General features: G+C 38.9%; 2 protein-coding genes, 2 non-coding genes and 2 pseudogenes across 7 annotated transcripts; 3 read left to right on the forward strand and 3 right to left on the reverse strand.

Annotated features, from left to right (window-relative positions):
• The first annotated feature begins 32,028 nt into the window (after positions 1 to 32,028).
• Positions 32,029 to 227,064, forward strand: Atrx (ATRX chromatin remodeler). 4 transcript variants are annotated; one of them, XM_074062634.1, is made up of 35 exons: positions 32,029 to 32,283; positions 83,190 to 83,302; positions 101,735 to 101,790; positions 103,028 to 103,080; positions 103,930 to 104,054; positions 106,737 to 106,850; positions 111,095 to 111,204; positions 115,052 to 115,119; positions 115,411 to 118,490; positions 123,873 to 123,945; positions 134,503 to 134,636; positions 135,066 to 135,242; positions 142,333 to 142,426; positions 144,743 to 144,845; positions 146,433 to 146,654; positions 151,012 to 151,153; positions 152,052 to 152,161; positions 153,095 to 153,241; positions 153,384 to 153,561; positions 162,903 to 163,040; positions 164,291 to 164,466; positions 166,259 to 166,376; positions 185,321 to 185,451; positions 186,060 to 186,148; positions 186,378 to 186,550; positions 189,657 to 189,810; positions 191,908 to 192,014; positions 194,561 to 194,669; positions 200,708 to 200,885; positions 202,418 to 202,612; positions 219,696 to 219,845; positions 221,086 to 221,211; positions 222,348 to 222,443; positions 223,061 to 223,189; positions 224,148 to 227,064. In XM_074062634.1, exons 1-35 carry the CDS (start codon positions 32,264 to 32,266, stop codon positions 224,424 to 224,426), a joined length of 7,467 nt encoding a protein of 2,488 aa, XP_073918735.1. In that variant the 5' UTR covers positions 32,029 to 32,263; the 3' UTR covers positions 224,427 to 227,064. The 4 variants fall into 4 exon arrangements, with proteins under 4 accessions (XP_073918735.1, XP_073918736.1, XP_073918737.1 ...); XM_074062635.1 differs by having other exon boundaries at positions 111,098 to 111,204; XM_074062636.1 differs by lacking the exon at positions 106,737 to 106,850.
• On the reverse strand, positions 62,501 to 62,603 carry LOC141420074 (U6 spliceosomal RNA). Its single transcript, XR_012444777.1, has one exon. It is a non-coding gene; the product is annotated as a U6 spliceosomal RNA (small nuclear RNA).
• On the forward strand, positions 130,478 to 130,583 carry LOC141420070 (U6 spliceosomal RNA). Its single transcript, XR_012444776.1, has one exon. It is a non-coding gene; the product is annotated as a U6 spliceosomal RNA (small nuclear RNA).
• Positions 153,574 to 162,894, forward strand: LOC141419590 (putative RNA-binding protein Luc7-like 2 pseudogene; annotated as a pseudogene).
• Positions 227,065 to 250,642: 23,578 nt separating the features above from the next.
• Fgf16 (fibroblast growth factor 16) lies at positions 250,643 to 260,125 on the reverse strand. Its single transcript, XM_020152402.2, has 3 exons — positions 259,852 to 260,125; positions 253,053 to 253,156; positions 250,643 to 251,581 (listed from the first exon to the last, which is right to left on the reverse strand). Exons 1-3 carry the CDS (start codon positions 260,123 to 260,125, stop codon positions 251,336 to 251,338), a joined length of 624 nt encoding a protein of 207 aa, XP_020007991.1. The 3' UTR covers positions 250,643 to 251,335.
• Positions 260,126 to 267,215: 7,090 nt separating this feature from the next.
• Positions 267,216 to 267,866, reverse strand: LOC109675783 (large ribosomal subunit protein eL14 pseudogene; annotated as a pseudogene).
• Between the last annotated feature and the right edge of the window lie 20,492 nt (positions 267,867 to 288,358).

A 288,358-nucleotide genomic window follows, 5' to 3' on the forward strand; every position in this document is an offset into this window, starting at 1 on the left:
GATATTGCCTCACTAATTGCAATCTAATGGCATTCATCTGGTTGTGAATGGACCTGGTGAGGAGGTTTATTACACAAGGCCCTAAGAGTAATAGCATAAGGAGCACAGTAAGTGGGCCCGCCAGGGGGGCTACCCATGGGGTGCAGCTCTTCCATCCTGTATTCGAAAATGTTTCCTTGTTTCTTTCCCTTGCCTTGATTCTCTCTAGTAATTGGTGTGCATTTTCTCTCACTATTCCTGACAGGTTTGCATAGAAGCAACATTCTTCCCCTAAAAACACACAAATTCCTCCTTTTTCTGCAGTAATGAGGTCTAAGCCTCTGCGGTTCTGTAAGACTACAGCCCCCAGTGAGTCCAACTGATTCTGTTGGGTGACGATGCTCTGTTGTACTAATCCTAAATCCTCACGGATTTGTTTAGACAGCTGGCTGTGTTGGTTGGACTTGTTGCAGGCCAATAGCGGTAGCTCCTGCAGCTGTTGCCCCTGCCAGGGCGACTCCCACAAGTACCGGGAGGATGGGGTCTCATCAGAAATGGGTCTGGCTGTCAGCTTGTTGGTTTAAGTATCGAGCAACTTCAGTCCCAGGAAGTATGTCCAGGTCCAGGACTAAGAAAACCAGGCACAAGTGCCCCCCACCCCCGCCGGGTAACAGGTGTGAATCCCGCCCTGACAAGCAAAGTAAGTCCCATTAGGTGCTTTGGCTCCTTTTACCAGGTTGGTACAATTCTTTTTGTTACCAAAGCATTTAGTCTCTCCAATTATTTGGATTGCTGGGCCTGTGAGACAGGTATTGTCGTTTTGGGTTGAGTTGTCCAGGCCCAGCTCATGTATCTCAGATATGTTAGTCAGGCCCACCCTGGCATATGACACTTGGGCGGCCCTTAGGCAAATCCAATAGTCTCTGCCTACTTCAGGGTGTGCTCGTTGTACTAGCTGGTGGCTGCTGTTCGCCAAACCTATCATTTTAATGAGAGGGCTGTCGGGGTGTAATGGGAGCCAATGTGAGGAGGGAGGGAGGATTTGCCCCTGTACCCAGGGATCCAAGGAGTTAACTTTACTAACCAGGAGAGAGACGTTTGCTGCTTTAATCCCAAGCCTAAGGATCTCTAAGACTGCAGGATCTCCCCAGTGATTTTCGATGAATCCTCCCAGCCCAAAGACCCTAGTTCCCCATCATTGTGGTTCATCTATTGTTAATTGGAAGAGGTCTCCCTTTCCTGCTCCCTGCCTTAGACTGCTCATTCATGTTGAAGAGGCTTGAAGATAGCCTCTGAATACTGACACCCTGGCCTTTGGGGCGGGGACCCTTTCCAAGCCCCCAGAGAGGCAAAATCAACACATGACCAGTGTAATAGAAAGTACCATGAAGGCCCCTCACAGTCATCCCAGTTCCACGGAACTCAGCCATACACATTGGATAAGCGATCTCTGGATGGGCCAGAGCGAGGGTAGAGGGCCCCAGTTGGGCCCATCTGCTGGCCTCTGGGCCTGGGCAATACCTAAAGGAGACAAGACAAGGGCCTGACAAAGCACAGATGGTGCAGTTAATTAATATAGTTCCCTCTTGTCCTTCCGTGGGTTTGACCTCCCATATCAGTTTATGAGAGACCCCAGCTGGGTGTGGAGAGTTTGTGAGTCATTTATTATTACAGCTGTTAGTAGAATCAGTAGGTCTGTCTGGGGCCTCATTGGCACTCCCTCGGGTCAAGGTCATTTTCAATGGCTGGTCCCGGTTGGCTCGGGATTTCCACTCCTGGCCTGGATCCTCCACTGGCTTGGTGTGCGTGTGGTGAATCCACAGTTTCAGTCCTGCAACCTTAAGGGCTGAAGGAATGGTTAGAATAACTTGGTAAGGTCCCTCCCATAGGGGGTCAAGACTCCCTCTAATTGGGGTTTTGACCCAAACTCAGTCCCCTGGGCTCCATGGGTGCAAATGCCCAAGGGTCACAGGGGCCGGCTCCGGGTGCCCTAGGTGCCGGAAGCCCTTGGTGCTGGAAGCATGCACCAAGCCTTTTAGGAACTTGTGGAGGCCAATCTGTCTGTACCCCGAAGGTCTCCAGCCTGTCCAGGTATTAGTGGTGGCGGCCGTCCATACAGGACTTCAAAGTGAGAGAGACCGCATTTTCTAGGTGTACACCTAATTTTGAACAGTGCCAAGGGTAATACATCTGGCCAGGGTACCTGTCTCTTGACACTGTTTTGCTAGTGCTGTCTTGATAGTCCTGTTCAACCTTTCCACTCAGCCTGATGATTGTGGATGATACTGAGTGTGCAAATCCCAGGTCAGCCCATCTGCACGAGATATGCCTTTGACCACCTGGCTGACGAAGGCAGGCCCGTTGTCTGACCCAATGCTGCTAGGTACCCCAAACCAAGGAATAATTTCCTTGGCTAGCACTCTTGACACTTCTGTGGCCTTTTCCGTGCGGGTGGGATACGCCTCTACCCAGCCTGTGAAAGTGCAGACCACCACCAGGAGGTACCAATAAGTTTTACTCGGTTGGATCTCAGTGAAGCCCATCTCTAAGTGTTGGAATGGGTAGACTCCCTTCTTCTGAGAGAGCAGCGGGGGCTTGGGTCCCTGCCCTGGGTTATGTTGGGCGCAGGGCAGGCAAGCCTTGCTGGCTGACTGAGTTAAAGTTACCAATCGGGGAATGACCAGGTATTGGTGTAATAATCTTTGTAGGGAGGTTTTGCCCAAATGGGTGAAGTTGTGTGCCAGCCTTACCAGGCCCAGAGCTGTCTTTTCTGATACTAGGATCCTTCCCTCCGGAGTTATGAACCAGCCTTCTGAGTTCTCTTTAGCCCCTGTTTCATGGGCCTGTTCTCTTTCTTGTGGGCTGTACTCTGGTCGGTCTGGGAGGACAGGGAGGGCGAAGCATACTTTGGCTGGAGTAGCATCTTCCTTTTCTACTTTTCTGAGTGGGCTGCTTCTTTTGCTGTCCTGTCCGCAAATCTGTTTCCTTGGCTGATCTTGTTTGGTTGGTTGGTATGGGCCAGATAGTGGATGACGGCATTGGCTTGGGGCTTCCAGACTGCCTCTAACAATTGTAAGATTTGTTGAGTGTTTTTGATCTCTTTACCTTGGGATGTCAATAGGCCTCCCTCTTTGTAAATGGCGCCATGGATATGTAAGGTGGCAAAGGCATAATGCGAGTCAGTGTAAATGTTGGCTCTCTTTCCATCTGCAAGGGTGAGGGTCCTGGTGAGGGCGTATAGCTCTGCCCATTGGGCTGACCAATGGTCTGGCAGCCGTCCATGTTCCACTACTTGTGTGACGGCAGTCACTGTATACCCAGTCCAGTATCCTCCCTCCTGTAGGCTCTGGCTTCCATCAGTGAAGTGCTCCATGTCGGCGTTGGGAATGACAGTGTCTATAAGGTCAGGCCAGGAAGAAAAGACTTCATCTAGAATCTCCTTGCAGGAGTGGAGAGGTTCTCCCCCCTCTTCTGGCAACTATGTGGCTGGATTGAGAGTCCTCACTGCTTCAACTCATACCCAGGGGTTCTCACCCAATAAAACCTGATTGATATCTGGCCATTCGTTCCCTGGTCATCCATTGACTGGCAGTGCCATTGAGCAGAGAAGTTACCCGGGCGTGATGCGTTGTCCCAGAGTCAGTTTATCTGCTTCTTGTATTAAGAGGACTGTTGCTGCCAATGCCTGGAGGCATCAGGGCGAACCTGAGGCCACAGGGTCTAATTTCTTGGACAGGTAGGCTACTGGCCAGTTCCATGGCCCCAGTGGCTGGGTCAGGATGCCTAATCCTGTACCACCCTTCTCATGAACATCGAGGTGGAAAGGGAGAGTGACATCCAGAAGAACCAGGGCTGGTGCCTCATCCAGGTGTCAGTTAAGTTTTTGGAATGTGTCTTCTTGGTCAGGGCCCCAGGGCAATGGTCCTATGGGGTTCCCCTTTAGTGTTGCATAGAGTGGCCCAGCAGTGACCAAGAATCCAGGGATCCATAGGTGGCAGAAGCCCACAGTGTCCAGAAACTCCCGGAGCTCTCTCCAGGACTCTGGGCGCAAGTACTGGAGGATAACTTCTTTTCTCCCAGTTCCCAGCCTTCTTTTCCCATGGCTCAGGTGATATCCCAAGTATATGACCTCCTCTAGAAGGATTTATGCTTTCTTTTGTGAGACTTTGTATACTGCTTCCTGTAAGAATTGGAGTAGTACCCTCTTACACTGCTGGTGGGAATGTAAACTAGTACAACCACTCTGGAAAAAAAATTTGCAGGCTTCTTAAAAATCTAAACATTGATATGATCCAGCAATACCACTCTTGGGGATATACCCAAAAGACTGTGACACAGGTTACTCCAGAGGCACCTGCACACCCACGTTTATTGCAGCTCTATTCACAATACCCAAGTTATGGAAACAGCCAAGATGCCCCACTACTGACAAATGGATTAAGAAAATGTGGTATTTATGCACAATGGAATTTTATGCAGCCTTGAAGAAGAATGAAATGTTATCATTCGCTGATAAATGGATGGAATTGGAGAACATCATTCTGAGTGAGGTTAGCCTGGCCCAAAAGACCAAAAATCACATGTTATCCCTCATATGCAGACATTAGATTAAGGGAAAACACAACAAGGGGATTGGAGTTTGATCACATGATAAAGCAAGAGCACACAAGGGAGGTATTAGGATACGTAAGACACCTAAAAAACTAGCTAGCATTTGTTGCCCTCAACGCAGAGAAACTAAAGCAGATACTTTAAAGCAACAGAGGCCGATAGGAGAAGGGGACCAGGAACTAGAGAAAAGGTTAGTTCGAGAAGAATTAACCTAGAAGGTAACACACATGTACAGGAAATCAATGCGAGTCAACTCCTGTACAGCTATCCTTATCGCAACTAGCAAAAACCCTTGTTCCTTCCTATTATTGCTTCTACTCTCTCTTCAACAAAATTAGAGATAAGGGCAAAATAGTTTCTGCTGGGTAGCGAGGGGGTGAGGGGGAGAGGGAGGGGGTAGAGTGGTTAAGGGAGGGGGTGGGGGGAAAGGGGGAGAAATGACCCAAACATTGTATGCACATATGAATAAAATAAAATTAAAAAAAGAAAGAATTGGAGTAGTTCTTCTGTTCCATTTTTGCAGGTCTCCAGGGTGGGGGCCGCTAAGAGTATGTCATCTACATACTGGAGGATAGTACAGTCTTTCAGTCAGCAGTTTTCAAGGTCTCTGGCCAAGGCCTCCCCAAAGATAATGGTGGAATTTTTGAAGCCCTGTGGAAGCAAAGTCAGGTAAATTGTCCTTTTACTCCAGTGTCAGGGTCCTCCCATTCAAATGCAAACGGGCTGGGCAGCTTCCACCAGTCACAGGCAGAAGGCATCCTTAAGGTTCAGACATGTGAATGCCCTAGTGGTGAGAGGAATCAAACTCAGCAGAGTGTATGGGTTGGGGACAACAGGATGAGTAGTCTCTGTTGCCTCATTCACCCAGCACAGGTCTTGAACTGGTCGATAATCACTGGACCCTGGCTTTTTGACAGGGAGTAAAGGGGTGTTCCAAGCCCTCAGGATTCCCTGGTCCTGTAGGTGTTGAATGTGTGGCACGATTCCCTTCCAGGCCTCTAGAGGTATTGGATATTGTCTTTGATGCACCGGGTTAGCTCCTGATTTGACGGTGACCAATATTGGGGGATGTCCTGTTGCCAGCCAAATTCACCCATCCTGGTCCCAAACACCCAGGAACCACTTCATGAGGTGATCTAGGAGTGGTTGAGGACTGACAGGTTTATTGTCCCTGGGGGTATATATGGTCACTCTTCTTCAAGACTGACCTCCATGGTTAGCACCGGTAAGGTGCTCACACGAGGCGATCTCAGATCCATAGATACTGTGGTGCCTAGTTTAGAAAGTAAGTCCCTTCCCAGAAGGTGGCCTGGAGCTTCTGCCACATACAGAAACTGGTGCCTGACCTGGTGTCCACCAACCATGCATTCTTGGGGTTCATAGAACCAGTAGTTAGTGTTTCCAGTGGCCCCTATAATGGTGATTGTGTCCTTGGTGAGCCAACTGGTTGTTGTGGTCATGGTCAAAATGGCTGCCCCAGTATCCATAATGAAGTCTATTTGGCAGCCCTCAATGTCAATTTTGACCATGGGCTCCTGAGGGCCGATCAAAAGAGAGCCCAGTCGCCCTCAGTCAGACTCATCTCCTCAGGCTGTGTTTGTCTCTTGGTTGCAGGCTTCCTTGGATATGGCAGCAGTCACTGTCACTTTGTTTTTCCTTTTTTCTTGTTAGGGCACTCATTTTTCCAAGGTTCCTCCTCCTTACAGTAGGCACACTGGTTTTTTCCAGAGACTTTCTCCATTCTCTCCTGTTGGGGCCTCCCTTTCGGCCTCCGGTCTTCCTGTCTCCCTCCTTGAGGGCCATAGCCAGGATCTTTGCCTTCTTTTCCAGATATTTTTCCTTCTCTCTTTTGGCCATTTCCTCTCGGTTTGCTATTACCTTGGCCTCTATACTAATGAGTTGGTCAATATTGGCACCTGTGAAGTCCTCCATCTTTTGTAGCTTTTGGTGAACATCAGAGGCAGACTGTTGAACAAAGGTGGTGTTGATCAAATGCAGTATACCAATGATAAGCATCACATAACCAGTCATAGAATTGGCTAGGCAGCTCATCAGGCTTCTGTGTGACTTCACTGACCCTGGTGAGGTTGGTTGTTCCTCATGCCCCCTGGCGGGCTCCCTCCAGGATGGCTTGTCTCATACACTGGATGGATTGGAGCCCAGTGGGAGTGTTTGGATCCCAGTCCAGTCTGGTGTCCAGGATCCTCTCATCTGCCCATTGCTCCTGATTTGCAGTCTGTGGTGGATCTTGGGTAACTAGCCACTCTCTGGCTGCTTGGTATACTCGCTGGTGCTCATCAGAAGTGAAGAGGGTAGACATGAGCTGATGGCAATCATCCCAGTTGGGTTGGTGGCTGTGCATGATGTTGGTCAAGAGCTCTATTACAGCCTGTGGTTTCTCTTGAGTGTGCTGGGGTGTGCTGCTGCCAGGTCAGGAGGTCTGTGGTAGTGAAGGGCTGGTACATGTATTGCACTGGATCCAGCCGCATATGACCCATCTACCTGGGGTAATGGTGGCCCCAGAGCCTGGCACAGGGGGCATAGCCCCACAGCTGGGATTCCTGCCTCCTCGCTTGTTAGCCTCCCAGAGTTCGGCGACCTTCCCCAATGGCTCATATCTTTCTCTGAGGCCATCGAAGGCAAAGGGGGGGTATAACGAGGGAGCTGTTGGATGACATGGGTGGGGGCTCAGCTGTGATGCCTCCTCCTTTCTGTTGGGGTCCTCTGAGTCTGACTCAGGTCTTGGGGAAGCTGGCATGGCAGGGCGCACCAGAGGAACATATGGTGGCAGGTCTGGCGGCTCAGGTTCCAAGGTGTGGTGGACCCCAAATTTCTTTTCTTTTACTTTTCTGTTAACCAGAACGGCTGTGTGTCTCTGGGGTGCATGAAAACATAGCCAGTCAGGTGGGCAGGTGGCCAGAATGTACCAGGAGTCAATGTAAAGAAACTGGTCTGGATGACCTGGATCCCCAATGACTATGTGTCTCACATGGGCGATAGTGGCTAGGTCCAGTGTGCCCTCTGTGGGCCATCCTACGTTGAAGATAGCCCATTCAACCTACAAAAGGTTCAGAGCTTTGCTGGGGGGGGTGCACACATCGGTTCCAGGGACCCCCGCAGGCTGCAGAGACAGGGAGTGGGGACCTGTAACCCAACAGGGATCAGTGGTCTGATCTCGCTGGGGCCTCCAGAAATGTTGCGAGAAGAATGTCAGACCAGTGAGAACAAGACTCAAACCGAGGTGGTTGGAGGAAAGGAAGATTTATTACACTAGTGGGCCAGCACCCTGGATCTCTCCAAAAATGGCACCGGCCCCGTAGCTCAGGGCTGCGGGGTTTTTATGCCTCAGAATGCGGAAGCAAGCAAGTGGGAAGGACAAAAGCAGACGTGGCAGTTAGCCACATATCATACTAGCACAAGGTTACAACTTATCTCACTAGCACATCTGTGAAACTGGGGCCCGGCTGGGGGAGGGAGCTTCTATTTGCCTTCAGATCTTTCCCCTGAATTTCTTTATCAATTTCTTTGTTTGTTTTGGTTTTGGATTTAATTTTTAAAGATAGGGTCTCACTCTTCAGTCCAGGCTGACCTTGAACTCACAATCTTCCTGCTTCAGCCTCCTGAGTACTGGAATTAACAGCTATGCTCCACCACATCCAGCTTGAATTTTGAGTTTTTGATTACCTGTCTAAAGAGGGGTCAATTTAAAATACTAAAGGAGAATTAAAAAAATGAGAATATTCCATTTTGAAATTATAATTAACTTAAATTTCTTATTGTCCTAAGGACAGTGCATTTGATAAGACATTTTCCTTAGGTATTTCTAGATTAAGCCACATTCTTCTAGGACCCAAGCATGGTGTTCTATACCTGTAATCCCAGCACTTAGAGGCTGAGGCAGTAGGATCATGAGTTCAAGACCAGCCTGGACTAGGTAATGAGCCCCTGTCTCTAAAAACAAGATACATTCTTCTGGGAATTCATACACGGGCCTTCATAATGTTGTCACTCATTAGATTAGTCAAACAGCCAAGGTGAGTTGATGGCTGTTTTCAATGATCAGCTACCTTTTGTTCCAGTCATTGAATTCTCCTCAATTAGGTAATTCTCTTTTGGTAGTAAAAAGCTGACACGAAACCATTATGTTGGCAGATTGTCAATTTATACAGGATTGGACAATAGTGCATTTGCAAAGGTAGAGTAGAGACACTGCAGAGGAAGTAAACGGATCTGGCTTTTAGTCCTTGCCTTGTTTCTGTCTTGCTTTGTGTCCACATGCAGTGTCCAAGAGATGCTGACCCTCTCTGAACCTGCCTCTTTATCCTAAGAAGAACGTGCTCTCTCCTACACCATTCCTCTGGTATGCAAACAATTAAGATGTACTTAAATTTTGAATAGATATCATTTGTGATATCCAGGTTCAGTGTTGAGGTAAATCAATTAAAATGGAGGATGTTCTTTAGTCAGATTTCTGAAGAAGCTGTGAAATGCTGGTGGAGGCCATGATAGCTACTAATGGTTTAGTAATATACATTGAAATAGTTTTTAGAAAGGATATACTTTGAACCATTGCATCTCATACTAGATCTTGATTTAAATGAATTCTGTCTATTTCTGAGCAAGGGTGAGATGAACACTGAAGTAGTATGCTGATATTATTGAAATCAAAACCCAAAGGACCTTAGTTACCATTTAACTTCATGCCTTCATTTTGGCTGCTGAAGAAGCCCTACCCTAAATAAGTGAAGTAATTTACCAAATGTTATTCCAAGGACATGCCTGTAGATTTCCCTGCTGTAAACTCCCTATGGGTTACTTTTCACTTGTAGTTGCAAATTACTCCCTGTAGAGTTGGAAACCATAGTATACCTGATTGCTTCCTGACATCTAGATTGCTGGGAGAAGTCCTAATGAAAGAGGCATTCCCTAGAGAGGTGGAATGATGCAGACTTCCTAAGGAGGAAGATTTTTTTTGGTGGGGGTGGGGTTCTCAGAAATAACCATTTCTTATTATTGAGGAGATAGAGTCTCTAGAAGGCCCAGGCTGGCCTTGAACCACAAGTTTCCTGATCTCAGCCTCCCAAGTAGCTAGTATTATAGGTGTGAGCCACCAGCATGTAGCTGGGAACATTTTTTTTGAGACATTGACCCATCTGGCCTGGAACTTGCTATGTAACTCAGGCCAGCCTTGAACTTATGATCCTCCAGCCTTAGGGCTGGGATTACAGATATATGCCACCAAGCCTTGTAGAAGGGAATTCTGACGGACTCTTTTGAAGCTATGAAAGTAGAATTTAGGTGAGGAAACAGATAAACTTCAGAAGGGAAGCCAGAACAATAGCCTAGAGATTATGCTTCAGAGCTTTATGTCTGTGTTTCCCTTAAACTTTGTGTTCTCAAATCTTTCTGTAGGGAATTAGGGAGTTGAAAAAAATACCAAAATAAATCAAAACCACAATGAAGTCAGGTATGGTGGGGCACACCTATAATCCCAGTACTTGGGAGGCTAAGGGAGAAGGATCACAAGTTCCTGGCCAGACTGGACTAAACAGGTAGACCCTGATCCCCCCAAAAACCCCAAAATTAACAATAAAATTACTAAGTAACCCAGCAATTCCACAGGTAACTTAGATATCTACATCTGTGTTCATAGTGGCACTATTCACAGTAGCCAAAGCTAGAAGCTACCTAAGTTTCCATCAACAAATGAATGGATTAACAACACACACACACACACACACACACACACACAGTGCAGCACTACAGCCTTAAAAAGGAAGGAAAGGATATTACAAGCTGGTTGCAGTGGTGGATTTATAGTCCCAGGTTCTTGGGAGGCTGAGGCAGGAGATAACTTGAGACCAGCCTGGGCAATATATATAAGCAGACTCCAACTCTTAAAACAAGGTGGGGCAGGCATGGTTGTACACAGGTATAATCCCAGCTCAGGAGACTGGAGTAAGAGGATATCCAGTTTGGGACCAGCCTGGTCTACATAGTGAGACCCTGTTTTTTAAAAAAAAAAGAAAAGAAAAAAGGAGGAAGGAAGTTCTAATATATGCAACATGATTGAATCTTGAGGACATGATACCAAATGAAATAAGCCAATCACAAAAGGACAAAACACTGTGATTCCATTTATTTGTGGCCACCAACTCCCAGCTTTTACCACAATTTTTTAAAATTAAATAACCAATGCCTGAGCCACAAACCTAGATTGGTACCTCACCAATGACACCATTTTGTGTTTCATCTTTTACGTGAATTCCCGAAATTAAGAATACAGACCCCTGCCAGGCACCGGTGGCTTACCCCTATAATCCTAGCTATTCAGAAGGCAGAGATCAGGAGGACTGAGGTTTGAAGCCAGCCCAGGCAAACAGTTCAAGAGACCCCATCTCAAAAACACCCAACACAAAACAGGGCTAATGAGATGGCTCAAGTGATAGAGCACCTGCATAGCAAGCGTGAGACTTGGAGTTCAAACCCCAGTACCATCACACACAAAAAAAAAGAGTATAGATCCCTGGATAGAGTATGACTCATGGTAGAACTATTGAGAGACGGTGATAGTTTCAGGACATTCAGCTAAGTCCTGCCCAAAGAATGAGTGATGGTTAGAATATTCCTATGAGTGCTCTTGAAAATAATTGGCTTCCGGTTGGGGAAAAACCTCATTAAGATAACTACGTATTGGCTCCACCCAATATCCAGGCTCAGAAAGCATCCACTTGGTTTGAACCTTCCAGCTTATAGTGCCTGCTCATAGCTCTATGGTCAGAAAATACAGCTATGGAACTCAGGGTCTGAAGTTGTTTTTATAAGTTCTTAAAATAAAATTAATGAAATGCTTTCTCCTCCTATCCCCCAAACACAGCTCAAACATAATTTCTGGGAAGCTTCCCTGACTTCCCTGTTTGGGTTTTATATGCTTCCTCTTTTCTTCAGTACGTGCTAAACTCTGTTACTCTTGTAATTGCCCTACCCCCCCATGGAACTCCTAGCTCTTTGAAAAAACAGGCATTGTCTTGCTCTTTGTATTCTCATTTTCTGACATGAATACATGGTACATGCTTAGTAAATTTTCACCAATTGAGTAAAGAAGAAGAAAGAGGGCTTTACTCTTCATTTGCTTGCTGTCTTGTGGTAAAGGCAGACATGTAATCAAATGCAGTCCTGGACTGGGGGTGTAGCTCAGTGGTTGAGTGCTTGCCTAGCATATACGGTGCCCTGGGTTCCATTTCAGCACAACCAAAAATAAAAAATAAAACTAAAAACAAATGCAATATTGTGCACCAGTGGAAAGTATATGTTATATTGTGTGTGGGTTCAGAGGAGGGTGTGATTACTTTCATTTTCTTAGGGTAGGAGGGCAAAGGAGAAGGCTTACTGTGACAATGTGAGATGTGCTGAAATGTCAAAATAAATGTTTTGTTGGTATAATAAAATTTCAATACTTAAAAATCTGAAGTCTGAATCATCTACATCTTGAGTCATACCCAAATAGTTACATGGTACTTGAAAATTTCTAAATTAACAAAGATGCATTACTTTAAAAGCATTTTTACCACTCATCCTTCTTGTTTCAAAATTCTTCCAAGGTATCTTTTTATTTGTTTTTGGTGGTGCTGGGTATTGAACCCAGGCCCTCACACCAGCTAAGTACATGCTCAACAACTAAGCTCTGCCCCCATTCCCTAAAGTATCTTGTTTAATTATCAATTCCCAAGTTATCTATGACTCTGAACATCTTTTCTTCTTCTTCTTTTTTTTTTGGTGGCATCGGGACTTGAACTCGAGGCCTCATGCTTGCTAGCCTGGCACTCTACCACTTGAGCCACTCCACCAGCCCTACATCTTTTCTTCTATGTATTAGTCATTGTATTTCCTTTAGAATGAATTTGAGTCCACATTGAGTTCCAAAGGTGTCCTGTGAGTCTTGTTAGAATCATGGTGCCAAAGCCTTAGGGAAATAGAAAGAGGGGACAATGGGATTTGGAGAGAAGAAGAAAGAGGCTATTGGATTTCTTAGACCAATTCTAGGACCCCTGAAAACTTTACCCACCCCCAAAAAAACCTCTATTTTTCTTCTCCCAGGGTTAGATTTCTTCCTCTTCCCTTCCTTTTTGTACCTCTAAGACCAAACTTATTCTTAGAAATCCTGACCACACCTCACCTCACCTTTTTTTGGGGGGGGAAGGGGAACTGAGATTTGAAATCAGGGCTTCATGTTTGCAAAGCAGGCGCTCTACCACTTGAGCCACACTTCCAGTCCATTTTGCTCTAGTTATTTTGAAGATGGGGTTTTGTGAATTATGTGTCTAGATTGGCCTCGAACCACGATCCTTCTGATCTCAGCCTCCCAGTTGCTAGGATTACAAGCATAAGGCACTGGCTCCCAGCACACCTCACCTCTTTTAATCAGGATTTCCTTTATCATTCTACTTGGAAAGACTAAAGCTTTTAAGCATAAATAATCCTTTTTTTTATATCCCTAGGAGTGGATTTTGAACAAATAATCCTTAATCCTGGTTCCTGGCCATTGTTCAAGTGTAACAAACAGCATCTGAAGACAAGTGAATGACTATGAAAACTGGATCTCAGACTTTTACAAAATACCAGCTGTATGCAAAGCAACTACTAGCCAGGCATAGGTGGCTCATGCCTGTAATCCAGCTACTCAGGAGGCAGAGATCAGGAGGAATGCAATTTGAAGCCAGCCCAGGCAATAGTTTGGAAGACCCTATCTCAAAAATACCCAACACAAAATAGGGCTGGTGGAGTGGCTCAAGTGGTAGAGTGCCTACCTACAAGTGTGAGGCCCCAGTACCACCAAAAAAAAAAAAACAGAAAACAAATATTTAAATACCAGTATTACCATTTTGTTTTTGTATCATACATACTAAAGATCAAACAAGGACTGGTAGAGTGACTCAGGTGATAGAGTGCCTGCTTAACAAGTATGAGGCTCTGAGTTCAAACCCCATAATGCCAAAAAATAAAGACCAAACAACTTAGCAAGGAAAGGAAAATAGAATTCCCTGAGAATGACTAGGTAGCTAGATCTGTCAAATGTTCATTAAGATTAAGTTATTATTATTATTATTATTATTATTATTATTATTGGAAGTACTAGGGTTTGAACTCAGGGCTTCACTCTTGCTAGGCAGGCTCTCTACCTTTTGAGCCACTCCCCCAGCCCAGATTAAGATATTTTTAGGACTGAATGTATTAAAAGTTGTGCAAGAGACATATTGAAAAGTATAGAACATTGTTGCGATAAAGAACATATAAATTGAGGGATATACCTTTTCTATAGATTTTAATTCCAATATTGTAAGGCTGTCAATTCTCATAACAATTCCAGTCAAAATCCCAGGAAATTTTTACATATGTGTGAACATTAAAGTGCTGATTTTCAAATTTATATGGAAATGTAAAGATCTAAAAATAGCTGAGGAAAAATGTCAAGAGTAAGAAACACCCAGGGGCTGCCCCTGGATTGAAACACTGAAAAAAAATGAGCACACTGTCAGAATAAAACTCTGGAGAGCAGTCAAAGATGCAAGCAAATGAATGCTGAGTCTAAAAAAAAGGTGACAAGGCTGGAGGTGGAGCTGTGCTGAAGCACCTGCCTAGCAAGCTCAAGGCCCTGAGTGAAATCCCCAGTACCACCAGAAGGAAGGAAGAAAGGAAAGGAAAAGAAAGGGAAAAGGTGACTGAAGTACAGCTGGAGGTGTGGCTCAAGTAATAGTAGAGTGGAGTGATAGAGTGCCTGCCCAGCAAGCACAAGGCTCTGAGTTCAAACTCTAGTACCTCCAAAAAATGCTCATAGGCACAGTAAGAGAGTTTGGTGGTGTTTTAACAACTTGCTTTGTGTGCAATGATCTTGAAGACTGTCTGTGATCCCTGGTCCTGAAAACAGCAGAGCAGACTTTGTTTTCAACAAATTGTGTTTATCTATTTAGACTTACCTGGGGATTCTCTGAATGAATGACACAAGGAAATTGCATTCGTTTTTTGAGAACTCAGAACTCTGAAGGCAGAAAAGGGTATGCCTTAAAAACATTGGAAGGGCCGGGCGCCAGTGGCTCACACCTGTAATCCTAGCTACTCAGGAGACAGACATCAGGAGGATGGCGGTTCTAAGCCAGCTCCGGCAAAAAGTTTGTGAGACCCTATCTCAAAAAACTCCATCACCAAAAAGGGTTGGTGGACTGGCTCAAGGTCTAGGCCCTCAGTTCAAGTTCCAATTACCATCCTCCCCCCCGCCAAAAAAAAGGAGAGAAAGGCTTACTATGGGAAATAAGGGCTTAATACACCCAGGAAAGGATGCAGGCTCCAAAAAAGACTAGTGAGGTCCCTGAGCTTTCACTTCCGGCCTAGTTTTTTGCTCAGTGCCTGCAGGAACCAAAGGCCAAGAAAGAAGTTGTAAACGGACTGACTGGCTAAGTATTCCAGCACAGCCAAGTGCAACCCAGTTCAGCATCTGCCTTGGTGGACAAGGGACTGTCTCCATCACCCATTCCTCAACCTTGGGCAGCACCGCTATCACCAAACTAGTGCTTGCAAATGGGGCTGTAGAACTGCCCTGGCACCAGGAAGAAATCTGTGCCCAAGCAAGATGAACTTGTGTTTTGGTCTGCATCACTGCCAGCTACATCTGGGTCCCAAAGCACCCCTTCAGGTTTTTGGGGGGGTCCAGGTGATTAGGGAAATAGCTGTGAAATCACTAGCTGACAACTAAACTAGTAGAGCAGAGATTCCAGTATACACAGGACAAAGAATACAGCCATTTCAAATAGAGAAAAGTCAAGAAGCAAAAACTAGAACCCTAAGGAAGCAGCATAGACCTTGGGGAGTAATTGAGGAAAATCTGATTTCCAAAGTAACCACATTATGATGTTCAAATTTTCCAGTTCTCAACAAAACTTATGAGGCATGTAAAGAAACAAGAATGTATGGTCTACTCACAGGAAATGAAATAAATGAGGTGGAGCAAGATGGCAGCAAGAGTAAGAACCTTCCCATAGACTCACCAACTGAACAGCGATTCACACCCCAAACCACCTCCTCAAAAGTCAAGGAAATCAGGTGACAGAGCACAGTTTCTGCTTCGAAAATAAAAAGACACTTAGAAGAAAACAGAAGGAAGCTGGACACCAGTGGCTCACACCTGTAATCCTAGCTATTCAGGAGGCAGAGATCAGGAGGATCATAGTTCAAAGCCAGCACGGGCAAATAATTTGCGAGAGTCTATCTTGAAAATACCCAACACAAAAATGGGCTGGTGAAGTGGCTCAAGTGGTAGAGTGCCTGCCTAGCAAGTGTGAGGCCCTGAGTTCAAGCCCCAATACCACCAAAAAAAAAAAAAAAAGAAGAAAGAAAGAAAAAAAGGCAGAAGGATAGAGCTGCATGTGTCACCTCTTCATCAACTCCATCAACTCCAAGGAGCCATCCATGGATGGGGATGCCTGCTACTTGGGGGAAGGAAAGAGAATCAAGCCAAGGCCTTAGACTTGAAACCCGGAATCAGGTGTACTGCGGTAAAACCCAGTGCTGGGCACAGCCCCATCACCACTACTGCAAGGCCAGTATCTATAGTCTGAGCTGCTGGAATGGTTGGTCCAGATGGCTGAATGCAACCAACATCCCTCCTCCATCCTCAACTGATAGAGCACAAGGGTTTGTCTTTGGGCTCAGTGCTAGGCCTGCCATGGTGGGACCCATTACCCAGAAGAAACAGAAGGCCCACTACACAGGCCAGAGATCACAGATGGTGCCTCCAGACTGTGTGCCAATGGGACAGACTTAAATTTTGGGCTGCACCATTTCCAGCCTTGGAGTGGGGCACACCCCATCCACACATATACACACACCTCCCTAAGGCTGTGTAGGTACCTGTGGCTGTGAAACTCAAGTGCAACCTAGTTCAGCATCAGCCTTGGTGGTCAAGGGACTGTCTCCACCACCCATTCCCCCAACCGTGGGCAGTGCAGCTATTACCAGGTTAGTGCTTGAAAGTAGGTCTCTAGAACTGCCCTGGCACTAGGCAGAAACCTGTGTCCACACAAGATGAACCCGTGTTTTGGCCTGCATTGCTGCCAGCTATAGTGTGGGTCCCAATCTATCCTTCAGACTGTGTAGGTCCTTGAGGCGCTGAGATTCAGGTGTCAGTGTAGGTGGCTAAGGGACTGCCTTCACAAACACTACCCTATCAGGCAGCATAGAATGGTTCAAGGCTCCATTTTCTAGGTGTAGTTACAGGATAATAAGCACAAGACTTTGCCCTAGAACTTAGTGCTGGGCTAGTGAAACCTAAGATCCTAATGGCCCCCATCTCCATCTGCCTGTGGATAGAGCCTCTAGAATATCTCCAATGCCAGGGAAAGACACGTGGCTCCAGTCTATAACTTCTGTTCCAGCTAGCATCTCCTGTGGCTGTTGTGGTAGTCTTGGGCCAAGAATCCACCTCAGCAATAGGCAGCCCATACAAGCATAGGCCTTAGTCTTGTCCAAGTGTTGTGCTGGTCTTGGTGGGGTGTGAGGTCAGGATGTGAAACAGCTTGATGGCATTGTGGGCTACACATGTGACACCTCAGGTGACTTCTTAGAAGCCTCAGATGACTACCCAGATCTGGGCAGAATCCTGCAGTGCGTGACCACAGTTGGTGTCTATGGACAAAGTGTCTGGATATACTCTGACCCCAAGGGGAGGCTTGTGGGGACACACTACTCTTTGTAGGTAGGCTCCTATTTCTTTCTGTTTTTTTGGGTTTTTTTTCGGTACTGGGGCTTAAACTCAGGGCCTTCACCTCGAGCCACTCCACAAGCTCTATTTTTGTGAAGGGTTTTTCAAGATAGGGTCTCGTGGAAATGTTTGCCTAGGCTGGCTTCGAACTGTGAGCCTCCTGATCTCTGCCTCCTGAGTAGCTAGGATTATAGACGTGAACCACTGGCGCCTGGTTCTTGTTTCTTTCTGAACAATGAATCAAGAGTGTGTTTGGGACTGGGCTGGTGGAGTGGCTCAAATGGTAAGAGCACCACCCTGGTAAGCATGAGGTCCTAAGTTCAAACCACAGTGCTGCAAAAAAAAAAAAAAAAGAGTGTATTTGGTACAAACCTGGACTTTGGTTGCCTGAAGGACCGAAAACATACCAACAGCAGACTCCTGTCAAATTTGGAACTGAGTGCCATCCAGTGCTGAAATAGTGGAACTGGATACAGCTCAGAGAAAATAAAAGCCTGCTCAGAATTTCTGTAAAGGCAGGCACAAGCAAAGCCAAATGAGAAAGACTGGAATAAATACCTAATTGTTCAATTCCCACCAATGTCACACACCAACAAGCATCAAAAGATGTCAGGAAACCATTACCTCACCTCACCTAATACTCAAAGTAAGGGGCAAGAAACTGATGAGGTAGTAATCAGTAGGGGAGAACTCACAGAATTTGCAAGAGCTGACTTAAGGAAATCCCATGAGCTTGAATAAAACACAGAGAAAGTTTCAATACTCTTAACAGATAAGCTTATCGAGCACATGAAAGCAACTTTAAAAAGTCAAACAAATTTTTGAGCTGAGCACTGGGTGTGGTGATGCACACCTATAATCCCAGGACTCAAGAGGCTGAGGCAGGAGAATTGAGAGTTCAAGGCCAGCCTGTGTTAATAGTAAAACCCTGTCAAAAAGAAAAACAAACAAAAAAACAAAAAGAAGTAAAAAAAAATTCTTGAGGTAAAAAATACAGTTGGTGAAGTTGAAACCATAATAGAAAGCATCAATAGCAAGATAGATCAAACAGAAGAAAGAATTAGTGAGCTCACAGACAGGCTATTTAGAGATACCCATTTGGAGGAGAGAAAAGGAAAAAAAAGAATGAAGAAAGCTTAGATGAACTTTGGTGCAGTATTTTTTTGTGGGGACAGTATTAAAAGAATGATCATTCAGGTTATTGAGCTTCAAGGACTTGAGAATCCCAAAAAGGTAGAAAGGTTATTTGCAGAAATAATAGAAAATTTCCCAAACTCAGAGAAGGATGTAAATATGGAGGTATGGGAAGGTTAAAGGTCACCAAGTTTACCCCCAAGACATCTTAGAGTGAAGCTCTGAAACATGAAAGATAGAGAAGATTCTCAAGGCTGCAAGAAAAAAATTAGTGTATATAGGGGTATCCCACTTCACCCGACAGCAGACTTAATAGCAGGAACCTTACAGACCAGGGGAGTGTGGCAAGAGATCTTCACAGCACTAAAGAGAAAAAATTCAACTGAGAATACTGTACCTAGTATCTAGGACAAATCCCTGGACACATGTATCTAACCAAGACTGAATCATGAAGAAATAGAAAACCGAAATAGGCCACTAAACAAGTAACAAGATAGAATCGGTAATGAAATGCCTTGCATCAAAATAAAGCTTAAACAGTAGAGTACCTGCATAGCAAGCATGAAACCCTGAGTTCAAACCCCAATACTGCCAGTAAATAAATAAATAAATAAATAAAGCCCAGGACCATATGGCTTCACTGGTGAATCCTACCAAACATTTAAAGAAGAAATAATACCAATTCTCCTTAAGCTATTCCAAAAATTAAAGGAGGAAGGAACCCCACCCCCCATTTTTTTTCTTTTTTGACACAGGCTTGCTATGTATCCTATGCCCAGCATAAAGGAAGAAATTCTTCCAAACACAATCTTGGAGACCATATTTATCCTGACACTAAATAAAGTCAGACAAGGAAAACAGGGATGGTGGTACATAGCTATAATCCCAGCACTCCAGAGGCTGAGGCAGGAAGATCACTAGTTTGAGGCCAGTCTGAGTTATATAGCAAAATGCTGTCTCAAAAGAAGCAAAGAAGCCGGCGCTGTTGTCTCTCGCCTGTAATCTTAGCTACTCAGGGGGCAGAGATCAGGAGGATCACAGTTTGAAGCCAGCCTGGGCAAATAGTTTGTGAGAGCCTATCTCGAAAAAAACCCATTGGAAAAAAAAAGGGCTGGTGGAGTGGCTCAAGGTGTGGGCCCTGAGTTCAAGCCCCAGTACTGCAAAAAAAAAAGCAAACAGACAAAAATTCAAATAAGAACATACACACACACACAAAGAAAACAGGACCATAACCTTGATACCTAGAGATGCAAAACTCCTCAACAAAATCCTACCAAACCGAATCCAAAAGCACATTAAAGAGATTATTCATGATCAAGTGGAATTCATCCCAGGAATACAAGGATGCAAATCAATAAATGTAAAGAATGAAGGAAAAAAACCAGACAGTCAGCTAAGTAGATGCAGAGAGGAATTTCATAAAATTCAACATTCCTTCCTGATAAAAATGTTGGACAAATAAACCTCAAGATAATATGGGCCATTCATAATAAGCCCACAGTTAATATTATATTGAATAGGGAGAAGTTATAAGTATTCTAAGATCTGGACTAAGATAATGACACTCATTTCCACCCCTTTTTTTTTTTTTGTAGTACTGGGGTTTGAACTCAGAGTCTTGCGCTTGTCAAACAAGTGCTTTATCTCTTGAGCCACACCCACAGCCCTTTTGGCTTTAGGTATTCATCAAATAGGGTCTCACTTTCATGCTCAGGCTGGCCTGAATCATGATCCTCCTATTTACCCTTCCTGTGTAGCTGGGATGACAGGCACACACCACCATGCCCAGCTCTTTTTACTGGTTGAGATTGGGTCTTGCTAACTGTTTGCCCTGGCTGGCCTAAAACTGTGATTGTCCTGATCTCTGCCTTCCCAAGTAGGTAAAATTACAGGTGTGAACCACTGGGCTGAACCTTATGTCCACCACTTTTATTCAATATATGGCCAGAAGGCCTAACCAGAGCAATCAGATAAGAGAAAGCAATAAAGGGCATTGGTGGCTTGGAATGTAGCTCAGTGGTAGAGTGCCTAGCATGTGCAAAGCCCTGTTTCAATCCCCAGCCTCCCCACCCCAAAAAAGGAGGCATCCAAATTGGAAAAGAAGTCGAACTGTCACTGTTCATAGACAACATAATCTTATATATAGAAAACTCCAGGGCTGAAAGAATGGTTCAAGTGGTAGACCATCTGCTTAGCAAGCGTGAGGCCCAGAGTTCAAACCTCAGTTCAAACCACCAAAAAATAAATAAATAAATAAGTAAATAAAAAGGAAAAGTACACTCCAAAATGCCACCAAAAACAATTAGAACTTATATGTGAAGTAAGCAGTTTCAGGATACTAAATCAACATGCACAGATAAGTAGTGTTGCTGTGTGCCAATAGCAAATTAGCTGAAATAGAAATAAAGCAATCCCAGCCAGGACCCAGTGGCTCAAGGTGAAGGCCCTGAGTTCAAGTCCCAGTACTGCAAAAAGAAAAGAAAGCAATTCCATTTATAATAGCTACATAATACCTAGGAATAAATTCAACCAAAGACATGACAGATCTCTACAATGAAACTTATAAAACATTGATGAAAGAGCACCTGCTTTGCAAATGTGAAACCCTGAATTCAAACCCTAGACAACCCCAAAAAATTGATGAAAGAAATTAAAGAGAAACACAAAAATGTGGAAAGACATCCCGTGTTCATGGTTTGGAAGAATAAGTACTGTTAAAATGCCCATACTACCCGAAGTGATTCACAGATTCAATGCAATCCTTCAACATACCAATGACTTCCTTCACAGAACCAGAAAAAAATAATCCTAAAATGTATATGGAATCAGAAATAAAATCTAAATAGCAATGGAAATTTTGAGAAAAAGATTCAAACATGAGGCATTATATTAACCTGACTTTAAAATATACCACAAATTTGTAGTAATCAAAACAGCATGATATTGCCATGAAAACAGACATACAGACTAATGGAACAGAATAGAGAACCTTGAAGTGAACCCATGCACCTAAGGTCAACTGACTTGTTTTTTTGGCAGTACTGGGGTTTGAACTCCTGGCCTCACACTTGCTAGGCACTTTACCAGCTTTTTGTTGTGTGTGTGTTGGGTATTTTAGAGATAGGGTCTCATGAACTATTTGCATCCTGATCTCTGCCTCCTGAGTAGCTAGGATTACAGTCATGAGCCACTGGCACCCAGCTACCAACTGATTTTTTTGTTTTTGTTTTTGTTTTTTGTGGTACTGGGGTTTGAACTCAAGGCCTACACCTTGAGCCACTCTACCAGCCCTTTTTTGTGATGGGTTGTTTTGAGACAGGGTCTCACAACTATGTGCCCGTGCTGGCTTTGAACCGCGATCCTCCTGATCTCTGTCTCCTGAGTAGCTAGGATCACAGGCGTGAGCCACCAGTGCCTGGCCAACTGATTTTTTTTTAAGGCAGGATCTCACGATGTAGCCCAGGCTGGCTGTGAACTCATGTTCCTCCTGCCTTTGCCTCCTAAGGGCAGCCAAGTGATTTTTTTTTAAAGATGCTAAGAATACACGTTAGAGAATGATAGTCATTTCAATAAATGGTGCTTTGGAATTTTTATGTCAATATACAGAAGAATGAAACTAGACTCTTATCTCTCACCATTTGTAAAAACCAACTCAAACTAGATTAAAGAAAGAAAGGGCAGAGATTGCCTAACATGTGCAAGACCCTTAAATGGTAATACCTGAAAAAATGAAGCTAGTCAAAGGAAAAATAGTGGAATATTGGTATGAGTAAGAATGTTTTGGAAAAGACCCCAAAAGCACAGAAAACCAAGCAAATATAGATAAATGGGATTACATTAATCTAAAAATCTTTGGGGGCTGGTGGAATGGCTCAAGTGGTAGAGTACCTGCCTGGCAAGTGTGAGGCCCTGAGTTCAAACCCCAATACCACCAAAATAAATAAATAGTTTCTTCACAGCAAGAGAGACATTAAACAGGGAGAAGAGACCAACCTACAGATCGAGAGAAAATATTTGCATTGCATACATCTGACAAGGAGTTGGTATCCAGAATATATTCAGAACTCCAAAATCTCAGTAAGAAAAGATAACCTCATTAAGAAATGGATAGTAAGCTTGGTGTGGTGGTACGTGCCTGTCATCTCAGCACTTGGGAGGCAGAGGCAGGAGGATTGTGAGTTTGAGGCCAGCCTGGGGTGCATAGTAAGATTATGTCTCAAGGATAAAAAGAAAGAGGCAATAAATCTAAATCCACACTTTTCAAAAAAAGACACATAAATGAACAACAAATGCTTGAAAAATGCTCAACATCACCAATAATCAAAGAACTGCAAATCAAAAGCACATTGAGGTGTCACCTCACCTCAGTAAAAGGGGTTGTTATTAAAAAGACTACAGATAACAAGTGTTGGTGAAAATATGGAAAAAAAGGGAAGCTTTGCACACTTTAGTGGGAGTGTAAATTAGTCTAGCCATTCGGAAAATAGTATGGAGTTTCCTCAGAAATAAAAAATAGAAAGCCGGGAAAAAAAAGCTACTCAGTAGGCCGAGATCAGGAGGATCATGGTTCAAAGCCAGTCAAGGCAAACAGTTCATGAGACCCTATCTCCAAAAAAATCACTACTAAAAAGGGCTGGTGGAGTGGCTGAAGGTGTAGGCCCTGAGTTCAAACCCCAATACCATAAAAAAAAAGAAAGAAATAAAAAGTAGAATTACAGTATGATCCAACAATCCCATTGCAAGGTATGTATCCAAAGGAAGTGAAATCGATATGTCGAAGAGAGATCTTTACCCTCATGCTCATTGCAGCACTGTTCACAATAGGCAAGAAAGAGAAACAGCCAAAGTGTTCATCATCTGATGAGCAGATGAAGAATATGTGGTATGTTCACACAACTGTATATTATTCAACCACAGAATGAATGAAATCCTGTCATTTCCAACACTCTGGGTAGAACTGGACAGCATTATGTTAAGTGAAATAAACAAGTGAAAGACAAGTACTACATGATCTCACTCAAGTGGAATCTAAAAAGGTTGATCTCACAGAAGCTGAGAGTAGGGCTGGAGGAGTGGCTCAAATGGCAGAGCACCTGCCTAGCACGCATGAGGCCCTGAGTTCAAACCCCAGTACGCCCCCCCAAAAAAAAGAGTGTGTGCCTAGAAGTTGAAAGTAGAATGGTGGTTATCAGTGCTGGGAGGGATAGGGAAGTGTTGATCAGCGGACACTAAGTTATAGGTAGATAGGAGGAGCAAGCAGTTCTGTTTTGCTATTGAACAGTAGGGTGACTATAAATCACAAATGTTCTATACATTTAAAAAAAGCTACAAGAGGGGGGAGGGGAGAGGTGGTACAAACAATGTATACACATGTAAGTAAATGTAAAAAACTATAAATTAAAAAAAGGAAGTTAAAAAAACTTTTAAAAAAAGCTGCAAGAAGGAATTTTGAGGATTTTCACCATAAAGAAGTAATACATTTGACTAGATTTGGCCATTGTGCAATGTGTACACATATCAAAACATAGTGTGGTACCCATTAATATGCACAATCTTTGTGTTTTTGAATATCAGTTAAAAACAAAGCAAGAAGATATGTGGTGGCACATATCTGTAATCCCAGACTCCGAAGGCTGAGGCAGGAGGACCACAAGTTTGAGGCCAGTCTGGGTTACATAGTGAGGCCCTGCCTAAAACAAACAAGCACACAAGCAAACAAATAAAACATAAAACATAAAAAAATACATAAAAAAGGAAACTAACAGAGTTGGAGTGTGGTTCAAGTGGTAGAGTGCCTGCCAAGAAAGCATGAGGCCTTGAGTTCAAGGCCAGTACCAACAAAAGAAAAAAAAGGAAATGAACAGAAAGTATTCCTCAGGAAGCCCAGAGATTATGTTTACTAGAAAAAGACTTTAAATTAAGCATTTAAAATATCTTCAGATAGCTAAAGTATACCATGTTCAAAAAATTAAACAGAACAGGTGAATGGCTGGGTATAGTGGTACATGCCTGTAATCCCAGTAGGGAGGATGAGGTGTGAGAATCCTGAGTTTGAGGCCAGCCTGGACTATAGAGTAAGACCCTGTCTGAAAAAACCAAAACCAAAACCAAAACCAAACAAGTGAACAAAGTTGCATTAAATAGGTTATATCAGCAGAAAGAAATCATAAAAAAGAAAAACTTAAAAATTCTGGAGCTTGAAAATACAATAATGATAATTTTGAGGACAGCTTGAGTTACATAGTGAGACCATATCTCAAAAGACAAACAAAAAGCATACCTGGAAAGAAGAATGAAATGGCAAAAGTGAATATAAGTCCACTGAAATTATCCAGTCCAGACCACGGATGTAGCTCAGTGATATGTCCTAGAATGTACCACTGTTGCCTAGAATGTGTGAGGCCCTGCATTTGAACCCTAGTACCACAAAAAAAAATTATCCAGTCTAAGAAGCAGAAAAAACAGGAATGAAGCAAACAAAACAGAGCCTAAGAGATCCAACAAACATACACGGTACACATAATGAGAATGTCAGAAGGAGCGAAAAGAGGCAGAGTGAATATATGAAGAAATGGTAACCAAGATCTTCCCAAACGTGATGAGATTTGAATTTACACAGGACGCTCTATGAACTCAAGTAAAATCAGCACAAAGACATCCACACCAAACCATAGTATAATGAAACTGTCAGAAGCCAGAGGGAGGGACGGAAGGAGGAAGACAGAGAGAGAGAGAGAGAGAGAGTGAGAGAGAGAGAGAGAGAGAGAGAGAGAGAATCTTGAGAATACTAGAGTGATTTTGCAAAGGTCACTCGATAAGATGATAAGATTAGTCTGCAATACTTGCTCCCTTCTCTCCTTGGAGAGGTCTGTGTAATGTGACTCATGACAAGTTTTTTTTTAAAAGGATAAAGGGAGTTCAAACCCCAGTACCACCTAAAAAAATAATAAATAAAGATAATAAAAAGGAAAAAGGGGCCTCTCAGCTTCAGAGTATTACTCAATGGTAGAGCACTTGCCTAAAATTCACAAGGCCCTAGCACTGCAAATAAATAAATAAAAGACATACTTTCTGGGTTGAAATGATATAATCATATGACCTCAACCCCCCCCCAAAAAGATTAACAGCCAATTTCTCACTAGTAACTATGGCAGTGAGAAAGCTGTGAGGTGACATCTTTTTTTGGGGAGGGGGGATATGGCAGCCTTGAACTTCTGACCTTCCTTATCTCAGTCTTTTGAGTGCTGGGATTATAGGCTTGTATTACGAGGTCTGGTGCTGGGATGAAAAAGGTGTGGGGTTGCAGTTCAGTGGCAGACTGCTTGCCCAGCACACACAAGGCCCTTAGCTTGAATTGTCAGTACCACAGAAAAGACAAAACATTTAAATAAAGTACTGAAAGAAAAATAAATGTCATCTAAGAATTCTATGTCTGGCATAATAGTTATTCCAAAATGAGGGGAAATTTAAGGTATTCTCAGACAAACAACAGTTGAGTTTGTTTCTAATAGCTTTGCTATGTGGCCTTCAGGCTGAAATGAAAGTACTTTCCACAGCAACTCAAAAGTGTATAAAGATGCATGAGGTCATAGTTCAGTCACGAGCACCACAAAAAATGTATGAAGAAGTAAGTGACATTAGTAAATGGAACTATGTAGGTAAAATAAAACCCACTATTATGGCATTTTCCCTTCGTAACTCCTCTTTATTTTACTATATGGTGAGTTTCAGGCCAGCCTGGGCTACACAGACATAGCAAGTTCCAGACAATTAAAAAAAAGATCTTTACAACAGAAGGAACTAGAAAATAAGAGTAAACTATATTCAAAGCTAGTGGAAGGAAGGGTATACTAAAAATTAGTGTATAAGCAACAACAAAATAGGATTAGAGTAGACAGAAAAAAATAGAAAAACAATAGAGAAAATCAATAAAACCAAAAGTTAGTTCTTTTCTAAAGGTGAATAAAGTTGAAAAGCATTTAGCTGGACTAAGAGAAAAATGACTCATTATTAAAATCAGAAATGAAAGTTGAGACATTACTACTAACCTCACAGAAATTTAAAAAATATTATAATGGAATGCTATGAATAATTGTACACCAAATCATTTAGTAACCTAAATGAAATGAAAAATTCCTAAAAATACACACCACCAAAGCTGGCTCAAAAAAATTTAAAAACTGGACAGACTTATAAAAAGCAGAAATATTGAGTCACTAATCAAAAATCTTCCAACTAAGAAAATCTCCAGACCAGATGGCTTTAAGGGTGAATTCTACCAAACAGTTAATAAAGAATTATCTCTAAACTGCCAGGTGGTGGTGGCTCATGCATGTAATCCTAGCTACTTGGGAGGCTGAAATGGGGAGGATGGAGGTTTGAGGCCAGCCTGAGGCAAACAGTTCACAAGACTCTATCTCCAAAATAACAGGAGCAAAATGGACTGGAGGTGTGTGGCTTAAGTGGTAGAGTGCCTGCTTTACAAGTGTGAAACCCCAGTCACACCAAATGGAAAAAAATACCACCAGTCATTTTCAAAGTCTTTCAAAAAATAACATGGGAACATTTTGAATCTCATTCAGTACAGCCAGCATTACTCTGATACCACAATCAGACCATGGCATCCCAAGTAAAGAAAATTACACACCAACATCCCTGATGAATATTGATAGAAAAATCCTAAATAAAATACTAACATACAAAATTCAACACCGTTAAAAGGATAGTACACTGTGAGGAAGTGGGATTTATCCCAGGAATGCAAGGACGTTATGAAAGGAAATCAGTGTAATACACCAAACTAATAGACTCAAGAGAGGGAATCCCATGATTATCTCAACTGATACAGAAAAAAATATTGACAAAATCTAACATCCTTCCATGGTAAAAAATACTGAGTCAGGGCTGGTAGAGTGGCTTAAGTGGTAGAGCGCCTGCCTAGCAAGCATGAGGCCCTGAGTTCAAACCCCAGTGCTGCCAAAAAAAAAAAAAAAGAATAGAAAGGAACTTCCTTCAACTTGAAAAATTCCACAATTACAGTTTTAAGGAAGACAGCTAAATAGCTTAGTTATTATATTAGAATTTTGTATGCCAGGCACTGGTGGCTCAGGCTTATAGTCCTGGCTACTCAGGAGGCAGAGATCAGGAGGATTATGGTTTGAAGCCAGCCTGAGCAAGCAGTTCAAGAGACCCTATCTCAAAAAAACCCACCATAAAACAGGGCTACACACACACACAAAAAGGGCTGGGAGTGGCTCAAGGTGTAGGCCCTGCATTCAAGCCCCAGTATTGCAAAAAAAAAAAAAAAGAAAGAAAGAAAAGTACAAAGAATTAAAGAATTTTGTGGCTAGAGGCATAGCTCAAGTGGCAGAGTTCAAACCCTAGTACCACCTAAAAAATAATTAAAATAATATTGAGCTGAGCTGAGGTTTACTTTGGCATAATGGCTGTTGGGTTCATATTTGTTGGCAGAAAATGGATAAAAAAATCACTGAGACATATCATCTAAAGATATCTAATCTTTCCTTCTTTGCTTTTTTTTGTTTTGGTTGGTATTGGGATTTGCACTTAGGGTCTCACACTTGCTAGGCAGGTGCTTTACCACATGAGCCACTCAGTCAGTACATCTTTTGTGGATATATATACATATATATATATATATATATATGTACATATATATCCACATACATACATACAGTACACAGGGGTACTAAGGCTTGAAGTCAGGGTCTATAACATGAACCACTCCACCAGCCCTTTTTTTATGTGTGATGGGTTTTTTGAGATAGGGTCTCTTGAGTAGCTAGGATGACAGGTGTGAGCCACCAGCCCAGATCTTTTGTATATATTTTTATTTTTACTTTGTGGTGCTTGGGTTGAAATCCAGGGCCTCCAGCATACTAAGCAGGAGGTATACTCACAGTCCTAATTTTTCAGTCTTTCCATTTTTCATATGTGCCTTTCAACCCCTTTTCTCTTAAATCTTTCATATGTAATTTTTTGGGGGAGGTACTGGGGTTTGAACTCAGGGTCTACACCTTGAGTCACTCCAGTAGTCCTTTTTTTGTGATGGGTTTTTTCCAGGTAGGGTCTTGTGAACTATTTTCCCAGGTTGGCTTCAAACCATGATGTTCCTGATGGATTACAAACATGTACCACTATGCTTGGCTTGATTTTGTTAATCTCAAAAATAAAGCAGCACTATAATAGCTTAATATATGTTAATAACATTTATCATTTTAAACACAGTTTTCTTGATTTTCCCCAATCCCAACCAGGGTTATTTTGTCATAGTTGTCTTCTTGAATTTCACTTTTACTTTTTTTTTTCTTCAGAAAGTCCCTTGAGATTTTTATTTTACTCTATTTATAATTAGGATTTCTTTTTGGTTCATTTTCAAATATGTCTGATTTTTAAAGTTTCCTTTTAGTAATGCTTTTTGAATGATTAGAAAATTTAGAAAGCAAAGTTAAACACTTTAATTCTAAAATTGCCTTAAGTTTAGAATATGTAAAAAATCACATTATTAATTGAACTCCCACTAGTTTATGAACAGAAAACATCTGATTTGAAACTAGCAGATTAAGTTTGTTTGATTTATTATTAAAGATTCTGTTTTCCTCCATCACTTTCATTGCATGAATGGAAGGTGGCTTTTATTTTTTCAAGCTTAAAAAAATTGGGAGCTAGGGAGCACTTCATAGAATGTGTAAAGCCCTGAGTTCGACCCCAAGTTCTCAAAACAACACACAAATAAGATGAAACAAAATGGACATACCTAAAAGAATGAATTAGTATTTTATGTTGTTGTTCTTGCTGCTTTTGAGATTGTGAGGATTAACTCAGGATTTGGAGGGTACAAAGAAGTTAAATTGCTGGGTTAAAAAGAATACACGCGCTGATGGCTCAGGAGGCAGAGATCACGAGGATCATGGTTTGAAGCCTGCACAGGCAAATAGTTCGAGAGACCCTATCTCCAAAAAACTCTTCACAAAAAAGGGCTGGTGGAGTGGCTCGAGGTGTAGACCCTGAGTTCAAGCCCTAGTACAGCAAAAAAAAAAAAAAAAGGATATATGCATTTCAATCTCTAGTAGATACTGTCAAAGCTTTATTTATAATTTTGACACAAAATAGGGGTTTATGAGGGTGTTTATTAAAAAGTCTGAGAGTATCTATTTGCTCATCTGGTTTGCTTTCTTATGGGTAATTTACCTTGTCTTTTTCCCAAAACAAGCAAATTTACAAGTTCCAAATCAAGAGTTCAAGAAAGGGTTCTGTGCTGACTTCCTTCCTTCCTTCCTTTTTTTTGGTGTTACTGGGGTTTGAACTCAGAACCTCATATTTGCTAGGCAGGCACCCTACCACTTGAGCCATGCCCCCAGTCCTATACTGATTTTCTGTGGCAATTTGAAGAAAAATGTCAAGGAGTTGTATAGTAGTAAATTTTTTCTAAAATTCCGTGGATAGGAATCCACAAAGAATCGACACTGAATGTGATACACTTATAGGTTTATCAGTAAAATATTGTTATGCTAAGTATACTTTAATAGCAAAGAAATTCTTATGATTCATATCATAATCTATTTTACATTTTATAAATTCCGATTGCAATATTGTTAAGATTTTTTTTTTTTTGCGGTACTGGGGTTTGAACTCAGGGCCTACACCTTGAGCCACTCAACCGGAACTTTTTTATGACCGTTTGTTTCCAGACAGTGTCTTGTGAACTATTTGCCCAGGGTGGCTTCAAACCACGATCCTCCAGATCTCTGCCTCCTGAGTAGAAGGAGTGAGACATCAGCGGCGGCCAAGATGTTTTACTGAGTATGGATTTTGTCGTTCAGAGCTGTTTAGGGTCAAGAAGTCTTGTACAAAGGGCTAGTTTAAAAATAACTGAGCTGGGCTGGAGGCCTCGCTCAAGCGGTAGAGAGTCAGCCTGAAAGTCCAAAGCTCTGAGGTCAACCCCCACTACTGCCAACAAACAAACAAACAAACAAAAAACAAAAACAAAAAAGAAACAAAGAAAACAAACAATGAGAGGCAGGGGTGTAGCTCAGCGGGTATGCTGAAAATGTGGGAATCCCTGAGTTCAATCCCCAGCACTGCAAAAAAAAAAGTTGATGCATAGAAAGTAGGAGGAGGTCCACACAGACTATCTGTACTACAATACGAGTTTCAATTCATGTGAACTTTTGACTGTTCTTTTCTATAGTGACGTCTGTGTGACAACGAGCATATTTGTGTCGAAGCAGATCTTCCAAAATCACAGCATGTACCAGGGAGGACAACTATGAGTCCTGTAAATTGTGTGCATAAGTGATACTTATTGGTGGACGAAGACAGAAGATGAGTGTAAGAGTTACAGAAGGTTGGTTGGTTTCTATAGCTGGCAATGGAATGCGAACAATTGAAAAATGATTTGAAATGTGACCAAGCACCTGTTGACTAAAAAGTTGCCCGAGTCTATAGAGTATCAGAACGCTCGATTTGCCATTCCCCAGTAGGAACCAGCAGCCTTGTTACCTAGCCATGATGGCAGCAGTTGCACATTCCAGGAAGAAAAAATTACAACGAATATGCATGCATTGCAGAATAAATTTGGAAGTAAAATTGGGAAGGATTCAATTTTGGAGAACAGATTTGTGATTTGCAGATTACCAATGAAGAATCAAATTATAAGAACGCGAAACCTGGAAAGGATTTTAGACATGTGCCAGCCAAATGTCCTCTGTAATAAGGAGGAAACATCTAGATTGGCTGGTTGGGGGCTAGGCATATGTCGGACTGGGGAAATGGCCGATGTGGCATTTCCCACAACCAGCAATTCAGAATTTATTCAATAGTGAAAGAATCTCAAGTTGGTTTCGTGTCACATTCATAAAATATATGTAAATATATACATGTATGTAAGCATTTTAGCATGCTGAATATTACATATAAGGTATTTAGGAGAGAAATAGATGAAATCTTTGGAGTAATGGAAACAAAATATTTACGCTGGATAGCAATACTGGATCTTAATTGCTGCATAGCAATTAAGAGTGTGGGGCTGCTGGTGTAGTCCAGTGGTAGAACGCTTGCATAGCGCGTGCAAGGTCCTGGGTTCAATCTGCAAATAAAAAGAAAACAAAAGAGTGCGGTATATCTGGACTGAATTTCGACTCCCCTGGTTTCCTCACCTGGAAAATGTAGGTCTGCGTACTTGAGAGGGTGGAAGGATTACATGAGATAATCCAGATGGAGGATCAGTGTAGTGCCAGGCATATAGTAAATTCTCAATAAACGTACAGGGCTGTTATTGACGCATCAATTATGTCAAAGAAGAGACATGATGGAGCACAAGAGCCTTCTGAGAATAAAATGAAGATACGTCACTAGCACTTTCAGGTCAACTAGGACTGAATTGGACCCTCTATGAAAAGGTGGAGGGGATCAAGTGACGTCGACCGCCTTAGCAACAGGCCCCCAAAGAAGGTGAATATCTGTAGCCAATAAGACTGTGCGCCGCGGCAGAGGTAGCCAATGGATGGCGGAAAGAGGAAGAGGGAGGACGCGCCAATTCTCCTGCCCGAGCCTCGGCCCAACAAAATGGCGGCGGCGGCGGCGTCGCTTTGTTTCCGCGGCTCCTGCGGCGGTGGCAGTGGTAGCGGCCTCTGAGCTGCGAGGAAGATCCGGCACCAGCGACGGTGACGACCAGGACTTCAGTGCATTTCTATCATAATCGGGCGCCGGGGAGCGCAGAGCGGCACCCAAGGGTCGCAGAAGCCGACCAGGCGTTCAAGCAAAAACATGACCGCTGAGCCCACGAGGTAAAACGCAACCCCTTTTATGGGCCCCAGCGATCTGCTGCTGGGCACCTTCCCAGTGGGGTGCTCGGAAGCCTTTGGTCTGGTGGGTGAGGCCTGCGTGTGGCTTAGCGGACAGCTGCATCATTTTCTCTTTCGAGGAGAACGCTGTGGGGATTTCGTCGGAAGGCTCCCGCCGGGGTAGGGGTGTATGTGTGGGGGGGCGCGGCCTTGGCGTTGGGCGCTTCTTCAGCCTCCCCTAACCGGTGAAGCTTGGTTGGCTTCCTCTGTTTATTCGTGGGGGCCTGTGGGATTGAGACCCCGAAGTCGGAGGCGGTCTTTGGCATCTTTGTCATTCTTAATCTTTGGGCCTAGAAACTGCGTGTGTGTGTGTGTGTGTGTGTGTGTGTCGGGGGGGGGGGAGGGTGGGAAGAGGGGGAGGGGCGGGCGGGAGGATGTGAGATCCTGGGAAGACTTAGTGGCGTTTAGACTGCTGGAGAGGCGAAGTACCCGGGTTCTGCGGGATTTTTTCCCCCCTGCAGCCCCTGGAAACGAGATTTTGGGGGGAGGGCGGGGGTGGCTTGCCAGGTATTTGGATTCCCTTCTCTATCCCAAATCCTGAAGGGTATCCTCGGATTTATCCTGGGGAGGCGGGGGGTGGGAGGAGAGATACTGATACAGGGCTTTGCTTCCTGAGAACCTCAGTATACTTTTTTTTTGTAAAGTCCGGCTTTTAATGGGACATCAGATATTGCCCCGCTTTCTGGGCAAATTTCGAGTACAAGTAATTAGATGCTGTTATTATTTGTTCCATACGCGATGGGGAGCGGGTCAACGTGGGTTCACGAGATTTATGGCAAGGCTATCTGTGCCTGGCAAGCAGCCTCTTATCAATCGAGTACATTTATTAGGTCGAGGCAGTTTTTCACTGGTGTTTCTGATTTGCTACTTGACAGTTTGGGTAGTGAATATGAAATGTATACCGCTTTCGTGCAGGTGGCTGGTTTGCTTTATAGGCAGTTTGCTAGTTGACGTTTCATCCCACAAAGTGAATTAATTTTTCTACTCTTAGATGCATCCTTGGTGCCTAGTGGCAAAATAAAATTACAGGGAGCATGGATCATAATTGCATTCGTGGTTGGTTGGCAAAAGGTGCGTTTGAGTTATTACTATTAGGATTGCATATGCTTCCAGTGTGCTTCAGCTAGAATGGAGAATTTGAGCAGGAGCCCGTGATACTTACTGTACCTGTTTTTGTGCATTAACAAGCAGTAGATAGATGATGGCTTCCTTACCTAGAGGAAAGTATACTTTAGTTCTTAGAATTTAGATCCTTAGTTGTGTAAAAGATTGTTCCCTCGGTTTGTGAATTTGTGTTCTTTGGCTCAAGTGTATTGGTTATTGGGTACTAAGACACATCCTGTACAACTCCTTGGCTGGTTCTTATCAGGCATTCATGTTCATAAGTATGAATGGTGTCCCTTACAGTAATTATGGCTTCTGGATTTTACCATGTCTCACAAAGTCCTCATTTAAGACCATAGATTGGCTGTGCATGGTGGTACACACCTGTAACCCCAGAACTCAGGAGACTGAGGAGCATGATTTCCAGACCAAACAAATAGTGTAAGTGAGACTTTGTCTCAGAAACAAAGAAAAAAAAAACTATGGTCTGTGAGCCGTGCAAGGTGGTGTACCTGTAGCCTCTGATGCTGGGGAGGCTGAGGCAGGAGGATCACTTGAGCTCAAAACTTCAAGACCAGCCTGGGGGCAACAAAATGAGACTCCCTCTCCCCCTGTCTCAATTAAAAAAAACCCCAAAACTTGTAATAGTTGGATATTCTTTTTTTTTTCTTTTCTTTCTTTCTTTTTTTTTTTTTTTTTCAGTACTGGGGTTTGAATTCAGGAATTCAGGACCTACATCACCACCCTTTCTTGTGAAGGGTTTTTTTGAGATAGAGTCTCATGAACTATTTGCCTGGGCTGACTTGGAACCATGATCCTCCTGATCTCTGCCTCCTGAGTAGCTAGGATTACAGGCATGAGCCACCTGTGCCTGGGTCTTTCTTTCATTTTTCTTTTCCTTCTTTTTTGAGAAATGCTAGCTTGAACACCTGGGGTTCCATAGATCTCCTGCTTCAGCCTCTGGAGAATAGCTGGGACTACAGGTGTGTGTCATCACCACCACACCCACCTCCTCTCCCTTTCTTTTGGGGGGGACCTGACATTGTATGCCAAGTCAATTTTCCTTAGTGGTCCTTTTTTTTTAGATGGTGGTGATAAGACTAATAATCATAACGAAATTCAAGTGCATACCATTGTCTTTTACCTATTTTGATTAATCCTCATAGGTACTACTTGGTTTTCTTCATTTTATAGGTAAAAAGGAAATGAGACACAGAGAGAACATAACTGAAATTATACAGTTTGTAATTGATGAAGCTGGAATTGAACCTGCTTTTGATTCCAGAGTTTGTTCTTAACCACAAAGCATTAATGCCTCTTGAGCTGCCAGGTCTTAACTGGATTATGACCATTTTGATTTAGTCCAAGTATTATGATGGGAGAAGTTCATGTTAGGTTGGTTTCAGTCATTTGTTATAAGTCTATGATTTTCTAGCTGTATATAATGTTATATTTTTATGTTCATATGTACTATTTATGAGAATGAAATATTTCATTCCAGAAGTGTCTTAATCCATGTGAAAAGCCCCTTGTAAAGAACCACAAGTATAAATGTGGGGAATTAATTAAAAAGTGTGACATTCCCTGGTTGTTTACTATGAAAGCGGTCCAAGAGTGCGTTCAGAACTGTCTCAGACTGAAGTATCAGTCATCTCCCAAGCCATACTTGTCTTGGTTAAAGGAGAATCTGACAGGTAATGCTTGAGACTTGAACCTATAAAACCAGACCACTTCAAAAAAAGACATTTTATTAGCATATACTAGTTGTATGGGAGGGGTTTCATTGGGACAATTCCATGCATGCTTACAATGTGTGTTCCTTAGACTCACCTCCCCCTCCAAAACAGTTTCAGCAGGTTTCATAGTTCTAATTTCATGCAACTGTACAGTGTGTGGAGTACACAGTGTATTGCCTACATTTGCCCTCTGGGATAATCATGCCTCCTCCCGCTGGTACTCACCCCCAAGCAGGATTTGTTTTCCATTCCTGTCCTCCATTTTTTAAAGTGTATTCTTTTTTGTTTGGCAGTACTGGGATTTGAACTCAAGGCCTCATGCTTGCTAGGCAGGTGCTCTACCGCTTGAGGTACTCCACCAGCCATTGAATGTATATTAATTGTTCAAAAGGGTTTTGCTGTGGTATTTCACACTTGTGTATATTGTACTCTAAGCAGATTAACCTTCCTATTACTCTTTCCCAATCCCCCTACCCCCCCACGCCTCAACAGGTTTCAGTGATGTTTCCTTTCATCATGCCCTCTTCATACAGGTACATCACATTTGGTTATTATGCACTACCAGATCACTCTTCCTCCCCGCCCCTCCCCTCTCCTCTCCTTGGATTCTTGTCTCCGTTTTTTTTTTGTTTGTTTGTTTCTTTGTTTTTGGCTTTACTGGGATTTGAACTCAGGGTCTACACCTTGAGCCACTTCACCGGCCCTTTTTGTGATGGATTTTTTTTGAGATAGGGTCTCTAGAACTATTTGCCCAGGCTGGCTTCAAACCACCATCCTCCTAATCTCTGTCTCCTGAATAGCTAGGATTATAGGAATGAGCCACTGGCACCCTGCTTTCCCCGTTTTTGAGACAGGGTCTTACTAAGTAACTCAGGCTGGTCTGGAATAGTTAAGGCTGCCCTTGAACTCGCAGTTCTCCTGCCTCCATGTCCTGCGTGCTGCATTATAAGTGTGCACCACCATGCTTGATTCTCTTTCATTGTGAGGCAGAAATAATGTGAGCAATTCCATACCTTATCATTAATTTAATTTTATACAGTAGTTCCATATTTTTTACATCACATCTTCTGTTGAGCACCTAAAACTAGAAATAAAGATTGGTTGTAATTTTTACTTGTGTTTATGAAAAAATGAATTGCTCTAGGGAGAGAAATGCCCCAAAGGCAAGAGGAAGGAAAATAATAAACCAATGGCCTGGCCTGGCTAAATCATACATTGAATAATCAGCCTTTAAAAGCCTTTTTTTTTTTTTGAGATGGGGAGGGTCTCAGTATGTTGCTTAGACTGGACTTGAACTCTCCATCTCCTTCCTCAGTCTCCCAGGGATTACAGACATCACCCTGGCTTTCAGTCTTTTTTTCTTTCTCTTTTTTTTGTGGGGGGGAGTGGGGTTACTGGGGTTTGAACTCAGGACCTTAAACTTGCTAGGCAGACTATCCCACTTGAGCCACATTTCCAGCCTTTTTTTGCTTTAATTATTTTTCAGGTAGTCTTGAGTTTTTCCTTGGGTATAATCTGTATGATCCTTGTACCTACAGACTATCTACAGCCGAGTAGCTGGTATGACAGGGGTGCACTACTTGCTTATTGATTGGAATGAACTGTCAATAACTTCTTCCTGTGCTGACTTCAAACTGTGATCCTTCTGATCTCTACCTCCCAAGTAGCTGGGATTATAGGTGTAAGCCACCACACCCAGCCTGGCTTTAAGTCTTTAATAGGTTTTTGTTTTGTTTTTTTTTTGCTGTTGTTGCTTGTTTTGTTTTAAATAACATTGGCTGTTTTATCAAGTTTTTGGCATTATGAAGGTTAGCATTTGATCAATGAACTAAACTTTACTTGCATATAAGGTCATGGGAGATTTGATGGAACTTGTCATTTTATTCCTTATGACAGTTAACTTCTTGAAAAACTGACAGCTGTATAACTTTTATTTTTAGTGCTGAGCATGAAGCCCAGGGCCTTGTGCTGTGCCACTGAGCTACATCCTCAACCTTTGTCATTGGTCTTAAGGCAGAAGTTGTCTAAATTGAGATGGTAAATGTCTTAGAAAGTGTCTGGTAAGTTAACAAGCAATTGTAGTCACCTAACTTTTGAAAAATGTTACCTATGAAATATTTTATTTCTACTATGTAGAAAGTGTTAAGCCCAGTCATGTGGAAGGGGGAGGAAATGCAAACTGTATAAAGGGTTTTGCAAGCACTTAAATACCAATTACTTGGTTATGTTGTGGGTTGGGGTGAAAACAAAGACATTTGTGACCTTAATTTTGATCGGGCTAATTTCTTACTATGGGCAACCTTTGATGTTGGCCATGAGCTGTTATATATTATTGTTCTTTAGATAAGATAAAAATAATATTTCTAGCTGGATGTGGTGGTATACTCCTGTAATCCCAGCTACTTGGGAGGCTGAGGCAGGATTGTGAGTTTGAGGCCAGCCTGAATAACAGTAAGACTGTATCTCAAAAAACAAAACCAAAAGAATATTTCTATACAGATAAAAGCATGTGATTTTTTTTCAGGGAGGGGGTGCTATTAGGGTTTGAACTCAGGGCCTCATGCTTGCTGGGCAGCTGCTCTACAACTTGAGTCATGCCCCTAGCCTTTTTTTCTTTTTTGTTGTTTTTCTTTTGAATAGGGTTCTGCTTTTATGCCTAGTGGGCATGGACCTCCATCCTCCTATTTACACACCATGTAGCTGGGATGACAGACATATGCTACCACACCCAGGTTTTAATTGGTTGATCTGGGTTTTTGAGAATTCCCTCCCCTTCCAGGCTGACTCCACATAGCTGGGATTACAGGCACACCCATCTGGGGTCTGACCTCAGTCCTTCTACCTACTGTCTCCTGAAGTAGCTGGACCACAGGCATGTGTGGCCACACCCTTCTTCTCCCTTCCCTCCCTACCTTTTTTTGAGACAAAGTTTAGCCCTGTAGCCCAAGCTGGCCTTGAACTCACAATCCTCGTGTCTCAGCTTCCTTAGTGGTGGGACTATGGGTGTGAAATAATTTTTTATAAGAAATTGTGTGTATTTACGTGCTTATTTACCTTTTGGAGTCTGAATGCATTTATGGATTAGGTCAGGACACAGGCTGCTCTGGAATTTGCCTGTCATTCTTTCCCCAGACCATGCATGTTCTCTTGAACGTTGGCAAATAAGATTCAGTGGTTTAAGCCAGTGAGAAATAATGCATTAGCCACGCCCTGGCTCTCACCTGTAATACTAGCTATTCAGGAGGCAGAGATCAGGAGGATCACCCTTCGAAGCTAGCCCAGGCAAATAGTTTCAGAAACCCTATCTTGAAAAGACTCTTCACAAAAAAGGGCTGGTGGAGTGGCTCAAGATGAAGGCCCTGAGTTCAAACCCCAGTACCGCCAAAAAAAAAAAAAATGCATAGCTCTTCCTCTAGTAAAAGGAGTATCTAAGTAGTATTTCTGTAATTTCTCTATTCATATATCTTGATGTTTGTCTTGTGGTCTGCTTGATACTGACATGCAGTATGTCTTTTTTTTTTGTTTGCTCTTCTTATATTACCCAGCCTTATGATGCAAATGCATTTTAATTATAATTTAATTAAAATGCATTTTAATTAGCATATAATAATTGTTGGGGGGGAGAGCATTGTGACATTTACATATATGCTTACAATAGATCTTGGATTCACCCCTACCATCATTCTCTCTTATTCCCCTTTCCTCACCTTCTTAGAACAATTTCAGCAGGTTTCATTGTTCTAATATGCACTGTGTTTCTCCATGTGCAAAAGTAAGTTGTAACAGATGTTGATACAGCTTGCAGGAGTTTTGAAGGAGGCAATATGGTTATAATAGCTATTTATTTATTTATTTATTGAGACAGGGTCTTGCTATGTAATCTAGGCTGTTTTCAAACGAGATCTTCCTGCCTCAGCCCATTCCTTGAGCCACTCCACCAGCCCTTTTTTGTGATGGGTTTTTTCAAGATAGGATCTCACAAACTGTTTTCCCAGGGCTGGCTTTGGACTGTGATTCTCCTGATCAGCTAGGATTACAGGTGTGAGTCACTGTTCTTAAAAGACAGTAAAATAAGGCCTTTGGGTGTCCTTGTTATTTTTTAAGAGTGTAAAAGCGATCCTGAGACTAGTTAGTCTGAGAACTGCTAGTATAGAGGAATGTACACCAAACTGTGAGACAGACCTGGGTTTTCTAGTTATAGCTGTGGCATAACTGACTGTATGGTCTTGACAAATCATTTGTTCTATTCAGTCCCCTGTTTTGTCATTTGCAGAATGAATTTGTACTAGATATTCCATAAAATTCCTTTTTAAAAGTAACACTGCTTATATGTGAGTATTGGTCAGTTTTTATTTTATCTGCCTTTGGGGGTAGTGATGAGGGAAGGTTTCATTATTCAATGTGTACACATCTTTGTTTTGCCTTAAAACTTGCATGGTTAGGATTACAGGTGTTTTGTTGCTAATATGTGTATGGTATCACATGTTCACACTTATGCAAACATTCATTGGAAAGGAAGAACATTTTGTTGGAAAGTTTGTTAATTACACCTCAAGAATATGTTCTGTTTGAATTTAGAGTATTCATTTTTATTTTTTTGGCGGCACTGGGGTTTGAACTCAGGGCCTATACTTAGTAGGCAGGCGCTCTAAATAGGGTCTTGCTAACTATTTCCCCAGAGCTGTCTTTGAACTGTGATCTTCCTGATCTCTGCCTTCTGAATAGCTAGGATACAGGCATGAGCCTCTGGCACAGCCTGGCTCTGTCCTTTTATGACTGAAGACACTTCTGAAAAGATCTATGTTAGTTTTAGCCAATTGTTCTTTTTGCCCTGGGAAAAGGTTCTGTGCATTTTTCCCTGTAGCCACTATTTTCAGATCCTGTCACTGAGAGTTTGTCTCTCAGTTTTGGCTTTAAATAGCCATTCCTGGTATCTGCAGTTTGGCCCACCTGTTAGGTCTTCCATATAATATTTGTTAATGGAATTTGTGGTATAGCAGTAGTGTTGCTGGCCAATATCCTTCACTACATACTTTGGGAGAATGCTTTGGTAGTTGATTCAGTGCTGTGTGTCAGTGAGGGGCCTCGCAGGCACTGCACAAAGGGTAATTAAAATTCCTACCCTCCTAAGGTATTCGTATAGGTAAGTAAATAAGCAGTAACAGAGCAGTGCTAAAATAGTCAAAGTACATTGCTTGTGCTAGGGATCAGAAGTGACGGAAATCCTGACTTTGGGGATGTCTAGGAAAGTTGTGAGAGGAAAAGCGATCTGTATTGAGATTTGAATGAATTAGCACGTAAAGGTTGGCTGGGAGGGGCAGTCTAGGTAGAAGATTAGTTTGGCTAAAAATTAGTAAATTTACTTTATACATAGCATAGGAAATAAGACATGTACACAAGTAGTTTGGAGCAAGCTATAAAGTGATAAGTGGTGCATGAAGTAAAAATCTAAGATGATGTGGGAGTTTAGGAGGAAGACATTTCTTTTTGCGGGGCAGGGCGTGGTGTGGTGGTGCTGTAGAGAGAATACAGGGCCTCCAGCAGTCTATACATCCACTTTACCACTGAGCAACTTCCATCCTGGGAAGACACTTCTTTTCTTTCTTTCTCTCTCTTTTTTTTTGAGACAGGGTCTCATTATGTAGTCCAGGCTGGCCTCCAACTCTCTATTCTCCTGCCCCAGCCTCCTAAGTGCTAGGATTACAGGTGTGTATCACCACCTCTGGCTTCAGGGAAGATATTTCTGATGGGGACCAAGAAATCTAGAGATACAGTATTTGAATTGGCCTTAGAAAGATGCATTCAATTTTGACAAAGAAGATTGTGGGAAAATTCCAGATGTGAGGAATAGCAGTTTGAACAAAAGACCTTTTCTTTTTGGAAAAAGGTCAACTTAGAATTTTTAACTGAACTCATGGACAAATATTGTATAACTATTGTGCAGTTTGTTAGACTTTGTGGCTTGATGATCTTGTAAAAGCACCTGTGCCCTTGTGATGAACTAGATAAATTTCAGTTCATAGCTGTTAAAAACTATTGCCTAGTTTTCTTAAATATTGTGTCACGGGTTTTGAATGATTGTGATCAAAATCTATCCTTAGTTGTCCTTATTTTGGGCATCTGAAGTGGTCCATTGACTTTTGGGTTAACATTTTGCCATATAAAATCCAAAATCGTATTGTGATTACTTAGCATGCGTGAGGCTCTGGGTTCAATCCCCAGCACTGGAAAAAATCCAAAATAAATAACTTGTTTTCAAGGAATACTGGATTTGTTCTTTTGCTTATTTAATTTATATTAGTCATTCCTTGGTTTATTTGAGAGTATTCCAAATTTAGTTCTGTTATAATGCTTGTTTTGAAAATGTGGATTTGTTCCAACAAGATTGATGTATCAGGGAACAATTTGAGCATAAGGCAAAATTTACATTTGCTGATGTGGATTTCCTCTGCAGGGTCAGAGGTCAAGCTGTGACCTACCAACTAGTGAGTGGCCTGTTATTTGTAAATCAAGTATTGGGATATACCAGAGCCTGCTTGTTTACATCCTTGCCTGCTTCTGTACCACAATTGGAAAGCTAAATAGTTTCTTTGGAGAACTTAAGGCACAGGAAGTTAAAGTATTTGCTAACTGGCCCCTTCTGTTGATTCCTGTGGTAGGTAAATGCTGGAAACCACACCCAGGGGAACAGAGCTGCGTAAAATACACACATAAACATGCATACTCTTCAGACATCAACCACTTACCTCAGTTCACCACTTATGTTATGAGCCACACCATCCACATCTGTCCTTACAATTTTCCATGATTTCACATAACCTCCCTTTTCACTGCATGGTAATTCACCAGCTGCAACCCGCAAAGTGCCCACTTCTGCAAGCAAACTTGGGGCCTTTTTTTTTTTCCAAGGTAAAGTGCCATATTTACTGTATTTATGCAGGGTCGAATCACTTAACATTATAGACTGTGTAGAACCATAGCTACCATTTATACTGGTTTTTTCTTGAGTTTCTATCTTGGTTTTTAAAAATGTGTCACTGATGATGTTTTTTGAGTGTTATGCTTCTCACCACGTTTGTCCATAACATGAGTTTTGTAGTGTTGAATGCATACTTTTGCATAGTCTAGTGAATTTTTTTTAAGGAACCCATATATGACATTGTTGAGGAACTGGATGTAATTGTCAGCTTCCAAAAAGTACTAATTCATTCACCAGATATTTTTGGGGTGTTGTGAATATTGAGTTAACAGGCATAAAGTAAATTAGTGTCTGGGATGTAATAATGACTCAAATATTAATTATTACTGATTATTACCATGAGTCAGAAAGTGTTCTAAATACTACATCGATGAACAAAATGATAAGGGCACAGACCCCATGGAGCTTACATTGTACTTAAAAAAATCTGTATTCAAGCCAGAAGCTGGTGGCTTATACTTGTAATCCTAGCTACTCAGGAGGCAGAGATGAGGAGAATGGCAGTATAGTTCCAGAGACTCTATCTCAAAAACCTATTTATAAAAAAGGGGGTGACCGAGTGACTCAAGTGGTAGAATGCCTGCCTGGCAAGCCTGAGGCCCTGAGTTCAAACCTTAGTACTACCACCAAAAAAAAAAAAGTCTATATTCGTATACATTTTGGCTAGTAATTCAACCCTCTCCCTGGAAAATTATTTTGATGTCATCATAAAGGATATTTTAATACCCCTCTAGATCAAAGATCTTTACTTAAAACAACTTTCTAGTCAGTGTCTCTGACTTCATGCAATATTTTTTTTTTCGTTTTTCTTTTATTATTCATATGTGCATACAAGGCTTGGTTCATTTCTCCCCCCTGCCCCCACCCCCTCCCTTACCACCCACTCCGCCCCCTCCCGCTCTCCCCCTCAATACCCAGCAGAAACTATTTTGCCCTTATCTCTAATTTTGTTGTAGAGAGAGTATAAGCAATAATAGGAAGGAACAAGGGGTTTTGCTGGTTGAGATAAGGATAGCTATACAGGGCATTGACTCACATTGATTTCCTGTGTGTGGGTGTTACCTTCTAGGTTAATTCTTTTTGATCTAACCTTTTCTCTAGTTCCTGGTCCCCTTTTCCTATTGGCCTCAGTTGCTTTAAGGTATCTGCTTTAGTTTCTCTGTGTTAAGGGCAACAAATGCTAGCTAGTTTTTTAGGTGTCTTACCTATCCTCACCCCTCCCTTGTGTGCTCTCGCTTTTATCATGTGCTCATAGTCCAATCCCCTTGTTGTGTTTGCCCTTGATCTAATGTCCACATATGAGGGAGAACATACGATTTTTGGTCTTTTGAGCCAGGCTAACCTCACTCAGAATGATGTTCTCCAATTCCATCCATTTACCAGCGAATGGTAACATTTCGTTCTTCTTCATGGCTGCATAAAATTCCATTGTGTATAGATACCACATTTTCTTAATCCATTCGTCAGTGCTGGGGCATCTTGGCTGTTTCCATAACTTGGCTATTGTGAATAGTGCCGCAATAAACATCGATGTGCAGGTACCTCTGGAGTAACAGTCTTTTGGGTATATCCCCAAGAGTGGTATTGCTGGATCAAATGGTAGATCGATGTCCAGCTTTTTAAGTAGCCTCCAAATTTTTTTCCAGAGTGGTTGTACTAGTCTACATTCCCAGCAACAGTGTAAGAGGGTTCCTTTTTCCCCGCATCCTCGCCAACACCTGTTGTTGGTGGTGTTGCTGATGATGGATATTCTAACAGGGGTGAGGTGGAATCTTAGTGTGGTTTTAATTTGCATTTCCTTTATTGCTAGAGATGGTGAGCATTTTTTCATGTGTTTTCTGGCCATTTGAATTTCTTCTTTTGAGAAAGTTCTGTTTAGTTCACGTGCCCATTTCTTTATTGGTTCATTAGTTTTGGGAGAATTTAGTTTTTTAAGTTCCTTGTATATTCTGGTTATCAGTCCTTTGTCTGATGTATAGTTGGCAAATATTTTCTCCCACTCTGTGGGTGTTCTCTTCAGTTTAGAGACCATTTCTTTTGATGAACAGAAGCTTTTTAGTTTTATGAGGTTCCATTTATCTATGCTATTTCTTAGTTGCTGTGCTGCTGGGGTTTCATTGAGAAAGTTCTTACCTACACCTACTAACTCCAGAGTATTTCCTACTCTTTCTTGTATCAACTTAAGAGTTTGGGGTCTGATATTAAGATCCTTGATCCATTTTGAGTTAATCTTGGTATAGGGTGATATACATGGATCTAGTTTCAGTTTTTTGCAGACTGCTAACCAGTTTTCCCAGCAGTTTTTGTTGAAGAGGCTGCTGTTTCTCCATTGTATATTTTTAGCTCCTTTGTCAAAGATAAGTTGCTTATAGTTGTGTGGCTTCATATCTGGATCCTCTATTCTGTTCCACTGGTCTTCATGTCTGTTTTTGTGCCAGTACCATGCTGTTTTTATTGTTATTGCTTTGTAATATAGTTTGAAGTCAGGTATTGTGATACCTCCTGCATTGTTCTTTTGAGTGAGTATTGCCTTGGCTATTCGTGGCCTCTTGTGTTTCCATATAAATTTAACAGTAGATTTTTCAATCTCTTTAATGAATGTCATTGGAATTTTGATGGGAATTGCATTAAACATGTAGATTACTTTGGGGAGTATCGACATTTTTACTATGTTGATTCTACCAATCCATGAGCATGGGAGATCTCTCCACTTTCTATAGTCTTCCTCAATTTGTTTCTTCAGAAGTGTATAGTTTTCCTTGTAGAGGTCTTTCACATCTTTTGTTAGGTTTACACCTAGGTATTTGATTTTTTTTGAGGCTATTGTAAATAAAATTGTTTTCATACATTCTTTTTCCGTTTGCTCATTGTTAGTGTATAGAAATGCTAACGATTTTTCTATGTTGATTTTATATCCTGCTACCTTGCTATAGCCATTGATGATGTCTAGAAGCTTCTGAGTAGAGTTTTTTGGGTCTTTAAGGTATAGGATCATGTCATCTGCAAATAGGGATATTTTGACAGTTTCTTTACCTATTTGTATTCCTTTTATTCCTTCTTCTTGCCTAATTGCTCTGGCTAGGAATTCCAGTACTATGTTGAATAGGAGTGGAGATAGTGGGCATCCTTGTCTGGTTCCTGATTTTAGAGGGAATGGTTTTAATTTTTCTCCGTTAAGTATAATGCTGGCTGTAGGTTTGTCATATATAGCTTTTATAATGTTGAGGAACTTTCCTTCTATTCCTAGTTTTCTTAGAGCTTTTATCATGAAATGATGTTGGATCTTATCAAAGGCTTTTTCTGCATCTATTGAGATGATCAAGTGGTTTTTGTCTTTGCTTCTGTTAATGTGGTTTATTACGTTTATTGATTTTCGTATGTTGAACCACCCCTGCATCCCTGGGATGAAGCCTACTTGGTCATGGTGAATAATCTTTTTGATGTGTTGCTGAATTCGGTTTGCCATTATTTTGTTGAGGATTTTTGCATCAATGTTCATTAAGGAGATTGGCCTATAGTTCTCCTTTTTGGAGGTGTCTTTGTCTGGTTTTGGGATAAGTGTAATACTGGCTTCATAAAATGTGTTTGGCAGTTTTCCTTCCCTTTCTATTTTGTGGAACAGTTTAAGGAGGGTTGGTATCAGTTCTTCTTTAAAGGTCTGATAGAATTCAGCAGAGAATCCATCAGGTCCTGGACTTTTCTATTTGGGGAAACTCTTGATTGCTGCTTCAATTTCATTTTGTGTTATAGGTCTATTCAGGTGATTAATGTCCTCTTGGTTCAGTTTTGGATGATCATATGTATCTAGAAATCTGTCCATTTATTTTAGATTTTCAAATTTATTTGAATATAGGTTCTCAACGTAGTCTCTGATGATTTCCTGGACTTCCATGGTGTTTGTTGTTATCTCCCCTTTTGCATTCCTAATTCTACTAATTTGGGTTTTTTCTCTCCTCATTTTAGTCAGGTTTGCCAGGGGTCTATCGATCTTGTTTATTTTTTCAAAGAAACAACTTTTTGTTTCATTAATTCTTTGTATGTTTTTTTTTGGTTTCTATTTCATTGATTTCAGCTCTTATTTTTATTATTTCTCTCCTTCTATTTGTTTTGGGATTTGCTTGTTCTTGTTTTTCTAGGAGTTTGAGATGTATCATTAGGTCATTGATTTGGGATCTTTCAATCTTTTTAATATATGCACTCATGGCTATAAACTTTCCTCTCACGACTGCCTTAGCTGTGTCCCATAGGTTCCAGTAGGTTGTGTTTTCATTTTCATTGACTTCCAGGAACTTTTTAATTTCCTCTTTTATTGCATCGATGATCCACTCTTCATTAAGTAATGAGTTATTTAGTTTCCAGCTGTTTGCATGTTTTTTGTCTTTACTTTTGTTGTTGAGTTCTACTTTTACTGCATTGTGATCAGATAGTATGCACGGTATTATTTCTATTTTCTTATATTTGCTGAGGCTTGCTTTGTGCCCTAGGATATGATCTATTTTGGAGAAGGTTCCGTGGGCTGCTGAGAAGAATGTATATTGTGTAGAGGTTGGATGAAATGTTCTGTAGACATCAACTAGGTCCACTTGATCTATTGCATATTTTAGATCTTGGATTTTTTATTGAGTTTTTGTTTGGATGACCTATCTATTGATGATAATGGAGTGTTAAAGTCTCCCACAACCACTGTGTTGGCGTTTATATATGCTTTTAGGTCTTTCAGGGTATGTTTGATGAAATTGGGTGCGTTGACATTGGGTGCGTACAGATTGATGATTATTATTTCCTTTTAATAATATGGAATGTCCTTCTTTATCTCATTTGATCTATGTAGGTTTGAAGTCTACTTTGTCAGAGATAAGTATTGCTACTCCTGCTTGTTTTCGGAGGCCATTGGCTTGGTAAATCTTCTTCCAGCCTTTCATCCTAAGCATATGCTTATTTCTGTCGGTGAGATGAGTCTCCTGTAAGCAACAAATTGTTGGATCTTCTTTTTTAATCCATTTTGTCAAACAGTGTCTTTTGATGGGTGAATTAAGTCCATTAACATTAAGCGTTAGTACAGATAGGTATGTGGTGATTCCTGCCATTTAGTTGTCTTAGTTGTTTGAAGGTTTGATTGTGTGTACCTAACTTGATGTTACTCTCTACTGTCTTGCTTTTTCTTATCCTGTGGTTTGGTGCTGCCTGCCTTTTCATGGTTAAGTTGGGTGTCACTTTCTGTGTGCAGGATCCCTTGCAGAATCTTTGGTAATGGTGGCTTTGTGGTCACATATTGTTTTAGTTTCTGCTTATCATGGAAGACTTTTATTGCTCCATCTATTTTGAATGATAGCTTTGCTGGGTAGAGTATCCTGGGGTTGAAGTTTTTTTCATTCAGTGCCCGGAAGATCTCACCCAACGCTCTTCTTGCTTTTAATGTTTCTGTTGAGAAGTCTGCTGTGATTTTGATGGGTTTACCTTTGCATGTTACTTGTTTTTTCTCTCTTACAGCCTTCAATATTCTTTCCTTAGTTTCTGAACTTGTTGTTTTAATGATGATATGTCGTGGAGTAGTTCTATTTTGATCTGGTCTGTTTGGTGTCCTGGAGGCCTCTTGCATCTGTATGGGAATATCTTTCTCTAGATTTGGGAAATTTTCCGTTATTATTTTGTTGAATAGATTACGCATTCCCTTCGCTTGCACCTCTTCTCCTTCTTCGATGCCCATGATTCTCAAGTTTGGTCTTTTGATGGAGTCAGTGAGTTCTTGCATTTTCTTTTCACAGGTCTTGAGTTGTTTAATTAATAGTTTTTCGGTTTTTCCTTTAATTACCATTTCATCTTCAAGTTCTGAGATTCTGTCTTCTGTTTGTTCTATTCTGCTGGATTGGCCTTCCGTTTTGTTTTGCAGTTCTGTTTCGTTCTTTTTTCTGAGGTTTTCCATATCCTGGCGGTTTTCTTCTTTATTGTTGTCTATTTTTGTCCTGAGTTCATTTATCCATTTTTTCATTGTGTTCTCTCTTTCACTTTGGTGTTTATACAGTGCTTCTGTGGTTTCCTTTATTTCTTCTTTTGCTTTTTCAAATTCTCTATTTTTATTGTCTTGGAATTTCTTGAGTGTCTCCTGTACATTTTGGTTGACCCTATCCAGTATCATCTCTATAAAATTCTCATTGAGTACCTGTAGTATGTCTTCTTTTAAATTATTCTTATGGGCTTCATTGGGTCCTTTGGCATAGTTTATCTTCATTTTGTTGGAGTCTGGATCTGAGTTTCTGTTCTCTTCATTCCCCTCTGGTTCCTGTACTAATTTTTTGCTGTGGGGAAACTGGTTTCCCTGTTTTTTCTGTCTTCCCATCATTGTCCTTGGTGTTGTTACTTTCCCTGTACTGTGTGTAATTAAGTATTTTCTAGCTTGTAATAATAATAATGGTAATATTTAGAATGGAAGAGTGAGCTGAGATGGAAAGAAAGAAGTTAAAGAAAAGGGGAAAACAAATATACAGACAAGAGGGAGAAAGCGGAACAAGGTATCAGACAAGAGAGTTTCAAAGGTATAAACAGGGAGTGTTAGTGTACCAATCGACAGTAAGCTGAACAGACATTAGGGAGACAGAGAGAGGATTGAAAATCAAAGATAAAAAAATAAAAAATAAGTAAATGAAAGTAATATCTATATATAAAAATGAATTAAAATAAAATGGAAAATAGAAAATTAAAAAAAAAAAAACAAACTTACAAGTTTATATGCAATGCAGTTTCAGTCTTAATAATTTGGGTGTCCGTCTCAATCTCCAGTCCTGGAGTTGGTGCCTCAGATGTTGTTCTGTTGTTGTCTCATCAAAGGGTATGCATAAAGTAGAACAAAACTACACACTCACACACACACACACACACACAAACACACACACACACAAAAGCCCCACCAAGTGTCCCCAGTTCAAATGCAGTACAGTTTCAGTAAGTTTTTCGGCTTGCAGGTGTAATTCGGTTGTTCTCTCATCAAAGGTAGGGAGAAAAAGAAAAAAAAGCGTCTGGATGCAGTTCTGAGAGTGGTATCTGCAACTGTGGCTTGCCTGCCTGCTGTTCTCAGCCTGTAGCTGGCGGCGTTATTTATGCAGATCTCTGGGGTGAGCTAGCACTCACCTGGTCCCACAGGCTTTGTTTGCTCAGAGTTCTCCTGTGCGGGCGGAGCTTCTGCTACAGGCTTTCCCCTTTCCAAGCAATGGGAAAGGTGACACTGCCCCTGAGTTGTCAGGCCTGCGTGTTTATTTACAGTTCACGTGGGAAGTGGGTCTTCCCTCCTCTCACAAGCGTCCCTGCTCCTGGTTGCTGGGCGCGCCCCGCTCCCGCCAGAGGCTCTCCGGCCCGCCCGGCTCGTTTATTTACACTCCCGGGAAGGATTCCCTTCCCCTGATCTTCAGTGCTCAGGGTGCCCCACCCTCTTTCCAGCGTGTCTTAACTGTTCTTATTGCTTAGTACTCAGTTTCTCTTTTTTTTTTCCCGGGTGGAGGTCAGTCTGTCCAGGGGGCTATGCTGCTCTGGCCCAGGCCTGTCTGTGGGGCTACCGTGGTACCGCGAAGCTCACCTGGTCCTCGTCTTCCCAAGCCGTATGGGCGCCGGCCACTGGCGGCCCCGGGGGCCTCCTCGTTTCTCCGTTTAACGTGAAGTGGAGATTCTCTGCCATGCAATATTTTGTTAAATGATTTTTTGTTTTGGTGCTAGGGATTAAACTCAGGCTTCATCTGTGCTTGGATTCTGCCACTGAACTACACCCTCAGTCCCAAATTACTTTTCTATAACTGTGATTTTAGGCAGAAAGTCTGATCTGTCTTCAAGTAGATTTTAAAAAAAAATCTTAAAGCTGGGCATTATGGTGCATGCATGTTACCCCAGCATTTGGGAGACTGAGGTAGGGGAATGGAGAGTTGCAGGCCAGCCCGGGCTACGTAGCAAGAGACTTTCTCAAACAACAACAACAAAAATCATCAAGGCAATCATTAGCATATGAAAAGTTGAAAAATATAATTTCAAGGCTGGGGATGTGGCTCAAGTGGTAGAATTCCTGTCTAAGCAAGCACAAGACCCTGAATTCAAATCCCAGTTCTGCTAAAATACAGTTTCAGACTTAAAGATAATTTTCAAAAATAGTACAGAGATTCTTATATGCCCTTTATTCACTATCTGTAAATGGTAATATTTTCCCACATTTACTTTATCATTTTCTTTATTAGTGTTATCTTTCTGAATCATTTCAGACTAAAATGTAGACATGATGCCCCTTTATCCCTACATACTACTACATTGATGCTACTTCAGTATTTTATTTCCTCAAAGTAGGAATACTCTCTTATATAACCCTGTTGTAGTTAACAAATTAGCTAACTACATTAAACTAAATTAGTTTAAAAATTAGCATTGATATAATATTTTTTTCCTAAGAGAGGTCCTTGAATATAGCCCAAGTTGGCATCAAGTTGGTGATCCTCTTGCCTCAGACTCCTGAGTGCTGGGATTGTAGGTGTGTACCACCATACCTGGGTCCTATCCTTATTTATTTATTTATTTATTTATTTTCGTGCTGGGGATGAAACCCAGAGCCTGACTGTACTGAGCTGTGCCCTCAGCCCCTCCTGTCCTTATCTTAATAGACAAGTCAAGTTTGCCATGTGGGAAAAAAAGATGAATCTAGACCAGTTTTCTCCTTCAAGATACTTATATTCCACTAGACAGTACTTTGAGTTTAAAATAAATAATGGTAACAATATGTTGCTTATAAGAGAAGTAAAAGAAAATTCATGGGAGAAGGGAGGAGAATCTTGTTTGCGCTAAGAGGTACAGTGAGTTGAGTGTGGAAGATGCAAGTTGGCCTGCAGAGTTTCCAGTGCTATGCTCAGGAGGTTGGACTTTGTCCTTAATTTCCAAACACGGGATGCCTTTGAATGTTTGGAGCATGAGTGTGGCATGTGAGTCATGTGTGGGGGCACTATGCTAGTTGGAGATACTGAAAAGATAGAATAGTCCTCTGTTTTTGTGATGCTGGGTATCAAACCCAGGACCTCACACATGCTAGGCAAGCACTGTATGCCTGCAGCCCAGAACAGTCCTTTAGATAAGGAATATACTCAGGAGAATATGGGCATATACCTCTTAATTCCCCATCCCTTCTCCATAGTAGCATATGCTAAATACCAACTGAGTGAAAGCTATGCTACAAGAATTTATACTAGTTGAGTACTTGAATCAGGAGTGAAGTGGTATTTCAAGGCCTGTAAGGTAGCTTTGGTGCGTATTTCTTCCTCTTACCTTCTCCATTGCAAACATGGCAATAAAGATTAAATAACTTGTATTCCTAAATGTGGCTAGCCATTTATTATTTTCCTTGATTTACATCTAGCATTTGAACTCTAACAGTTTCTTGATTTTTTTTTTCTAAATGGGAGATAGTATTACCTGTTTGAATTGTAGAAGTAAATGCTACCCCTCCCACCCCCATCTGTTTTCACTCTTAACCCATTAAAATTACAGTTTTTTTTTTTCTGGCAGAGAAAGAGAACCCTAATTCTCCACTGAAGACTCCCCCTTTTTGCAGTGCTGGGGATTGAAACCAGGGCTTCACACATACTAGGCAAAAACTAACTCTGACCTGCACCCCCAACCCAAGACCCTTTTCTCATCACCCCTTACAGCAGGAATAAAACTTTCTCTACTTTCACTAACTTCCATTTAAGACTCTCCTTTTGGGTGAGAATAGGGAGTGATGGAGTGATACACACACACACACACACACACACACACACTCTCTCTCTCTCTCTCTCTCTCTCTCTCTCTCTCTCTCTCTCTCTCTCTTTCTCTCTCTCTTATATACACACACATGAAATGAACTGTGTTTTATAAAGCCAAAATATGTGTGTTAAATGAAATGAAATATTTCTTAAAGTTCCAGGTAATTTGGCCCACATGAATGAACCTTCATGAAAGCCAAGCCACACTTCTTTTGTGGTTCTTTAGGTCAGCTGGGCCTCTCACATGAGAGCTGGCTCACTGGTTCACACTATCACTCAGTGGAGGTGGTAATGCTAGCCCTCCAACCCTGACATTAGTTACCAGGAGCCCCAGGGAACTCCGCCAGTGCAGCAGCAGGTTGGTGACCCTTACTTTTATGAGATAAAACAGTTTTTGGAGTATGCTTAGAACCTGGGTGAGTTAAAGCTCTGCTAGAGGTTTCAACCATGTGCTGAGAAAGTGTAGAATTAGAAATGGATGAGTCTAATCTGGAAGTTCAAGTTGAAGAAATGGAAAATCTGCCCCTGATGACCAAGTTAATTTAATGTAACCATGATGTAATGGATAGTGAAAGTAGAAAGTGTAAAGCTGTAAGTCAGATTTGTTGTCATTAATAGCTTCATTGCTTCAGAGTGGCCATGGACAAATATGTTTTAATTGTATACTAGTTCACTGAGATGGTGTAGAGTTTGGGGCTGCCCAATGTTTGTGTGGTCTCCTTAAACCAGTTGTTGTGATACTATTATTTGTGAGTGAATTAGATTAAAGTGATTTTCTTCTGAAAACTATTTTTGGGATATTATGTAGAGACAACTAAGAAGTAATAAGATTAAATACAGATCTGATTTATTGCTGCTTTATTACTCAAATTTGTAATTTCTTACCTCCCTTATAGCATTTGTAACTTCATGTTTAAAATGGATTGGATCTGTGGACATACCACTGTGAACATACATGGTTTCCTCTAAAATGGACTGGCGTTTATTCAGTCCTTCATTGTTTCTTTCCCTTCAGTGATTTTTGAAACAGGGTCTTGCTACATAGCCCATGTTAGCCTTGAACTTGTGATCCATCTGCCTCAGCCTCGGGAAATGTTACTCATACTGGAAAGAAGTTAAGGAATGGAGGAAGATTATTAGCATTACTAACCTGGTTATTTTTACATCTTTTTATTCTTTTTGAAATTTTGGTATAATATACATAAATAAAATTTAGCATTTTGACTATTTTAAAGTGTACAATTTAGTGGCATTAAGTACATTTACAGTGCTGTGCAACCATCATCACAATTAGGTTCCAGAATGTTTCCTTTACCCTGAAAAGAAATCCCATATCCCTCATCCTTTGGAAAACACCATCTGCTTTCTAACTCAGTAGATATGTGTATCTTGGAAATTTCAATCATGCAGTACCCTGTTATAAAATGTGATCTCTCTTCTTCTCACTCCTCTCCTTTCCTCCCCTCTTGTTCCCTCCCCTCCTTATTTTACTCCATTTTTTCAGTAAGGACTTTTTAACAGTTTTGATAGGGATTGCATTGGATCTGTAAATTACTTTGGGGAGTATTGGTTTTAATATTAAATATTTCAGTCTATGAACAGGGCATGTCTTTCTGCTTATTTAGATCTAATTTCAGCAGTGTTTTATAGTTTTTGTTGTGCAAAGTCTGAACCTCTTTGATTAGTTTTATTTCTGTGTATTTCTTTTTTGTTTTTAGAAATGGGATAGTGACTGGCGGGGGGATTGGAATGGGTTGAAGAGCAACTGGGAAGTGAGGAAATAGACACAATGTGTGTAGAGTTAACTTGTCTGGCCTGGTGTGTTGGTACACAGCTATAATCCCAGCTGCTCTGGAGACTGAGACAGGAGGATTGTGAGTACCAGCCTGGGCTACATATCTAGACTCTATTTCAAAACAAAGTCTACTTCAAGGGTAGCTATGAAGGTAAGTAGAGAGAAATGGAGAATACAGGGTGCTGGGAATGTGGGGTCAAGGACACACCCCTGCCCTTATTCTTAAGATAGTAAATATTGGAGCACATTTGCCAATGCCAATGTCAGGAGTTTGGATTTAATTCTATGTGCAGGTAGAGAGGACAACTGAAAGCCCCTTTGAATGTGAAAGAAGGATATGACCAAAAGCCCACCAGAAGGAGGAGTTCCTTTTAATAAGAAGGGGGATAGACACTGAGGCAAGGCCATCACCAACTAAGAGTGAGTGGAGGGACTGGAGCTGTAGGAAGGTGAAAAACAGTCACCAGAGAATAGGAAAACAAGGTTACCAGATGGGGGCAGTAGGACTGGCAGGCACTTTTGAGTACCCATTTGAGGTGAAACTTTTCTTTTAAACAGTAGTGGTGGAAGGATGCTTGTACACTGAGAGGCTCCAGCACATTGTACTTAATAGTCCCACTAGCACTGAGAGCCAGACAAAGATGGCCAGAACACTGCTTTCAAAATACTAGTCTCATGGCCTTACTATACAATAAGAAATAAAGAAATAAAACGTGCAAAAATGCTAAAGGAAGATATAGTCATTATTTGTACACATCATAATAGTCTGCTTAAAAATTGCAGTGGAAGCAGCAGATTATTGTTGAGTTCAGCAAGTTGGTTGGATGCAAAAGTTAACTACTTATGTTTTAGTAAAGAAAAAAATCCCACTCTCAAGAGCAGTGTCTAAAAATAACCCATAATGCACTTTTCCACCCTGCTGTTAGCTGTGTGGTAAAACAGAAGAGACGGAAAAGGCATTTGCCACTTCCAATTCTTGAGGCTCCCATCCACTACCCTGTAATCCAGAATTTGAGGACCATAGTCTTCCCAGGGACACAGCCTTCGGAAGGGAACAGGGTGAGTTCAGGGAGGGCTTTGGTTCGGGCCAAACAGCCACTTGCTGAAGGAAACAAACCTGGAAGGACACCTCCTAAAAATAGGACTGTTACTTGAAATTGTCACAGAAACTAAATCAGTACTTTGACAATTTTAAAAAGGCACAGGAGCCGGGGAAGTGGCTCAGTTGTAGAGCACTTGTGTGTGAGGTCCTAGGTTCAATATCTAGCACTACAAATAGAATATAATATTAAAAAGGCACACGTTTAGATGCTTTAAAATCCTGTCTGTCAGTCAGTTGTGTGACTGTGCACAAGTTACCCAGCTGTCTGCACCTCAGTTCTCTTACTAGCTGTAAAATGAGCACAATACAAAGTTGAAGTAATATGTAAAAAGTAGTTTAACACAATGCCTAGTGGTAAGAGCATGGGAAGTGCTCACAGTGATGAGGAAGAATGCGTGTTGGGACACCTGGTGTTGTCTGGCCAGCCCTTTCCTCCTTCTGCAGTCCCTCACCTGCAGACTGGGCACTGGGTCATGCTGCAAGTGGAGTCGACTGCAGAACTACTGTGGCCCTGGCAGTGGAAGGGCATGGGACCTGGAGTCAGAGGTTGGGCTTGACAATGAGCTTTGGCCTTCTCTGTGAAGTGGGGCCAGCTGCAGAGGAAGGGTCACAGCAGGTTACTTCAGGAGGACTGCCCCTCCATGCTGGGGGTTTGGGCTCATGATGCACCCCTCTCAGGGCCTCCACCTATGGCACTAGCCCATGCTCTATAACACTACTCCTGCTCTGCCCTCTGCATCCTGAGCTAGAACGCCAGAAGGCCAATGCCTGGAGGCCCAGAAAGCATGTGGGCCACATGAGTGCTTGCTATTTCTTTCTTTCTTAATTTTTTTTTGATGCAGGGTCTCATTATGTAGCCCAGGCTGGCCTTGAAGCCTCTACCGTCCAGCCTCAGCTTCCTGGATTACAGGCATGGATCACCACATCATGCATTAATTCTTTTTGATGCTATTGCAAAAGGAAGTGTTTTCCCAATTTTCTTCTTGGATTGTTGATTGCTAGTATATAGGACTAGAACTGAATTTTTTATGTGATCATTTTTTTAGTGTCAGGTAGTTTTATTGTACTGGCATACACAGGTGAGGGTATACCCCCACCTTCGAGGGTGGAATTAAGTATGTAATCTGATGGTCACTTGTACAATTACAGGTTCTGACTGAGTTGGATGAAGGGGCATGTAGGGCCAAGTTGACTGATAGTGGTGAAGCCTGACTTTGTTGCCAATTGTATCTGCACTGGGAGATTTCACCAGAAATTCCTAATTTCCTAACTCCATTTCATACCTCATGCCATTCTCCCCCACCCCCTGCACAGGGGTTTGAACTCAGGGCCTCATGCTTGCTAGGCAGGACTTGAGCTATTCTGCCAGCCCTTTTTTGTGATTTTTTTTTTTAAGATAGGGTCTTACGAACTAGTTGCCAGTGCTGGCTTCAAACTGCAATCCTCCTAATCTCTGCCTCCTGAGTAGCTAGGATTACAGGCGTGAGACACTGTACCTGGCATGGTTCTTTTCATAATTACTGTCTTTTCCTTGGTATTCTTACCTTGGTGAGGCATATATATTTCTGTATAGCCCAGGCTGGCCTGGAGCCTCAGGTCCTCCCAAGTTATGTGGTTACAGGCGTACTATACCACTCCTGGCCTCATTGACGAGACCTCTTGATTTCTTTCAGCTCTTTGCTCTTTTTTTTCCTCAAGCTGGCCTTGAACCTTGATCCTCCTATGACCACCTCCAAAGTAGCTGGGATTATAGGTGTGAGCCACTGTGCCCAACCCCTTAGTCTTCACTTTTTGATTGTATAAAAGCTAAAGGTCAGTCAGAAGACAAAGGTTATGGCCTTAGTATGTCTTTTCTGAACATGTGATCAGCCTTGGACGTATGGGTAGTCCTCCAGTTAGCAGCTAGACAGGTCAGAACCCACAATCAAAACACGGTGGTGCATGCCTTCAGTCTCAGCATTTGAGAGGCTGAGTCAGGAAGATCATGAGTTTGAGGCAGCCTGGGAAGCAGAAAGTTCCAGGCCAGCCTGTGGTACATAGTAAGACCTTGTCTCAAAAAACAAACAACCTGCCAGGCACTGGGGTAGCTCATGTCTATAATCCTAGCTACTTGGGAGACTGAGATTGGGAGGGTTGCAGTTCAAGGCCAGCCTGGGCAAATAGTTGGTGCGACCCCATCTTCAAAATAACCAGAGCAAAATGGATTGGAGGTGTGGCTCAGGTGGTAGAGAGCCTGTTTTACACATAAGAAGCCCTGAGTTCAAACCCCAGTCCCACTAAAAAAGAAAAAGAAAAAAAAAACCAAACAACCCACAATCACAATTCTTTGAGAATAAATCGGATTATTCCCTTTAGCATCCATCAGTTGGGCCACTATCTGCACACTACCGAGCTGGGGACAGAGGCAGGGTTGATGTGTAATGAACATGCCACAGTGGTTTCATTGGAATTTAGTTGCTGTTTTTATCAAATACTCTCCTGGCTATTGACTCAGTTTTTGATTAGATTCTAAAATGATAAAAAATTGATTCTGACAGTTTTATCAGCATAATTGTTGCCTTAGAGAAGGCAAGGAGTTTTGGAGTTCCCTGCTCCACTATTTTGGATGACATCATTCCAGGTATGATTTTTTTTTTGTACCCATGGCTTTGGGCATGCTAATAAGTACATGCTTTACCACCAATGTACATTCTAGCTCCTGGTGTGTCTGTTTTGATTCCTATGCCAGTGCCATGGTTTCCCCTACACCCCCCCCCAGCCAGTGCTGGAGATAAAGCCCAGGGCCGCATGAATCAATCTACTACTGAGCTATACCCCTAGTCCAACATATTTTTTTGGTGGGCAGGCAGTACTAGGGCTTGAACTCAGGGCCTTGTGCTTGTTAAGCAGGTGCTCTGCTACTTGAGTCATGCCCTCAGTCCTTTAGGCTTTCATTATTTTTTGAGTAGGGCCTGGTGTTTATCTTCTCTCCTACCTGGATTGTAATCCTCCTATTTATACTTCCTGCATAGCTGGAAGTATAACCCTGTCCAGCTAGTGGTTGAGATGGGGTCTTTTTTCCCTGGGGTGGCGGCAAACTGCTGTCTCCCTGATCTCTGTTTCCCAAGTAGCTAGGATTACAGATGTGAACAACTGAGCCTGGTAGAGTCACATATTCTTAGTAAGTACAACTTTCTAGCATGGGAGAAGACCTGGGTGTGGATTCCCAGCACTGCTATATATCATTCTGATAACCTGCTTGAAAAAAGCATGCAACTAATAACCATGAAGGCTACATTGTTGTTTCTTGGACTGTCTTGGCTATTATTAACCCTATACTGTTTCATATTATATATCTGTTTTTATGTTTCTGTGTTCTTTTTTTTTTTTTTTTGATGGTACTGGGGTTTGAACATAAGGTCTTGAACTGGCTAGGCAAGCATTCTATCACAGGAACTGTGCCCCCAGCCCTCTTAAGTTGTTTGAATAAATATTTTAAATCTAATATTTTGATAAACACTTGAAAGGCCTTATTTTAGATGAGATTTTCTCAGCCTTGCCACTATACACATTTTGGTTCAGAAAACCGTCGTGGGAGGCTGCCCTGCAAATGCATTCTATCTCTGGCTTTTCCCACTACCTCCCAGCAGCACCCTTCCCCTTCCCCTTCCCCTAAGTGTCTCAACCAAAAATGTTTCCGTAAATTGCCAGATGGTCCCTGTAGGCGGTGTGGGTTTGGGAAACATTCTAAATAAAAGGGGTTCAAAGATAATGAATTCTAAGGTAAGTAAAGAAGTAAATGGTTGCAATACGTTATTATGTGGTAAAGCATAGTTATAGAGAGATGAACCAAGAGATGTAAAAGAACAGAAACGTATTACCTAGGAGAGCAGGGCATAATAATGCAAGCCTGAAATCCCAGCATTTGGGAGGCTGAGGCATGAGGATTGTGGGTTCGATGCCAGCCTGGGCTACTTAGAGGAGTTCCAGATCAGTCTGGCTACGTAGTGAGACACTGTTTCAAAAAAACAAATAAGAAAATACTTTGAAGAGCTGGTACCAAATTTTTTTTTTTTTTTTTGGTATTGGAGCTTGAACTAAGGGCCTTCACCTTAAGCCACTCCAACAGCCCTGCTTTTTTGTGAAGGTTTTTTTTTTTTTTTTTTGAGGTAGGGTTTTGCCAACTATTTACTGGGACTGGCTTTGAACCACGAGCCTCCTGATCTCTGCCTCCTGAGTAGCTAGGATTATAGGCATGAGCCATCAGCGCCTGGCTGTGATATCAAATATTTAATCTAAGGGAGATGGCAATTTTGAGTTGGGTGTAGTAGTCAGGTAGTGGAGGTAATTAGGAGGGAGAGAGTTGTTCTAGGCGACGGAAAAAGTATGTCCAGGTACAAGATAGAAGAGCCTTTGGGTGCCTTGAGAAAATTCACATTGAAGTGTGATTGGAAAGGATGTGGGAGTAGTTAGAAGGGAAAAAACAGAAAGTAGTTAGAGTCAAATTTGAGAAAGGTTTTTATACTGTGCTAAAATGTTTCATTTTTTCTTTATCATTATAGAAAACCTCAAAAAAGTAAGGTATGTAGGATAATATGATTAGCTTTTTAAAAATGAACAATTGATATGGTGCAATGATAAAAAGTATATGGTGAACTTGGGCCTGGTGGTGTATACCTGTAATCTCAGCTGCTTGGGGGTCTTAGCAAGAGGATTTCAAATTCAAGGCCAGTTTGGGCAACTTAGTAAGACTGTCTCAAAATAAACATCAACAACAAAAGACTGGGGATATAACTCAGTGGTAGAATGTTTGTTGACTAATTTCAATCTCCTACATTACCAAGGTGTATGGTAAATATTAAACTCAAAAGGATTAGTTTATAAAATAGGAATGTAGTAAGGGATGGAGATTTATATAGCAGTAAAACTAGATGTCAAATTTTGCTCAAATTGTAACTCTGTGTGGAGTTTTTCATTTTGTCAAAATCTTAGGTATTACCAATGCTGATGAAGAGTCTTTGTGTTCAAAGCAGGAGTGAGGTGAGCAAATGTACAAAATTATGTGTATTTTTCAAGCATATTATTGCAAGTATATATATGTGTATAAATATGTATTTTTACATATATATATATATATATATATATTTTATTTATTTATTTGCAGTGTTGGAAATCAAACCCAGGGCCTTGAACATGCTAAGCAATCTACCACTGAGCTACATCTCAGCCCTCAGAATGATGCATTTTAAACTGTTATCTGCTTTCCTGAATTGGACACAGAATCAGATGAACTGAAACTGCGATGCTAATATAGTTAGTGAGAAAAGGAAGGTACTTGAAAAAGAGTTAAAATGCCATTTAATATTTTTTCTGTGTCACTGTGGATCAAACCCACGGCCATGGGCAAATGGGGCAAGTGCTCTACCATGCAATGGTATCTGTAGCCCAGAACAGTTCAAATGCTACAAAATTTTTGTAACTTCCTTTTCCTTATAATTTTGTTTACAGAAACATTGCTAGACCAGTACAAGAAAGTCCTATATACTTTTTATATAGAGTCACATTTATTTTTATTTATTTATTTATTATTATTTTTAAAAATTTTTATTTTTTTATTATTCATATGTGCATACAATGCTTGGGTCATTTCTCCCCCCTGTCCCCACCCCTTCCCTTACCACCCACTCCGTCCCCTCCCTCTCCCCCCCACCCCCTTGATACCCAGCAGAAACTATTTTGCCTTTGTCTCTAATTTTGTTGAAGAGAGAGTATAAGCAATAATAGGAAGGACCAAGGGTTTTTGCTAGTTGAGATAAGGATAGCTATACAGGGCATTGACTCACATTAATTTCCTGTGTATGTGTGTTACCTTCTAGGTTAATTCTTTTTGATCTAACCTTTTCTCTAGTTCCTGGTCCCCTTCTCCTATTGGCCTCCGTTGCTTTTAAGGTATCTACTTTAGTTTTAGAGTCACATTTATAATAGAGTCACATTTTGTCCCAGCTGTTCTTATCATTTGTGCACTCATGCATTTTTTCACATCCGTGTGAGAGTGTCTCTGTAGACACTCCATCCTCCTTTCCCTAAATACTTCAGTACTTCCTATGTTAGTATTCTCTTACATAATTACACTGTAACTATCAAACGTAAAGAAAGTTAACTAGTGGACTCTTTTTTCATTATTTTTATTAGTGTATATTAATTTTACAAAATAATGGGATTCCATTGTAATGCATGCACATAATATACTTTGATCTTTTCTTATTCCCCCGATCCCTTCCGTTATAAACTTTCTTGTAAAAAAAGATGTTTTTTTTACTTGAGCCACTCCACCAAGCCCTTTTTGCTTTAGTTTATTTTTCAGATAGAGTCTTGCTTTTTCTGGGGGCTGGCCTTGGACAGTGAGCCTCCTACCTTGGCCTCCCATGTACTTGGGATTGTAGGTGTGCACCATCATGCCTGGCTTTTTGTTGTTCATTTGGCCTCACCCATGGCTTGTTTTTTGAGATAGGGTCTTGCTAACTTCTTCTTCTCAGGCTGACTTTAAACCATAATCCTCTCATTTATGCCTCCCACATAGCTGGGCTTATAGACATGTACCACTATGTTCAACTGTTGAACTGATTTTTTTTCAGGGTGAGAGATAGGGATCTAGTTTCAGTCTTCCATATGTGGATTTCAGCATTTGTTGGGAAATCTTTTCTCTCAGATGTTTTTGGCACCTTTGTTGAGTCAGATAACTGTAGCTTAATGGGCTTATTTCTGGGTCCTCTATTCTATTCCATTGATCTACATGTCCATATGCCCGTACCATGCCGTTTTTGTTACTATGGCTCTGTAGTATAATTTGAAGTCAGGTATTGTGATACCTCCAGCATTGGGTTTTTGTTTTTTTTTTCAGTCAGGATTGCTTTGGTTGTTCTGAATCTTTTGGGCTTCCACATATAGTTTTGGATTTTTTTCTATCCCTGTGGAAAATATTATTAGGATTTTGATGTGAATTGCACTGACTCTTAGACTGCTTCCAGCAGTATAGCCATTTTCACAATATTCTGGCAATCCATAAATTTGGGCAGTGGGGATCTTTTCTAATACAAAAATCTATAGTGAGATTGTCCAGCTGTCCTAATTTAGAGAAGTTCCTTTGCCTCTCATTGTCTTTCCTGATCTTGACATTTTTGAACAGCATAGGCCAATTCACAAAAATTTTTGGGTGTACTTGGGATTGAATGCAAGGTCTTGTGAATGCTATGTATGTTCCACACCATTTAATTTTTAGAATATTTCTTGAGCCACATACTGAGACCCTGTGTCCAAAGCTAAAACAGCAAGAAACAAACTTAGTATTTCTCCATTTGGGTTTGTATGTTGCTTCCTTATGATTAGATGAAGGGTATATGTTTTTGGTAAAAGTACTACTGGAACGACTTTTTTTTTTTAACTGTAGACAGGTGGTGTATGATGTCTATTGATCCCATTACAGGTGATAAAGTTTGGTTAAGGTGGGTTAACTATATGAAGTTATTTTTTCCCCAGTTTTAACCAATAAATACTTTAGGGGAAATATTTTGAGGCTGTGAAAATAACCTATTCCTCAATAAACAAACTGGTGTTAGCATTCAGTTGTTACTGTGCTTTTTTATTTACATAGTGATTATCAGTTCTTCAGTATGTGTTACTGGAATTTTTTTTTCTTTTTAAAATAATATGAACTACTTCACGAATTTGTGAGTCATCCTTGCTCAGAGGCCTTGCTGATCCCTGTATCATTGCACTTTTAGTATGTGTGCTGCCAAGTGAGCACTGAGGAAAATGTTTATTTCTTCATTGCTGTGCTGGGTGGGGGTACATTAGAGCATTTACAAAGGGTCTTACAGTGTATCAAATATATCATACTTGAATTCACCCCCTCTAGTGCTCTCTTTCGTCCCCCACCCCGAAAAATGTTTTCCTAAGTTAAATTATGGAGAAATGATGGTATCAAACAGTAATGGGTCTCCAATTTGAAAACATATTCAGACAAATGAGTGATGACAGATAACATGATAGAAAACAAAACATCAACATATGGACAGGTCCGTGGAAATTGTATTAGAGCCTATCATTCCCAGTTTATTTCTGCTTGTTGTAACCCATTTAAGAATAGTTTTTGCAAAAATAATCCTCATGTGACATTTTGCTGCTTTTCCCATTTTTGCCCCTCTGTCCCTCACTTCTTTCTTTCTTGGGAGTAAAAATTGTGAATTGTGGAGGAATTTTACAAGGGAAAGAAAAAGTTGGTACACTCCAAACTTTGAGCTTTTAATGTTTTTGTTTACCATGCAGACATTAAAAACAGCATTAGACACTGAGTATGCTTTTTCATGCCTGTAATCTCCACACTTTGGAGGCTGAGGCAGGAGTTCCAGGCTAACCTGGGTTACACAGTGAATCTGTTTAGCATTCCCTTATCCCCAAATAGAGTAAAAAGTAATTCTCAAAATCTTTTTTTGGGGGGGTGGTGGGACTGGGATGTGAAGTCAGGGCTTTAAATTTGCAAAGCAGGTGCTCTACCGCTTAAGCCACATTTTTTGCTCTAGTTATTTTAGAGAAGAGGTCTTCAAAACTATTTACCCGAACTGGTCTTGAATCTCAATTTCAATTCTCCTGATCTCAGCCTCCCAAGTACCTAGGATTACAGGCCTGAGCCACAGGCATGCATCTTCTCCAAATCTTTTTAATTTAAGGCAGAACTTCTTACAGAGGCATTGTGGGTGTGATTCATGGGCATTGTAGGGTGTTTGGTGGTACCCTTTGCATTTACCCACTAGATGCCATCGACAACTGCAACCACACCGTGACAACACAAGTCAGTCTCCACATTTTCATGTGTATTTTGGGGTCAGACTTGCTCCCATTGAGAACTGGGGCCTCCAAGCAGTGCTTTTATCTCCCCTAGGCCAGTGATCCTTTTAATTCCTTGGACATATGCATATTCACATCATTTTCATTAAAATTGAGGATCAGTTTTTCATTCGGAAATGTTTACTATGAATGTTTCATATCTTTTCCACCAATATACAAAAGATAACTTTTTACAATTATATCCATCGTAAGTGGCATTTAATAGATTTATTCAGTGGCATTAAATATATTCCCAGTATTTAATCATTACCAGTATCTATTTGCAGAACTTCTTCAATATTTCAAACAGAAACTGTACTCATTAAACTGTAATTCCCTATTTCACCCTCCCTCAAGACCCTAGAAGCCTCTCTTCTCCTTTCTGTTTCTTTCAGGGATTTTGGGGGGTTATTCATATTTTCCTAGTGTTCCACAGGATGGCTGGGCACATCACCATGTTTCCATCATCTCTAAGTGACGCTATGTAGTGTAGGGTGTGGCCTGGTTATTTGTGATGCCTTACTTGGTATAGGGGCTCAGTGGGGCAGGATCACAGTGGGGTCCCAGTAGTGAAGGACAGGACTTTCAGTGGCTCCTTGGTCCAGGCATTCTTGAGGTAGGTGGCCAGTTTCACTGCCATCTTTTTTTTTTTTAACCTGCATAGATGGATGCCATCTTCTTTTGTAGTTGTTTTTAATACATTTTATTCTCTCAGTTGTTCTCTTATTGACTATAGTTTTGTTTTTAAAAAATTCATTCTGAATTTATTAAAATTTAACAAGCTTAATGAAAAATAAAAGTAACTGTTTACTGTTATGACTTAGAATGCAGTTTTAATGATGATTCTGTTTATTTTTTTTATTTTCTAGACTTGACTACAGTTCTAATTTAGTTTTCTAATAGTACAATTCCAATTTTATGCTTATAGTGCTTTTAAAAACATTGTTAAGTTACATTCTTTTTGTTTGTTTTGTTTTGTTTGAGACAAGGTCTGACTATGCATCCCAGGCTGGCCTTCAATGAACAGTCCTCCTGTCTTGGCCTCCTGAGTTCTGGGATTAGGTTATGCCTGGCTATGATGACAAAACTTTGAAGAATATGTTTAGTACTTCAGTAGAATATAGACATCAATTTTTATCAATATTTTCAGGAGGCATTTTCCTTTTATTTAAGTTGTTATGGTGCTAGAAGTTTTAAATGTAACTTTTGTGTCTTACGTTTTTTAATGTAAAAGGAAAGACTATAGTGGCCAGAGATGGGGATGGCACTCAGTAATTCAAAATCATTAGTAATTTTGATGTGACTGTAAATTTCTTAGTTCATAGTCATGGCTAAGAATAATTTGTTCTGTTAAGCTTTATCTTTTTTAAAATTTTTTTATTTTATTTTATTCATATGTGCATACAATGTTTGGGTCATTTCTCCCCCACTTCCCCCCGGCCCCCTCCCTCTCCACCCCTACCCCCTCGCTATCAGGCAGAAACTATTTTGCCCTTATCTCTAATTTTGTTGAAGAGACAGTATAAGCAGTAATAGGAAGGACCAAGGGTTTTTGCTAGTTGAGATAAGGATAGCTATACAGGGAGTTGACTTGCATTGCTTTCCTGTACATGTGTGTTACCTTCTAAGTTAATTCTTCTTGATCTAACCTTTTCTTTAGTTCCTGGTCCTCTCCTCCTATTGGCCTCAGTCACTTTAAAGTATCTGTATTAGTTTCTTTGCGTCAAGGGCAACAAATGCTATCTTACCTATCCTCATATCTCCCTTGTGTGCTCTCGCTTTATCATGTGATCAAAGTCCAATCCCCTTGTTGTGTTTGCCCTTGATCTAATGTCCACATATGAGGGAGAATGTATGATTTTTGGCCTTTTGGACCAGGTTAACCTCACTCAGAATGATGTTCTCCAATTCTTATCCATTTACCTGCGAATGATAACATTTCATTCTTCTTCATGGCTGCATAAAATTCCATTGTGTATTAATACCACATTTTCTTAATCCGTTCGTTGTTAGTGGGGCATCTTGGCTGTTTCCATAACTTGGCTATTGTGAATAGTGTTGCAATAAACATGGGTGTGCAGGTGCCTCTGGAGTAACCTGAGTCACAGTCTTTTGGGTATATCCCCAAGAGTGGTATTGCTGGATCAAATGGTAGATCAATGTTTAGCTTTTTAAGAAGCCTCCAAATTTTTTTCCAGAGTGGTTGTACTAGTTTACATTCCCACCAGCTGTGTTAGAGGGGGGTGTGTCCCTTCCATCCCCCCTCCCCATCCTCACCAACACCTGTTGTTCGTGGTGTTGCTAATGATGGCTATTCTAACAGGGGTGAGGTGGAATCTTAGTGTGGTTTTAATTTGCATTTCCCTTATTGCTAGGGATGGTGAGCATTTTTTCATGTGTTTTTTGGCCACTTGAATTTCTTCTTTTGAGAAAGTTCTGTTTAGTTCATGTGCCCATTTCTTTATTGGTTCATTAATTTTGGGAGAATTTAGTTTTTTGAGTTCCCTATATATTCTGGTTATCAGTCCTTTTTCTGATGTGTAGCTGGCAAATATTTTCTCCCACTCTGTGGGAGTTCTCTTCAGTTTGGAGACCATTTCTTTTGTTGAGCAGAACCTTTTTAGTTTTATGAAGTCCCATTTATCTATGCTATCTCTTAGTTGCTGAGCTGCTGGGGTTCCATTGAGAGAGTTCTTGCCTATACCTATTAGTTCCACAGTATTTCCTACTCTTTCCTGTACCAACTTTAGAATTTGGGGTCTGATATTAAGATCCTTGATCCATTTTGAGTTAATATTGGTATAGGGTGATAAACATGGATCTAGTTTCAGTATTTTACAGACTGCTAACCAGTTTTCCCAGCAGTTTTTGTTGAAGAGGCTGCTATTTCTCCATCGTATATTTTTAGCTCCTTTGTCAAAGACAAGTTGGTTATAGTTGTGTGGCTTCATATCTGGGTCCTCTATTCTGTTCCACTGGTCTTCATGTCTGTTTTTGTGCCAGTACCATGCTGTTTTTATTGTTACTGCTTTGTAATATAGTTTGAAGTCAGGTAGGGTGATACCTCCAGCATTGTTCTTTTGAGTGTTGCCTTGGTATGCATGGCCTCTTGTGTTTCCATATAAATTTAACAGCAGATTTTTCAATCTCTTTGATGAATGTCATTGGAATTTTGATGGGAATTGCATTAAACATGTAGATTACTTTTGGGAGTATCGACATTTTTACTATGTTGATTCTACCAATCCATGAGCATGGGAGATCTCTCCACTTTCTATAGTCTTCCTCAATTTCTTTCTTCAGAAGTTTATAGTTTTCCTTGTAGAGGTCATTCACATCCTTTGTTAAGTTTACACCTAGGTATTTGATTTTTTTTTTTTGAGGCTATTGTAAATGGACTTGTTTTCATATATTCTTTAAGTTTTATCTTTAATAGTTAGTTTCTTTCTTTTTGAGACAAGGTTTTAATGTAGCCAAGGTTGGTTTCGAACTTGAGATCCTCTTTTCTCAGCATCCCAAGTAGCTGAGATTACAGGCATGCACCATCACATTGAATGGATTCTTTTTTTCTTCTCCTTCTCCTCTTCCTCCTCCTCCCTTCTTCTTCCTCCTCCCTTCCTCCCTCCTCCCCTCTTCCCTCCTCTTCCCTTCCTTCCTCCCTCCTTCCTTCCTTCCTCCTCCCATCCTCTTCCTCTTCCTCCCTTCCTCTTCCTCCCTCCTTCTTTTCCCCTCCCTCCCCCCTCCATTCCTTCTCCTCCCTCTCCTTCCTCTCCTTATCCTCCCTCCCTTTCCTTTCCTCCTCCTTTTTTTTTTTGGTGTTGGGGATGAAAGCCAGGGCCTTGAACATGCTGGGTAAGTGTGCTACCACTGAGCTAAATTCCCAGACCTAATTTGAGTAGCTTTTTCTAACTTGTTTGATTTGATTTAACTATTCTTTCTCTAAAACATATCTGAAAATTTTTATGTAATAATGATTTTGAAAGTGAGATTTGTGTTGTTTTGAGTGTTATTCTGATAATAGTATCAATTGTATTTTGCCTTCTAAGAAGTGACTATGAGCCTGTCTATAGATTTGGTTTAAATCATATCACTTAATTACCGTATCTGTTTTGCAAGAAAAACTCATAAGAACAGAATTTTTCCTAAATGTGTATATACTATTCCTGTTTAATGATATCCTTCTAAGGAAACATGGATGAAGTTGACATTTTCTTAGTGTAACCTAGCTGTGATTTAATTTTTAAAAATAAGTTGAGTGAATTTAAAATGAAAAGACACTTCCTATTTAAAAAAATTCAATTGAGCAATTCAAATCTTTCCTTTCATAAGTTTGTTTTATAAAAGTGATTGTTAAAACCAAATTTTGTGTAATGATAAATCTTTGTTGTGTGCGTTTTTCCAAAAATCAGGATGACATGGAGAGAAAATGTCTTTCCCTGCTTTGGGACCAGATCTCTATAAGAATTGTTTCCTGCGTTCAACAGGATGATAAATTAATAAAGATAAATGATTACCAATGGGCAGTATAGACTTATATGACATCTCCCATTAAGCAATATTAAGTTGATTTTCACTTATACTTAACTATTGTTATGAGGTAATGAAATATCTTTGAAGCTTTGGGTAATAGAAAGTAAGTGAAGATATTTTCAGTACATGGGCATAGTATTATTAATAAAATGGAGTATTGATAAAACAGACTAAGAACCATGCTTTCTTTAACTTATAGTTCTTGGTCTTCTGGCAACGCTGTGGCCCTGAGCTTTAGTTTTTTCCTCTTTACCTGTAGCAGTACCCTGACTTTCATTTCAAAGTATTTTTAGCTTTCAGATTCTATCTTAGTGACCTGTTGGGTTATATAACTGTCCTATGAGACACTGGGATAAAAAGAGTAAGGTGGGAGCATTTCCGAAACACAGTTTGGAGTTGGTAGTCCTTACGGGACCTAGACTTCTCCTTTGGTCCAAGGGCAGGGTGAATTAAAACAGAGGCATAGAACATTGGTGATTGATTATTTCCAGGAGTTGACATTGCAGCTGATTTACTCTGAAATTTAATATGATACTGGATGCTGGTCTCTTTCAGAAGCAAATTTTATAGCTGGAAGGTATCTTAACAGTCACCTAGTAAAGGTCTTATTTTGCAAGTGAGAAAATTAAGTTCTGCTGTTATTTGCTTATGGTCAGAAATCTAATTAATAATTAGAACTAGAATGAAGATTCTGATTCTCAATTTGGGACTTTTGGTGCAGTACTGGGTTTTTAATCAGTCCTTTACATTGGTTTCTATGTATTTTATAATGATTCAGTAAGAAAGTAAGAAATTTTCCCGTAAGGTACATTAGGACTCCTGCTTAAGAAAACAAAGGACCTCACTTACATCTTAAAGTGACTTCTATATTTTTCTATCACAGCCAATTTCAAGTAAGTAATTACATGGTTTAGGACCTTACTGGCTACATTGTTATTTAAATGAAGATGAGGTAATTAGTTACTGAAATCACTGCACTACAGTTCCAGAGGCTGAGAGTTTTCTTAAGAGTATGCAGTTATACCAATGACATAGCTGTTTCTGATTAGAAAAGTTTCTTTTCCTAATCTCAAAGTAATTTGTGTGTGCTCTTAGTTGCAATGTGTGGTTTCTACTTTGGATTCATTTAGTCCATAGTTTAGACCATTTCAAACACAATAACTAGTTTTACAGTGTACTCTAGATCAGAGTAGACTATAGTGGGAGAAAGTCTATAAGGGAGAAAAAAAGTGGCCGAGGTAAACCAGTTTTGGTCTTTTATAAAATTTGAGGAATTTCTACTAATCTTTCTTCTTCTTTTTGTTATAATGAAACTCCTTACTGTGTACAATAAGTATATACCAGTAAACTAAAAAAGAGAAGTTTGGGAATCAAGTGTTATGAAATAACATGTTAATATACCATAGGAAATGTTAAAGAAAATCTTTGTGGTTCATCTTTGAGTTGCATTATTTGGCAGCACAGATCTAGGTTGTCCACATCCACATTTCAGTCCTGTTTAATATTAAGTTGTATGGATGGTCTGTAATTTATCTGCTATTGATGGATATTGGATTTATTTCTGATTTGGTGCTATTAAAAGTCTTGGGCTAGAAGTGTAGCTCAGTGGTGGTCTGTGCTTAGTATACGCTTAGTATACATAGGGACCTGGGTTTGATCCCCAGCACCTCCTCCCACAGTTACCATGAACATTCATTCTTTCTTTGTTGTTTCTACACAGAGTCTCATTTTATAGCCCAGGCTGGCCTCAAACTTGTGATTGTCCTCCTTAGCCTCCTCAGTGTGGCGTCCATGAACATTCTTAAACAGTATTCTTTGCACATTTATTGGAGTTTCTTTAGGATGCATACCTAGAACTGGAAACTGACTTTTCTTTTTTATGTTATAATTACCAAGTTGCTGTCCATAATGGTTTACTTGTATGTATGTATTTAAAGAATTTAAATTGAACCCAGGGCCTACAGCATGCTAGGCAAGTACTCTACCACTTGAGTTCTGCTGCCAACTTCCTTTTTAAAAATTTTGAGATCCCAGGCTGGCCTCAAACTTGTGATCCTCCTGCCTCCTTCTGAGTAGCTGGGATTATTGGCATATGCCACCACACCTTTCACTCCATAATGGTTACTAATGTTTACTTCCACCATCAGTTTGAGAATTTTCTTGTTTTGGCCTATGTTTTTGTCTAGACAACTATACTTGGATACTGAAGTAAACAGCATAAACAAGCACTGGTAGCTCTTTTTCAAAATGTATTTAACAATTTTTTTTGGTGGGACTGAGGTTTGAACTCAGGACTTGGTGCTTGCAAAGTTGGTGTTCTACCACTTGAGGCACACCTCCAGTCCATTTCAAATACTGGCATCTCTTTAAATGAATATAAACGTCAGCTTATTTTTCTTTCTGAATCTTGTAATATATAGAAGTAGCCCATTTTTTTTGCAGTACTTATGGTCTAAATAAGTAAAAATAGACTTAAAAATTTAACAGTGATAGTATGTATCCTATGAGTAGGCAGCTGTAATTATGCAACCAAAGAATATCTATCTTTAAGTCCTGTTAGCTTGAAAAACAAATTATGGCATCTTTACATGATGGACTATGGTGCTGTATATTAGTGGAGGGCAAAGGTTGCAAAGTAGAGATGGACATGGTAGTGCACACCTGTTATCCCAACACTTTAGAGACTGAAGAAAGAAGGTTGTGAGTTCAAAGTCAGCCAGGGACTCACTGTGCATAGTGAGACCCTATCTAAAAATAAGGGGAGGGAGTTACAAAGTAGCAAAGTTTAACTATTCAGTTTTCTTAAAATCAGAAGTGTGTTAGTATTTCCCCCTTTGATTATCTCTATATGGTCAGATTTTAGGTGACACTATAGTTTCTACCTGACACTTTTCTTTATATTTGATTTTCTATAGTGGACTTACCAGGTAAAGGCATGGCAGGGTTAGAGTCCTTAGCAACAATAAGCTAGAACTTCCATGTTGGAGTATTTTGACAATAAAAGACAGGGGCTGCGGAGTGGTAGAACATTTGCCTTACACTTGACCTCGACCTCCACTATTGCAAATGATAAATGAGTAAAAGACAAGTGAATAGTTTTCTTCTATTAAATGTCAGGCTTTTTTCTCTTTTTTTGGGGCAGCACTGGGGTTTGAACACAGCGCCTCATGCTTAATAGGCAGGCGCTCTGCCACTTGAGCCACACACCTACTCCTTTTTGCTTTATAGTATTTTTCTAAAAGGGTCTCACTGTTTTTGCTCAAGCCTCCCTGGACTGCGATCCTTCTAGTTACACTTCCCAGGTAGCTAGGATGAGGTTCATGCTACCATGCCCAACTTTTACTGGTTGACATGGAGTCTCTTTAAATTTTTCTCCTAGGGCTGGCCTCCCCATCTCCCAAATAGCTTGGATTACAGGTGACCACAACCAGCTTTTTTACTTTCTTTAAGGCTTTTCTTAAGATGCAAATGAAACCAGCTGATCTCCAGTGGCTCTCGCCTATAATCCTAGCTACTCAGGAGGCAGAGATCAGGAGGATCAAGGTTCGAAGCTAGTTCAGGCAAATAGTTTGAGAGACCCTATCTCGAAAAAATCCTTCACCAAAAAAGGGGGGGAGAGGCTGGTGGAGTGGCTCAAGGTATAGGCCCTGAGTTCAAATCCCAGTATTGGGAAAAAAGATACAAATGAAACCAAGTATTGTTATTGTTTGTCTAGTTTTTCCAGTATTAGAGGATGTGTTCAAAGAATGTCATAATCATTTAGGGATTGCCATTTAACTTCAGTTAAGAGGTCCATTCACATTTAGTATTTTCCTTTTTTTTTTGGTGGTTTGGGGTTTATACTAATTGGCTCACACCCACTAGGCAGTCGCTCTATGACTTGAGGTATGCCGCCAGCCCCACATTTAATATTTTCTGCTTTTGGATAAAGGAAATAGTGGGAAATAGATTAATCTCCAGTTCTTTGTAATAACATTCAGACAGTTTGAGATCTGGTGACAAGATGATTTAATTTATAATCGCATAATATACTGACAGACTTGTGTTTAAATCTACTTCTCTTTCTTTGTAATCTTGGAAAGTTACCCAACATCTGAGTAGTTTCTTCATCTGTATAAAGGAGACCTCAAAGAAAATACCTAAATGGAAATTTCATAGGTTGTTTAGCATAGTATAAGCTCTTTACAAAACTGAGTTGTCTCCTATTTTTCAGAGTGGTTTCATTTAATAGCTGATGACAAAAATGATTAGATATGAATTTCATTCTGAAGGTAAAATACTCTGTTTTTAAAGATCTTGTCTGTTTATGTATCTTTTACTGTTGGCAGGATGATTTTATTTGTTGCCTGTTGGGGGGTATTAATACTACTCTTATCTCAGCCTTAATTAGCATTTGTCAAAACTTCACCTACCTAGAATTCACATTGTTGATTTTATCTAATTTGGATCTTATTGATTGGGAAAATAAACTGTTTGATCTGGAAAACTTTGCTTTTTTTGGTTTCCTCAAAATTTGAGTATTGGTTTTCAAATGCAGTCTATACACTGTTGTACAGATGAGTGCAGTCAAAACACTGAATATTTAAGTAGGATATTTATGAGAATATGTAATTTCATTTTCTCAGAAAACCTAGATTTTGTTCTTTTCCCCATTCCTCTTTATCATGAGTGAAAAAATACACTGCTATTTATGCCCAGCTTAAGTGTTCTTTTTATTATAATATATAGGAATATAGGGTTCCCCTGAATTAAGTTACCAATGGAGCAAAGTAGAATTAATTGACTTTCTGTTTTATCTGATGGCAGTTTGGTAAGGAATTGGAGAAAGTGTTCTGTAATCCTACGATTGAATTTCAATTTTTAGTGCTCCTGACTATGGGTTTGTAACCTTTGGAAGTATTTTCCTTCCTTTCCCTTCCTTTCCCTTCCATCCACTTAGATCAGACAGGAAGGCTAGAAGGGTGTGGGATTATCTAGTGCCTGTCATCCAGCTAGATAATGCTGTGTTTCAGTGTGGTCACTTCTGCTTTAGGCATGAGGTGATTCCTCAGATCTTTAGGTGAAAGCCTCTTGAAAACCTGCTTGTTTACCCAGGAAGTAAAACCTAAGAGCAAGTAGGGATCCCTTTAACACTGGTTTCCCAGGATTTTTAACTCTTAAATTAATCCATCCTTGGCCCCTAGTGGTTTGTCAGTTTTTTAAATGTTTCTCTTCCAGGTAAGCTGTACTTTTTTTTTTTAATGTATTTTTTAAGCTGTTCTTTATCTCTATTTTTCTTTGGTGGTGATTTGCCCTGGATGCCGGTTCTCTGATGGAGCTGAGATAAGTCACTGATTACCAGTTTGTTCATCCTTTTTCTTGTAAGGAAGAAAGGACTTGGAAGCTCTTTACATGTGATAGTTGACTGATGTTTTTTTGGCTGCTGGGGATTGAACCCAAGACCTCATGTGTGTTAATCATGTCCTATACCACTGGAGCTATACTCCCAACCCCTAGTTTTTTTCCCCCTAAATAAATAGCCTCATTTGAAATGCCATAGTTATCAGTGGCTTTATTTTTGGTGCTTTCTTTTGCTTGAAATACTGTGTCATGCAACCTCTCAATTCTTAGTTTTCTTTCTTTCTTTTTTTTTTTTTTTCGGTGGTACTGGGGTTTGAACTCAAGGTTTACCTGCTTGCTAAGCAGACACTCATTACCACTTGAGCCACATCTCTGTGAGGAGCAAGTTCTAAGTTTTTCTTTCTGTGGTGCTGGTGATTGAACCCAGGGCCTAACCCAGGGATTGAACCCATGCTGTACCACTGAGCTATTGGTTGTAGGACAATTTTTCTTATTGTTACCACTTTCTCTTTTGTTGCTACTGTGCTTTTTTGCATAATGTGGTTAAGCACAGTGCCTTAGGCATGTGAAGTAAGACTAGATACCACATGTAATATCATGTGTTCATAAATGATTTATTAAACAAATTTAGAAGCTAGTGAGGATGTAAATAAGGAAATAATAAAGACAGGAAAGAACAAGAAGTAAAAACCTTGGGAACAGTGTACTGTATGAGCTGTGAGTACTTTTGTGGGTTTCTTAACTTATCCTTAGGCATCTAAAGCATTCTGAGTTTTGAGGATTATCAGGATAATCAGAAAAGTACTCTTTTCCACTCAGTAAATTCTGTTAGCTATTCTTTGAGTTCCTCTAGGGGAGGCGGTACAGGTCAAGCTTTGATGGAGATAGACTTCCTGATTTTCCACTTAGCAGTTCTCTTAATTGCATTCAGCAAGTGTCTTTCTGAATTTCAGTTTCCTGTAATAAGGTTCTCATGGGGTTTAAATCAGGTCAGTATATATAAAATGCAGATTGAAATTTGGCTAGTTGACATAAGGAAAATCAAGATGTGGACCTACCAAGCAAACTTCCAGCATTTACTCCTATTAGCTACTTTTCCAGTGGTTGGGGTTCATTGGTGTAGAGGACACTTGAATGGGAGTAAAATCAAGGCATAATTTTTTCAAATAGCTGGACTTTATTGGTAGATTTAAGTAGTTAATATCTGACAGCTTTGCAAATGATTCTTGTAATTATAATTACACAAGGTGGGAGATTTTTTTTAACACTGCGAAAAATACCTGAGAAAACAATTTAAAGGAAGGAAAGATTTATTTTGCCTCATGGGTTTTGAGGTTTTAGTTCATCCTGCTCTGAGGGTGTGAGAGATGCAGAGCAGCTTAGATTACACAAGCTAGGGTGGGGCTAACCCCCTTAGTTAATCCTCTGGAAATGCCCCCACAGACACACATAGAGGTGTGCATTACTAATATCCTAGGTAGTTGTCAATCCATTCAAATTGTTAATCAAGATTAGCCACCACAACTTCAGGGAGCAGTAAACTTGTAAATGAAGGAGGTGCAGAGTCGGATTTGTGTAAAGTACATTTACTGTTTATAAGTGAGGTTTTGGACACTAACAAATACATGAACGGTGTGTTTTCTAATATATTAGAAACACAATTTTGAAAGTACATGCCCACATGAGTAATTTCTTGAAGAGGGGAGGGTTTGAGATAAGGTATTGCTGTGTAGCCCAGGCTGTCCTTGAACTTGCAGTCCTCCTGCCTTATCCTAAAAAGGTAGAAGAAAAAAATGTCCTCAATCATCTTGTTTTATTTTTTGAACTAGGGGCCTATACCTTCAGCCACTCCAGCAGCCCTTTTTTGTGATGGGTTTTTTTGAGATATGGTCTCTCGAACTATTTGCCCTGGGCTGTCTTCAACTGAGATCCTCCTGATCTCTGCCTCCTGAGTAACTAGGACCACTGGTGCCTGGCTCATCTTCTCTTCTGATAACCTCCACTGTTAACACTTCATATGTATCTTATAACAGTATTTTTATGCATTTTAAAATGTATCATACTTAATAGACTATAGCCTGGTAATTTTGGGTAGCATTGTACAATGAGCCATTTTTTTCAGACAGTCTGAGCATTCCTCATTTGAAAACTGAAGTGTTCTAAAATCTGAAACTTTGAGCACCAACATGACACCCACAAGTGGAAAATTCAACACCTGACCTCATGTGATCAGTTGCAGTTAAAATGGAGGCACACTAAAAATACTGCATAAAATTATCTTAGGCTATGTGTATAAGATGTATATCAAACAAATTAATACCATGTTTAGATTTTTATCCTTGTCCCCAAGATATGTCACTATGTACTTGCAAAGATTCCAAAACCTAAAATGCCAAAATCTGAACCACTTCTTGTCTCAACCATTTCCAATAAGGGATATAGAGTTAGTAATGTATTTGAACTTGTTTGAATTTAATGACTGGCAGGATATTGTATAACTTTTTTGTATATTTGTTTACCTAACCATTGTTAAAAATTTTTATTGTTTACAGAGTTTTAAAAGCTGTTATATATGACGCATAGATCAGTTCCATTTGTGAGTAAAGGTATTTATTTCAAATGTTTTCTTTGTTCCTTGTTTTTTTTTTTTGGTGGTATTGGGGTTTGGACTCAGGGCATCATGCTTGCCAGGCAGACACTCTACCACTTGAGCCACTCCACTAGTCCCTCAAATGTATTCTTTGTGTGGATAAAAAGAGGCAGAATTATTAGATCAGTATTAGATCAGTGGTTTTTGATGTTGCGGAGTTGTTTTGTAGAAGCATATATTACCAGCAGCCATCTATGAGAATGTATTTTGTGGTACCCTGCCTTATAACAAGTAGTCATTTTTTTTTTGCCTAAATGTTTTTCCTTCATTTTGTTCTTATTATAGCATTTTTGCTTAATTTATAGCAAGCAGGAAGTAATCTGGGTCTTGTTTTGATCCAAACTTTGATGTTTTAAAGGTTGTACACAATATTTATTAAAAGCATACAAAAATACCCTTTTAGAAAGACAAAGTTTAATGCTGAAACTGCAAACTATGCATCCAAGAAAATCTATGAAAACATGCATATAAGTGACTATAGCAGAAATGAACATAAACTGCTAACAGTAAAGAAGTGAATGTTAGAAATTCTACCAAATAGGCAAAGGTTCTAGAATCAGTCCTTTAAATACATTCATAAACAGCATTTAAAAATCATCTTTGTTCTTTACAGGCAAGGCCTAGATTTGTAAAACCAAAATGGGAAAGAGTAATTCTTTTAAAAGGAATTGTTTTCCTACAGTATTTCTTACTCATATCTGCAAGCAAGCAATCTGAGACTTTTAAAGACACTAGCTTTTTATTCTAAAATTAGATTGGACATTGAAAGTCTCTTATTACCCACAGAATGATCTTTCAGAGAAATTCTAGAAATTACCAATAGTTAAGGGTATCACATCCTCATTTTTAAGTGAGGCACTACATTGATAATTAAAAATGACATGTGGGTTTGGCTTAATAGTGATGAATCCTTTTTCCAAAATTGTTTTAATTTTATGGTACCACAGAATCATTTAGGATGGGACTGTTGTCTTTCAACTTGGCTCACAGGAAATAAGCTGAGGTGTGAAGAGCAAGTTTTGCTCACAAGGTGATAGTCAACTTTTGATACATATGCAGGATTCAGTTCTTTTTGCCCTAGGCACACACAAGCAAAACCTACTTTAAAACAATTTACTTGCTTCCAATAGCATGAAAAGTAACAATGGTCAATAATGCTTCTTAAGGGGGGAGAAGGGATAAAGGAGAATGATGGAGGGGGTGAATTCAATTCGGATATATTGTAAATGTCACAGTGTACCCCAGTACAACAACAATAATAATAATAATAAATAAAATAAAAATGCTCCTCAAAGTTTAAAATAACTACATAACATTCTTTTCCCTTAAAATCATTTCTGCCATCGTTGACATGGTAATATTTTAAGGAAGTTTTTTGTTTCAAATCTTAGAAACCACAAAAAAAAGGGCAGTGTTTCAGGCCAAAACTTGTTCTCCCTGAATACTGCCTTAATCCAGTTGGCATCATTTCCCCAGATAGTGGGGCTACCAAAAGAACTATCCCATACTACATCATAAACTCATCACAGGTCTAGTCATCTTGGCAAGATGTAAAGGCCCATGCTGAAGTCAATGTGTCTGAGCCATCAGTATTCTCATATGGCTACAACTTCACATTTGTATCACTCTGTCATCTTAGCAAGCTACAGTTCTAAAGTGGACAGTTGTATCAAATATACATAATGAAAATATTTGCCACTGGCAATGCTTTTTCTTCCTTTTTTTTTTTTGTGGTACCGAGGTTTGAACTTAGTGCTTGCTAGGCAGGTGGTCTACCACTTGAGCCATACCCAAGCTGTTTTTGATTTTAGTTATTTTTCAGATAGAGAGTCTCATGGGGTTTTTTTTGATGGTACTGTGCTTTGAACTCAGGGCCTCACACTTACTAGGCAGGTGCACTACCACTTGAGCTACTCTGCCAGCCTAGGTCTCATGTTTATTGTTCGGGGCTGGCCTTGTACTCTGTATCCCTCCCGTGTAGATGAGATTACAGGCATGTACCACCATCTGAGCTTGTTTTTTGAGATAGGGGTCTCATTAAGTTTTTGCCCAGGCTGTCCTCAAAAAGTGATCCTCCCAATCTCTGCTTCCCGAGTAGACAGCCTCCACCATACCCATCCTTATTTTCTTAAACTATACATAAATGTAACTTTTTTTAACAGCCAGTCTATGGGGATACTGGCTTTAAGTTAGCATGAAACAGAACCTAAGGGGAGCTTTATTAATTAAACAAAATGATCACTTAAGGATACATACCTGCATTCTGTCATAGTCACTGAAAATTTATGTTTTAATATGACAGTATTGCAAGTTATGGTCCACCAACATCTTTTCACCAGATAACAGACACATAGAAAATGAGACTATTTTTTCTTGTTTTGTTTTGTGGTACTGGGGTTTGAACACAGGGCCTATACCTTGAGCCACTCCATCAGCCTTTTTTTTTGTGATGGGTTTTGTTGAGATAGGGTCTCGTGAACTGTTTGCCTGGCCTGGTTTCAAACTGCAATCCTCCTGATCTCTGTCTCCTAAGTAGCTAGGATTACAGGCCCAAGCCACCAGCACCTAACTTACACTATGATCTTGAAAAAGATTTGTCTAAATGGCTTCTTCTAGGGCATGGCCTTCTAGTTGATCTAATGTTTTTAGGACTATACAAGCTTCCGTACTTGTAATCCCCAAACCAACTTTTTGATCTCATAATTTAGGATTCTAGAATGTTTGTGTCACCATAGCACAAAGAACTGTACACATTCTTCCTGGCCTTGGCTTTAAATTGGTTTGGTCTCTTCCTATCCCCCTGGTGAAACTATATTTTGATTTGATGTTCACAAATTTACATTTTTTCCTAACTATGTAAGGTATCTTTGGTATTACAGACAATCTTATTTTTTTTTTCATTTTTCTTCTATTATTCATATGTGCATACAAGGCTCTGTTCATTTCTCCCCCCTGCCCCCACCCCCTCCCTTACCACTCACACAATCTTAAACTGAATGTAAGTAAACCCTCTTAGGAGGTCAAGTATAGAAGTCAGGTGGAACATGTACATCAGCTGAAGAATAATGTCCAGAAAAGCAGCATAAGTCTTCATACCTGGTATTGTTCGCTCCTGACAGAGACTTTGGGGGGGGGGGGGCGCCCGCAGGTAGCAGGATGACACCAGTGCGAAGCTTGCCAGGGGCGCCCAGGAAGCCACTGGGTGGCCCGGCTCTGGCTTTGGCTCCAGCTCCGGCTCCGGCTCTGGCTCTGCCCCCAGCACCATCTCCATCATCCCTACTGGTAGTTCTGACTTCTCAGGAGACTGTTCCTGCCTCCATTCTTTCCCAAATGGGATCCCATTTCACACCTCATAGAATTTAAAAGAAAATGTGCATAGCTTTTTTGCAGTTTCTTTTAGGGAATCATAGTGAACCAGTGTATTTGTTTTTTGAAGGTCTCCCTATGTAGCCCAGACTTTCCTGGATCTCTGTCTTCCTCCTGCCTTCCTCCCCACTGTTGGAATTACAGTGGTGTGCTATCATGTCTCAATAAACAATGCATTTTATGGTGATTAATTGATTGATATTGCTAGCATTGATTTATACTGTATATCTTATAAAGTAAGTTACAAAACATTTAAATACTAACCAAAGGGATGATCCTAATTATGCCGACACGTGGGAATAGTCAACATGTAAAATGCTTGTGACAGGTAATTGAATGTATTAACAAAAAAGGCGCTATGGAGATTTGCTCATCAAACTGAACTTGTTTATTATTTTCATAGCTAGTTCCTATGCAAAGTGGCAGTGGAATTTTTTATGCCTTCTTATAGATGGGACAGTTGCCAGAGTTCATAAATCATTTCACCATGTTTTCCATCGTTCACTTTTCTCATTGTATTTTCCTTCCCATCCCTTCCTGGTTTTGCATCAGTTGTGTCAATGGTAGATTTGGGGACAGACCACTATGAGCTAGGTACACTGGCATACACCCTTAGTCCCAACTATTTTGGGAGGCTGAGGTGGGAGGATTATTTGAGCTCTGGATTTGAAGACCAGTGTGTGTAAAATAGGGAGACTCCATCTCAAAAAAAAAATGCCTTGAAGAATGCCAGTGTTGTGCAAGGATCTGTTTGAGTCCTTGCTTTCATTTCTTTTGAGCTTTACCTAGAGTGAATTGCTGAATCATATGGTAATTTTGTTTTTGGTGGTACTGGGGTTTGAACTCTAAGGGAGGCACTCTACCACTTGAGCCACTCTGCCAGCCCCATCATACGGTAATTCTTAATCTTTTTGAAGATACTATTTTTTCCACAGTGGCCGTGCCATTCCTACCAGCAATCCAGCAATGCACCAGGGTTTCAGTTTGTCTACTGTTTAGGTCACTGTCAGTGCTTGTTACTTTACTTTTTTTTTTTTTTTTTGGGATAATAAGCTTCTTAATGGGGATGAAGTGGCACGTCATTATGGTTTTGATTTGCATTTCCTTAGCAACTAGTGATGCAGAGCAGCTTCTCACATACTTATTGGCTGTTTCTGTCTTTTGAGATATGTCTGTTTTTGAAATGGTTGTTAATTTTTTTGTTCTTGAATTGTAGGAGTTCTTTATATGTTCTGGCTCCATTGATGGTATAAGATGACATCATTCATATCTGTCTTTGAATTTTGGTTGCAAGGAATTTTGTGTGCTGTGGACATGTAGCATCTTTTCCTCAGGTCCCATTCATTTTCTAATAATACTCATTAAGAACACCAAATGACCTGGCCATAAATTTTTTTGTGTATCTGACTCTTTTCCAAAGAAGGATTATGGTAAAAAGAAAAATAATACCCACAAGATATATAGGGGAAACAAAGAAATGCGATATAGCAGACATAATCTAACTAGAGATAATGGGTATTTGGTTTCTTTTTTTAAAATAAGGTACATATTTATAAATGGAATCATAAAATATGTGATACATTACATCTGCCTGTCTAGCATATTGTTTTCAAGGGTCTTCCAGTTTTAGTACGCATTAATAGTCCATTGGTTTTTCTTGGTAAGGATAGTGCCACGTTTGTTTACCATTTACTGGTTGATGGGAATTTGGGTGTTTTCTGCTTTTTTGCTATGATGAGTAATGCTTCTGTTAACATTCTCATGGAACTTTTTGTGGAGGGGCATGTTTTTATTTCTCTGGGATAGATCTCTAAAAGTTACTCTTTTAACTTTTTTTTTTTTTTGCAGTGTGGGGAATAAACCTAGGGCCTCACCTGTGCCAGGCAGCACTTTTAACTTTTAAAGTGATTACCACCTTTTTCACAGTGCCTATATATATACCATTTTACATGGCTACCAGAAACATGCATGGGTTCTAATTTCACTATATCCTCCCAGGACTTATGTTTTGTCTTTTTTAAAAGGTTATAGTATAAAATGGTTGTGGTTTTGATTGGTGTTTCCTAAATTACAAATTATCTTGAGCATTTTTTTCATGTGCTTATTGGCCATTTGTGTATTTTCTTTGGAGATCTGTATATATATCTAAGTTCTTTGCCCATTTTAAATTGTCTCTTTTGTTTGTTTAATTGTAAAAATTCTATATATATTCTGGATACTAGACCCATATAAGATACATGATTTAAAAATGGTTTTCTCAGCTAGGCTCTAGTGGCTCATGCCTGTAATCCTAGCTACTTGGGAGGCTGAGATCGGGAGGCTCACAGCTCAAGGCTAGTCTGGGCAAATAGTTCATGAGACCTCCATCTCAACTAATAGTTAGGCTCAGTGTTATGTGTCTGTTGTCCCAATGATGGCTGAAAGCCTAAAATAGGAGGATCGTGGTCCAGGCTGGCCTAACAGAAGCTGTATTCTGTCTCCAAAGTGCCCAAAGCAAAAGGGCTGGGAATGTGGCTCAGGCACTTGCCTTGTATGTGCAGCACCCTGAGTTCAAACCTCAGTGCTGAAATAAAAAGGTGTTCTATTGGTGTGGTTTATTTTCACTTTCTTTTTTTATTGCTTATTCATTTATTCATATGTGTATACATTGTTTCTTTTTACTTTCTTAATGGTATTTTTTGATACACAAAAATTTTGAATTTTAATGAAGTCAGATTTGTCTTTTCCCTTTTGAGTTCATATTTAGAAAATCTTTTATTAAAAATGGGGTAAATGTTTATTTTCTGAACTTAAACTTTGAGCTCCTTATAACCCTGTTATATAACTTAACAGTTTCAGTTTATACTATAAAATTTAGTTACATAAATGTTTCCGTAAAGTTGAAAGTCTGATCTCTTCCAAGTCCTTTCCTATGTTTTAGTGATCTTTGTATAAGCCAGTTATACAATTATTTTGTGCCAAGCAGAAGATAAAATAATTTAAAAAACATTGCTGAGGGCTTCAAAGAGAGTAAGTGCTCAATAAATGTATTCAGTAAATTACTGATTTTTTTATGTAAAGGAAAAAAATCTGGGCTTTCCTTACTTCAGGTGTTGACACATTTATATCTTTCTCAGAAAGGTGTTCTACTTATGTTTTGGTTTCTAAGATTTTCAAAATACAGCCTGTGTACAAATAAGAGAAAATAACTACTAAAGTACTTACTGATAGTATGACAAGCTACGTCCACGAGCCAGCTATTGACTGAAATAAAGATGAATAAAATTCAGATATGAATATCTTTTTGCCTTTACTCCCTTAAATTTCTCTTTTGGGACAGGTGGGTTTATTTTGTTTCTTAAAAACTATACAGTACCTTGAAAGATCTCAATTTCTTGGGAGTATTTTGTGAATAATATCAGTCAGCATTTTCTTTTAAGTGATATTTTAACTCTTGGTTAGTATACAAGTACTTGTATTTTTCTGTCCTGGTGAAATAAATTTCAATGCTCATAACACTTATTTGAATATGCATATTCTCAGAAGTCTTTGTGGAATAGATAGGTTGTCAATTTTTTAGATGTTTATATTTAGTTAATTACATGGCTGACTAAGCAGTTCTTTAAATTTTTGTTTTGATAGTGAAAGCAAGTTGAATACATTGGTGCAGAAGCTTCATGACTTCCTGGCACACTCATCAGAAGAATCTGAAGAAACAAGTTCTCCTCCACGACTTGCAATGAATCAAAGCATAGGTAAATTGTAAAAGTAAAGCTGTATCTTCTAGTCTTTTCTTCATTTGTTTTTTTGGAAGGAAAGGAGCAGCTATTACAGGCTTTCAGTTTATAATGAGATGAGCAAGCTTTATAGAATCCCTATTGTGTGTCTTTGCTAGTATCTGCTATGGGCAATTTTCATTTTGGCAAGTAAAAATGTAAGCTTTGTATGGTTTATAGAAACTTAGAGAAGGAAGCATTTAGTTTGGTTTTATGTACCAATGGAAAAGTCTGATAGGGTGTTGAGTGTTGACCATAATGAAAAATAGTATTAGAAGAGGTGGGAGCAGTATAGAATTTTTTTATGGTACTGAGGATTGATTTCAGAGGCTTGAGCTTCATAGACAAGTGCTCTTCTCCCCCTGCATATGAATATTTCATGTACTGGGAGTTACATTTTTATGTTGTTTAATAATATTTCTGAGTTTATTTGGCGAATATCTTTTTTTGTTTTTGAGACATGGTCTCACTGTGTAGCCAGGCTGGCCTTGAACTCACTATATAGCCCAGGCTAGCTTTGAACACACCATCCTCCTACCTCAGACTCCTGAGTGCTGGGATTACAGATATGTGCCACCACCCCTGGCTCTCTTTTTTTTTTTTTTTTTAAATCCTGTGTCAGGTCAGTAGGTATAGAGAGATGGATGAACACACACACACACACACATATCATAAGAAAAAATACCACGGTGAAGGGCTAGGGGCGTGGCTCAAGTGGTAAAGCACTTGGCTAGCAAGCCAGGTCTTGAGTTCAAACCCCAGTACTGCAAAAAAAAAATTCTATAGTAAGAAGCAGTACCACACATGTAAGGGAGGGAAGGGAGAAGTGTCAGAAGTCAAATTTGAAAAGATACTGGCAAAGCAAAAGTGGTGACTGAAAGACATCAAGCCACAGATTGAAGAAATGCTGTGAATACCAAGCAGGATAACTACAATTAATCAATCATATCACAATCAGACTCCTGAAGAGCCAAAGCCAAGGGAAAATCATCTAAGTAGGCAGAAGAAAAAAGGTATTGTTCAGGGCCTACACTTTGAGCCACTCCACCAGCCTTTTTTTTTCTTGAGATGGTTTTTTTTTCAAGATAGGGTCTCATGAACTATTTGCCCAGGGCTGGCTTTGAACTTTCGAACTCAGTCCTCCTGATCTTTGCCTCCTGAGTAGCTAGGATTACAGGTGTGAGCCACCAGCACTCGGCAAGGTATGACTTTTAAAGGAACAAACAGTAATACTGATGACTTATTTAACACCAGAAATGATAGGAAGCAAATGATAATTAAGCAGTTTCTTTAAGTGTCAAATGATTCTCAATTTAGAACTCCACATTTAGTGGGAACAAAAAAAATCCTTAAAAATGAAGAGTGGAGTAATGATGTCTCCCAATAAATAAAAGGTGAGATCTGGAGGTCACAAGCCTTACGCTAGAGAAAATACCTCTGTACTGGAAGAAATGAAGGGTTTTCTGAAATCAAGAGGACAGTAATTGCAATAACGACCAGCAAATATAGGAAGTAAAGAATAACAAAGGGAAGGAGGGTAAATGATGGTAAAGTAAATCCAGAGTTGCTGTTTTTATCAATTACTTCAGTAATGGTCATAGGTAAGTTTTTTTATTCCCCAAAGTCCAGGATCTAGTTCAAGATTACACATTGCATACAGTTCACATGCATCTTTAGTCTTTTTAAAATCTAAAACCGTTTCTTTATCAGAGCTGTGCCATTTTTGAAAAGGACTAAGTTATTACTTCCTTGAATGGCCCTTAATGTGGATTATTTGTTTAGTTGTGATTAGATTTAGGTTGTATATTTTGGCAGAATATTACATAAAGTGATGTTATATTTTTCTCTGTGCAGCTTATCAACAGGGCATGATTTGTCCCTTCATTGGTGATGTTAACTTAGGTTATTTGGTTATGGTTGTATCCATTAGATTAATCTGTAAAGTTATGATTTTGTTAATAGCTAGTAAGTAATTGGATGGAGAACACTTTGAGATTACTTAGGTATACTTTTTTTTCCTTTTTTAAGCAATATTGGAGTCTCAACTCAGGGCCTCATGCTTGCTAGGCAGGCTCTCTTACTGCTTGTACCACTCCACAGCCCTAGGTATTCTTTTTATTAATAAGAGTTAATGTGTTTTCTATGGCATCTGATCACAAAATGAGCAACTTAAAAGAACCCAAATTTATTATCTCATAGTTCTGTAGGTCAGGAGTCTGGATGGTTTTACTGAGTTCTGCTTAGGGTATCACAAGACCAAAGTCAAGGTGTGGGTAAGACAGTGTTCCTTTATGGCAGCTCTGTGGTAACCCTACTCCAAAACTCAGTCAGGCTGGGCGCCAGTGGCTCATGCCTGTAATCCTAGCTACTCAGGAGGCAGAGATCAGGAGGATAGTGGTTTGAAGCCAGACAGGGCAAATAGGTCCATGAGACTCTATCTCGAAAAACCCTTCACAAAAAAAGAGCTGGTGGAGTGGCTCAAGGTAAAGGCCCTGAGTTAAAGCCCCAGTACTACAAAAACAAAACAAAAAACACCCATCTCAGGTTGTTGGCAGAATGCAATTCCTTGTGATTATATGTGATGCCCAGGTTTCACTTGCTACTGGCTAGGGTCCTGTCTTTCATCTCCTTTTAGCTGTGTTCATTTCTTCACACACGGAGTGTTTGTCGTGCTTTGAATCTCTCCCACTTACCTTTTTGTTTGCAGCTCCTGTTGATTTTTGCTAACAGCTGTTGAAATGTTTCTGCTTTTTATAAATTAATGTATATTAATTGTAAAAAGGAGTTTCATTATAATATTTCCATACATGCATACACTGTACTTTGATCAAATTCAGTCCCTCTGTGATATTTTCTTATCTCCCCCTTTAAAGCAATTTTTAACAAGTTTCATTATTCTATTTTCTTCTTTTGGTGGGACTGGGGTTTGAACTCAGGACTTTGCACTGCAGAGAAGGTGCTCTACCTCTTGAGCCACACCTCCAGTCCATTTTGCTCTGGTTATTTTGGAGATAGGGTCTCGAGAACTATTTGCCTGGGCTGGTCTTGAACCACAGTCCTCCTAAACTCAGCCATCCGGGTAGCTAGGATTATAGGTGTGAGCCCTAAGTGCCTGGGCTTATTATTCTATTTTCATACATGCGTAATGTACACCAATCATAGTCTCCAACCCATCACCTTCTCCTTTTGCCTGTTCTCCAACTTCTGGATCCCCAAAACTGGTCCCTGTTTTATATTCATTTTTTGTAGGTCTAGATTCTGCATATAATGGAGAACATGCAGTGTTTGTCTTTCTTAGTCTGGCTTATTTTGCTTCACATGATGATGTCTGTTCCATCCATTTTTCTACAAATGATGTAATTCCATTCTTCGTGGTTAAATAATACTCCACCTATATGTACATATATACATACAAAATGGAGTATTACCCATTCATTACTGAATGGATATTTAGGCTGATCCCATAACTTGGCTATTTTGAACAGTGGTGATATAAACAAGGTGTGCAGGCATCTCTATTGTATGCTTACGTACATTCCTTTGCATATACACCCAGGAGTAATACAGCAAGATCATATAGTTTCTTCAGGAACTGCCACACTGATTTCCATAGTAGCTGTACTAATTTCCATTCCTGCCAATAGTATATAAGGGTTCCTTTCCCCCTCCATGCCCACCAGCATTTGTTGTTGTTTTCTTTTTCTTTCTTTCTTTCTTTTTTTTGGCACTGGGGCTTGAACTCAGGGTGTTTTGAGATAGAGTCCCAAGAACTATTTGTCTGGGCTGGCTTTTAACCGCCATCCTCCTGATCTCTGCCTCCTGAGTAGCTATGATTGCAGGTGTGAGCCACAGGTGTCTGCTATGTTTTCTTATTTTTGAGCATAGAGGTAGGAAAGTTTATTGAGGAAAAGAATGAAAGCTCCTGTGGGAAGGGAGGGAACCTGACTTCAGAGAAGTGATATGATCTGAGGTTTTTATCCATTTTCTTCAGGGCGGTGCTTAATCTCTATGCTAATTAGGTGTGCAGAAAGCAGCATTCTGGTTGGCTGTTCCCGAAATGTTCTAATTGGTTATGTCCTAGTCTGTGTACTGTACTTATTCTGGTCTGTCCTGCTTTTCATTCTTTCCACCTGTTAAGGTCACAGGGCGGTCATAATGGAGGTTTCCAGGGCCCTTCTGTCTCATTCTTCCTCTGGAAGATATAACCTTGACTGCTTTGAGCTAGAAAGGGCATCAGTAGAGGATAGCAGTGAGGGCCTTCTCACAGAGGCCTATTTAAGGGTCCCTGGTAGATGGAGGCCTTTATTTGAGGCTCCCGTTTTTATCTTAAATTTAAGAGGTGACAAGGGAAATCTAATTGTCAGGAAATTTAGTTGACTGGTTGCCAGGACCAGGAGACATCAAGTTATTTTTTTACTGGCATCCATTTTTAAGTAAACTTAATATTGTCTGCTCTGTAGGTAATGAGGTGGCACTTTTTAAAAATGCTATTTAAATTGTACTTCCAGCCAGGAGAAATGATGTAATTCAGGTTTCAAATGGCAGGGCTGTCCCCATGGCAGCCTCTCCCATCCGAATGGCACTGACCATAAATCCAAAGGTCTTTACATTTTGGATAAAAGAGAGCCTTAGCTGGTCATATTACTTGTATTAAACTTAACACATTTTTAACTCTGTAAACTTCTGTATATGTTTAAATGAAGCTTATACATTCAGCCCACACATCTTTAGTCACAGACATATTACTAACTGTATTAGTATCACTTAATAGTTGTTTAACAACAATTATGAAGTGATCTTTTAGAAGCCTTGACATAAACGGAATCTCAAATAAGCTTTCAATTAGTTATGACTCAGTTACCTTAGTAGTCAAAACCCTGATTAAAAAAAAGGAAACCTATAAGCTATTTTTTAGCAATTACAAAGAGCAGAATATTTTTAAGATGGAGAGCTAGATGCTAGATTTGTATTAGTTTATTCAGTTTTGACTATCATTTGGTTATCATTTAAACAAATTTTGGTTATTTAGATAACCTTTTGAATTATAGTCATATTGATCATATACATGAACTTTTTATGAGTTCCATCTTTTATGTACTTAAGACCTACTCATATATTTGTTACCTTTTGAACATTGAGGTTTTATTTTGGAACAGGCCTTTATTTTATTTTATTTTTTTTTTACTCTCAAACCTTAATATTATATTCATTATGTTTAGCTTTCTCATGGAGAAAAAGAAACCCAGGCAAAACCTTTACATTATCTACCTGCCAGGCCTACAATATAGTTTTAATCTTTTTTTTTAAACTGATATTTGGGCAATTTCTATGAAATGGACAGAAAACTATCAACAAGAGTGACTGTAATATGGCCAGTCTTATAGGTCAAGAGTTATGATCTTTGATCCATTGCTCAATCCATTTCAAGATCTTATCAATGTTATCCTCTAGATCTTCGGGTTTATTGCTGGGCAGCTGATGCACAATTTCTTCTTTGTAGGATGCTGTGGCTTCTTCATAAAGAACTTGAAAAATCTCACACTGAATATTGTCTTGTAGTTTCTTCTCACTGTAACCCCTTGTTTCAAGTCTTTTGTACAATACACTGTTATCTGTTCTCAACACAAAAACTATATGAAACCAGCGTTCAGGGAAGAAATCACAGCCATGGTAATCAACAATAACACCACCTTCTCGTATCTGGGAACAGGCCTTTAGAACAAACTTTATCCTACAAAATCTTTTTTTCATCCAAAAACATTTTCTTTTCCCTTTAACCTGTTTTCTTTCCCCAAAATATATCCAATACCTTTCTGTATCCTTCCTATTTGTTGACTTTTTTGTTTCTTTTTTAACTTGTATTTTAAAATAGCTTTAAAAACCTTTAAATTTAAACAAAACTGTTTTTCCAGTAAAATAAAATACTCTTAGTAGCCTTATGTTTTTATGAAAAAAAACCTTAAAATTATTTCTCTCTAAAAAAGTAATTTACAAATGCACATTAATAGATCCAACTATAAAAGAGTTGAATATAAATTACCCTTAGGACAGAATGAAACACATTAAGGTTACTGTCCACAGAGCCCCTTTTTTAGTCCTAAGGTGGAGGATAATTCTTTTTTTTTTTTTTCATTTTTCTTTTATTATTCATATGTGCATACAAGGCTTGGTTCATTTCTCCCCCCTGCCCCCACCCCCTCCCTTACCACCCACTCCACCCCCTCCCTCTCCCCCCCTCAATACCCAGCAGAAACTATTTTGCCCTTATCTCTAATTTTGTTGTAGAGAGAGTATAAGCAATAATAGGAAGGAACAAGGGGTTTTGCTGGTTGAGATAAGGATAGCTATACAGGGCATTGACTCACATTGATTTCCTGTGCGTGGGTGTTACCTTCTAGGTTAATTCTTTTTGATCTAACCTTTTCTCTAGTTCCTGGTCCCCTTTTCCTATTGGCCTCAGTTGCTTTAAGGTATCTGCTTTAGTTTCTCTGCATTAAGGGCAACAAATGCTAGCTAGTTTTTTAGGTGTCTTACCTATCCTCACCCCTCCCTTGTGTGCTCTCGCTTTTATCATGTGCTCATAGTCCAATCCCCTTGTTGTGTTTGGAGGATAATTCTTGAAAGTCTGTATTTTAGTTAGACCTGGATGAAATTTAAACTCTTCTGATGAAGTCCTGGCCAATGCACCAAGAGGCTCTACTCAACCTTGCTGGCTTAGGTGTTTAGCCAGAAGGAGGGTTGGTATTCTGGGTTCTTGTTTCACGAAGCTGAAGAATGTACCTCTCAACAAGGAAGGGTGAGCCTAGAGGTAGGAAAAGAATTAAGGAAAAGAATGAAAGCTCCTTCAGGAAGGGTGGGGTCCTGAAGTGGGTTGTTCTGTTGTTGTTTTCTTGATGGTTGCATTCTGAGTGTGGTGAGATTGAATCTCACTGTTATTTTAATTTGCATTTTCTTTTCGACTAAGGATATTGAACATTTCTTCCTGTATTTATTGACCATTTGTACTTCTTTTGAGAACTGTCTATTCAGCTCATTTGCCTATTTATTAATTAGAATGTTCTTTTAGTGTTTAATTTTTTGAACTCATTGTATATTCTGGATACTAATCCTTTATCCATTTAATAGCTGGCAAACATTTTTTCTCATTCTGTAGGGTATCTCCTCACTCTGGTGATAGTTTCCTTTGATGTCCAGAAGCTTTTTAATTTGATGCAACCTGAGCTGTCAATTCTTGCTCTTATTTCCTGAGCAATTGAAGTCCTATTCAGAAAGTTGTTTCCTATCCCAGTGTCTTAAAGTGTTTTCCTATAGTACTTTCAAAGTTTCAGGTCTTACATTAACATCCTTGATCCATTTTGAATTGATTTTTGTATAGGATGAGGGATAGGAATCTAGTTTCAGTCTTCTACATATGAACATCCAGTTAGTTCTTAACACCATTTGTTGAAGAGGCTATAATTTTTTTCCAATGTATATTTCTAGCACTTTGGCCAGAATCAGATGGCTATATCTGTGTGGGTTTATTTCTGGATCATTATTCCACAGGTCTACATGTCTGTTTTTGTGCCAGTACCATGCTGTTTTTGTTACTGTGGCTGTGCAGTATAATTCAAAGTTGGTTATTGTGATACCTGCAGCATTGCTCTTTTTGCTCAGCATACCTTCAACTATTCAGGTTCTTTTGTGCTTCCATATGAATTTTTGGATTGATTTTTCTATTTCTGTGAAATAGAAATGGAATTTTGATGGGAATTGCATTGCATTTGTACATTGCTTTCAGCAGTATAGCCATTCTCACAATATTCTGCTAATCCATGAACGTAAGAGCTCTTTCCGTCTTCTAGTGTCTTCTTTAATTTCTTTCTTTGCAGTCTTTTAGTTTTGATTGTACAAGTCTTTGATTTCCTTAGGCTTATTCGTAGGTATTTTGTGAGGCTATGTGAACAGGATTGTATTCCTGATTTCTTTCTTAGCCTGCTTATTACTGGTATATAGAACAGCTACTGATATTTGTATGTTGATTTTATATACTTTTATTTTGCCAAAAGTGTTTATAATATCTGAGCTTTTTGGTGAAGTATTCTATTCAGGGTCTTTTAGGTATAGGATCATATCACCTACAAATTCGGATAATTTGACTTCTTCCTTTCCTATTTGTGTTTTATTTATTTCTCTTGCTTTACTGCTCTGGCTAAGAAATCAAGAGTGGAAAACGTGAACACCCTTGTCTCCTTCCTGACAACAGAAAAAATGGTTTCAGTTTTTCCTGTTTAATATGTTGGCTATAGGCTTATCAAATATAATTTTTATTATGTTGAGGTATGTTCTTTCTGTTCCTAGTTTTTTCAGGGATTTTTATCATGAAGGGATGTTGGATCTTTTTTTGTGTCTATTGAAATAGTCATATGATTTTTGGCCTTTATTCTGTTTATGTGCTCGTACATTTTGATTTGCATATTTTGAAGCATCCTTCCATCTTTACAGTGAAACCAACTTGTTCATGGTATGTGATTTTGTTTTGATGGTACTGGGATTTGATCAGGGCCTCTTGCTTGCTATGCTCTACTACTTGGGCCACGTTCCTGCACATGTATGATCTTTTTAATGTTTTGCTGACTTCTGTCTTAGGAACAGTCATTTATTTATTTGTTTGTTTGTTTGGTGGTACTGGGGTTTGAACTAAGAGCCTCATGCTTGCTAGGCAGGTGCTCTACCATTTGGGCCACTCTGCCAGCCCCATTTAATGTGTTGTTGAATTCAGTTTGCAAGAATTTTATTCAGAATTTTGTGCTCTATGTTCATTAAGGAAATTGTTCTATAATTTCTTTGTTGTGTCCTTGCCTGGATTCGTGTCAGTATAATATGGGTTTCATAGAATGAGTTTGGTAGCATTTCTTCCTTTTCTATTTTACAGAATAGTTTGAGGCATACTGGTGTTGATTTCTTTTTTGGTCTCCTAGAATTTATCAGTGAATCTGTCCCTTCCTGGGGTTTTCTTTGTTCAGAGATTATTACTGCTTCAATTTCATTGCTTGATAATTTCTAGGTTTTCACAGTATTCCCTAATGAGACTTTGAATTTCTTTTGTATTTGTTATGATATCCCGTTTCTCATCTCTGTGGGTGTTTTTTTTTTTTTTTTTCTTCGTGGTACTGGAGTTTGAATTGAGGACTTTGCTCATCTCTAATTTTGTTAATTTGGGCTTTCTCCCTCTTTGTTTTGGTTAGTTTGGCTAAGGGTTTGTCCATCTTGTTTATCTTTTCAACGATCTAGCTCATTGTTTCATTGGTTCTCTGGCTTGTTATGTTAGTCTCCATTTAGTTAACTTCTTCTCTGATCCCATTCTTTTCATCTACTGCTTTTGAGTTTGGTTTGTTCTTTTTAAGACCTTGAGGTACATCATTAGCTCATTTATTTGGGATTTTTTTTTTAAATACTGGGGCTTATACCTTGCTTCACCAGTCCTTTTTTGTGAATGTTTTTTTTTTTGAGATAGGGTCTTAAGAACTATTTGCCCAGGCTCACTGTGAACTGTGATGTTCCTGATTTCTGCCTCCTGAGTAGCTAGGATTACAGGTGTGAGCTGCCAGTGACCAGCATATCTTGATTTTTTAATGTTGGCACTCAGCTATAAACTTTGCTCTTAGCACTTCCTTTGCTGTATCCCACAGGTGCTGATAAGTTGTGTTTTAATTTTCAGTAGTTTAGGGATTTTTTTTCCCCTTATTTCTTCGATGACTCAGTGATCATTCAAGAGTGAGTTGTTGGACTGGAGGAGTGGCCCAAGTGGTAGAGTACCTGCTTTGCAAGTCACACTTGAGCCCTGAGTTCAAATCCCATTCCCACAAAAAAAAACCAGAGTGAATTGTTCAGTCTCCATGTGTTTGACTATTTTCTATAGTTTCTCTTGCTGTTTATTTCCCATTCAAATGTTGTTTACAGAGTACAAGCTTTTCTATGAATTTCAGCAGTGTACAAAATGTACCTTTTACCTCCTTGTCATACACCGGCAATATCTCTAACACATAGAGACTAGATATTGCAAAATTTGGACTTATTTGCTCATTATAAATAGTTACAAGACAAAATGCACAAAATATACTGAAAAATGGTGTCTGAAAATGTCCCAAATATGGAGACACTAGTATAGTACCTTTTGCATCTGCTTTCATCCCACCCTCAAAACCACTGAACAAGTACAGGCAGTACCATACTGCTCACAGAGGTGTTTTCACAATTCTGTTCCTAAGGGACAGTATTTCATATGAAGTTTAGCAAAGAGATATTTACAAAATATTTTACTTCTCCATATTTAACTTAATACACAGGGCACTTGTAAACATCTGGATGGAGTAGATATTTCAAGTAAGGACTCAATTTGTCCAATATATACTCAACAGTCTGCAATAAACTGCACACATGTAACAAGTTATAATTTGAAAGTGTCTTCAAAATACAAGCATCTTGAATATCCTTTTTCCACTGATCCAGTGGATTATGTTGCTCAAATTTTTCGTAAGACAACCTTAGGAATTTTAACACAACATGTACAGTATTAGTTAGTTTATTAACTCTACTTTTGTCAAACATTAGCAGCCTCTTTAATACGTGTAAAGGCTAGATATAAATTAGGACTCCTTTGTTCTTTATGTACACTGTGTGCACAGGAAACTAAAATAAAATGGGACAGTGTTTATTCTTCCTCGCTATAAGCACACTGACTTCACTGTTTGCATTTCCTTTTCCTGGTAACCACAGCACAAAGACAATGTGTTCAACTGCAAGGGTTTTGACACTTCTCCCCAAATAACATTCATATGAATTTTAACAAAACCATATTTACTTTGTGTTACTTGACTACTCCTACCTTAAAAATACATCAGGTGCTTCAGAACATCTGCAAGGGCTAGATATTTCAAAAAAGGAGTCAGCATAGTTAGCTATATATACAGTAATGAAGAATAAAATGCACACACAAAACAATGGTTGTAATTAAAAAAAAGTCATTTCCATTCAACCAGTCTGGTAGTGGATCTTTTCCCTCTCATGGTCTTTTGCTCCATGTCTTCTCACCCACTGAGTAAATATGGACAAATGTCATTCTTGCTGTCACTTCTAGAAGCGGTCTAACAACTCCATTCTAACAACTTCCAGAAAACATTTCCTTGCTTTTTAAAAACACACTTGGGCATTTATGACACTTGTAATTTTCTACTCTACTTTATCATATGTTAGCAATCTCTTGAATGTCAAGGTGAAACAAAAGTTTTATTTTAAAAGGTTGAAGGTGTGGGCACCTGTGGCTCACACCTATAATCCTAGCTACTCAGGAGGCAGAAATCAGGAGGATCATGGTTGAAATTCAGCCCAAGCAAATAGTTCACAAGATTCTATTTAAAAAAATACCCATCACAAAAAAAAAAAGTTTGGTGGAGTGGCTTAAGTGGTAGAGCACCTACCTCGCAAGTGTGAGGCCCTGAGTTCAAACTGTAGTACCGCAAAAAAAAAAAAAAAAAAAAAAAAGGGTTGGGGGAAAGCGGACAGCAGCAGCTTTTTTTTTTGGCGGGACTGGGTTTTGAACTCGCAGCATTGCACTACAGAAGGTAAACATTCTACCACTTGAGCCATTCCTCCAGCCCGAAAAGGGCGGGTTCGTATTATGTATATAAGATTACTACAGAGGCCCAATGTTCAGTGGGCGTTTCCTTGTGGGTGTTTCCTATTGGCTAAGGATGTAAATATTCGTTGGGCTTTTCCTATTGGCCCATGTGTCCTATCAGCATACCCTTACGCTGTGATGGCAAGAAGATGGTCAGTCCTTTGGGGCTCAACTTACGTTAGAGCACCGTTAGCGCACCCTTAACATTCGGTATGGGGAGAATGTTAGGTGTCGCCTGTTAACGTCTTATCTTTGTTGTTGGGAGGATGTTAGGTAGTTAGGTATCACCCCGCTGGAACATAGTGGTCACCTAAGGACCCAGATCTCTGGGACTCCTTAGCCTAAAGTGTTGGTGAGGTTTAGTGTGCAGAGCCTGCCTTCTCTGGCCCTCCAAGCCTGTAAGGACTCTCTAGTGCTAGAGCAGCCGCCATTCTTCTTGCTATTCTCCTCGATGGCCTGATGGGGGCTCCACTTTTAGACCTGATAAGGTTGGGCCGGGAGACCAAGCACCCGCAGGGTTGTGTGGGAATTGAGGGGGTTAGCTGCTTCCTCGAGGCCTGCACTTGGCCTGTGGGTGGCCTTAACAAGGTGTCTGCAGAGCCTGGGTCCCTCAGTGCACCCCCTGGCCTGGAGAAGGGTGGACGTGGAAGGTCCCAGAGGAACATGCTGTATTCTGCTGGAACGCCATATAAGATTTTACACCTTCCTTTCAAATCATGATGCTATTCATTTCTTTTTTCTTGCCTACTTGCTCTGATTAGAAATATCTACTACAAAGTTGAGCAGAAGTTGCAACAGATTTTCTTGTTTTGTTTCTAATCTTAAGGGCAAAGTGTTCATTCTTTCATCACTAAAGGTGATGTTACCTGTGGGCTTTTTGTAGATTTCTTTTTCTTTTTGGCTCATTGGAGTTTGAATTCAGGGCCTAGCGCTTGCTTGGCAGGCCCTCTACCACTCTGCCAGCTTTTTTGTGTAGATTTTTGATGAAGCTCTTTTCCCCTTAATTTGTTAAGTGGGAGACAGTATTTTTAGGGCTACTTTTAGATTTATAGCAAAACTAAATGAAAAGCACACAGTGAGTTTTGATATGGGCCTCCCCCAGTGCGCTTCCCCATTGTCAACAGTCCTTTCCAGAGTGGTACAGTTGTTAAAATTGATGAACTTTCTTAGCCACATATTGTCACTCCAAGTCCGTAATTCATATTAAGAGTCATTCTTGGTATTACATATTCTAGGAATTTTCACAAATATATTATGACCTGTTTTACTCATTGTAGTATCATAGAGACTGGTTTCACTTCTCTAACGATCCTCTGTTTTAGGAGGAGGATATAACTCAGTGGCAGAGCACTTGCTTAGCATAGGTGAAGCCATGCATTTAAACCTCAGGAATCTAAAAACAAAACAAAACAAGAAAACCCCTCTGTCATACATCTATTCCTTCCTTCCTCCTGGCTAGCTTTTGGTAACCATTGACCTTTTTACTGTCTTAGTAGATTTGCCCTTTCCAGAATGTCCTATGTTGGAATGATACACTTGCATCCTTTTCAGATCGGCTTCTTTCACTTAATAATAATATGCATTGCAATTTCTTCCAGGTCTTTCCACAGCACCATTGCTCATTTTCTTTTTAGCTTGAAAAATTCCACAGGTTGATTGTCCATTCGCCCTCCAAAGAATGTCTTAGCTGCTTCCAGATTTGGCAATTATGAATAAAGCTGCTTTAAGTGTGTTTCATATAAATGAAAAGTAAACATGTATATAAACCCTTGAGTGTATTTTTTTTGTGAACATATGTTTTCAACTTCTTTGGGTAAATACCAAGGAGTGTGTTTGCTGGATCATATGGTAAGAATATGTTCAGTTTCTCAGAAACTGCTTAACTGTCTTTCCAACGTAGCTGTACCATTTTATATTTTCACCAGCAATAAACAAGAGTTCCTGTTGCTTTACATCCTCACAGCTTTTGGTATTGTCAGTGTTTTGGATTTTGACCATTCTGATAGGTGTTTAGAGGTATCTCTTTGCTGTTTTAATTAGCAGTTCCCTAATGACATAAATTGAGCCATACCTTTTCACATGATTGTCATCTGTACATCTTCATTCAGATGATATTTTCCTAGTTTTAAATCAGTTTGTAAAAAGTTACTGTTGAGGGGCTGGGGGTAGATCACCTGCCTAGCAAGTGGAAAGCCCCGAGTTCAAACCCCAGTTCCACCCAAAAATTATTACTGTTGAGTAAAATAAAATGGGACAGTGTTTATTCTTCCTCGCTATAAGCACACTGACTTCACTGTTTGCATTTCCTTTTCCTGGTAACCACAGCACAAAGACAATGTGTTCAACTGCAAGGGTTTTGACACTTCTCCCCAAATAACATTCATATGAATTTTAACAAAACCATATTTACTTTGTGTTACTTGACTACTCCTACCTTAAAAATACATCAGGTGCTTCAGAACATCTGCAAGGGCTAGATATTTCAAAAAAGGAGTCAGCATAGTTAGCTATATATACAGTAATGAAGAATAAAATGCACACACAAAACAATGGTTGTAATTAAAAAAAAGTCATTTCCATTCAACCAGTCTGGTAGTGGATCTTTTCCCTCTCATGGTCTTTTGCTCCATGTCTTCTCACCCACTGAGTAAATATGGACAAATGTCATTCTTGCTGTCACTTCTAGAAGCGGTCTAACAACTCCATTCTAACAACTTCCAGAAAACATTTCCTTGCTTTTTAAAAACACACTTGGGCATTTATGACACTTGTAATTTTCTACTCTACTTTATCATATGTTAGCAATCTCTTGAATGTCAAGGTGAAACAAAAGTTTTATTTTAAAAGGTTGAAGGTGTGGGCACCTGTGGCTCACACCTATAATCCTAGCTACTCAGGAGGCAGAAATCAGGAGGATCATGGTTGAAATTCAGCCCAAGCAAATAGTTCACAAGATTCTATTTAAAAAAATACCCATCACAAAAAAAAAAGTTTGGTGGAGTGGCTTAAGTGGTAGAGCACCTACCTCGCAAGTGTGAGGCCCTGAGTTCAAACTGTAGTACCGCAAAAAAAAAAAAAAAAAAAAAAAGGGTTGGGGGAAAGCGGACAGCAGCAGCTTTTTTTTTTGGCGGGACTGGGTTTTGAACTCGCAGCATTGCACTACAGAAGGTAAACATTCTACCACTTGAGCCATTCCTCCAGCCCGAAAAGGGCGGGTTCGTATTATGTATATAAGATTACTACAGAGGCCCAATGTTCAGTGGGCGTTTCCTTGTGGGTGTTTCCTATTGGCTAAGGATGTAAATATTCGTTGGGCTTTTCCTATTGGCCCATGTGTCCTATCAGCATACCCTTATGCTGTGATGGCAAGAAGATGGTCAGTCCTTTGGGGCTCAACTTACGTTAGAGCACCGTTAGCGCACCCTTAACATTCGGTATGGGGAGAATGTTAGGTGTCGCCTGTTAACGTCTTATCTTTGTTGTTGGGAGGATGTTAGGTAGTTAGGTATCACCCCGCTGGAACATAGTGGTCACCTAAGGACCCAGATCTCTGGGTCTTTGTATATCTTGGTTAATTGTCCTTTATCCAAGATGTGACTCACAGATTTTCTCGAGTCTGTGGCTTTTCTTCTCATTTGAAGTTTTGTAGTATTTTCTTGAGGCCTTTGCATCTATATTCATGGGGATTTTTTTTTTTGTGGTGGTAGTGGGGTTTGAACTCGGGCATTCTCACTTACTTGGCAAGTGTTCTACCACTTGAGCCACACCCCAGCCCTCATAGGAAGATATTGATCTCTAATTATCTCTTCTTGTGAATCCTGGCATCAGGGTAATATTGTTAGCATAAAATGAGTCGGTAAATGTTTCCTCTTTTCTGTCTTTTTAGAATTCTGAAGAATCCAAATTTTCTTTTTTATTGGTGTGGATTAAATTGTATATTCCATATGTGCACATAATGTACCTTGATCATATTCACTACCTCTATCACTCTTTCCTTCTCCTACTTCCTCCTACCCACTTTTCCCCATCCACCTACCTTTTCAGGTCAGGTTATCTCAGTATTCAGGAAGGACCAGGTAGTGACTACTGGAGTAGGGATGTAGTTCAGTTGCCAAATTTTAGCCTACGTGTTCAGGGCACTGTTAGGGTGCAGCCAGATCCCTTGCACCAGTCAGAGAGATGAAAAGTAGCTATAGTCTCTTGTAATTCCTGCTGTTCAGGCTGGCTCTGTATGTGGCCTGAGGGCGACTGATCAGGGTCAGTTGTTGGCTTCAGGGCTGCGCTCACTATAGAAGCTTCCCTTCTTTGTATATCTGGATTCTCTGGTCATTGCAACAAACTTGATTCCTTTGTTCCAGGCAGATTCCCTCTTGTTTTACAGCCCCCCCCCCAGTTTGTGCCCCCAGGGGCAGCAATTATTCAAGCCTTGAGGTATCTTCCGAATGAGAGAGAGAGAGAGAGAGAGAGAGAGAGAGAGAGAGAGAGAGAGAGAGAGAAAGTACGCAGATAGAGCATTGAATTCTGTACTGTAGAGGGAGAACCTGACAGACTGGTCTCAGCACTTTTAGACTCCATCTAGCATTTAACCACCCTGTGGGAGGGAGAAGGCTAGAGAAATTGAGTGATCCATGGGATCTGGGCTTAGAGCTCTTAGTCCTACTGGTAGCAAACCACATGCAGTGAGGGGGCAGCTTCATAGGCTGAGCAATCTTCCAGCTATGGGCTTGGAACTCTGTTTTTGTAAGGGATCCTCAAGTGATAGGGTTTGTTGCTTACCACAGAGGCTGGGGCTACCGAAACTACTCAGTGGGTCCACAGCAGGCTCACAACCTCTCTCCACCACCTCCCATGCCTGTCTCCCATCCAGACAAGGTGACAGGGTGTCTTCAGGCTCTCTGAGCCGCATTTGTTTCTTGTTTTCAGCTCATTCTCAAACAATAAGACCCCTCTCAAGATGGCTGAGATATGGAAAGTGACAAAATGGCTTTTTTCCTGCAATTTTAGCCTTCCATGCATAAGCCACTGTCATACTAAATTTCCCCGTTGGATTTAAAGCTTGTAGGCTTATCGTATGACTAGGTCTGCCTGTGTGACTTTCTCCTACTTTATTCTGTTCAGTTTTTTTTTTTTCAGTACAGGGGTTTGAACTCTGGGCCTACATCTTAAGTCACTTTACTAGCCCTTTTTTGTGATTTTTTTTTTTGAGATAGGGTCTTGTGAATTATTTGTCTGGGCTACTTTGAACTACAGTCCTCCTGATCTCTGCCTCCTGAGTAGCTAGGGATTACAGGTGGGAGCCACTGGCACCCGGTCTGTTCAGTTTTTTGTTTTGTTTTGTTATAGCTGTTCAATCACCTCTTCAGTAAGTTGTTCCCAATGCTCTTACTCTCTTTGGAATATAGTCCTTTGCTACCCTGCCTCTGTTCATTCTTGAAGTCACAGGGAAGAAGCTTCTAGTCCATCCTGCCCTGCCCTGTGGATATTTAAAGAGAACTGTGGATAATCAGTTCTCTTTAAATATGTGATATAATTACTTTTCTGTATGGCTAGGTTTTTGATGACTAATTTAATCTTTTAAGTTGTTATGGATCTATTCATGTTATGTATTTTTTTCTTGAGTCAGGTTCATTAATTTATGTGTTCACATTTGTAAGTTATTTTTGGTGTATGGTTCTTTATAGTTTTCCTTTATAATCCTTTTATTTTGGTAAGGGTAGTTGTAATATCCCCTCTTTTATTTCTGATTATAGTAATTTACATCTTTTCCCCCTTTTTTCTTGGTCAGTGTAAGAGCCTAAGGTTTATTCCGTTCTTTCAAACAACTATGTTTTGGTTTCACTGTTTTTTCCCCTTATTTTCTATTCCTTATTTTATTAGTTTCATTAATTTCTACTCTGTTCTTAATTCTTTTGTTTGCTTTAGAGTTAGTTTGCTCTTATATTTACGGTATTATGGTGAGGTAAAATAAATTATTATTAGGCCTTTTCATTTTTACCATAAGATGGAGCTTAAATTTTCTTTTAATGGGAAATAGATTAGAAAATTACAATAGAATATATTTGTTCTCTCACATTAGTGCATATTAATTGTACAAAGGGATTTCATTGACAGAAAATGTTTTGATACCAATTTATTTTATTTTATAGAATAAAATAATTCAGCACTTTATAAGAAGTGATTAGTATGTCAAATGACAGTGATTCTAGCTAGTCAGAATGTTCTAGGACATTGTTTTTGATAGGACTGGGATTTAAACTCAGGCCTTCATACTTGCAAAGCAGGTGCTTTACCACTTGAGTCACACCTCCAGTTCATTTTGCTCTGTTTATTTTGGAGCTGGTGGTTTCGAGAACTATTTTCTTGGATTGGCCTTAAACCTCGATCCTCCCAATCTCAGCTTCTCAAGTAGCTAGGATTACAGGCATGAGCCACTGGCACCTGGCTGCTTCCAGGAATATTTTAATACAAGTAAGTATTACCAATTTGTTCTATACTTCATAGCTTGAAAATGGGTTCATAGAGCTGTATGTATTGGTGTTCTGGTTTTTGCTTTTTTGAGTCAGGGTCTTGCTTTGTATCTCAGACTGGCCAGGAACACTCTGCATAGCCCAGGCTGGCTTCAAACTCATAATCATCCTGCTTCAGCCATCTGAGCTGGGATTATAGATGTGTGCTATGATGCCTGACTTGGTGTTGGATTTTATAATACATTGAAGAGATAAATACTATTCTTTATTGCTTCTTTTTTTTAGATAAAATCAGTGGTTCTGGAAATAATTCTGATCTGATGGAAAATAGCAAGGAAGAGGTAAGTATAATTTGAAGCATTTAAAGGAATTCATTAATTATTCATAACCAACTACAATGTATGTCATCATATTGCTTCTTGTTAATATGTAGTTGTGTTTAAGGCTACTGTTTTACCCAGTTCTTATTGTGAAACTTCATTTTGGTGGTTGTCCAGTTTGAGAAAATATTCATTGTTTTTGTTAAGCTTCATTTCAGCAGCTTACCGTAAGTCAGAAAATTGAAGACTTGGTAACAGATGGGGATTTAACTACCATTATATTTTATCAGTGGTGTTTGACATGGACATTGTAGACATGGCTTCACTGGTCTGAGACTTCTTAAAATTTGGTGTTCAGAGTTTCCTAGCATTGTTACAGCAACCCATGCTGAGGTTTTTCACCTGGTGAGGAGGCCTACAGTATGGTTTCACGATTCTTTCTAACTAGGGTAAAAAATTGATGCCATTATAACATATTGATGATACTGGAAAAATGAGGATAAATTTAGTATCTCAAAGGAAGTTATAGAAGTAATTCTGTGCTATATGTATGATACAGAGAACAGCACATTTTTACATCCTTAAATCTCCCTTCCTCTGTTGGTACCTGATTACTACTTCTGTACCTTTATTTTGTCTTTGTTAAATGGGACAGGAATCATGGTAAGCAGGGAAACTGCCTAGCTCACTAGCATGCATCAGCAACAGTGAAGAAAGAAAGAGGGGGCTGGTGGAGTGGCTCAAGTGGTAGAGTGCCTGCCTAGTAAGCATGAGGCCCTGAGTTAAAACCTGCCAAAAAAAAAAGCTGGGGATTTAGCTCAGTGCTAGAGTGTTGCCTAGCATGTGTGAAGCCCTGGGTTTGATTGTTAGTACCACAAAAACAAAACAAAACAAAAGACAGATATTTGGGGCTGTGGGTGTAGCTCAGTGGTAGAGCCTATGCTAGAGGCCCTGGGTTCAATCTCTACCAACAACAACAAAAATAAATTTAATCTTTAGTCAATAAATGAACATTAGGGTCTTTTTGGGGAGAGGTGTTGGGAATTGAACCCAGGGCTTTGTGCATGTATGTGCTTTACCACTCTGGTATATCCTCTAAGAATTTGTTTTTGAAGTTCCTTTTAGAGAAATATTTTAGGCATATTAATAACATCTCCTTATATTACTATATCAAATATCTTACCATACAGACATGGCTAATTGTAGGATTGTCGCTGAGACAGTTTTATTCACCTTTGTATTTTTTTGTCATGTTTAGGGAACTAGCTCTTCAGAAAAATCCAGATCTGTAGGATCCTCACGATCAAAGAGGTTGGTTGATGTTGAAAGGGAAAAAAGTTACTTTCCTTTTCTGATTTATTTTCTGTTTCTAAAATTGTATTTTCTGAACTTACTTCAAGCACTGTTGTTCTAAATAAACTATTTTATACTCCAAACACAAATATTTTAAAATGAAGAGGCTAATATAATAAATTCCCTTGTATGTGTCACCTTATTTAGCAATGATTAAATCATTCCAACTTTGAATTTTAAAGGAATTTTCAAAGATGGATTTAGTATGTATTATTAGCCCTTGCAATGTGTTTATCATTTCATTAGATAATAAAAAAAGAAAAGGGGAAATGTTGACTATCTTATGAGATAATACAGGTTTTTAAGTGTTAGGTGAAATTATTTAGGATGGGGAGTAGTCATCATCATAGTTGTAAGTTATAAGGGCATCAAAGAGTGATTAAAATTTCTTTTAAATTTTGAAGTAACTCATACATAAGGACTGAAACTATTTCCAGCTAAACTTAATGCCCAATATACTGTGGAGTACAGTTCTTCCTAGACGTTCATAGCTTAGTCTATTGAATTTTTGTTATTTCTAAGCAGTGGGGATGGCTCTTTGTAAACACAGCTTTCTGATTACTAATTTGGTCTCTTAAAGATCCCCTTGCTAGCTATTTTGGAATACACATGGTCTGGTCCTTCCCATCCTTAGTGAATCATAATCTTCAGTGATATGCTAGAGATACACACTTCCTTCAGTGATTCTGATACATACACATCCCTGCTTGAGAGCTACTGCTAAATCTATGCGTTATTTATGTTCTTGGAGTGTTGTTCCAGTTGTCAGAAATGACCGTAATTCTATGGACTTGATTTTTTTCATAGAAAACCTTCAGTTGTAACAAAATATGTAGAATCTGATGATGAAAAACTTTTGGATGAAAATGTGAATGAAGATGCTTCTAATGAAAATTCAGAAAATGATATTACTATGCAAACCTTGCCAAAAGGTAATCTATTAATTTTTCATATAAACTGGAAATGTATTTTTAAATATTGTTATTATAAATTTGGAACTTGGTTACCATTAGCTGTGTGTAAAGCACCAAAGTTGGCATTTTAATGATAATAGTCTAGAAATTCATTAGTATGGTAATGTGTTATTAAGGTTAAAAATCTAGAATATTCAATTAATTTTAAAAATAATAAAATAAAATTTTTTATGTTGGGATTTTCAAAAGGAGCTTAAAGTGTCCAAATTATACATGAATATGGAAGTAGTTTTAAAAGTTTAATATATTAGGGTTTTTTTTCTTTTGGCAATACTGGGGTTTGAACTCAGGGCTTTGCGCTTAGAAAGGCAGGCGCTCCACCTCTTGAGCCATGCTACCAGCCCTATATTAGGTTTTGATTCAGTGAGTGTTAACGTAATGAGTAGTCCTGAAAATTTAAAAACCATTCATAGTCCAGTTTAGACTTGCTGAATTCTTTCTTTTTCCCCCACTGCTGAAGATCAATCCCAGATTCTCCCCACCCCCGTATGCTAGTCAAGTACTTTCCCACTGAGCTATATTCCTATACCTAATTTTACTGAATTCTTAAATTCTCTAAGGCTAAGAGCCAAAGTTACCTATTAAAGGTAGATTTAGGTGCGTTTCTTGAAGTTATATGTTTCAAAACCTTGTCACATACCTCTTATCTGTTACAGTTCTTACTGTGAAGTTCTACAAACTTCGTTCATTAGATTGCTTAAGTCTGAGAGCATTGTGATTGGATGATAAGAGAATGACAAGGGACTTGGTAATTTCATGGTGTTTCAAAGAGTTAAAATTTTGGGCTTGTTTCTTTGTTAAATAATATATTCTAGCTTCCTAGGAGATTTTTAAATTTATTCTCACAGATCTTTTGCAGTATTATTAAACCTTATTCCCTGTCTGTATGTTTTTAGGACACATTTTTTAAATTATAGAAGTTTAGTAAATATTGGTGGGCAGGAGGGATTGGATTTTGCTTAACTAGGACAGTTAGGAGTTAATGAAATATATTGAGGAAAAGAAATATAGAAAAGTAATGATGGGAAGAAGAGAGAGAGAAAGAGAATTGAAGGACCTGCCATTTACTTGGTTTTGCAAATCATCTCTATGTAATCATTTCCATAGTTGAGGGCAGAAACAACTAGCATAGGAGTCTGAGTCACAAAGGTATTGTGACTCACTTTGGATTTTTATGTTCTCAGTGGGTGTCACCAGGAGTGCTTAAGCTGTAAGAGTACTGTGCAACAAAGTCAGTATATGATGTTACTAACCCGAGCTAAGCTTAATTCTTTCGCACTAAAACAAAAATAGACCCGTTTCATAAGGTTAACTCTGGGTGGTTATTTTTATAATTCTATATTGAGAACGTATAGGTATCAGACTGTTAGAGAATTCATTCCTTTAATCCTCTAAACAACATGGCAAGGTAGTTTTTGGTATTGTTAACAGATGAAGGATCACAATCTGAGCTCAAGGAATTTTTTTCTGCTTTAAATTGAGAAGGTAGAATTTCAGGTTAGATTTCCCTTAATCCAGTGCTACTGGTGGACTTTTTCTACTATGCTACTTTGTTTCCATGTAGAAAAGACTCTTCAGGAAGGAAGAGCTCAATTATTTTTTGGTTAATTTTAGATCTTGAGCTCTTTTCTAACAATGGCACTTCTGTTAGTATCTACATGAAATAATATTTATAAATAACGATTTTGGGGGTATAGGGATTATTTAAATTAACTGTATTTTGTAAAAGCTCAATCTTCTTTGCCCTTCCCCCCTTTTCACACTTAGAAACTCATTTAAGAATGAGGTGCTATAACTTGTCAAAATCTGCTTGTCCTGTAACATAGGCCCAGGTTCCAAAGGGAGCCCTGACAACTACCTGTTTTACTGTCTTAATCGTTGTCAGTAATGGCGGATTACTAAGCCCAGCAATGTCAGTAAATGTTGAGACGTTGGATCCTTTTTATTATGCCCATTTTATTTGCCTTCTCCTAAATCCATAGGTTTTGTAGTTAAGAAAAGACATTCTAAAATATTTCAAAAGGCATCAACAAATGCCACAGTTTGTTAGAGTACTTCAGCTTAAGTATCTTAAAGTATCAGTTTAAAACTTTTTAAGAACTCTGAAGGTTAGTGAAGCTTTGACATTCTATTTGGGAAATGCTGGTATAGCAGTAAGAGAATGAACTTCATTGTTTTCCTCCCCTACTACTCTTCCCCAAAGCGATATAAACTCTTAAAAATTGTTTTCCGTTTGGATTTTAAGAATAGGATGTCTTTCTCCCTCTCCTGTCAACCACTTATTTTTATAAACTATGAAGTGTAGTGTGTTCATATTCCTAACAGATTTTGTGATACACTATAAAAATTCAAAACTGGGCTGAGACTTTCTATTTGATTTACACGTTTCTGTTATAATCAGTTCATAATACCTCCCCCTACTGTTTTTATGAACTATACTCCAGCAAGTAATCTGGTTGTTGACACCCGGCCCTTTTACTACTTCCCTGTTTTATTTACTCTTGAGATCCTTATACAAGTATTTAAAGCTTGAAGGAAACAAACTTTGTACCAGCAATGTTGGCTTTATCTGAACTGAAGTCTTGTACTTCACTTGCACATTTAATATGTGTAATGGTCTTTTAAATGAAATCATTCTAGGTACAGTGATTGTACAGCCAGAACCTGTGCTGAATGAAGACAAAGATGATTTTAAAGGGCCTGAATTTAGAAGCAGAAGTAAAATGAAAACTGAAAATCTCAAAAAACGCGGAGGTAAATACAAGTGAAACTGAAACATGAGTTTAAATTGCTGTCTCTGACCACTTTAGAAAATCTGATATGCTTACTAAAAATACCTCCACTATTCTGCCCATTGTTGATTAAAAGCACTACTTTGAAAATAACTTCTGTTGCTCTTTGAGCTCTGAAGCAGAAAAGGTTTAACACCATTTTCCCAAACACCTTTGCCTTCACTGGCTATTCAGTTATCTCAAGAAACAGCATTTCCTTCTTTCACCTATCAGTTCCAGAATACCTGTAATGCCAGAACATCACATGTTTCCCATGATCTGGAAAGAATTTCAGATTTGTACAAAGTTTTGCCTGTTGGCCTCCACGTAACTTGATACATATTCAGAACTTTGTTAAATAGAGTGATAGACATCTGTATTAGGTATTACCTGGGGTACTTATTAAAAACACAAATCCCTTTACATGAATGTGCCCCAGTTTGTTCTTCAGGTATGTGCAAGTTTTGGATCCATTGATGCAATGCGGAGATGAGTAAGAGAAAGGAGCAAAGCTAATAAACCTCCCTCTGTCTGTCTGAGCCACCTATCTGTGTCTACTCTCACTTAGAGCCAGATTTGCTAACCATCTGTGGAAAGGTAGCAGCAAGAGAAGTCATTTAGAAATTTATGGGAGTGGAATATGTGTCCTACTTGTTTGTGTGTGATTTTTAAATAGTGCCTATATAAACTTTGGGGACAGATTAACAGAGCCAAAATCTGTAACTGAAAGGAATGAATCTCCCAAAGGTAGAACATGACATGTTAATGAGGGTGTGTCCATTTAATATCAGTTGTGTTAGAGAATTGTAAAATTATGCTGAAGTTCTTAGTGAAATTTTGAGTAGATTTTTATTTCAATGATAATACTATCTTGATGGAACTAGTAAAATAATCTGTGCTTACAAAATACCAGTTTTCAGATGAAATAGTTTTAAGTTGCAGGTGAAAACCAAGGAAATGTTGTTTAGCCTTTTGTCCACAAGAGGGTGTTCAACCCCTTTCAAGCACAAGGAAGGTTTTCTGAGATTATAGTTCATGGTAGGGAAGCTGTCCTTTCAGCAACACAGGTCACCAAAGCTAAAAAAAAGCTTTTAAAGCTCTTAAAAACTTAAGAGAATCAGCACCTTCTTCTAGAAGTAGAAGGAGATGGTAAGAATCAATAACAAGAATTTGTTTCCTCTAATCATGCATCTCTCTAGGGGAGACAGACAACTCTGTGTACTGCATTGTATCAGAATTAATGTTTAAATGGTATCTTTTTAGCAGGCAATGTCTGCAACGTAGACAGGGCCTGAAAGCAGAATAAGAGAAGAACCACTGTTGTTGCAGAGGGTATTTCTAGTGCCACTTTGATATGCTTCTAGTATTTTGTTTTGGCTGGTAGGTTTCTGGAACATTTTGCCAAGTATTGTGTGTAAGAAAGCTTAAGGGAATATGTACGTTTAGCCATATGGTAGCACTTAAATCTTTCATGTTTCTTTTTACCTTAATGATTTGCTACATCTTTAAGCTGTCAAAAATCACACAGGAAATTTAATTCTAGGTTTGCAAATAGACACATGTATGAATGAGCTAGTGATCTGAGATACTGAATGGCTGTAGTTATTATTCAAAATTTTTTTAGTAAAATAAGTTACAAAATGGAAGCCTAATTTAGTAACTTGTCAAAATGTAAACTTTATATACATAACAATTTATCAGGCGTTGGTGGCTCACGCCTGTAATCCCAGCTACCTGGGAGGCTGAGATTGGGAGAATTACAGTTTGAGGCCAGCCTGCACAAATAGTTTGCAAGATCCCATTTCCAAAATAATCAGAGCAAAATGGACTGGAAGTGTGGCTCAAGTGATAGAGTGTCTGCTTTGCAAGCCTGGAGCCCTGAGTTCAAATCCCAGTCCCACCAAAAAACAAACAAAAACCAACAAAAATTGATTTGGAACAAAATTATGGCACAATGACGTAGTTAAAGTGATCATTTCAGGAACCACTTTTCTTTTTTTAAAAAACATCTAACCTATTTTGACATAGTTTCCCCAGTTGTTAAAAAATGTCACACAACTTTTCTACATGGCAAAATAATTTCGTTCTTTGCCTAAAAACTAGTAAAATGTGTCAAGCTTAGAAATGAAAATGCCTCTTTTCCAATTACAGTTAGAATCCCTAAGATATTTCATAACTAAAAAATAAAAACTTAAAACATACGTGTACAGAAACAAGTACTTACGTAAAGTAAAGTAACATTTCAACATTTTACCATATTTGCTTCAGATCTCACTTAAATAAAATATTGGTTCAGTCCTACTCTCATCTATTTTCCCTTCTTCCCACCCCACAGGTAATGATTGTCTTAAAGTTTTATGCATGTGCATGCATATGCATGTTTTTCTGTGCTTTCTTTATATGTATTTACTTAAAAACATCTATTTTTCATTTAAAAATACAAAAAATAGTATGCTGTTTATATCCTTTGGGAACATTTCTCATTCAACATTGTTTTGAAATTTATGTCAATAAATGTAAATCTAGTTTTATTTTTCATTGCTCTATAGAATGCTGACATAGTATAATTAAGTTGCTGTTTATTTCCCAAATATGAAGTTAGTTCCAATTTTTCACTTTCTAATTTTCTAATTAGGGAAGTAGTTTATATCCTCATGTATGATTCCTTTTGTACATGTTGGGGAAGTTCTCAAAGGATTACGTTGTTTTTAAAAATTCTTCAAAAGCACATTGGATGAATATTCAAACTGTGGCTGTCATTTATCTTGTCCATCTACCTGAATGAAATCATTATTTGAAATTAAAAAGTACATTGCATATTTGTTTTTGTTAAATAATACACTATATGATACCCAAGATCAAAATACCAGCATAAGAATATGATCTAAAATAAGATATTAGAACTATATATAGTAAGCCTTCAAATTCTTTTTTGATTTAGTCTTCTGAAAAAATATGATTGTATCCTTATACTTTAAACCCTTTCAACCTCTACAAATAAATATACCTACAATAATGTTTGCGTCCATGGTGCTTTGGACCTTAAAACTAACAAAGACATAAAACAGAAAATTCAGTGGTGAGAAATATATATGGTATCTTATCTTTTTTTTAGTGTAGAGACAGTTGTTTCTTTTTTTTCCCAGTTGTCTTTTATTTGTAAATGGAGACATTCTCACTGGTCTCTCAAAGCATAATCTACCATCTTATTTGGATCAAGATCTTGGTTGCACATCAGGATCATCTGCAAAAAAATGTTTCAGAGATTTCAGTTCAGTGTTGAATTGGTGGGAATGGCTTTCTATAGGATTTTTTTTTTTTGGCGGGGAGCGGGAGGTTTGAGTCAGGGCATTGCTATGCTGTCCAGGTTGGACTTGAACTCCTAGGCTCAAGGGATCCTCCTGCTTCAGCCTCCTGAGTAGATGGGACTACAGGCATGTGTCTGTATTTTTAAGAAGATTCTTCAGATGATTCTGATGTTCAGCTCAGGTTGGGAAGCTCTGTCTTAGCATAACTAGGGACAAAAGCAAGACAAGAGAAGTTTCCTTTTACTCTTTCTTAAGTAGTTTATCTTCAGTCTGTTTTTCCTGCAAATAGTACAGACTAAGGCTCTGTCTTTTCTCCTCAGCTATTCTGATGTTTTGCTGCTAAGACAGATAATGCTTATAATACTTTATTTGCAAATAATAGACATTATCAATATGGAGGAAACATGGAAAGAAGGTAGAGAAATGGGGATTAATGATAGCATTGAAGTAAATCTTAGGAAGGAAATTGGTGACATCATAAACCATATTGATAGGATCTGTGCAAACAATTCCACTTTGAAAATAAAACCTTTATGGCATGCCTAACTTAAGTATAGGATTGTTAAAGAATCTGTTCCATATATTCACTTCCCCATCCCCTAAGAACTGATACTCAATTTATTTGCAAGGCAGTAGCAGCAGGAAAAAAAGAGCTCTTGAGATTTATTTTTAGAACTTCTTTGTGGGATCTCTACTTTATGTCACTAAAAGAAAAGTTAGGATTTGTAGCTTGGAATTTGCCAACGCTGTTTTTTAAAAATGTCAATAAAATTAAGTTTTAAACTTGAGTCCAGAAATGTCATTTTCCCAAGGATTATGGGGTATTTAATTTCTAATATAGAATTTACAAAATGCTAAGGTAAATATCTTTTTCTCTGTGTGTGTAAATGTGTGAATAATGATCACTCCTTTCTTCTAGAAGATGGGCTTCATGGAATTGTGAGCTGTACAGCTTGTGGACAACAGGTTAATCATTTTCAAAAAGATTCCATTTATAGACACCCTTCATTGCAAGTCCTTATTTGTAAGGTATGTAGTGATCTGTTGATAAGGTTTTTGCCATTAGAGGGCCTTATTTACATTGTAGTTGGGATGACAGAGCTATAAAATCCTGAATAAATGCCACTGTATGGGAAATGCTGTGATTATGGACCACATAGGAAGCCTGTGTAATTAGCACTTGGGTTGGGTGGCTTTCCAGTGGAAGAAATGTAAACTGATACTTGAAATATGAGTAAGAATTAGCTTGGTGAAGTGAGATTGGTTCAACCTGTTCTAGGCAGAGGTGACACGGCATTTCTAGGTTAGAAGGTGAAGGGAGAGCCTGATATGTTTCAAAACTTGAAGTTGTATGTGCATGCATGAGTGGGCTTTCTAACCTTCCCTCTTACATACCCCGCTTCTCTAAATCTCTACGCGTAACAGAGCTTTATATAACTTGAAGATAATTTTTAAAAGGTTTCATATACATTCATTATAGTTTTAACAGTCGGTACATTTTTTTCTTTAGAATTTTTTTGACATTTTATTAGTATATATTAGTCATACAGAGGGTTTCATTGTGACATTTCCATATGTGCTTACAAGGTATCTTAACTAAATTCACCCTCTGTATCATTCTCCCACCGCCCCCCTTCTTAGAACAGTTTCATTGTTCTATTTTCATACAAGCATACAAAAGTACATCCACCATATTGGCCCTCCTTCACCCTCTTCATTTGCCCTTCTCCCTCCTGTCCCCAGATAGGACCTGTGTTACCTTACTGTTCTTCTTCTTTTTTTTTTTAAGTTCACTGGAGAAGCTTTATTTGACAGGTTAGTTGTTGTCAGAACATACTTGGGATAAACAATGCTCTTCTGTTTTTTTTTTTTTCATTTTTCTTTCATTATTCATATGTGCATACAAGGCTTGGTTCATTTCTCCCCCCTGCCCCCACCCCCTCCCTTACCACCCACTCCGCCCCCTCCCTCTCCCCCCCCCCAATACCCAGCAGAAACTATTTTGCCCTTATTTCTAATTTTGTTGTAGAGAGAATATAAGCAATAATAGGAAGGAACAAGGGTTTTTGCTGGTTGAGATAAGGATAGCTATACAGGGCATTGACTCACATTGATTTCCTGTGCGTGGGTGTTACCTTCTAGGTTAATTCTTTTTGATCTAACCTTTTCTCTAGTACCTGTTCCCCTTTTCCTATTGGCCTCAGTTGCTTTAAGGTATCTGCTTTAGTTTCTCTGCGTTAAGGGCAACAAATGCTAGCTAGTTTTTTAGGTGTCTTACCTATCCTCACCCCTCCCTTGTGTGCTCTCGCTTTTATCATGTGCTCATAGTCCAATCCCCTTGTTGTGTTTGCCCTTGATCTAATGTCCACATATGAGGGAGAACATACGATTTTTGGTTTTTTGAGCCAGGCTAACCTCACTCAGAATGATGTTCTCCAATTCCATCCATTTACTAGCGAATGATAACATTTCGTTCTTCTTCATGGCTGCATAAAATTCCATTGTGTATAGATACCACATTTTCTTAATCCATTCGTCAGTGGTGGGGCATCTTGGCTGTTTCCATAACTTGGCTATTGTGAATAGTGCCACAATAAACATGGATGTGCAGGTGCCTCTGGAGTAACAGTCTTTTGGGTATATTCCCAAGAGTGGTATTGCTGGATCAAATGGTAGATCGATGTCCAGCTTTTTAAGTAGCCTCCAAATTTTTTTCCAGAGTGGTTGTACTAGTCTACATTCCCAGCAACAGTGTAAGAGGGTTCCTTTTTCCCCGCATCCTCGCCAACACCTGTTGTTGGTGGTGGTGTTGATGATGGCTATTCTAACAGGGGTGAGGTGGAATCTTAGCGTGGTTTTAATTTGCATTTCCTTTATTGCTAGAGATGGTGAGCATTTTTTCATGTGTTTTCTGGCCATTTGAACGGTTCTTCATTTTTATAAGTGTGTATTGACTGCGCAAGGGTGTTTTGCCTTGGTATTTCCACACGTGTATATATTGTGCTTTAATCAGTTGAACCCCCTCTGTTACTTACTCTTTCTCTATTGCTCTGCTTCCCTGTTCTTCAACAGCTTGCAGTGTGCATACTTTTTTTTAATTAGCAATACCCTGGAATTAATTTAAAATATCTATCATACCAAGGTTATAAGTTCCCTTACTCATGTTATTGTTAAGATTAATTCTGTGTTTGGCAATAAAAACCCACCTTTGGAATGCAGGGGCAGGCCATATTTTCCTTCTGTTTGAGCACTAGATTTTTTTCTTGCATGAAGCTTTGATAGATTCTGACCTGCTTTCCTGTACTAAATTTTGTCCTTTAGCAACTTGTTTCTTTTTTTTCCTTGAATTCACCTTAGCTAGAGGCCTATCTAGGATACATGTTGTAATGTCTGGTTTTTAATTTTGACAGTTGAATCTTGTATTGCTGGATTCATAATTTGCTATCTTTTTATGCATATGTGTGTATATAGTACATACATATATACATACATATGTACACACACACATATGTAAGTGATTTTTTTTCATGGGCCAATCTATTGAGCCTAGATCATTTCAGTAACCAACAGTTTATATCAGTAGGCATGGTTCCTTCCCTTTTTCATTAGGAATTTGAAGTCAGTCAGACTTACATTTAAATACTGCTTTGTCTCCCTAGCTGTATTAGTTATTACTTATATGTATTAATGAACCGTAGCCTTTTCCCTTATAATAGCTCATACCTTGTATGGTAGATATTTTGAGATTTAAAGATAATTTAGACTCGTTGTTTAGCTGAACACATAGTAGCTATTTACATAGGGTGACTATTAAAATTAAGGAGCAACAATATCTAATACATTTTTATTAGTGTGTATTAATTGTACAACATGGAGGTTTTGTTGTGATATTCTCATACATGAATATAATATACTTTGAACATATTCACATCCACTATTACTTTATCCTTCCTCTCCTCACCCATTCTTTTTAAAATCTTTCTTACAATTTTTAAAAAATGGGTTTCAAAGCTGAAGATGTGGTAAAGCACCTGCTTAGCAAGTTGGAAGCCCTGTGTTCAAACCCCAGTACTGCCAAAAATTGGGTTTCATTATGACCTTTTCATACATGCATACAAGTGTGCTTTGATTATACCCTTTTTCTTCTCATCCTCTTTCCCCCTTCCCACCAGTCCTCCACCCCATGTCTCCCATTTATGTTTATATATCCATGATTTTCTTTAAGTCTACATTTTTATGTAGGACTTTGGTAGCTAGTTGTATGAGACCAGAAATTTGCTTACTAAATAAAATCTTTCATATCCTCTTTTTTTTGGGTGGTACTGGAGTTTGAACTCAGGGCCTTGAGCTTGCTAGGCAGATACTTTACCGCTTGAGTCATGCCTCCAGCCCTTTCTGCTTTAGGTATTTTTCAAATGGAGTCTTGAATTTATGCCCCTGAACACCTGGACTGTGATCTTCCTGTTTATGCTTCCTGTATATCTGAGATGACAGGCTCATGCCACCATGCCCAACTTTTATTGGTTGAAATGGGGTCTCGCAACTTTTTTTTGCCCAGGCCAGCCTTGAACCACCATCCTCCCAATCTTTGCCTTCCACTTAGCTTGAATTACAAGCGTGAGCCACTGCGCCTCACTTTTACATAAGGAATACTGGTGCTTGGTGATAGGAAAATCTATTTCAAGGAATCAGGTTTTTTTTTTTGAGCTATTCCTGTGTGTGGAAAATATTAATATCGGGTAGTGCAGTGTTTTTTCTTTGACTGTCTAAAACATATATGTTCCTTTTAGTTTTTTAGTGACTTAAAAATAAAGTTTTTGTTCTTTTTGAATGTTGCTAATTTTGAGTAAAATTTCCCCTTCTTTTCTTTCAATAGAATTGTTTTAAGTATTACATGAGTGATGACATTAGCCGTGACTCAGATGGAATGGATGAGCAATGTAGGTAGGTAATAAATCAAGATGACCTAATATTCAGCATGGTCTACTTTTTTGGGGGAATTCTTATTGTAATAGAGCCATCTTCTGTAGTATCATCATTGGTAATCTTTAGTTGATGGCCGTTCTTTTCTGTAAAGCCTTGTATATGTCTAGTTTTGAGTTTCTGATAAAGAATAGCAGATGACCTAAATTAGTATTAAAAATTGCTGGTAGGAAAATTTAAATTCCTTTAATAGTAACAAAGTTAAAATTAAGCTTCCTTGGAAATAATATTTTAATCCTTAAAACATTTCAGATGGTGTGCAGAAGGTGGAAACTTGATTTGTTGTGACTTTTGCCATAATGCCTTCTGCAAGAAGTGCATTCTGCGCAATCTTGGTCGAAAGGAGTTATCTACAATAATGGATGAAAATAACCAATGGTATTGCTACATTTGTCACCCAGAACCTTTATTGGACTTGGTCACTGCATGTAACAGTGTATTTGAGAATTTAGAACAGTTGTTGCAACAAAATAAGAAGAAGATAAAAGTTGACAATGAAAAGAGTAGTAAAGTATGTGATCATGCACCCAAATTTTCTCCAAAGAAGAATAGTACAAATTGTAATGGAGAAGATAAGAAATTAGATGATTCATGTTCTGGTTCTGTAACCTACTCTTATTCTGCACTAATTGTGCCCAAAGAGATGATTAAGAAGGCTAAAAAACTGATTGAGACTACAGCCAACATGAATTCTAGTTATATTAAGTTTTTGAAGCAGGCAACAGATAACTCGGAAATCAGTTCTGCTATGAAATTACGTCAGCTGAAGGCTTTTAAATCTGTGTTGGCTGACATCAAGAAGGCTCATTTTGCATTAGAAGAAGATTTGAATACTGAGATTCGAGCTTTGGATGTATTACACAAAGAAAAAAATACCAAAGAGTATAAAGTCATGGATGCTAAGTCTGAAACAAAAGTACGAAAAGGAGAAAAACCCTGTTCTTTGGAAAAGAAGGATCTTTCAAAGTCAGAAGTTAAACCATCAAGAAAACAGGTAGATAGTGAGCACATAGATCAGAGTGGTGCACCAGCAGAGGAACAACGAGCAAATAAAAGTACCAGTGGTGAACACAAGAAGTCTGACAGAAAAGAAGAACCTCAATATGAGCCTGCTAATACTTCTGAAGACTTAGACATGGATATTGTGTCTGTTCCTTCTTCAGTGCCAGAAGACATTTTTGAGAATCTTGAGACTGCTATGGAAGTTCAGAGTTCAGCTGATTATCAAGTTGATGGCAAGAGTAGAACCGAGCAAGAACTGGAGAGCTCATCGGTAAAACTAAATGCTCCTTCAAAAGACAACAGAGGAGGTATTAAGTCCAAAACCACAGCTAAAGTAACAAAAGAATTATATGTTAAACTCACTCCTGTTTCACTTTCTAATTCTCCAATTAAAGGTGGTGATTGCCAGGAAGTTCCACAAGATAAAGATGGTTGTAAAAGTTCTGGTCTGAACCCCAAGTTAGAAAAATGTGGACCTGGGCAGGAAAACAGTGATAGTGAGCATTTAGTTCAAAATGAAGTTCCATTACTTTTAGAAGAATCTGATCTTCGAAGATCTCCACGAGTAAAGACTACCCCTTTAAGGCGACAGACAGAAATAAGCCTTGTAACATCTAATTCAGATGAGGAAAGTAATGAAACAGTTAAGGACAAACAAAAATTGTTAGTTCCAATTAAAAAAAAGGATAAGCGAAATTCTTCTGACAGTGCTATAGATAATCCTAAACCTAACAAATTGCCTAAATCTAAGCAATCAGAGATTGTGGATCAGAATTCAGATTCTGATGAAATGCTGGCAATCCTCAAAGAGGTAAGCAGAGTGAGTCATAGTTCTTCAGACACTGACATTAATGAACCTCATACCAATCTTAAGACTTTGTATAGTTTAAAAACCCAAACAGGGAAAGATGATAAAGGAAAAAGAAAACGGAAAAGTTCTACTTCTGGGTCAGAATTTGATATTAAAAAAGGCAAATCGGCTAAAAGCTCTATAATCTCTAAAAAGAAACGCCAAAACCAGTCTGACTCTTCTAATTATGACTCAGAGTTAGAAAAAGAGATAAAAAGCATGAGTAAAATAGGGGTTGCCAGAACAACCAAAAAAAGAGTTCCAAATAAAAAAGATTATGATTCTTCCGAAGATGAAAAGCATAGCAAAAAAGGAACTGATAGTCAAGGACCAAAAAGTATGAAGACTGCACAAGAGGGATCGTCTGATGATGCTGAGAGAAAGCAAGAGAAAAAGTCTCTGTCTTCAGCAGAAGGTGCAGTTGAGAGAGACAAGGCCTTCACAGGATTAAAAGATCGACCTTTGAAGAAGCAGATGCCACGTGTTTCCTCTGATGGTGCTGATAAGCTGCCTTCTGGCAAAGAGGAGAGTTTAAATTCCCCAGAAGACAAAATTATTTCTAAAACTAAAGAAAAGAATAAGCACCTGAAAACCAAAACATGTAAAAAAGTACAGGGTGGCCTATCTGATGCTGTTGACAAATTCCCAAAGAAAGAGCAGAGTGATGAATCCTCTGAAGATGATAAAAAGCAGATCAAAAAGGAAAGTGAAGAAAAAGAAAAGAAAACTACAGACTTGAAGAAAAAAGTAATTAAGATAGAATCACAGTATGAATCATCGTCATCTGATGGTATTGAGAAATTACCTGAGGGAGAAGATTGTCAGTATACTAAAATCATAACACAAAGTAAGAATGATATAACTGATGGTGAAAAAAAAGGCAAAAAACTAAAAGATAAAGTGTCTAAAAAGAAGGACGAATTATCTGATAATGTTGAGAAATTACCAGGGAAAGGGGATAGTTGTGACTCTTCAGAAGATAAAAGGAGTAAGACTAGAGCATCTGCTAGAGAAAAGAAAAAATGCATTTTGCCTCAAAAAGGTCCAAGGAAGAGACAAGAGTGTTCATCATCCGATACTGAGAAATGTTCCGTGAAAGAAGATGGTTGTGACTCTTCTGAAAAGAGACTGAAAAGAATAGAATTGAGGGAAAGACGAAATTTGAATTCAAAGAGAAATACTAAGGAAATACAAATTTGCTCATCATCTTCTGATGCCGAGGAAAGTTCTGAAGACAATAAAAAGCAGAAGAAACCAAGAACTTCAGCTAAAAAGAAGGCTGGCAATATCAAGGAGAAAAAGAGAAACTCCCTAAGAACGAGCATTAAAAGGAAGCAAGCGGACATTACTTCCTCATCTTCAGATATAGAGGATGATGATCAGAATTCTATAGGCGAGGGGAGCAGTGATGAACAGAAAATTAAGCCTGTGACTGAAAGTTTAGTGCTCTCTTCCCACACTGGATTTTGCCAATCTTCAGGTATGCAAAAATAAATTAAAACTTTAGAATTTGTAATTTCCTCCTTGAGTAACTATTATTTCATTTTCCCTGAAGCCAATCAAATTCAGGATTACTGTTTAGATAAAGTCCATATACTATAAGCCTTTCTCCATTTATTTTTTTATTAGCATATATTAATTGTACAAAAGTGTTTCTTTGTGATATTTCTGTACATGTATATAGTATACTATGATCATACTCACCCTCTTCTATCACTCTTTTCCTCCCTCCTACCTTCATCCTTGTAAAATAATTTTTAATGGGTTTCATGGTGGTATTTTCATACATGCATGTAATGTACTTCGATCATATTCACCCCTCCCATCACCCTTTGCTTCCCTCTCCTACTGGTTCCCTCCACCAAACAGTCCCCCTTTTATTTTCATGTCATATATATTTTTTCCCCTTCATTTATTTTTATGTCATCCTTGGAAGGTATTTCAAACATTGTTAGTATTCTATGACAGGCATACCAGATTTCTTGGATAAATAAGAAAAGTTCCTGTCAATGTTGAATACTTTCTCTGGAATATGGGCAGTAGTTTTATGAAGGAAAATCAAACTGGCACCAGTAGTTTAGTAGGTATTCATGTAATTGAGATGAGTGTTTGATACTGGTATAACATAGTGTGTGAAAGTTTTGACTTGATTGCTTTTTAAGTTGGAATAAGCAACTTTGTGCCCCAGGGAATCCCCTGAGATTTTTTTTGGTGGTGTTGGGGATCGAACCCAGGGCCTCATGCACACTAGTCACACGATCTACCACTGAACTGTATCCCCAGTCCTCTCCCGAAACTAAGTTTACTTTATTGAAACCCTTTGTCAATAATATCAAGTAGTTTCTAATGATATGAACAGTTGTTTCTCCTCTAAAAACACTACCAAAATAAAGGAAGAAAAGATAAAAAAGAAAAAAGGAAATCCAAAAAGTAGATGGATTGCTCTACCCTGATGAGATAGAGCACTAGGAACATTAGGGTTGGGGTCATCTGGTCAATGATACCAGGAAAAATATTTTTAAAAAACTAATTATATCATTACTAGAGTTTTAAAAAAATGTGTACAATAAAGCGCACTGGCACTTGTGTTGCATATTTTTTTAGTCAGTAAGACCTGTCAGTTAATTTGGGTCACTTAGAATTTATTTAAAAAATTTTATAAAGGAAATTTCACATGAAACTGTTCCCAACATAGGCAGAATTTAATTTTTTTCCCTTCATTCCTTATGTTAGTGTTTTCCTATTTATTCCAATTGGATTTTAATGGAATTAACTTCAATCTTATTTTTAAATTGAACTTTAAATTTCTTTTTGGAGCACTTACCACTTGATTTGAAAACCAAGTGTGATATGCATGCATGGTGTGTGCTTCAGTTTAATGCTTTTTATGTTGGTGCACTTGGAAGGAACCCTGCCTGTGTGGCTATTGTACCGATAGGTCCCTTGCCCCTTCACTAAAATTCTTGGATCCAGATGTGCTTCAACATTTACAGTTTTATGGTTTTTAGAAGGGTAATGTAGAGTAGTTAATATATGCATGTATTATAAAAGTCTCAGTGAGCCTAATCAAACTCTTAATATTTATGCAGTAAAAGATTTGAACATTCATACTTAGAGGGATAAATACTTCAGATGAGGGCGTTTGGAAAAACCAAGTGAGCTTTTTGTACCACCTTACAAAAACTTGCAATTTGAGAGGTTTTTAAATTTCAGGATTGTATATAAAGGATTGTGAATTGTATTAAAAATACAGTATGTGATAATTTGATAGCAAATTAGTGTTCTAGTTATCAGGTTAGTTGGGATAAACTATTAAGGATTAGAGTAGAAAGATAATAAAAATTTTTTTGGTGGTACTGGGGTTTGAACTCAGGGTCTCATTCTTGCTAGGCAGGCACTCTACCACTTGAACCACTCCACCAGCTCAATAAATTGTTATTTGCTGTAGGTATATTCCCATTAGCAAACTGTAGGCTATTGAACTAATCTTAAACTTTGGAAAATTGATTTCTGTGATTAGACAGCTTCCCTGGTGAAATCTTCATATTTGATTTCAAATATTTTGCTACTTTTCATTTCTGAAAATCTTACTTGATTTTACATACATAAAAGTTTTTGTGATATACTTCTTATGTTTGGAACTATTAATACTTGAGTGATATTCCTTTAGTAGACCTTAAGAAGAGATGGTAACATACAGCAAATACTCAAAGGATGTGTCTTTCATTTATCCCTTCACCCAACAGTAGTCTAGATGATTGTATTCCAGTTTGATTTATAACCTTAATCTGAAGGACTAGTGGGCTGATTAGGTGGTAAAGTTTTTCTCATCTATATACCCAGAGAAGCCTAACTATCCATCACTTCATCAGATGTGAATCCTTCAAGTGTTTGGTGGAGCAAACCTTGTTGTTTGGGATTTTTCTTTATCCTGGATACTTCTTGGGACTACATGGATTATTTTGTATGAAAAAAAGAATACAAATTTGCTGGGGAATTGTACCAATCAAAAACTGGGCTTTTGCCTATATAAATACTTAATCAGAACAGAGCATGAAGGGCTTTGAAAATAAGTACTATATAGAAAGTACTGTTTTTTAAAAGATAATCTTGGGTGTGAACCAGTGATAAATGACATTCTTTAAAGATGTACTTGTACAGCTGGCGGAGTGGCTCAAGCCATAAGAGTGCCTATGTCAGGCCCTGAGTCCAAACCCCATTAGTGCCCCCCCCAAAAATAAATAAAAATGTACCTGTATGATTATGTAACTATGCTGAATTCATATATTCTGATACGCCCAATTTAATTTTAGGTGACAATTTTAGGAGATACTATAAAGCCCCTTTTCCTAATGAGTTCAGGATTCTGATTTATTTAGCAATATTTGGGTATCCTATTATAAGTGCACCATTTTTCTAGAAATTGGGACTTGGGAATGACATTAGCAACCAAAATGAAGAACATGTTTGTATAAGATTACAGTTTAATGCAAGACAGATATAGATAATACATAATTATTTTTTAAAGTACTAAAGAGCCAGATGCAGTGACACACCCTTATAGTCTCAAGTACTTGGGGGGATGAGGTAGGATGCATTTGAGACCAGGAATTAGAAGTCAGCTGGGCAACATTGTGAGAGACTCCATCTCAGAGAAAAAAAAATACTAAAGGAGATATAAAACCGTAGTGAAGCTCTGTGATAAATGGCAAGTAAGCTGTTTAAATATCTCAGGGAAAACTTAAAAGAACAGGTAGTAATTGAACTTGACTTTGAAGTTTATGTCCAATTTTGAAAAGTGGAGTAAAGAAAGAATGACAGTAATAGTACTACTAAAAGTCTGTTTAAATTGTGTATTTTGCTGGGATACTCTGAGATTTATTTTTGCTTTTCTGTTTTAGTATATTTCTGTCCTGAATCTGTAGGTGTCTGTTTTTCTTTTTCCAGTTCTGGGACTCAAACCCAGGGCTGTGCTCATGCTGGGCAAGAACTCTACCACTGAGCTATATCTCCAGTGTCTGTGTTTCCTCCATTTCCTCCCAACATTTTATTATGAACAAATTAAATCTACGGATTTTTTAGCCATTAACATTGTACTGTGTTTGACCACATACATATCTGTCCTTCTATCTATCCTTGAGTATATCTAACTTTTTTGCCCTTTTAAACATTTTATTTTTTTGTGGTGAAAGTGGTAAAGTTTATTAAGAAAGGACTACACTTTCAATAGACTGAAAGCTGATCATCTCTAGAAAGAGAGAATGAGAAAGACCTAAACTTTTTATTTTGAAATAATTATAGATTCATAGGAATTTGCAAGAAAAACAGGAAAAAAAGGCAGAGAAGAGTCTCAGATACCCCTTCACTCAGTTTGTACCAGTGGTGATATCTTGTATAAATGCAGTATAGTGTCAAAACAGCGAAACTGAAGATTTATTCAGACTTTAATAGTTTTTAAAAAAGATATTAACCATTCATTTATTTGAGACAGGGTCTTGCTGCACAGCTAGGCTGGCCTTGAATTTTCTGTGTAGTGCAAGCTGGCCTTGAGCTCACAATGCAAGATTATAGGTGTGCAGTAGCAGGGCTAGCTAGATTTCAATAGTTTACCATGCACTACACCCAAGACACTACTAAACTGTTGTATTATCATAACACTTTCTCTCCTTTAGAGGCTGTCCTTATCTCCATTACTAATTCCTGGCAGCTAGTAATCTGTCTTTATAATTTCGTTAACTTGAGATGGAATCAATAAAGGACTTAACATTTTGAGATTGGCTTTTTTTTCTCTCCCTCAGTGTAATTAATGCCTTTGACTTCTTCAATGCATTTCTTTTTTTAAGCACCCTTTTGAAAGTTTTTTTTAAAGTATTGTGAAAGTACTATTACTGAGAAACCAAACTCCCTTTGGGCAGTACTGGGTTTTGAACTCAGGGCTTTGAGCTTACTAGGCAAGTACCCTAGTACTTGAGTCACGCCAGAAGCCCATAAGCACACCTCTTTAAAAAATGTTACTAGTATATTACAGTTCCACAGGGGTTTTGTTGTGACATTTTCCCTATATACACACACATGGAAATGTCACAACAGTTTAGTTCATCCTCTCCATTATTCTCTGTCCTCCCCCATTTCCCTTCTTAAAATGCTAAGTTCCCTTTTGCAAGATGCTTTGTCTTAATGGATGACCAAGTAACTACCACTTCCACTAAGGCCAGAGGGAAGGGAAAGGGGGGAGGCTGCACTTCAGCTCTACTAAAGACCTTGTGATTGGTTCAAACACAGTCTTTCATTTGCATAATGAACTGAGCCATGATTGGTACAAACATGAAGGGACTGTTCTGATTGGCAGACACCTTTGTTCCCTGCCCCTTCTGGTTATGTAAGTAGGCTGCTCAAGTCACTTTGTGAACAGCTGGGAGATGTTTTCTTTTTTTGCTCCTGCGGTGTTTTACAAGCAAAGGATCCAGTGAAGGCTTTCTCTCCAGTGCCTTGTCGGCCTTTGCTGAGCTGGTAACCCAAAGCACAGGAAGAGAAGAGGCCAGGGAGGAAGATGCCCTGACGTCATGGCAGCAGTAAGGCTGGCAAGTTGATAGTATTGTTTCTGAGAATGGCGGGCTTTAAAACCCTCGTGCTCTGGGAAGGAACCTTCAAATATATAAAGTCTAACTTTTTACTACTGGCATTTTACAAGTTTCCTATTATACTCTCTATGAACATTCCATTTACTCATGTTTTAGATTTTAGAGTAGTATTTAGAACCCACTAGTTTGCTCTAAAGTCTTTGGCTTTCTGTTTTGTTTTACATGGTTTTATTGGTATAGATAATTTAAAGCTAATTTTAAGTACACTTTTTCCCCCCAAGGAGATGAAGCCTTATGTAAATCAGTGCCTGTCACAATGGATGACGACGACGACGACAATGATCCTGAGAATAGGTATGATTCCATCTGTAAGGACTTTAAAAAGATTATAACACACCCTAGGCGTGCACGCAAACAGCAGCAACGGAACAGCAAGCAGGTTGTAAAAACCAGGAGTGCCTGCCTTAGAAAGACTCACTCACAGTCTTCCTGCAAGTGTGAAAGAAAGGCCAGAAAATGGGCTAAGAAACCTTAAGAGAAAGTAAATATCAGTATTAACACACCTAGCATAGGGTGTGTTATAAATACAAAACTGTCAATTTTGTGTTTCCGTGTAAACTGTGATAATTTTTGAGATTATTTTGACAGATTATTTTTTTTGATGAAAGTGAATCATATCAATAAATTGGTGATAACAGACATCTCTATATTTGATTATTGTTTTTGTCATTCACTATGGTGGTCCTATTTATTAAGACCTGTTGAAAGTGAAGAACAATTACTTAGATATTTACAATTAAAAAATTGCTTTCAAAATAAATTCAGTTTACAAGGATCTAGATTGATTTAGACTTTGACTATTTTTCAAATAAAATGGAAGTAGTATGATAGCATTGACTTTGATAAGACTTGAACACTAGGTTGAAATAAGAACAGTATAGGCTGTGCAGATGACAGAGAAGGAAAAGAAGACACACCCCATCATAGCAGTGAAAAAATAAACAAAACAAAGATATTAAAGTCTATAGCCAAGATATTTCTACATATATTTTGAACATCTCCTGTTCTATAGACTAGTACTCATAAGCTTCAACAAAAAAATTTAGTGGTGGAGTTGAAGTAATGGGGACAGAGATCTGATTTAATAATGTTCTAACAACTGTGTGATCGTCTTTTGCCATAGTTTCTTTTTTTTTAAATCTCTAAAAATGAAAAGGTTGAAAGTAGTTTTCTCTGATTAATTGTAGCACCAAAAATCTATGTTAGACTTGAGGTGATTTTTATTAAAGAACACTATAGTAACCATCTATTCCTCATAGTAAGCTCTAGTATTAGGAAATCATGAAAATATACATGTAATTTTTGTGTCATAATTCTATAAGAAATGAAGTGAGGAACACATGCCCTGGGTAAGCTGTTACTCTAGCTGTGCTTCCTGCCTTGCTGATGCTGATAGGTTTCTCTATTTCAAAGCTCAGCATTCTGTTTAGAAACAGAACATGTTCATAAAGGTGAAACATCAGATTCATTTTACACTTAAACAGAGCTCAATCATGGACATGAAGACTTGGCTTCTGCTTTCCCTTGTTTTTTTTTAATGTATATCCAGTTATTTTGTGAGATATGGGTGGAGTCCAGAATGGAGTAGAAAAGGGATACAATTTATTCATCATGGGTTTTGTAGTAGACCATACAGCCAGATTATGAAAGCATTTAAATTTGATTCTCTTTTAATGTGCTTTAATTCTTCATTTACATATGCTATGTTTTCCTATAAATCATGAGTCCTCAAATGTTACTGATAGTCTATTAATGTTCAAAACATTCTATCCTAATTTCACTGTGAGAAGTGAACTTTCATATTTAGCTGCCAAATAAGAATGTTGTTAAGGTATGACAATTTTTTGTGTTACAGCTTGTCAAAATATAAGTAACATTTTCATCTTTTAAAAAAGTTGCCTGATCATATCTCTCTGTAACTGGCAAGTATTTTATTGGAAAGTATCTTTAATTCCACCTTGTACTTGTGACAAAAATACAACCTTGTTGAGTACTTTTGAGAGGAATTGAATTTTATCTTGAGCATGTCTTTCTTTACACTCAGTTTAATGTGCTTTTATAAAATATACACTTGTTTAACATCCACTATACCAAAGAGGTATCTAATACGAATGGGTTATCAGTCATGATGGGGATATAAGAACCTTCTTGCACTATTTTATTATAGATGATGTATTTGAACATATTTGAATATGCACTGAGCAACTTTTCAAAATTTGTTTGCAGATCATAATTAACTTTTGGCATTATTTTTCCAACTTCATATTTTTAAGTGGGATATATTTCAGTAGTGAGCATATTGTAATTGTAAATTTGTACACAATTGTGCAATTGTGTATAAATTGTATATAAAATTCATATGCTTTATCTTTTTAGTAGTATTGTGATACATTTCCAGTGTTGGTGTTTATGGAGAGGAAAATAGTGTATTGTTTTAAATGCTTAACTATTTGGATGCAATAAATTTGTGTAAAACTTTTTTCTTGTTCAAGCATTTAATTTGAATTAAAATGAATCTTTTCTTAAGTGTTCATAAGAATGTGTCAGAATTGAGATTCATAGAGTAGTTGTAACCAAAGAAATTTTGACATTCTTGAAATTCAGGAAATAAATACTTTTAATTACCAAGAGTCAATATACTTTTTAAAAAATTGTATAAAAGTTTAACAAAAGATTTACTATTCTATTTTATAGCTGTGATATTAAAAATAAAGCTGTGATAGCTTTTGAGGTCATTAGGAATCTTAGTCATATCTTGAATACTTTAGTAGAAATAAATTGTTGTTTTAACATGCTAGTATGTAGCATCATTTATATTGGAAAGTAAATGTATACTGTTGTGAGATAGGATGGTTTAATCTGTGAAATAATTTCTATTTAATTGCATTTATTTAATGAAGAATGACAATATACCTTGATAAACACTGATTTTTGTAATTTTTCTGTTTGAGAGTTTTAGAAAACAATATAAATAGTAGCCTCATATTTTGTAATTTAACTGAGAATTTACTTAACATTTTTTACCTTAGGCTTTGTGTACTTTTTGAAAGGCAGAATAATAATACCGAATAGCTTGTCAGATTTTTTTTTAAGATTTCCTAAAGTTACACACATAATTTTAAGTTAGGTATGTGAGTGTACAGTTAGGGTAATGTTCCATTTGCCTTTTGAATACCTGTTACTTGGGTTTAAAATTGGTTCTTTTTTTGAAAAGACACCCATTATATAATTGTTTTTATTGTGGTTACAATTCAATAATTAGGCTGCCATTGAAAATACAGGTTGAATATCTATTATCCAGAATGCTTGGGTTCAGAAGTGTTTCAGATTTCTGAGTCTTTCAGATCGTGGTATGTTTTCTTTGACTTTACCAATTGGGCATCCCTAATCTGCAAATCTGAAGGATTTCAGAGCATTCCAGATTTCAAATTTTCAAATTAGGAATGCTTAGCAATCTCCATCATGGTTCCTTTATGTTTTCGGTATAACTGGGAATATATCTTTTTCCAGTACTAAGGTTTGAACTCAGGGCCTCACGCTTGCTAGAAGGCGCTCTAGAGCCACTCTGCCAGCCTTAACTGGGAATATTTTGACCAAACTTTTTTCTCATATTTTTTTTGAGTCAGGGTCTCACTATATAGCCCAGGCTGTACTCCAACTTACTTGTAGCCCAGGCTGACCTTGAACTTGCAATCCTCCTGTGTTAGCCTCCTGAGTGCTGGGATCATAGGCATGCCTTGCCATACCTGACACATAGTATCATTTATTTTATTTTATTTATTTTTCTTTTTTCTTTTGGCAGTACTGGGATTCAAATTCAGGGCCTTAGCACATTATCACTTGAGCCACACCTCTAGCCCTTTTTGCTTTAGTTATTTTTCATATAGGGTCTCTTGCTTTTGCTTGGGGCTGGCTTTGACAGCATGCCTCCTATCTCTGCCTTGTGAGTAACTGAGATTACCACAACACTTGGCTTGTTTTTTGAAATAGAGTCTACCTAATTTTTTTGCTGGAGCTGGCCTCAAGCCTTGATCTTCTGTTCTCTGCTTCCAGAGTAACTGGGATTACAGGAATGAGCTATCATGTCTGGCTTTAATATCATATTTTAATTTAATACTTACACTGTGAATGCATCTCAGTAATAGGATGGTGGTGAGGTTTGTTTTTGTTTTTGTTTTTTGGTGGTACTGGGGTTTGAACTTAGGGCCTTGTGTTTACTATGTAGGTGTTCTTATTGCTGGAGTCACTCAGACAGCCCTGGTTTTTTTTTTGGTGTGTTAGGTATTTTTGAGATAGGGTCTCACCAACTATTTGCCTAGGCCTGGCTTCGAACTGCAATCTTCCTGATCTCTGTCTCCCAAGTAGCTAGGATTACAGACACGTGCCTGGCATGGTAGTGAGTTTTAACAGCATTAGTGTTGAGGATCATTATTTCTGGATTTTTTTTTTTTTGCGTATTCCACAGAACATAAAAAATTTTAAATTTAGGTTTTGAGAGTAAAGACATACTTTTCTAGATTTTTATAAGTAAGTATTCCCCCCCCACACACAATTTTGACTAAAAGGTGAGGTTTTTTTTTTTAATTTTTGTGGAAATAGGGTTTGAACTCAGGGATTCATACTTGCAAAGCAGGCACTCTAGTGTTTGAGCCATGCCTCTAGTGCAAAAGCTGAGATTTTTATATGAATACCCTTTTTTCACACACACACACTTACAGTTTATTGTTGAAGAATGCTTACTTTGTTCTATTAACATTCCACATTTTACCTCATAATTTCTTTGTGGTTGGAGCTGTATTTTTTCATAGAAGCAAAATCTAATATGGAGTCTTCATAAAGAAATTACCTATTGTTGATAGAAATTCTACTTTATTATAGTGGGGCTAGATTGTAGTCATTTAAATTTCTGATTATTATATCATTTGGTAATAGTTTTTTGCCTTTCAAACTAGAAAATATACAAATTACTGTTTTTTTCCTGTTGGCATGGTGTGGGTATTCTCTTGAAGGCTTTATTTTGTAAATCCAACATAATTTGGAGGAGACTAATGATTCTTGCATGTTATTCATGCTAATGAAGATATTTAACGATCGTTTACCTGATTTCAGTGTGGGCATGTCACAAGTCCCTTAACCGACTTTTCTTTGGCTTCTATTTTAAATGCATTTCTAAACACCCATCTCCTTCATATGGTTTTATATATTCTATATACATATTTGTTAAATCTGCTATAATTTTTCCTGTGAATTTATTTCTTTTTAATGGTGATCCTGTTTGATTCTTCGTTGTACTTAGAAAACAAAGGTAGTATTTTAAGTTAGGTATTTTGTTTATTTTTCTGCTTAAGTAGGGACTTTGAATATCTAGTGGTTTGAAGGTAATCTTATTTGCAATTTGCTTTGTTGATATAGTACAGGTAAGTATTATAAATCATTTAAGGGTAACATAGGTATCCAGACAGTAGGCAGAATCTATTTGTAGATGACTAAACTGATCGTAGTTGTCACCGGCTCTCTTGGTTTTGTGCTAGAATTCCTAGAAAGGAAAGAAATATGGTCAGTAAAGGTGACCTTAAGACATAAACATTATATCCAGCCTTTTTAATTCTCTGTTCTTTGGTGAGATTGGGACTTTAAGAAAATGAAAAATAGGTTCTCAAAAAAAAAGTTTGAATTTTAGTGTTAGCAAATGTAACTCACCTTTCTGACTTGATGTCTTTTGTATTTACCTTTGAAATATCAAAATAAAATTGACTTTGAATTCCATTTTCACTTTTCAAGTGTAAAATACATTGAGCTAATACTTTAATATGACTAAATGTCCTAAATTCATATCAGTGTTAACATCTTTTCTTATTAAACTTTCTCTAAAACTTATGATTTTTAAAAATAAAATCAGTGAATATACATTTTGTATTGCAGGCCAATTTACGTATGATAGCCTATGTCTAAATTATTAGTAACTATGGTTTCTTAATTTAGTATAGCTCTTATTTTTTTCTTCTACTGAGATTTTTAAAGTCATTTGTTACTACTTTTTCCTGTTACCTCACCAAAAAGAAAATAAGTCTGCTTTTCATTAATTATAGACATTATAGGACATGTGACTTAAAAAATATTTCACACTGTTTGACTTTTGATTATTTGGTGAGTTCATCATTATGTCATGAGTTCCATCATTTTTGGGTACAGATTTTTATGCCTTACTCATTTTTAATATTCATATCAAAATATATACTCATATAAAGTTTGAAGACCTCCATAGTAATTCTATAAAATGCTTTATTTAAAAAATTTAGCCCCTAACGTACTTGACATTTACTTAGAACAAAGCCTGACACTACTGGAAGAAAATGTGTTTAACCACAAAATATTTAACATTCCTTGGCTGTATTCCTTTGAAATGTTTTACAAACCATCTTGAAAATATGGTATGATGTTTTAGTGATACACAGACAATTATTTTGTCTAAGTAGCACGATGTCATTCAGAAATTCTGTTAACTATATATTGTGATATTTTGCATAGAAAGTAGAAAAACAGTTTTTCAACAAGTTTTGTTACCCTTGTCTATGGATGCACAGTATTTTGGCCTTCTACAAATGTAATTTTTATTGAGCGATCTTCCTCAAACTTGTTTTCTGAGCCTCTTAAAAGATAAAACATTAGCTGTAGGATGGATCTCTGACAGCCTGTCAGTGCACTTTAGAGCTGAAGTACAGTGGACTAAAGGTTTATAAAACTGTGGTTTTTAATCTTTAAAAGTCAAAGCTTGGCCCAAACATTGTATGCACATATGAATAAATGGAAAAAAAATCAAAGCTCTGTGCTTGCTTCAGCAGCACAGATTCTAAAATTGGAACGATACAGAGAAGATTAGTGTGGCCCCTATGCAAGATGACATGGAAGTTCATGAAGCAGTCCATATTAAAAAAAAATAAAGTCAAAGCTTGGATTTTTCATTTCTAAATACATAAATTTGAAACCAGTGGAATATATGGCTCTAAGAATGTGACTATAATGTTTTTATCCATGTGCTCAGCACAGAAGTGATTAATGTGTACACTGGCATACTAAAAGTAATTAGCAGATTGGGATTCTTAGGTTCTTCTACTGGGTTTGTCACTAACTAGCTTTGTTTCTTTAGTGAAATCATTTCCCCTCTCTAAGCCTGTTTCTTGATCTTTAAAATGCCATAGTTGGAATGTAAGGTTCTTTCTTCTAGCTCTAACGTTTTGTATTGCTTTTATTTTGGCCACTTTTCTAAATCACCCTGGTGTAAGAGATCCATCTCTTGATGCTCCCTTTTTAAGAAATTCAACATTTTATATCATTTATTTACATACTAGCAACAGGAGGGTTTACTGTCCTATTTGAGTGCTAAAAGGAGACATTACTCATTTTCTTTCTAGATAGGATCATAATTTCTAAAGGCGTTTTTGACTTTCCAAGTTTGTTTTCCTAATTGCTTGTTTGTGTTGTTGGGCTCATTATTTTATTTTTGCTTTCTTTTAGTAGATGAAGGTGTGAGAAGGCCTTATCTTAGTGTTCATTATGTAATTTAGAAGACTTAGTTTGTGTGGACTTTAGGGTCCTATTTATTCTTTCATGCACCAATTCCAAGATCATTGTTTGTTTGTGGGTTTTTCCCTTCCCTCCCATATTGTTTTGCTTTCTCCCCTCTCCCTTCCCTCCCTTTCAGGAAAGTGGAGGAGTGGCTCCATTACCTCCGGCTCTGCTCAGGTTTTCTGCCACAAGAGTGGCACCACCTGTGCCTCTAATTCTTCTGATAGAGTTGTGACTGCTTTGGATGCTACACCTGCCCCAAGATGTAATATTGAGCATTGAGATTTCAGGGGCAGTACCTTGTTGCCTGGATGATTTTCCCAGAAACGTCTTGGAAAGCCTCAAGAAAGGAAACTTCAGAGCAAACAGAATCAACTAGGGATCATGACTATACATCCATCACATGCATGCCAGCACGGCTCCAGCCGAGGCCTCCAAAATGATGCTTTGCCAGCTTCAGCTGGTTCTCAAGTGATGATGTCCTTGAAGTCTCTGTGGCCCGTGACTCCAGAGTTAAGGTAGTGGAGTTTCCCTTTAAAGCATCTCACAGCAGGCTTTGTAGATGGGACACATCTCACCTTAGCATGCTTGCTGACTACTCAGGTTGAAGGTCAGCCACAGCCCTGAGGTCTTTTAGGTTCTAAAATGAGGTTATGTTATTGGCTAGGTTTATAGTATAGTAGTTTTTTTGACATTAGACTTGAGCCATCAGTCATAATTTATGCAAAATCATTCAACTTTATTAAAATTCTTAGTTTACCTGACTATAAAAATGTTTTTTCTTTGGTGAAAAAATGATAGAGGAGGGACTGGGGGCATGGCTCAAGTGATAGAGCACCTGCCTGGCAAGCATGAGACCCTTAGTTCAAACCCCAGTACCACCACAAAAAATTATAAAGGGTAACTAAAAACATTTTCATCAGGTAAAACTTTTGGGAGTCTCCATCACCTCTATCACTCTGTATTTAATTAGTAATTGGGAGAAAAGTGACCATTCTCCAAAGTTTGCAGTTTTCTGCTTCTAAAGTGATGATAATTGTTCTGTATATTATGGTCTTACTGAAGGTTGGTGATAAGTTGTAATTCTTCAGTATGTGGATCTGATTTCGTTTTCTATAATTTATTATATAATTTACTAGTTGATATCCAGTTATAATTTACTATCTTACATGCATCATATTTCCTTGTTCTTGATAGTCCAAAGTTTGAGAATGAATTAGGTGGGTTTACATATTTTGATTTCCCATTTAGTACACATATTCTTAGGAGTTGAGTTTGAAAGAAGAAAACTTACGTGGTTGCTCACAGTCATCAACCAGGTTTTTACAGCTAGTACGGAGTTTTAAGGCTTGAATGTATAAACACAAACTGAAATCAGATTGTTGAACTAACATTTAGAGTAACTAGATTCAGAATTTAGTCTTATTGGCTATTCTATTCAAATGACGATATAAGCTCTCCTTTTAATTTATGTTTTCCATTTCTAATCCAGTACCCAACATTTCATATCTTTTATACACATGCACATGTATTCATTCCAAAATTCACTACCCAAATTAACTTGAGAAAGTCTTTCCTTGTTCATGAGAAATGAGAATATTGTGTGTTTAAAGATTTTAGAGAATTTTCTCCATTCAATTTGAAGTACTTCCCTTTATTTTGAAACTGTTGTTTGATTGGGGGAGGAGGATGTGTTGGACATACTTTTTATTTTATAAAATGATGAAAGTAAATAGCATTTGGATTAAAAATTTTTTTCTTGACAAAATAAAAGGTTGCAACCCTTTATTAGTCTCCATTTTAAGGTGTTTAGTATATGCAATCCAAGACAGCAAAGCACTGATCTAGAAGTATAAGACCAAAGCTTTAGAACTCAAATTGAGTAATATTTAAATTGGGGTGATGTAATCTACATTTTATTGAAGTAAAAATTAGGGCAGAAACCCTTAGAAAAACAAACTCATCTGTGGCTTTCTTTTCCAATTGGTGATTTTCTGTTTTGTCTAAATATTTCTGATCCATCTGTTTGAAGGAGAAAGCACAAAAAGGCATATAACAAACATTTCTGGAAGCTATTGCCTAGTTTGCTTAAGTCTAGATGCCTTTGCTAGGCATTTTTTGAATATAAATAGCAGTGAACATTTTACCTGTCAAAGCTGAAAGTCTTAAAGTGCATTAGCCTCTCCTACCATTGAATGAATTCTTGATTGAAATGTGAGTCCGTGCTAAGAAATATAAAAGATGTGTTTCAAATCCAGAAATAACAAAGGTTCCATAATCTTACTATTAAATTTGGCTGAGATAGTCAGTCTTGATTGCTGAATTGATGTTTGTTTATTCCATAGAAGGTAACTCATGGCAAACGGTTAGGATCTTGCCATCTTCTTTTTGAACCTTTCTATAATGTATTCTTTTGTTCCTGTGATTTATGAATTTATGGCAAAAGGATTCCCATACTGGTCAACACAGAAGCTTCATGATTGCTTTTATTTTACATTTTCAAATAATTTTCTTTAGTGAAAACATATATTTTAGCATATGCTATTTGTAAAAGAAGTGTTTTCTCATGCTTTTAACAATCGATTTTTCTATTAACAAATTTTTCTTTGAGAGGATCATCTTGAGAAATTGAGAGTGAAGCTACTGCGTTACTTTTTTTTTTTGAAAGTTAAAACTCATTTATGGTAATTTGTGTTCTTTTACTGTGTGTAATTAATAGCATTCATGTCCCTTCTCTGCCCTAGCTTGGATATTGAGATTTATGGTTGCTTTCATACTAAATATTTGGTGCTACTTTCATCTGGTTAACAGATTTATGAAGTAAGGTAAACAAAGGTCCAAGAATATCCTCCTGTTTGAGGCAATGTTGAATAGTGTGTTGGTTTATTATATACTAATTTTTCAAGAATATGTTTTACTGTTGAATTAAACCTCTCCTATGGAGTTTCTGGATAAGTGGATCAACTGTAGTTGGCCTGTCTTACATTGTAGTTGTTGGATGATGGCAACAAAGCAAATATAGTCAATAGAATATATCCATGAGATTTTTCATTGGCTTGCAAAATTGTATAACATTGAGAAATAATCAGTACAAAGACCATTTTCTAAAGTGTTTGTTGGGACCTGAGGTTAAAACATGGTTTTACTAGTCTTTTGTTTATAATATAAAATCTATTGACATGTTTATTTCTATTTTGATACAGAGAATTATGTGTTTTGCTTTTAATTTGGTACAATTTACCCCCAAATATATAGTTTTTTTTTAAATTTTTTTTTACTCTCAAGAATTGCCAAGAAGATGCTTTTAGAAGAAATTAAAGCCAATCTTTCCTCTGATGATGAAGGATCTTCAGATGATGAACCAGAAGAAGAGAAAAAGAGAAATGGAAAACCAAATGAAGAAAACCCAGGATATGAGGGTGAGCTCCCTAAAGAGAAGTGTAGGGTGTCATGATGTGGTTCCTTGAGCAGTTCAGTCCTTGAAGAATATCTGACCAAAAGCTCTCTTAATACATGCATTTAATATTAAGGTTTTATTGTCATTACTCTTTTGAGTATCTTGTAGTAAATGTAGAATATATTCTAGTTTTGTCAGTTACTGCCAATAAACATGTTCTTGAAGGAAAAATATTTTATGTTTTAAAGTAATAAACACGTGACATTTAGTCAATATTTAATAATGGTAATATATCAAGTCTGATTGTGAGATTACCTACTATACCAAGGTATCATTGTACAGCTCCTATCTTTTCTGTAAATTATAGTAATTATCAATAGGCATTGAAGAAATAATATTTTAAAGAAAAATAGGCTGAAGAAGGATTTATTGATATATTTCCTTCATTTAGAAGCAAAAAATCAAGACAATTCCGAATCTGATTCAGATTCTGAAGAATCTAAGAAGCCAAGATACAGACATAGGCTTTTGCGGCACAAACTGGCTGTGAGTGATGGAGAATCTGGAGAAGAAAAAAAGACAAAGCTTAAAGAGCATAAAGAAGCTAAGGGTAGAAATAGAAGAAAAGGTAAGACATTTTAATTCAGAATATAAGGAATGTACTGGTTTATATACTATCTATGGTAATAAAATTTAAGTATATATGATCAAACAGTCGATTACCGATATTAAGAGAGCATCAGTACTTGGCAACACAAAGAGTTTTTTATTTTTCGTTTATTCATATGTGCATACAATGTTTGGGTCATTTCTCCCCTCCTGTCTCCCCCTCCCTCGCTTCCAGGTAGAAACTGTTCTGCCCTTATCTCTAATTTTATTGAAGAGAGAGTATAAACAATAATAAGGACAAAGTGTTTTTGCTGGTTGAGATAAGGATAACTATACAGGGAGATTCCTAGCATTGCTTCCACGTACATATGTGTTATATTCTAAGTTGATTCTTCTCGAACTGACCTACGAAGAGTATTTTAAATCTTTAGTCATCATAAATATTTAGGGTATAAAGAAAAATGAATGTAACTTAAAATACACTTGAAGGCTATACAGAAAAGATAAGAGTTGCATACAACTGCAAGAAGAAAAAGTGCTTTCCTATGGAAAGATAAAGGATACAATTAGTTTGGGTAGATTTCTGCAATGTTATATGCAGAACTTGATTTGCATGTAGTCAGATTGAATTTTCATCATATTAAAAGTCTGAGACTTAATGTTTGGGTTTTGTTGTTGTTGTTTTTTATTGACATAGGGTCTTACTATGTACACCAGGCTGGCCTTGAACTCATGATCCTCCTGCCTCAGGTTCCTGCCTGCTAGGTAAAGGCATATACCACCATGTCCAGGATGAGTTCTTTTGTCTTGAGGGCCTTACATACCTCTAGGACCACATTAAGCATTTAAGATACAAAAATCAATTAGGAGAGCATTGGTGTAACAGTTTTCAATCTTGCTGCACATGTGAATCATTTGGGGGAGTTTTAAAATACAGGAAACTGGAGGACATCAGTTAAGTAAAGTAAACCAGGCACAGAAAAACAGATACCACATGTTCTTGTGTGGATAGGCTAAAAAAGTTCATTTCATGTAGTTGAGAATAAATAGTGGTCACGTGAGGTTAAGCGTGGGCATAGAGGGAGGTGGGATAGCAGGTACTAAAGTACAGTTTGATCGGAGGAATACTTCTAGGATCAAGTGAGTATAATTTATAATAATTATATATCTCTATCTCTCTATAGTTTTTGGTAGTGCTAGGGTTTGAACTCAGGACCTCATGCTTGCTAGGCAAGTGCTCTACCACTTGAGCCACATTTCTAGCCCATTTTTTTCCATGAGTTATTTATTTATGTAGGGTCTTGTGTTTTTACCTGGAGCCAGCCTCAGATTATGATCCTCCTACCCATGGCCTCTCTGTAGCTGGGACCACAGCTGTGTACCACCATGCCCTGCTTATTGACTGAGATGGGGGAGGGGGGGTCTCATTAACTTTTTTTCTCCCTGGGTTGGCTTCAAACTGTGATCCTCCTGATCTCTACTGTCTGAGTAGTTGGGATTACAGGCATAAGCCACTGCACACAGTCCTTTATTATATATTTTATGAAGAACTAGAAGAGAGGTGTTTGAAGGTTCACAATACAAAGAAATGTTAAATGTCTCTCTTTTTTTTTTTTGTGGTATTGGGGATTGAACTCAGGGCTTTGTGCTTGATAGGTAAGCTCTTTACCACTTGAACAACACCCCAATCCTTTTGCTTTTTAGTTTATTTTTTAGGATCTAGAGCTTTTGCCTGGGTCGTCCTCCTACCTCTGTCTTCAAAGTAGCTGGGATTAAAGTTGTGCTCCACCACATCCAGCTTATTTTTAAGATAGAGTCTTACTAACTTTTGCCCAGGTTGGGCAATATTACATACTTTATGCAAGTATTGAATTATCACACTGTATCCCATAAATATGTACAATTGTATCAATTAAAAAATAGGACTAGAGTTGACATCATAGTCTTCGGTGCTGAGACCTAGATATCTCAATATTTTAGAAGTATCTCAGTGATTTTGATATGTAGCAAAGCTTGACAGTTTAGTAAGAATTAATAGACATTAAGATTATAAAAAGAGTACAGCACATGAGGAATATTTTATGTAACAGAGGTATTATATCGTGTGGCACAAAGTAGGTTTTATTTTTTAGCTTCTTTGGGAGTAGGGTGATCCCCAGAGAAGGCTTTACAAAGAGGAACAGTTTTACCCAATAGATCAAATTGAAAATGGGGGTCAGGTAGATGTGTTGTGAAGAATTGTTTTTGCATGCTGAGGATTGGATTCAGGGCCTTGTGCATGCTAGGCAAGTGTATTACCTCCTAGCTACATCCGCAGTTCTTTGTTGTGAGGATTTATTATATAAGCAGGGAAAAATTTTAAAGCCTGTATAAAATGTTTGGTACATAGTGGAGGGGTTGTAGTTAACATGGTATCGCTGTACTACAATGGGAGTAGGGAAAGGAACAACAGAAAATGAGGCTGAGAGACCAGATACTGGCAACCCTTGGAAGCCTGTGTTTCTTAAACTTAAGTCATTGGTGGTATACCAAGGGGTACATCTGATGTGTCCATCTTACTTCAGATACTGGGGAGAGCATTTTTATTTTAAATAATCTTGTGTACTAGTCAATTAAATGTGATACTTGTTGGAGCATTTGGACAGGTAGTTAGGGTCAGACTCTGGAGGGCAGATTAGCTCCTTTGCCATGAGAAACCAGAAAGCATTTTTGGAATGGTGTGAGAAGTATAAGACTTTGTAGAATGGAGAGCCGTTGAAGGTTGTTTTAAAATTGTTTTTATTTTTTATATTTTTGTATAATAGCTATATTGAGTTATCACTTACAAATACACAATTAACTCATTTTTATAGTGTTCAATTTAATAGATTTTAGTATATTCACAGAGGAGTACCACCACTTTTTCAAAAAACTTTTTATTTAAAGTATATTCTATATATTAAAAATTGTGCATAGTGGACAGACAACCAAGAGCAAATAAGGCACCCTGAAGGAGGGATAGGATGTTCATTGCAAGCATTCAGGGTTCACTCGGCTCAAACATTTTTCCCCTTTGAAAGGTTTTAATCAAGATGTAATAGGAACAAATCAGTTGATTGTTAACTTGTGAGAATGAAGTTTTCCTAAAAAACTCCTTTTACCCTTTCTCCACTGCAGTCCTATTTCATTTAAGAAGAAGAGGTAGGTCTGAGGTCTTGACTTAGTTGCTAGATCTGGGAGGAAACAAGTATAACAGCTAAATATGGACTACCTGGTGTTTCATCTGTGCACGTAGGGAGACTCCATTTCAAGAAAAGATTTGCAGGGCTGGCGGAGTGGATCAAGTGGTAAGAGCACCTGCCTAGCAAGTATGAGGCCCTGAGTTAAACCCCAGTGCTGCAAAAGAAAAAAAAGAAATTGCTGTTTTGAAATACAAGTTGTCTATGACATATATTTTCACTGCCCAGTTGTATGTATATAATTTATTGCCAAGTGATTTTTTTGTTTGTTTATATAGGAGAGAGTAAACTCCTAAAATCCTATTAATATCTTATCGTCACAGTGATTGACAGTTATATTTGAATTGCATGATTTTCTTCATTTTGTAAACTCGGCTGTCCCTTTCTTGCCTGGGAACTTGAATTTGGAGGTGGGGAGGAATCAATAGAGAATAGCTTACTTATAAAATCTAATGATTTGATAAGATTAAAATTAATCTGAATTAAAGAGGTAAGGAAACAGTTCAGGATGTGAACTTTAATTTTCTCCTAAATTTGAAAATGAATATAAAATTATTTTAGTGACAAATTTGAAACTGTAGGTATTGCCTTTATAGTAGATGATATTAATGCTAATTTTTCAGATGTGATATTTATGCATGGGGTAAAGTGTCATGATATCTACACTTAATTTCAAATGGTTTAGTGTAAAAAACTGGGTGAATGTGTGTGCATGTATTGAGATAAAGGAAACCTGGTAAACTGATAGTAAGAGAATTTAGGAAAAGGAATATACATGTTCATGCAACAATTCTTTTACATTTTTTGCTAGGTTTGAAATTTTTTATAATTAAATATTGGATGAAAAAATTAATACTAGGCTTAAAATTCTACTTAATCACAGGGTTTGTTAGTACATGCATGTGGGCACACATTTTAACGTGTGTTTTTGTACTTCTCTCAGCTTCTTAATTGCTTAGCAATTGTTTCTATCAGAGTATAACATGTATAATGCAAGTTTATTGTTTTCAGTGCCTTATTCACTGGCATCACATTTCTGCACAACCATTACCACTATCAATTTTCAGAAGTTTTCCGTCATTCCAGATAGAATCTCTGTGCCCATTGAACAGTAATTCCTTGTTCCCCTCTTCCTTTCTCTCTCCCTCAGCAATTTGTTATATTTATGTTCTGTGTTGTTTAGCTAGAAGGGAACTTTAATTCTGATCTTAGGTCAAGATAGGTTTTTAAATGTTTTTTATTTTGAAATAATTTTAGATCTACAGAAGCCTTGCAAAAATAATACCGAGTTACTGTGTACCTTTCCTCTGGTTGCCATGATTTATTATCTTACACATAACATAGTATGATTATCAAAATAAGAAAATAACATCAGTACAATACTATTAACTAAGCCAGGTGTTGACAAATTACACCTTTGGGTCACATGTAACTGCCTGTTTTTCTAAAATAAAGTTTTACTGAAACAAAGCCATATTCATTCATTTACTGTTTTCACATACGTACAACGAAACAGTTGAGTAGAGATGAGTATTTGCAACAGAGACTGTATGGTCCATAAAGTCACAAAGCATTTTTTGCCATCTGAAGTTAGCTATGTATCTTACTCAAACATCATTAACTTTCCCATTAATGTTCTTTTTCTGCTCAGGTAATCCAGTTTAAATATCCCACATTGCGTTCACATATAATGTCTCCTTAATCTGCTCCAATCTGTGACAGTCTCTCATTCTTTTCATTCATGATTTTGAGACTTTTGAAGAGTATTGATTCATTATTTTCTCAGCTGTCCTTCAATATATTTTTGTCTAATGTTTTCTCATGATTAAATTGAGCTTAATATATTGTAAGCACTTTTGTAAATGCCACAGTGCAGCCCCAGTACAACAATAATATAATAAAAATAAATTGAAGTTACTATACATTTTGACAAGAATACCACAGAAGTTGATGTATCATTCTCAGTACATCATTTCAAGGGTGTATTACATCAGTATTTCTTTTAACTGGTAATACTAACACTAGCTACATAACTTAAGTTGTTGTCTGCAGGTTTTTAACATTGTAAGGAAAATACATGATTTTTCTCTTTATGTATAATGAGTATTTTGTGCGGAGCTACTTTGAGGTTATGCACATATCCTATTATTGTATTTTAAGCCCACCAATTTTAGCATCCATCTTGCCTGAAGCAGTTATTACTGGGGTGTTTGCCTAATAACTGATTTTCTATGTCTTACTTCCACATTTAGTAATTGTAAGCAAAAACTCTTTCCTCCCATATACTTATTTATATTTATTTATATTAATATGGACTTACAGATGTTTACTTTTTAAATGTTTAATTGATATAATTATACATATTTATGGTGGTCAGTGTGAAGTTTTCATACATATATACATTGTGTAGTGATCAAATCAGGATTTTTAGCTCATTTGTCAATCTCAAACATTTATCGTTTCTTTGTGGTGAGAACTTTCAAAGTCTTGTAGCTATTTTGAAATACATGATATACAATATTATTAACTGTAATTGCCCTTTTCTGTACTAGCCACTAAACTTATTCCTCCTATGTAGCTGTTTCTTTGTATCCATTAGCCAATCTCCTCCCTTCCTTTCTCCTAACCTCCCCTACCTCTGGTAACCACTATTCTACTCTCTACTTCCTTGAGATTTTATTTCCAAAATGCACTAGTATAATGTTTATTGTGTTGCTCTAATTGTTCCAGCTTTGACTATTAGGAGCTCCCTCAAGTTGGATTTTATGTCCTTTCTACATGTGCCTATCATTGTTTGAACACTGCTTTATGCCATTGTAAAGTGTTTGAGGCTTATCTTGGATTTTCCTCACCCCGTTTTGTGTGACATATGGATCTTCTGGAATTTCATATGCCTCTGTCACTGTGACAATTGCGATACAGAAATAAGAGAAGTAACATTGGAGATTTCCTTCAAACTCTAGTCACAACATGCAGGGTTCCTTTCCCCCAGTGCTTTGGCTAGAAAACTGTAACAGTTTTGCTGTCAGTACCCTCTGTGTAGTTTTGGAATTTGGCTTGCCTTCCAATCAAAACCAGGAAACCTAGGAAGAAAATAACCCATGACACTCACAGCTGTCCTGTCTTGTGCATCCCTCTCATTCCACCATTGCAGAGGAGTCATTACTCAGGCAACAATCTGCTTGTTACTGTTTCTCTTTGAGTCCTTACGTGGTTTCTTTATGTGTCCTGTTCATGGTTTTTAGTTGTCATCAATGGGGGGGGGGCGGAGTCTGTAATCATCTTTCTCCATCTTGATGAGCCTACTTCACTTTAAATGGCCAGACCTCTTTTTCATTAACTTTACTGACTGGTAGTTCTCATTTTGTTAATCTATATATAACTACTTATGCTTTAATGTAGAACTGTAGTTTAATAATTACGTTTGGAATGCATATGAATTATATTTGTACTTTATTCAAAATGTTTGGGATCAGAAGCATCTCATATTTTGGGGTTTTTGTTTGGATTGGAATATTTCCGTGTGAATAATGAGGTATCTTGGGTAAGGATATACCTTACACACAGAGCCTGAGGGTAATTTTGTACAATCTTTTTTGTGTACCTGCATTTTGATAGCATTTCATCACATGAGGTCAGAAGTGAGATTTTCCACTTGTGGAATCATGTTAGCACTCAGGAAGTTTCAGATTTTCTTACTAGGGATGCTCAACTTCTGCTATTTAAATCATTAAGTGGTATATTCTATATGATGTAATGTGCATTCATGTGTATACTACTAATGTTCTTCATATAATGCTCGATAAATTTTAATGGGAAGTTATTGGCAAATTAAGTGAATTTTGTTTCTTTTGTAAAATATTTACCAATTTGATTTTTTTTTAATTCAAGTGAGCAGTGAAGATTCAGAAGATTCTGATTTTCAGGAATCGGGAGTTAGTGAAGGAGTTAGTGAATCTGAAGATGAACAGCGTCCTAGAACAAGGTATTACACGTTTTTGTCAAATTTTAGGAATTAATCTGAATAATTGTGCTTCAGATTACTTGAAAAATGGTTGCTATTGCCAATGAAGTTAAGTAATATACAGAATATTTTGATTTGAATCTAACTTAAAATTCTTAATTTAAAAAGTATGAACATATTTTATATATTTCATTGTGCATAACCACTCCTTACTGAAGCTTTTGGTTATTATGAAAGGAATTTGTTGTGTATTAGATAAGAGACTCTGTAGACAAACATCTTCAATCTGACTTTGGGCTTTGCTACTTTCTATTTGTATGAATATCCTACACCTCAGTTTTCTCATCTGTAAAATAGGGGATTACAATATGCTTACCTTATTGATTATTGTGGGCATTAAATAAGACAATGTATGTAAAAGGATTATAACAATATGTACATGGCAATTAGTAATTGTTTAATGAATGCTAATTATTGTTCTTAGTATTAGAATAATAAAGATGTGTTTTTTCTCTATGTCCAGATTACTAGTTACATAAAAATGTTGCTGCTTTTTCAGCATAGTTTTTTTTAGATAATAGTAACCATTCTGAGAATTAAAAGGTTTCTTCCAGAATAACATGATCCTTCTATAATTTAGCAAATAGTTTATTTCTGTTTGTGTACGTGTGCATGTCTACATAAATGTCTATCTGTACTTTTTATGTTTTGAGATTTTTTTAGGTTAATACTTATCAGGGCTATGCTTAGTATATAGCAGTATATTATACTTCAGGACAATATAAAATAATAATATGAACTTTTAAAAAAACTGAAATATAATACACATAACATGAAATTCAGTATTCGTGTTAGCTTTCAGAATGTGCACAGTTATGCAACCACTGCCAACTATCTGATTTCAGAACATTTCCTTCACCCCTGAAACTCTAAATATGTGTGCTTTTATGAATGGATTCTTTAACTTAGCTTAAAGTTTTCAAGGTTCAACCATGTTTTAGTCTATAACAGTGTTTCATTACTTTTGTTTTTGTGGTGCTGGGGAATAAAACCAAGTTTCTTGTTAATGATGGCATGTGCTCTATCACTGAGCTACACCATGGAGCTACACCCTAGCCTACTTCATTACTTTTTCCATGATTATTATTAATGGTGACAAAATAAACATAGCTAAAATTGACCGTATTAACCTTTATTTTTTAAATGTTACCAGGGTTTGAATTTGGGGCATCACGTTTGCTAGGCAGGCACCCTACACTTGAGCCACACTGCCACCCCTTTTTGCTTTGGTCGTTTTTCGGACAGAGACTCTCTTTTGTGTTCCATTTGTGCTCCATCTGGCCTGCTATTTGTGCTTCCCCATATAGCTGGGATGACAGGTGCGCACCACCTCACCCAGCCATTGGCTTATATGGGGTTTCACGGACTTTTTTTGGGTTGGGGTCCTGGGTTGACCTTGAACAACGAACCTCCCTATCTCTACCTCCCCAGTAGCTAGGACTACAGGCTTGAGCCTGTAAGGTGAACTTAACCGTTTTTACGTGTATAGTTTGGTAGTGTTAATTACATGTACTGATTTTAGCAACCATTCTCTAGAACATTTTTATTTTATAAAACAGAAACTGTACACAGTACACAGTATTTCCCCTTCATCCCTTTCCTCTAACCCCTCCACCCACTATCCTACTGTCTATGAATTTTACTACTCTAGGTACCTCATATAAGTGTAGTCATGCAATATTTGTTATTTTGTTCCTGGCATATTTGATTTAGCATCATGTCCTCAGGATACATCCATATTGTAGTATGTGTCAGAATTTTTTCCCTTTACTTAAGTCTGAATAATATTAGATATTTTTTATCCAGTTATCCATTTATGGACACTTGGTTTGCTTCTACCTTTCGGCTATTATGGATGATGCTAATATGAGCATGGATATACAAATGTCTCTTCAGGTCCCTATTTTCAGCTCTTTTGGATATATAACCAAAAGTGAAATTGGATCATATGATAATTCTATTTTAATTTATTGTTTAATTAGGTTTTCCATAGCAGCTGTACCACTTCAGATTCAAGGGTTCTACTTTGCATCATCCTAACCTAGCACTTGTTATTTTGTCTGAATAAATGTGGCTTTGCAAACCATTTTCTAAGCCCAGAAATACTTTTCTCAGCAAGATTTGTTTTTTTAAATCTCCAAGGCCTATTATGAAGAGAGAGAATTTAATTTTTATAATTTGTTTCTATGCACAGAGCTATAGTATTTCCAAAGTAGTACATAATTCATTGAAGGAAATTCATGAAGTATTTTATTTTGCATTCAAAATTTTCTTCAGGTCTGCAAAGAAAGCAGAATTGGAAGAAAACCAGCGGAGTTATAAACAAAAAAAGAAAAGACGACGTATTAAGGTTCAAGAGGATTCATCCAGTGAAAATAAAGTAATGATGACATTTGTTATGTGCTTGAATTATAATTGGTATACTATCTAGTATACTATAATAAATATACCATTATCTCTCTGTGTTCCATTCATTAGTTGTATTTTATTGGCTTATATATATTTTACACTTGTGGAAGGACTTGTTTATTGAGTATATAAAGAGGTAAAATATTATCTTTATAACCAATTTTTCTATACAATTTCTAATGGATATTTAAACCATTCTAATTCATTAGTTTACATTCATAGGGTTATGGAAGTTGTACATAGTGTTATATTTCATGACAACAGAAAATGCTTTAACCTGAATGATTAGTTACATATATGTTTCTTCTACCAATAAAATTAGCCAATTTGAGTTTCTTTTATATGGATTGATTATTTAAGCAAAAATTGCTGTAATATGTTTGATTCTGTTAACACTATTCTTTATTAGGGGAGGGTTCATCTTTTTTGTTGTTGTGATGGTGGTGTTTAGAAGTGTCCTCAGGGCCTGGCACATCCTACCACTAAGTCACATCTGTAGCCCAGATGGGTTCATTTTTCTAAAAATTACCTTTTTAAACATTTCAGAGTATATAATTCAGTGGCCTCAATTACATTCACAAGCACAAAGAAACTCCAGACCCATTAAACAGTAACTCCTTATTTCCTATCTCTTCTGCAGTCCCTGATTAAGTCTATTCTAATTTCTGTCTCTGTGAATTTGACTATTTTAAGTAAGCACCTCCTATATGTAGTATTATACAACATTTGTGCTTTTGTGTAGGATGTAACTTCATTGATACAATGTTTTCAAGGTTCAGTTATATTGTAGCACACGTCAGAATTTCATTCTTTTTAAGACTGAATATACCCTTGTGTATGTATGCCACATTTTGTTTGTCTGTTCTTCTGTTCAGAGACATATGAGTAATGCTGTTACAAATGTGGCTGTACAAATATCTGAAACTGGCGTTTAATTCCTTTTGGTATGCATCAAGTAGTATAATTGGATCTTACATAAGTCTGTGTTTAACTCTTTTCCTTCTTTTTATTTCTGTGTTTAACTTTTTGAGGAACTTCCACACTCCTTTTCTCTACTGGCTATGTTATTTAACATCCCGTACGAGCACATACCAGAACTCCAAATTCTCCACATCCTTGTCAACATTCATTTTCTTATTTTTCTTTTTTATTCAACAACGAACATCTTAATGAGTGTGAAATGGTGTATCGTTGTGGTTTTGATTTGCGTTTCCCTTATAGCCAGCGATGTTGAGCATCTTTTCATGTTCTTATTAGCCATTTGTGTATCTTCTTTTAAGAAGTATCTATTTTTTCTGTTCCTCAGCCCATTTTAATTGGAGTTTTAGTCAACATTTTTTTTTCTTTTTTGAGATAGGGTCTCACTATGTGTCTCAAGCTAGGCTCAAACTTGTATTCCTCCTGCATTGGTCTCCTGGGTGTATTTAGGGATCATCACCACTAAATATAATTCTAAAGCTTTTCACCATGTTTTCTTTTATCATTTCTTGGTATATTAAATGGTGGAATGTGAAATGGATAAATTTTACTGTTTACCTTTATCATTTAAATTCTATAGAGTAATTCTGAAGAAGAAAAAAAGGAAGACGAAGAGGATGAAGAGGAGGAGGAGGAAGATGAAAATGATGATTCTAAGTCTCCTGGAAAAGGCAGAAAGAAAATTCGGAAGATTCTTAAAGATGATAAACTAAGAACAGAAACACAAAATGCTCTTAAAGAAGAAGAAGAGAGGCGAAAACGTATTGCTGAGAGGGAGCGTGAGCGAGAGAAATTGAGAGAGGTAGCCAACTTATTTCTACTTGATATATGATTTTCATAGATATATGTCATGCAGATATTTCAGTATTTCAAGAGTAGAGTATTGTAATCAATTACAGAGTCCAAGTTAAAATTGTTTTTATGTCCTGTTTTTATGCATCTTTAAAATCCTTATTAGGCTTTATTAGTATAATTAGATACATGGGACGAGTTGACATGTCTTGTGTGATCACCAAAATGATTTGTGGTGTGTTTGGGTAGAATTTTTTTTTCGTGGTGGTGGTATGGGGTTTGAACTCAGGGCTTTGCACTTGCTAGGCAAGTGCTCTATATACTTGAGCCCACCTAGTCTGAAATGTTTAAAAATTATTTCTCACACCCATAAAGGATTTTTTTTTTGTGGTGCTGGGGATGGAACCCAGGGCCTTGGGTGTAGTAGGCAAGTACTGTACCACTGAGCTATGTCCCCAGCCCAAAAATTTCTGTTCTTTCTCTCTTTATTCTTAGTATTGTACTGGGGTTACATTGTGACATTTACAAAAGTTCTTATAAGATATCTTCAGTTGAATTCACTCCCTTCATCAATCTCCTTTAATCCATCCCCCCTTGTACTCATTTAGAAAGAATAGCGTAGTAAACCTCCATATATCCATTGATCTGGCTTCATCCAGGACCAGACTTGTTATATCTGTTTACTTACTTTCACATTATTTTGGAGAATAATAATCTCTCTGGAACCAAATTCCAGAAATCTTATCAATTTGTCTATAAATAGTTAAGAATGCAGTGTTCAAAGATAAGGGTCTTTTTTTTGGTGGTTGTGGACTTTGAACTTAGGTCCTTGCATGAGCCATCCCTGCCCCCCCCAGTCCTTTCTGTATTAATATTTCTGCTTCCCATGTAGCTGGAATGACAGGTGCATGCCACCAGGCCCAGCCATGGTTGAGATGGGGTCTCCCAAACATTTTTGCTTGGGATGGCTTTGAACCATAATCCTCCCAAGCAGGTAGGATTGCAGGTGGGAACCACTGTGCCCAGGATCTTTTAAACATTACTACCATAACATTATTATGCTTCGTTTCTTAATTTGCTTGCAAACGTAGTTTTTTTTTTTTAAATAGTTGGTGTGAATTAGTGTCCTAGCAATGTGCAGCCACATATTCGGTGGCATTTGGATACTGTATCTCTCATCTATTTAAATCCATTCTTTTGTTCTTTTGTTTTTTTCTCCCCATTCTTACATTTAACTTGTTATAGAAACCAAATTGGGTAAAATTTCCTATATTCTAAGTTTTGCAGGTTGCATCCCTGTGGTATAGTTTCATTGGCTCCTATTTTTTCTATTAACTGGTAGTTTGATCTAGAGATCTAGAGGTCAGTTCTTTTTTTGCCAGAAATACTCAGTCTTCCTCTTGCATCTCACTAAGAGGTTCTTTAAATCTGGTGGTCTTTATTCACTGTGTTAATTTTATTTATTATTTTAATAGGGAGTAGACTTATTTAAGAAGCCATTAAAACCCCAAATTATCACTTCCTGGGTTATTTTTTAAAGGCATGCTACTGTTTGGGCCATGCCTCCAATCCATTTTGCTCTGGTTGTTTTGGAGAGGGGGTCTCATGAACTATGTTACTAACTTTCTCATCCAGGTCTTGAGCTGACTTCCTTACTTCATCAGTTTGTTTGAATCCTGTTTGAGGTCATTGATAATTTTTAATACTAGACTTTTGAGTTCTTTTTCTGGCATTTCAGGCATTTCAGTATCTTTGGATTCAGTTATTGAGTTACAGGCTTTAGGAGAAGTCATATTACCTTGCTTTTTCATATTTCTTGTGTTTCTAAGTTGTGATCTGTACAACTTTTTGGATGAATATCTCTTCTGGTTTTATTCAGGAATCTTTGTAGTAAGCAGCTTTCTCTCGAGGGTTCAATACTTAGTACCACTCAGAGGAGAAAACAAACCACTGTAATAGTAACAGCACTGTTCAGACTGCTGTTGTATGCAGGCTGAAGGCCAGGCCAGTCAAGGTCATTTGTCAGCTTCAGAGCTGTGTTCACTGTATATACTTGGTTTTTTTGGCAGTCCTGGGTTTTGAACTCAGGGTTTTTCGCTTGCTAGGTAGGTGCTGAACCACTTGAGCAATGCCCCCAGCCCTTTTTTGCTTTAGTTATTTTTCAGGTGGAGTCTCACGTTTTTTGTCTAGGGCTGGAATGGCCTTCCCATAGCTGGGATCACATGTGTATACCACCATGCCTAGCTTATCGATTGAGATGGGGTCTCACTAACTTTTTTGCCCAGGCTGACCTCTAACCATGACCCTCCCTATCTCTGTCTCCCAAGGAGCTGGGATTATAGGATTGAGCCATTAAGTCTAGCCTGCATTCACATTAGAAGTCTCCCTTCTTGTGTACCTGGAGCCACTACTGGCCCCAATGAACTTTTGCAGCCTGTGGTTAGGATTGCCAGTCTGTTGTCACTAGGGCTTCCTGGCTTACCTTGTCATTGTGGCTTCAGCTTCCCCTTACTCTGGAGGAGCTGGGGTTGGAGCTGTGGGCTGTTTGCTACTTTTCTCTGCATAGTCTTTCTCTTTCTCAGTGCTTTTCAGCTGTCCTGTCACCTCTTTCATATTTCTAGATGTTCTTTCTCTCTTTCTTCAGAATGTAGTCTGTCCTTTGTTACCCTGATTCTTCTCATTCATGGAGTCACAAGAAAGAAGTTTTCTTTTCCTCCATCTTGCCCCAGAACTCATATATTTTTATGGACTTTTTTTTAAATTGTACTGGGGTTTGAACTCAAGACCTTGTGCTTGCTAGGCAGGTGCTCTACTGCTTGAGCCACTCTGCTAGCCCTATATACTTTTTTATGTTTGATTCAAAATAATTAACAGGCCACATTGAGTTGCAAAAACTGTAATCCAAGCACTCAAGAGGTTGAGGCAGGAAGAGGCTTTTCTGGGCTACATAGTGAGTTTGGGGATAGCCTGGGGTACAAAGTGAGACTGTGTCTTAAAATAATAATTGTAGTAGTAGTAGTAGTAATGATAATAATAAGGTGGAGAGTGGGTGGGAGGCTATCAGTAAAACCTGGACATAATTTTGATAATTGTTGAAGCCAAGTGGCTGGTAATCAGGCTCAGTCTTTTATTCTTTCCACTTTTGTATACGTTTGGCAATTTTTCTGTCAAACATAACAAAATAAATGTGTTACTGGTTGCAAATGTAAAGAATAACAGATAAATTAAACTTGAATTGTATTCGTTAAACATTGTAATGTTTATAATTTTTAAATTATTTTTATTTCTTTTCATGGAACCATAAAACTATTTGTATAAGCATTCTTTTGCTAAAGTAGTATTTTGTAGTAGTTAAGAACACGGATACTGAAGGCCAATTATCTGGGTATAAATTTCATCATTGTGATAGTTATTAATTGCATGAACTTTTGCAAGTTATTTAACTTCTCTGCCCCTCAATTTTTTCATGTACAAAATGGCAATACTTGGGCCTGCACTATACAGTTATTGGGTATATTATGTAAGGAATAGAGATTAGGAAACGACAGCAAAAATATATATGTATATACAGACTTGTGTGTGCATGTGTATCTAATTAAGTTTTCTTTTACTGATGTTTTTGTGGTGCTGAGGATCCAATTTAGGACCTTGTGCATGGTAGGCAAGCACTCTACCACTGACCCCAAGTCCCCAAGTTTTCTTTTAAATATCAAATTTGAGATCATTGTTTCCCTTTTGTAACTAGGTGGTATTATATGTTCTTGTCATGCTTTTTGAGCCTGTGATTCTGAAACCAATGTTTCTAAGTGATTTTCACTTTCATGACATATATTTATTGTCTTATATTGGGAGTCATGTTGACATCTTAGGTGGACAGTTCTTGTATGAGACTATCATTCACATTGGAGAACTTCTATGTTTGTATTTCCCTTCTGCTTTTCCTCTAGTCAATACCACTCGTGACCAGTCATTGTGATGATAACTATAAATGCCCTCACACATTTTCAGATTTCCTGTGGAAGAAGTGAGCTATCCCTTGTCGGGAGCCATGTGTCCATTCGGATTTTAGTAGTGGTGTGATAGAACAATTGGGGCATTTGTTTTCTCACAATCCTACCTAATAGGTGTTTTGAGATATCCTTTTTAAGCTAAATTATTGACATTATCATCGTGATTTCAAGTCTTCTGGAGGTTTTTGATTTTGGAAAATATAAACCTGGATTTTAGTCTGGCCTTATTGAACCAAGATATTGAAAGTGTTGTGTGGCAATAGATGTGTCTGTATTTTTGAAAACTTCCCTGACTAAGATGGATGCTCCAAAAATGATTTCCATGACTTTAGCTATCAACAGTTTCCTTTTTTGTAGGTGATAGAAATTGAAGATGCCTCACCCACCAAGTGTCCCATAACAACCAAGTTGGTTTTAGATGAAGATGAAGAAACCAAAGAACCTTTAGTGCAGGTTCATAGAAACATGGTTATAAAACTGAAACCCCATCAAGTAGATGGTAAGAAACTATTATGTGATTCACTTACTTCTACTTAAATTTTACTGATGTTTGTTTTCTTCTTTGTGCTTCACATTCTGCTAAGCATTGGGGTTATATTGGTGAGCAGAAACATAATCTCTGCTCTTATATAGCTAATAAGCAAGTGAGGAAGAACAAAATTGGGTGAAGGCAAACATAGTGGATGCTATTAAGTGGGAAAGAAGTACTGCTTACAGATGAGTATGTACAGCAAGTGCATTTCACTTAGTCTTCAGTGGTTGGCTAAGGGGTTGGGGGAGGGAAGAGATACAGTTAACTAAAAGCCTTATTTTGGAATGCTATTTCAACATATTCAGGTATGTTTTAAGATAACATTCCTACATTGATACTAGAAAGCTCCTCAACTATCCCTGCCCTCTGCTTTTTTAGAGTGGAATTAGTCAATTTTGAGTATGTATGTCAATTAATTCATAACGGAAATTATACAAGTCCTACTTCTTAGGTTGCTAGCTTCTTTTTTTTATTAGTTTCTACTATTGAATAAAAGAAGAAATAATTATCTCCTAGGATTTTTTTTCCTCATTGGCTCAATAAACTTAAAAGTGTATTTGATAGGAAGCTGTTCCCTCTTTGGATAAAGTTTTATTTTGGAGTATTCTTAGGTCACCGACGATCCCAAGGAGTAAAAAACGTCTGTGATAGCTCAGATAATATGAACAAAAGAAATTACCCTGTTGTATGCTTGTGTCTTGTGTCTGATTTACCTTAGTGAAGAAAAAAATTCCATTTACATTTAAGAATTTCTTTTGCTTAGTGTTGTTTTTAATACTATTTCTTAGAAATTTTGGTTGTTTCTAATATGTGAAAAGAGTTTTAAATTTGACCTTTCAACCTAATGAAACTGTCATTTTTTTAGGCGTTCAGTTTATGTGGGATTGTTGCTGTGAATCTGTAAAAAAAACAAAGAAATCTCCAGGTTCGGGATGTATTCTTGCCCACTGTATGGGCCTTGGTAAGACTTTACAGGTAAGAACTCAGGAATATATGTAAGCATCCTGTTTTGTGCTTATATTAACATACATTGGATTCTGTTGTGTTCCAGGCACTGTTGTTGGGGCTGGTGATAAAGCAGTGAAAAAGATTCTCCTCAAGAATCTTATATTCTGATGGCGAGTAAATTCAGAAATAGGTACTTTCAGATAATAAGTGCTAAAGGAGGATGGAGAGTTGGGGAAGGCATCTTTAAAGAGGTGATGTTTGAGCAGAGATCCTAGTGAAGTGAGGCAGTGGGCTTGAGGGTATGGCTAACAACAATTGCAAAGACTGTAAGGTGAAAATTAACTTCTTTGACATCTTTTAGCAGTATGTTTTAGTACAGGAATAAGAATTTTTCAGTATTAAAACCGCTTCATTTTTAGGGCTTGGGTGTAGTTCAGTGGCTTAACCCTTGCCTAACATACACAAGTCCCTGGTTTTAAACCATAGTACTGCCCCAAAATTACTGCATTTCTTAAGTGGCAGGAGTTGTACCAGAGATGTGAAATTGTTGGTTATGTTTGTAATTTTAGAGCATAAGGTAATCATTACAGATTCAGTAAATCAGAACATAATGAAATAGAAAAGTGCCGTGTAGCATAATTCACTTCTACATGGGGGAAGTTGGGGGGTGGGCGTTCTGTGGAAACCAGGGATTTTGTTTTGGTGTGACATCCTCATATTATTTATATTGATCATAGAATCATGGGCTTTAAAGTGGGAGGGCCTTATGCATTACCTAGTTGAATTTTAAAATTGTATTTCTTTCCCTGTACTTTATGTGGGTTGGAAATTATGATCTGTTGATTGGTTGGTTGGCTTTGTTGTTTAAAGCAAATAAATCTATTAAGGTGTGATTCCTTGATTTCTAACTTTTTTGTGGTTATTTAAATGAAAATGGTAACTTATTTTGTTTTCTTGTAGGTGGTAAGTTTTCTTCACACAGTTCTTTTGTGTGACAAATTGGACTTTAGTACAGCTTTAGTGGTTTGTCCTCTTAATACTGCTTTGAACTGGATGAATGAATTTGAGAAGTGGCAAGAGGGATTAAAAGATGATGAGAAGCTTGAGGTATCGTATTTTAAATAATTTCCTTTAAAGTGATTACACGAAATTCATATAGTAAGAGTTATAATTACTCATATTTTAATGGTAATGTTTAGTATTCATGCATTTTAATAATCACATTTAAAAAATTATTTTTCCACAAAAGGTCTCCGAATTAGCCACTGTGAAACGTCCTCAGGAGAGAAGTTACATGCTTCAGAGGTGGCAAGAGGATGGTGGTGTTATGATCATAGGGTATGAGATGTACAGAAATCTTGCTCAAGGAAGGAATGTGAAGAGTCGGAAACTTAAAGAAATATTCAATAAAGCTTTGGTTGATCCAGGTAAGGTATTAACAAGCACTGACATGAAGAAGCAAGTTGAAAAAAGACAAGTTAACAAATACTAATTGAGCAACTGCTAAGAAACTGGTATTTCCTTCATTTATCTTCAGATTTTTGCCTTCTTTTTGATTCTTAGTATCAAGGTTCATTTCAGTAAGGTAAAATCACCCTCAATGTTGCTAGATGTTCAAACTTTAATTTCCGAGTGTGGAAGTGTTTAGGATTTTCATAGAACACCTCATAAAACAAAAGTGCCTATGTCACAATTGTAGCTTTTTTTCAACAGTCTCAACATTCTTGTCTGATAACAAGAAGTTTCTCCAGAGTCAGGTGAGGGCATACAAGCCTACAATCCCAGCACTTTGGTGGCTGAAGCATGAGGATCAAGAGTTCAAGGCCAATCTGGGCTATATAAACAAGACCCTGTCTCAAAAACAGACACACAAAAACAAAAAAACTCTCCCCATACTCGGAAAACAGTTCTTAAGCCTCTCTTCTCTTTGCTGCTTGCTTATCTGTCTTTTAAAGTGCCATCACTATGGGAGGCTGATATTTGCAATATTGTCTATCCTTATTTAATAGTAATTTGATATGATGGCCAAATAGTTCATCTTATTGGCCTTGTGGAAAAGCTACACGTTCTATGTCCAAAACAAAAATTAAGTTTTATTTAAGATTATAAATTTATGTGTATAATTTTTTCTTCTTTAAATGTTATTTTGTCATATCATTACTTCAAGATACTGTAAGTTTTATATTTGTTGAGAAAGTCTCGATAATTGTCACAGTCAAAATTAACACTAGTTTTTAAAGTCCGTGGCTTTGCCTCTTTTTTTTTAAGAGAGGAAGAATGATATAATTAATATAAACCAAAGTAACTTTGCCATTGTAAATCTAAGACCTAATAAGTTTATCTTTTTCAGATGATCAAAGTGGATGTCAAAAAATCCTGTGGTTGGTTCATTTTTTATAAGGTTTCTCTGGAACAATTTAAAACAGTAGTTTTAGGTTCTTAATGTTCTTATTTGTTCATGAGGAAATGTGGAAAAAGAAATTAAAGCTCCTAATATGAAAGGCCATATTTCTTCACATGTTCATCACTTAGTAACATTTAAAAATTATTTTATAATAATTTTCTATCTATAGCAAAGTTGAAAAGACAGCACAGAAAGTTCCCATATTCCCTGCACCCAGTTTCCCCATTGTTTCCATCTTACATTGCCGTGATAGATTTTCCAGTACTAAGAAATTGATCTGTTTTGGCATGTCAATTATTAACTAAACTCTAAACCAGTTTTTCCAACCACGGTACCACATTGCATTTAGCTATCGTGTCTCCGCACCTTCTTGTCTTTGACAGTTTTTCAGTCTTTAGTTTTTTTTAATCTTGTCAGGTTTGAGGAGTCCTTGTCCAGGTATCCTGTAAAATGTTCACTAATCTGGGTTTCACTTTTTTCTTGTGATTAAACTGAGGTTCATAGGTTTTTAAAAAAATACACCAGAGGTGAAGTACCCTTTTTGTCACATCTTATGAAGTTGTATGTGACATCTGCATGACATTAATAGTGATGGAACTTAAAGTAGTGTCTGCCACTTTTCTCCTATAGAGTTCCTGTTTTTATTTGTTCCTATTTGTTTGCTTGCTTATTTGGAGATGGAGTCTCATTATGTTGTCCAGGCCGGGCTAGAACTCACAATCCTCCTGCCTCAGCCTCCTGAGTGGTGGGATTATAGGTATGTTCCAGGAAGCCAGTTATTAAATCTAACCCTCTGGAATGGGAGGAAGGCAGAAATTAAACTCTGTCTCCAATAATGGGTAGTATCTACACATCAAGTTTTGGGGTATTTTCTCTTTAAGAAACATTTATTTCTTCTTAACCCATTGATTTAGGTCAGTATGAACTCATCTATTTCTTTTTATGTAATGGGCTGTAAACTAATTACGTATTTATTTTGTTAGTCCAACTGTTTTACTTTGACTGTTGGGAGCTTTCCTTGCTCAGTTTCTGTGCCTGTCCCCTTGATGTACCCCCGTCCTTTTTGTTTGGGAGCGCTTCATTACTTTCTGTTACTACAGGAAACTCCAGGCTCATTTTATATTGTCTTGTGCCTAGAATCAGCCATTTCTCCAAGACACCATGATTCCTTTTACTGAAAAATGACATTTACAAATATCTGGGTGCTGAGTATGTCATTACTTCTAGGACCTCTCAGAGGGCAGAACAGATGATACATTCATGTGTACTAATGAGTGTGTCTGTGTGTGTGTGTGTGTGTGTGTGTGCGTGTATGTTGAAACATGTTTCATAATGGTGTCTTCAGCTCTAACTCAGTACTACAAGGTTCATTTTACCTTTCTTTTTGTTTATCTTTAACTTGCCTTTCCAACAGTGAGAATTTTGATTCCTGCCATTCACTGTTCATTTACTTATTTGTTCAGCCTCATACTTGTGAAGTATTTTCATAATTGTTTATCTATATCCCTCTGATAAACAAATTTACCAGCAAGTGTATAATGTTTTTATTTCTTTTGTCTATACCTCTATAATTTGCATTTAAAATATCGTTTTCCATGAGGAGTGCTGATGGTGGAAGTGAGCCAGCAATGGCGGGTGGGGGAGATTTGTGGCTTCTAGCAGGAGATGGTGTTGGAGGCAAGAGATTGCTTAACCCATGTCATTTCTGTCCCAGTAACTGGATGGAGAGGGAGGACACAAAAGTTGCTTTATAGGGCTGCTATCTTTCCCGTACATGTCATTCTGAGGAGCACAGCCCAGACTCTCTTGTGACCCTTTTGGCTCCCTTATTTCATAACTTTTTGGCAGCGGCAGCCACCAACACAGCATTTTACGTCCTCTGACTCATTCCCTGTAACTCTCCCCCAAAGGGCGCGATCTACACGTCACCCCTGCTTGTCAGTCTGCCTGCTATGCCATGTCAGGGCAGGCTCAGATGCCTGCAGTGCTGGACCAGTTGATGGGCACTTCCTGAATCTGGGATACTACACACCAGCCACTCAAATTCAGTGATGAGAGTAGACAAGACTCGACTTAACTGTTGTCCCCATTTTGTCCTTTCTGTAACTAGAAGGGATCTTGTAGAATGTCAGAAAGTCCATGACCTAGCTTTAAGCAGATTATGAAATTGCATTCAAAGAGGAGAATTTTTTCTTTGAACTTGTTACCATGGGTCATCTGCAGTTACTGCATACTGTGATTTGAAGGGAAGAAGTGGCAAAGAAAAGATTAGCAGAAACTCAAGAAGAGATTAGTGCTGAAGTGATAGCAAAGGCAGAACATGTTCATGAGTTAAATGAAGGTAGAAAATTGTTAGTCAAGGACTAGTGGCCAAAGGAATGTGAAGAATCTCAGAAAGTAATTGATGAAATAGAGAAAGCACAGGCAAAGAAAAGAGAAACAGGAAGTTTGTTAGAATCCTCAGGCAGCTCCCTTCCAGCTTATGGCAGCAGAAACCTTGAGTCTGGGTAGTTTCCTCTGCCTATTTAGGCCTTCATGGTAACGACAGGCTCCTGGCTGATCATTTTGGGAGCAAACTGTATGTAGGGTTTATTGAAATAAGAGAGAGGCTTGAAGAATTAAAGAGAGTTGAGCTTAGAAGCAGGAGAAAAGAAACCAGAGATGTCTGAAATGAAGAGGAGAAAGGGAGAGAAAAGAATGGGAAAAATTGAGGGGGGTCTCAGTTACATAACAAGAATCCCAAAAGATCCAGGCCAGAGAGCATTGCAGACACCAGTGTCACTCCATGTCAGGAGACCTCTAGTCAAGTCTCAGGAGAAATGGTATTGCTATCGGTCTGCCTTTGGCGGCCATAGTTGTAGCCACAGCCACCAGAGTCAGCAGTTCCAGAGATAGGAGGAGGGGGCGATCCAAGGGGGGAATCCTCCAAAGAAAGATTCAGAGACCAAGATTTAGCATCACCTGACAGAGACAGGAGTTCAAGAGACCGAGATTTAAAAAAAAGTGTACAAAGTCTTAATGAGAGTGCTAATTGAAGATCAGAAGACAGGAAGAGCTCTGAAAAGTGTGACGCATGGGAGATCTAATTAGCTGAGTACCTGTTTTCAATCCTTAAGCTTTCTATGGAATTACATGCTGTTGTTTACAGCTGTTCAGGGTGACAGCACTTACAGACACACATCAGCCAGGCTAGATCTATAATGTCTTAACTTGATCTGAACTGAAACTGTTTTCTTTGATGAAGCACACTATCCATAGTTTCTGGTGAATCTGTAGGACCTAGTTCTGAAACCATAGGTTTGTTGTTATTGTTGTCTTGCGGTTATTGGGTTTTCGGCTCAGGGCCTCAAGTTTGTCAGGCACTCTGACACTTGAGCCACGCCTCCAGCCCATATTTTACTTTAGATACTTTTCAGATAGGTTCTCCTGCTTTTACCTGGTACCAGCTTCAGACCACAATCCTTCTCTGTATGCCTGCCACATAGCTTAGACCACAGGTGTGCACCACTATGCAGGGCTCATTTGTTAACATCAGGTCTTGCTAACTTTTTGCTGGGGCTGGCCTAGAGCCATGTAAGACACTGATCTCTTTATTCTCTCAAGTAGGAGTGATTGTGAATGAATTATGTTAACTGCCTTGGGATTTTTTTTTGTACAGTTGTAAAATTCTGGTTTCCTTTCTACTCTGAAGAACAGCAGCTTTGTGAATTTTTTTTTAATTCTTTTTCCTCTGATTTTTGTATTCCCTAATACCTGTACACCCCAACTGTAAGTGCGGGTGGGGTGGAGGGCAGGAGAGCAATTTAACTTTTCTAAGGTTCAATTCCCATTATTAATTGCTAGTTGATTATATTGGAATGTGGGCTGGAGAAACTTAAACATGTTTGATGTTTTGCATTGCCTGCTTTTGCTTTATTGAAATTTTGAAATCAGACTTGTCTTGATTTTTCTATTCTATTCAATCACCATGTTCAGGATGTTCTGAGGGAGGTGGAGGCAGGGACTCTCATAATTGACACTTGTTTTATTTTGCGTGTGTGGATAACAGTTCATCCTTGTTTTAAAAAATAGTAAAATGAAAGAAACAATCAAAAATTATTTCCTACATTATCTAGGTTAGTACCTCTGTTGTTTGCATGTATTAGAGTTTATTTTTTGTAATGTAGAGTTCAGTGGGTATTGACAAATTATTAGAGATAGCTATTTGTAATTTTATTAACTGTAGTTTTTTGTTGTTCACATAAAACAACTAGTTGAAATTGCTTACTGAGTCCTTCTAAGCACTTTTCACTCATTGTGGTAACCTGAGTATTAATGTACATTTTCCTCCATATAATCTAAATGGCATTTCTTTTTTGGCGGAGGGAAACAATACTGGGGATTGAACTCATGCCTCTCACTTGAACCATGCCTCACAGTCCTTTTCTAAACCCTTCCTTCCTCCCTCCCTCTTTCTCCTCCTCCTCCCCAATTCCTTTACTCTGATTTGATACAAAATTGGTGATGGGGAAGAATCATAAATAACAGCTAAGTATCTGAAGACCCTGGTTTGGGTCTAATGTAGATGAAAAGTTTGAATTGAAGTTCAGAATTGAAGCAAAACTTTAGAACCAAACAAGCAGTTTGCGATGTCAGGCTCTTCAGGATGGAGTCAGGTCATAAACCTGGAAAGAGATAGCATTAGGCTATCTAGTTAGAACCTGGAAAATTAAACACATTGATGGAAACTGGAGTTGACCAGTATTGTTACATAGTAGTATACATTCTGAGCTCAGCTTCTTTGGTTATCTGTTGCTGCATAACATTCCAAACCCTAGTGATGCAAAGTGACAGCAATCATTTTGTTATCTTTCCTGGTTTCAGTGGCTCTGAGATTTGGGACAGTTCCAAACAATTTAATTACTTTCTCCCTAATCTTTTTGATTTTTTGTTATTTTTTTCAAATTTTAATTTGTCTTTTTATTTTCTTGCTATTAAGTTTCTACATAGCGGCTTAAATGGAAACTTGATAGAATTACCATTTTAGTGTAGTATTTATAAATGTGCATTGTACCTTATGTCTTAAGTTACTTTTCTCATTGCTGTGACCAAGTACCTTACAGAAACAACTTAAAGAAGGAAGGATTTATTTTGGATCTCAGTTTCAGAGGGTTTAGTCCATGGTCACTTGGCTCCATGCTTCTGGGCCTGTGGTGCAGCAGAGCATCGTGGCAGATGAAGTGTGTGTCTGGGGAGCTGCTGCTTCTCAAAGGCATGAAGAGTTTGTTACTTTTTTAAATTCACCAACAGGTGGCAATGTAACGTGTTAAAATCTTATATTTAACTATAATACTGTGTAACTGTATCTTTATTTGGCCTATCCCTTGACATACCAGTTATTGTGAATACGTATTTTCCTACTTAATGTTCTTCAGTTGATACAGTAGACTCTTCTGATTCACATTGGTGTTTTTGGAAGGATGGTCTAAGTTTTCTAACTTCAGAGAACATAATGTGTGCATGCCCATGTGTACATAATATTCAAAGCACTGTCAGATTTAAGTAATAAGAACTGCTTATATAATTTTGTAAAATAATGATAGGTTTCCATAGTGCAATGAACCATCTTAAGTTAATAGGTTCTTTCATTCAAACTTGAATTTTGAACAGAATAAATTTTATTTTCTTCCCTCCTCTTCTCTTCTCCCCTTGACTCCTGCTTTTCTTTCCAGGGCCTTGTACTTGCTAGGGAAGCTATGTGCTTTTATACCCAGCCCTGACAAAGTTTTCTTAAAGCTTCTTCTAAATCCTTTTCTGTTCTTTTCTCCAGAACCTCTTGGCTGCCATTCTCCCTGTACTTACTGTAAAATTTTTTTTAAGCATTTTAAGTTTGAAACAAAGTTTCACTCTTTTCCTCAGGCTGGCCTCAAACTCCTAGCCCCAAGTAATCCTTCTGTCTAAGGGCGTATCTTCCACACTGGCTTAAGCATTATAATTCTTTATTTAAAAATTTTAATGTTAGAAAATTCATAAATAAAATGTGAATTACAAAATTTAGCTTTGTTGTTTGGTCTCTCAGGTAGCCTTACTAAGGATAAGGCTTTATCTCCCTCTGCTAACAAACAGTTCTTTTAAGTTAAGGAAAATTTAAAAAGTGATACATATTCTTAAAAAAGAAACAGAAGAAAAAGGAAAAGTAAATACTTCCTTTGTTCCTCCTTATCTGATCCCTATTGGTTCATGTATATTCTTACAGAATTTTTTTTGTGCTTTTACAGGGTGCATTTCATATTGCAATATTTTGGGGTCCTCAAAACTGCCCCCTCCCCTTCAGTAATTCACTAGAAAGCCTCAACTCAGAAAAAGCCTTTATACTCATGGTATGTTTTATTATAGTGTAAGAATGCAAATTAAAATCAGCAACAGGAAAAGGCACATAGGGCAGGGCCCAGGAGAGTTTCTGGTGTGATATTGCAGTAGTCATTCAGAGAGAGCAGTGATGTATGATGATATGCATGAAGTATTGCTAACCAGAGTAGCTCAGTTTGGGCTTGGTTATATAGACATGGATGACCACCCATGTGATTGATCTTAATCTCCAGTTCCTGCAGAGGTCTAAAAGCCCCCCTACCATAAATCATGTTATTAGCCCAGACTATCTGGATGTTTCAAAGCCTCCAGGTAAATAAAATACCTTATGAGGAGGACATTGAAAGCAGACCTTTCCTTGGGCAGGACTACTCAGACATGTATGTATACACAGATAAAATAAGGCCTATACTATAGATCACTTGAGACTTATGATGGGGATGGGAGAGTTTGTGTGGGTTTACCTTAAGTTTTTTTTTTATCGTTGTGTGAATGTGATATGCATTCAGTAGAAACTGCACTTAAAATTTTAGAATTGTGATATTTTTTCTGGGCTGGTGATCTATTTAATAATATATTTGGCATATCATTCAAGGTTTGTACCCATAAATATACACCATTTGTTTCAACTCTAAAACTCCTTCCATTATACTATGGTTAAACTTCCTTTGGTAGATCCACTTTCACAAGCTTTTAGGTTGTTTCTTGTTTACCCCCATAACAAACAATGATGCAGAAAACATTTCTTTTTATGTATCTTTGGGTGCTTTTGAAAGGAATAAATTCCTAGAAAAGTACTGCAAAAAACCAAAACAAAAAAGTACCCATTTCATCACACCCTCAAAGACTGAATATTCCCTAGCAGAAATCATTTAAATCACTGCGTAAAAGGTAAGTTTTCCTTGTAGAAAACTTTTATCCTAACAATAACTAGTCTTTTAATACAAAGCCAGTATTTAGTTTTATAAAATATATTTGTAATTTAACTTTTTTTTTCTGTTTGGGTGGCCCCATCTGCATACCGAATAAAAGTTATATTATTTGAAGAAGTTATTTTTGAAAGCCATGTAGAAAGTGAATTTAATGTGTAACAAATGGAGGGTAGTTTGACACCTGCTGCTGTTGTATGTAAGTAATATGTGTATATTAACCAGCAAGTAAATTGCATATGCAGGATACTTTACCAGACAATGTATCTTATTTAAAAAAATAAGCCTGTAGGATTTCTTGAGTGTCACTCTGAGCTGTGAGGCACAAGTTTAGTTTTAGTTTGTTAGTTAATTTTTTTCCCCTAGTAATGAGTGCTGGTTATTTGGAATAAGTTAAGTGGGAAATAATTGCATGGTCTCTTATGATAGATTATATTATTTCTTACACCGTAGGTTTTGAAATTTATCTTTTCACATGTATGTAAATTGCTGTTAGTCTTTGCCAATAATGTGAACTAGATCTGCTAATGCGAAACTATTATGTTACAATAAGTCTAAAAGTCACAATAAATAATACAAAATAAGTATTCTAAAATATTTTAATTCTAAAAGATGTTTGATTTATCATTTACTCCCGATTTGTTGGGGAAATCTTTTTCTCCTCAATATCTTTGTTCTGTTTCTTTTTATTTTCTCAGATGCTAGATATTTTTTATCAGCATAAATTAATTGTACAAAGGGGTTTCATTGTGCTATTCACATACATGCATGTAATGTACTTTGATCAAATTTGCCTTGTGTATTACTCTTTGAAATCCTCAACATTTTTTTCTTGCCTAGTTTTGTATACTCAGAGGACTTCAAGTAAAATTTGTGGAAGTTATTTAATACTCTACTATTGGGATATAATTGATACTAATTGGTGCCACATTAACCATATACGGTGGCAGATAACATGGTTATATTTATAATGATGTTTTATCTTTTTATAACACCAGCGCTATAAAAGGATTAACTTTATTCATTTAAAATGATCACATTTCCAATTTTATTTTAATTAAGTGTTGTTTTGTATACATTTTTATAGGCCCTGACTTTGTTGTGTGTGATGAAGGCCATATTCTTAAAAATGAAGCGTCTGCTGTTTCAAAAGCTATGAATTCTATACGATCAAGGAGGAGAATTATTTTAACAGGAACACCACTTCAAAATAACCTAATTGAGTGTGAGTTAATATATACAATTATGCTGTAGAATATTGGTATGGTCTTGGATACATTTTTGCAACTTTTGCCATTTGCCTTTCATCTCTTTGGTATAGTCCCTGACCATGATCTATATAGTCCCATCTTAATCTACTGTGAAAGAATGCCACACTTTCAAGTGAAATACTTTATAAATGTAAGTGATAAACCATAGTTAAGAGATACGCCATTGTGAATGTTCAGATATAAATAAGGAAATACATTTTAAAAGTATCAGAAGTCTTTTGATTTCTTTAATTGTACAAATGCCTATAGAGTTAGTTAGGAGATATTATAAGGGCATGTATCCAATTTAGGGGCAGATACTAATTGAGAAATTTTTTTAAGTGATGAACATGAACATTTCAGGAAAGTGGGGGTGGGAGAAGGACAACTGTGCTGCATCTATGACAGAATGGTCAATGACAGATGAAATAAACCCTGAGAAGTAACTTGTGAATTTCCCCATTTTCATATGTGTGTGGTGATCCTAAAGAAGAAAGATGAGATTATTCAGCACAACAAATTAAAGATTTCTTATCATAGCCTCCTACTTTTTTCTTTTTCCCATTGAAATTTCCCTCTTTCTATCCATTTATAGAAATACTGATTCACATTGTGACACCAATTAGTATAGGACAGTTGATAGCACTCTTAAGGGGTTCTAGAAATGAATCAGTTAATATTCATTTCCCTCTTTTCTATCCATTTATAGAAATACTGATCCACATTGTGACACCAATTAGTATAGGACAGTTGATAGCACTCTTAAGGGGTTCTAGAAATGAATCAGCTAATATAAATGTTGGTATAGTAGCTTATTATCTACTACACTTATTTTCACTTAGTATCTACGTTTTCTTCATAAAAATGCCTTCACTGACCATAAAAATCATGGTTAGCGTTATAGACAGCTTGCTTTATAAATCATATGTCTTAAATAGTGATTCGATTTAAAATAAAATGTCCTGAAGTCATTTTTTTATATTCAGGTTTAAGGATGATTTTATTTCAGTTTCTCATCTGGCTTAAGTAATCCAGTTCTAGATCAGACTTACAACCAATGTTTATTCTACACTTAATTTGATATTCTGGATTTTTTTCTTTGTATATAGCTCAGTTCTAAAGCTTCCATGGAAGGTACTTTTGATGTGAACAATTCACTGGGGGAATTTTTCTGAGTCTTAAACTATCATTAATGTTGCTAATGAATTAATGTCTTCTTTCTTAGATCATTGCATGGTTAACTTTATCAAGGAAAATTTGCTTGGATCTATTAAGGAGTTCAGGAATAGATTTATAAATCCAATCCAAAATGGTCAGTGTGCAGATTCTACCATGGTAGATGTCAGAGTGATGAAAAAACGTGCTCATATTCTCTATGAGATGTTAGCTGGATGTGTGCAGGTACAGATATATTCCGTCATAATAAAGTACTGTTATTTGTATTACATTACCAGAATATTTTCTGAGTTTAAATTTTATGTGTTACATCTCTTTGCATTGTCTTCAAAAATACATGCTGCATTTATTTTTTTTTAAAGTTTCAGTGAGAAGTTTAGAGAACAGTCTTTATTTGCTAAGTGTGAAGCCTTATATTTTACTGTTAATGTTAGGATTCTTTGTTCTTAAAACAAGGAGTTCTAAAGAGCAGTACATCTATTATGATTAAGAAATTTCTGTGCTGGGGGACATTCTCAAGTGGCAGAGCACTTTCCTAGCATGTTTGGGGCCCTGGTTTCAATCCCTAGTATTGCAAAAAAAAAGAAAAAAGAAAAAAATCCTGCAATCACCCTGGTTCTATATATAGTATTCTAAAACTCGCTATTACAGTTGTAGGAGAGGCCAGTATAAATTAAGATAACTGTCTTAAAAGTAATCCTTAAGAAGCAATTTTAATATTTTGAAGTATATACATAATCTGAGCATGGTAGTCTATATGTATAATCCTAGTACTTGGGAGGTTGAGGGGGGAAATTCGAGAGTTCCAGGCCAGCTTGGGCTACATGTCAAGACCCATCTCAAAACAAAAACAAAATAATAATATACAATAACAAAAACAGGCTAATACTGTTGTTTACATACAGACTTTTGATGACTCTACATTAATGAATAGGTAAATATATAGACTGAGCCATTAATCAATAAATCTCAAGATACACACTTTCTGTTCAGACACTAGACACTAGCTACAAAGATGTTTCAGAATGAGACAAGCTGTCCTTTTGGATGGCTCCACTATCATATATGTGGCAAAGTCATCCTAGTTACTACATGAACTAGTAAGTACTGTTTCTGTATTTAACTGCTATTACCCAGGCAGCATTTTTCTACTTTTAAGTATTTTTTTTTGTTAGAGCATTGTGTTCTTCTCTGTCTTTCTGTCCTTATAATAAAACAGTTTTAAAAGTGCTTGTATGTAGCTTGTTTTCTCAGGTTGGAAAACATTTCTTCGGAAGTTATTATAGTGTTTGGCATTGCCACATCTTATCCAGAGGACTACTGGGACTGCATTAGACTTTTTTTTTGTTATTTTTGTTTTTTTGAGACAGGGTCTCTATATAGCCCAGGTTGTCCCAGAACTCTTAATCCTCCTGCTTTAGCCTTCAAAGTGCAAAGGTTACAAGCACACCAAGCTGTACCACCACACCAAACTGTATTAGAGTTTTCATTCATAGCTCTTACTATATGATTTAAACAAGTCAGTTTTGCTAGTGTTACCTATTATATCCCCTCCCCATCTTTTCTTGCTTTCTTTTTTCTAAATGGAGAATACCGTCTTGAAAACTTGAATCACTGCAAGTGGTCATATAACCCCTTTAATTTAAAGTCTGGCTGCTATGTTGGTGTATCTTTTTACCAGTGCACAGTATTATGCAATCATATGAAATATATTAAGCTGAGCTGATGATGTATGTCTGTAATCTTAGCTATCAGGAGGCAGAGGCAAAAGGATTTCAAGTTTGAGAGCAGCCTGGGCTATAACTCGAGACCATGCTTCAAAAACAACAACACTAACAACAAACTAAAATTCATTAAGTATTATCGTACGTGGTTGATTGTGTGGTTTGAGAGAGTAATTATATTTAAGAAAATGGTGACTGTATTTTTTGAAGTAATGAGAATTCTCAAAGCAATTTATTACTGTTATATATAGGTAGATTAACTAATTTTCATTGTTTTTTCTTGTTAATCACAGAGGAAAGATTATACAGCATTAACAAAGTTCTTGCCTCCGAAACATGAGTATGTTTTGGCTGTGCGAATGACTGCTATTCAGTGCAAGCTCTATCAATACTACTTAGATCACTTAACAGGTAACTAATATACTTAACCACTTTCATTTTCTCTATGAGGTTTTTTTTGTGTGTGTGTGAAGAATGCTTCTTGGTAATTTTGCTATGTCAGTTCTTTTTTACTTTCACATCTGAATAAAATGAGTATGTTAATTTCAAAAGCACTGATTGTCAAAATAAAGTTAAACTCAAGGAACAAACAGGCAAAACAACATGAACACACAGTAGAAAGAGCCCTGACTTAATGTGCATGGGCCCCTGGATGTGATCTCCAGCACCACAAAAAAAAATCCATAAGAACGCCCTCCCCTGCAAACCATGGCTATCATATGTGAATAATACCTTTAATTTGTAAAAAACTACTTCAGAAGAACTATGAATGTGAAATCCACAATAAAAGATATATAAAATTTCAGAGAATTTTAAAAAACATTCAGTTGCATTATTATTAAAAGGTATATCAATTAAATTTACGAAATCGTTTCTTAGTTATAAATTAATAAAGATTGAATGTAAAATACAAGGCAGGGCATGTAATCTGTTCTGCATATTATGATAAAAACACATGCTAAAAATAACACCAAAATGTTAACAGGTTATTTTTCTGGGTGGTTTCATTATGAAGATCTTTTGGTTCATGATTCTTCTTTGTGTGCTTTGAAAAAATGCAATGCATAAGTATCATTTTATCATCAATAAATGCTTGTGTTTGTGTCCCTCCCTGTGTTCTTGAGGTTGTCTCTCTTCATGTAACAAAACGTAATCTCTGGTTTGGAGTTAGATATCTTACTTGTTGATCACTTATTCTAGTACCTTTCCCCAAGTGATATGCCAGGTTTTATTAGTACATATGGGTTAGAAGCTGTTCTTCAACCCATGGTGGGTAACAGTAATGGATTCTTAAAAAGGAAGATGGAAGTGTGCTCAAAGTTATTAAAATGTTATGTCATAATAGTTGAAGTGATACTCCATAAAAGCAGTGTATTTTAGAGTAAAATAATGTTTTTCAAGAAACTTTCTGTCATGGCGGAAATAGTATTTGAATCTTAGTATTTTACAGAATTGTTTTTTTGGGTTTTTTTTTTTGGCTGTCTTATAAAACAGTTTCCTTTTTGACCTCAGGAAGAAAATCATTTCTAATAAGGTGCACATTTTGATACATGTATTCGGAAGATTTAGGTACATTATGCTATCTTGTTTGAGTAATACACATTGTAGACAATTAAGTAATATTAAGTAATAATTTGGTAATACAATTATTTCAGTGAGAGAGTAAAAGGGTAGTTTAGGAAAGTGAGATATGTTCAGGTCTGTTCTTTTAATAATAAAAGATACTAAATTTGGTCATTTGATTTAATATTTTTCCCTTTGAAAACTTTGCTTTATCTTAAGGCAGTAAATCTACAGTGTTTTTAAATATTAGAGAAGCAATCGTGTTTAATAACAACCAGTTGGAAAATGTTTACAGCTCAAGTACAGGTGTTAAAATGTACACATTTGAGAGCAATACAATATTTAAGAAATTAGGGGTGTTATTCTTTATGACTATAATTAATAGGAGTATGTATCTAAAACACGAATTGCTCAAGTTTCTAAATTCTGAAAAGTATGATTGTTAAATGGTTAACTCGTTCATGAATCTTTCATTTGTATGGTTTAAGTCTTACCTGAACTACATGGTAATATCTTCCTCAGTTAGCATGATCTGACTTAACTAGTTCATTTCTAAAAATACCCACAAAAGGCCAAATAGATTATAATTAATGCCTACTCTATTTTGTTTCTCATTGCAAACTGTCACAGTATTCCTTTTGAAGCGTCATGTGCCTATATCAATTGCATTAAAAACATTTGGTACTTTATATGTTAAACATGTGAGAAAACCTTTTGTTCCTTATTTTAGACTGTTTTTAAATTGTGCTTGGTCTGAAGAAGATAAATTTTGCTTTTTTAAATTTTTTTTCCTTTTTCTTTTCTTTTTTTTTAATTCATGTGTGCATACAATGTATAGGTCATTTCTCCCCCTTCCCCTACCCTCTCCCTTTCCTGCGCCCCATCCCTGTCTTCCCAACCCCCTCGCCACCTGGCGAGAGAGTATAAGCAATAATAGGAAGGACCAAGGGTTTTTGCTAGTTGAGATAAGGATATCTGTACAAGGAGTTGACTCACATTCATTTCCTGTGCATGTGTGTTATCTTCTAGGTTAATTCTTCTTGATCTAACTTTTTCTCTAGTTCCTGGTCCCATTCTCCTATTGGCCTCAGTTGCTTTAAAGTATCTGCATTAGTTTCTCTGCGTTGAGGGCAACAAATGCTATCTAGTTTTTGAAGTGTCTTACCTATCCTCATATCTCCCTTGTGTGCTCTCACTTTATCATGTGATCAAAGTCCAATCCCCTTGTTGTGTTTGCCCTTGATCTAATGTCCGCATATGAGGGAGAACATACGATTTTTTGGTCATTTGGGCCAGGTTAACCTCACTCAGAATGATGTTCTCCAATTCCATCCATTTACCAGCGAATGATATTTCATTCTTCTTCATGGCTGCATAAAATTCCATTGTGTATAAATACCACATTTTCTTAATCCATGCGTCAGTAGTGGGGCATCTTGGCTGTTTCCATAACTTGGCTATTGTGAATAGTGCCGCAATAAACATGGGTGTGCAGGTGCCTGTGGAGTAACCTGTGTCACAGTCTTTTGGGTATATCCCCAAGTGTGGTATTGCTGGATCAAATGGTAGATCAATGTTTAGCTTTTTAAGTAGCCTCCAAATTTTTTTCCAGAGTAGTTGTAGTAGTTTACATTCCCACCAGCAGTGTAAGAGGGTTCCTTTTTCCCCACATCCTCGCCAACACCTGTTGGTGGTGGTGTTGCTGATGATGGTTATTCTAACAGGGGTGAGGTGGAATCTTAGTGTGGTTTTAATTTGCATTTCCTTTATGGCTAGAGATGGTGAGCATTTTTTCATGTGTTTTTTGGCTATTTGAATTTCTTCTTTTGAGAAATTTCTGTTTAGTTCACTTGCCCATTTCTTTATTGGTTCATTAGTTTTGGGAGAATTTAGCTTTTTAAGTTCCCTATATATTCTGGTTATCAGTCCTTTGTCTGATGTATAGTTGGCAAATGTTTTCTCCCACTCTGTGGTTGTTCTCTTCAGTTTAGAGACCATTTCTTTTGATGAAGCTTTTTAGTTTTATGAAATCCCATTTATCTATGTTATCTCTTAGTAGCTGTGCTTCTGGGGTTCCATTTAGAAAGTTCTTACCTATACCTACTAAATCCAGAGTATTTCCTACTCTTTCCTGTATCATCTTTAGAGTTTGTGGTCTGATATTAATATCCTTGATCCATTTTGAGTTAATCTTGGTATAGGGTGATATACATGGATCTAGTTTCAGTTTTTTGCAGACTGCTAACCAGTTTTCCCAGCAGTTTTTGTTGAAGAGGCTGTCTTTTCTCCATCATATATTTTTAGCACCTTTGTCAAAGACAAGTTGGATATAGTTGTGTGGCTTCATATCTGGGTCCTGTATTCTGTTCCACTGGTCTTCATGTCTGTTTTTGTGCCAGTACCATGCTGTTTTTATTGTTATTGCTTTGTAATATAGTTTGAATTTGGGTATCGTGATACCAGCATTGTTCTTTTGACTGAGTATTGCCTTGGCTATTCGTGGCCTCTTGTGTTTGCATATCAATTTAATGGTAGATTTTTCAATCTCTTTAATGAATGTCATTGGAATTTTGATGGGAATTGCATTAAACATGTAGATTACTTTTGGGAGTATAGACATTTTTGCTATGTTGATTCTACCAATCCATGAGCATGGGAGATCTCTCCACTTTCTATAGTCTTCCTCAATCTCTTTCTTCAGAAGTTTATAGTTTTCCTTGTAGAGGTCATTCACATCTTTAGTTAGGTTTACGCCTAGGTATTTGATTTTGTTTGAGGCTATTGTAAATGGAATTGTTTTCATATATTCTTTCTCAGTTTGTTCATTATTAGTGTATAGAAATGCTAATGATTTTTCTATGTTGATTTTATATCCTGCTACCTTGCTATAGCTATTGATGATGTCTAGAAGCTTCTGAGTAGAGTTTTTTGGGTCTTTAAGGTATAGGATCATGTCGTCTGCAAATAGGGATATTTTGACAGTTTCATTACCTATTTGTGGTCCTTTTATTCCTTCTTCTTGCCTAATTGCTCTGGCTAGGAATTCCAGTACTATGTTGAATAGGAGTGGAGATAGTGGGCATCCTTGTCTGGTTCCTGATTTTAGAGGGAATGGTTTCAGTTTTTCTCCATTAAGTATAATGCTGGCTGTAGGTTTGTCATATATAGCTTTTATACTGTTGAGATGCTTTCCTTCCATTCCTAGTTTTCTTAGAGCTTTTATCATCAAATGGTGTTGGATCTTATAAAGGCTTTTTCTGCATCTATTGAGATGATGAAGTGGTTTTTGTCCTTGTTTCTGTTAATGTGGTTTATTAGGTTTATTGATTTTCATATGTTGAACCACCCCTGCATCCCTGGGATGAAGCCTACTTGGTCGTGGTGAATAATCTTTTTGATGTGTTGTTGAATTCGGTTTGCCATTATTCTGTTGAGAATTTTTGCATCAGTGTTCATTAAGGAGATTGGCCTATAGTTCTCCTTTTTGGAGGTGTCTTTGCCTGGTTTTGGGATAAGTGTAATACTGGCTTCATAAAATATGTTTGGCAGTTTTCCTTCCCTTTCTATTTTGTGGAACAATTTAAGGAGGGTTGGTATCAGTTCTTCTTTAAAGGTCTGATAGAATTCAGCAGGGAATCCATCAGGTCCTGGACTTTTCTTTTTGGGGAGACTCTTGATTGCTTCTTCAATTTCACTTTGTGTTATAGATCTATTCAGGTGATTAATGTCCTCTTGGTTCAGTTTTGGATGATCATATGTATCTAGAAATCTGTCCAATTTTTTAAGATTTTCAAATTTATTTGAATATAGGTTCTCGAAGTAGTCTCTGATGATTTCCTGGACTTCGATGGTGTTTGTTGTTACCTCCCCTTTTGCATTTCTGATTCTACTAATTTGGGTTTTTTCTCTCCTCATTTTAGTCAGGTTTGCCAGGGGTCTGTTGGTCTTGTTTATTTTTTGAAAGAACCAACTTTTTGTTTCATTAATTCTTGTATGGTTTTTCTTGGGTTCTATTTCGTTGATTTCAGCTCTTATTTTTATTATTTCTCTCCTTCTATTTGTTTTGGGATTTGTTTGTTCTTGTTTTTCTAGGAGTTTGTGATGTATCATTAGGTCATTGATTTGGGATCTTTGAGTCTTTTTAATATATGCACTCATGGCTATAAACTTTCCTCTCAGGACTGCCTTTGCTGTGTCCCGTAGGTTTCGGTAGGTTGTGTTTTCATTTTCATTGATCTCCACAAACTTTTTAATTTCCTCCTTTATTTCGTCAGTGACCCATTGTTCATTAAGCAATGAATTATTCAATTTCCAGCTGTTTGCATATTTTTTGTGTTTTGTTTTGTTGTTGATTTCTAGTTTTATTGCATTGTGATGAGATAGAATGCATGGTATAATTTCTATTTTCTTATATTTGCTGAGGCTTGCTTTGTGCCCTAGGGTATGATCTATTTTGCAGAAGGTTCCATGGGCTGCTGAGAAGAATGTATATTGTGTAGAAGTTGGATGAAATGTTCTATAGAGATCAAGTAGGTCCATTTGATCTATTGTATATTTTAGATCTTGGATATCTTTATTGATTTTTTGTTTGGATGACCTATCTATTGCTGATAATCGGGTGTTAAAGTCTCCCACGACCACTGTGTTGGAGTTAATATATGCTTTTAGGTCCTTCCAGGTATGTATGATGAAATTGGGTGAGTTGACATTGGGTGCATATAGATTGATAATTGTTATTTTTTTTTGGTCTATTTCCCCTTTTATTAATATGGACTGTCCTTCTTGTCTCATTTGATCAATGTAGGTTTGAATATAGGTTCTCCAAGTAGTCTCTGATGATTTCCTGGACTTCGATGGTGTTTGTTGTTATCTCCCCTTTTGCATTCCTGATTCTACTAATTTGGGTTTTTTCTCTCCTAATTTTAGTCAGGTTTGCCAGATATAAGTATTGCTCCTACTGCCTGTTTTCGGGGGCCATTGGCTTGGTAAATCTTCTTCCCACCTTTCATCCTAAGCCTGTGCTTATTTATGTCGGTGAGATGGGTCTCCTATAAGCAACAAATTGTTGGATCTTCCTTTTTAATCCAGTTCGTCAAATGGTGCCTTTTGATGGGGGAATTAAGTCCATTAACATTAAGTGTTTAGTACTGATAGGTATGTGGTGAATCCTGTCATTTAGTTGTCTTAGTTGTTTGAAGGTTTGATTGTGTGCACCTAAGTTGAGGTTACTCTCTACTTTCTTGCTTCTGCTTTTCCTTTAGTTTGGTGCTGCCTGCCCTTTCATGGTTATGTTGGGTTTCACTTTCTGTGTGCAGAATCCCTTGAAGAATCTTTTGTAATGGTGGCTTTGTGGTCACATATTGTTTTAGTTTTTGTGTATCATGGAAGACTTTTATTGCTCCATCTATTTTGAATGATAGTTTTGCTGGGTAGAGTATCCTAGGGTTGAAGTTATTTTCATTTGTGCCCGGAAGATCTCACCCCACGCTCTTCTTGCTTTTAATGTTTCTGTTGAGAAGTCTGCTGTGATTTTGATGGGTTTACCTTTGTATGTTACTTGTTTTTTCTCTCTTACAGCCTTCAATATTCTTTCTTGGGTATCTGTATTTGTTGTTTTAATGATAATATGCCATGGGGTAGATCTATTTTGGTCTGGTCTGTTTGGTGTTCTGGAGGCCTCTTGCATCTGTATCGGAATAGATTTTTCTAGATTTGGGAATTTTTCTGTTATTATTTTGTTGAATATATTACCCATTCCCTTTGCTTGCACCTCTTCTCCTTCTTCAGTACCCATAATTCTCTGGTTTGGTCTTTTGATGAAATCAGTGAGTTCTTGCATTTTCTTTTCACAGGTCTTGAGTTGTTTAACTAATAGTTCTCAGGTTGTTCCTTTAATTACCATTTCATCTTCGAGTTCTGAGATTCTGCCTTCTGTTTGCTCTATTCTGCTGGATTGGCCTTCCATTTTGTTTTGCAATTCTGTTTCGTTATTTTTTCTGAGGTTTTCCATATCCTGAGTTGTTTCCTCTTTAATGTTGTCTTTTTTCAGCCTGAGTTCATTTATCTCTTTATTAATCGTGTTCTTTGTTTCACTTTGGTGTTTATACAGTTCTTCTATGGTTTCCTTTATTTCTTCTTGTGCTTTTTCAAATTCTCTATTTTTGTTGTCTTGGAATTTCTTGAGTGTCTCCTGTACATTTTGGTTGACCCTATCCAGTATCATCTCTATAAAATTCTCATTGATTACCTGTAGTATTTCTTCTTTTAGATTATTCTTTTGGGGTTCATTGGGTTCTTTGGCATAGTTTATCTTCATTTCGTTGGAGTATGGATCTGAGTATCTTTTTCTTAATTTCCGTCTGGTTCCTGTACTAATTTTTTGCTGTGGGGAAACTGATTTCCCTGTTTTTTCTGTCTTCCCATCATTTCCCTTGGTGTTGTTATTGTCCCTGTACTGTGTGCAATTAAGTATTTTCTAGCTTGTAATAATAACAATGGTGATATTTAGAATGGAAGGGTGAGAGGAGAGGGAAAGCAAGAAGTTAATTAAAGAGGGAGAAACAAACAAGTGAAAACAAACAAACAAAAGTTTCAAAGATATAAACAGGGACAGATAGTGTACTATTCAACACTAAGATGAACAGGCATTAGAGAGACAGAGAGAGGATTGAGAAAAAATAAATAAAAAAATTTTTTAAATCTGCAAGTTCAAATGCAATAAATTTTCAGTCTTAATAATTTTAGTGTTAGTCCCTCAGCCTCCAATCCTGGAGATGGTGTGTCAGAAGTAGTTCTGTCGTTTTCTCATCAAAGGGGAAAAAAACCAAATAAAACAAAAACAGACATCACAAAGTGTCCCAAGTTCAAATGCAATACAGTTTCAGTAAGTTTTTCAGCATGCAGGTGTAGTTCGGTTGTTGTCTCATCAAAGGAAGGTAGAAAAAAAAAAGAATCTGGAGACAGTTCTGTGAATGGCTATCTGAATCTGTGGCTCACCTGCCTCACTGCTGTCAGCCAGCTGTTGCTGGAGGCCTTATTTATGCAGATCTCAGGAGTGAGCTTAATACTCACCCAGCCCCTCAGGCTTTATTTACTTAGAGTTCTCCTGGGTGAGACCGCCCCCAACTGCTACAAGCTTTTCTGTTTACAAGCACACTGGGGGAGGTGACACTGCACCTCCCTTCTCCCTCCAGCTTTTTTATTTGCAGTTCATGGGCGAAGTGGGCCTTCCCCCCTCTCCTGTGGAGTTTTCATCACAACACCACTTTTTCTAGCTATCCTGTTCCTGGTTGCTGGTGTGCCACCGCTCCTTCCTTCTCCGGCTGGCTTGTTTATTTACAGTTCTGTGAGGGATTGCCCCTCCTCTCCTCTTCAGTGCTCTGGGCTCCCTGCCCATTTGCTACGTGTCTTTTTTGTTGCTATTGCTTACTCTTCAGTTTTTTTTTCTTTTTTCCCTGGGTGGGGGTCGGTCTGTCCAGGGGGCTATGCTGATCTGGCCCAGGGTTGTACTGCTTAGCTCACCTTGTGGTCTGCGTCTTTCCAAGTGGTATGGGCCCTGGCATCTGGCAGTGGGGGAGCCCTCCTGGTTTCTCCATTTAACGTGAAGTAAGGATGCTATGTGTGGGCTGAAGGTGTGGAAGAGTCAAAGTTCTGACTCTTCTTGGTGGTTTTTCCTGTAATGTCTATCTGCAGCGTCTCTCCAAGATTTTGCTTTAGGAAGCACGCTTTCTGCTTTCTCCCTCTTGTCGTCAACTTGGAATCCCCTGCTCTGGTTGGTCTCATTCTTCTAAATTTTGCTTTTTATTACTAGCAGCAGTTGGATTTTTTTTTTTTTTGGTAGTACTGAGGTTTGAACTTATGGTCTAACACTTGGTAGGCAGGTACTTTAGCACTTGAGTCACTCTGCCAGTCTGGATGTTTGTTTTATTAGTGATAATTCAAAGTGTACTTATATTATTTTCATAGTGAAAGTTATAATCAACTGTAACTTAATTTCCTTTTTTAAATTAATGTATATTAATTATGCAAAGAGGTTTCATTGTGTTATTTCCATAGATGCATATAATGTATTTTGATCAAATCTACTCCTTCTGGTACTTTTTCTTATTCTACCTCCACTCCTTTTTAAACAACATTAAAATTATTCTATTCAACATTATATTATTCTGTTTTCATACATACAAATGAAATACTTCAATCATATCTCACCACCCCGTACTGTTCAACCATTTCATTTTGCCCATCCCCATCCTGCAGTCTCCATTTAATACTTGCGTTGTTCTTTTAAAGTATAGATTGTGCATACGAGAGAGAACATGCAGTAGTTTTCTTTCTCATATTTTAGTTAACATGGTGATGTCCAGTTCCCTCTATTTTCCTGCAAACGACTTAATTTTATTCTTCTTTATCACTGAATAAGACAATTATGTATATATCCCACATTTTCAATATCCAGTCACCACTTTGTTGACACCTAGAATTATTCAATAGTTTTCCTATTGTGAATAGTGCTGCTATAAACATGAGTGTGCAAATATCTGTATTTTACGCTTACATACATTGCGTAGGATAATTGTCCTGGAGTGGTGTAGAAGATTCATATGGTAGTTGTATTTTTAATGTTTTAAGAAACCTCCTTACTGATTTCCCTAGTAACTGCACTAACGTATACTTTCTGCATATAAGGTTTCATTTTCCCCACATCTTCACCAGCATTTGTTGTTTCTTTTCTTGATCATTACTGTTCAGACTAGGATAAGATGGATTCTCAGTGTCATTTTTTATTTCATGTCCTTTACGACTCAGTATGTTGAACATTTCTTCATATATTTACTGACCATTTGTGCTTGTTTTGAGAATGGTCTTTTCAAGTCAGTTGCCCACTTATTAATTGGATTGTTTGTTCTTTTGGTGTTTAATTTTTAGAACTCTTTATATGTTGTGGATATTAGTTCTTAGAATAGCTGGCAAAAATTTTCTCCCATTCTGTAGGTTGTCTCTTGATTCTTGTAGTTATTTCCTTTGCCATGCAGAAGCTTTTTAATTTGTTTTAATCGTATTTGTAAATTCATGCTTTTATTTCCTGAGATATTAGAGTCCTTTTTCAGAAAGGTGATGACTATGCCTATATCTTCAACGATCTTCCCTGTGATTTCCTTTAGTTGTGTAGAGTTTTGGAACTTCCATTTAGATCTTTGATTTGTTTAGACTAACATTGGGATAACAGCATTCAAGCTGGAGAAAGAATGTATAATAGTAATTTTGAAAGGCAGTGCTGCCATCAGATTCACATTATTAAACATGATATACTACTAAACTCACAACGTTAAAATGATAGAAATGGACTGTCTTGGAGTAATATGAATTGAACAATAATCTTTAAAGGTACATATTGATTAATTTCACTCATAAGCTTTTTTCTTCCTTCATGTTTAACCTCATTTATTTTTCAGGATACTACATTTTAACAATTAAAATATCAAATTTTAGCTCCTACATTCTTTTATATTTTGTACTTTTCCACTATTCATAGGCTTTTATAAGGAAATGATCAGAAATGTTTGCAGAAATTTATATTCAAGAATGTTTTTTTTTCCTTTTTCTTTTATTATTCATATGTGCATACAAGGCTTGGTTCATTTCTCCCCCCTGCCCCCACCCCCTCCCTTACCACCCACTCCGCCCCCTCCCACCCCCCTCACAATACCCAGCAGAAACTATTTTGCCCTTATTTCTAATTTTGTTGTAGAGAGAGTATAAGCAATAATAGGAAGGAACAAGGGTTTTGCTGGTTGAGATAAGGATAGCTATACAGGGCATTGACTCACATTGATTTCCTGTGCGTGGGTGTTACCTTCTAGGTTAATTCTTTTTGATCTAACCTTTTCTCTAGTACCTGTTCCCCTTTTCCTGTTGGCCTCAGTTGCTTTTAAGGTATCTGCTTTAGTTTCTCTGTGTTAAGGGCAACAAATGCTAGCTAGTTTTTTAGGTGTCTTACCTATCCTCACTCCTCCCTTGTGTGCTCTCACTTTTATCATGTGCTCATAGTCCAATCCCCTTGTTGTGTTTACCTTGATCTAATGTCCACATATGAGGGAGACCATACGATTTTTGGTCTTTTGGGCCAGGCTAACCTCACTCAGAATGGTATTCTCCAATTCCATCCATTTACCAGCAAATGATAACATTTCGTTCTTCTTCATGGCTGCATAGAATTCCATTGTGTATAGATACCACATTTTCTTAATCCATTCGTCAGTGGTGGGGCATCTTGGCTGTTTCCATAACTTGGCTATTGTGAATAGTGCCGCAATAAACATGGGTGTGCAGGTGCCTCTGGAGTAACAGTCTTTTGGGTATATCCCCAAGAGTGGTATTACTGGATCAAATGGTAGATCGATGTCTAGCTTTTTAAGTAGCCTCCAAATTTTTTTCCAGAGTGGTTGTACTAGTCTACATTCCCACTAACAGTGTAAGAGGGTTCCTTTTTCCCCACATCCTCGCCAACACCTGTTGGTGGTGGTGTTGCTGATGATGGCTATTCTAACAGGGGTGAGGTGGAATCTTAGTGTGGTTTTAATTTGCATTTCCTTTATTGCTAGAGATGGTGAGCATTTTTTCATGTGTTTTCTGGCCATTTGAATTTCTTCTTTTGAGAAAGTTCTATTTAGTTCACTTGCCCATTTCTTTATTGGTTCATTAGTTTTGGGAGAATTTAGTTTTTTAAGTTCCCTGTATATTCTGGTTATCAGTCCTTTGTCTGATGTATAGTTGGCAAATATTTTCTCCCACTCTGTGGGTGTTCTCTTCAGTTTAGAGACCATTTCTTTTGTATATTCAAGAATGTTAATCTTGATTTGGGGACATGGCTCAAGATAAAGCACTTACCTACCTCCTAGCAAGTACAAGGCTCTTGAGTTCAAATCCAAGAGCTGTCAAAAAATAAAAGTTAACCTCAGGGTTTTGTGTTTTAAAGCTGCTTTTCCTGTGTTACAGAAATAATAACTGTGCATTGTGGAATGTCCATGAAATATTTAAAAGCACAAATATGGAAATAAAACTACTCATAAGGTCATAAACCAGAAATTGGAGCTTCTTTTATTTGGTGTCTTGTTTCCCAGTTTTTTCTATGTATATATGTTGTATGTGTGTAGGTATATATATGTGTGTGTGTGTGTGTGTGTGTGTGTGTGTGTGTGTGTGTGTGTGTGTGTGTGTGTGTGTGTATACCACTGGGAAAATATTTTTTAATGAGTGGAATTGTATTATCCATCTTTTTATTTAAAAACTTTTTACTTAAAAACTGTTCTTAATATGTAATAATGAAAATTTGAAAATTAATCTGAATTCTCAACTTTGAGGATGGTTTATATTATGCTTTATCAATGTACTCTAGTGCCATTAAGTAAGATATATTAAATGTCATAGTATATGGAATGTCATGCCTTCATATATAGGAATATGTAGAAAGTAACATGTAGTAAAGATTGTTAAACAGTACTCAGTTCTGTGTAATAAGGATCAATATGCTTAAAAAGTGATGGAAAAGGTAATTGCACAAAATACTCTACTGTAGACTGTAGTCAGTACTTTCAAATTAGTAGTTTGGTGTCTCATGTGTGCTGAAGTCTCTCTTCAAATTTGGCTCTCTCTCTCCTCCCCTCCCTCCCCCCACTCCCCTCCCCTCATATACTAGTGTTCATAGCAACATTCTTCATAATATCCAAAGGTGGAAACAAGTACTGTATCCATCAATTGGTGATTGAATAAACAAACATGGAATATCCATGTTGTGGAATATTATTTAGCAATATGAAGGAAAGAGTTGCAAGTACATGCTTCTGCATGTATCAACCTTCAAAACATACTAAGGAGTCAGTTATAAATTTCACTGTTGTATGATTTCATTTATGAAATGGCCAGAGTAGGCAAATCTATAGATACCACAGATTAGTTGTGACTAAAGGCTGTAGAAGGAATGAGGGAATCTGGGGATGATGGCTAAGGAGTGCAGGGATTTTTATTGAGGTGATAAAAATGTTTTGAAACTGAATTGTTGGAATGTAGCTCAGTTCTAGTGCACTTGCCTGTGTTTGATATCCAGGACAGCAAAACAAAACAAAAGCCAGACTAACAATAAAAAACATCACTTGTGTTGGTTGCACAACTTACGAACATAGTAAACACCATTGAATTGTATACTTAAATGGTAAATTGTGTGATATGTGAGCTGCATCGCTTAGCATGTATTAATTGTATAAAGGGGTTTTGTTGTGATTTTTCATACATGCATATAATGTATTTTGATCAAATTTAGCCCCTCCATCATTCTTTCTTATCCTCCCCCCCTTTTAGATAATTTTCAATGGGCTACATTCTATTTTTGTACATGTGTATGAAGTAGTTCAATCATAATTTACTCCCTTTCACCCTCCATCTTGTTCCCACCCCCCAGTGTGAACTGTGTATCAATAAAGCTTTTTTGGGAGACCAGGGTCTTGCTATATAGTTCAGGCTGGACTTGAACCTGAAATTCTCTTGCCTCGGCCTTCTCAATGTTAGGATAACAGGTGTGTGCCACAGTGCCCTGCCTCATTAAGTTCTTAAAAGAAAATTTCAATGGCTTCAAAAGTTCTTCAAAAAGTTCTTTTCTGACTGTTCACTCTTTATGATTTCCTGCGCCCTGCATGTAATTTCAAATTTTTCTGTTGGATTTCTTTAAATCCAGTTGTTGTAGTTTGTTTGATCATTCCACTTTCTGAAATCTTTGTAGTTCTCTTTTATCTTCACATTTCTGTTGCTTTTCCAGAATGCTACCTTGTTTCTCTGTGGGTTTAAGTACTTTTGACCATAGTTTCCTGATAGTCCTTGGAGCGTTATGTTTGTCTTTGAAGTTTAGTTACTGTGGAAAGAATTCATGGCTGCTTATGCTAGGGGCCTGGGAGTTTTACATCTGGGGTCCTGCTATACTACAATTTGTACATGAGGCTTTTTAAACTCTTAATAATTAGTAAGAGTTTAAGCTGATGATGGACTATTTGGGGATATGAACCAGGTTTTCTATAGTATCTATAATCCTTTGTTTGTTCAGTTTTCAGCCCATAAAAAGTAAGCATGCCCCAGAGAATTGCCAGTGTTTAGCAGTCTTTGCAGGACAGTTCAGGGATGATAGCTGTTATGTGAGATTCCTCTGTGGGGTGGCCAATAAGAAGATGATATAAGTACAGTGTTTTGATTTCAACAGATGTAAAGACATCTAGACATCAGAATGAAGCCATGTTCTTCAAGTCAGCTTTATGGGGCCTTGCATTGATGAGCTAGCCAATTATCAATGAACTATTCTTTTTCCACTTAGTGTTTATTATTTGTAGAATTCCCCTGGGCGCCTTAGGCAGGAGTGTGATTACTTGGGTTTTTAGGCTTTCCTAAGTCTTTGTTAGCTAGCAGAGTGGCTCAAGTGGTAAAGTGCCTACCTGGCAAGCATGAGGCCCTAAGTTCAAGTCCCAGTACCGCCCAAAAAACAAAAAACTAAGTCTTCGTTAGACTCAAAAGAGTACTTGATTCTACCAGTTAACTCTTTTTTTTTCTTCATATGTGCATACAATGCTTGGGTCATTTATCCCCCCTGCCCCCACCCCCTCCCTTGCCATCCACTCCACCCCCTCCCTCTCCCTCCCACCCCCTCGATACCCGCCAGAAACGATTTTGCCCTTATCTCTAGTTTTGTTGAAGAGAGAGTATAAGCAATAATAGGAAGGAACAAGGGTTTTTGCTAGTTGAGATAAGGATAGCTATACAGGGAGTTGACTCACATTAATTTCCTGTGCATGAGTGCTACCTTCTAGGTTAATTCTTTTTGATCTAACCTTTTCTCTAGTTCCTCGTCCCCTTCTGCTATTGGCCTCAGTTGCTTTTAAGGTATCTGCTTTAGTTTCTCTGCATTGAGGGCAACAAATACTAGCTAATTTTTTAGGTGTCTTACCTATCCTCACCCCTCCCTTGTGTGCTCTCGCTTTTATCATGTGCTCAAAGTCCAATCCCCTTGTTGTGTTTGCCCTTGATCTAATGTCCGCATATGAGGGAGAACATACGATTTTTGGTCTTTTGGGCCAGGCTAACCTCACTCAGAATGATGTTCTCCAATTCCATCCATTTACCTGCAAATGATAACATTTCGTTCTTCTTCATGGCTGCATAAAATTCCATTGTGTATAAATACCACATTTTCTTAATCCATTCATCAGTGGTGGGGCATCTTGGCTGTTTCCATAACTTGGCTATTGTGAATAGTGCCGCAATAAACATGGGTGGGCAGGTACCTCTGGAGTAACCTGTGTCACATTCTTTTGGGTATATCCCCAAGTGTGGTATTGCTGGATCAAATGGTAGATCAATGTTTAGCTTTTTAAGTAGCCTCCAAATTTTTTTTCCAGAGTAGTTGTAGTAGTTTACATTCCCACCAGCAGTGTAAGAGGGTTCCTTTTTCCCCACATCCTCGCCAACACCTGTTGGTGGTGGTGTTGCTGATGATGGCTATTCTAACGGGTGAGGTGGAATCTTAGTGTGGTTTTAATTTGCATTTCCTTTATGGCTAGAGATGGTGAGCATTTTTTCATGTGTTTTTTGGCTATTTGAATTTCTTCTTTTGAGAAATTTCTGTTTAGTTCACTTGCCCATTTCTTTATTGTTTCATTAGTTTTGGGAGAATTTAGCTTTTTAAGTTCCCTATATATTCTGGTTATCAGTCCTTTCTCTGATGTGTAGCTGGCAAATATTTTCTTCCACTCTGTGGTTGTTCTCTTCAGTTTAAAGACCATTTCTTTTGATGAACAGAAGCTTTTTAGTTTTATGAGGTCCCATTTATCTATGCTATCTCTTAGTTGCTGTGCTGCTGGGGTTCCATTTAGAAAGTTCTTACCTATACCTACTAACTCCAGAGTATTTCCTAGTCTTTCCTGTACCAACTTTAGAGTTTGTGGTCTGATATTAAGATCCTTGATCCATTTTGAGTTAATCTTGATATAGGGTGATATACATAGATCTAGTTTCAGTTTTTTGCAGACTGCTAACCAGTTTTCCCAGCAGTTTTTGTTGAAGAGGCTGTCTTTTCTCCATCATATATTTTTAGCACCTTTGTCAAAGACAAGTTGGATATAGTTGTGTGGCTTCATATCTGGGTCCTCTATTCTGTTCCACTGGTCTTCATGTCTGTTTTTGTGCCAGTACCATGCTGTTTTTATTGTTATTACTTTGTAATATAGTTTGAATTCGGGTATCGTGATACCTCCTGCATTGTTCTTTTGACTGAGTATTGCCTTGGCTATTTGTGGCCTCTTGTGTTTCCATATAAATTTAATGGTAGATTTTTCAATCTCTTTAATGAATGTCATTGGAATTTTGATGGGAATTGCATTAAACATTCTACCTGTTAACTCTTAAGAAGCACTGAAAAGTACAGGATCAGATTTCCATGTGAAAAAGGAATTATTTCATTAATAAGATTTTGAGGTAAAGTGAATGTGAAACTCAGGATCTTCTTCTGTAGCTTGGGCTGGCTTTGAATTTACAATCCCTCTGCACCCTTTTCCTGAGAGCCTGGAAAGTTTTTCCTTTTTTAATGCCCTTCTTTTTACTTCTTTAGCCAGGTATGCCCAAAGTCTGGTATTTGATATGTATATGAGTAGTATCCGCCCCCCCCCCCAAGAAAAAGACAATTTACTTTTTTATCAGTCTTTCTTGGAGAATAAAATGGTTATTTCTTACCTTTTTTGAAATCCCAGTTTCCTTCACATTAATTTAAAAAAACATAAAGGCTTTCAGTAATGAATGGAACAGCTAAACAGATCATGATGCAACAGAACTGAAAGCTAAAGAACACTTAAGAACCCTTCTTGAACACTCCTTCCAACAGCAGCAGAATACACAATCCTCTCAGGTGCATGTGGAACATTCTCCAAGATGGAATGTATGCTAGGCTAGAAGCAAACCTCAGTATGTTAAAAAGGATAAAGTCACACAGAGCATTTTCTTTTTTTAATGTTAAAACTTTAGTTTTTAATGCTTTTTAAATTGTGTGTATTTAAGGGTGTAGTGTAATATAGTAAAATGATTACTGTTAGCTAGGCGCCGGTGGCTCATGGCTGTAGTCCTAGTTACTTGGGAGACTGAGATCAGGAGGATCATGGTTCAAGGCCAGCCTGGGCAAATAGTTCACAAAACCCCATCTCCAAAGTAACCAGAGCAAAATGGACTGGAGGAGTGGCTCAAGTGGTGGAGTGCTTGCTTTCCAAGCCTGATGCCCTGAGTTCAAACCCCAGTCTCACCAAAAAAAAAAAAAAAAGTAAAATATGAGAAAATGAATCCAAAGCAAGCTGAAGGAAGAAAATAAAGAAATATGTAGGCTAGAAAATTATTGAAACCAAAAATAGATGTTTTTGAAAAGATTAAAGTAATTGGTAAGACTTTAGCTATACTTACAATAAAGTAGGCACCAATAACTGAAATAAAAGAGTATCACTGTTGACCTTCCAGAAACAAAAAGAACTGTAAGAGAATACTATGAGCAATTGTGTTCCAAGAAATTAGACACCTTGTTTTCAGAGCCATAATTTTTGTTATATAAAGTATAAATACCTCTGCTAGGAAATACAATGAGTATAGATTTTTATGCATTTTTACTAGTGTTTTGTCAAGATTTGGTTATTGTTGGTGAACTTAAATTGTTTAAAACTATGTAGTGGTGCTAAGGTACAGCTCAATGTAGAGCACATGACTAGCATGAGTGAGGCCCTGGGTTCAATCTATTGGTCATGTGCTTGTGAGCACACACACGCGCGTGCATGTATATACAGAGACAACACTGTGGATGTGAAAATATGTTATTACTTAATTATTTCCTTAGTAAATTATCATACATTATGCTATTTTTGCCTTTAATCATTCATTTACATTTTACCCCTTGGTAATTTTGTCATTGTAATGAAATACGCATTTCCTTTTAATTTTGGTTTTATAGAAAAAACATTTTGCTGACATTTTTCTAAATAGAACAAAGCTAATATTTGCATTTTGTACATCAAAAACGTAATGTTTAGAAGTACCTCATTTCGAGTTAGCATAGTTGGAGAGAGTGCTATAGGAGCAAGGCTTTGTTGCAAAGAGAAGTTTGTCACCTAAGGATCGTGAATACAGCTCAGGAGATTTTAAGATCCTGAATTAAAAAAAAATCGTATGTTTTCAGTAGCCTCTAACTAAAACAGAATTATATATATAGCTAATGAAATTATAATAGTATCAATTATAATTATGGCTTTGTTATGAATAGATTCCAGAGAATATTTTCATACAGTGTTGTTACTGGTAGCTCCAAATTGTTTACGTACATCACTACTTTAAAACTTCAGGTACTTATTTGACCTGCTGTATTTTATTACTTAATGCATTTTTTTTTAAATAACATAATTCTGCACCACATATTCTTTAATATTTTGATAATTTGTGTGTAATGGTTTTCTTTTACAGTCTCACTTTACGTGGTTTAAAATGTTAATTTTAAGGGCTAGAGGAGTGGCTTAAGCAGGAGCACCTGTTTAGCAAGCGTGAGGCCCTGAGTTCAAACCTCAGTGCTGCCAAGAAAATAAATAAAATGTTATTTTAAGAAAAAAGATTTATAAGTTTTTTCATACTTCCAAAAGGTTCTGTGTCATAGATAAAGGGTAAAACCTCTGATTCGAGAACACCATGGTTGAAAGAGAGAATTCTTATCTCTTTAACTTTTTTTTTCTTTTGATTAGGGGTAGGTAATAGCAGTGAAAGTGGAAGAGGAAAAGCAGGTGCAAAACTTTTTCAAGATTTTCAGATGTTAAGTAGAATCTGGACCCATCCTTGGTGCTTGCAGCTAGACTACATTAGCAAAGAAAATAAGGTAAGTTGACTACCAAAAATTGTTTAAATGTTATCTGTTGGAAGCTGAATAACCTTAGGAAAATATTGATATTTGACATACTCTATAGTCAGAGTAGTTTTCCAACCTGTTTTATATTTAGTTCATTTATTTATTTCTTGAATGTATTGTGATTCTGGGAGTGTTAAATGTTCTTTTATTAAGCCCATTTTTGCAACTTTTTTATTTCAAAGTAATTTTATATTTACAGGAAAATTGAAAAACTAGTTTAGAGTTCTTCTGTCCCTTTGACTCAATTTCTCCTAATGTTAACATCTTGTGTAACCCTAGTAAAATTATCAAAATCAAGAAGTTAATTTTAGTATGATACTACTAACTAAACAGTGGACTTTATTTGGGTTTCATCTATGTTTCTGCTTTCATCCTTGTCCTTTCTGTGATTCCATCCAGGACCTCCTGTTGCATAATCCTATCTGTCACATCTCCATTGTTTCCTCCAAAATCTAGTAGTTCCTTAGTCCTTTCTCCATTATGTCATGTTGGTTAACTTATCCGTAAGTGAAATAAAACATAATTTCCACTGTATGTTGAAATAAGCTACTAAAACATTTGTCTTTTTTTTTCTCCAGGGATATTTTGATGAAGATAGCATGGATGAATTCATAGCTTCAGATTCTGATGAAACCTCCATGAGTTTAAGCTCTGATGATTATACAAAGTAACTTATTTTTATTTTTTGCCAGTAGTGGGGTTTGAACTCAGGGCCTTGTTCTTGCTAGGCAGGCATGCTACCACTTGAGCCATCCATTAGCCCTCTACAAAGTAAATTGAGTAATTTTTTGTGCCCTATATTGGTGCATTTAAAACCCCTACTTGCTTATTCTCTGATAATTTGTTTTGTATCTTTACTATGTTTTCCTAACATTTCCAAATTTTTTTGTTTTTAGAAAGAAGAAAACAAAGGGGAAAAGGGGGAAAAAAGATAGTAGTTCAAGTGGGAGTGGTAGCGATAATGACGTTGAAGTGATCAAAGTCTGGAATTCAAGATCTCGAGGAGGTGGTGAAGGAAACGTGGATGAAACGGGAAACAACCCTTCAGTTTCTTTAAAACTGGAAGAAAGTGAGTCTACTGAATGTTGCCTTAATTGTGAACATTGATTTAGAAAATGTCAGGCCTTGAGTCTAGGGTAAGAAGAGGCACTTTGTTACAACAAATACCTGATAAGTGTTTATTATAGGTGAGCCATTTTGTACTCTCTGGTATTTGGGAAGAAATGAAAAAAGGAAAGCTAATGTTTATTTACATGTACATACCTAAATTCAATTATTCTATTACGTTGCCTAGCGGTTCTTGAGTGGTCTTGCATTGTAGTTGATACCTTTAACTTTATAAATGAGTGATAGAACTGGGATTCAGATGAAGATATGCTTAATCTCAATGCCAACATAATATTTTCACTTAATTATGTGGGAATAACTGGAAGTGTTTCAGGTAATGAAGAATGAGTGTAGTTAATTTTATACATTAAAACTAATTTTGGACTGGAAACATGGCTCAAATGCCTGCCTAGCAACCATGAAGCTCTGAATTCAAACCCTAGTACTACCAAAAAAAAAAAAAACTCCACTGATTTTAATCATTAAGGCTTTTTTCTTTGTAATTATTTACACTCTTTGTTTACTTTCAGTTTCCCCCTATCATGTACAATTTGTGTCACCTTTTTTTCTTGTATATGAAAACTGAACTCTTAGATTTAACTTTCCAGTGGCTTAAGTTGTCTTCACCCCAGTATATGTGGAAGAATTAGTGCTGAGCGTCTTTAGGCTTGTGTTGCAGCCTGACTGTGTGTCTAGGAGCTTTAAAGCTGGGACCGAATACCAGAATATTTTGAACTGTCAATCATCTGAAGAGAGAACAGTGTGATGACTGTGAATATTTTGCATTTGGGAGTTGTAGAGCAAAGCAGTTAACCATCCGTAAGGCAAAAAAAGAAGATGTTGGTGCCAACTGAATGATCAAACAAGGTTGATTGATCTGAGATCTGCAGTGGAACCAATTTAGTGATTCCTTGATAAACATTTCTCTCCTCAGTACCTCTATGGAATAGGCAGGTGGCAGCCTCATCATAAACCCTTGGCTTCTCCAAGATAGCAGGGTAGTCCTGAAAATTGAACTACAAAATTTCCTGCCTTGTTTTTCTTTGTTGCTACTACATAAAGGCAGTTTATTATCAATGTTCATTTTCCAATTAGATTCAAAGAATATTATTATATGAACAGTAAAAATGTCAGATTTGGAAAAATATTTGTCCAAGTTACTTCCTTGTAAGAGACTTTTAAGAGACTCACTCTTTGTTGTACTAGTACATAATGAGTTTGAGGTGAGCTGGCCTACATAGACTCCTCAAAAATAGAAGACATTCAGGAAAGGTATGGGATCCTACCAAGTATGGCCTACTTAAGCAGTAGTTCATTGTTGTTTAGATATAAATGCAGTGTGAATTCTATAGAAATCATGGAAGTCATCAGAACCCAGACACAAAGAAGGAACCGATAAACCTAAAAGGTCAGGTGTAGAATTCCTGGAGATGTGTTCTAGTCTTGAGACTCAACAGCTTTGGTTTTTACCTACTCAGGGACAGGATAGAAGGCCTGAGCCCTCTATAAGGTGGAGAGTTCTTAGATTTCTTTCTCAAAGCCAAATCCCTTCAAAGGGTACATACTTCTTGAAAGAATAGGATGCAAAAAGTTACCTGTCAACCCAGGGAGATAAGGAAGTTTCTATGCTTTAGCCTGGGCTTTTGGTTGATAAAGATAGTTTCATTGACTTGGCAATCATGGACTTGACCTCACATAGTTTTTGGTTTGAATTTACATCATTCATACAGTTTACAACTCCAAAAGTGAAATACTAATTTCAAAAATAGTTCTGGGTTGGTGATTGCTTAGGGTACCTGGCAGAAGCAAATGCGGAATCACTGGAAATGTATGACTTCAACCCAGGCTACCCAGCATTCTCACAGGCTTATAGCTATGCTGAATGTGAAATGGCAGTGAAAAAATTATAAAACACCCAAGAAAATAATTAATATTAGGAAAAACTAGCAACAAAAACATGTTTAAATCAACCTGAGGAAAGTTAGCACATAAGTAAATACTGTGATCAGAGTCCAAAGAAAATTAGATAATAGAACTACTGGATAAATACTATAAAATAAGGATGTCAAAGGTGCTATTTTAGAACTCATAACTTTAGGCTAGAAATTATTTTTTGAGAAAAGGAAGTGAAGCCTTATTTATTTTGCCAGGCAAATTGAGGAGGGGCAAGACCTCAGTGTCAAAGCTGTCATCCCCCACTCAAGATGAAGAGGTTGGTATTTTAAGGGAAAGCCCAGAGTTTGGGCTTGAGGATGGCAGTGCTGAGAGGCATGACATTGGGCCTGAGTTTATTATATTCTATATACTTTTCTGTGTACTTAAATATTTTATAACATACATATAAGTTTAAAATACTTTGCATTACAAAGCAGTTGAGAAAAAGTATGTAATTAAACCTGTATGTTTAATTACATGCATGTTCCTTATTTTGAATCAAACTCTTTAAGTTATTTAATAGATTATTATATCATTTATAATCAAATTATGTGAGGAAGATAAGGACAAAATGATTTCATATGATTGAGTGATTCTCAGGTCAATCCTTGTTTGAGTTTTCCAGAATTGTAATAACAAGCACAGTGAAGTATTTCATGCCCCAAAGGTCTTTTCTCCCTCTCTCATCTCTCTTTCCTCTCTGTCTCTGTATGTTCCTATTTTTTGGAGTATATTTTGGGACTTTTACTCTCTTATGGCCAGAGGAATTTGCATCTCTTATGGTCCCTTTTTGATATCCTCAATCCTATTTCCAGGGTCTGTTTCTCGTACTTGAATTCTCTTAAAATCCATCCTTTGCTTACTGTCATTTGGCATCTATGCCAACCCTCCATTTCCCCTTTACTTCATGCCTTTCTCTCTGTGTAGAGCTCTTTCTCCTGGGGTTCTTTCTCTCTTTCTCTCTCTTCTCTCTTCTCTCTTCTCTCTCTCCCTCTGTCCCTTTTTCCTTCCCCTCTCCTAAATCTTCATCAGTCTCTTTACTTTCTTCTTGGGTTGGTCTATTTCTGTTTCTCTTGGTCTCATTCAGATTTTTTTCCTGATTAACTTACTTACGTTCCATTTCTTTTATTTAGGTAAAGCTACTTCTACTTCTAATCCAAGCAGCCCGGCTCCAGATTGGTACAAAGATTTCGTTACAGATGCTGATGCTGAGATTCTAGAACATTCTGGAAAAATGGTACTTCTATTTGAAATTCTTCGAATGGCAGAGGAGATTGGGGATAAAGTGTAAGTTGTTTACTTACTATACAAATTAACCTTTTAATAATCATACTACTGTTTAAACAATTTATTTGAACAGATCTATTATGCTTTCTTTCTACCTAAATCTGTAATTTATTATAACAGTAGATCAATACAAATAACTACTTTTCTTATAAGCAACTAGTTCTGAATGTTATTCTTGTCTCTTTAGTGCTATTTTCCACTTGCAGCTATTGCACCTTGAACTTACTTCCTTGGCTCAGGCTCTTAGTTGATGTTTGTTTCACTATATTCAAAATCACTTTTTAGTTCATGTAATGTAGCTTCTACCCTGTCACTTTACTGAGATTCCCTCATTGAAGTCACTAATGAACTCCTAATCCCCCAAAATGGTGTTATTTACTAAAATGGAGAAGATTAGGGAAGAACTAAGTTTATTAGAAGAAATGAAGTTCTGTCTTGGCTATGTTTTGCTTAAAAAGCCTGTCAGTTATCCATGACACCTGTCAAATAGGAAATAGATATTTGAGTTCAGAATTCCTGAAAGGTCATGCTTTTTTCTGCTGTCAATTCTGTGGTTTAAAATTAATTTAGGGGCTGAGAGTGGACCCAGTTTAGTGCTTCTTAGCATGCGAGAGACCCTGTGTTTGATCTCTAGCACCACAAAAAATTGTTCTTTATTTGGGTGCCATGCAAGAATTTTAAGAGTGTGGAAGGATTTTAATGGTGTTTTAATTTCCAGTGCAGGAATTTCTTGTACCATATTTATTATGGACGTCTTCCTAGCCCCTCCTGTGATAGATATATGCCACCTCAGAAGGATAATGGTTGAGTACTTCACATTGTTAGAATGCATATCCTTATCTTTAGCTTCTATTGTGGCCCTCTAACTCGTTCACTACTAGCCTAAAGTAGAACATGATTCCTTTTGTGAATTCTTATGGTAGTCATTTTATTTATAGACCAAGTTGATAGAGACATCAATGTTCACGCTATAAAACTATACACTAGAGTTTTCCTTAGTATTTATTTTATTATGGAAATTTTCAAATCATACAGAGCTCAGGACACTGTACAATAGAAAATGCATGTGTGGTTAATTTAACTCCAGCGGCTCTTTCATAGCTTTGTTCTTTTTAGCTCTACTAAATCTAAAGCCTTCTAGCAGTGAGTATTGTAGAGTCTTTTGGACTCAAAAGCTTTTAGAGTCCATACAAAACAGCATGCTTGCAACAGGTACATAGTTTCTTATACATTTGCTCACTTTGTTCGCATGAGTAGGAAAGAGGAAACCCTGATTCTCTTGCTACATTTTTTTTCATTTCCAGTGTACAGTTATGTCCATTTACTTCTCACTAATAAATTAGATCAGAACACTGGTTTTCAAACTCCTTTTGATCCCAACAAGTGGGTGACCTAGAATAGACAGTGAAGAACCAGTGGCACTTCTTTTTCTCACAATACCTAAAGAAGCTTGCTTTTATTATTTAACTCTCCATAAAACTTTATGTAAACATAGTTTTTGTGGCTAAATAGGGGTTGTAAAACTATTAGAATAGAGAATCAGGAGTTTCCAGAAGAGTTTGAAGTGTAATAACAAGGTATTATAGACTACATCTAATTTTGAGTTACTGTGGTACTGGTAAGTATGATAAATATTTTTCAGTTTTTACATTCTCTAAACTGTCTTTTGCAGAGCAGATGTTTGTATTCTTTGATGAAGTCCAGGTTATCAACTTTTTTGTTGAATTGCCTTTGCCCTGTTATCAAAAATTAATGAACCATTTTGTATGATTCTATGTCTGGCCTCTTGTTGCATTGATCTGTTCCTGTCCCTTCACCATAATGCACAATCTTAGTGACTGTACCTTTTTAAATACCAAAATCTTGTACAGTTAGACCTCAAACTTGTTTTTCTTTTTCAAAATTGTTTTGACTACTCTGTGCTTAGCATTCTCGTATGAATTTTACAACCAATTTGCTCATTTCCTGTTTTAAAAAACTACATTTTGGGGGATTTTTTTACAATAATTTGGTGTTAAGTTTGCGTATTAATTTAGGAAAAGAAGTAATAGCTTTACTAGATGAATCTTTTAATCCATGAACACTCTGTGTTTTTAGTCTTGTTTTTAGCCAATCTCTCATATCTTTGGACCTGATTGAAGATTTTCTTGAATTGGCTAGTAGGGAGAAAACAGAAGATAAAGATAAACCTCTTATTTATAAAGGTGAGTTATAAACATTTCTAGATCAAATTTTTACAATATTCATGTATCCGTACACATATTTTAACAGTAAAGGAAACAAAACTACCCAGTGTCTCTCAACGCTAATATATCATGGTTTTTTTTCTGCGTTTCCTCCTTGTCCTTATCTATACACATCTGGTCTTTGTTTCCTTTTTCTTTTTGGATATAAGGTCTTGAAATGTAGGTTGTGCTGACCTTGAATTCACAATCTTCTGGCCTCAGCCTCCTCAGTGCTGGGATTACAGGTGTGTGCCACTGCACCCAGCTTGCTCTTTGTTTTAAATATATTTTTTAAATATATATTTGAGTTCAAACCTCAGTCCACCAAATATGTACATATGTATGTATGTATATGGCTTGCAATATGATATTATAGAATGTAAATAGTAAAGTGGACACTGTAGTGAAGCATATTTACATATAAATCTATTTAACAAAAATCCCTAATATGGTAGTATCAATTATAAGATAAATTAGCACTTTATAAATTGCCTTATACATAATTTACATCCTGTACAATTCATCCCTTAAAAGTGTAAAATTCAATGGTTTTAGTATATCCACAGACATGTACAATTTTTGAACATTTTAATTACCACCAAATAAAGCCCTTTACCCTTTTAGCTACCTCTTCCCTGCCTTCCCTCTCAACTCCCTTACAACTATGAAATAACAGATCTGCTTTATGTCCCTACATACAGGACCAGTATGGGAACATAATATGTGGTCTTTGTGACTAGCTTCTTTCCCTTGGCACAATATTTTCAATGTTAATCCATTTATAGCATGTATTATTATTCCATTCCTTTTTATGAACTAATATTCCACTATACGAATAATACTACATTTGATTATTCATTCATAGGTATTTGGGCTGTTGTTACTTTTTGGATATATAATATATATTATATGCTATATAATAATGATGCTATGAATATGCATATATGTTTTCATTTATTTATATACCTGCGTTTGTATATACCTAAGAATGGAATTACTGAGTTATAGGGTAATTCTTTATTGTTTGTGAGTAAAGCGGGAGTTTATTGACATAGAAAAGTGTAAAGCAGGAGAGTAGAGCCCCCAGAATGTGTGTGTGGGGGTATTCCAAGAGAGGGTGCCCCTAGGGTAATTCTTTATTAAATTTACTGAGGAGGCTGGGGATGTAGCTCAGTGGTAGAGCACTTGCCTAGCATACACAAAGCCCTGGATTCAAACTGGGGCACCACAATAACAGAAAATAAAAGAAAAATCACAAAAACTTAACCGAGGAGCCACCAAACCGTCCTCTACACTGGCTGTTACCTCACACTTCATTGCGATATGCCAGCATCTCAGTTTCTCTATGTCCTGGTCAGCACTTGTTATGTTTCCGTTTTTGTTTTTATTACAGACATCACAGTGGTATGCTTTTGATTTGCACTTCTCTAATGGCTGATAATGTTGAACATATGCTTCTTGGCCGTGTACTTATCTTCTTTGGAAAATGTCATTTAGGTTCTTTACCCATTTTTCAATTGGATTGTTTTTTGTTGAGATATAAGAGTTTTGGGGTTTTTTTTTTTCTTTTTTGGTGGCTTGCAGTTTGAACTTGGGGCCTTGCACTTTCTAGGTAGGTGCTCTACCACTTACACCAACTACCCCAGGCCTTTTTTGCTTTAGTTATTTTTCAGATAGGGTCTCATGTTTTTGCCAGGGGCTGGCCTTGGACTGTGATTCTCCTACCTGTGTCTCCCAGTAGCTGGGATTGTTGGCTGAGATGGGGTCTTGTTAAGTTTTTTCCCTAGGCTCACCTCAAACCATGTTTCTCCTGATCACCACCTCCTGAGTAGCTGGGATTATAGGTGTGCATCAACATGCCCAGCCCTAAATTATGTTTTAAAAATAAAGCTAGGATCCTATCCTTCACAGACCCCCAGTGAGATGCCCCATACTTTGGGAAGGGCAAGGAGGAAGGGAATATTGCTCTCCAGCCCACGATGCTATAAAGCCCATGAAGGGTTTGTTTTTGCTTTGTTCTAAATCCTTTTAAGTGACTTCTTTTTAAGGAAAAAAAATACCTGTGCTTAAGTGGCAGGATGCCTGCCTAACAAGTTCACACCCCAGTAGTACCCCCAGAAGTACCTCAGCCCCGTGCTCATCAACATCTGTTTGAATGAAATGTGTCATGAATTTATTTGTAATAAAAAGTGTATGTTTTATTATACAAATAGAATATATAAAACTCACTTTTTTTTCCTTTTGCTTTGCTGGGGATGGAACACAAGTACTCTACTACGGAGCTACATTCCCACCCCTATTTTTTTGTTTTACCTGTTTATTTTTGAGATGGGAGTCTTCCTATGTAGTCCCAGGCTAGCCTGGGACTCGCTTTCCCTGACTCAGCCTCCTGAGCGCTGGGATTGCTAGCATATGCCACTACACCCTACCTGTCACCCACTTTTAAGTGGTGAACAAGGAGGAAAATCCATTACTACTAGAACAGTCTGTCAACTCTCTATTGTGTTTTCTGACTAAATTTTCAGGTGAAGGAAAGTGGCTCCGAAACATTGACTACTACCGTTTAGACGGCTCTACTACTGCACAGTCGAGGAAGAAGTGGGCTGAAGAATTTAATGATGAAACCAATGTGAGGTATGAACCATTTTGTGCATGCACAGAGAGATCTTCCAAATACACTTTTGATTTTATGTACAGTAAAATTCAGTCTTCAGTGTATGCTTCTACAATTTGTGATACGTGGAAGATGTAGTCAATACAGAAAACAGTCTCATCCTACCCTCTATCCCAGATTCACTCATGGAATCACTTTCTGTAGCCTTTTGAGTTTCACTTCGTTCACTTCACGAAGTGCATTTGAGATTCATCCATGTTTTTGTAGATGTCGTTAATTTATTTCTTTGTATTGTTGAGTAGTAGTTTACTGTAGGCCTATATCACAATTTGTGGAGTCCTTTCCTTTTGAGGGATAATTAAGTTCTTTCCAGGTTTTGAAATTAAAACTGAAGCTATTCTAAACATTCTTGTATAAGTTTTTGTGTGAAAAATGGTATTTCCCTAAGTGTAATGAAAATTCAGGGTTGTAGTAGTATAATAGTACCTCATATAAATTTTAATTTGCTTTTTCCTAATGATAAATGATGTTGAACATCTGTTCATCTGCTTTTTGGCCATTTTAATGTCATCTTTGGTGACGCTGCTTTTAACTGCTAGTAATTTCCAATAGTAGACTGCAGTTGGTGAAGAAAAATTCACATATACATACCTGTAAACATATGCACAAAGGCACGAAAGCATGGCCTTTGAGGAAAAGACAAGGAGAAAGATTGGATTTGGGTGGGATGTGATGGCCTAAATCTGTAATTCTAGCTGCTTGGGAGATAGAGGTCAGCTCAGGCAAAGAAAACTTTCTGAAACACCATCTCAAAAACAAACCAGGTATATTGGTGCACGGCTATCATCCCAGATACTCAGGAGACAGCCTTAAATGAATCACGGTCTGAGCCAGCCTGAGCAAAAGCATGAGACCCTATCTAAAAAATAAACTAAAGCAAAAAGGACTGAAGGTATGGCTCAGCTGGAAGAGCATTTGCCTAGCAAGTGCAAGGCCCCAAACTCAATCTCCAGTATTGCTCCCCTCGCCCCCAAAAAAGGAGATGGGGTTACTTTAATGGAAAGATGGCCAAATTATGACTTGATAAATATTTCAAATTATAAAGGATATTATCCTGTATGTGTAAAATATGTTTTAATTTTAGCCAAGTTGTAAAATAGAACAAGGCTTATGGCTAGAGAAATTTCAAGGAAGAGTATTAGTTACTGAAAGGCTATAGAATCTGAGAGACTTTACCAAGGTTTGTTTTGAGTACAGTTAAGTTATAAGAGTAGACAATTAATTTCCCAACTGCTTACAGAATAGTTTTTGTTTCCATGTTTTTAAAAATTATCTGTGCATGAGTGCAAAATAATTTTAATTGAGTAACCCTAATTTGGCAGTTGAAACCTTTGACTTGTTCACATTCCCAAATTTGTAAATGTCACAAAAGCATATAATTTGGACCATGGCATTCATACCTGATGACTGCAGGGAACAACATTGAAATGTGCATGCTGAGCTGTGCAGGGGTGTGTGTATGTGTGTGTGTGTGTGTGTGTGTGTGTGTGAGAGAGAGAGAGAGAGAGAGAGAGAGAGAGAGAGAATGAATGTTAGAGCTGAATCTGTCCAGATTAAATTCACAGATGTTAGAGATTATGTCTGTGTATACTGTAATTTCTGTTGACTCAGTAATTTTCACAGAATGGAACATAAATATCCATTTATGTTAAAACAGTCTGAAAGATACCTTGAGATGAACTTTAAGATAATTACTGTATCTAATATTGCCATCTTTTGTGGCCTGGAAGTAATTTTTAACAGTTTCACAGTCTCTGGTAGCTTGATACTGTTTTGTTGTTACTGTTTATTTTTATTTGCTTGATTTGTTTACTTGTTTATTTATTTAAAGACTGGGTCTTGCTGTGTCCTGCAGGCTGGCCTCAAACTCTGGTCTTGCCTTAGCTACCTGAGTGCTGGGTTTATAGGCTTGCATCAACATCCCCTGCCTTCTGCTTGCTTTCCTTTTTATTTAGGAATAACTGCAGAGTTTCAGGAGTTGGCAAAGGTAATTTGGACAGGTCTTGTGCATGCTTCACCTAATTTTCCCCAACAGTTATATCTTACATACCTATTCTATTATCAAAACCAAATTGGCTGGGGATGTGACTCAGTGGTAGCGCCTGGCATGCAAGAGGCCCTGGATTGAATCTCCAGCACCGCACACGCACACACAGAGCCAAGAAATTGATGGGACTTTGTACATGCTAGGGAAACATTCCACCACTCACCTACATCCCCAGCCCTTTCAGTGTGTATGTGTATCTGTTTTTATCATACACACACACACACACACACACACACACCCATATAGGGTTGATATAAAGCCACTCAAATAAAGATACAGAAATATTCTGTTACTATTGTTTTTATAGTCACGCCCATCGTTAGCACCAGCCTTGCCCACTATCCCTGACCCCTATTCTTGTGTGTTTGCGGGGTGTACTGGGGTTTGAACTCAGGGCCTCATGCTTGCAGTTGAGCCACTCCACCTATTTGTTCTTCATCTCTATAATTCTGTCATATTAAGACTGTTATATAAATCAACTATGGTGGCACACGCCTGTAATCCCAGAACTTGGGAGGCTAAGGTAGGAGGATCCAAGCACTCAGGACCAGCCTGGGCTACATAGCAAGATCCTGTCTCAAAAAATACATTAAAGGGGGTGAATACAGGAAGAAAAGTCTATTGTTTTGTCCTACGTTTTTACTTTTTTCATTGTTGCTTCTTCTCTTCTAGGGCAACAAGTTCTCTGAGTTCTTTCATCTGAGTGTTCCTCATTGGTCCTTCATTCTTGAAGGGTAGATTAATATATTAGCTGAATGTAGAATTCTCGGTTGCCTGTTCTTCTCTTTCAGTACTTCAGTAATAATGTGCCACTTCCTTCTGGCCTCAGTGATTTATTAATGAGAAGCCTAACTGTTGTTCACATTGTCATGTTCCCCCCTACCCCCATTTGTTTGTTTATTTTGGTACTAGGGTCTGAATTCAGGGCTTTGTACTTGCTAGGCAGGCAGTGCCCATGACCTCCAGTCCTTTTTTGCTTTAACTATTTTTCATATAAGGTCTCACATTTTTGCCCAGGATCAGCCTTGGATTGTGATCCTTGTACCTACACCTCCCGTGTAGTTGGGATTACAAGCATGTAACCCCAATGCTTCTGATCGCTTCATTAGTGGGTAGATACTAAAGAGTTTTGTCATTCTCTACAAGAGGGTGTGTGTGTGTGTGTGTGTGTGTGTGTGTGTGTGTGTGTGTGTGTGTGTGTGTGTGTGTAACCTACATCGTTTATGACATTTTACGTGCTTGATCCTTTTATATTTCTCTATGCCAGCCTTTTTCTTTCTTTTTGGGGGTGCCATTTGAGCTTTGTGTTTGCAAGGCAGGCACTCTACCACTTGAACCATGCCTCTAGCCCTTTTGACTCTGGTTATTTTGGAGATAAGAGTCTCACTTTTTGCCCAGGCCAGCTTGGAGGACCATCCTAATATTTTAAACTTCCCGCCGTTGCTGAAATGATAGGTGTGTGCCACTACCCTCAGCTTTTTTTTCGTTGAGATGGAGTCTCACAAACTTTTTGTTTTGCCTGAGTTTGCCTGGAACCGTGATCTTCCTCATCTCAGCCTCCTGTGTAGCTTGGAGTGATAGACAAGTGCCACTATGCCCAGATATTGGTTGAGATGGGGTCTTGCAACTAATTGCCTGATCTGGCCTTGAACTGCGATCCTTCCAATCTCAGCCTCTCTAGTAGCTAGGATTGTATGAGCCACCAAAGCCTGGCTCTGTGCCATCTTTTGTTTATGTAGAATAGATACAAATAATTTGAGTAGTTTTGAAGCAGTATTTGCTTATAAACCCTTAAATGTGTCCACTAATTAAAGAAGCTACATTTTGTTCTCTGCAATAAATATATATTATATACACATAATAAAGAATAAAATAATCCTAATGACCAGAGATAACCACTGTTAACATCACATGTATGTACGTTTTATTTTCTAATGCAGTTACTGTTATATTTAGCAAGATTATATATCCTGCTTTGTTCACATAACAATGTTTTGGCTTATTAATGGGAATGTAATGTTTTGGTTTTTAATTGAATAGCTAGAGTGTAGGTTAGTTTCCTGTGTTGTACATATCTTTTATTTTCAACTTTGTGCCATTTAAATGACATTTTTTAAAATTTGGTCAGCCTTTGTGATGATTTCTATAGATTGTAGTCCTAGATGCATGGTACCTCCAAGATGATATAAAGTGTGAATTTAGTGTGTCTATTCATTTGAACCATGTTTTTTTCTTAGTACATAATATGGATGGGAAGCCAAATTATAAACTTTCTTACTATTTAAATTTAGAGTTTCTTTGCAGTCTAATGCATAGTACTGTAAATGTAATGAGTATGACATTTTAGTTACTAATTTTTGGTCATGAAATTATGGAAAATAAGGCTTGCTCTAAAGATGGTTTATGGTGATTGTTGCGAGTTTATTGTATTCCAAGGATTTTCTCTGGAATCAAATTATTAAATAACTGCATAGTTCAATAAGTTGCCAACAAATCATTGAGTAGTTGTATAGCCATGCAATGAAAGCTTATACAGTCATCAAGCATGATACTTAACAAAAAATTTTGACGAAATGCTTAAACTCTATATATACATACTATCCTGACTGTATAAAACCAAAAAATGTATATGCTTACAAAAAAGAAACCTATAGAAAATGTACCACAATTTGAATGCCTGTTGTTCTGGGAATAGAACAGAGTAATTTTTCCTTAAACTTACTTGTATGTTCAAAAAATGTTAATTATAGTCTTTTTCTATCAAAGTAATATGTTTATATATTTTTAAAACACACACAGAGTTTTACAAGGCTTAGAAAACATTCCTATGACCAATCACCTCCTCTCCATGATTTCTACTTCTGGAGGTGACCAGTTTTAACTCTTGGCAATTCTTCTGAGGGTTACTTACATCCTTTGTACACTCTTAAGATGGGAATTAATCCATGTGTACAAACACACTATTTGCCATTCATTTTTCCAATACAAATTTTCATACTATTTACCTAAATCAATTTGAAATGTTTTCTCCATGACTATGTAAATATTCTGAAGGTGTTTAAAATACTATGATTACTTTTCCTTTCTTGTTCACCTGTTTATTTTTGCTAATGTACTGATTTGTTCTTACCATTTGCTTAGTTTTCTATGCATCTCGATTCATTTCCAAATTCTCCTACATAAATACTATAAATCATTGTGTTCTAACACATCAGGTAATTTGTTAGTTTATCTTTTTTCCTTAGGCACACCCTTCCTGGAGCCTTATGTCTTTCTACTGTTTTGGCTCCTCCTTCAGTGCCTTGTTTCTACCTAACTTCTCTCCTCACATTCAGAATGCCTTCTTATAATTGTTTGCACATGAGTCAACCCTTCTGGACTTGGCTCCTTGAACACTGACCTTCATTTTGATGTGCTCAGTGCTCATTACAGTACTCAACACTGATAATGTTTTAGAACAGATAATATTTTAGAGACAAAGAACATAGATGGAACTGATAATATTGTAGAGGTATAAACCATATTTGTATTACAGAGAGGCCATCAAAATTGAAAATATCATTCTTATATATAAATATGGACTTTAAGTTATACATAAATTTTCTTAGTGAGGTGTCTATAAGTAAAATTTGGAATACATGGTAAACATTTGATTCTCATTTTTATTTTTAAATCACATTGTTTCATTTTCCAGCAGTAGGATTCTTCCTGGTCATATAAATTATCAACTTGACTCCTTGGATGTATTTAATTTTGTTTCATAAGTAAGAAATAAATTCTCACTGGAGGTGTGACTCAAGTGTTAGAGTGTCTACCTTGCAAACATGAAGCCCTGAGTTCAAACCCCAGCCCCACCATAAGAAAAAAAACCTCTACTTACTCCTGGTTGTTCACAAATCTAACTTAGGATCAAAAAGTCATACCATAATTATTTTATATTTTCATTTTCAGAGGGCGATTATTTATTATTTCCACCAAAGCAGGATCTCTTGGAATTAATCTGGTAGCTGCTAATCGAGTAATTATATTTGATGCTTCTTGGAATCCATCTTATGACATCCAGAGTATATTCAGAGTTTATCGCTTTGGACAAACTAAGCCTGTTTATGTATATAGGTTCTTAGCTCAGGTAGGTTTATAATTTATATTTTCTTTTACATATTGAAAAGTTGAACAGAACTAGTAGTGTTTTAGAGGTAAGAGCATATATGGATGGACTGATATTTTAGAGGTACAGAACATTTGTATTACAGAGAAGCAAACAAAGTTGAAAAATACCATTCCTATATATAAAGCAGGAGAATTAAAGTTTGGCCTTTCTATGATTTCCTATTTTGTAGTTCATCCATTTCTATAATGTTGAAATTATTTTGCATGAGTAAACAGATTTAGCTTTTTCTTATAATTCAGGAAAGTTAAGCATTTGTACATACTTTTGTTAGCGTGCACAGTAAGATGAATAACTAAAACTAATTTGCTTATAGAAGAGGTCATTGTTTTCCAGTGGCGACCAGTAATCTTTTAATTTGAAAATGTGAGTAAATAAGAAAAAATTAGTTTATTACACTATAGAGACTTATTACAGAAAGTCTATTTAATACATTATAGCCAAAACTATTAAAGTAATTTCCTTTAAATATAAAACCAGTTATTAAAAAACAAAAGCCAGTTGTGGTGGTGCATGCTTGTGATCCCAGCTCATGGGAGGCTGAGGGAGGAGGATTGTGAGTTCAAAGTCAGCCTGGTCTACATAGTGAGACCCTGTCTCAAAACAAAATCCAGAAATTCAAATTTAAGAAAAATAAGTAAAATCAAAGAAATTGATGCATTTCAAGGTAATCTAGGTTGATAGAACCAAGTTGCTCTTTTAGCTGGTACATCTGCTTTATGTACAGTGCTACCACTCTCCACCTGTCTCCAAATCTGGGATTCTCAACTAGAGCATGAGCTTTACTGGTATTTGATGTTCTTTACATGTAATAAGATTGATAACCTCATTGTAAACTCCTATTATTTAAATATACAACTTCTGTATGTTACAGCTTTTAAGTAATGGATATGGCATTTTATGTGACTTTTGTATCCTAAAATTATAGACACTAACACTTGATATAAAACCAGTTTATGTTTGAAAAGGAATTGAAATGGAAACTTGATACCTGTTGAAACTATTCCAGGAATGGGGGAAGGGGGATAAAAGAGAACAATGGAGGGGATGAGTTCAAGTATGATATATTGTAAGGACTTTTGTAAATGTCACAGTGTACCCCCAGTACAACAATAATATAATACAAAAAGAAACAAAAAACAAAAGGAATTGCACTGCTCCCTTGCATTCTAACTCTAGTACCCACTTAAAATTCTCCTGCTCTCCTCCTTTTTACCAAATTTAGAAATACATAAAGCAACATGAGAATGCATTTGGGTCAGATCATTTAGAATGATTATCAGTAATGTAATTTTGTTAATTTGTCATGGTAAACTATGCTGAACCAATGAAATCTTTCATGAATTAAACAACATTGCTAATGACTTTTTCTTTATGGCAATACATTACCTTGAAGTTTTGCTATTCCATAGTAACCAGTAAGTATATTTCTACTTAATTAAGTTTCATGTTTACAAAAATGAATTTATTTGTATATTCCTTCTTTGTACAAGGGAACCATGGAAGATAAGATTTATGATCGACAAGTAACTAAGCAGTCACTATCTTTTCGAGTTGTCGATCAGCAGCAGGTTGAACGTCACTTTACCATGAATGAGCTTACTGAACTTTATACTTTTGAGCCAGACTTACTAGATGACCCTAATTCTGAAAAGAAGAAAAAAAGGGATACTCCCATGCTCCCGAAGGTAAGTGTATTTAGATTATTAGCTTTTTAAAAAGCCAACATGGACCTAGGAAATTTTACTACTATTCTAAAAGTTAGTCAACTATCTCTTCTTTAGCAGTTTTTTTCTGCCATAGAGCAATTAAGAATCTGTAAATACCCACCAGATGTTTGAAAAGGTGCTCCTCTTCACTAATTATCAGGGAAATATAAACCAAAACCATAATGAGATACCACCTTGTACTTGTTTGGATGACTATTATAAAAAAGAAAAGATAGCTAAGGGTTGGTAAGGATGTGAAGAAAAGGGAACCGTTGTACATTGTTGAAAACAGTATGGAGCATCTTCAAAAAACTCAAAATAAACTACCACATGATCCAGCAGTTTCACTTTTAGGTATATATCCAAAGGAATTGAAGTTGGGATCTCAAAGAGGTATCTGAACCCCTGTGTTTATTGCAGCATTACTCACAATAGCTAAAACATGGGAGCCATGTTAAATGTCCATCAACAGGTGATGGGTAAAAAAAAAATGGTCTAAAGGCCAGGCATGTTTGTTTGTGCCTATAATCCCAGCTATTCTGGAGGATCTCAGTTTGAGACCAGCCTAGGCAAAATAAAAAAGTTAGACACCCCCTCATCTCAACAAATAAAACAGTCAGTAGTAGTGTCCAACTGTAATCCCAGCTATGCAGGAGGCATAGGTAGGAGGATCACAGTTTGAACCACCCCTGCGCAAAAACACAGGACCCTATCTGAAAAATAACTAAAGTATAAAAGGGCTGAGGTGTGTGGCTCAAGTGGTAGAGTGCCTGCCTAGCAAGCACAAGGCCTGAGTTTAAACCCCAGTACTGCCAAAAAGAAAATGTGATCTTTACATACAATGGAATATTATTCAGCCTTTAAAAAAACAGAAAAAAATTGCCATTTGCAATAGCGTGCATGAACCTGAAGGGCAGTATGCCAGGTGAAATGAGCCCAACACAAGACATATACTACACAATCCCATTTATATGAGGAATCACAGTAAAGTGGTGGTCTCTAGGGACTGGGGAAAGCAGGAAATGGGGAGGTATTGGTCAAAGGATACAGTTTGCTAAGATACGGTTGTCAAGATACAGTTCTAGAGATGGACTGTGCATCATAGTGCCTATACTTAATAATACTGATTATAGACTTAAAAATTGTTCAAGAAGGTAAATCTGATGTTGAGTGTTCTTGTCATAAAAAATAATAATGGTAAATAGATGGGGTTTTTCGTTTGTTTTGTTTTTTTTTGAGACAGGATCTTGCCCAGGTTGGCCTTGAACTTGAAATCCTCCTGCTTCAGTCTTCCATGTGCTAGGATTATAGGCATTGAAAGTACTTTTTAATGTTTGTGTACATAAGCAAATATGTTTTGTTTTTTTTAAATCAGTGAACTTAAGGGTCACTGATACAGTATTTAGGAAAGTTTATTTAGGATCGTTTATGACAAACTATCAAGTCTCTTGGCCACTTGGGAGTTTAATCCAATCATTTTTCTATTACTTTTAATATACTTGGCAAAAATATTTCAATTTTCATGTTATGAGGTATTAAATTGATAATGAATAATTATATCACAGAATAAGATTTTTTTTTCAGTGCTGAGGATGGAGCCCAGAGCATTGCGCATGCTAGACAAGCACTCTTAACACTGAGCTATCACTAAGCTCATTGACAGGGTTTCACTATGTAGCTCAGGTGGCCTTCAACTTACTGTGTAGCCTAGATTGGCCTAGAACTCTCCAGCCACCCCTACCTCCTCAGTACTGGAATTATAGTCATATGTCACCATGCCCAGTTTAAGATTCTGGAGTTGTCTGACATTTTTCCTGTGCAGAAGCATATTTGCTTGTGCTTTAAAAGCACACAAATGTAAATGTAACCATACCATACAGCTTGCTTTTTTTTCACATGAATGTATCTTGAATATGTTTCTAGGTTGCTACTATACCTCTATATAAACACTGCGTATTTTTACTTGCTTGTTTGTTGGCGTTTGTATACCCAACACCTTTGTGTCAGTTACATAAGTTTATATGATGAAAAGTATTCTTTTAAGTATTTGTACATGTTTATAATTTTTAAATTAGTGAAGTTTCCCTCTTCAATTTGAAAATGGTTTTATATCCGATTTTACCTAGTTAGCATCTTTCCTAAAATTAAGTATAATTTTATACTTTAACTTTTATGATAAATAGCCATGATTAACAATATTTCTTATGGAAAACAAATATTCCAATTAGAAAATGGGAAAATGGGTAAATATGGTGACCTGTAATCTCATCTACTTATGAGGGTGAGGCAGGAGGATGATGAGTTTGAGGTTAGTTTGGGCAACACAGCATGACCCTGTCTCAAATTTAAAAAAAGAGATAAAACTGCTTTGAATTCATTCATTATATGATGAATTTCTGGTTACAAGAAATCTGTTTAATTGGATAAACACTTATTTATTGACTTTGAGAGGTGTAGTATGAAGATATACTAAGAATAAGACATTGTGTATGCTTTAAAAGAAAAATTTCAAAATTCAGTAAGAAAGAAATGCTCTTCAATTGTTGTAGGGTATCTGGAAAGCAAGCATCTGTTTTATAATTGGAGCACTGAGTCTTCACTTCGACTTTTCTTACTACAGTAGACCCTTGGTGTGTGTGGTTCCAGGGAGATCTCCATGAAGGAAATCCCACAAATACTCAAGATACAAAGAGTTCAATGCTGTACTGAGGATACTTGATTCATTTGTCCTATAACGCTGCCCAACTTCCTCTAAAGACATGCCTCCTCTTAACAAATCTCAGATTGTCTTTAAGCACATTAACTTTTACTTTGCTTTTGGAGAGGTGTATTTTCACAAAATTAAGGGCAGGGAGGCACTTAGCAGGTCACACGATGATTTAAACACAACTGACCATAATGCAGGACTCACTGAGAGCTTCTCCCCATCAGTTGAGCTGCATAATGTGTGCACAGGGTTTCTAAATTTGTTTCTAAATTTCTTTTGATTATTTATTGAACTGTGCTTGGTCAAAATCACATGTAATAATCTGCAAATAATGTGAGCTTATATTTGTTGCTTTTGAATGGGGCCGTGGCTCAAGTGGTGAGGTCCTGAGTTCAAACCCCAGCAACCTCCAAAAGAAAACAAAAATCAGCTCAAACCTTTTGCCAAAGAGCAAAAAGGAAAAGGAATATTTACTGCTATATTAACACTCCCACAGTTCTTCATAAAAGGAAAATAATAGCTAACTTAAGTGGTTTCTGAGGGGGGTTTGTGTGTTGGTCTAAATGGTTGTTAAGATGATCTCCAGCAGCACCTGAAAAGCACATGTTCTGTTTTCATTTCCAGGGTGAGGAGGTTGAGGTTAGAGAGGTTATATAACTTACCCAGGTTCACACACCTAATTTAGTTGAAACCAGCCTTCAGATCAGGTCTGCTCCACTCACAAGCATGCTTTTTTTCTTTTTTCTGTGCTGGGAGTTGTACTTCTTGGCCTTAGTAAGGTAAGCGCTCTTCCCCTCCAGCCTGAAAGCATGCACTGTTAGTACTATGCTGTACTGTTCCTCAAATGAAAGTTAGAAAGTTGTGTTCAAGTATAACAAACAAGCCAGAGGATCTGGGATTCCGAGAATTCAGTGACCTTTAGGATGCCTTATTTTATTTTAAATAAGTATCAATTTTTTATTAGGATATATTCATTTTACAGGGTGGGGGGTTATTCGTAGTGACAATTCCAATTAGACTTAGATTGTACATTTGTTATATTGCCACTATCTTCTTTCCCCCTCAACTCCCTCCCTCCCCACTTAAAGCAATTGCAAGAGGTTTCTTTGTTTTGTATCATTATAGACATATGAAATCCGTCAATCATATACCCTCAACTTCATCTCCTTCATTCACCCTCCCCCCTCCCACAAGCACCCTCCCATACACACCTTACCTATTTTACAGTCCTGTCTTCCATTATTAATATTTAAGTTGATGTTCAAAGGGGTTTTTCAGTGTATCCCTGTTGTGAGTAACTTTACTTTGGTACCTTTAATCCCTTCCATTACTCTCCCTTACCCCTTTACCTCCTACCCCCCATTTTTCAACTATAAGTATTTATTTTTAAATATAGAATATTTTTACAGTCAATAATTATGTGTGATAAAACTAAGGTAGTATAATATAGTCATTTAGCTTATGACTGGTGAGGTTTAACTTCCTCACATTTATAGAAAGCCTTAAGGTTTAGAAAGACCTATTTCATACATATTAATCATCTCAGGACACTGACGTTTAGAGAGTTTGTGATAACAGAAGGGTACATGGCCAATAAGTGTTAGAGCTCGAATAAATCTAGTGGTTTCCAAACTGTGTTGGGCAGTGCTCCAGGGGATCTACATAGAGGTGCTCTTAACATTTATGCAAATTTTATTTAAGGAAGTGCTAACTTATAAATTACATAGATACCACAGATGGAAATCTTGGTCAAGGTCAAGGTGTTTTGTTCCTCTTGAGTTCAGTCTTCAGCCTGTACCCTTTGTTAAGAAAAAAGGCAATAAAATTGGGTCAGAACATTTTTGCACTTATCTATTCCAGCAATGTACTGCTTATGTCTTTTTATTATAGTGGACCTGAGGTTCATTGAGTCTTGGTTTCACCACTTAATCATGTAACCCGTGGAAGGGTTAACTTCTCAAGCTTTCTTTCTTTCTTTCATTTTCTTTGGTTTGTCTTCAGTGCTGAAGATCAAACCCAGAGCCTTGTATGAGCTAGGCAAGCACTCTACCACTGAGCTACATCCCCAGCCCTACTTATGTCATTTTAAGTGTGGACTGCTTGTTGGTAATTACAGGGAGAACAATACAAGGATTTAAACTAAAGTGAGGCTTTAGGTTTGCTTTCTCCTCCTTGATTTTGTGTCCAATTTTCTTCCCTCATCTTTAGTCCTATATTCAAGCTTTAATACCTCAAAACATAGTTTCCTGAACAGAAATGTTATTGTGCAGATTTATTAGCCAGCAGATGGTAATGTAAGGTTTTACCTTACTCCCTCCTAACACTAGAGAGGAATATACTCCATCAAAATAATTTGATGTGAAATATGAAATAGCTAACCAACCTGTTTCAGGAACTTTCTCTGAGTTTGCATTCATTTACTTTGGAAAATAAAGATTCGCAAGGACGCATTTATTTGTGGGGCAGGTGTTAGTAACCTATTAGGGATGAACCACAGAGTGGCACATGAACCCAGTTTTTGTTGACATATATACCTCTAAGAAGCTGTGCTCATAATTGAAATTTGAGGTTTAATGTCATTGTTTTCTAATTCTCTGCCTCTTGCATTCAAATTTAGTGTATTTTTTATTTAATAAAAATTCTAGTATTGTTCAGATATTTATATTTTCTAGATCTATATGAATAAGAATAGACCATTAGAAAATATAACAAGCTCCAGGGAATGCTTTTAATTCTTCCATACTTTGTAGGTTATTAAAGTCTCTTATTTAGTTTTCTGGTATGGTTGATGCCAGGTAAAATGAACACTTGGTTCAAGCCTTGTCCTTTTCCTAGGCCTCACTTTCCTCAGGAAGATAATGGTACCTGCTTCACAGAGGAGGTAACCTATATAAAGTATGCTGCCTCACACACAGAAAGTGCTCAAGTGTAGCTGCCATTTTTTGTTTTCCATAATTGTTACTTATATTGCCATTATACTAGGTTCATTTCCTCAGAGCAGTTTGTAGTAAAATTTGTGGAATTTCAGAAGAGTCATGTGAGGTCTTGATCCTTACAAGATTAAGCTTGCTGTATGACAGATCAGTAGAATAAAACATTTAGGGGCCAGAAGTAATAATCTTAGCTAGGCCATAGAAGAGGCTGGTATTTGAGGCTTGAACTCTCCTAGAGATAAATTATACCAGTTGGGAATATAATATTTAATTATTCAATATCAGTCACTTTCAATGAAGCTAGCATGCAATTGCTTAAGAATGAATAACCTTTCCAATATGCAAGGGTTTTCCCCCTCCTAACGTAATACAGGCAACTTTAGAAGAATTATCTTACAGCAGCTGGTGACTCCGTGGTAATTTAAGTGCAAGCTTCTAGTGCCCCTCCACAAACTATACAATAAATACTTGTGAACAGACTGGCTACGCTTTATATATAGTACTGCTTCTGGGCTGGTGGAGTGACTCAAGTGGTAGAGTGCCTGCCTGCCTAGCAAGTGTGAGGACTTAAGTTCAAACCCCAGTAACTGCAAAAGAAAAAAGAAAATTCTAGGGCTGCTTTTTGTGTTATTTGGTATCACCTTATAACACAAGAAAAGCTTGTAAGGAGCCAGGATCACCAAGTCTTTGGGTAACAGAGATCATGGTGCCAATGATGCCTTCTAGATAGCAGACTTCCAAAGCCTAGCAAGCTGTCACCAGTGGAAACATCAACACCTATAATGTAGCCTTGCTGGCAGTGTTGTGAGTGGTACACAAGGTCTCATTGCATGCAGTGGGTTAGGGCAACTTCAGAAATTGTTTCCTTAGGGAGAGTTTGAGACACTAGAGATATTTGCTACTTACTCAAGATCGTGGATCCTGGAATTTAAATACTCACTTTTGTTTAGTAAATGATCATTGAACAAATTAATTAAGCACTAGGAGTCTTTTTACTACTTAGACAAATGAAAATTGGTATATTCCTTAGACTACAAGTTTCCTCTTACCCTCTGAGAGCAATGTGTCTTTCTCACTATATTCCCAGAACCTGGCATAATACATAATGTAGCATATAACAGTATTCAGTGAACTTCTGGTTTTTTGAGACAGGTTCTCATTATGTAGCACAACAGTGACCTTCAACTCAAAATCCTTCTGCCTCAGTCTCCTAAGTACTTGGATTAGAGGCCTGTGTGAGCAACGAATTTTTGTCCTAAAATTACAAGCTGGCTTTTTTGAGGCCATGGTTGACATGCCTTTAAAGCAGTGGTTTCCTCATATATATATGACCTGCAGCAGAACCACCAGGGGACTCAACAGAATATGGATTCCTGGCCTCACCTAAGACCCACCGAATCAATTTTTGGAGGCATGCCCTGGGAATCTGTATTTTTAACAAGGTCCACCACTGTGGTGTGCATAAGGTATTAATTTATCTTTGCAATTGCTGTCAGCTAAATCTTTGAAGTAAAAAATAATAATAAAACAGAACCTAATATTTATTATGCCAGCCACTGTGTTAAGGGCTTTACTAGCATTGTCTCATTTAATCCTTGTGGCCACTTTACTAAGCAGATACGATTCATTTGTATTTTATAGATGTCAAAATCGTGGCATAGAGAAGTCACACAGCTAATACATGATGGTGTCTGCATTTGATCTCTGTACCATGACTGCAGCTCTAGCCACTACAATATACTGTACTGACATTAATATTTTGTATGATTTAACTTGTGGAAAAAGTAAATTGAAATTGGGTATGTTGGCACGTTCCTGTAATTCTGTCATGTGGTAGGCTGAGGCAGAAGGATCTTGAGTTCAAGGCCAACCTAAACTACATAGTGATATTCTGTCTTTTCTTTTTTTCTTTTTTGGCAGCACTGGGGTTTAAACTCAGGGCCTCACACTTGCTAGACAGGTGCTCCTTACACTTAAGCCACTCCACCAGTCCTGTACTGCACCAGTCTTCCCTGGGAGGGAGGGAGAGAGTTGGAAAGGGAGGGAGGAAGTAGAAAGTAAGGAGGGAGAAAGGGAGGGAGGAAAATTGAGGCACTCTTTTTTTCCCTCTATGCTGGGGATGGGCCTCTTCTCATACTAGCCAAGCATTCTACCACTGGGCTACACCCCAGCATGAGACATTCTCTTTTAATAGGACTTTATGCTTCTTAATCAGTACTGTGGGTTTATGGAAAGATATGTTCAATATTATCAAAGTGTGTAATATTGGAAAATATGGGCTCCATCCTTCAGTTACTACAAAATCCTAGGGTGACAAAGCTGATGATAATCCTCTCATCTTCCGTGCTAAACTTACTGCTCTTCAGCCCTAGGTCAGTATAACATAGTGGTTAAGAACAGGGCCCTATGGCAAGACCACCCAGATTTAAATCTTGACTGTAGTGTAAATCTGTAAATCTAAGAAACTTATATCCACTTTTTCTTCAAAATCTCACCCTCTCCATTTTTATTTTTGTCTCCTTCTGATAATTATCTGAATGGAATGTTTTTTCATTTATTTAGCTATTTATTTTTGTGGTACTCAGTATCAAATATAGGACCTTGCACCTACTAAGCATGCAGTCTGCCACTGAGCTCCACCCCCCAGCCCTCTTTTTCTTTTAGCTTCCATATCTTTTAGGTTTTCTTTTGTATTCCTAATTCTTTATGTTTGTCTGCTGTCTTCTGGAAGAGTGCCTCATTCTGATCTCCTAATTCATTAACTCATTCTTCATTTGTACCCCCTCCTGCTGTTTGCATCGTCCAGTCACTTATTTCAACTATTTAGTTTTTATCTATAATATTCATTTTGACTCTTTAAATAATTTTCATTGAATTTCATATTGGTAATATTTTCAAGTAACTCAGCTTCACGTGGCATATGGTACTAGTTGTCACTGTAGTGATGTTTGTGTCTGCAAGTTTCTGGAATTCGTACTTCCTTTTCCATTACATAGTTTGTGTAGGGTTAGTTTTGGGAAAGGAAGCCAGCAGCCCATCTAGTTCACTGTCTTGGTAGTTTGATGTATAATATTAGGATAATAATAATACATGCTTCATAGAGACAGGAAAATTAAGTTTGATATTCCACGTGAAGTTCTTAGAATAGTGCTGCCATGCATTCAATGTAGCTTGCAAAAAGTTACAATGGGCGGATAGCAGTATACTGTTTTGATATGCTAAAATACAGACCTAAAGCAACGGGTACTGACCATCTATCTTTTAAGAGTTTGAGCTGTACCAGGATTATGCTACATAGTCTAATGTTTTATCTCTGTTATTGCAAAGAAAATATGAAAAAAATTGGTTAATTAAAAAATTTTTCCATTGTGAAAAATTTCAAACCAGAAAAAACATAACGCTCATATACCAATCACTTAGATTCAGCAGTTGCTAATATTTTGCTACATTTACCTCATCTATTTTTCTAAAATATTTTATAATGCAAGCATAGTGGAATTTAATTTATAAATACTGTAGTATGCATCTCTAAAATGTTAAGACATTTCTTACATAATCACAGTATCATAAAATGAATGACTTGCCAGGAGCCAGTGGCTCACGTTTATAATCCCAGTTACTCAGGAGGCAGAGATCAGGAGGATTGCAGTTTAAAGCCAGCCTGGGCAAAGTGTTTGAGACCCTATCTTGAAAAACCCATCACACACACAAAAAAAAGGACTGGTGGAGTGACTCAAGGTGTAGACCGAGTTGAAACCCCAGTACCATAAAAATAAATAGCTAGGTAGATAGATAAATAGAATGAATGACTTCTTGATTCCTTACCATCATCCAATAATACATCTCTATATACAAGTTATCTCCAAATGTTTCACAGCTACTTTGTTCACATCAAGGTCCACTTAAGGTACATGTACTGTATTTAGTTATTGTGCCTTTTTGCTGTGTCTCTTTTAATTTCAGATAGTCATCTCCTCTCCCTCCATTCTGTATTTATTTCCTGATGGTATGTTTGAACTTAGTCTTCTGTCTCTTCTATCTTCTGGAAATTGTAAATTAATTCTAAAGGTTTGAGTAGGTTTATGACAAGTACTTTTGGCAAGAATAGCTTTTCAGAGCTGAAGGTGTGGTTCAAGTGGTAAAGCACCTATCAAAACCCAGTACCACCAAAAAAAGAAAGTAATAATAATAGTTTCTGAATGCTTGAAAAGAGACTAACACTTTTTTCCAAACAGAAAAGAGGGTATGAGGATAAAGAGGTAATATGTATTGAGTAATTCTACTATGTACCTTTAAATCCATCATCTTGGGCTAGCATTGTAACTCAGTGGTTGAGTGCACACTTAGCATGCATGAGACCCTGGGTTTAATTTTAATCCAGCACCAAAAGTAAGTAAATAATTCAAAATACATTATTTCATTTACTCCTGACTTAACCCTTGTTGTGATGGTGTAGGTAGTATTATCCCTTTGTGGTGAGGGCTCACTCAATTATTCAGGAGCAAAGTTAGCATACAAAAAGAGAAGGGAAAAAACAAGGCCCTTTATCTTTACATGAAACAGCATTATTAACAAGCCATCTGCTCTCTGTGCCTCAGTCTCTCTCTGATAAAATGAGAGTAACAAATTAACTTCTAAAGTTCCTTATAGTTCCAGCATTTTTGATTCTCAGATATGTAAATTGCTCAAGCTTATTATACTTTTCATTTTGAATATGAGAGGTATCCTTTAAGCATCAGTTAAATCTATATATGTGTATATTTGTGTATGTATATGCACACACATATATGTATACACATTCTCAAGACATCTTTTTTAAAACTCTGATGCCATATGGGACAATTCTGATACCAGATAATTTGTTCTGTCAAACATCTCCTGAATTTTTCATTAGAAAACCTTGGTTAAGGTGTATAGAAGGACACTGTTGGTGGCTTTCTTTCAAAGGTGTGCTTCACTACCTTAAGAAAAGGTGTTAGTAATAAGAGAAAGCAGTAATAGTACCAGTGGAGTTCTCCCAGTAGCTTACCAAGAGAAGTATTTTAGTGAAGAAAGTGGTTGAATTTCTACAGATACTACTGATGGGTAAGATAGGGGCCAGTCTGAGAATTGACTATTAGACTTAGCAACACAAAGGTCATTGGTAAATCAGGCATCAGGCCAAGTACTTCAAGTGTAACATTTAGACTCCGTAATAATCTTGTGAAATGGATTCTGACTAGGCCCATTTTACAGACCAGAAAGCTGAGGCTCAGGGACATAACTTATGCTCAAGGACCTAGAACTAGTAAACAGTAGAACTAGGATTTGACTCCACTTAAGACTCTAGATCTGTACTGTTCACTACAAGAGGCACTAGCTACATGTGGCTATTTTATTTGCATTAAAACTAAAATTTAAAAATAAAGTTTTTAGTTAAATTTGAAGTGCTTCATAACCACATGTGACTTAGTAGCTACCATATTGGACAGTGTACAGATAGAGCATCTCATCTCTATCATTGTATAGATTACTGTTGGCTAGCAGTGCTGTAGGAGCTTGTGGCCTAGGGGCATGCTTGAGGCTGTAGGTTCAATCACAAGTACTACCGCAAAAATGAAGAGCTCATGATCTTTACTACTATACATAAATACTCCCAATTTGCAAAGTTGCCACCTTTTTATTTATGTTTGTGTATATGTATGTATGTATGTATGTATATATTTCATTTAAATACTGCCATTAAACTTACCTGAAATTCAAAAGGCTAACACAGATTTTCTTTTTATCAAATAAGTTGATTCCAGCAACATTATATTGCTATTAATATTTCAAGCAATCTAATCATAAAGCTGTCTATTGTAGAGAAAAACCTAGGAAGCAAGCCTACATGTCCTTTCATCTTTTTATTTTTTATTTATGAGAGTTTAGAAGGATACAACAAACATGTTTCTTAGGATCAGTGAACCTTAATTAATAGAGGTACTTGAGTACCACAGTTTCTGTATATTAATAGTTAATGTGTCATTATTCTATTGGTTAAATTGGCTAATTTAAATGTAACTCCTGCTGGGAGTGGTAGTCTTGCCAGTAATCCCAGAAACGGGAATGCTAAAGTAGTAGGATCACCAGTTCAAGGCTAGCCTGGGCTACGTAGTGAGACCCTGTCTCAAAAAAAAAAAAATCAAATGAAGGTCTTTAACACTTAGAAGAGGAAGAGCAGTGGGGAATTGAAGCTGTGATACTTGTAGGGGAAATAAATAGGAAAATAGCTCGCTTCTGATCCTTTGATTACTAGATTGCATACATCAGATTTATTATTTTGGACCATTAAAAGAATATAAATTGCAGTAGAGACTTGATCAATATAAGAATTACTAGGTGACTTTATTTTTATCATTTACTTACCTTCTAATGTTTTCTTTCTTTAAGAGATAATTTGAACTGGTAAATACCTGCTTTGATTCCTATTTTGTATGTCTTTCTGTTTCCTTGTTACAACATACCTAGGTTGAGTTAGAGGAGATGATAATGTTTGTGAAATACAGATAATATGAACTCCAGATTGTGTAGGAAGAGAACTGATTTCCAGTTCAATCTGTGCTTGGAGAGCAGCAATCTCTAGAACATCACTGCAGTCATATAAAATCTAGAATGACAGCGTTGCACCTAACCACGGCATGTGGCATAATTGTAATGGATAACCCATTTTTAAAGGTTAAATGCTGAATATAGCATCTAATTCTTTAAATGTTAAATTAAGGAGAAAACACTGTTTAGTGGAGGCCTTCAACAAAGTCAGTTTGGAAGGCTTGTCTTTTCTTTCTTGAAAGTGACAAGTTCCATAGTTGTCACTATCTTATTCCTACCAACAGTTTGGGAATCTGGATATATTTATAAATGCTCCTTGGCAAAGGTTATGTGCTCTTGAACCAAAAAATCTGATATGAGGTGTTATGAGAACTTCATTCAATAAACTTTCTAGTTCCTTATCAAATGCACTACATTTTTTCCAGTGCAGTTTGGAAAGAAAGAGGCTTCAAATTTGAAAGCTTTTTGACCAAGAATACTAGATTTCTTTTAAGAATCTAGACTTATTTAAGTAATAAAAGGAATTTTTCATAGCTTTTTGAGTGGGTCATGTGGCAGTTAAGTATTCTAGTGACATTTTATTTCCAGATATTATAAAACTCAAATTCAAAGTGATGGCAAGCAAAATATTTTTGAAATGTGGCAAACCCCCTATCCTCCCCTCAGGCAAAGCCTTGATTATTTTTTAACAATTTTATTTTCAAGGTTGAATTTCAGAATTAATTAGATAAGAATTCTTGTCAGCTTGCCAGATACTTTAAACTTCTAAATAAATTAACTTAAACTTCTAATTTATCATTAATTTTGTTTTATTAATTGAACTAGTCATTTTTAAAGCTTAAACTAATTTAAGTTGTTAGCTGAAATATAGACCAGGCTTATTTCAGTTTGTAGGCCTTTTCACTTATTTAAGCAAAGATAAAGTTTAAACAAAGAAAAGTAAAGGTACACATTTGGATGTAATTTAAACCTCATTTTGATGACTGTTGGCTTAGTGATTATAGATTCTGTTCCAGTATTGTTTTCAATAATAGTGTTACTATAGCAACTAACATAAATGCTGCTTTAAAGGAGAAAAACAAAAACCTTTCTTTATTAACTTTCATAGCTTGTTCTAGACTTTGCAAAATTCCCCCCCCCCAAAAAAATTATCTGAGCATCCTGTTATAAATATTTTTGCCCTCTCAATCACATCATTTGGTTTTTGTATTGACAAGAATGTTGCAATTAATTTAAAAGTAGAAGATTCAGAAACAGTGTGTATCAGAAAACTTGTGTCTTTCTCTTACTTGTGTCTTGAATAGCCCTCTGGAGGAAAGAAACATTTCTGCCTTCCTGCTTCTAAACAGCAGAATTGATGTTCTGTTTTCTTTAAAAAAAAAATCAGTATCTTACTTGTTCTGTCTTTTCTTTATTAAAAGTAAGATTATGGCACAGATAGTTGTCTAAGTCTTTGAAAATTACTGGCATAATCACTGTATGAACAAGTGATTAAAATACATTAAAATTATCCATTAACTCACTTCACTGCAGATTTGGTAATAATCAAAACAGGAAGCAATCTTTATGTCTTAAAAACTGTAAAGAAAATGAATAAATAGATGATAAAGTATGTCTATATAATGTAAGTCCTATGCAGCTATTAAAAATGATGAAGGTTTTTATTTGATGTAAAATGATGTCCAAAAGTAGGTTTCAAAGCTAAGTGTAAGCCAGGCGCTGGTGGCTCACGCCTATAATCCTAGCTACTCAGGAGGCAGAGATCAGGAGGATCGCAGTTTGAATCCAGCCTGGGCAAATAGTTCTGCGAGACCCCATCTCAAAAAATCCTTCACAAAAAAAGGGCGGGGGGGCTGGTGAAGTGTCTCAAGGTGTAGGCCCTGAGTTCAAACCCCAGTGCTGCAGGGGGAGCAGAGGAGGGGAAGCTAAGTGTAATGCATTCCCATTGTTATTCAAAGCTGTGAGGGCACACATGTGTCTTGGGGTGTAAATGGGGGAATATATAATAAATGTTACTGCAAATTAGCTCTAGGTTCTGTAGTTAGGTATTAGTATTCTTATTAATTTTGTAAATTCTTTGAAAAGCGAGATAGATTGAGATTGAGAGTTCCCCAAATAAATATTTCTTGAAGATGAAAATGATAAAATAGTACATGTTAGGTTTAGTATAGGCATGAACTAGCCTTTCACAAGTTGTCTCTAATTCTCATTCAGTCTTTATGTTTTCTTTCATTAAATTAACATATGCTTGTTTAAAAATGTCTAAAAATACAAAAATGTTAAAAGTAAAAAAAAAAAATAGATCTACTTGTGTCTCTCCTTCCCCAGAATCCTTCAGAAGATTTTCTTTTTTATCTAAAAAAAATAGATCTGGGAAATGGAGAAAACTGAAGAAAACACATTCTTTGTAGTGTAATAGGGTAGGAGTCACTGGATAGGAGTTGGAAATTTAGTAAGTTTGGGCTTTGAAATTACAGGATGCTAAGGACTGATCAGATAAAACTTCCTGATATGTCAGACATTTTTAATGTGTGTGTGTGTGTTTGTGTATTCACATGCATACATGAATTTCTGGAAAGGTTTCCCCTCCAACCATAAAAAGTACTGTTTGAATTGTGTTTGTAACTGAGAAACACTGTACTGAATTGATACAATATTTATTCTGCTGTTCTCATATCATCCTATTACATCTGTGAACAAAGTATTTCTTCCATGTTTAACTTACATTCATAGCCAGACCAAATTATTATCCAAGGATATAGGAAGTGGCATAGCTGAAAATTAATTCATTTCCTAGTACATAGTTCTTAGGTGACTCATAGTACATAGTGCTTAGGTGACTTTCTTAGAAAAATGGGCTAATATTGACCATGGTTTAAGATCATCACTTAATGCCTATTGCCAAGCAAAAGTAAAATTGGGGACTGTGTCTAGAACATTTGAGCCTTGTAATTTATTCAGTTTATTATAGAAGAGTTAACTTTTCTAGTTGTATTTGTCATGACCACTTGTTACAAATAATAGTATTCCCTAGTTTGATTTAGTTTTATATTTTCTTTTATTAAGTTAGAACTCTTCAGTCATGCTCAGGGGTGGATATGGGAGTCAGACATTTAAGAAAGCATCATCTTTTACTGCAGTGAATTAGTGTAGACTGGCATATCTTCCTGACTGCCTTTTCAGTAACTGTCCTTTGGAGATTGATCTATGATGACAACTCTGTTCAATGTGACATAGGCCAGAGAAGTCAGATTTGGATGGCAGATTTCTACTCTGGATGAGGAGAGAACTGTTCAGTTAACTTTCAAAAGGAACTAAATCTGTCAGCATCTATGTATTCTACCAATAAACTTCCCTGACACCCTCTCTTTGTATGGTCTTTTAGTGCTTTCTAATTTCAACAAAGGAAGTAACACATGCTGCATGTCCAAATGAATTATAAACTCAGTTACAGCAGTGTCTATTAAGAAAATCAGTTTTTTTTACTTCTCAAAAGGAAATAACTGTTTCAAGTGTTTATTAGGGTAGCAAATTAAAAATCATTTTAATATCATGTAAGATAGTAAATATAAGAATATATGGAATTGGTGTCAGCATTTGCTTATAGAAAAAAGCTTAAGGCCTTGTGATTTGAATTTTTCATCTTGAGTTATTTAGCAGATATTTGATTTCCTACCAGTTTTGGATCCTATATTCCATGGTTAAATATGTAAAGGCACAGTTCTTTTTGAGTGTGAACTTTGTCTATGCTAAAACTTGCACATGAATTAAGCATTACTAGATGCAGATTAAATGTGAATTTAGTGTGTGTACCTCCCCGTACCGCCATTTAATCAGTAATTATTTTCCTTCACTAAATACATGTTCAGTTTGAATAGAAAATGTATTCTAGGAGAACTTGTTTAAAAAACATGGAAAATCATTTCCTAAAGTGAATTAAAATTTCTTTCATATATCCACATTTTCATGTGAGATTTCTTAATGAGTATCTTGATTAGCAAATCACCTTAAACCCCACCCCCTCTCTCTTTTGTCTGAATCACAGTCATAATTCACAGAACAGGAGTTTGGTGTTCTTATAGAGTATATAAATGATCCCAATTTTCAAGCATTTAATTTTTTAACCTTAAAAATACAGACTTAGGACACCATGATTTTTTCAAAAGACACTATGGTAATAAGTTTATGAAAAATGCCTATCAGTTTAAATTTGACTTGTGGGTCCTTTCAGTGTAATTTATGTTGATCTTCCTACAGTTGAAATAAAAGATTATATTTATGTATTCCAGTTAAACCATCCTGTACCTCTTAGATTAATTTAGATCCATTTTTTTGTTAGTATAGTGGTTGATAGCTAAACTGATTATGAAAATAAAGTTGTTAAATATGTGTAACCAGGTAGAGTCATGATTTTTAGCACAGGTATCCAATATAATCTCTAATTTAAACAGACTTATGTTAGCATTTATCAATTCAGAATTAAGCACAAAACAAAAGGCATATAAATAAAATGTTTCTAAGTTGAGGGATAAGACCTTGAAAGTTGAAAAGTAGTAAAGTTTAAAAATTGAATCTCACTGGGCTTGGCGGTGTATGTCTGTAATTCCAGCACTAGGCACTTGGATCATGAGTTTGAGTCCAGTCTGGGTTACATAGAGAGACCCTGTCTCAACAAAAAATTTTCAGATCTCTAAACATGCTGTTTAAACATAAAATTTGGATATAAGAATATGGTGTTGCATGTTTCATGACTGTTTTCTAGGTGATTTATAATATATATTAGAAACGTGAAAAGTAGTTTGTGATCCAGAGGAAGAATATAATTCTATGTGATTTCAACCCCTCCAAATAGGATACCATACTTGCAGAACTTCTTCAGATACATAAAGAACACATTGTAGGATATCATGAACATGATTCTCTTCTGGACCATAAAGAGGAAGAAGAATTGACTGAAGAAGAAAGGAAAGCAGCTTGGGCTGAATATGAAGCCGAAAAGAAGGTAGGTAGTTTGAAATGCTTGCAGAGGTGGGCGAGGGGTGTTTGGGATGAAGAATGGGGAACCTGGGGGGAGGGGGAACAAGAGAGGGTAATGTGGGATAAATATGATCAAAGTATGTTGCATACATACATGAAAATGTCACAGTGAACCCCATTACTTTCTACAGTTAATATATGCTAATAAAATATTTTTGGTGGCACTGGGGTTTGAACTCAGGGCCTCATGCTTGCTAGATAGGCACTCTCCCACTTGAGCCATGCCTTCAGTTTCCACCAATTTTTTAAAAACTCTTTTTGGGCCAAGTACAGTGGTTCTTGCCTGTCGTCCTAGCTGCTTGAGAGCTAAGACAGGCTTACCTGAGACCCACCTGGGCAACACAGCGAGACCCCCATTTAAAAAAAATTGGTTTTGGTTTTGATGTTAGTCATTTGAAAGAGCAGTGAGGAAGAAAAGGATCATATTTGAAGAGGGAAATAATATGACGGGTCCTCAGTTACAGGGTCCCCAATTATGAGTATCAGTTTTTGAGCTTTACCTACATTTGGTGGTAGAGTTGGAGGAGGGAGAAAAAAATCATAATATTTTACAGTTAAAAAAGTAGTAACTTTATTTCTGCTTAGCGCTTGCTGTATTGAAAGTTGAGCAGGAAAATGTATAGTTAGCATCATTTAACCCTCCTTAGCACTTATCAGCTGTAGTCACAAACATCCAGGAGCTTAGAGCCTGGAAGTAGGAATTGCTTTAGCATGTATACCATGAAGTCCAAATGTTAGCTGAATATCAGAACACAAAATATGTTATTATTGGACATTAGTGTCAATCTCCAGTAGCAACTTTTTCATGATGTCTGTTTTAAACACCAACCCAGTTGAGCAAAAATGTGCCTGAGCATAAGAAACCTTACCCTAATACCTGAATCCTTTTTAAACCCGTAGCACATTGTACCAAACTTCTTTAACATTAATGTGATGTTAAGAGTCTCATCAGAATTCACTGAGTTGCCTCATTCTATAGGAATTATCGGCGGTGGGGGGAAGGGGGGGAGTACACCTTTAGGGGTTAAAGCTTTCCGTGTAATAAGATCTTGGTTTCGGGTGAAAAGGGTGTTTTGTTTGTGTGTGGAAGAGTGTTAATAATTTCCTAGATATGAGAATGTGGATTCTTTTCTAAACCAGTAGGTGATGTAGAATTTCAAGTTTTAAATCACAGTGTGAAAAGTGCATAATTTTTTTGTTTTTAGGGACTGACCATGCGTTTCAACATACCAACCGGGACCAATTTACCCCCTGTCACTTTCAACTCTCAGACTCCTTATATTCCTTTCAATTTGGGAGCCCTGTCAGCAATGAGTAATCAACAGCTGGAGGTAAATTGGGAAGTACAAAAGTATTTTAACATGAATTAGAGGCAATTTTAAGTGCCTTGTTGAGGGTTCCCTACGTAGGAATATCACATTCTCCAAAAGATTACCTCTGAATAGACCAAGACATTTTTCTTTTATTTGTTGACCTTTTGGAACCAACATAATATAATAAGATGCAGTTTGTTCAGGGCATGAGGGAATCAGTCCTTGAACTTATGTAGTTTGAATTATTTTAATTAAGGAACAATAGGGCAGCTGAATGGCTAGGAAAACAGCACTTTCTTCAGTTATAAAATATTTGGAATAAACAAATAACTTGCTTAATTTTTAAAGGTAAGATAAATACATTAATTTACATTTTAATGCAAGGTAGAGACATCATAAAGTATATGATAATGTCCAGTATAATGAAGCAAATGATTTAAAACTAGAATCAAATATGAATTAGAGAAGACTGAGTTTTATTTTACCAGTAGTTTAATAATTTAATTGAATCTGTGGTTTCCTTTTTTAAATGTGTTTTATGGATTCATTTAAATTATTGGTGCAATGAAAACCAAATTTTATCTTCCTAGAAAGACCCTTCTGTCATCAGTGAGTTTTACTACACTGTATTGATGCTGAAGTTTGCTTGTCTTCAATTAGTTAAAGAGTTTTAAAACTAAGTGCTATAAGACACCTTAAAAACAACTGAGGCCAATAGGAATAGGAGACCAGGAACTAGAGAAAAGGTTAGATCAAGATGAATTAACCTAGACGGTAACACACACTCACAGGAAATTAATGTGAGTCAACTCCCTGTATAGCTATCCTTATCTCAACCAGCAAAAACACTTGTTCCTTCCTATTATTGCTTATGCTCTCTCTTCAACAAAATTAGAGATAAGGTCAAAATAGTTTCTGCTGGGTATTGAGGGGTGGGGGGAGGAGGGGGGTGGGGGCAGGGGGGAGAAATGACCCAAGCCTTGTATGCACATATGAATAATAAAACAATTAAAATAAATAAATAAATAAATAAATAAATAAATAAATAAATAAATAAATAAACTAAGTGATATAAATCAGCAAGAGGAAGGCACCTCACTTTAAAACTATGCTGTCCTTCTGCCCTGTTTAACTCATTTCTTACATTCTTCTAGGACCTTATTAATCAAGGAAGAGAAAAAGTTGTGGAAGCAACAAACAGTGTAACAGCAGTGAGGATTCAGCCTCTTGAAGATATAATTTCAGCTGTAGTAAGCAAATTGACAGTTGTGTTATTTCAACTTCCAGTTTGTGCACACCCCTCCCCCTCTACTGCACCATTCGTTTTATTTGTTTTGGAAACAGGTTCTTGTTTTGTAGACCAGGCTACTCTGAAACTCACTGTATAGCCCAGATGGGCCTCATACTAACGATCCTGTTCTAGGATTACAGGGGTACACCACCCTGCCCAGCTAACTGTTTTAATTTTCAGTTGTTTGTGGCACTATTTCTGTGGGGAAAAAATGTGATTCCTATAACTTGACTTGCAGGAGTTAAGTACTAGCAAACTGGGTAAAAAGTCCCAAACTGTAATCTATCAGCTTATTATATAGATATCAGCACAAAAGCAAAATGGGTAAAATCTAAGAATCAGGAAATAAAAATGTATGTATCATTTTCATAAACACATTTTAATTACCATTTTCTCATTCCAGAGATAGCCAACCCATGTACATCTTAGTATCCTGCTTTTCCACCACTGTGTCCTTTAGGAAAGAATAAAGGAAATGGGGGGGAAATTTGTAAAATGCTCAATATCTTTTGGTGCCTTAATTATTCTTCCTCAATTACACAGTAGTAAGGAGTAAATAGATCATTTTTTTTTTAGTGGAAGGAGAACATGAATCTCTCAGAGGCCCAAGTACAGGCACTAGCATTAAGTAGACAAGCCAGCCAGGAGCTTGATGTTAAACGAAGAGAAGCAATCTACAACGACGTGTTGACAAAACAACAGATGGTAAGAATTCTGACTATCTCTACGTTTGTGTGACTATTTCAAGTACCATCCCTCCTATAGAGGAATGGGGGGTCACTGATTATTCTTAGAGTTTTGTTGAGAACCTAGTAAGGTCAAGTGAAGATACTGGGTTTGTTACAAGGAAGCAACATTTCCCAAATGGTTCTCTTTCATTATAATTTTATTTTTCATATATTCTGAACATCCAGGAACTTTTGCCAGGCCTTTATCACCTTTGCCATTTTTAAACAACTTCTAAAAAGTGTACTTTTCAGTATATTTAATTTGAGAGTAAGAAGTGGAGCTCTGGATGATATATCTCACAAGTTCCTTCTAAATTACCTAATTCTCCAAAAAGCTAGAATATTCCAGGATCCTCGATTATCTTTCCCAGCAGTCCTTTGCCAGCCATCTGTCTTGCACTGCACTGGGAAATTTCAACTCTTGACACCAGGGAATCAATTTCTGTGGCATGGATTTTACTTAGAAAGCAGCACAACTATTTGGTTTTAAATTATCTTAGGAAATTTGAGACATTCCAGGTAGGAATTATTCCTACTGCAAGTACTTTTTCCCTTTGCTGTTTGTCACCAAAATGTTTATTTGTGTGTCATCATGTGAAATATTCAGAAGAATGACAAAGAAAGGAGATGACAAAAAATGCTGTAACTAATACTTGAGACTAATCACAGTGTAGGACAGGTTACCATGGCAACTAACCCAAATGCTGCTTGTAATACAATAGTCAAGTCATTAAGAGAATTTAGCCTTAAATGGTGTTACTAACTGGTTTCTACAGTAATGGCCCTGTGAATGCCATCAAATTAGTAATGGTGATAACAATGTGTTTTCCTTTTGGTATGGTACCCCCTTAACAAATTGATTTTAACTCAAAACTTGATACTTGCCTCTTTGAGACAGGTCATCCACTTGTAACAGCTTTCTTTTCTCTCTCTAGTTAATCAGCTGTGTTCAGCGAATACTTATGAACAGAAGGCTGCAACAGCAGTACAATCAGCAGCAGCAACAACAAATGACTTATCAACAAGCAACACTGGGTCACCTCATGATGCCAAAGCCTCCAAATTTAATCATGAATCCTTCTAACTACCAGCAGATTGATATGAGAGGAATGTATCAGTCAGTGGCTGGTGGTATGCAGCCGCCACCATTACAGCGTGCACCACCCCCGATGAGAAGCAAAAATCCAGGACCTTCCCAGGGGAAACCGATGTGATTTTGCACTAAAAGATTAAAGGATTGTTAAAATCATAGAAAGATCTTTTATTTTTTTAGGAATCAATAACTTAACAGAACTCAACTGTATAAATAGTTTGGTCCCCTTAAATGCCAATCTTACATATTAGTTTTAAATTTTTTTAAATAGGGCGTACCATTTCTCCCTGACATTTGTCAGTGATATTGCCTAGAATCTTCTTACACACATTGAGTACAGAAGATAGTTCAAATTGTTTTCAGTGAAAACAAGTCCTTCCATACAGTAACAGCTCCACAGATTTCCTCTCTAAATTTTTATGCCAGCTTTTAGCAACCATAAAATTGTCATAAAATTAGTGAATTTAGAAAAGAATAAAGATTTCTATATTCATTCTTTCCATATAAAATCACACAGCTGAGTTCTTAGAGTTGATTCCTCAATTATGAAATACTTTTATACTCAACCCATTTCTTGATTAGAGTGACTGAAATGGTCTTAATGTTCTTTTGACTGAAGTCTGAAACTGGGATCCTGCTATATCATGTCTGTGATTGAAAGTTAGAAGCTAAGGGTTATCTTGGACACAGAATCGTGTGCAATATTCTTAAATACTACTACTCAAAGTCAGAGGGTCTTGCAGTTATCTTAGCATTGTATAAACAGCCTTAAGTACAGCCTAAGAAGAGAACTCCTTTTTCTTCTTTAGTCTTTCTGCCATTTTTTTTATTTTCAGTTCTATGTGCTGAAATAATTACTGGTAAAATTTCAGGGTCATGGATTATCTTCCACACATGAATTTCTTTCTCCTGGCACTAATATAAAGCACATCTCTTAACTGCATGGTGCCAGTGCTAGTGCTTCATCCTGTTGCTGGCAGTGGGATGTGGAATAGAAAATCAAGTTCTAGCGTTTTAAAAATGGAGGTTAACACTGAAGATGTGGTTGTTAGGTTCACGCCCTGTTTTTTTTTTTTTTTTCAGCAACATCAAAATGGCAGAATCATCTCTGACTTTTAAGTTCACATGAGGAATGTGCTTTAACAATTCCCAGGACTGTCAGTATTGCGAAATAATTCCTCTTAAAGATAAGGTTCACTGGCTTCTATGCTTTTTTTTTCTCTCTCATCACCATGTTCCTTTCTCCAATTTCCTTACATTTTTCTTAAGTGGTTTTAAACTTTATTATTTTTTTCAGTTTAGATCTGTGAGGTGATTTTCTCCTCCAAACTAATTCATCTAACGTCCTTTTATGAGGTTTTGCTAGAAGAAAATCATTACATTTCTTTTTCTACATCCAGGTTTGTAAAAATGACCTCTAAGTTTATTCATGTTCAATTTGGTTGCTTGAGTTTCTTAAAGAAAAAGATTGTTTTTAACTATAGGAGTCAACATGGCAAAACCATTTTTGAGATGGTGATGTAACAGGTAGTAAAAACAGCTGAAGAATCATGGAATAAAGAAAGCTGATTGGAGGATTGCTCTAAGTATCACTGGATTTTGATGAAGTTAACATTAGCTAAACTTGTTTTGAGTTGTTTGGATAATAAAGAGAAAGAGATTTCCATTTTTATCTTGGAAGAACTAGTGGTAAAACATGCAAGAGCACTAGGTTTATGATATAGAATTTGTGAGGTTTGATAGGTCCATCCCCCACCTTCCTATGGTAAAATACCGCTAACAAATTCCATATAATGGGATAGCAGGCCAGCCGTAGAGTCAAATTTATTTAATTGGGGTGGAGGAGGGCAGATTTGTGTTTACTTTAGAAGAAGTAAAAAAGACAAGATTTATGAGAGAAATATTTGAAGGCAGTATGCTCTGGCCAACTATTTATCAGTTGATATTTCTACAAGTCCAGAATATTTTAAACCTGATTTACTAGACCTGGGAATTTTCAGCATGGTCTTATTACTCAAGTATACAGATGTAAAAATTTTAGACAGCCTTCTAAACCTTCTTCACCGTGGATGAAACTATGACTTAAAGAATAATGCTTAGAAGGATTAATTGGGAATCAGAGTTTGAAATAAAAACTTGGACCACTTTGCATACACTATTCTCACTTGACATTTTAGCTACATAATATGTACTTTGAGTATAACATCAAGTTTTAACAAATATCTAAAGACAAAAAAATCACATCAATAAAGTACTACAAAGCTCATTTTTATATTTGTTTTAGATGTTTTAAATAGTTGCAATGGCTTAAAAATGACGATTTAAAATGTTGCTTGTAAGACAGTTTTGCCTGCTAAATTCTCCACATTTTGTAACCTGTTTTCTTTCTTTGGGTGTAAAGCGTTTTTGCTTAGTATTGTGATACTGTATATGTTTTGTCCCACTGTATAGTAATGTTTCAGTCCATCATCCAGCTTTGGCTGCTGAAATCATACAGCTGTGAAGACTTGCCTTTGTTTCAGTTAGACTGCTTTTCAGTTCTGTATCGAGTATCTTAAGTACTGTAGAAAAGATGTCACTTCTTCCTTTAAGGCTGTTTTGTAATATATATAAGGACTGGAATTGTGTTTTTAAAGAAAAGCATTCAAGTATGACAATATACTATCTGTGTTTTCACCATTCAAAGTGCTGTTTAGTAGTTGAAACTTAAACTATTTAATGTCATTTAATAAAGTGACCAAAATGTGTTGTGCTCTTTATTGCATTTTCACAGCTTTGAAAATCTGTGCACATATTGTTTCATAGAAAATGTATAGCTTTTGATGTCCTGTTTAATGGTGGTTCTTTTTGCACATTGAGTTATTTAATATTAGGAGATCAAGAAGTTTGAATTTTGAATCTGTTATATACTAAATTCTGTAAAAGGAGATCTCTAACCTCAAAAAGAATTTACATACTGGGAAGCCTGTGTGTGTTTGTGTTAGTTTTGGTTGTCTCTGTGTAATTCAACACCATTTTCTGCTTCCTAACAGCTGTATGTATCATTCATTTAAGTCAAACAGGGCTACCATCTCATCCAGAACTCATAGCATAGTAGGTAGATGGAAACCATATTACCTGGCCTCCAAAGAAGCTGAATGAATTGTGTTATGGACTTCCCTTAGCTCCACCCATTTTCTGTGCCTCTTTTCATATAAAGTCGGATCCTTGTGTGCTCCAGACAAAACTTTAAAAGCAGTTCCTCACCTATCCTAGTGTCTGTTGTTTCTTTGGAGGGTGGCATGTTGCAATGCTGTAGATAAAATAAGTATCTACAGTTTTAAAATAGGTCAATCCTATTGTTTATTTCACTAAAATTATTACCCATCTTCTGTCACCAGATTGAATCCCAAGTGACTTTTGGCTATCTTCAAGTCAAAATTACTCTTTGAGAATTAAAAATTTCCCACCATTGATTAATCTTTTTTTCAAAAACCTATAATCTGAGCCAAGCCCAAGGAGGGACCATGTTTCAAGAATTCATCTGTGCGACAGTTTAAGCATATACATATATACATTCTTACATGAGGGTAAAGAAAATTCAGAATATTTACTGTGTCTAATAATGGCAATGATAGCATATAAATTGAAACCTTTATTAAAGAGAATAAAGGCACAACTTTAAGGAATTAAAGGGTAATTCTCAAATTCTCAAATGCTATAGGCATGTCGTCTTTAGTACTCAGCACACCCCAAGCAATCTACCTAGTAACACTCCTCATTTTGCTCCTAGATATTTTGCTCGCCCTTTCCCTCCCTGGTAAATGTGTGTTAAGGAGAGGCCTGGCTGTAATCTTTAGCTAAGTGCTTTAGATGACTCCTAAGAGACTCCTACCTGTTAAATGTGCCCTGCTCTGTCCCTATAGCCTTCACATTAAGTAGGTGTTGGATTTCAGGAAAGGTGAAGAGAGATGGTTTACCAAATGCAAGGATGGGCTTTGTTTCAGGTATATCAGGAGAAAGTAGTATTGAAAGGGAACAAAAGCTGAGAAAGATGGAGAAAGAGACAAACTAGATGGAGTGGATTGATGGCCTTGAAATAATGAGTAATTCAATATAGAGGATAGCAAGGGTTTGTGAGGCAAATGAAGTGTTCACAGTAGCAGGTAAAGATGGTGATTTAGGCAGAGGTAATTTGGTTTAGAATGCTAGGTGAAGAAAGATTGGAAACAGAAAGACAGATAATGAGTCCAGGCATTCAGTGGCCAGACTACAATTTGAAGGACAAAAGGGAGAAAAAAAAGATCAAGGGATTGTATAAGGTAGACTTTTAAAGTGGTATTTGTAAGGAACTGTTATTATAAGAAGCCCAACTTTAGGAGCTTTGATTTGGGACACAATTTCACTGCTGTTTTTGCTTTTTCTCTGAAATTTGATATGTCCATTAGTAGCATTCTTGTCCTTTCAATTTTTGTTGCACTGCTGAAAGTAAGGATGATCCATTTTCTTTCCTCCAGCCAGTTCTTTGAAGAGCCAGGTCCATTTCTGTTTACTTTTCCTGAAGACCCATCCATTCTAAGTATCTCTTTTGGATGTTATATTTATAAGCTTCCCTTAGGGTTATTGCTCTGTGGTTATTGTGTTAACCTGTACACAAAGTATCTGTGAGAATAATTACACACTCCTCATAACAATTAAACTGAAAGTGAGACCAAATCATTGCACTTAAGAGGCAGAGACATACTTGAGTTAAATTCACTGGGTCTTTCATGTCTCATTTGAAAAAAATGGAACTATAATAATACCTTACCTTCTAGAAGGCAGGTGACTGGACTAGGTGATTTCCCAGGTCCCTTTCAGTTCCCAGAATTAAGAGTTTAACTGTGAGCAAAGCAGGGTGAAGCCAAAAGGCAATGAGGATGTCTAAGGTTACTGGGCAAGTTTGTGAACAGCATTAGAAATCCCTTCCCTTTGGCTAACCCTCTCCCCCACTAAGCTATCCCTTTTCTTTTCCTCTTGTTTAGAAAAATGAGAGTTCTGACAGGTATTTTAATGACAAAGCAGATAAGTCAAGTTGTAATTGGCTCTAATTACCACTTCCACTAGCTGTAGCCACCTTTATCTTTTGCCCAGAGGCACTCCCAGAGCTGTTTCTTACTGCCTCTGGAACTCGTTGCAGAAAATGAAAAAACATGTTTAATGATCTGATTCTTGGTTACCTTGTTGGAATGAATATGACAAAACATCAAGGTAAATACCCATCAGCTTTTTTTGAAGTTGGCTTTTAAGCAAAGAATTGGTTATTCCTCATCCTATTGTTCGTAACTGAAGAGCCAAATTAGAGCAATCTTTAAGTGGTCTGGTCTGGATAAAGTTTATAGTGAGTAGAAGGCAATATTTATGTTGACTCATGTAACAGCACGTACCTTTGGAGGTGTAGGTTTTATACTCAAATCGTCTGACAAAAACTAAGAAAACTAATAGAAGAATGAAATAGTAATCACTTTTTTCTGTAGCTGCTTGTCCCTGCGTGCCAGTAGGAAAGCAGGTAGAAGCCTGTGTCTAGCCTGGTGAATACATTTTTAATGAAAAACAAAGCCAAACTTAAGAAAAGGAGGAGGGAACCGTGGTTTATAACCAAGGTCTTGTTAGTTCACCCCCAACTCTTGGTTGGCTTTGAACAATACAACGGAGAGAGGCTGGGCTTCAAAGGCTTTAGCTGCAGGATTGCTCGGATCTTCTCCTTAGCAAAGGAAACAATTTATTCTACTACCAGGCTTTCCACCCTTTATTCCCACATCTTGTACACACTATTCCTGGATGTGCTAAGCTCAAGTCAAGTGTCTGTCTGCAATTTTCCCCTTCCCCAAAGTATCCCCAACTCTATCCACCCCCCTACGCGCACACACGAACCACTTACATTCTGATACTTAAGGGGAGGGAGCTCCCAGGATGCTAAAGCTGGCAGGAGTCTTGTAGACCTGGTAACCCAGCCCCCTCCCATCACAAAGGTGGGCGGGGGTGGGGGGGGACAGGGCGGGATCTGAGAAGGCACCCATGTCTTTTTTTTATTAAATCATTTATTCACATGTGTATACATTCTTTGGGTCATTTCTCCCCCCCTGTGCCCCACCCTCTCCCCCCTCTGCCCTCACTTCCAGGCACACCGTGTTCTGCCCTTATCTCTAGTTTTGTTGACGAGAAGATAAGCATAATAAGGAAGACAAAGCGTTTTTACTAGTTGAGTTAAGGATAGCTACACAGAAATATTCCTAGCATTGCTTTCATGTACAAATATGCTACAAACCATGTTGATTCATCTCTAACTGATCTTTACACTAGTTCCTGATCCCCTTCTCATGTTAACCTCTGTCGCTTTAAGGTTTCTGTATTAGTTCCTCTGGAATGGGGACATCAAGCACTTTCACGTTTTGAGTTTTCTACCTATTCCTATATCTCCCCTATGTGCTCTCCCCTTGTCATGTGATCCAAGTCCAACCACATTGCTGCATTTGCCCTAGATCTAAAGTCTGCATATGAGGGAGAACATACAATTTTTGGTCTTCTGAGCCTGGGTAACCTCACTCAGAATGGTGTTCTCTAGTTCCATCCGTTTACCTGCAAATGATGAGATTTCATTCTTTTTCATGGCTCAGTAGAATTCCATTGTGTGAAAGTACCACATTTTCTTGATCCATTCCTCAATAGTGGGGCATCTTGGTTGTTTCCATAACTTGGCTATTGTGAATAGTGCTGCAATAAACATGGGTGTGCAGGTGCCTCTGGAGTAACCTGTGTCGCATTCCTTTGGGTAAATCCCCAGGAGTGGGGATTTTTAAGAAGCCTCCAAATTTTTTTCCAGAGTGGTTGCACCAGCTTGCATTCCCACCAGCAGTGTAAGAGGGTTCCTTTTCCCCACATCCTTGCCAACACCTGTTGGTGGTGGTGTTTTTGATGATGGCTATTCTAACAGGGGTGAGGTGGAATCTTAATGTGGTTTTGATTTGCATTTCCTTTATTGCTAGAGATGGTGAGCATTTTTTCATGTGTTTTTTGGCCATTTGAATTTCTTCTTTTGAGAAAGTTCTGTTTAGTTCAGTTGCCCATTTCTTAATTGGTTCATTGATTTTAGGAGAGTTTAGTTTCTTAAGTTCCCTGTATATTCTGGTTATCAGTCCCTTGTCTGATGTGTAGCTGGCAAATATTTTCTCCCACTCTGTGGGTGGTCTCTTCAGTTTAGAGATCATTTCTTTTGTGCAGAAGCTTTTTAATTTTATCAAGTCCCATTTGTCCATCCTTTCTCTTAGTTTCTGAGCTGCTGGGGTTCTGTTGAGGAAGTCTCTGCCTATACCTATTTGTTCCAGAGTGTTTCTTGCTCCTTCCTGTAGTAATTTCAGAGTTTCGGGTCTGATATTAAGGTCCTTGATCCCTTTTGAGTTGATACTAGTACAGGGTGATAAACATGGATCTAGTTGCAGTTTCTTGCAGACAGATAACCACTTTTCCCAGCAACGTTTGTTGAAGAGGCTGTCTTTTCTCCATCATATATTTTTGGCAACTTTGTCAGAAATGAGGTGGGTATAGTTGTGTGGATTCATATCCGGATCCTCTATTCTGTTTCACTGGTCTTCTCTGTTTTTGTGCCAGTACCATGCTGTTTTTATTGCTACTGCTTGGTAATATAGTTTGAAGTCAGGTATTGTGATACCTCTAGCATTGCCCTTTTTGCTGAGTATTGCCTTGGCTATTTGTGGTCTCTTGTGTTTCCAAATGAACTTTAGGGTAAATTTTTCAATCTCTGTGATGAATGTCATTGGCATTTTGATGGGAATTGCATTAAACAAGTAGATTACTTTTGGTAGTATAGCCATTTTTACTATGTTGATTCTGCCAATCCATGAGCACGGGAGATCTTTCCACCTTCTGTAGTCTTCCTCTGTTTCTTTCATCAGGGGTTTGTAGTTCTCCTTGTAGAGGTCATTCACACCTTTTGTTAAATTTACTCCTAGGTATTTGATTTTTTTTTTGAGGCTATTGTAAATGGAATTGTTTCCATATATTCCTTCTCAGTTTATTTGTTATTGGTGTTTAGAAATGCTAATGATTTTTGTAAGTTGATTTTGTATCCTGCCACCTTGCTGTAGCTGTTTATGGTGTCTAAGAGTTTTTGGGTAGAGTTTTTTGGGTCTTTAAGGTATAGGATCATATCGTCTGCAAATAAGGATATTTTGACAGTTTCTTTACCTATTTGTATTCCTTTTATTTCTTCTTCTTGCCTAATTGCTCTGGCTAGGAATTCCAGTGCTATGTTGAATAGGAGTGGGGATAGTGGGCATCCTTGTCTGGTTCCTGATTTTAGGGGGAATGGTTTCAGTTTTTCACCATTAAGTATAATGTTGGCTGTAGGTTTATCATATATAGCTTTTATAATGTTGAGGTACATTCCTTCTATTCCTAGTTTTCATAGAGCTTTTATCATGAAGTGGTGTTGGATCTTATCAAAGGCTTTTTCTGCATCTATTGAGATGATCAAGTGGTTTTTGTCATTGCTTCTATTAATGTGCTGCATTACATTTATAGATTTGCATATGTTGAACCACCCCTGCATCCGTGGGATGAAGCCGACTTGGTCATGGTGGATGATCTTTATGATCTGTTGTTGGATTCAGTTTGCCGTTATTTTATTAAGGATTTTTGCATCAATGTTCATTAAGGAGATTGGCCTATAGTTCTCCTTTTTGGAGGTGTCTTTGTCTGGTTTTGGGTTAGTGTAATACTGGCTTCATAAAATGAGTTAGGCAGTGTTCCTTCCCTTTCTATTTCATGGAAAAGCTTAAGGAGAGTTGGTATCAGTTCTTATTTAAAGGTCTGATAGAATTCAGCAGAGAATCTATCAGGTCCTGGACTTTTCTTTTTTGAGAGACTCTTGATTGCTGCTTCAATTTCATTTTGTGTTATAGATCTATTCAGGTGATTAATGTCCTCTTGGTTCAGTTTTGGGTGGTTGTAAGTTCCTAGAAATCTGTCCATTTCTTTAAAATTTTCAAATTTATTAGTGTATAGTCTCTCAAAGTAGTCTCTGATGATTTCCTGGATTTCCGTGGTGTTTGTTCTTATCTCCCCTTTTGCATTTCTGATTTTACTGATTTAGGGTTTTTCTCTCCTCATTTTGGTCAGGTTTGCCAGGGGTCTGTCAATCTTACTTATTGTTTCAAAGAACCAGCTTTTTGTTTCATTGATCCTTTGTATGGTTTTTTTTTTCTATTTCATTGATTTCAGCCCTGATTTTAATTATTTCTTTCCTTCTGCTTGTTTTGGGGTTTGCTTGTTCTTGTTTTTCTAGGAGTTTGAGCTGTAGTATTGGGTCATTGATTTGAGATCTTTTTGTTGTTTTAATATATGCACTCATGGCTATAACCTTTCCTCTTAGGACAGCCTTTGCTGTGTCCCATATGTTCCAGTAGGTTGTGTTTTCATTTTCATTGACTTCCAGGAACTTTTTAATTTCCTCTTTTATTTCATCAATGACCCATTGATCATTGAGCAATGTGTTGTTCAGCTTCCAATTGTTTGTATGTTTTTTACTGCTGTTTTTGTTGTTGATTTCTAGTTTTAATGCATTGTGCACCCATGTCTTCTACTTTCTATTCCCGTTCTCATTGCACTCCATTCAGATGCTTCCTATTTAAATTCCAATTCATTGTTTTCAAACTGCCAGTCCACATTAAGCAAATTTTCAGAATAACTGGTACTGAACTAATGTTTAAAATGAGAATGAGAACTTTTGTGGGAAGTGGAGGACTATGTGAAGCAAAATTAAAGGGAAACAAATTCCTATGTGAGTGACATCTGTAAAATGGGAAGATCCCTGACATAACCCCTAAAGCCTTTAATTTGGCATCTGGAGCATTGGCCTCGGGATTTTGTTGCAGAGGGATATTTAATTTGTTTAAAAGGCTTTTCTTTCACCACCCTTAGCATGCTTTAGACCAATAGGAGCTGGGCGCTGTGTTGTACTTCTTGTATCTCAGTGTCCAGTGGCAAGGATGGAGTCATCCAGCCTTCCGCAGAGCAGGCAGATATATGTGCCAAATACTTCAAAGTCCTCTGTTTCAAATGAGAAATGCTGTAGTCACCAGAAAACAAAAGAGAAACTGCCTTAGTATAATGATCTCTGTCAGAGGAGAGGTGAATATTCTTGAGTTACAGAGATGCACTGCAAGAACAATGAATAGCTGACATATTTCCAAAGAACTAAAAGACAGTACGGTGATTACATGCTACAGTTTCGGTGCCTGATTCTCTCTGTGTAAACTTTGGCTCTCTGAATCTTCTTTCAGACAGCAATCAAGATGTGTTGAATCTTATTACATTTAAGTCATTATGTTCTGTAGCTTTTTTAAATTCTTGATTTACACATGAAGAAATAAGTTTAAAATAATTAAATTGCTTGCCCAGTGTCACACAACACTTCCTTAAACTACTATTTAATCCCAGCCTTTTGAAAATCATTTCGAGTACTTCATCATGTTGTTCTGCCTATCAGCTCTCACTTGGCTGTTTTTACTTTAAGCAAGGTCTTAAGCAACAGAATACTCCCCCTTGGTGCTTTCATTTCCTTTGTGAGTCAAGCAGGTGTTTGAAAATCCCACTCTGAATACTTTAATATGTTTTTAACATATCACCACTCCCTTTTTGGATATGGGAGTCTTGCTGTGCTGCCCAGGCTGGCCTTGAACTCCTGGACTCAAGTGATCCTCCTGCCTCAGCCTCCTGGCTTTTAATGCAGTGGCTTCTCGTACGCGCCATTAGTCACCAACCGAGAACCTAAAGGTTGAAGTATTCTGAGCTAACTAATTGTCACTGTTCAGCTTGATAGTTTTTAGGCAACATTTGAGAGGGGCAGGTGTGGTGGCACCATGTCTGTTATCTCAACACTGGAGAGCTGAGGCAGGGGGGTGGAAAGTTCAGGAACAGCCTGGGCTACATAGAGACTCTGTCTCAAAAAGATAACCGGAATTTGAAAGCATAGGAGAACTTAAGGGAGTGTAACAGAGGCATGAACTTGCCCAAAGCACGCTGTACTATTAATGTATCCTAATTTAAAAAACAAAGATAACTAGAGGACTGAGAATGTAGCTCAGTGGCATAGGGCTTGCCTAGTAGACACCCAGCCCTGAATTCAATCCCTAGATTTAAAAAAGGGTATCACCGTACCCAGAGTAATCAGAAACCAGTACATGTAGACAGTAAAGAACAGAAGTCAGAACAGGATAGTTCCAAGAAATGTCCTGCTCTGTACTGTGCACAAAACGCCACAGCCTGTTTAAGCCAATAGTGCCTGTAAGGCCTAATTTGTAATTAAATGGCATGGTAGGCAGGATAATGGCCTCCCAAAGATGTCCAAGCGCTAATCCCCAGCACCTGAGAATATGCTACTTTCCATGGCAAAGGAGAACTAAGGTCCTAGATGGAATTAAATCAACTGACTTTGAAATGGAGGCTCTTTTAGATTATCTAAGAGGGCCCAACGTAATCACAAGTCTTCAAAATGGAAAAGTGGCGGGGTGGGGGGGAAGCAGAGTCACAGGAAAATGTGATTAGAAAAGAAAGACTCAGAGATGTGAAATGCTGTATTGTTGGCTTTGAAGATGGAAGAAGGGCCACAGGCAGCAAAGGCGAGTGGTCTCTAGCAGCTGGAAAGGGCAAGGAAAAGAACCCTCACCTAGCCGGTCCCCAGTGGCTCACGCCTATAATCCTAGCTACTCAGGAGGCAGAGATCAGGAGGATGGTGGTTCGAAGCCAGCTTGAGCAAATAGTTTGAGACTCTATCTCAAAAACACCCTTCACAAAAATAGGGCTGGTGGAGTGGCTCAAGGTGAGTTCAAGCCCCAGTACTATCAAAAAAACAAAACAAAACAAAACCCTCACCTAGACGCTCGGCTCTGCTGGCTCTCTGTGAGACCTGTGTCCTGTTCTCATTCCACAGAACTGTATGGTAATAAATGGCTACTGTATGAAGTCACTAAGGTAGCAGTTACAGCAGCTGGAGAAACTAATGCTAATAGTTATTTGTGTGATACTTAGTGTCTTGCTCTTCTGGTAGATATGTAAACTCCTTAAGGGCAGGTGACCTATTTTGGTCACTTTATTGTCCTCTCAGTACATGACACAGAAAAAGTATGCTACAAATGTCTGATGAATTTATGAGTGAATGTCTTTAGCAATCATCCAAATGAGTTCTCTATGGCAATATCAAAGTCAATTCCTGTGTCCTTGTACATATATCCATATGTTAGTATTTTTCTTTGAGGCTATTGGCCTTTCTCTTTTTTCCTTCTGGCCTCCAATTCCCAATCTTTCTGCTTCAGTCTCGAGTGCTGGAATTATAGATGTGTACTATCACACCCATCTCTTTCTCTATTTGTTAATTGGCCAAGACAAAGGACTGGCGTACACCTTATAATTCCTTATTATGTTTATGGAATAGGTCTTGTATTTTCTGTTCATGGTTTTTAAAATCAAATAATATAGTTTACTGTAATGAAAAATTGCTTTATATTCAAGGGCCCCTTTATTGACTGTTTCACTTGCTCCAGTGGCTGACATTTGTCTTCTCTCATCTAGGAAGATGCAGAGAACCCAGAGGTAAAAACATCCTGCAGATGCTGTCCCTTTGTGCCTGCTGGTAGGAACTTGTTCCTTGATTGCACAGCTCACATTGCCCAGACAACATAATTTCCTGAAAGGAAATTGTTTGACTTTGTCTACTCAGAAGAAATCAGATCCCCCCCTTAGGATCAGAGTTACTCAGTCTTTTCCCTGGCTCCACCCTCTGGCTGCTAAATTTGGTCTTCAGGGTGTTTAGCATTTGAATAGGATGCACAGGGATCCCAAGGAAGCCACAGGGCCCCTTGTTCACCTACAGACCTGGCCTGCTCCACAACGTGAAATAAACTTTTGCTTCAAGTGTTCAAGGACATTTAGGGAAATCTTCAGTTTTTCAAAGCAAAAGAACCCTGAAGATCTCAAGCATTCTTGTATGTTAGGATTGCCTCTGGAGTTCTATAAACCCATGGGTTTTGTCCTTATTTTAAGGACGAATAAAACAAATCAAAATTAAAGCCCCTGTAGATTCTGATACAGTAGATCTGGCCTGAGGGGTTGGATTTCTACCAAATTCCCAGGTGACATGGATGCCGCTGGCCCACACTGCAAGGAGCAAGAGGGACACGGAATCTGCATTCTGCAGAAAACTGACTAGTGGGATCCTTAGAACAGCCTGGGGAAGACGTTAGAGCTCTCCAGGGAGGGGGATCTCACAGGTTGGGGACCCCCAGAATTAGGGGCTAGACCAGAGGACTGTGGGATCTGACTTTCCCCATGGCTGTGGGATGAAGAGAAATCAGGAAAGCATGTGAATTAGGATGTTTGACCCTAACTGCCTCAAGATACAAAGCTCAAAGCGCAGAAATACTTGTCCAGCCTCACTTGCACAGACACCAAAACATGATTTGATAAACCATTATTGAAAGAATAGAGAGAAGTCTTGGACTGGAGGAGTGGCTCAAGCAGTAGAACACCTGCTTTGCAAGCATGAAGCCCTGAGTTCAATCCTCAGTCCCACCAAAAAAAAAAAAAAAAAGTCTGGAAAGATATACACCAGATTGTTAAAGATGGTAGGAAATGAAGATAGAGTTGTCTTTATCTCCTTCCTTTTTTTTTTTTTTTTGAGACAGGGTCTTACTATGTTTCCAAGGCTGCCCCTGAACTTGCTATATAACCTTGATTGGTCTCAAATTATTGATCCTCTTGCCTCAGCCTCCTGAGTGCTGAGATAACAGGCATGTACCACCAGGCCTGGTAAACCTCATTTTAATTGACTGCATTTGGTCCTAATTTGCATTTCAAAATGTTTTAAAATAAAAATTCATTGTAATGATAAAAATAAAGTGATATTTAACTCTAAAAAAGAAATTGTATAATAACTGATCATAGTGATGTACCATAACTGATAGCTATTTTTCTGTTAAACATTAGTGGGTTTTCTCTTTTATAGATAATGCTTAAATAAGCATCTTTATGTATCTTTTCATTCTTAGATGTGGATTTCTATTTACAAGGTATGAGGGGTTTTAGTACTGGGAATTGAACCCAGGGTCTTATGCATGGCAAGCAGGTGCTCTACCACTGAGGTAGATCCCCAGCCCTAAAGTTCTTCGTTTATATTATCAAATTACATCATCAATATTCTCCCAATGGCAGTATATGATTGGGCCTAGTTCTCACTGATTTCAAATATTGTGCTGGTCAGCTTGCTGTTACTATAACAAAGTACCTGATATAAACAATTTAGGAAGGAAAGGTTTGAGCCAGGTACAGTGGTACACAACTATAATCCCAGCACTCAGGAGGCTGAGGCAGAAGGATTCCAAGTTGGAGAACAGCCTGGAATACCATAGCAAGACTCTGTCTTGAAAAACCAAAACCAAACCAAACAACAAAAGCTTTGTTAATTTGATATGAAAAATATATTTCATTGTTTTGCATTTGATTACTTTGGGGGTTGAAATATGTTGGTTTTTTTTCTTACAAATTGTATATATTCTTCTGTGAGTTGTTAAGTTCTTTGCCCACATTGTATTAGAGGCTTAGTGCTTTTGTTACAGACTTGTACGACTCCTATATTCAGTATATTAAGGACGATGACACTTTCATTATGGCAAATATTTAACCATGAGTTTTTAACTTTTTACTTTTGTTACTTTTTATATTTAGGAATTTCAAATTTCTTGATGATTTCCTTAATGATTTTATCCCTCAATGGTATTTTTAGGACACACTTCAATAACTAGAGGAACTTGACATGCTGAAAGCACAAGGACTGTGAGAAGCTGGGACCAAGGGTGCAGGGAAAGGATTCTGGTTTCATAGGGGTAGGCTCGCTCTGAAGGAAGGTAAGGAAAGATGAGTATTAAAGACAGCGTACATGGGCTGGGATGTAGCTCGGTGGTACAGCGCTTGCCTAGCATACGTGAGGCCCTGGGTTCGATCCCAGCACCAAAAAAGAAAAGACAAAAAAAAAAAGACAGCGTACATAAATGGAAAGACATCTCATGTGCAGGCATTGAAAGACAATATCGTTAAGATGACAATCTCAGATTGATCATCTATAGATTCGATGAACTGCCTACTCAAATCCCACAGAACTTTGTATAAATTGGCAAGCTGAGCCTAAAATTCATATGGAAATGCAAAGGATCCAGCATCAGTGACCAAGTCTGGAAAAGAAAGAAGGGAGTTGGAGGACTCCACTTCCTAGTTTCAAAACGTGGTACAAATCTACAATAATCAGACTGTGTGGTACTAGCACAGGATTGATGTAGATCTGTGGATACATTCGAGAGTACAAAGCTAAACCCATTTGTCTTTGCTCAATTGAGTTTCTGTGGGTGCTGGGGAATCAAATCCAGAGTCTCACACATGCCAGGTGAATGTACTTCCACTGAGCTGCATCCCCAGCCCCTTAATTATTGATAAGGATGCGGAGGCTAATTAACAGGGAAAGAACAGTCTTTTCAACAAATGCTACAGGGACATCTGGCTTTACACATGCACACGAATGAAGCTGGATCTCTACCTTATGCCATAAACAAAAATAAAATGGATCAATGACCTAAGTGTGAGATATAAAACTATAAAGCTGTTATAAGAAAACACAGGCGGTAGGGCTGGGTGGCATGGCTCAAGTATAGAGTGCCCACCTGGTGGCCCAGTACCCTTAAAGAAAACAGAGGGGTAAATGTTTGTGACCTTGGGTTAGGTAATAGTTTCTTATATATGAAACAAAATACAAGCAACAAAAGGAAAAAATAAATTAGATTTCATCGAAATTAAAACCAAAGTGATGGGATTGGGGATTTAGCTCAGTTGTAGAGGGGTGCTTGCTTAGCAAGCGTGAGACCATAGGTTTGATCCTCCGCATCAAAAACAAACATCCCACCCCCCCAAAAAAAAAAGAAAATGAAAGGGAAAAAAGTGAAGACAACCCAAAGAATGGAAGAAAATATTTTCAAATCATATATCTAATGAGGGACTTATATTTAAATAGGAGCCAGGTGTGGCAGTACATGTAATCCCAGCACTCAGAAGGCAAAGGCAGGAGGATCAAGAGTTCCAGGCCAGCCTGGGCTACATAGTGAGACTCTTGTCTCAACAAACAAAAAAGAATATGTAAGCAAATACAAAAAGACAAATAAGCCAATTTCAAAATGCACAAAAGGCTGGGCATGATGGCATGCACTCAAGAGGCAGAGGCGGAGGGTCATAAATTCAAGGCTAACCTGGGCTACAAAGAGGAACAGTGCCTTAAAAACAACAACAACAACAACAAAAACCAACCCATCCAGCCAGGGGAGGTGGCACACACCTGTAATTCCAATACTGGGGAGGTAGAGCTGGAAGGGATTGAAGTTCAACACCAGCCCTGGCAGAAAGCTAACAAGACCCCATCTCAATCAGTAAGCTGGGTGTGGTGTGTTGTAATCCTAGCTACTCAACAGACAAGAAGTAGGAGGACTGAGGTCTGAAGATGGCCCTGGCCAAAAAAAACCTCAAGATACTACCTGTAAAATAACTACAGCAAAAAGAGCGGGGGGGGGGGGGGGGGGCGGATGGGGCCACAGCTCAAGTGATAGAGCACCTACCTACCTAGGAAGAGGGAGGCCCTCAGTTCAAATACCATACTGCCAAAAAAATACAAGTCAGTCGCATTTGTATACACTAATAAACTATCCAGGAAAAAGGTTAATAAACAATCCCATTTATAACAGCAACAAAAAGTCAAAGCACTTATTGAGCAAATTTAAGCAAGGCATGAAAGACCTATGTACTGAAAAATATAAAGTACTGATGAAAGAAATAGGAAAACACAAAGAAGCGTAAAGCTATCCTATGTCCACAGATTGGAAGAACTCATTTTCTTAAAATAGCCTATTACCCAAAGTGGGCTCTAGATTCAGTGCAATCCCTACTAAAATTCCAGTGTCATTTTTCACAGAAATAGGAAAAATAATTCCTAAATTTGTGTGGAATCACAAAAGACCTCACATAGTCCAAACAAACACATTTTTTTTTGGCAGTGCTGAAGCTCAAATCCAGGGCCTTGCCCCTGATAGGCCAGTGCTCTACCACTGAGCTACATCCCTGGCCCCCCAAACCAACACAATTTTGAGCAAAAAGAACAAAAGTTGGAGGAATCACACTTCCTGACTTCAAAATATAAGAAAATTGTTATTGAAACAGCACCATGCTGGCATCAAAAGAGAGACATCAACCAATGGAACAGGATAGAAAGGCCAGAAATAAACCCATGGGCTTCTAGTCAACTGATTTTGGGTACAGGTGCCAAGAACACACAACAGAGAAAGGACAGTCCCTTCAATAAGTGGTGTTGGGAAAACTGGATAGCCATATGCAAAAGTATAAACTTTGATCATTACCTCACACTGCCAAAATCAACTGAAAAGGGATTGAGGAATGAGATGTAAGACTTGAAACTGTAAAATTACTAGAAGAAATTACACAGGAAATGTGCCACATTGATCTGGGTAGTGATTCATTGGACATAACTCTGAAAGCATAGGAAACAAAAGAAAAAAATGGATGAATGAGATAATACAAACCTTAAACACTTCTGCAGAGTAAAGAACAACACACAGAGTGGGAGAAAATATTTGCAAATCATACATCTAATAAGGGGTTAATATCCCAAATATGTAAGGAACCCAACTCAATCGCAAGAAAATAACTTGATTTTTAAAAATGAGCAAAGTGGCCTGGCATTTGCCTAGGCCCTGGGTTCAATTCCTAGCATTGCAAAACAAAACAAAGGGCAAAGGACCTGACAGAAATTTCTCAAAAGAAGACATACGAATGGCTAAGAGGTATATGAGAAAAATGCTCGTCATAAGTAATCATCAAAACCACAATGGGGCATCCCTCACTTCAGCAAGAATGGCAGCTATCAAAATGACTAAAGGTAAAAAGCGCTAGCAAGGATGTGGAGAGAGGGAAGCAGATGCACATCGCTGGTGGCAATGTAATTTAGTACAGCCATTAGGGAGAGCAATATGGAGGCTCTTTAAAATTTTTTAAATAGAACTACAGCCAGGCATGATGATGCATACCTATAATCCTAGCTACTCAGGAGGCAGAGATCAGGAGGACTGCAGTTTGTAACCAGCCCAGGCAAATAGTTCACGAGATCCTATCTTGAAAAACCCTTTACAAAAAAGGGCAGGTGGAGTGGCTCAAGGTGTAGACCCTGAGTTCAAGCCCAGTACTGCAAATAAATAAATAAATAAATAAATAAATAAAATAAGTAGAACTACAATCAGGCACGATGGTGCATGCCTGTAATTCCAGCATTCTGGAGGCTGAGGCAGGAGGATCTCAAGTTCAGAGCCAGCCTTGGCTATGTACTGAGACCCTGTCTCTAACAACACAACAACAACAACAAATATGTAGAGAAAAAGAAATTGGAACCTTTGTATATTATTGGCAAGAATCCAAACTGGTGCAGCTTCTTTGAAAAATTGTCAGGTCCTCATCTAATTTACCATAGATGTACCATGAAACCCAGCAATTCTGCTGCTGGGTGTAGACCGACAAATATTTATACCACCATTATTCATCATATCTGAAAAGTGGGAAAAACCCAAATGTTTAGCAACTGGCAAATGAAGAAAAAAAATATGGCATATTTTTGCAGTGGAATACTATTCAGCCATTAAAAGGAACACGTGTATTGAAACATGCTACAATATGGATGAATCTTCAAAACATTGTTATGTGAAAGAAGTCAATCTCAAAAGAGTGCATATTGTATGATTCAATTTATATGAAATGTACAGAATAAGGAAATCCAGAGACAGAAGGTAGATTAGGGGTTACCAGGGGATGGGAGGCAGGGTGATGAGGAGATACTGCTTAATGGCTTCAGAGTTTTTGTTAGGGGTGATGAAAAAGTTTTGAAAACATAGTGCTGGTGGTTGTACAATGCTGCAAATGTAATTAATGTCCCTGAATTTTATATTTAAAAATGATTAAAGTGACAAATTTTGCTGTATGTATTTTATCACAATAAAAATTAAGATTTTTTCTTTAAAAGAACCAAAGAACACATGCACACACACGTACTCAGCAATCGATAGGAAGCCACGACTGGATGACTTGCAGCTTCTTAGTGAAACGTGACGGAAGTTCATGCAGAGACCAAATGTTTACGCCCGTTCTCAGAGAGGCACTCGGGGCTTGTTAAGTACACAGACCAGTGATTCTCCAAGCATGGTCCAAGGCGTTCTGGGCACTCTCGAGGCCCTCTCTTTCTGATCACATCTGTATGAGCGAGGCGGCATCTTTCTCCCTATACTTGAGCCAAAAAAGAACATCGAGCAACAGATTGAATGCAGAAACCAAAATGAGAATCCAGCTGTCTTATATCAAGACAGACATGAAAGGGAGAAAGATGGAAAATATCACTCTCTTAATTGAATTTTGAGAATATAGTTATTACCTTATTTATATCAATTTGCAATGAGGTTTATTGTTGCTTTAAATGAATTATTTGATAAAGAAAATGAGTATTAATTTCTTTCTTTTTTTTGTGGTACTAGGGTTTGAACTCAGGGCCTTCACCTTGACCACTCCACCAGCCCTTTTTTGTAATAGGTTTTTTTTTGAGATAGGGTCTCTCCATATTTGCCTGGGGCTGTCTTTGAACTGTGATCCTCCTGATCTCTGCCTCCTGAGTAGCTAGGATTACAGGCGTGAGCCACTGGTGCCTGGCCTGAGTATTAAGTTCTAATAAAGTGAACACCAATAGCTATAACCCACATTTTTAAAAACTTCTTGGAAGTCCTCCATGATTTTTAAGTGTCTAAGTGTTCCTGGGATCAAAAAGCTTGAGAACATTGATATGATCAAGCGTCTCACTTGGAAAATCTGATTTAGGAAATCTCAATTAGGGCCCAGGAGTCTATATTTTAATTTTGTTCATTTACTTATTTTGCAGTGCTGGGGATGCAACCCAGCACCTTGCACCCACTAGGCCAGTGCTCTATCACTGAGTTGAACCCCTCGCCTTAGGAATCTGAATTTGTAGATGATAACACCACGTGCTGACTGGGGAAGTGTGACAAACACCAGGCCAGTGTAAAGGTGTTCACGTTACCAATTTTTAGGATGAGCTATGAAGAATGCTAACAGAGCCAAAACTCGATGAATCGGATTGTCGGGCAGAAAAGGGCAGGCCCGCCTGAGGCTGACGAGGTCGTATCTGTAGTGCAGTCCTCTGATGCCTTCATTTTCGTAGCTTCGTCTAGTATCGTCGGCAGCCCAGGAGCAGAAACCAGGGCATTTGAAGCTGGAGTTGGGTGGGGCCTTGGTGGAGGCTCTTTAAGTTACCTGCTCCTAGATTGTATGCTTGACATTCAGATTGCACCTGGAAGCTCTGGCCTGGGTTTATTCTGGAGGAGAGTTTTGGAAACTGTTGAGAGAGGGCATAATAGCCTAAGGAGGAGTCTGAGAAAACCTATAGGATACAGTCAGGTGAGACTGGGATGGTGCCATGGCCTTTGGAACTGATGGGACCCAGGCAAATTGCAAAGTTACAGGGAAAGCAGGCTTAGCACATGCTAAACCAGGTCCTGGGCTAAGAAGCACTTCCCACTTTCTCTGTGCTTTCTTACTTAATCTTCTCGACGGTATCATAATCTCTCTGTCTTATAGGTGGGGACACCATGGCTTACTACGTATCAGCTGCACTGCTTTCTTGTCTGAGCCCCATCCCCTTTAATGTGCACTGGAGTGCTAGAGACCGCCTGGTGGCAGGTGCTCAGTCAAAGCATCACTTTTGCAGGAAGCCTTCCCTAAACCCTAATAGGTTATTTCTCCCTCATATGCACTTTTGGGGGGATTGAAGTCAGGGCTTTGCACTTGCTAGGCAGGTTCTCTACTGCTTGAGCTTTAGTTATTTTTGTGATAGGGTCTCACATTTAAGCCCTTGCCTGCCTGGACCTCGATCCTCCTATTTTATGCTTCCATGTAGCCAGGATGACAGGCACAAGCCCACCACACCCCGGTATTGCTTGAAATGGGGTCTTTTTGCCTCTGGCCTTGAACTGTAGCCCTCTCAATCTCTGCCTCCGAATAGCTAGGATTACAGGAGTGAGCCACCATACCCTCACTTTTTTTTTTTGAGCTGGGATCTCTCTATGTTGCCTAGGCTGGTCTCGAACTCATGGGCTCAAGGGATCCTCCTGCCTCAGCCTCCTGAGTAGGTGGGAATACAGGTGTTTTCCACCATGCCTGGCTCCCCCATGTACACTACTGTAGTGCTATCTGTAGATTTACTTGTTTCTGTCTTCCTGACTAGACCATGTCATGAGAACAGTAGCTTTGTCTTATTCACCTTTATACCTCTAAATATGTAACAAGTGCTGAATAAATGCTCATCGAACTAATGAGTTAGTTCAGGGTCAAGGACTTAGGAAGTAAGGGAGTTTGATTTAAGATGGGGTTGGGGCTGAGGATGGAGCTCAGCAGTAGAGCTACAGATTGCCTAGCATGTGTGAGGCCCTGGGTTCCACCCCCAACACTGCAAAAAACGAAAACAAAACAAAACAAAAAACGAATTTGGTCTGACTCCAGGGCCCAAAGAGCCTATTATTTACATGTCTTTGGCTTGATTGAAAATGATATAGAACAGAGTTGATTGATTGAAAAAGGTGAAGAGTGGGAAAAGCAGCTTATTCTGGGATGGAAGAGTGCAGAGAGACTATTGAGGGTCAAGGTGACAGTTGAGTATGTCTGCGCCTGCCACCAGGACACTCTAGGAACGACAAACTAAATGATATTGTCACTTTTTTCTTTTCCTTTTTTTTTTCTGCCAGCACTGAGGTTTGACCTCAGTGCCTCACAATTCCTAGACAGGTGCTCTTGTCGTTTGAGCTACATGTAGAATTCTGTCTCAAAACAAACAATATGGTGGAAACCGTGGTGCTGGGGGTAGATGTTTGGGAGGTGGTTATAGTTAATGAGACCCATAGAGGTGAGCCCTAGTCCAATGGGACTGTGGCTTTATAGGAGGAGAGCTAGGATGTCCTGTCTTGCCATGCAATGCTCTGCACCAGTTTGGGACTCTGCAGAGTACCCATCAGCAAAAAGGACCTCAGGATGCAGCTGCCTGGGCTTGAACTTCCCAGCCTTCAGAACTGTGAGCTCAATAAACCTTTATTTTTTTTAAACTATAAACTAGGCTGTGGTATTCAATTATAGCAACAGAAAGCAGACCAAGACAGCAATATTTGGCAGTGGCAATAGGGATGAAAAGGGAGGTGGGGGTGGGGAAGGAGAGTCTCATGTTAGGACTTCTGTCAGGGCTGGCCTGGGGTTGGGCTTTGTTCAGGACCACTGAGCAGTACAGCCACCCCAGCTCCTTCTTCTCCCCATTCAGTCCTTGTTACCAAACTCGAAGCTATCTTTCATAGAATAGGAGTCAAAAGTCTACACTTACCTACATTTTTTGAAACAAAACAAAACAAAACAACCACATCTAAAGATTGGCAAGGTTTTCACATAGGATCATAGTAGCCATTCCTTCTTATGCCAGATGCCTGGCTGTAAACTCTTCTGGTGACTGTGTCTAGCTTTGAGAGACCCATTGAGGACCAATGAAAGAACAAACCATATACTCAGGAGAATTCTGGGGAATCCCAAAGAATATATAGTTAGTAAACTCATACTACGTCCTACCATCTTTCTCTACTATTCCACCTTGTCTGCTCTAAATGACGTAATATCCTTGTCATGTACTTGCTAGCCTCTGCTAAACACTTCCATTGAAAGGGAACTTGTTATCTTTCCTGGGACATGCTTGGGTTTGTCGTTTTGCCTATTTAAGTATATGTAGAACTTCACCCAGTAGTTTAGATGACTCTTATATAATACATTGCTCTTTATAACCGAGCATTTGTAACATATATGCTATATATAAATATGTGCTATATAAAGCTATACATGTGCCAAAGGCATCTATGTTTTTGACCATTCCTTCATTTATTCATTCTTTCAACCATCCATTCGTTTATTCAACAAACATTTCCCAAGTGCTTGTTCTGTTCTAGAAATGTCCTAAGCATGAAGGAATGGTCTCTGTTCATGTTTTCATCCAAAACTAGAGCTTCAGAGCCTACCACTATATAATTCCATTTAGGATGGCACAAAATCCATTACTTTTAGCAGTTGGGGATATGGTATCAATCAGCTATCAATTGATCTAGTGGTACCAGCTCATCCATTTTACATTTCCAGAATTTATCTTTTCTTCTTTGAAAATGAGAACTGTTGCCATTGCCATTTTCTGGCCACATGTCCCATTCATGCTATCCCTCAAAGTTCAACACCGAGAGTGAGCTCCTCCTGCACCCTGGAACCTCACACCTTTCTTCTAGTCTTTTCCCCTCAACTTCCACCCAGATGGAAAAAGGACTGACCTAGGGTTTGGGGTCTTTCCCTTTCTCATTACAGTGGCATTTTTCTTACAAATCTTGCTCTGAAGTAAAGTAACTGTGGTCTTGCCAAGCCCATAGCAACTATGTCAATTACCCTGCTTGAGTACACTGGTCCCGCTCACAGGTAAGTGCCAGTTTCCTATTCTCTACAGCAGATCTCACAAGTTCCCAGAAGTTGTAGTTGGTAGTTCTAGGTAGCTGAACACTGATAAAATAGGTAAAAGTTTGGTTTTTCAAATCAAGATGAGAAGCTGGGTATGGTGACACGCACCTGTAGTCCCAGCACTCAGGAGGCAGAGGTAGGAGACATGCTTGAGCCCAGGAGTTTGAGGCTAGCCTGGGAAACATAGTGCTAGTATGCATAAGGCCCTGGGTTTATCTTAAGGACCACAAAAAAATATATCTAGGGGAGGATGAGGAGATAAGAAAGAGGAATAAAGGGAGTCAATATGATCAAAGTATATTATATGCACTTATGGAAACGTAATAATGAAACCCCTTACTTTTAACAGTTAATATATGCTAATAAAAAGATCAAGGTTTAATTTTCATTAGCAATGTGATCAGCCAGGTGTGGTGGTATACACCTGTAATCCCAGCACTCAGGAGGTTGAGGCAGGAGGATCATGAATTTAGCTGGTTTTTAGACATCTCCCAGAGAATTCTAGATCTAGTATCTCTTCCCCATAGCCCAACAGGAACATTAGCCTATGTACTTTTCCAAATCCTGTTGGTTCTTCAAAGCAGGCTAAATTACTAACCCTGTCAGGAGACTCACCCTAGTCACCCTAGCCCACTGAGGTCACCCCCTTAGGGATTCCACTGATAGTCATTCTATTCAATGATCGCACAAGCCATACATTTCAGCACTTTTTATCATTATACAGTCTTATTTGCTATTTCAGGTATGTATTTTCCTATGTGTGGCTTCCCTGTTGGGTACTTAAAGAGTTGGGTGAGCTTTTATAAACATTCTGTTTTTGCTTTTGTAGTTGTGGTGGCGGGGCTGTGGATTGAACCCAGGGTCTTGTGCATGCTAGGCAAGTACCCTACCCCTTAGCTACCTCCCCTGCCCCTGGTTTTGCTTTTGTTTTTTTTTTCCAGTACTAGGGATTGGACTCAGGGCCTCCTGCTTGCTAGTCACCTGGTTTTACTTTCTGAGTGAGCTGGTATATAATATTTTACTTGATTTTTACTTTTGGTGGCACTGGGAGGTTAACTCAGGGCCTTGTGCTTACTAGACAGGCACTCCAGCACTTGAGCCACTCTGCCAGTCCTTTTTTTGCTTTGTTTATTTTTGAGATAGGGTGTTACTTTATGCCCGAGCTGGCCTGGACCTCAATCCTCCTATGTAAGCTTCCCATATAGCTGGGATGACAGGTGTGGATCACCACATCTAGCTTTTATTGGATGAGATGAGGTCTCATGAACCTTTTGCCTGGCTGACTTTGAACCATGATCCTCCTGATCTCTGTCTCACAAGTAGCTACGATTATAGGCATGAACCACCGTGCTCAGCCCACATAAGCTATTTTATTTACTTATACAATTAGTTGAAAAAACAGTGAATGCCTACATGATGGGATTGAAGAGTACTAGGAAAAACTGTCCCAGATCTAAAACCTTTTCCCACCAGGTCTTTACAGTGTCTTAGTCTCAATGAGACTGTTATCCCTTTGATTCTTATTTCCTGATAATGTCCACTATGAAAATGCAAATAATTCTATACTCTTACCTCTGGAAAACAGGCCAAACCAAGACACCTTAGAGACTATGATGGGAAAGGGAGAGATCCAAGATACGCCATTTCCCCTTCTACTAACTAGCGCTGCTCTCCATTGGCTCTGTGGACAAAGTTACACTGAGATTTTATTTATAAACCATTTGGTTACTAAAAAGTAAGTACAAAAAAATTTTAAGGCATTAGTTCTCAAACTTTCTTGTGCTCAGGAATTCCCTAGAAGGCTTATTAACACATAGACCCATGTCCCTGTCCCCAGAGCCCCTGGTAATTTTCATCTCTAACCAGCTTCCAGGTAATGCTGCTGGTCAAGAGACAATACAGTCTGAGCACTGCTGTGTTAAGGAAATGTGTTGACTTCCCAGAATTCCCTAGGAGAAGCACTGGCAAGGGATGATGGGGAACTGATAGAGGGGTATAGAACATCCTCCAGAAGGGAAACTGACTGCTCAAAGAATCAGTTTCCCTTTAGATTGTTTTTTAACTTATTTTGGTAAACTTAATTAATTTTTTTAGCGGCACTGGGGTTTGAGCTCAGGGCCTCACACTAGGCTAGGCAGGCGATCTTACGGCTTGAGCCACTCTGTCAGCCCCATTGATTGTTTTTAATTTTGAATCATTTTACCTTCTTTTCTGAAGTAAGAAGCCACTAATTAGTGTTTCCTGACCTTAGGGCTCTGGGCTAACCATTTCCCAAAGGCAGGCTTCTCAATGCCCAATCCTAAACACAAGTGAGAGCTTCAGTAAGAGCTGCCATTGGTCCAGGCCCTGCTGAAGTTTCCATTCTCCACTAAGTTTAACGCCATGGGACCTGAAAGGACTACAAGGCCCTCAATAGGGTGACACACTGGATGTTTGAGTCATCCAGCATAGGCTGTGTGACACCAACATTAGGAAATTCTGATGAGTTGGAGGGAAAGAAGTTGGCCAACCTTTTCACCCTACTAAATGGACAAATCAATAGAATTAGACAGTGGTTTACAATATAAAGACAATTTTATTGCCGATAAAAGCCTTAATAACTCATTTTATCCTGTTTCAGTAGGACCTTATTCTTTCTGATGAAAATCCAGTCATAGCATCTCTCATTAAAAATAAAATTATTTTGAAATAAATAAATATATAAAATAAATAGCATATACATTTCATAAATAGTTTGTCCTTATGCACAGTATCCATGCTTACATTTTAATATCAGTTTCTTACAACCTACCCCATCTCCCACTTTCAATGGCAGGAAAACCGCATGTCAGGACGAATGAGAAATCTGCAGAGCCAGAGGAGGGATGGCTTGCAGCGGGACTGGAGCCCCGAGGATTCTCTTAATGAGACTTTTCCAAAGCTCTGTAGGTAGCATCTATGGCAGATTCCTTGGTCTTTCCTTTATACCCATTCTCAAGGTATTTGGGTAGATTGTGGGGCAAGACACTCCTGGCCCTTGGCAGGGCCCCCCAATTCTTTGTCATGCCACCTCAGGGGGAAGAATGTGAATAAAGAAAAAAGTATATACAAGATTCCCTCAGGCCCATCCCCTCCTCCCCTATCCCTCCCCAAAATAACCCAACCTTGATATACACTTTGAACAACAAGGGAACAGCTGGGTCAAGTTGAACAGTAAGTGCTTCTCTGTTATCTAAATTGATAGGAAGGAAGGACTGAAAAGCTATGAGTATAGTGCTTGCAGAGACAACTGTGGCCCCAGAGTACATGGGTCACAGAGGTCACGCCAGAGGTCCATTACCTATAGCGGAAAAGGTCTCTGGACATGGAGGGTAACTTAGAAGGATCTACTGGCCTGGGTAAAAAGTGAGTGAATTTCTGGTGTCGTTTAGTCCTGTATCCCTCCCGGGGTGAGCCGTCCTTATTCAGGGCCACATAATACTGTCTCTCCGAGTCCGAGTGTTTGTACAAGGTGGAGGCATAGGTGTTGTACCAGTTTTCTTCAAACTGTTCCCGGAAAACACATTCACGTGTGAGTTTCTTCTGTGAGGGTGAGAAAATAAAGGAGAGCCCATTATATGACTATTTCTCCCAACCCAGCTTGCTGGTGGAGAGACCCTGAAACAGCAATAGCACATTGAAATTAGAAAATTTCAGCCCTATCTCCCCATGTTACCAAGGTATCCTTCTTCCAAATAGCACAAAACACACCTGACTCTATCTCCTTCATCCTCTTTCATGAGTCACACAAAGAGGTTTTGGGTGAGATCGTTTTTAAAGCAAGTTTATTTATTTTTATTTATTTTGCGGTTCTGGGGCTTGAACTCAGGGCCTAACACTTGCTAGGCAGGTGCTCCTACCACTTGAGCCACTCCACCAGCCGTGAGACCGTTTTTGAAGGCTGGATTTTTGAGCTTAAGAATTTCTGTTATGGCCTTCTAGTGCTCTGCTGGCACCCGCTGAGCTTTCTCCCTACTTAGGGCTCATAATGTTCAAATCCATTGAGATTACAGTCAACCTCATCAACGGACAGGCAAAGGTCTTGGGTCTATATAAAGCTCCAGGGGAGGTGAGCTGTGATCTCTCCTAATGAAGGGTCTCAGGCCTGTCAGTTGGAAGCTCAGAAAAGATCTCCTTGAAATGCTCCTCCAATCTGGCTACTTCAAGCTGGCAGCTCCTGCGTCTCTTGCCTCTGTCCCTTCTCACACTTGATCGAGCCGCCATACTACTTGCTGGGGTTGCCGATACTGAGTGCTGGGGACAGGCCTATCTCTTAGTTGTCAGGGAAAAATGTGTTCTGATTCCATGGGGTGTAGGCAGCCAGAAAGCATGCTATGTGACTCAAAAGTCCGAGCCAGGAGTTGGGATCCCCTGAAAGGGTTAAGGTCAGCAAAGTCACTCACCACTCCCCAGAGCTGGGCTAGCTTCCAGAATAGAGAAAATGTATCTCAGTCAGCCCAGTCCTAGCTAGGGGCTTAGCGCTGTCATCAGACCCTGGAGTCCTCATTCTTTATTTGTTTATTTCATTTGGCCTTTGGGATTCAGCTGAGGCAATGTGGAAATCAGGGACTGTGTTGCTAACCTCAGAATCCTCGATTTGAAGACTAGCTCTTTCACTGCCCGTTTTTTTTTTGCTCTTGCTAGTCAGCCATTCCTCTAGACAACCACTAAAACTGTCAGTGCTCCTTGGGAGTGTTAATGCCTCAAACCCTGACCATCTACTGACAAACCAGCACAGCTTCCTGTTATCATCGGACTAGCTGGCCCTCTAATAGAAAAGGTGAAGGCAAATGTGTCACAGAAAATCTTATGTTTTGATGGGGGGGGCAGCTGAATGAGGGAAGATATTACGGTGTGAGGCCCTGAGCAGCCAAGAAGTAACAAGAAGACACTAATCCTTTACAGTTGACAAAAGTGCTTTCAAGTGCTAGGTAAACATTTTTATCCTTTTGCCTTACATTGTTCAAAAACTGGTGGCAAACAGCCTCTGAGAAATAGAAAACCTGAAACTCACCGATCCATATAGTTCTCCTCGCTCATTCATTCCTAGGTACAGGCCAGAGTCCACTCCCCGGATGCTGATCAGCCCCACAGCCAGGCTGATAAATTCCAGAATTCCTACAGCAAAAAAGTGAGTGCCATTCTGTTACTAACACCAAGTGAGGAGAAAGCTGGTCAGGTGACATGGGCTACCAATCATTGGTGAATTACCTGATGAAAGGCTTTTTTTTTTTTTTTTTGGTGGTACTGGGGTTTGTACTCAGGGCCTCACACTTGCTAGGCAAGCAGCACTCTAGCTTTTGAGTCACTACAGCAGCCCTTTTTTGTATTGGTTGTTTTCACAAACTCTTTGCTTTGGCTGGCCTTGAACCACAATCCTCCTGATCTCTGCCTCCTGAGTAGCTAGGATTACAGGTGTGAGTCACTGGCACCCAGCTGAAACCATCATTTGCAGCAAGAATGAGACCTCAGAGAAAGTGCTCAGCCTCTCTGGGCCTCAGTTTTTCCCTGCATAAATGGGGAAATAATCTCTGCCTTTGTGTAACACTGCCATTTTCTTTATTTATTTAATTGCTAGGGATCAGAACTGTGGCCTTGAGCATGGTAGGCAAGCACTCTACAGCTGAGCTACATGCCCAGCCCTCTGAGGCACGTTATGACGAAAAGACCATGAGAAGGCTTTGGTTATTAAAACTTCATAATCATAAGTTGTTATTGTTGTCAAATACCACCCATTTGAAGAAGTGGGAAGGCAGCTTTCTCCGTGCAAGAATTAGGCCAGTTTTCTGGATCTTTCCCAAAGTCACCAGGCTCCTCCCCAGCGTACATAGCATTACCTTGCTGTCTCTAGGCTGAACTTATTTTGTATCCTCTCAGCTGCCATGCCCTTAAAGCCACATGAGGCTGTCAACTGCCCATAGTTGACTCTAACAAATGCCACACAAGCCACTCACTAAGTTTGTTCACTCTGCTCATGACAAGAGGTGAAACTTGGCTTCAGGAGAGCTTTCTCCTAAAAAGTATTCTCGGCTAGTACAGCCCCAAGCTGACAAGCCTGTCATTCTTCCCTTCTCTCTTGAGAATTTTAAGTTTACCCATGGCAAAGAGCTGGCAGGTAGTACTGGACTCCATACTGATTTGAGATGTTGCAACTTTAAGGGGAAAGGGAAGAAATTCAGAAATGTCCTTTTAGCTGACAAGGTTAGAGGTGAAGATTTTTAAATGTTTTCATTTACCTCATGAGAAGAAAAAAAAATAACCAAAATGAGGGTCAAAAGACCCAGAAGCGAAATCCTGGTGATAGTGAGGGCTTCATAATTTTGTCCTTATGATGGTAAATCTATTATCTAGATTCAGATGTAATAGTCCTCTGGATTCCTCTTCCATATTCCTGTTTTTTAACATATAGACAAAAAAACTGATACAATTGTGTGAGGCATCCAAAGATATGAAATGAGCTCATACTCAGCTGACTTTCATTCAAAAATCACAATTATTAAGGATAATAATAGTCTAAATAATCTATATAGAAGGTTTAGCTGATTCCATAAAGCTAAAAGTTTTTTTTTTTCTGAGACAGGGTCTGGCTATGCTGCCTAGGCTGGCCTTTAACCTACGAAACCTCCTCCCTCCAGCTTCCAAATGCTAAGATCAAAATTTATAAGTGATTAATTTTGAAATCAGGTTCAGAACTCCAGTGGAAAGTCTTCTATGGAGCTCTAGTGACTTGGCTGGGGTAGGTGGGTATTCAGGCATGGTGGCTTTGGGGGTACGTGTTTCCATGGTTCACCCAGATCTATTCAGAGGACATAAGGTTCTTCTATTGCCAGTCTATAGGACAGATAGAGTCTGGCCTTTCGCTTCTCACACTGAAACCCTCTGAGTGTTATTCTCAGTCTGGTTGTTATTCTTACAGTATAAAGAAAGGAGTCTTAGATTGACACACGATGGTAGAAGGGAAGTGAAAACAGCTATTGCTAAGCAGGAGTTAATCAAACACTGATTTAATGGACCCAAATCTTCAGTTGCACTGTACATAATTCTGCCCTGTTTATTAGCATTTTGATAAATAAGTCGTAAAAGGACATAGGAGGACTGCTTATCTTAGTTCCAGAAGACATACAGCTGGTCCAAAGAGAGTTCAAGAGAATGGAAAAGTGGGCAAGCTCCAACACAGCTGAATTAGAACCAACATAAAGTCCTGCACTATGATCCTCCAAACCAATTTGCCCAGATGTTTCTGTTCGGGGTTTTTTGGGTGAGGGTGAACCTCAAGTACAGGCAGTTGAGTTAACCTTACTCCTCAGCTCATGGCCCAGTGTCATAACTGGTCTGTGCAGGGGCTTTTCAGTTATCTTTTTTAAATCTCCATACCCAAATTCACCTCCTCCATTTCAGGCAACTCTGTTTCTTTCTTTTTTGTGATGCTGGGGATTGAACCTGGGGCCTTGCACAGTTAGGCAAGTGTTGTACCACAGCCCATGTATATTTTCTTGAAAATGTATGCTGTTATTTTGCATTTCTGTGCAATTTCTTTTGATGCAGGGTTCTGAACCCTGTGCTTTGAGCATGCTATGTGTATTTTAATATTGTATCTGTAATGGGGAAATGTGGCCCAGAACAACATATACGAATAATGATTTCAAGGATTTGATTTAACAAAATAAGTTTGGTATAATGATGGGTGATTAGCAAGGTTATTTAAAAGCTAATGCAAAACTGGTTACATAAAAATTTAAAATTGCCAGGAGTGCTGGGTGCTGGTGACTCATTCCTATAATCCTAACTACTTGGGAGACTGAGATTGGGAGGATCAGAGTTTGAGGCCAGCCCAGACAAGTAGCTTAGGAGATCCCATCTCCAAAAAAATAACCAGAGCAAAATGGGCTGGAGGCATGGTTCAAGCAGTAGAGCACCTGCTTTGCAACTGTGAAGCCCTCAGTTCAAACCCCAGTACCACCAAAAAAAAAAAAAAATGCCAGGCATGGTGGCAAGCACTTATAATCCCAGTTCTTAGAAGGCTGAGGCAGGGAGATCCTAAATTCAAGGCCAGCCTGGGTTACATAGTGAGATCCTATCTCAAAATGTACTAAAATTTTTTTGGAATTACTAATCATGTAAAAGCTAAGGCAAAAAAGAAAAAATGGGGGAAAAGCTAGTGTGACCTAAGGCTGCACTAAGAGAGGTTTAGAGACTAGTATAAGAGAGGAGATTGCCCCTGTACTCAGCTCTCCATTGGCTAGACGCTAGGAGCGATGTGCTCAGAGCTATTGTGTTTAGAGAAGAATACGGAAAAGCAGGAGCATGCTCAAAGTAGAGTAGCCAGTATGGCAAGGAAATTAGAAACCAGGTCACGATTCAGTTCTGGGTGCTAATCTCTAACAGACACAGCCCTTCTTTCTGTAAGTATCTCATGTCTCTGACTATCCTGAGCTCATGAAGTAGCAGAGGACTACTTGTGATCTCACCGCCCAAGACCTGGTGTGAGAACAAATCATGAAACCCACGAGGTGTGGCCATTTGAGTCACCACAGTTTTTCTCCAACTCTTGTTAACCCTGATGCCAAAGGACAGATCATACAGGAAGTTACTTGGGTTGCATCCAGTAACAGGGGTCTCCAACAGCTGGAATCATCCCTGCCCAGCTGTCTTTGGGCATCATTTTCCCTTTGCCAACTTTCCTATTAGCTGGATTCAGACTGTGGGAACCCAGTGGCACATGATGATGGAACAGATATTTCTAAACCTTCTCCTGAATTCCAGCCAGCATGAAAGAGAAGAGAAAACAAGCCATTTTCATATTTTCCCAGCTACAGCTGGACAGGGGTGTTAACAGCAAAGTGTTTAGGCAAAGTATTAAGTAGACAAAGTTTGTCCTCAGTTCTCTCACCCCTTCCAGGCTCAGGACCTTCCTCTACTCTGCTTCATCTTGACCTGTCCACCTAGGGCTCTGGCCTTTTCTTGACAATTTCCAGACTCTTCTCTTCTTACATCTCTCTCCCCAGGGCCTCAATCAAAACTGATCTGTCCTGGGCCCCACTGCTTCAGAACCTAGCTAGATGACTGGCTAATGTGTCATTTAATCTGGTTCCACGACTTGCCTGAGCTCCCTCAGCCATCCTTTTAGACCTTCAGGGCCAAGACAGTGCTGCCTTGGCATGTAGCCAAATAAGAACCAGATCGCTCAAAACCCAAAGCAGCTGTGGGAGCCTGCGCCATCCCACCTGGCAGGAGGCCTCTCCTCCAGTCTGGCTTCCAAGCCCTGCTCTGCCAGTCCACAGGTGCCCTCAGGAATGTCAGGATCCCTGTGAACCTCATGTAAACGCCACCAGCCAGGCAGGGATTGAAATACTCCTGGCTACTGATTGCACATAGAGAACAGGGAGCTAGGCTGTGCCAACAGGTTATTATTTGGAGTCGGGGCTGCACTTGGGCTCAGCCTGACTCGTTTTTGAACACATGGATTCCAGGGTAATCCTTGGGGGCCCTGCTCTCCAATTACAACAAATAGCTATTTACTTTACATGGCCTTTGGAGACTACCTCCTCCCCCCAAGCAGAAATCTATAATATTTTATATCTTAAGTCTGGCCTACTTTACCCTGCTGGAATGTTGACTGCTAAAGCACTTATGGAATGTTAAAGTTTCGATTTATTGAATACCCTGGCTGATTAACTTGAATGTGGAGGGAGAAGAGCGTTAGCAAACTCAAACGCCACCTCTTTCTGTGCCAAGAGCTAAACTGAGAAAGAGTAAGTGTGTGTTTGAAAGCTGGCAGGGGAGGTTACAAAGAGACAGTTTCAACCAGTTATCATTTCCTTTACAGGAAATACATGCAACTGCCAGGAAGTCAGGGAAGGAGGAAAGGGAAAAGGTGAGGCAGAGGTGGTCTCAGGCAGTTTGTTTTTTTCTAAGGGCAAAACCAAAAATGAAGCAATCAGTTAAGCAGCAGCAAAAACATCCCTTCCTCTGCCAGTTTTATTTCCTTTGGTTTCTCCTTAAACTTAACACCCTTAGCAGGCCTGGGAGATGAAAAGAAATCAAGATGTGTCTTTAGGGAGGTAATTAAAGGCCACTTATGCCAAGAGCCTATTACTGATTTATGTTGACCTTGTAGATTATTGGGCTCAACTCAGGCACAGAGTCAGACAAACACTTGTAGCGGCTGGGAGTTATGCTCAGAGTTCTCCACTTGCATCGCCCCCACCCACATCACATTTCTCCATCGTGTCATGGCTTTTCTTTTGCACACACACACACACACACACACACACACACACTTCTTTTATATACGAACTATTCCAGTGTCTTTAGTCCACTTCTCTGAGGCCAGGGTGGGAGTCCCATTCCTTCATGAAGAGGAACAAAAGGGGACTGCAAAATCACAAATGATGGAAGGGAAAGGAGCCAAGTTAACACTCCCTCTCCTCCCACCCCACCTTATCACCCTTTTGAGGACCTGCTGCAAGTTTATACAGACACCTGCACCCCTCCATTACCCCTCCCAACCTACTGTACTCTAGCTCTGTTTGAGTGCATTTTTCCAAGATGACATAGACCTCATTAGGGTTCCTGCCTGCTCCCAGCAAGGAAGACCAACCCTGGCCGTAAGTTGTTTGCTAGGCTTGGTCTTACCGAGAAACTGGCCCCTACACCCCACTTTTACTGTGCCCACCAGATGCAGCTCTAGCAAGGCACGGAGACTAGGAGGGCCCGGAGGTTTGTGGGTGTGGGAAAAAGTAACCTTGTCATTCCTGAGGTTTAAGAGTAGAAGGTGCTCTTGGATTATAGGGACCTTGGGAGGAAGCGGAGGGCATTGGGGATGGGGGAGGAGGAAGGGTAGCTGTCACAGCACCTGCTTGATGGCTTAGCAGAGAATAGGGAATTGAAAATAAAAGCGGCAAATAACTGAGGATGGGACCCATTTGCTTAGAAACCTAATGACCTTTGTCCCAGATCAAGACTTATATTGACTGTATAGTTATATCTGGAGGTGAGACAGGAAGCAGTGTCGTCTGAACAATCTGTAGAGTGGCAGGCAGGCAGAGACAATCCTGGATAGAGGTTAGCCATAATTCCATCCTGGGCCCAGGGGACACCTGTTTCTGGGGCTGGGAGTGGGCTCAGGACTGTTTCCTTACCAAGGCAAGGACCCAGAAAAAGCAGCCGCAGAACTTGTGCCCTTACACCATGCACACCGCGAGGTTTTCCTAGATTCCCTGAAATCCAGCTCATGCCTTGCTGCCTGGATTGGCTCCTACCTTGGGCCAGCAACCCTGAGGCCGACCCGTGCCACGGATGCCGCATCTCCGCCAGTCAAAAGTGATTCGATCGCGGGCCGCGCGCCCACCACGCCCCTGGCCCAGGCAGGCTCCTGCTCCAGGCGATCAGCCTCCGCAGGCCTGCCACCCTCGAGGCTCGGCCCGCGCTGCCGCCGCGGCCCCAGGCCTCCTAAGCGAAAGCCCCCACTCCTTTCCCAGCTCCACCTGCTCCCGTCGAAGGCTCAGGTCCAAGTCCCAGAATGAGCCCCTCGCTCCCGGAGAAGGGAGGGTGGAGGGGGGGGCAAGAAGAGGCCGCCCCGCAAGACGCCTCCGCCCCCTCCCGAGAGCGTCCGAGGGTGCGGGGCCCCTGGACGCCGCGCGGCTCCGGTCCTCGCCGTCACGTCCCGCTTCGACGGGCCCCGACTGCGCCCAGCCGGGGGCCGGGGGTGGGGGGGGACAGTCGAGGGCCCCACGCCGGGAGCCCAGAGTCCTCCGCGCCCCCGCTCGCCGCCCGCCCGCCCGCCGCCCCGTTCCTCCCCGCCGCGTCCTCACCGAAGCGGCTGTGGTCGAGGCGGGTGCCATGCACCGTGCCGTTGGGGAAGATCTCCAGGTGGAAGCCGGTGCGACAGTAGAGCTGGCGGCGCCGCAGGATCCCCTTGAGGTGGGCGAAGTCTGTGGGCGAGCCGCGCTGCAGCTTTCCCTCAATCTGGCCCAGGCGCTCGTTCAGGAAACCCGGGGAGTCAGCTAAGGGCACGTTCCCTAGAGACGAGGAGAAGCCATGCAGATCCCAGTCCAAGGAGGCGAAGACCCCCCCAACCTCCGCCATGGCGGGGTCGACGGCGGCGCGGGCTGTGCGGGGCGCGCGCGGGCCGAGCCGGGGCCGCGGGGCGCGAACTGCCTCTCCCCGCGGCGGGCGCGGGCGCGGGCGCTGGCGAGTCGGCGGCGCTCGCTCGCTGGGTCGCTCCGCGCTCTGCCCAGCTGCACTAGACGTGTGGTGGCGTCCAAGGAACTTCTCAGCGGCGGGGAGCGTGGGGCAGCGCGCTCCTGACCTTGCTCTCAGTCAAAGTGCCGCTTCCCCTCGGCATCCATCGCTCCCAGCCTCTCATAACTGGCTTCGTGGAGCTATCAAATGCAAACGGCACTTTATATACATACCCACTCCCCTTACATTGACATATTGGATATTTAAATACAAGCCACACCTCACTGGCATCCCCTCAGAGATTGGTGTGTGGGTTCTTTTTTTTTTTTTTCTTTCTCGTATCCATTTGGCTCTTTTTAGGAGAGGGGGGGGGTTGAGGGGGAGAGAGCGAGCAAGCTTCACTCTCTCTTTTATTATGAAAAAAAATGGCAGGAAAAAGCTACACATTGCAGTGAGGCATAACTGCTTTTGGCAGGTTTTTCTGAAACTGCTGATGAAATAACGGAGCCCAGTGCGTGGAGACTGTTGGCGCCCACGGCCACTCAGGCCTGTTCCGTGGGGGTCTGTCCGTCGGTCTGCAGCGCTGCGGCCGTCCCCAGCTCCCACGCATCGTCGGGTTGCTCCCCCTTGGAAAGTGCGGTGGGACCGGGGCTGGTGGGCTTTCACGCGCTCCTGAGCCCCTCTGTTCCCCCTGGCTGGCTGCTGGGAGGTTGCAGAAGAGGCAGAAAGGGCGTCTGACCCGGGACAAGGGCTCTCTGGGTCCTTTGTTCCGCTGTCCCCCCAGTTCCACCTCCCACCTGCAGGTCTGCAGGGGGCTGAGGAAGTGAAAAATATGGACGCTAATGCAGTTGCAAATTTAGGATTAGAGGTGGTGGCGGTCCCTGCAGAAACCAAGACGGTCAGAGGGTCCGCGAGGAGCTGGAACCCCCCCCAATCCCTTCCCTCCGCGGGGGTGGAGGGGTGAAGAAGACATTTTTAAAGGGACGTCGCAGGTTAGGAGGAGGAGGAGGAGAGTAGGAAACAGAAAGCGATCTTTTTGAGAAATGATCTCCGCTGGCTTTCTGGGCGCACATTTACAAGGCTCTGGAGAGCGGTCTCGATGAGAGTCCATTGGAAGGCTGGTGGGGGCTTCCCCCACCGCTTTTCTTGTTGGAAACAGGTGTTTCCTCGCTCTGTCCTGTGCCCTGTTCCAAGATATTCTGTCAGGAAGAGCGGCAGTTGGGGCGGGAACCGGCGGCACTCGGGACAACTGGCAGCGTGGAGAGGACCGGGGAGCAGGTGCCGGACACGCCCGGAGCCCCCGCACTCCTGCACGGCACCTGAATCCTCGGGGTCCTTCTAGAGTCCTTACACTCGGCGTCCCGCTAGCCTATTAAATGGCGTGGTTGCTTGCGGTTTTAACCCGCAGCCGGCGCTGGCCGCCTGCCCAGGTTCCCGCAGCAGCTGAACACAGCGATCTGCGCGCCGCCCCCATCCCGCTGCGCTTTCGCAGCGCCTCCTGCTGGAAACTCCGTGTCGCGCGGCAAGTTCGAACTCAGGGTCACCATCAACTGAGAAAGCAGATTCTGCCCAATTCACATAGTGCAGCCAAAGGTCCTGCTCATGCCTTCCAACCTCCCACCCCTCACGCACTCCCTGGAACCATAGAAATTCTCGGTGTGGAATATTGCAGTTTGGTTATGTTGTGCCTCCCAAGCTCAGCAGGGAGCCTCCAAGGTCAAGCATAAGGTCTGGCACATTGTAGATGCTCAGAAATAATCTGTTGTGTTCCCAATAGTAGAGAACACAGATGCAAGTCATCTTCCAATTGTAGTGGACACAGAAATGAAGGAAACATCTATATTGGAGTATTTATGGACGAAATGATAGGCTGTCTGGGATTTGCTTTAAAGTTATCTAAAGTAAGATCTTGGCATGGTGGTGCACACCTGTAATCCCAGCACTGAAGCAGGGAGTTGCCTGGGCTACATAGTGAGAGCCTATCTCAAAGAACAAAACAAACAAGAAGTTATCCAAAGTAAGAAGGCAGAAGAAGTGAAAGTATAGCTGTCATATCATCCCACATGTTGCTAATTGTGAAGCTGGGTGACAGGAACATGGATGCTTATGATATTAAATTATATGCAACATATATGAAATATATGTGAACATTTCCATAATAGACTTTATAAACTAGGTGTGGTGATGGCGCACCTGTAGTCTCAGCACTTGGGAGGGTGAGGCAAGGAAGATCAAGAGTTCAAGGACAGCCTGAGCTACATAGTGAGACCCTCTCTTGAACAAAACAAAACAAAATAAAAACCAAAATAACAATAAGAAACCAAAACCAAAAACAAGCCTTATAAGGGCTGAGGCTGTAGCTCAGTGCTTGCCTTTATACACAACGCCCTGAGTTCAATCCCCAAGCACTGGAAAAAAAAAAAAGGACTGACAAAACGACAAAGAAATCTTCCTTCCTTCCTTCTGAGTTTAGTGAAAAGGTGGGGAAGGAGGGGGCTGAAGTCAAGACAAGTGTATAAATGACCAGAATACAAACCAGTCTAAGGCACACTGTGCTGGGGAGATTCATAAAGCAGAGAGAGGACTAATCTGAGGATTAGGGCCCAGTTTCAGACTAAAGTGCCTTTGTAATGGAGGGCCTTGAAGACCAGCCCAGACCTAGTGCATGGTAGGAACCACTCTACCACTGAGGTACACCCTCAGCCCAAAGAAAGATGGTTCCGACTTTGGCTGTAAGTGACCAGAAGTGGAGTGGGGGTGGGGAAAACTTGCTGGCTTTGTTCCTGGAGGAAGGAAAAGGTGATACTGATAAGGCTGGTGCCCACCTCCAACCCCCCAGTTCACCCAGGAACTGGAAAGGCATGTCCAGAACTGTTGTTCTGCCCAGTTTTTCATTTTCTGGACAATTTAAAAATGTTTTCTCCATCCTGATCGAGTTTCCCTGAGAAGAGACAGGAGGAACTGTATTGCAAGGCAAATCCTGCAGGGAATGGAGTCAATCACATTAGTGGCCCCTGTTTACCGCCCCCAGGTAAAACATGTCCTGGGCACTTTACATGAATTATGTCCTGTAAGTCTTATGGCAGCTATAAGAAGTAGTTTTATTCCCATTTTACATATGAGGAAGCAGAGGCCCAAAGAGATTAAAAAAAAAAAGAACAACTAGTAGCAGAGGTAGGACTTAAATCTTGGAGGTTTTCCTTCCAGAGGTACTGGGGATTGAACCCAGGTCTTGCACCTACTAGGCAAGCACTCTACCACTGAGTTACATCCTCAGCCAGCAAGATAGTTCTTAACTCTTGATCTGAAGTTGGGACTTAACCAAAATGCTGGACTGCTTCAATTTACTTCAAAAAGAACTTTGTTCTTTGTTCTTCCCTCCCCTCTCCTGTTTTCCTTGCTTGATGTGGACAGCAGCATAGCATAGAAGTTGAACACTCCATCTCTAGTGTTGGACCACCTAGACTCACCACCCCAGCTTCAAGCCATTTTATGTGTTGGATCCTCAGTTTCCTATCCTGTACAATGCAAATGATGAGGTTTGCTGTGAAGTTTATCTTTTTTTTTTTAAATACTGGGGTTTGAACTCAAAGGCCTCATGCTTTCTAGACAGGCACTCTACCACTTGAGCCACTCCACCAGTTCTGCTGTGAAGTTTAATAGAAATAAATACTATACAGGATGTACTTAAACTGTGCCCACACAGTCATTGTTTTTAATATTATTTACCATTTGCCTGGCTTCAGTCGTATTTTCTCCTCAGGTTTCCTCACACCATGCTTTTATTGTACCTGAGGAAGAGATGGAGTAGCTAAGAACACTGGCTATTGGCTGAGTCACCCCCCCAAAGCAACCAATCCCAAACTTATGCATCTTTTTGTATGATACTGGGTCACTCTTGTTCTCGCTGGGCTTTGGAAGGCCTGTCTCAGAAACAGGGTCAGCCCTGGGTGGACAAGCAAGTAGGAAGGGAGTGGAGGCCTGGGAAAACAGGAAGTTGCTTATTTGTGTAGTTCACTTATTGAGCAACTTTAGTGCCAGACATGTTTCTAAGTGCCATACATTTAAATCACATCCTGCCACCACGAGGCAGGTGCCATTATTATCTTGATTTTAAACAAATGTCCAAACTGAGGGTTAGAGGTGTTAAGTCATACAGTTAGTACATGATGGGGCTGAAATTCTGGAGTCTGGCCCCAGAGACTATAGCACTGCTCTGAAAAAAGTTGGAAGTTGAGCCTTGTTTAAAAGACAAAGTATTCTAATGTGACCCAGTCATCTTCTGGACAAGGACAAACCCGGGTTAAAAGAGCAGTGGTCTGTAGCTGGCATGCACAAGGCCTGGGTTCCATCTCCAGCACTGTTTATAAAAAGGTCTTCTCTTCTCTCTCTGTCTCTATCTCTCTTTCTCTCTCCCTCTCTCTTTTTCTTTTTAGCCTTAGGTATCTGTATCTAGTGTTTGAGATGCTTGCAAAAAAACCAGATTACCTTCAATCTCCCCACTCCCAATCCTAGGGTTCAGAGTGGAAAGAAAATCCCTTTGACTGGGATGAATCCCAATCTTACCTGTCTGGCCAGTCTCCTGCAGTGACACTGAGCCACAAATCTCCTTTGTCTCTGCTGTCATTCTCCTGTGGGGCTACCTGTAATGGGGATAGGTAATGGACCATTTATTCTGGCTGTAATTTGACATTAGTCGGCAGGTGATGACATCTTGTGCAATGATCTGTTAGTTCTCTGAGAGGAATGGTACACCATGGAATGTAGCTCTAACCCTGGCAACCTGGGTCACTTCTCAAGCTGGTGTGTGTGTGACTATGAATGTGAGGATCAGTGGTGGCTGTGCACACCTGGGCATTGAAGGAGGAGAAATGTAGGCAGACACGATAACTGTGTTGGCTTTCCCAACACAAATGTGTGTTTATGTTTGTGTTTGTGATAGTGTACAGAGCACTTGCCTATGTCTATGTAACAGCAAGAGGGTGGTTTAAGGGGTGCATAAGTGCCTGTGAGTCTATGAATCTACAGGCAGCTCCTGCTATTTTGCGAAAAAAATATGCATGATAGTTGTAATGCTGTTTTTTTTTTTTTAGTTTAAAAGTCATTTCCTTTTTTTTTTTTGAACCTGAAGTGTTTATTTTAGTGTTACAGCCTGAAGGAGACAGGGAAGCCAGGCTGGAGGGCTTCTCTGACACCCCAGTTTCATCGGAGCCTTGATAAGATGACCTTATTGCATCTCCTTACATAAATGAGGGGGAAATGCAGGAGCTTGAAATCAGCTCTTCGCTTCCTGCTATGGCCTCTGATTAGCAGGGCCTCCGCCCTGCTTTGCCTCTCTCTCACTGAAGTTCCTGAGACTTTGCCCTGTTGGGTTTTTTTTTTTTTTGAGGGGTGGGGAGGGTGAATCTCATCATTTATATGTTGACTTCTGGAAAATGCATGGTTATTCACTACATTGAAACTATCAAAGAAAGGGTCTACAAGGTCTGGCTTGCTCTCGGAGCCTCTGGTGCCACAAGATCCCCTAAGAGGTTGGCACAAAAGAAAAAAAAACAATGCTGAAAGGTACAAGGTGTGGAACAGAGTTAGTAAGGACGTACAGTTAAGTCAGTAGTCACCACGCAAGCAGCTGGGAAGAAAGGTACATTCTGACAGAGCTAGGCTGTGGGCCCAGCTCTCCATAAGAAAGCACTGTGTGTGGCTTTGGCTAAGTTATTTCTCATCTCTGGGCCTCAGTTTTCCTACCTGTGAAAAGACAGAGTTGGACTAAATCAATCTGTTTCAAACTTTTATTGTTTTTATTTTCATTTTTTAGCTGAAGTAACACTAATGACAGAAAAGAGCAAAAAAGAAATCTCCAGCATAGGTGGTATGAGAGAGGGGTAGCCCATAATGGCCTACCACAAGTTCCCAGTGTCGTTGAGGTCTGTTCTATACTAAAAGTGACTCCAAAGTTTGCATTCTCCTCCATGATATAGCTGTATTTTTTTAATATAGAAATATTTTTAAAAATGTATTTTATTAGCATATAATAGTTGTATAGGGAAATACATTGTGATATTTACATATGTGCTTACAATATATCTTAGTTAGATTTACCCCGCCATCATTCTCCCTCTTCCCTCCACCTCCCCTTCTTAGAACAATTTCAACAGGTTTTAATGTAGAACTATTTTACATTTCTCATAATCTAGTAAAATTGACTCTTCAGGAAAGCATGCTATGTTTATCCTGTGGCTTCATTGACCGCCCCTCCCCAGGCACACTGCCATGAACTCCCCAGAAGTTCTCACACCCCAATGTAAAAGTTTCGTGTACACTGAAGGCCTGGTTCAAGTTGTAGAGCACCTGCCTAGCAAGTGTGAGGCCCTGAGTTCAAACCCTAGTGCTGCAAAGGAAACAACAACAACAACAAAAAAGCTTGGGAGCAAATGGTTAAGATTCCTTTCTGTTCTGATACTCTGTGGCTCAATGACCTGGGAATATCTGTGGTGTCTTTGGTAGCTGCTCCTAGGATGCTGGGGGACTTATTTGGATGTGTGCATGTGCACTCCATTTTCTAATCAACTGTGTAAAAAGAGCGGAAACCCCTGATTTTGTCTCTAGAACAAGTGTGTTCAGTGTGTCTTTGATAAACCTCACATAGAGGGCTCAGACATTCTCTAACTGTCCCTACCCTCAGAGGGCCATAAGAAGTGGGTTGGATTGTGCAGCCTAAACTAGCATATAGCAGAGGATTGGAGGTTAAGAGTTCACTGAGTTAAGCGCTAAATTGTGAGTGCTGCAGGATGCTGAGATACAGGAGCCTGGAGCAGAGTTGAGGTTTTTGTTGTTGTTCTTGCTGTTTGTTTTTGAGACAAAGTCTCTCTATGAAGCCCAGGCTGGCCTAGAACTCGTGATCCTTCTGCCTCAGCCTTCCAAGTACTGGGATTATGGGTCTGCACCACCAGCCATGGCTTAGAGTGGAGGTTTTTTTATTCCTTTTAAAACAGTCTCATACTTTCTTGCCAGAGGCCTTTGGAGCCAGTGCTTTCTCAGCTAAGTTTTCTGACCCAGCTGAGCTTTTGGAAAAGGCGCTGCTTTCTGGCCTGTGGCTTTCTGGGCATGAGCCTTCATGCCTACAGTGGTAACCTTTTTTGCTGGAATTTTAGCGTTAGCAGCAGCAGTCACAGCTGCAGCCGCAGCCTTAGCAACAGGTGTGTTTTGAAGGGGAGAAGCTTTCAGGAGAGCTGCTCTTTGAAGTTTAACTTCATTCCGATTATTCTCATTTTCTTTGTCTTCATGACTTTGAAATGATCAAAATCTGTCATCTTGGCTTACCTTTCTCTGACTTCAGTCTTCTTGGCCCATCTCATGGCCGTCCATTTTTGTATTGATACCTGCCTTCTGCTAGGGTTGGCAAACATACTTCTGGCAGGCACTGTGTGGGAACTTGAGGATGAAGTTAGTGAGCTGCAAGTATTTGAAAGGCACAGCCTGTCTCCTTACCCAAGTGCAAAGCCCTGTTCTGATTAATAACATCTACAATTGCTACCAGCTTTCCGGCATGAAGCCCAGTGGAGACACAGGCCACCCAGCCAACCTCTGAACAACTATGTCGGTGGCATTTGGTAAGAAGGAAGAAGGCCTGGCCAATGGTACACATGTTGCCTCCCCCCCCCCCCCGCCCCGCCCGCCAAAGTGGAGTTTTGAGGAAGGTGTATGGAGTAGGGGAAATAACATTTGGGTTGGAAATTTCAGCTGGGAGTAGGGCATGAGGATAAGTCTGAAGGCTATGAGAATTGTGGTTGGCTTGGGCCTAGGCCAGAGTCTTGCTAAGTGGCAGGAGGCAGGGAAAGTCGAAATGGGGTCTTTTAACCACTGATCACAACTTATTAGTCCTTCCTTCCTTCTTTCCTTCCTTCCTTTCTTCCTCCTCCTTCCCTCCTTTTTGTCTCTGTATGTTGTCCAAGTTGATCTTGACCTGGTGGGCTCAAATGATTTTCCCACCTCAGCCTCCCAAGTAGCAGGGACTATAGGCACATGCAAGTGTACTGGCTCCCACAGTCTTTTTTTTTTTTTTTTGGTACTAGGGGTAGAACCAGGACCTTCCTCACATGCTAAGCAAATGCTCTGCCACTGAGTTATGCCCCAGCTCTCAATGTCTTTTTTAAAATAGGTGGTTGTGAGGAGAGCTTCGGGAAGTAGGAAATCTCTGGGACAAAACAAAACAGCCCTCAAAAAGGGATTTGGGGGAAACAGTGGAGGAAAGAAAATATGTAAATGGCCTCATATACTGTCATCCAATCTAATCTATGATTAGATGCAGATTTATTATGCAAGCTGTTAGGTTTCTGGTCTTTCGTGTGCATGGTTTTCTTTAACTTATTAGTAAAAGTCTATTTCCAAAAACTCTAATTTTGTCTTTGTTAAAATTGAAAAGAAAAGGAATTTTTCCAATGTCTTTTAAAAGTGTCAGGAGCAAGGTTGGCTAAGGATATCAGTGTGCCCCTTGACAGCTGGGGATGGTGGTGCCAGAACTGCCTTAGCACAGAATCTAAGGAGAGAGGTACCCCTAGGATGAGATTTGAGCCACAAGCCCAGGGACAAGGAGCTTTAGCTAGCAGGCAGGCCCAGGGAGGCAGGGCAACAGGCAACAGTCAGGCTGTCCTTGGAAGGAGAGCAGAGCTGGCATCCCGCATCTGGGAGTCTGGCAGGAAAGGAACTGGTCTTAGATAAGAGCAGCTGCAGGTGGTGAGCACATATTACCAACATTAGAAGTCTGGATAAAGTAAAAGTATTAATATGAGTAACATAAATAAGGAGGTGTTAGCATGCATGAGGCCCTGGATTCAATCCCCAATCCAAAAAAAAAACAAAAAAAAAAGAAAGAAAAATAAACAAATAGTTGGCAGAGTGGTTCAAGTGGTAGAGCTCCTGCCTGGCAAGCATGAGGCCCCGAGTTCAAACCCCATATTGCCAAAACCAACCAAATAAACAAACAAACAAAGTGACAGGAGGGGAAAAAGGCAGAAATGGATGAGTGCTGATAAACTTTTCCTACAGGGAGCCAACGGATATGCCTAAAATTGAAATGTGTAAATGTCAAAAATTCCAAAGGACACCAATGGCTAGAAAGGTTGGGTAGGAATTAGGGGTACTGGCAAGGAAGCCATCCTCTACCTTATAGCACTGGGAAGAATTTGGATACTTAAAGAAATACAGGGCCTCAGATACTGAGGGAATGAGATAACAGTTCAGTTGCAGGAACAGAGTGTAAGGCAGGTACCTGTAAGTAAGGGAAACCACAAGAGCCTAATTCTACAACTGAAATTCTTGGGAATCAAAGGAGAGCCACTGGTAGAGGGCTGGCAAGGCTCAGGGTTGTTTGATCCTCAGCAGCATAAAAAATAAAAAAATTAATTAAAAAAAGTGTAAAAGTCGAGCTGATGCCACTTATTTGAATTTCGGCTGGTGAGGTATGGATGGAGATATCTTATTTTCCCTCTGATTCTACCTAGGATCAACCCTAGTGCTTAGTTTGGATCTTCAGTGTCCCCCAAAGGCCCACGTGTTAACAACTTGGTCTTCCCAGGTTGGCACTCTTGGGGGGTGGTAGGGCCTTTCAGAGGTTAGGCCTAGTGGGAGGTCTTCAGATCATTAAGGACGTGACCTTCAAGGGGGCAGTGGGACTTCAGCCTCTTCCTCTTTTTGTCTTGTGCTTCCGAGCTCTTCATGAGATGACCAGTTTTACTCCACCATGTGCTCCTTGTCATTGTCATTTGGCATCCCCACCAGAGGCCAAAACACAATGGGTCCACCTGATCCCAGAATGGAGCCTCCAAAACGGTGATCCAAACTAATCTTTTACTTTTTGTAAGTTAATTATTTCAGGAGTTTTGTCGTAGTGATGGAAAACTGATGGACACATCCAGAATCTGGGTTTGGTAGAGATGGGAATAAACCTATCGGGGGGGTAAATGAGGGTATGGAGCTGGACAGGTCATCACAGCGCCACCCAAACCAGCTCCCATAGCCACATGACTACTGCACGTTTCTGCAGCAGAGCCCAGAGGTGCACACTTCCTCAGTCTCCCTGTCCTCTTCCCTCCCTGTCACTCCAGGAAGGGAGTGCAAAAGCCCCACAGTGGGGGATGAGGTCACCCTGGTGTGAGATAGATGACAGTATCATGACTTGGCTGCCCATAAAACAACTGCTTTTAAGGCTAAGTTTTGTAATCCCATAGTTTACCCAAGGGGTTATGCGATTCAAAGCACTGACCATGAAGCTGTTTGTAAAACTGTGACTCTTTCCTGAACCAAGTGTGGATTAGGGGATGGTTGGGAGTTGGCGGGGGCGGGGGGGGGGGGGGAATGCTGAGAGCTGGGAGAGGCAAGCATGGCCCAGATGCTTCCAGGGTGGGGCCAGCACTTAAGGTTTCTCTTAATGTGACAGGGGTCTCCTCTTCTACAGATATAAAAAGCCTTGTCTCTTCAAGCGTCTTGAAGATTTCTGAAAGAGGGTGATTAACCTACTGACCTCAACCTGGAACAAAATAGAAAGAAAGAGAGAAAATCCCAGCGGGGATTGCTCAGCCGCCTAAACCATAACTGAGGCCAGCTGGCTGCCTACTTGGGGTGGGATAAGTTGCCCTCCAGCGGGGTTCTGGGGCTTGGCCGTCCACGGAGCTGATATTCTTGGAATTTGATGCTGTCATTGGTGCACAAGATGCCTCTCTTGGAGTCCAAGAGTTAATGTGTAGAAGGTATGAAATATCTGGTAAAGTGTTGATAACTGCTAGCTGTGGTGTGCTGTGGTGTCACAGCTACTTGGGAGGCTGGGGTAAGGAGTTTGAGACCAGTCCGGGCAACATAGGAAAATCCCAGGTCAAAAAAACCCAAATTCAGGCCAGTTGTGGTGGTGCACACCTGTAATCCCAGCACTCAGGAGGGGGAGGCAGGAGGGTTGTGAGTTTGAGGACATCCTAAACTACATATCAAGAGCCTATCTCAAAAAACTGAAAAACAAATCAAATCTGGGTTTGACTCATTTAATCCTTCCAATAACAAGCTTCCTTATAGGTGATTGTGAGACTAAACTACAGTAAGATATGTTGTGTATGCTACACTGTCTTTGAGCTATATGTGTGGTCTGATGGTCTCTTGGTGAGTTAGTAGTAAACAGTGTTACAAATGCCAGGCATTCCGTGATGCGACATTAGTGGATCTAGTCAGGCGCAGTGGCACTGGTCTGCAGTAGGTGGGAGGATCAATTGAGCCGAGGAGTTCAGGGCCAGCCTGGGCAACACAGAGAGACCCCATTTCTAAAACAAACAAACAAACAAACAAACACACACACACACACACACAGACGGACATTAGTGAGTTTTTTAAAATATTGTTTTCTTTTTAGTGGGACTGAGATTTGAACTCAGGGCTTCACAGTTGCAAAGCAATTGAGTCATAGCTCCAGTCAGTTTTGCTCTGGTTATTTGGGAGATGGGGTTCTCACAAATTATTTGCCTGGGCTGGCCTCAAACTGCGATCCTCCTGATCTCAGCCTTCCAAGTAGCTAGGATTTCAGGTGTGAGCTACTGGCACCTGGCTTTTAAAAATTTTGGGGGGGCAGTATCTTTCTATGTAGAGCAGGCATTGGATCTTTTGATTCCTTTTCATTCCCATAATTGCTCACAATAGTGAAGTGGGGATTTGTGTGTGTGTGTGTGTCATTTATTTTTGAGACAAGGTCTTGCTATGTAGCCCAGGCTGGCTTTGAATTTGAGGCCTCCTGAGTGCTGGGATTATAGCATGCACCACCATGCCCGGTTTCTGTCAAACTTCTTGAAAGTGTGGTCTGTGCTTGCTGCCTAACGTTTCTCCCACCTTCTTTTTTGCCCCTTAAACCCAGCAATGTGCTTCTGTTCATATTCCTCAGCAGAAGGGGAGTGATACCTAATCACCCCATCCTACGACTTCTCTTCAGAAAGAAAAATCCCACAGCCCTATGGTCTCTAAATCCATCTGCCTTCTAAGAAACACTCTGAGTGTCTCTAATAAAGCTTCTCATGCTTTGGATATGACCTTGTCTCCAGACTTGCTGGGAATGACAAAAGCATCAAGTCAGAATCCCTCAGCCTCCTTCCCACTCAGCCCCCTGTCCTGTGCCTCAGTGTTACCGTCTCCCTTCTGGCATCCATGATTTCTTCATTCTGTGCTATGGATCCAAGTTCCTCCCTTCTCCTTGGACACCTTGTTTTGTCCATAGTCCCCTTTCTCCCTTAAACCTTCAACCTGGACCTGATCACTTCCTGACTGGATAACTTCAGGAGCTTCTTTTCGGGGTCAGGGGGGAGGGGTGTTGAGACAGTCTTGTTATGTCACCGAGGCTGGCCTCAAACTCATATTCCTCCTGCTTCCTGAGTGCTGGGATTATAGGCATGCATCATCACGCTCAGCTGCAGGAGCTTCTTAATTAGTTTACCTGCCTGTAGCAACACAAATGACAGGGATTATCAGTGATACATTCCTCTCCATTCAACTCTTAAAAATCATCAAAGCTGCCAGAGAACTTGATATCTGCCTAGGATATCTGCCCTCCACCCAGATCTGCCCTGAGGAGCAGTACTGGGGAGCTGGTAGCTGTTGGTCAGTCAGCTGCACATTTTGAGTCATTACTATGTAATCAATCATTGTGTTTGGGGATAGCAGACTCCAGGGCAGAAGTCTGCAGGGTAATAGGATGTCTCTCATTTGTTATTGTTGCTGTTATTTTTTGTTTGTTTTCATTTGTTTTGTTTTTTGAGATAGTGTTTTGCTATCTAGCCCAGGCTGGCCTTCGAATTTACCATCCTCCTGCCTTTGACTCCTGAGTACAGGGATTATAGGTGTGTACCACCATGCTCAGCTTCTTCTCTGCTTTTGAATCTTTATTATACTGTAAGCCTCCTCTAGTCAGGTCAATGAACATCTTTTAGCTACTGAGTTACCCTTACTGTGACAGGTACGAGAAAGAAAAATAAAGTTGTGAAGAACTTGCTAATCTTGATCCAGGCATTATGAAGTTTATGTACATGTGTATTTCTCATTTATGAAGTATGTTCTGGGTGTCGGGCACTAGCCTAGGTTATTTGCACCCACTGTATAGCATTTAGTCCTGGATTATTTGCCACCATTTTGCCCACAAGGAAACTGAGGCTTCCCAAAGGGTCACACTGAAAACATCAAACATCCGGGTTCAAGCCCATCTGCCACCTGCAAAACTCTTCTTTTTTGTATTGTTTGTTTGCTTTTTTGAGACAGGATCTCACTATGCAACCCAGGGTGCCCTCAAACCTGCAATCCTCCTGTCTTAGCCTTTCAAGTGCTGGGATTATAAGTGTGCACCCCCATGCCCAGCTAGCTCAAAGCCCTTCTTTTTATGTCACATTACTTCTTGCAACTTGTTTGGAATGATAGGGCTGATGTCCTTCCTTCCTTCCTTCCTTCCTTCCTTCCTCCCTCCCTCCCTCTGTCCCTCTATCCCTTCCTTCCTTTCTTCCTTCCCTCTCTTTCTCATTCTCTTTCTCTCTGTCTCTCCCCCGCCCTTTTATTTTTGCAGTGCTGGGAATAGAACCCAGGGCCTCAAGGTGCTAGGCAAGCACTCTACCACTGAGCCTCACTGGAGCCCCAGAGCTGATGTTCCTGATATGAACATGGCACACTGGATCAGCCTATGATCAGGTGGTAATGTGTGGTCCAGGGAAAGGCAAAGTGATGTACAGTACAGGACTGAAATTCAGCAAACTATGGAGTTAACTTGATTATGCCACTAATTTATTGTATATGTACCCTTAAATATGTTACTCCTGTGTAACATGCACGCCTGTAAATCCCAGCACATGGGAATCTCAGGCAGGAGAAGCTCAAGTTTAAGGTCAGCCTGGCTACATAGGGATAGATATGAAAGTGTCATCAATACTCCATGGTACCCAGTATTTGGAATATAGATTTGTTTTTGAGAAGATCCACATTGAAGGCTTGCCATGGTGGCATGTGTCTATAATCTCAGCTATGTGGGAGGCAGAGGCAGGGGGATTGAGTTCTGAGGCCAGCCCTGGTAGTTAGTGTGGGTCTCCATCAGAAAAACAAACTAAAATAGCAAAAGGACTGGGGTTTATGGCTCAAGTGGTAGAGCACTTTGCCTAGCAAGCTGGAGGCCCTGAGTTCAATGCCCAGTACCACTGAGAGAGAGAGAGAGAGAGAGAGAGAGAGAGAGAGAGAGAGAGAGAGAGAGAGATCCACCTTGAGAGATTATTCCCTAGAAAAGTCCTTCCCATTGAAGAACCACAAAGTGAGGTCTCCTTACCTGACATCCATGTATCTTGGTCGCTCACATGATAAAGACATATTTGGCACTGAGTAGAATATCTTCCCTTCAGATTTTTGTGGCTTCTAGGATTCTTAAGAGCTTTGTGGAGATTTCACCATTAAGGCTTCTTGTTTGCATTTTTGGGGTACTGTGGCAAACTGACCTAAACAAATTTGGTTAAACATAACTCATAGGTTTTATGAGCAGGTCTCAGTAGTCACCAATGGTTGCAGAAAGTTGAGGAAGTCAGGTAACTCTCCACACCTAGTGTCAGTTTGCAAGTAAAGTAAGTGTCAGGCCCACATCTGCCACAAAGATAAACATTTATTAGCCAGCAGGCACACGGCAGTTATAAAACCTGTTCTAGAAGCTATAACATAAGGGCTAAAGGAGTGGCTCAAGCAGTAGAGTGCCTGCCTAGCAAGCATGAGGCCCTGAGTTCAAACTCCAGTATTACCAGAAAAAAAAGTGTGGTTTTAGGAGCTAGAACATATTTCACACCTCTGTCCTTTTTGATTCCTCTTTCACTGAAGGTTGACCTGAAAGAAATGCGATAACATTTTAGCCATAGATTCAATTAGCCATTTACTGGGGTCAGGGAAGTAAGAATTCTCTGGAAACAGCAAGAAGACCCAGGACCCTTTAGGAATCAGGTCACAGGTATCCTTTCCTTCCTTCCTTCTTCATCCTCCCTCCCTCCCTTCCTCCCTCCCTCCCTTCCTCCCTCCCTCCCTTCCTCCCTCCCTCCCTCCCTCCCTCCCTCCCTTCCTCCCTTCCTTCCTCCCTCCCTCCCTCCCTCCCTCCCCTTCCTCCCTTCCTCCCTTCCTTCCTCCCTCCCTCCCTTCCTTCTTCATCCTTCCTTCCTCCCTCCCTTCCTTCTTCATCCTTCCTTCCTCCCTCCCTCCCTTCCTCCCTCCCTCCCTCCCTCCCTCCCTTCCTCCCTTCCTTCCTTCCTCATCCTTCCTTCCTCCCTCCCTCCCTCCCTCCCTTCCTTCCTTCCTTCCTCATCCTTCCTTCCTCCCTCCCTCCCTCCCTTCCTTCCTTCCTTCCTTCTTCATCCTCCCTCCCTCCCTCCCTCCCTCCCTCCCTTCCTCCCTCCCTCCCTCCCTCACTCACTTCCTTCCTCCCTCCCTCCCTCCCTCCCTCCCTCCCTTCCTTCCTTCCTCCCTCCCTTCTTCATCCTTCCTTCCTTCCTTCCTCCCTCCCTCCCTCCCTCCCTCCCTCCCTTCCTTCCTTCCTTCCTTCCTCCCTTCTTCATCCTTCCTTCCTCCCTCCCTCCCTCCCTTCCTTCCTTCCTTCCTTCCTCATCCTTCCTTCCTTCCTCCCTTCCTTCTTCATCCTTCCTTCCTCCCTCCCTCTCTCCCTTCCACCTCTCTCTTTCTTTCTGTGCTGGGGATGGAACCCAGGGCCTCATGCCTGCTAGCATGAGCTCTGTCACTGACTCCATTTCCAGCCCCAGGAGGACTATTTCTAAAGATAGAGCTACTAGATTTTTATACTTGTTCAGGCTAAAATGTTCTACTCCTTCCACATATTTTGGATACCACTAATTTCACCAATAAAACCCCATTTATAAGAACTGTTGTATAAAGTAAAAGCGTCTCTTTGTTCTTGCCAGTGAAAATTTATCACTAATATTTATTTTCCTAACTATCATAGCCTCTGGTGTAACCAGGAAATAGTGACATTTAAAGGACCTTGGTAGCCATCTTTGGAGTATGGAGTTAGAGGTCTTGATTAAGGCAACTGACTACCCCATGTTAAAACTAATGACAGGGAGCCAGGGGTCGGTGACTCACACCAGTTAATCCCAGCTATTTGAGATCCCATCTCCGAAATAACTGGAGCAAAATGGACTGGAGGTGTGGCTCAAGAGGTAGAGTGCCTGCTTTGCAAGTGCAAAGCCCTGATTTCAAATTCCAGTCCCACCAAGAAAAACAAAAACAAACAAACAAAGCTAATGACGTAAAATGTTGCTAGAGGCCCCAGTCATGAAGGCCTGGTTGTGGGTCCAAGTGCTTGTCCACATTAAGAGAAAATGATATAGTATACATACATAAATGGAAAAATGAATTTATTTAGTTTTTACAGACACTGGGGAGAGACAAATTCTTAGTGTCTCTGTCTTGCCCATACCAACGTTACAACTTATAGAAAAGATGAAACAAAAGCCAGGAAATATGCATATGGGGATTTAGCTGAGTGTGGGCCCCAGTTACAGGACCTGAGGGAACAGTTTTTCTCCTGGAGCCAAGGTTCTTGGGTGGGCCATTTGCACTTCCAACATGGTGGTATTTCTTGTGGGGATCCTAGTTCCGAGGGCCCATTACATATCACACTGGCTCTGCTTTAGTTGGTTTTTTACAAGTTATTTTTTGGATAAGGTCTAATGTTTTTGCCCAGAGCAGACCCCAGACTGTGATCCTCCTTCCTATGCCTCTCGAATAGCTGGGATTACAGCCATGAGCCATCATACCCATAGTAGTTTTTTTTCTGAGACACGATCTCACTATGTAGTAGCTCAGGCTCACCTTAAACGTGCCACCCCCCCTGCCTCAGCCTCCTGATCTATTTTAGCATCTTAAAGTAAATTAACGACGTCGCCATAACAGGTACTTCATTCTGTTGATCCCAGGATCAACAGCAATTGAAGAAACATAAAATCTTAAGGTTTTCTTTTCTTTTCTTTGAGACATGGTCTGACTATGTTGCTAAGGCTGGCCTCAGATTCCTGGGCTCAAGTGAGCCTCCTGTCTCAGCCTCTGTCCGGAGTAGCTGGGACTACAGGGATGCACCATGGCACCTGCCTGGCTGTAGGTTTTCAACGAGTGAGAGAAATATGAAATGGTTGCCACCAAGTCTGTTAGAGTATATCTTTCCAAGATAATTCCACTCTAAAAATCAAGCAAGAGCCTTTGGCTTTCCTGAGGCTCCTTTGGCCATGGCTTCTCTTCCTCAAAGGCAACTGTTGCTTAGTGTGTGGACTGTTTCTGGAATGTTCAGCACTCCATGGTTGGGCTTTGCTATAATTAATGATTTCTTACCTTGGAGGCTTCTCCTCTAGAGAGTGGGGTCTGATATGGGTGGAGCCCCCAAGTGCCAGATGTCCTGTGGTGACAACTGTTGATTCAAGAACTGAGCTGTGCACTTTTCAACCGAAAGAGGCAGCCATGTGTATAAGTGCAGTTTGAGACTCCAGATATGCCTCCAAGGTCGGAAGAGCTGACGCTGGTGCCCACTGCTTCTGCATCTACTTCACTGTGCCCCTCTAGGGGCTCTCTTTCCGTGTATTAAGTTGCCAGCAGATTTCCCTAAGTGAAAAATGGGTGCAAGCTATCAAGGAATAAATCTGGTACAGTGGCACGTGCCTATAATCTCAGCACTCTGGAGGCTGAGGTAGGAGGATTGTGAGTTTGAGTCCAGCTTGGGCTGCATAGAAAGACCCTGTCTGAAAACAACCACAATGAAATAGAACAAAAAGATAACAAGGAATGAGCTATTGAAATGACTCTCAAGGGAGTTAAGCTAAGTGAAAAAGCCACTCTCCCAATGTGGCGTGTTGGACAATTCCATGTCTACGACATTCTCAAAATGACAAAATTATGAATACGAACAGGTTATGGTTGCCAGGGGTCAGGGAAGGGAAGAGGAGTGAGGCAGGTGTAGTTAGCAAAGGGGTCCCCCAAAATAATGAAACTATTCAGCATCTTCTCTCTTCTCTCTCTCTCTCTCTCTCTCTCTCTCTCTCTTTCTTTCTCTCAAGATGGGAGTCTAACTATGTTGCTGGACTGATCTCCACTTACTGGGCTCAAGCAATCTTCCTGCCTCAGCCTCCTGAGTAGCAGGGACTATAGATGTCCACCACCACTCCCAACCTATTCAGCATCTTAATTGTGGTAGGGAATACATGAGCCTCCACTGATGATAAAATAGCATAGAATAAAGCAAGCATGTACCTACACACACACACATACGTAAATACAAGTACAGCCAGAGAAATCTGAATAACATGGTTTGTTGCATCACTGTTAATATTCTGGCTTTGATATTGTAGTATAATTTTGAAAAATGCTATCATTGGGGGAACTGGGTAAAGTGCACAAGACATTTCTCTGGAGCCAATGTGGTGGTACATGCCTGTAATCCCAGCACTCGGGGATAGCAAGTTCCAGGACAGACTGGACTTTATAACAACACCTTGTATCAAAAGCATATTTTTCTGTATTATTTCTAATAGGTGTAAATGAATCTATTAAAATAAAATGTCAAAACAAAAAAATCTACCTGGGTGCATGTGGCTCACATCTGTAATCCCAGCTATTTAAGAGGCAGAGATCAGGAGGATCATAGTTTGAGGCCAGCCTGGGTAAAAAGAGAAAAAAGCAAGACCCTATCTCAAAAATACCCAGAGCAAAAAAGTGCTGGTGGAGTATCTTAAGTGGTAGAGGTTCTGTGCTTGCTTAGCAAGGTCAAGGCCCTGTGTTCAAACTCCAGTGCCACCAAAATAAATAAATTAAAAAAATAAAAATTCTAATTAAAAATGAGTGACTGTAGTAATGGTTGGAAAACTCTATGTATATACTAAAAGACCATTGAATTGTACACTTTTTTGAGCTAGCATCTCACCATGCTCTCTCAGCCTTTCCCAATTCCTACCCTGGAGCCAATCCCGAGGGGATATGACACACTTCAGCTGTCCCTCAGCCCATGGGTGACTGGAGTGAGCAGTCACTGCCCTTTCCTGTGTCTCACTATGAGTTCCGGCCTGTCTTCCTGACCTTCTGTTCTCTGCTTGAACTAAGCTATAGTTGCTTGTGGCCCTGGTTCAATGGCCAGCTCTTGTCAGTCCTTCCCCTGGAGACTGAATGCCTGCTTCCATCTTCCTTGTCGGTGGCTGAGGTTCAGCCGTCAATGGTCTCAATGCCACCATCTGCCTAATTTGGAGGATTGCTGCCCACCTGGTTATGACGGCAGGTGGCTGACACAGCCTGCCTGCTTTTGGAACCCTGCATTCCTGTACCTAACTGACCCTACCCTCATATTCCCATTTGCTAGGGTACATTTTTCTGTTCCATTGTTTCATCTCTCAGGGCCCAGCCAAAGTGGTCAAGGTGGTGACTGAGCCTCCAAGCAACCTAGGACTAATACTGGCATTTCCCTTCTCCCTACTAGTGCATATGGCATATTTCACACCCAAATGTACCCAAGTGATAGTACAGGTGGCAGTCCTGTTCTTTGGCTGTACTACAAAGACCACATCCAAGAACTGGTGACAATGGCTGAGGGCCTAGTGGCCCTGGGTGGGATTCTGATACTAAAAACAACATGGACAGAGGAGTGTGGAGTGGGTTGAGTTGCTTAGCCTTGCCTTCCAAAGGTAATTCTCTTTCCAGGGGAAGTACAGAGAAACCTTGGTTAAGCATCCACAATGGTGCCAGGGGTGTAGCTCAGTGGTATAGCACTTGCCTAGCACTCACGAGGTCCTGAGTTCCAACCCCAGCACTGCAAGAAAAAAAGGCCAGAAGAATCCAGAATGACTTGGTGGGACTGTTGTTCGTGGTAGCCCCTTCCATAGAGACTTGTCTGGGGCTCTGAATCCCATCCCAAACACTGCTCCTGTACTCTCACCTCTGGGCTGGTTAGTCATGATGCACAGGAAGGGTGCACATGGCTATTCCAGAGGGCTAAGCTTACTTCAGTTGTGTTTAAGGAGGTTTTTTTTGGTTTTCATTTTTTTTAATTTTATTTTAAGGAGGAGCCTTAGCTGAGCAGTCACCAGTATAACTCATCACTGTCACACAAATGGTCAGGCTGAAAGGATAGGCCAGAAGCAACTCACCATGGCCTAATGCATGGCTCCATGGCCAAGAAGACTTGAGAACTTTCTCATCATTTAGCAAGTTGCTCCACATTTGACAACAAGAGCCAGCTCCATCGAAATATGAAGACAACAGAATCCTCAGACATCATGGTCTATATCTGCTCTCAGCAGTCACTTCTGTTAGCAGTATTTCTGCCTCTCATAATTTGCTGTTTTTCATTTGTCGTGGTGATGGAAACAATAAACACACTTGTAAGGATTCAGTCTAGAGTAAAGAAATTGGCTCTGAGACAGATTGTTTAATGTCTAAAGCCAGCAAACTTTAATGTATGGATCTTGACATGTATTTTGACTTCCTGGAAGCCTTTTTCCCTTCTTCCTTCTTTATTTTCAGTTTTGTTTCAGATATGTAAGTTTGCTGTGAAAGCAACTTGTGGAGGAGTGAGGTGGTGTTCAGTTGGGCTCTGGAGAGTCACTGTCACCTCGCTTCAACTGTTGTCTTTTTGGCTCAGGCTGCTTTCTCCCCCTCGGCACTGCTATGGGTTACAGGTGGTAAGGTGAGGGAGTCAGCGTGGAGACATAGCTCTAGCTCAGCTGAGGAGGGAGCCCTGCTCCAAGGGGGATTGAGAAGAGGCTTTCATGTCATGGTGCTGGGTGGGGGGGGGGCAGGAAATGGTAACTTTTTTCCTTTGAATATAATGAGACTACTTCCTTCCTGGGGGAGGGAAGGAAGGAAGGAAGGAGAGAGAGAAGGAGAGAGAGAGAGAGAGAGAGAATGGAAGAATGGAGAATGAATCAGTTTCCAGGACATAGCTAGCAGAATGGGAGGAGAGAGATCAGAGGCCATTCTTGCTCCTCTTAGGGACCCAAAGCATCCTGGAATGCTATGTTCTTTTTCTTCTTTTTGTTTTTTCTTTTCTTTTTTGGTGCTGGTGATGGAACCCAGGGCTTTGTGCATGCTAGGCACTGCTCTACCACTGAGCTCCATCCCAGCCTACCATGTTATTCTTTTTCAAACATTCAGCCATCCTTTTTCCCCCTATCAAATCTTTCCCCCAGATTCTTTCCTGCCTTTTCTCCCCCACTTGTTCCTCTCATTCCTCTCCCTCCCTTAGGACAGTGAGGGACATCTGGGCACATGGAAGGGCCCAAGGCTGAGCATCTTCTTAAACAGAAGATTGTCATTTCCATGCCCCTCTCGCTCTACAATCAGGGATTTCTAAGTTTTCTCTTCTTGTTTGTGGCTCTCCTTGTTCATTTCAGGAGGAGCACTTGAACCGCAACCCTCTCCTCTGATAACCCCATTTCTCTGCAGCTTTCTGTGACTCACTGGGGAGAGCCACACTTCTTTTTGGATGGAGCACTTGGCTGGAGGCGGAGGGCCTGGCTCCTGTGCTCAAAGCGATGCTAATTAGTGTACTTGCCATCCCTTTCCCACCTCTGCTGCTCTCAGGCACCAGTTAACTGAAAAGCCACACCCAACGGTACTGTCTCACTAGAGGGATTGAGTTATTATTTTTTACTTCTTAGTGTAAAAAGATACAATCACAGAGTCCCTATGAAAGAAGAGGGCAAGTGTAGGGTTCTGGAAGTACAGAGTTCTGTGGGTAAAGGCAAATACTATCCCGCTGACCTTTCTCTAGCCCATCCACACAATGGCCCATGGTGAAGTGTTTGGACTGCTGTTAAACAGGGAGTTGGGGCCAGAAGCAGCCCATTTCCGGAGTGATAGTTGGGGGTGGGGGGAACAGTCAGTCTGGACTGGACATGTGGTTGGTTGGCTGCATGGTGTGCGGATTTGTGGCCCCAGTCCTCCTTCCCTTATGACTGCGCACCTAGCAATGGGGTTGTAAGCCTGCTTTGTCTGGTCCGAGTGTGGAAGAAGCAAGAATGGGAGCCCCTGCAAAGGTCTGCACTGCCTTCCAAGGGACTTCAGTGATATCTGGGAACACGGAGGCTGAGTCATATTTTGGGAGAGGATTATGTTTTCATACCCGCAATGCAGGGTGTTGCCATAATGTTAATCATTATTATGGTCAAAAACAAATAAACTCATCCCGCAGTTATGACAAATCTGTGTCTTGGCTCTTTCTTGCTCCTACATTTTCTTTTAGCTTCTGCCTTAGGGAACCAAAGTTTAACTCCATATTGCCAGAATAGGCAACAGTGTTTGTTTTTTTTTAAATTTAATTATTTTGTTGTAGTTTTGACAGGGTCTTGCTATGTTGCCCAGGCTGGATTCAAATTTATCATCCTCCTGCCTTAACCTCCTGAGTAGCTGAGATTACACACATATAGTACCATTCCCACTAGGCAACTGTTTTCCTTCCTTTCTTTTTTTGGTGGGACTGGACTTTGAACGCAAGGCTTCACGTTTGCAAAGCAGGTGCTCTACCACTTGAACCACACCTCCAGTCCATTTTGCTCTGGTTATTTTGGAGATTGGGTCTTGCAAACTGTTTGCCCAGGCTGGCCTCGAACCGGGATCCACTTGATCTCAGCTTCTTAAGTAGCTATGATTACAGGTGTGAGCCACTGTTGCCCCACCACCAACTGTTTTTCTAATATTATTTTAGGGATGCATGCATGTAAAATACTGAATTTTATTTATTTATTTATTTAAAATTTTTGGTGAACTAAGGGCTTCGTGCTTGTTAGGCAGGTGCTGTTCCACTTGAGTTTGAGGTCAGTCTGGGCTATAGGGTGACATCCTGTCTCAACAGAACAAAACAAAAACAAACAAACAAGCAAACAAACAAAAACAACCTTTCCTATCTACTTACCTATAATTCCACCCTGTTAAAATGCAAATGCTCCATAAACCCCACTAAGTACTTTAATCTTAATATTATTGAAGTTTTATTATTATTTTCCCCCAGAGAAAGAGACAAGGATGAAAACAGAGACTTTGAGTATCCTGGACATGAGACCAGGTAAAAGGAGCTTCCTCAGGGAAAAGAAGGCCACAGAAAACAAATCACCAACCTGACGGTTTTTCCAGAGATTAGTTATAGACATAGGTCATGACCACGGTAGCAGGGATTGGGTGATTGCAGGGGAAGTTAAGGAAAGGAGACGGAAAAGGAAAAGTCACTGAATTTTTGTTTTTTGAGACAGGGTCTTACTATGTGTAGCCGAGGTTGACCTTGAACTCAAGATCCTCCTGCCTCAGCCTCCCAAGGGCTGAGGATTATAGGTGCGGGCCACCAATCCAAGCCAGTCACTGAAATTTAATGAGCCATTTTTCCAGCCTAAGTCTCAAGGCCTGGCTGTAAAGTGACAGACTCTGGTCTTGGAAAAGGAGGGAGATGGCTGTTTGCTCCTGTGTTTGGGCCATTTCATAAAGAGCCCTTAGGCCTTGGGCATTGTTTGTGGGTTGGGCCCTGGCTGCTGGGCCTCTGTTTCCTACTGAACCAACTAGGCATGCTGGGAGAGACTGTGAGAAACTTGGGCTCAGTGAGGGGCCTGAATATTAAGGCCAAGTGTGCCCACTGTATCAGGCCAGTCCCACCCACACCCAGAAATCATTTTTCTCTTTTCTGGATTCCATTCTATCTTGAACAAATTAGAAAACAGGCTCAGTGTTGCCTATGTGTCTTTCACCTGGCCTTAATACTTAAGTGAATAAACTAGGGTGGAGAGTTCCAGTGGCCTCAGCAACCATTTTTTTTCTTTTTTCTTTTTTTTGACGATACTGGGGTTTGAACTCAGGGCCTCACACTTGCTAGGCAGGCACTCTTACTGCTCGAGACACTCCACTGGCCCTGTTTTGAAATGGATTTTTTTGAGCTAGGGTCTCCTGAACTATTTGTCTGGGGCTGGCTTCGAATGGAGAGCCTCCTGATCTCTGCCTCCTGAGTAGCTAGGATTACAAGTGTGAGCCACAATCATTTTTATTGTCATTTTTTTCTTACATCTATTATCATTTAGGTTGTGGCAAAAATGACACCCCAGAGACTGTCCCTCACTCTTCTGGTTAGGCGGCCCCTCTCACCGCAGTCACGTCACTGTTTATTGTCTTAATAGCACCTATCACTACCTCAGACTGTCCTCAGACTGTCATTTGGTTTGATTGGTTGTTTATTAACTCTCCATCCCCCTGCCCCATGTATGCTCCACAAGAGCAGGGGCCATCTGTATTTGGGTCTCCCATTCTATCCCCTGAGTTGGGCACAATTGTGTGGGCCCCTTCTCTGTCTCTTGACTACAGACTGCACGTCCTCTCTTTCTATCTTTGTTCAAAGTAGTGTATCCCTTGTCCACCCAATCCTTCCTGTCCTGTAATGCTGTATTGAAATCTTACCTCCTCCAGAAAGGCCTTTGGTATCACCTCAGCCTGCAGAGAGCTTTTATTTCTCTAAGGGTTACAGCTTTTTGCTATGGATTTTGCTTACCCTCCCTCCCTCCCTTCCTCCCTCGCTTGCTTCCTTTCTTCCTTCCTTCCTTCCCTCCCCTTACCCCTCTTCCTTTTCTTTGAGATAGGGTCTCACTATGTGGCCAAAGCTAGCCACAAACTCTCTGTATCACAGGCTGGCCTTGAACTTGGGATCTTCCTGCCTTAGCTTCCAGGGAGCCGGGATTACAAGGCCCAAGTGTCACTATACCCAGGAGCTGGAATGTACGTTTTAAAGGAGATGTTTCTGATATACAAAGTTTGAGAGTCAGCCAGCAACTTAAGGAGACCCCTCTTCATCCTAACCAGCTGCGTATACTCCTGGGAGGCATCGGCCTTGGCTTGTGTAGCTTATGATTTCACCTTCAGTCTATTCAAGTGTGGTAACTTGCATGGACTAGGTGCTTCTTAAACACTGGATGGATGAGCGGCTGGAACGATTAGCTGCATGTCAGGCAAAGGGTCACAACAATTCAGTGACAATAGTGTAGTAGGCCACATAACCCAGGCCTGGGTTAGAATCTCAGTCTTTGCCAAGACATGTGATCTCTCTGACTCTTCATTATCTCATCTATAACTTGGTGGTGTTACTAGTACCTACTGCCTTAGGTTGGAGGACGAAGTGACATAATGTCTACAAAAAGCTCATCACAGTGCCTGGCATAGTGTTTATGTACCTTTATTTTTATTTATCTATTATTTTTTGTTTTCTTTTGTTGTTTTGAGTGTCTCGAGTGCTGGGATTAAAGGTACGCACCACCATACACAGCAACATACCCTTATTTTTAACTAGGTTACCCCGATGAAGAACAAATGGTTGGTTTTCAAACAGGGAGAACCCAGACTTTAACCATATCTCAGACTCCCTGGGTATCCTCCTTTCTTTCTGTCCCACAGAGGCACTGACTGTGGAGGACTGGGCTTGGAAGTCTGGTTGACCTTACAGCCAGAACCACAGGACTTGACTTAGAACTTGGTGTCTTGAAGGGTGCCATAACTGATCCATACACTGGCAAAAGAGTGTTAAGGCATCAAGAAGTTTACCATGGGTATGGAGGAGTGTGGGGTTTGTGGGGAGAAGATCTGGGTTCAAGTCTTATTGCTGCAGAAGGACTTCCTGGCCTTGCTGAGCCCTCTCTCCCAATCTGAAGCTCCTCTACCTGCTCACAGTGCCTACTATGCCTCCTGTTGTCACTGCTTCCGGTAATCAACAGTGGATGCAGTTCCTTGAGAGTAGGGACAATATCTTGACCACTCTATCCTGGACAAGGAACATATTGTGCCAGCAGAGTGGATGTGCAGGAAGTGTTTGGAGAGCTCCACTGAAAGGGTAAAAAGGTGCATTGTTGAACTTGACCATTCCTTCGCTGTGGGCAAGTCAATTAACCTCGTTAAGTGCTGTCAGAGGGGAATAAGAAACCCTTTTATGAAGACTTCAGGGTTGTTGTGAGGATCAAGCCCTCTGTAACCTGTAAGAGAACCACTATTACAGCCTTCCTTTACCTAAACCTAGGGCTGGACTTTACCATCCTTTTAGGACTGGACTTTCAGTTTTCTAGGCTATTTTATCACCAAATCTGGAAAAGGCATCCATGCTGATATGTTAATGGGAGTTAATTGGATGATATATTTACATTTCAATAGGGAGCTTTCCCAGCACTAGGAGGAATGAGTAATGGTGGAGTCCAGGTGCTTGGGGGGTTGTTGTTGTTAGGGGCTCTCAAACTGCCCTGGTAGGGAGCTACCTCCTTTTCATCTGTACCAGGCTTGCCAGGCAGCACACACTGCAGTTGCATGCAGGAATTGCCAGAGGCCCCCGGGACCACATGGGAGGCTTCTGTCCTTGGCTGGAGAGCACATGGAACCAGCAACCAGCATCTAGCAAATTACCTGCTTCCTCCCTGGGTTCTGAGTTGCACTCATTCAAGAAGCCTGATGAGCTTGTTCTGGGCTTGAAGATCAGACCTGGGGCCCAAGAAAAGCCATTAACCTGGAAAGATTACTTCTGTTAATCGCCTATGCAGCCCATCAGGCTTTTCAGTCTCACAGAGTAGCCTGGGGCTATTCTGTGTTAAACTCCTTTGGAAAGAGTTGTAATTCCTGGTTAAAAGGTCCTCTGGTGCCCTTAACATTGAGCAGAAATAAGTTTTGTGCCTGAAATATCAATGTGGACACGTGTGTTGAAAACGGGGAGGGGAAGGAGAAGGGTTTATTGGCTGAGGCTCATTTGAGTTTGCAGGTGTGGGCAGGGGCACGTGTGTATGCGTGGTCTGTGGCCATGATTGTGTGCTTTGAACACATGCTCTGTATGTGTGCTCTGTTCATCTTCCTTTGGTTCTTTTCTGATTCTCTAGTGTGAGGGTTGGTTGTGTTTTTCTGCAGTGCGGGGGATGGAACCCACGACCTCGTGCATGCTAGGCAGGTGCTCTACCACTGAGCTCCAACCCCAATCCTGGTTATGAAAATAAATTGCTTTGCCTTTGCTGCCTTCCATGTAAGTAAAGCCACCACTTAGGCTTTGTTCTTCATTTTTTTTTCCATTGTTCTTCATTCTGTTGAGCCCTAAAACACTTGGGACACACTAAGTTGCCACTCTGAGTCTTACTGTCTTTCATTCAGAAGGTGAATTCTTGAATACATTTTGGAGGAGTGACATAGGGAAGTTGAACCAGAGGACCTCAGCTGCCGGAGGCTTGTTTTGTGACTGACAGATTATCACAGGACTCACCTTCCATTTCTATCCCTCTGTCTCTTACCCTGATGAAGTATGGAGAGAAGGAAGGGAACCTCACCTTCTTCACTTTTTCAGTGTGAAAATGTTTTCTTTCTCAGCCTCTGTAGTGTCAGTGAGACCCTCTGCTGCCAGGTTTCCCTGCACTCCAGCCCCTGCCAGGAGCACTGATGAAGCCCCACTCATGTGGATGCTGGAATGTTCCCTTCCTCTGTGAGAGGCTCAGATGTTGTTAGGCTCTGAGTGGGACTAGTTGAACAGTCCCACTGTGGGTGCTATTGTTGCTCGTGGTCCAAGAAGTGATTGACAGACAATTTGCTTTCCACGTGGTAGAGCTGCAGGTTAAATCCTTGCTGGGTCAAGAAAATCAGAACAGGGCTCTGAGCACCATTGGCAACTGGGGTGGAGAGCAAGCCATGAGGGACAGGATCTCCTTGAGATGAGAATAGAAGTTGCCAAGTGGCAACTTTGAAGACTAAATTCAGTTTTCACCTGACCAGTGTTTTAAAACATTTTGCATTGGTTGCCCATATTTACAAATTCAGAAAGTTGAAAATAGTAGGATCAGATAACAAAAAATCAGTACTGCTGAGTAATGGCTGCCACACCGGGGCAGGGTCTGCACTCTCGTTCTGCTGCAGTTGCCTGCATTGCCTGTTGTATTAAACCCTGCATCTTTCTCTCATTTCAATGGTCTGGCTCTTTTTTTTTTTAACACTTATCTTGGTGGGGTAGGCCCTAGGCAGACATTCTGCTACAGAGAATGAGGAAACCAGCTGAGTAGCAGGGTCTGAAAACAGGCAGGAGGCCTGAGGGAGACAGCCTGGGTCACCACTGGCCATTCTGTCAGGGAAAGATCTTGCAGC

The sequence above is a fragment of the Castor canadensis genome, chromosome X (genome assembly GCF_047511655.1).
Source record: "Castor canadensis chromosome X, mCasCan1.hap1v2, whole genome shotgun sequence".
Taxonomy (NCBI): domain Eukaryota; kingdom Metazoa; phylum Chordata; class Mammalia; order Rodentia; family Castoridae; genus Castor; species Castor canadensis.

Excerpts from the sequence above, each read along its gene's own strand:
- Fgf16 (XM_020152402.2), bottom strand. The coding sequence starts at position 260,125 with ATGGCGGAGGTTGGGGGGGTCTTCGCCTCCTTGGACTGGGATCTGCAT. Across the intron at positions 253,157-259,851 it reads CCTCGACCACAGCCGCTTCG|GAATTCTGGAATTTATCAGC; the intron begins GTGAGGACGCGG and ends TTTTTGCTGTAG. Across the intron at positions 251,582-253,052 it reads GAGGAGAACTATATGGATCG|AAGAAACTCACACGTGAATG; the intron begins GTGAGTTTCAGG and ends TCACCCTCACAG.
- Atrx (XM_074062634.1), top strand. The coding sequence starts at position 32,264 with ATGACCGCTGAGCCCACGAG. Across the intron at positions 186,551-189,656 it reads TTCTTTAAAACTGGAAGAAA|GTAAAGCTACTTCTACTTCT; the intron begins GTGAGTCTACTG and ends TCTTTTATTTAG. Across the intron at positions 194,670-200,707 it reads AATGATGAAACCAATGTGAG|AGGGCGATTATTTATTATTT; the intron begins GTATGAACCATT and ends TTTCATTTTCAG.